Raw genomic sequence first — 288,358 nt, 5'->3', positions numbered from 1 at the left:
GGATTGAGAGTTCAAAGCCAGCCTTAGCAAAAGCTAGGCCCTAAGCAACTCAGTGAGACCCTATGTCTAAATAAAATATGTAAAAGGGCTGGGGATGTGGCTCAGTGGTCAAGTGCCCCCGAATTCAATTCCGGTACCAGAAAAATAAAAATAAAATAAAATAAAAATTAAAATGCTGTTTCCGAGGCTGGACCCCATTCATTGGAACATGATTGTGCAGAGCCTGGGGCTGGGGACTGGGTGCGCCTGATTGCATTAGGGTTGTAGAACGGGACAGAATTGTTTCGAGAAGGCAATCTCTGTCTCCTCCTCTCTCTCTCTGGAAGAGTTTAGGCTCTGGATAAGTCCAAGGAGCAAAGTCCAGCTGCTTTTGGGAGGCTCCCAATTTACCAACTCAGAGGTTATATTTTCCCAGAGCCAAAAGCTGCATGGGGTAGACCCAACTTCTGGCTCCATTCCTGGTTGCTCGGCCCTCACCCCCTCCACACACTGGGTCACTAAAACGATGCTGGAAACCTGTGGTAGCCATTCATCTTAGCCTAAATCCGTAGAGTATGCAAATTCATGGACCAGGGTCAATATTTGGAGTCTCTGTTAAAGGATAATGGCTGTGAGCTTAACTAAGCCCTTGTACCTTGATGAGAAATGACAGTCAGACAAAATATTGATCGAGGTTCTGTCTTTATCGGGAGGCTTCTGCCCTGTACAGTTTGCCCACCTTCCCCTGTGAGTTTCTCTCTCTCTCTCAGGGACCAGCAGGAGTGACCGGGACCTCAGCAGGTGGGCAAACAGGGCCTAATTGAGTGGATGTGCGTGTGCTCTCTTTGCTTAAGCACTTTCCCTTTTATTTAGCTTCCAGTCATCTGTCAATATTTGCGTTTGCAATTTCTCCTCTTATCTACATATTATAAACAAGTCTATCTAACACTGATATTCTTGGGACTGTCACTTGTTGGAAGCTATGACCTTATTCTGGGAACTATTACAGTCATAACGTTTATAGCCAGCCCTGGTATCTGATTAGCCCTTGATGGACAACAGAGTGATCTCATTTGCATTAATTACCTTGACCCCTGTGAGACATGAGACAGTGTGGTCTAATGGTGAATGGCATAAGTTTTTCTTTTTTTGTTTTTTTGAGGTCAGAGACCCAGGACTTAATCCCAGCTTGATTTTTGACTAGCTGTGAAATCCAGGGCAAGTTGTTTAATGTTCTTATCAGCTTTCAGGGCTGTGGGAATTAAATAAACTATGTTTAACTTACTGCCTGGTACATGGTTGGTGATCAGTATATAGCAACTTATTGTAGATTACATAAAGATTATTGTTCTGATTTTACAGTTAAGGTACAGAGTACTTAAAGGAGTCCCATTCTTTCTTTTCTGGGCTCTTCCCTCCCGAGATTTGAAATCTTTCTCCATTGCAGAGGTCAATACTTGGCGGCGCATTGGGGGAATTCTCTTTTCATATTCCTCAAAGGATGAGGTTCAGTGTCATGGGCTGTACCTCTGCTCAGTAGTTAGAGCTTGTTCCCTGTCACTTACCCTGCTGACCAAGGCGAACCAGCCCTTGGTGAAAGCCCATCCTATTTTTTTGGGGGGGCGAGGAGGGTACTGGGGATTGAAATCCGGGGCGCTTGACCATTGGAGCCCCATCCCCAGCCCTATTTTTCTATTTTATTTAGAGACAGGGTCTCACTGAGTTGCTTAGGGCCTCGCTAAGTTGCTGAGGTTGGCTTTGAACTCACGATCCTCCTGCCTCACCTCCTGAGCCACTGGGATTACAGGCGTGGGCCACTGCGCCTAGTGGAAAACTATCCTGGACACAAGGATGGAAGCCAGTTCTCTAGCCTTCTCCCCCGCTTCCTGTCTTTCCCCATACAACACACACACTGAGAACCTGTGTTTATGAGGAGGCCTGTGTTCCAAGAGCTGAATGGCTTCACTGTTATAGGGAGTGATCGTTGCCAAAATATATTTTTGTGCTAATTTCCTTATGCCAAACACATGTTTTATAGCTGGGTGTGCTTTCTACACACATCACCCACCTTTATCAGGACCAGGGGTTAGGCAGGTTTTCACCAGGGCTCAGCTTTCCACCCTGTGCCAACGTGTTCCTTTGTTCATGGAGCCGGAGCAGAACTAGGTGGGAGGGATCAGACCTATTTGGACAAGGGGAGGCTTTCAGTGCGGGCGCGTGTGCGTGTGCGTGTGCGTGTGCGTGTGTGTTATAAGGCTAGACTCTTCCCAAGAGATGGGGAGGCTTCAAGGCCAGATGTTCTGGCTGAAAGCCTGCGGAGGAGAGTACCAGTGCACTGGGCTGCTCCTGCTGTCACAGGAAAGCAGGGAGCTGAGACTCCAGACCTCAGTTCTTAGGTTCGGAGGAAAGAAAATTTAAAAGTCAGTCACCAAAATCCATGCAAGAGAACTTTATTACAGGTGAAAGTAAAGAAAAAGCCAAGTGAGGCTCAAGCAGAGAGCTCTCTCAAGGGAGAGGATGGGTCATCTCCAAGCAGAGAATGACAAAGGAGACAATGCTGTCCCCAAATTTATTACTGTTTGATGTCTACCAGAACTGGGGACAACCCTCTGTACTCTTTGCCAATCAGGTATCCCACTCCTCCTTCACGGTGGGTGGCGGAGTCTTTGACCTTAGTTGGTCCTCTGCAGAACTGTCGTGGTGGTCATCCTATTTGGGGGGCTTCATCTACAAGACAATCCCATGTTAATGCGGGCACTGGGGTCAGCAGCTGGTCAGAAGTTACCTTAGTGCTCCTGTGCTACTAAAGGAATCCTCCTTCCCAGACAATTGGAGACACTTATAGTCACAATTCCTAACTTCACATCAACCTCCATGGACCCTGTCAAGAGTTAGTCCCATCCATGTAATTCTCTTGATGGTTTTTCCCAATTAGCTCTTTTTACTTCTGTTTATTTTCTACAAATTAACTCCTACCCTTTGCTTTCTCTTCTACTTGGGAAGTGGTTTAAAGTAGACCCCGATGTCATTTCAAGAACACTTGTGACCTTGCCTATTTCACTACTTATTGTTAGCTACTACCTAACACTGCCACCACCCTTCCTCTGGGGCCCCTTGCTGTCTCAGGGACCCCACTCTGGGTCCATGCCTGATGCAAATTTATTTTGTTGTAAATTTTGGAATCTGACCACTGGGGGGGGGTGGCACAGTTTACCAAAAGTTTCAACCCTCCAACTTCAGATTCGATATTATTGGCCTTTTCTGCAGACAGCTCAGCCACTTTCTGTGAGGAGGAGTTTGGCAGGTGGTGAGGACTAAGGGGTGTGATGTGTCTAATGTGCTCACCAGTTCCCCTCCTGACAGTTTCAGCATTTGGCCATTTGGTAACTCAGGTTCGATGTATTAGCTACCTATTGCTGTGTAACAAAGTACCCTTAAAACCAAGCAGATTCAAAAGACAATAAATATTATCTCTCACAATTCCCGTGGGTCAGGCAGTTAGGAGCAGCTTAATTGATGTACTGCCAGTTGCCTTAGGACCTCTGCAGGGAAGATATCCTAGGAGCACAGTCAGGAGCCAGACAGATAAGATCAGAAGAGTTACTGCCTCTTGATTGACAACTGGCTCAGAATCCTTAGGTCTGAAATGAGGGTGTCGTTAAAATGTTGGTTGGGCCTCTAGTCATCTGAAGATTTGATTAGGGTTGGATGATTTTATGCAAGAGAGCCTACTCACACGCCTGGCCACTCTGAGTGCTTTTGCATTAGTGAGGTCTCTCTAGGGGACTGCTTGGGTCTCCCATGACATGCAATAGGCTTCTGCAGAGAGAGTGATCCAAGGAACAGCAACACGGAAGCCACAGTGGCTTTCAGGAGCCAGCCGTGGCTATTATACAGCACCATTTCTATAATGCCCTAAAGGTGACTGTTATGGTTTGGATATGAGATGTTCTCCCAAAGCTTCTATGTTTTTTTTTTAATTATTTTTTTAATGTGGTGTTGAGGATCGAACCCAGTGCCTCACACATCCCAGGCAAGTGCTCTGCCATTGAACCACAATCCCAGCCCGCAAAGCTTCTATGTTAATGCAAGAATGTTCGCAGTGAAGTGATTAGGTTATGAGAGCAGGAACCTCATCTGTCTGTCCTAGTTTGAACAGACTGACTGGGTGGTAACTGTAGGCGGGTGGGGTGTGGCTGGAGAAGGTGGGTCACCCTGGAAGGCTGCATTTTCCCTGTGGCCACACTTCTCCCCGTTCCCTCTCTCTCTGCTTCCTGACCCCACCATGAGCTGAGCAGCTTTCCTCCACTGGGCCCTTCCCTGGTGACGTGTTGCCTCACCTTGGGCCCAGAGCAATGGAGTTGACCATCTATGGACTGAGACCTCTGAAACCATGAGCCCCCAATAAACTTTTCTTCCTCTAAGTTTTTTTTCCTTTTTGAACCATTAAGCCACATCCCCAGCAATACCTCATTTCCCCCACTTTTAAAATTTTGAGACAGGATCTTAATAAATTGCTTAGGGTTTTGCTAAGTTGCTGAGACTGGCCTCAAACTTGCAATCCTCCTGCCTCAGCCTCCCAAGCCACTAGGATGATAGCTGTGTGCCACTGTGCCCGGTTCTGAGTTGTTCTTGTCATGTATTTTGGTCACAGTGACCCAAAGCTAACTGAAAGACTGACTTAGGTCAGCTCTAGTGTGTGAGGGGACCACAGCAGGGTGTGAATATTGGTAGGTGAAAAACAGTGGGGGCCACCTTGAACTTTTGTTACCGTATTTATTACCATATTTTATTACCTACTGAAGTGGAGACCCTCCCTAGGTGTGGGCAGCACTGTCCATTAGGATGGAGGCTTGGATGGAATAAAAGTTGGAAGAACAAGGTTAGAGATTTGAATAAGCTCTCTACCTTTTCACTATTTCATGAGGACTGTCAGGCTCAGACTTGAATAGAGCTGCACAGAGACCTTCCTACAGGAACTCCCATCTAGTTAGGAGCTGTGGGGGGACAAAAGAGTCTCTTGGCAACGTGGTAGAATATGTAGAAGAAATAAAAACATGTCCACTATCTTCTGTTTATCTTGGCTTAACCGGGTTTCCTGACTGAGAGACCTCTTGGTAGGATGTTTGTACATGGAATCTTTTGATTCATCAAGAGATGAGGGGTCTACATGCTTGAGAAACCCTGAGCTAAAACATTCATCAGACCAGAGAAATGTGAGGGGCCATTCAATTGTTTCCACTTTGGAACCAGGCATTTGGCTACAGATACGGGATTGGCTCAGCCTTTTGTATTATTATATTTTCATTTATGGAAGACAGGTCAGGAGGAAAGTAGGCCAAACTTCACTGTATGAAAGACCTGATTTTTATTTTTTTGTTTTTCATGGACTTTAGAGAAACTTCTTCCTTCTCTCCTCCTCCATTCGTAGGGTTGGAGTTTCTGCTGATCAGGAATGTGGGTGTTTTTTAGCAGAGGGGTTCTGGGTTGTGGTTTCTCTTGAGGCTGAAATCTTCTGAAGGTTTGTTAGGAGGGTGGAAGATACCAAGATGGCTGACCACATGGATGCCATGTTTATGGTGGGTGTTGGCCAAACCCCTCAGTTCCTCATCACATGAACCTCCTATAAAGCTCACTGCCTGGCAGCTAGCTTCTTCCAGAGCAGGCTATCCAAGAGAGGCGAAGGTGGAAGCTATAATGGTCAATCTGCCTTGTCAACTTGATTGGCTTAAGAGATGGCTAAGATTAAGAGGCTTCTGGGCGTGTCATGAGGGTGTGTCTAGGAATGATTGGCATGTGGAATGGCGAATGGAAACGGAGACCCTCCCTAAGTGTGGGCAGCACCATCCAATAGGCTGGAGGCTTGGACCAAATAAAAGTTGGAGGAATAAGGAAGTGGCAGCAGATGCAAGCTCATTCTTTTTGAATGGGTTCCTGATGGCTGCTGTGATCCCCTGAGGACATCAGACACTAGCTCCTTCCCTCTTCCAACGTGGACTCTGCCAGTGATTCTCCAGGGAGTTTCCAGAAGCCTTTGGTCTCAGACTGGGGCTGTTCTGAGGCTTCAGACTCTTGCACTGCGCAGCTACTGGTTCCTCCAGATCTCCAGCCTGTAGACGGCCATTGTGGACTATCCAGCTTCTGGACACATAAGTCAATCTAATAATCCCCTTTTTTCTAATCATACTTACTTCCTATTGATTCTGTTGCTCTAGAGAACCTTAACACAGAAGCTGAACTATCTTTTGTAGTCTTGGAAATCATATTTCATCATTTCTGCAGTGTCCTATTGATCACACTAGTCATCCCTATTATCCCCAATCAGGGTGGGAGGGGGCTACACAGTGGATTCCTGGATGTAAGAATCTGGGACCATCTTGGAGGTTAGCTGCTACAACTACAAAAGAATGCAATGATTGAATGGACATCCTTTAGTCAGTGATATGCATTCTCAAATGGTTAGAAGCTTGGCCATTTTCTAGAGATTTTTATTGCTCTTCCGTTCCACAAGAAGGAATATATATATATATATATATATATATATATATATATATATATATCTGGGGTTGTCATTTGTCCATTCTTTCTACAAATGTGTACTGAGCACCTGTGATGAGCCTCTGGTTGCCTTAGGACCTCGGCAGTGGGAGCCTTGCTGGGGGAAGAGATCCCAGGAGCATAGTCGGGGGCCGTGCAGACAAGACCAGGAAGAGCTCTTGTCTTGATTCATAACCAGCCCTGAATATTTATCATCCACCCTAATAATTCTTTTAAGTAGGGGCCTCAAGTAATTGCAGCAGCCTGAACAGCTCTTCTGCCCTTTGTTTGTTTGTTGGATAATGACTTCATTTCACGTGTTCTGGTAAATGGATCGACTGCCTCTCCCACCTCTCTCTCTGGTCATAATTCTCTCTGTTCCCATTTCAGCTGTAGACAGGTGCCCTCCAAACCACATTCCCCACATTTATCAAAGCTAAATAGCTTCCTGCTGCTTCCCTCCATATTTCTAAAAGCCAGACTCCTCTTACCTTCCACAGAGAGCCTGACCTGAATGGCTGAAAACTTGATTAATACACAGTTTATCTCTTCTCTCCTATTATTTATGTCTCTGTCAAAATTCTTTGAAATTCAAGAAATGGACACTGGCCATCCTAAGCATAAGGAATTTTTTTTTTGGGGGGGAGCAGGACACAAAAGTTCTCAAAATTGGTGGGTGGCTTAGAAATAAGTGAGGATCCATGGCTTTCTCTAGGACCAGGCAGCCACTGTGACCATGGTGATAAGGCACCTTCAACTGTGCCTTCTGGCCTTATTTCACACCCTGAATATTCAAAGTCCTGGGAAATAATATTCATTTGGCTTGACTGAGGCCAGTTCTGAGTTGAGACTCCATGGGTGGTAAGAAGTAAGATTGGATCTATTTATTTTTAAAGACAAATATTTCTCACATTTCCTAATTCCCTAAATACTTCTTATTGATTTCTTCATCATGCCATCCAAACTGAACCTTTCCATTCCTTGATCACATCACAGCATCAGGCTCCCCTCGAGCCTTGAATTTTCCATAAACAAGTCCCATAAATTGGATATTCTGTTAATTTAGCAATAATCATCTTCAAATGTGCTGTATTACAGAAAATCAGATGAATTTACTACAAGCAGAAAAATATTAATTGCCATCCTTTGGATTCTTAGTATGAGCATTTGATTTATAAGTGAAACCTTCATTTTGTTAATTTACAACTACCAGGCCGTCTCCCAACCCAAGCCACGGTGCTAAGGATTATGGTGTCTTTCTCATCAGCAAGTTTAGACCATCATTCGTTAAAATGAATTTCTTCTCGGGTCCAGTTTTATGTCTTGTTCTGGCAAGCAGCCGTCTGCATGCTGGGTTTGTGGCTACCCTTTCTAGGTCCTCATTTTCCCTCTTCCATGCCATGGGTGGCTTTGTCACTGAGCATTTTCCATAGGGAGTTAGGTCCTGGGCCTACCTTGTCCCAGGATCCTGTAACTTTTTTCAGAAGAGCAAAAAGTTCTAGTTGGCTCACGGAACCTCTGGTTGTCCAAATATCTGTCTCTGAGACCCAGCTCCTGCCTGGTGAGTAGCAGGAACATAATAAGCACTTGTCAAAAAAAAGAAGCAGAAACTGAATAAATGCTCTTCACAAAGTATCATAACTGGGTAGCTTATCGGCAACAGAAAATTATGTCTCACAGTTCTGGAGGCCTTAAATCAGTGGTTCTTAATAGGAGTGATTTTCTTTTCTTTTTGGTACCAGGGGTGCGTAACCACTGAGCCACATCCCCAGCCCTTTTCTATTTTTTTATTTTGAGACAGGGTCTCACTAGGATGCGTACAGCCTCACTACATTGCTGAGACTGGTTTCAAACCTGCCATCCTCCTGCCTCAGCCTCCTGAGCTGTTGGGTTTATAGGTGTGCACCGACACACCAGGTAGCAGGGGTGATTTTTTTGACCTGGGGACATATGGCAATATTTGCAGACATTTTTGATTGTCACAATTTCAAGGTGGGTGGTGGTATCAGTATCTGGAGGGTGGAGGTCAGGGATGGGGCTATACCTCCTATGGTGCCCAGGACAGCCCACCCACCATCGCCCTTGAATAAAGGTTTATCTGCTCTCAGGTCAATAGTGCCAAGATTGAAAGACCCTAATCCAGGTCATTAACTAAGAAAGAAAACAGACTTTCTTTCCATTCCTTACCTCCTAGGAAATGCAACACTCTCTCTGCCTCTCTTTTCCTCTCTCTCTCTCTCTCTCTTTTTTTTTCCAGTGTCACTTTGTAAACAGAGATATTTATGACAGAGGCTGAAGAGACAGCATTTTATTTCACTGTATCTCTGTTTTCTAACACCTCAGAGCTCACAGCCCAGGGCCTCTGGTGCCCCAACATAAAATCTGTGAGATTTAAACGTATACTATGAGGTGCCTTATAAAACACACAGACTATGATCTGACAAGGTCCTTTTCCAATGTCCTCTTCCACACGAAATCTTGTGGCCGTAATTCAATTTCAGGGCCTTTCTCCAATTAAAATAGGTACATGACGCCACCCAGGCCCTGGACTAAAGCTCAGCCTCATGATTAGTGCCTGGTATTTTCCTTCTCTGGGCGATGGATTTTTATTTCACTGAAAATGGGCATTAAAGAGCTTCTAAAGAGACACTTTGTACTTAATGATAGTTTTGTTTGTCTTGGAAAATGTGAGATGTTGCTGCGAAAAGATAATAACCATTAACTCTGGGTTTATTCTGGGGTTAATGGATTATTATAGTGATATGGAAAATTATTTCCCAATAAATGTTGAATTTTATTTTTTTTCTGAACACACATTCTCTCTCTCTCTCTCTGCCACATGTTTATTTTCTGTATTAAAGATGTGCGGCTTCTATACAAATGGCCCAACAAAGTTTGCTGAGTTTCTCTACTGTGTGTGACTCTAAAAAAAAAAAAAATCATTCCAGTTTCCAATTATGAAGCCACCCAGGGGATGTGCTGGGATTGACTAGTTATGTCTGCCATGGGTGGCTATGGTGGGGAGGTTGGAGGGTCGGGCAACAAGCCTTTCTGAGCAATGGTATGAGGTAGTTCTCCTATTCCTAGAGGAGGAGCATGGTGAGCTTTGTGGAAACTTATTTCTCTGGGGCTCATAGGCTTCTAGAACTGGCTGTTTCTACAAGATTCTCAAGTTCAAATTGATGAGTCATTGTAATGGCTTCTTAAGTCACCAATGTCAGTCCTTTTTGATTCATGGATTATTGAGGACAATGGCAGGGAATAAACTCTGAGCCCATGGGACTGCTTCAGAAGGGCATTTGGCACCGACCGGGTGGCCCCGCCATCCTGACAACAGCGCCTGGGGAGGGGTGAGTGTTTCCAACATGGATCTGAGGAAACATGGGGCCTGCAGTGGACTCTTCTGCCCTACTTCCGCCTGCTCTCCTATCTGATGAGCTGTCACTGAAGGCTTCTGTTGAATAGTCAGGGGTCGGTTCCTCCCAGGCTGGAACAGCCTGCCCTAACAGTGTTCTTAGAGCACCACTCTGGGTCAGGTCCAGTGGGAGGAACCGGGGAAATGGAAATCTGCTGGGTGCCCTGCCCCAAGGTGCTTGTGCCTGTAGCTCCAAGGGGGCTGATGTAACATGAAGGCTGGACACCACACAGGTGAGGGTCAGAGATCTCGCCTATGCCGCGTTCTACTGACAGTTTTAATCAGAGCAGCAATTGTGAGACACTAGAGGACAGAGAGAGGCTGGGGACAGCTAATGTAATCCCCCCTCCCCTAACAGGTCAAGTCCTTACGTGATACCTGTAGGAGCCACACTTCCACCAAAGAGAGCTCTGCTCACCACAAGGCACCTCCATTTTAAATTGTGATAATTGCAAAAGTTATCCAAGAATTCCAGATTTGTTTGCCATAAGCAACACAGACACCCAGGTATATCTGGCAGAAAGCATCCTGTGGGGAAGGACTCTCAACCTTAGTATCTGTCATTAGCATGTTTACCAAGAAATCAGATTGGGCACTTCCCTTTATTTCCCAAGGCATACCTTGTATACCTCTGTTCTCCCCATGTACTGGGATTGACTAGTTATGTCTGCTGTGGGTGGCTGTGGAGGGGGTCAGAGGGTAGGGCAACGAGCATCTCTCTGAGCAAGCATGACCTGCTCATTTGAGTTGCTGAAGGTCATATCTTGGTGCGGTTAGAGAAGAGACTCAAATCTAGGACCCTGAACTCCAGGGCCCTTAACTGATGTTCTTGTATATCACGATAGTTAAAAATACAGACTCTCTGGAGTTTTAAAATCCCGTGTTCTTTACTCCTTACTAGCTACAATCTTGTCCAAGCCCCTCAGTCTTTAGAAATTCTGAAGGGGAAAGGAGATTGCCAGTCCTTGTTTTCCCAGGACTTCACTCTGGGACAGATGCTGGACTAAGTGCTTTGTATCTAATGTTTGATTTAATGACCCCTGAAGCCTTATGTGATGAGTCCTATTATTATTCCAACTTTACAGATGAGGACCCCGAGGCCCCAGGAGGTCAATTTGCCCAAAGTCACATGCCTTAAGTGTGCAGAGGGGATGTTAAAAAACCAGATGTGTTTCTTCCCGGGACATTTCAGTCATGCACTGTTCCGTTAGAGAGGCTGCCTTTGCAAAAGTGGTTTTATCAAGGGGGCAGCAATCATCTCTAGCCCAGTTCTCTTTTTGGCAGTAAACACATGTTTTAGTCAGCTTTCTTTGCTGCTGTGACTTAAAGACCCAACCAGAACGATTGTAGAGGAGAAAAAGTTTATTTGGGGCCTCACAGTTTCAGAGGTCTCAGTCCATAGACAGCAGGCTCCATTCCTCGGGGCTCGAGGGGAGGCAGGACATCATGGAGGAAGAGTGTGGTGGAGGGAAGCAGCTCACAGGGTGACCAGGAAGCAGAGACAGACTCCACTCTCCAGAGACAAATAGAGACCCCCAAAGCCATGCCCCCAATGCCCCCTCCTCCAGCCACACCCACCTGCCTCCAGCCACCACCCAGTTAATCCCATCAGGGGTTCACTCACTGGTTGGGTTAAGGCTCTCACAACCCAATCATTTCCCCTCTGAACCCTCTCATATTGTCCCACATGCGAGCTTTTGGGGGACGCCTCACAATCACACCATAATGCAGTCTGAGTTCTTAAGTGGTTGCTCATTCATTTCTGTCCTGGGGGTGGCAACCAATACTTTAAGTATAAAGCAAATTTTTTTTTCAAACAAATTAAGGGAAAAATATATTAGCAGTAAAAGGAAGGAGTTGAGAGTGGACGCCCCTTGTCAGGACATTGTGTTGAAGCAATATTTGTACTAGTTTGTTGTCAAGGCTCCATGGTGGCAAGACACCCACTAAAACACCTGGGGCTGCTCCTTAGTGAGATCATGCATCCATGAAAGGAAGCACAGCAAAACCAGAACAAGCCCTGGCCTCTAAACCTGTCTGGAGACTGTAACCCTGGGCCAGTACTTTACCTTCCCACTCCTCTCCCCAGGCCTGTGCTTCTGTACCTGTTGGACGAGAAGGCCTCAGAGCAGGCCTCACGGTCCTGCTATCTCCCAGAGGCTATGCGGTTGGCCATTTCCTCCTCTTTGTCCTCTGATCCCATCCGAGACCATAATGGGAACACAGGCAGACGTCTCACAAGCATTTTGAGTAGTGGTTGTTTACTTTATTTTAGGGTCTTGAGACCATTTGAGAATTTAGTGAAAGTTAAAGATCCTCTTTCCAGTCATATCCCTGTATGGCCACCATTTGGCCCCAAACCTTAAGAGATCCCTGAATCCTCCTAGTGCCTGTGGAGCTCAGGTTATGATGGTCTGCTGTTGGGCAACAATATACAGTTATCCCTTGGTATCCCTGGGGAATCGGTTCCAGGATCATTTGTAGGCACCCAAATCCGTGGATGCCTAAGTCCTTTATATAAAAGATATAGTATTTGCATATGCCCTCCATACATCCTCCTTTGTACTGTATATCATCTCTAGACTGCTTATCACAACTAATGCAGTAGTTGCTATGGAAATAGTTGTACTGTATTATTTAAAGACACATAAGACAAAATTTCAATCTGGACTGGATTGAGTCCATGACTGTGGAACCCATGGACACAGAAGGCCAACTGTACTCGTAATTTGGAGATAGAAGCAAACAGGTTGGATATACAAGGCCTGTGTGTGAAGTCTGAATAGAGTCTCACAAAACTACCCATTGTGGTGGGAAGTTTCTTTTTTTTTTTTATTGGTTGTTCAAAACATTACAAAGCTCATGACATATCATCTTTCATACATTTGATTCAAGTGAGTTATGAACTCCCATTTTTATCCCAAATACAAATTGCAGAATCACATCGGTTACACATTCACATTTTTACATAAGGCCATATTAGTGACTGTTGTATTCTGCTGCCTTTCCTATCCTCTACTATCCCCCCTCCCCTCCCCTCCCATCTTCTCTCTCTACCTCATCTGCTGTTGTTCAGTTCTCTCCCTTGTTTTTCCCCCCTTCCCCTCACAACCTCTTATATGTGATTTCCTATAACATTGAGGGTTTCCTTCCGTTTCCATGCAATTTCCCTTCTCTCTCCCTTTCCCTCCCACCACTCGTCTCTGTTTAGTGTTAATCTTTTCCTAATGCTCTTTCTCCCTGCTCAGTTCTTAGTTGCTCTCCTTAAATCAAAGAAGACATTTGGCATTTGTTTTTTAAGGATTGGCTAGCTTCACTTAGCATAATCTGCTCTAATGCCATCCATTTCCCTGCAAATTCCATGATTTTGTCATTTTTTAGTGCTGCGTAATACTCCATGGTGTATAAATGCCACATTTTTTAAAAATCCATTCATCTATTGAAGGGCATCTAGATTCGTTCCACAGTCTAGCTATTGTGAATTGTGCTGCTATGAACATCGATGTGGCAGTATCCCTATAGTACACTCTTTTAAGGTCCTCAGGGAATAGTCCGAGAAGGGTGATAGCTTGGTCAAATGGTGGTTCCATTCCCAGCTTTCCCAGGAATCTCCATATGGTGGGCAGTTTCTTGAATGGCCCCCAGTGAGCCTCACCTCTGCGTACTCACAGTCTTTACAGTCCCTTGGCCTTGAAAGTGAGCTGGGCTCCATGACTCCTTTCTAACATGTACACTGAAAAAAGTGAAAGGGTGTCACTTTCATGATCAGGTTATGAGAAGACTCTATCTTCCATCTTGCTCATTATTGTCCTGTCACTTTCAATCTCCAGTGGAAGCCAGTCACCATATCTGACCTGCCCGGTGGGAGGACCACATGGCCACACACCAAGGAAGGCCCCTGCCCAGCAGGCAGTGCAGGACTGAGGTCCTAAGTCAACTGGCTCACTAGGAAGTACATCCTGTCAACAGTGACGTGAGTGAACCTAGAAGCTGGCATTCCCTCAGTTGACCCTTCAGCTGAGACTGGTTCCAGCTCACACCTTGATTCATCTCGTGAGAGATCTTGAGGCAGAGGCCCTTAGCTAAGCAGTGCTTGATTTCTTTTTATTTAATTTTTATTTTTAAAATTAACTAATTTATTTAAAAATTTGTTCTTTTTAGTTACACATATAGTAGGATGTATGACTTATTACACATAAATGAAGTATAACTTCCCATTCTTGTGGTTGGACATGATGTGGAGTTACACTGGTTGTGTATTCATGTATGAACGTAGGAAAGTTATGCACAAATCATTCCGCTGTCTTCCCTATTCCCATCTCCCTCCCTTCCCTTCATTCCCCTTTGTCTAATCTAGTGAACTTCTATTCTCCTCTCCCCCATTGTGTGTTAGCATCTGCATCAGAGAGAACATTTGGCCTTTGGTTTTGGGGGATTGGCTTATTTCACTTAGCATGACAGTCTCCAGTTCCATCCATTTACTGGCAAGTGTCATCATTTCATTCTTCTTTATGGTGGAGTGGGATAGCTGGGTCAAAGGGTGGTTCCATTCTCAGTTTTCTGAGGATTCTCCATACTGCTTTCCATAGTGGTTGCACCAATTTGCGTACCACCAGCAATCTATGAGTGTACCTTTCCCCCCACATCCTTGCCAACATTTATTGTTACTTGTATTCTTGGTGATTGCCACTCTGACTGGAGTGAGATGGAATCTCAGTGTAGTTTTAATTTGCATTTCTCTAATTAGTGCCTTGATTTCTAATCCTTTTACATTGTCAAGTTGTGGGGTAACTTGTTACGGAGCAGTACTAATACATTCATCGTTTCATAACTTCAGGTGTAAATATCACCCAAAAGCTCCCGGAAGGAATTCTCTGTGAATTCGATATCTTTTTTTTTTTTTAAGTTAGAAATATTTATTTATTTTATTTGTTCTAATTAGCTACACATGACAGTAGAATGCATCTTGACACATTGTAGAATTTGATATTCCTAAGAGACAGGAGAGCGGCGCCTGTCTGAGATCCCAGGCTGGGGATGGCAGATGACCTTGACGCTACAGGAGCCTCCTGCCACCCAGCTGTGCCAACATGAGGCCTCCCAAGGGCGTCCGAAATCCCTGGCCCTTCCTCCTCAGGCTCTGGCTGTGTTCTATGGCCAAACACAATAGGAAAAGAAAATGGACTGGCTTTCATCTCTACAAATGATGAAGTGGTCATCAATCCCTCTCCCCAGGGCAGATGTTCTGTTGCCGCAGAGAAAGGGTGACCTTTGCTTGCTCCACGGAGGTGACATATTATTTCTTTTGGCTCCCCAGAGGGCTTATGGGGGTCCTGTCACCAGGAGCCAAGAGGCTGCAGTCAGGACAAATGGCTCTGGGCAAACTGGCAGCTATGATGAAGGGCAGGCTGCGCAAAGGTTGGGCATGCCCAGCTGGATGACCATCAGAGCGCAAATCACCCCAGCAGGAAGATGTAGCGCCAGCCACCATGAAGCTTGTGACCCAGAAACCACCAGCATGGCTCCCTGACAGCACAGGTGGGGCACAGCCTCCATCAACGGTGAAACCTTCAGGTCCTAGTGGACCACATGCTCTCAGGGAGGAAGCCATTTTCCTTCTGGTCAGCTGGGTTCTGTCCTGGGAGAGGTAGGGAAGCCAAGGAAGAATCGTGAGGGAGGCCAAGATACTGTGGCCCACCCTCCTTGAGTATCTTCCCAGGGCATCTGTATTTCAACAAGAGGCTTCCAGAAAGAGTCAGGATTGAAAGGTCTTGATTCATCAGCGCCTTTGCTCCTGATTCCAGAAATTACAGCCCCTCCATGTCTCCTGTGCCTGAGCTTCGGAAGCAGGAGGATCAGGAAGACCAATGGTGTAACTCTCAGGCCAAGGCTGAAGTCCTGAGAACCTGGCGGGGGGCACTGGTGCAAAGTCCCCAAGTCCAAAGGCCCGGACGCTGGGAGTCTGATGTCGGAGGGTAGGAGAGAATTGAGATGTTCCAGATCCAGAAGAGAGAGCATATCTTTGCCCTTCCTCTGCCTCCTCCCACCCCCATCTAGGCCCTCAGTGGATTGGATGAGGCTCCCACCCAGACAAATGCAGAAACATTTTCCTGGCTATCTGTCTATCTCCTGACACAGTCATGTTAACGTCTAAAATCAACCATCATAGATCCACCCTTGGTCCGCTGGGTGCAGTGATGCACGCCTGTACTCATAGTGGCTCTGGAGGCTGAGGCAGGAGGATCACGAGTTCAAAGCCAGCCTCAGCAATTTAGCAAGGCCCTAAACAACTCAGCAAGACCCTGTCTCTAAATAAAATATAAAAGAGGGGCTGGGGATGTGGCTCAGTGGTTAAGTGTCTCTGAGTTCAATCCCCAGTACCAAAAAAAAAAAAAAAAAAAAGAAAGCTCATTTTTGGTCAATTTGACATATGCATCTCCTTAAACCATGTGAATCTTCAAATAAAGACAATAAATGTTACAGATCTGCCTACCATGATAGGACTGTGCCCCCTGGACCCAAGATGCATTGATTCTTTTCCCAGAAGTAAAGTCCTCGAGTGTCTCTTCTTATGACATCTTCTAACGTAAATACTAGGGTGTATAATTAATAAAACTTAAATACTGACACAAAGTCCACACATGTTATGTTACATGATAAAAGAGTCAGAGAGAAAAGAAAACAAAGATATTTGTTTAATACAAATATATGCACACAAATATCTTCATAACAAAATAGGAAATGCTCCAATAATCACAGTCCTCATTTTTGTGACCAGTCCCTTGGTCCACTATAGCTGGATTGATAACCACTTTTGTCCACGGCCCACTCTGTATTCCCTCTGCCCTCTGCAATCACCTCAGTTGGTCATTGTCCTTCGCCTGGCTGTGTGTGTGACCCAGATCTTCATGATAGGAAACACCCAGGCTGTTCACGGTTCTGCCTGGGCTGGGTTGTGGTAGTTTTCCATTGACCTTGATCGTAGAGTCTGGGAAGACTAGGAGAGAGATGTTCTAAGGGATCACCTGTGTTCCACACCTAGTCTTCCGTGTTCACTGTGGAGTAGTGGTCCAACTTCCCCTTGGTATCTGGATCAGGTGCCCCAGCCAACACCATAATCCATTCTTGGCCAGTTGACCCAGAGGCATGAGGAGCTCAGAGTGGCCAGAGAGAAGTATGACATCGCAGTATTAAATTTAGTCAGCTTTTCCCTTGCTGAGACCAAAACACTCCACAAGAACAATTTTTAAAAAAATTTTATTTGTTTGGTACCAGGGATTGAACCCCGGGGTGCTTAACCACTGAGCCATATCCCCAGCCCTTTTTGTATTTTATTTAGAGACAGGGTCTTGCTGAGTGGCTTAGGGTCTTGCTAAGTGGCTGAGGCTGGCTTTGAACTCACGATCCTCCTGCCTCAGCCTTCCAAACCAATGGGATTACAGGTGTGCATCAACACGTCTGATGACAAGAACAGTTCTCGAGGAGGAAAAGTTTATTTGGCACTCGTAGTTTCAGAGGTCTCCGTTCACAGATGGCCGGCTCCCTTGCTCTGTGCCAGAGGAGAGGTAGAATATCATGGTGGGAGGGTGTAGAGAGGATAGCAGCTCAGAAATGGCAATCAGGAAGCAGAGACTAAGCTCTGCTCACTGGGGACAAAATATGCACATCAAAGGCATGGCCCTCGGTGACCACCTCCTGCAGCTGCCCGCTCCCTGCCTCCAGTTACCACCCAGCAAATCCCTTATTAGTGGATCAACATACTGATTGGGTGAAGGCTCTCAGAACCCCATCATTTCATCTCGGAACTTTCATGTGTTGTCTCACACCTGAGCTTTGGGGGGACACCTCACGTCTAAACCATCACAAGTTCAGCGAGATCATTGTTGTCTCCTGGTGGCAGTATGACTTCCTCTGGGACCAAGACTTCTGGGCAAGCAGAGCATAAATTCATGGGGACAAGGAACAAAAATTGTGCTAGTGGACCTGTAGGGGAAACGGGGAGAGGGGACACTTCACCATTTATTTCTGCACCTTGATTCCTGGACCCCCTGAATCCTAGCTACTGAAGAAATGGGACCACGTGTCGAATGCTCATTCAGAGCACGCACAGCTTTCTGGAGACCCTTGTCCCAGCCCTGCAAAGTGTGATGACCAAGGTGTGTGCTGTAACTGAGCCTTCAAGGACCGGGCCACCCTTCTATCAAGCCAGCTTCTTCAGGACGGCAGGGAGGAGGTACGCCCACGAGGCTGGGTCCCCCCACTGCACTTCTTTGGCTGTGAAGTGAATCCCCTTGTCAGAAGCAAGGCTGTGTGGGATACGGTGAAGGGGTATCGGACAGGCCATTCTGTAGTGTGCTGATGGTCATTTGGGCAGAGGCATGACTGGCGGGGAGGACACATCCACATCCAGAGTACGTGTCTGTTCCAGTTAAGGACACAATATTGCCCCCCTCTGTGATGGAAGTGTCCCAAGCTAGTCAACCTGCTTCTAAGCAGCTGGCTGGTCATTTGGAGGGAAAGTGTCACATCGGAGGCTCAGTGTTGGTCTCCGCTTACGGAGGACTGGGCACTCAGTGGTGCGTGTAGCTGAATTGTCCTTGGTGAGTGCAAGTCCCCGTTGCTAAGGCCGTGTGTGACCTTCATCCTGCCACCCTGGCCACTTTGTTCATGAGCCCATTGGGTGATGTCAGGGGTGGCTGCTCGTCACAAAACCGGTCATTCTATCTCCTGGATGATTAGAGTCCTCCTCTGCTGAGATTACCTTTTAGGAATCATTCACGGGAGTCACAAATATTCTCCAATTGTTTCCTCATTCAGAGAGCTCTCTCTGCCGACCTCTTTCTCCAAATGTCTTTGCCACCAATTTTCCAGTCATATTCTTTCGATGTCCCTGACCATCCAGCCAAAGCATTGACTGCAGCCCATGAAATCAGTAGGTAATAGCATGTCTGGCCATTTCTCCTTCTAAGCAAAGTGCATTGCCAGGTGCACTGCCCAACGTTCTGCCTACAGGGACGATTTCCCATCACCACTGTCCTTCAGAGACACCCCAGAGAGGGTCTGCCACCATCCACTTGGGCACCCACAGCACGTTCGTTCCATCATCAAATGGAAGTGGCCCTGAAGCACTTATTAGCTGCCCGTGGTCCCCACTCCTGCTAGAGTGCCTTCTCTCTCCCAACCTGCACCTAGAGCCTACACAGTGTTCCCTGGGGTCAGGAAGAGACACACGCTTGTAGGTAGCTCTGCTGGGTGAGGTGGTACACGCCCTTAATCCTAGTGACTTGGGAGGATGAGGCAGGAGGATCGCCAGTTTGAGGCCAACCTCAGCAACGAAGTGAGGCCCTGAGCAACTTAGCAAGACCCTGACTCTAAACAAAATATAAAAAAGAAATGGTGGGGGGGTGGGCTGGATTGTGGCTCAGTGCTGGCCTAGCACGTGTGAGGCCCTGGGTTCAATCCTCAGCATCACATAAAAATAAATAAATAAAATAAAGCTATTGTGTCCATCTGCAACTAAAAAAAAAAAAAAAAAAAAAAAAGAACTGGGGATGTGGCTCAGTGCTTAAGCGCCCCTGGTTTTAATCCCAGTACTAAATGAACAAACAAAAAAAAAAAAAAAAGAAAGAAAGAAAGAACGCAAAACAAAAAACTTTGCCCCTTTTTAAGTTGATGGGTAAATGGCCCAGAGTAACATGCCCACCTAAAGAATATGCTGCCTTCAAAATCCCAACAGGTTCACCTGGCATTGAGCTTCTTTCTGGATGGTAGGAGGGGCCAGATCCAACAGCAACCATTACCTTGGAAGGAATATGTCAACAGGCCCACACTACTGGATCTCTAGGAATTTCCCTGAGGTAGAAGTCCTCTGAATTTTAGTCCAATGTATTTCCCATCCTCTGACGTGGGAATGTCTTACCTACCAGTCCAGAGAAGTTTCTATTTGCTCAGTATGTCCAATCAGGGAAATTCATTCACTGGAATTGACCTGGGTGACATCTTGTAGAAGAGAAAGTTGATCAAGAGGTCTGTGAACTAGGGCTGGGGATAGAGCTCAGTTGGTAGAGTGCTTGCCTCACATGCACAAGGCCCTGGGTTCAAACCCCAGCACCAAAGGGTGAAAAAAAAGAGTTCTGCAAACTAAATTATGACATAAGGATACATCCCTGAGCAGGAAGGTGTATTGCTGACTTTATCACCTTAAAAAAAACAAAAAAACAAAACCATGACACAAAGTCACAGACTCTGCTGATCCTCCATCGTCAAAATTTAAGACAACGCTTAATCTGAGTGAGGGATTGGTAAAGATGAAGATGTGAACTTTTCCAGCTTAAATTCATGGAGCCCTGAATTCTTTTTTTTTAATTGTTGGTCATTCAAAACATTACATAGTTCTTAATACATCATATTTCAGTTTGATTCAAGTGGGTTATGAACTCCCAATTTTACCCCGTATTCAGATTGCTGTATCACATCAGTTACCCTTCCATTGATTGACATATTGCCTTTATAGTGTCTGATGTATTCTGCTGTCTGTCCTATTCTCTACTATCCCCCCTCCCCTCCCCTCCCCTCCCCTCCCCTTTTCTCTCTCTACCCCTTCTACTGTAAATCATTTCTTCCATTTGTATTATCTTGTCTTACCCCTCCTTTCCTCTTATATGTCATTTTGTATAACCCTGAGGATCGCCTTCCATTACCATGCGATTTCCCTTCTCACTTCCTTTCCCTCCCACCTCTCAACCCTGTTAATGTAAATCTTCGTCTCAAGCTCTTCGTCCCTACCCTGTCCTTATTTCCTCCCCTTATATCAAAGGAGTCATTTGGTATTTGTTTTTTAAAGATTGACTAGCTTCACTTAGCATAATCTGCTCTAATGCCATCCATTTCCCTCCAAATTCTATGATTTTGTCATTTTTTAATGCAGAGTAATACTCCATTGTGTATAAATGCCACATTTTTTTTATCCATTCATCTATTGAAGGGCATCTAGGCTGATTCCACAATCTTGCTATCGTGAATTGTGCTGCTATGAACATCGATGTAGCAGTGTCCCTGTAGCATGCTCTTATTAGGTCTTTAGGGAATAGACCGAGAAGGGGAATAGCTGGGTCAAATGGTGGTTCCATTCCCAGCTTTCCAAGAAATCTCCATACTGCTTTCCAAATTGGCTGCACCAATTTGCAGTCCCACCAGCAAGGAACAAGAGTGCCCTTTTCCCCCGCATCCTCTCCAGCACTTATTGTTGTTTGACTTCCTAATGGCTGCCAATCTTACTGGAGTGAGATGGTATCTTAGGGTGGTTTTGATTTGCATTTCTCTGACTGCTAGCGATGGTGAGCATTTTTTCATGTACTTGTTGATTGATTGTATGTCCTCCTCTGAGAAGTGTCTGTTCAGGTCCTTGGCCCATTTATTGATTGGGTTATTTGTTATCTTATTGTCTAATTTTTTGAGTTCTTTATATATTCTGGTTATTAGGGCTCTATCTGAAGTGTGTGAGTAAAGATTTGTTCCCAGGATGTAGGCTCCCTGTTTATCTCTCTTATTGTTTCTTTTGCTGAGAAAAAACTTTTTAGTTTGAGTAAGTCCCATTTGTTGATTCTAGTTGTTAACTCTTGCACTATGGGTGTCCTATTGAGGAATTTGGAGCCTGATCCCACAGTATGTAGATCATAGCCAACTTTTTCTTCTAACAGATGCCGTGTCTCTGATTTAATATCAAGCTCCTTGATCCATTTTGAGTTAACTTTTGTGCATGGCGAGAGATAGGGATTCAGATTCATTTTGATGCAGATGGATTTCCAGTTTTCCCAGCACCATTTGTTGAAGATGCTATCCTTCCTCCATTGCATGCTTTTAGCCCCTTTATCAAATATAAGATAGTTGTAGTTTTGTGGATTGGTTACTGTGTCCTCTATTCTGTACCATTGGTCCACCCGCCTGTTTTGGTACCAGTACCATGCTGTTTTTGTTACTATTGCTCTGTAGTATAGTTTGAAGTCTGGTATCGCTATACCGCCTGATTCACACTTCCTGCTTAGTATTGTTTTTGCTATTCTGGGTCTTTTATTATTCCATATGAATTTCATGATTCTTTTATCTATTTCTACAAGAAATGCTGTTGGGATTTTGATTGGCATTGCATTGAACTTATAGAGAACTTTTGGTAATATCGCCATTTTGATGATGTTAGTTCTGCCTATCCATGAGCAGGGTATATTTTTCCATCTTCTAAGGTCTTCTTCTATATCTTTCTTTAAGGTTCTGTAATTTTCATTGTATAAATCTTTCACCTCTTTGTTAGGTTGATTCCCAAGTATTTTATTTTTTTGGGGGATATTGTGAATGGAGTAGTTGTCCTCATTTCCGTTTCAGAGGGTTTGTCGCTGATATACAGGAATGCCTTTGATTTATGCGTGTTGATCTTATATCCTGCCACTTTGCTGAATTCATTTATTAGCTCTAATAGCTTCTTTGTAGACCCTTTTGGGTCTGCTAGGTATAGAATCATATCATCTGCAAATAGTGATAATTTAAGTTCTTCTTTTCCTATTTTTATGCCTTTAATTTCTTTCGTCTGTCTAATTGCTCTGGCCAGTGTTTCGAGGACTATTTTGAACAGAAGTGGTGAGAGAGGGCATCCCTGTCTTGTACCAGATCTTAGAGGGAATGCCTTCAATTTTTCTCCATTCAGAATGATGCTGGCCTGTGGCTTATCATAGATTGCTTTTACAATGTTGAGGTATGATCCAGTTATCCCTAATTTTTCTAGAGTTTTGAACATAAAGGGATGCTGTACTTTGTCGAATGCTTTTTCTGCATCTATCGAGATGATCATATGGTTCTTATTTTTAAGTCTATTGATGTGGTGAATAACATTAATTGATTTCCGTATATTGAACCAGCCTTGCATCCCATGGATGAATCCTACTTGATCATGGTGTATAATTTTTTTGATATGTATTTGAATCCGATTCGCCAGAATTTTATTGAGGATTTTTGCGTCAAGGTTCATTAGAGATATTGGTCTGTAGTTTTCTTTCTTTGAAGTGTCTTTGTCTGGTTTCAGAATCAGGGTGATGTTGGCTTCGTAGAATGAATTTGGAAGTTCTCCCTCTTTTTCTATTTCCTGAAATAGCTTGAAAAGTATTGGTGTTTGTTCCTCTTTAAAGGTTTTGTAAAACTCTGCTGTATACCCATCCGGTCCTGGGCTTTTCTTAGTTGGTAATCTTTTGATGGTTTCTTCTATTTCCTCTATTGTTATTGGTCTGTTTAGGTTGTCTATATCCTCCTGACTCAATCTGGGCAGATCATAAGACTTAAGGAATTTATCTATGCCTTCACTATCTTCTATTTTATTGGAGTATAAGGATTCAAAATAATTTCTAATTATCTTCTGTATTTCTGAAGTGTCTGTTGTGATATTGCCTTTTTCATCCCGCATGCTAGTAATTTGGGTTCTCTCTCTTCTTCTCTTCGTTAGCATGGCTAAGGGTCTGTCAATTTTATTTATTTTTTCAAAGAACCAACTTTTAGTTTTGTCAATTTTTTCAATTGTTTCTTTTGTTTCAATTTCATTAATTTCAGCTCTAATTTTAATTATTTCTTGCCTTCTACTTCTTTTGCTATTGTTTTGCTCTTCTTTTTCTAGGATTTTGAGATGAAGTATGAGATCATTTATTTGTTGGTTTTTTCTTTTTTTGAGGAATGAACTCCAAGCAATGAATTTTCCTCTTAGAACTGCTTTCAATGTGTCCCATAGATTCCGATATGTTGTGTCTGTGTTTTCATTTGACTCTAGGAAGTTTTTAATTTCCTCCTTGATGTCTTCTAAAACCCATTGATCATTCAGCAACCTATTATTCATTCTCCAAGTGATGCTTGATTTTTCCTTCCTTCTTTTATCATTGATTTTCAGTTTCATTCCATTATGATCAGATAAGATGCATGGTATTATCTCTACCCCTTTATATTGTCTAAGAGTTGCCCTGTGACATAATATATGGTCTATTTTTGAGAAGGTTCCATGTGCTGCTGAGAAAAAAGTGTAACTACTTGATGTTGGGTGGTATAGTCTATATATGTCAATTAAGTCTAGGTTGTTGATTGTGTTGTTGAGTTCTATAGTTTCCTTATTTAACTTTTGTTTGGTAGATCTGTCGAGTGGTGAGAGAGGTGAGTTGAAGTCTCCCATGATTATTGTATGGTGGTCTATTAGACTCTTGAACTTGAGAAGAGTTTGCTTGATGAACACAGCTGCACCATTATTTGGGGCATATATATTTATGATTGTTATGTCTTGTTGGTGTATGGTTCCCTTGAGCAGTATGAAGTGTCCTTCTTTATCCCTTTTGATTAACTTTGGCTTGAAATCTATTTTATTGGATATGAGTATGGACACTCCTGCTTGTTTCCGCAGTCCATATGAGTGGTATGATTTTTCCCAACCTTTCACCTTCAGTCTATGAATATCTTTTCCTATCAGATGCGTCTCCTGTAGGAAGCATATTGTTGGGTCTTGTTTTGTGATCCATTCTACTAGCCTGTGTCTCTTAATTGGTGAGTTTAAGCCATTAACATTTAGGGTTATTATTGAGATATGGTTTGTTCTTCTATCCATATTTGTTTATTGATGTTACTAAACCTGATTTGTTATCCTCTTTGACTACTTTCCCCCCTTTACTGTCCTACCTCCCATTGTTGGTTTTCAATGTTATTTTCCATTTCCTCTTCCTGTAATGTTTTGCCAAGGATTTTTTGAAGAGATGGTTTTCTAGCTGCGAATTCTTTTAACTTTTGTTTATCATGGAAGTTTTAATTTCATCTTCTATCCTGAAGTTTAATTTCGCCGGATACATGATTCTTGGTTGGAACCCATTTTCTTTTTTTTTTTTTTAATATTTATTTTATTTTAGTTCTCGGCGGACACAACATCTTTGTTGGTATGTGGTGCTGAGGATCGAACCCGGGCCGCACGCATGCCAGGCGAGCGCGCTACCGCTTGAGCCACATCCCCAGCCCGGAACCCATTTTCTTTCAGTGTTTGAAATATGTTATTCCAGGATCTTCTAGCTTTCAGAGTCTGTGTTGAGAGATCAGCTGTTATCCTGATTGGTTTACCCCTAAATGTAATCTGCTTTCTTTCTCTTGCAGCTTTTAAAATTCTCTCCTTATTCTGTATGTTGGACATCTTCATTATAATGTGTCTAGGTGTGGATCTCTTATGATTTTGCACATTCGGCGTCCTGTAGGCTTCTAGGATTTGGGATTCTGTCTCATTCTTCAAGTCTGGGAAGTTTTCTCGTATTATTTCACTGAATAGACTGTTTATTCCTTTGGTATGGAGCTCTGTGCCTTCCTGTATCCCAATGACTCTTAAATTTGGTCTTTTGATATTGTCCCATAATTCTTGGATGTTCTGCTCATGGTTTCTTAGCAGACTTGCTGAGCTGTCTATGTTCTTTTCCAGTTGAAATACTTTGTCTTCATTGTCTGATGTTCTCTCTTCTAGGTGATCTACTCTGCTGGTAGTATTCTCAATTGAGTTTTTAAGTTGGTTTATTGTTTCCTGCATTTCTAGGATTTCTATTTGTTTGTTTTTTATTACCTCTATCTCCCTGTGAAATTGATCTTTTACTTCCTGGATTTGTTTGTCAATGTGGTCTTTCATTATCTGATTTTGCTGTCTCATGTCTTCCTTGAGACTCCAGATCATCTGAAGCATGTATATCCTGACCTCTCTATCTGACATTCCATCTGTTGCACCTATTACCTCTTCTAAAGTTGAGTTGACCTGCATTGCCTGTGGTCCTTTCTTTCCTTGTCTTTTCATACTGCTGGCGTTTCTTTCTGCTTGGTGAAACTGTTGTGTTTTTGAAATTTTCCTTCTATTTATTTATATTGCTCTTGTATGGTTGAAAGATCACCTTGCAGGGCAGGTAGTGGCTGTGATCCTCCTCCAATTTGTGTGATCCGTCTGTTACGCTGGCAGGCCCTAGGTCTGCTCTGCTGGTCGGTCAAAGGTCCGCCTACCCAGCAGGCACGAGGGGCACCTCTGTCACTCCGCAGGTTGCTGGGTCTGACCTCCCAATGGGTCGAAGGTTCGCTTAGCTTGCAGGCACTGGGGGAGGGGCCGGTTCCACCCCTCAGCAGGCCGCTGGGGCCATCCGCCGCTGGTCAGGGTCCCGCCTACCTTGCAGACACTGGGGGAGGGGACGGGCCTGCCCTTCAGCAAGCCGCCGACCCTGTCCTACTTGTGGGTCCTGTCCGAGTTCCCTGCAGGCGCGCGTAGCTGATCTCTCACTCGGCAGGTTGCTGGACCCGACCCGCCCGTGGGTTGCAGGTTCGCCTAGCTTGCAGGCACCTGGAGCCCTGAATTCTGCCTGAGGATGTTTGGGGGTTGTGGACAGAAGGGGTTTACTCTTTTCACGTGGAAGTTACAGTTTCCCAAGCAAAAATCAAAGGCCCCAACTGGCAGCTTCTTGTTCTGACATCCTTGGGGTGTGATTCTGCATCCAAAGTAGCAGATGACTGCATTACCTTTGGGCATTGCTTCTGCATTTCCAGTAGGAAAAATAAGAAGAGGAAGAGAAGAAAGGTGAGCTTTTTCCTGCATCTGCCCATTTTTATCAGGAGGCACACACACACACACACACACACACATTTTGGTACTGGGGATTGAACCCTAGTAACCCAGGGATCGAACCCAGTGCTTAACCACTGAGCCACACCTCTAACCCTTTTAAAATGTTTTGCTTAGAGGACAGGGTCCCTCTGAGTTGCTTAGGGCCTTGCTAAGTTGCTGAGGCTGGCCTTGAACTCGAGATCCTCCTTCCTCAGCCTCCCAAGCTGCTGGGATGACAGGCGTGTCCCACTGAACCCAGCCATTGCCCAGCTCTTAACTCAGGGGGTATTTGCTGGGCCCCTCTCTTTGCTGTTAGGGAGATGAACTGTTTTCTGAGTACTGTGTGAGTTCATCTGGGTGTTGCTTCATTTCAAACTGCCCGGAGGTCAGGGCAGAACGCATCTCATGCACCAGCTTCAGCCTCCCTGTCACCTGGTCAATCCTCTGTGACGTTATTTAAATGAATGAAATTTACAACAACTCATGATAGCAAATGGCTCATTGTGCAGGCATGGAAGACCTTGTCCTCTACCTGGCGACTTGAGTTACACCCCTTCGGGTGTCCTTTGGCTCTATCTGATAAAATGGAGTCTCCCCTGGTGGGGACTGGACTTGAAGAATCTGTTTCGACCCGATTCTTGGAATGATTCCTTGCATTCCTGGTTTGATGGCCGTATCTCCCCAGTGGGAGGGGGTGTCCTGCTTGGCTTCTCCTCAAAGAACCAACTCCCTGTGTTCTTTTTTTGGGGGTTCCACGTTTTAAAGCACAGTGGTTAAGACCATGGGCCCTGGAGCTGGACAGAACTGGCTGCAGTCCACATCTCAGTAGACATCTCAGTGACACTGATCCCATGAAGACCACTCTGGCCTTGAGCGTGCCAAGCACAGCCTGTCTAGGGTGTTGTCCTCTTTCTTTCTCTCCCTGGAAACCTCTTCCCAGAGCTCCCCCCGCCTCAGCTCTCACATTTTGTCAAGGTCACCTTGAGGGCTTCCCATGACCAGGCCACCTCAAGCCGGGACCCTCCCTGTGAGTTTCTCTCTAGCCCGTTCCCCCTCTGACTCTCTCCAAGCACATTTCATCTGATGTTTATCCCCACGTTTAGTGGATTCCCCCACTGGACAGTCGGTGTCATGGGCGCGGGGGACTTGACCTTCTTGTTGGCTGTAGAGTTCCCAAGCATTCAGAGAGGGCCTGACAGGAAGCAGGCATCCGAAGCCTATGGGTTGAAATGAAGAGAGGAGTGAATAGAGTTGTTGACGTTCTCCAGGCCTCGGGTTCCTCATCTATCAAATGACTGTAAAATAAATACCCTAGAGGGTTGTCATGCATGGACTTGATGGTGGCCTTGGTAGGAGCTCATGATACCAGATGGTGATATTTTTTTGTGTGGGGGGGTACTGAAGATTGAACTCAGGGGCACTCAACCACTGAGCCACATCCCCAGCCCTATTTTGTATTTTTTTTTTCTTAATGAGAGACAGGGTCTCACTGAATTGCTTAGCGCCTCACGTTTTTTGCAGAGGCTGGCTTTGAACTCTCCATCCTCCTGCCTCAGCCTCCTAAACTGCTGGGATTACAGGCGTGCACACTGTGCCCAGCCCGGATGGTGATTTTAAAGATTTCCTTGCCCACCTAGTACTCTCTGGGCTCTAAGGGTCTGTAAGATAACTCTAGAATCTTGTTAACTGCTACGACTTTTGGCTCTGCTGGGTGGACAGGCAGAGGAGATCTCCCTGCCAATAATTCAACTGCTGAAAGAACAGTACTGCCCCTTGCCCATTATTGTTATTTGAAAGCTGGTGCTTGGAGGTGTTTGGAAACGAATCTACTCGGAGGCATTCCTCTGGCTAGGTGTTGTCACAGCGCAGACTATGATTTTTGCTATAAAAACGTCTTTCCTCTTTAAGCAGAGGGTCATGAAGTCTAGCCATGTCAAAGTGCTCTCCCTGTTAATATGACTTAATTAGCGCATAAGGTAATACCAAATAGCCCCTTCACACCGAGAGATATATTTGTACTTCTCTCTCCTTGTTTTATACTGATTTATCCTGTAACAAACAGAAATGAAAATTACGAAGGAGTAATTATTTGCTCCTAAAAAGTAAAGGGAAAATTGAGACCTGGGTGCCCACAGGCTTAGCTGGAATGGAGCCCTCAGGGTGGTGGGGATGGTCGGGGAGAAGCACTTGGTGGAAATCTCATTTCCTTAAGAAAGTCTTCCCAGATTCCAAGGCTGGGTTAGGTTTTCCTTTTCTCTCCCAGAGCCCTTCTCTCAACACATGTGTCCTGTATTAGCCATGTCTGCTTATTATCTTCCTTGCCGCAGTCTGGCTGGGCACAATTCAGGAGCCACTTGTCAAAAGAAACGAACTTTATTTTTAGAACCACACACGCCAAACAAAACAGCTCCTCAGGAAAAACCCTCAGAGCCCAACTGCCACCACCGGCTTCCCACAAGCCTCTCTCACAACCACAAGCCTCTCCACCTCCCACAATCCTCCTGCTCTTGAGGCCGATTGGCTGGGTCGTGTGGGTGGAGCCAGAAAAGTCCCCCAATGAGCAGCTCCGTGGTCTGAAAGGGCAGGGAAACAGCCCAATGAGCATCACTGCAGAGGAGCCAATCAGCTAGAAGTTGCTAGGGCCGCTGTGAGCCAATCATCAGCTGGCAGTCTGAAAGTTTGCTGGGGCCCCTTTGGCTGTGGCTCTCAACACTTCCTCCTTAGGAAGATGTGATCTCCAAGATGGCGCTGGTGGGGTTATTCCAGTCACTATGGTATTCCCACACCCAATGCCATGACTGGTGAGGATGAGGTGCTTCATAAATTTGGTTCTAACAGACATTTATTAAACCCCTTCTTGGGACTGGGGATGTGCATGTATAGGTTGCGGGGTTGTTGACAATGGTCATCGAAATCATTAATGGAACTGACAGATTTCATAGTCAAGATGAGAAAATAGACATGAAATATTTTTAAAAAATTGTAACCATGGTAACTATGATAAAGCACCGAGTGCTGTGAATATCTTTTTTTGGGGGGGAATTTGACCTAATCAGGAAGGTCAGGAAAGTTTTCCACAAAGAAGTGATGTTTAAGCTGAGATCTGAAGGATGCGAGCGCATTAACAAGCTGAAGGTGGGAGGGAGCAAGCAGGGGCACAGGTCCTGGGGCAGAAGAATCCAGGGATAAGTAAGACAAATCTCAAGCTCGGTGTGGCTGGAGAGGGGTCATGCCGTTCAGAGGAGTCTGGAGGGAGGGGAAGGACCGTATCACATAAGGTTCGCATGGCCATGATACCTGGCATCTCACCTGTTGGCTGAATGAGGGCATTTTCCCAAAGATGTCTCCCTGATAACTCTGTTCCTTGCTTGGCACTTTCCTTTCAGAGAACCAGGGCAGGAATCCAAAATAGAGACCACAAAGCTCTGGTCATGTTGTGCCTGATTTTATTTCCCTAAAATTGAGGTGACCATGGCTCCCATCCCTTCTGCCCCTTCTGCAATGTGATCTGGCCACACACAGTCCCCTCATTGGAACTGTACCCAATAGAATGCAGGGGAAGAGGAGCGGTGGGACTTCTGAGCCTCGTTCAGGAAGGTCAGGCAGCATTCCCCTGGTCCTTTTGGAACATTTTCTTTCTGGGTGTTTCCTCTTGGGACCCAGCTGCCATGTTGGTAGAGGCCCAAGTCATGTGCGGAGGCCACAGGTGTATCCTCCAGTCTCTAGTCTCAGCTAAAGCCTCTCCTTCCAGTCTCCCCAGCCTGGGTGCCAGACAATGCTAGAGGAAGTCTCTGGATAATTCCAGTGACCAATGTTCTGTCACACCCACACATCTGAGTCTTTCCAGTTGAGGTCCTGTTTTCGTCAGCTATTTCACTGCTGTGACTAAAAGACCCAACCAGCACAACTGTAGAGGAGGAAAAGTTTATCTGGGGGCTCAGGGTTTCCGAGGTCTCTGTCCACAGACAGCAGGCTCCATTCCTCTGGGCTCCAGAGGAGGCAGGACATCATGGAGGAAGAGTGTGGTGGAGGGAAGCAGCTCACATGGTGATCAGGAAGCAGAGAGAGACTCCACTCTCCAGAGACAAATAGAGACCCCAAAGCCACGCCCCCAATGCCCCCTCCTCCAGCCACACCCACCTGCCTCCAGCCACCACCCAGTTAATCCCATCAGGGGTCCATTCACTGTTGGGTTAAGGCTCTCACAGCCCAGTCATGTCTCCTCTGAATGTTCTAGCACCATCTGATTTGTGAGCTTTTGGGGGACACCTCAGATCCAAACCGTCGCAGGCCCCATCTGTCATGAAGCTGAGTGCGGCCCCCCTCTGCCTCCTTGAGCACACTTGTGTTCTTCCACCACTTGACTTTGAGGTGTTGGATGTGCAGCCCAGGGAACCAGAACACGTGCTAAAGGCGTCATAAGAGACAGATCTGCCGAGGATGGCAGGTGGCAGCCCCATCAGGGACCGTCAGCCAGACTCTTAGGATCCCATGAGAACTATGAGGTTCTGCTTAAAGGACTCACATTCTCCTCTCGGTGGGGTGGAAGACCTGAGAGACACCATCTTCACCTTGAAAACCCACGTCTCCCCTTGGAGGCAGGGTAAGGCAGACAGGCCACCTTCTCCTCCGAGTCCTTGTCTACCTTTTCCAGGTGTGAATGTCGCACCCTGGCTGCCATGTTCTGCCCGAGTCCTTATTTAATTGTTATTTTGGGATCAGTTGTTTTTGAAAGATTCCCCCAGCTGATACACACTGTTGGCGTTTTGCCAAGACAGATAAACAGTCTCAGCTTGCAGCGCGATTGAATTTGGTGTTAGCAAAAAATAGAGCAGCTGTGCCCCAGCAGAGCAGCCTGCTCTGGAAATACCTGGGGGGTCTGATTCAAATTCCACCTTTCAAATCTTGCCCTTGTCAGTTTGGGTACTGTGCAGCTGACCCATGGGTGACCATATCATCCAGGTTTCTAGAATCTTATGCAATTGAAATTCCTGAAAAAAACATACTGGTGAGCAACCCATCTGGATCCCCTCCCAACAGCATGGATTATTCTTTTTAACCAGAATATGGAAACAAAACTGGGTGCTAAGCAAGAGTTCATTCTGAGTTCTTTAAAAAAAACACATTATGAATTAAGTTGAAAATCGAAATTACTCAGCACAATAATAAATGCTTACCAAGTGTTGTTATATTGCACATCAGGTGGTAAAACTGTAACTGTGAAGAAATTGCTTATACTAAGACTCCCCCCCCTCCACCCCCCATGCTGGAGCAGCAGATGGGCTAATAAATATGCAGCACTTGTTAATGACATTTGCAATTTCTGGGAGGTAAAGGTTCCCCTTCCTTCACACAAACAAAACGCACAATCATCCAGTATGATACTTTTTAATGGAAAAAAAAAAAAACCCTCAAGCTATATAACGTAAGTAGCATTCCACGTTCAGAAATTTACTAGCTTAGCAGCAGTTATTATGTGAAAAATCACATAAGTTGCTGCTTCTGTTTTCTCTTTGAGGAACATTTTCTTTCTTAGAAACTTCTCTGATTTTGAAAACCGGGAGCACCCTTGCACCTTTATTGGAAACGAAGTGGGCATTCATAATGAACACTTTATTCTATGGTCCTATTTGCTTCTAGCTGAGTGTGAGGCACTGTGGGCATAGCTTGGAGCAGGTAGGTCCTGGGGACAAGCGTGTCCCTGTGCCTCGATGGCTTGGTGACCTCTGCTGGATCTCATTCTCTCTCTGCTCCTCAGTTTCTGTTTTTTTTTTTTTTTTTTTTTTTTGGTACTGGGATTTGAACTCAGGGGCACTCAACCACTGAGCCCCATCCCCAGCCCTATTTTGTATTTTATTTAGAGACAGAGTCTCACTGAGTTGCTTAACACCTGGTTTTTCTGAGGCTGGCTTTGAACTCGAGATCCTCCTGCCTCAGCCTCCTGAGCCGCTGGGATTACAGACATGTGCCACCACACCTGGCTCGGTTTCTGCATTTGACAGGTAGAGTATAAGTGTTACTTTCTCCTTGGGCTAATGTGTGAGAATTAAGTCATCCAAATTATGCTTGGTGCTTCGAGGTACTCCATAACTACTTGCTTTCATTATGATTTAAGGTGTCTCAGTAGGAAGGTTTTAACAAAAGTGTATTCTTTCTTTCTTTTCTTTCTTTCTTTCTTTCTTTCTTTCTTTCTTTCTTTCTTTCTTTCTTTCTTTCTTTCTTTCGGGGTGCTTGGGAGGAAGGAGAACTGTAATTAAACATATGCTGGCAACTTCTAACAGAAGATACAGGCTCCACAGATACATATTTTGTTGTTCTTGTTAGATTAACAAGGATACAGGGCAAATTATTTGCTGGGCTCCGGAAGTTACATAGATAAAGACCCTTCAGTCTGGTGCACTGAGGTGTATGTAGTCCCTTTGGAAGGAGGGAGCTCTAGCTTGGGAGAGGCCTGGGGGGATTCTCTAATTGATTTGCTGGGGTCAAGCAGGTTCTTCCTCTCCCCTGCCAGGGCCTGCTCAGGACTTGGAGGTCCCTATTACTACATCGGTTGATCCCACTCTTAGAAGTTCAGGACATGTAGAACCTCAGGATGATGCACACAATGGCCCCGATTTCAGGGTCAGATGTAAGTTCTGTCTCTCCCCCGACCCCTGCTCTTTTTTTTTTTTTTTTTTTGTACTGGGAATTGAACCCAGGGGCAATCAAACACTAAGCTACATTTCCAGCCTTTTTATTTATTTATTTATTTTTGAGACCGGGTCTCACTGAGTTGCTGAGGGCCTCACTAAGTTGCTGAGGCTGGCTTTGAACTTGCCATCCTCCTGCCCCAGCCTCCTGAGCTGCTGGATTACAGGTGTGTGCCGCTGGGCCCGGCTATGTAGCTTCTCTTAATCCAGAGACTTATGAACTAAAAAGACAAGGTTCCATACAACATCTGGAATATAGTGGTCCATCAAAGATAGTAACTGCAGTGTCCACGTGTAGCAGCCACATCCTGGGGAAATTCGGAATCCTTGCGGCCCTTGAGGGGCCCTGACCCTGGGTATGGAAAATGTTCCTTGATTAGGTCTGGATTCCACTGTCCCCCAGTCCATCTGGCCCATTCTCTGGGGTGGGGTTTTCCTTCACCTTTAATTTTATGTATTTCACCACAGCTGAAGAGAGGGCAGGAGACGGGTCCTCCCTGGGGCCGTGAAGAGCTGGCTCAGGCTGCTTCTTGCCTGAAGAAGGTTGGAGACCCAAGGATGCTTTAAAATCTTGACGAGGCATAAACATTCTCTGTGCAGATTCTTGGATTCTCTGTCTAGAACAGCTCTCTCGAAAGCTTGACTGGCTTCTTCTTTATACCAGGGATTGAATCAAGTGGCACTTAACCACTGAGCCACATGCCCAGCCCCTTTTTTATGTTTTACTTACAGACCAGGTCTTGATGAGTTGCTTAGGGCCTTGCTAAGTGGCTGAGGCTGGCTTTGAACCTGTGATTCTCCTGTCTCAGCCTCCTGAGCTGCTGGGATGATAGGCGTGGGCCACGCTCCCTCCTTGATTGACTTCTCATACCTGATGGGCAGCATCAGCTTCAGGTGTCGATAGTTACACTCAGTTCTTCTCAGGACGTGCCTCACCCTCTCTCGACTGGAAACCTGCTGGGGTCAACAGAAGTCAGGTTCTTAACTCCTTTCCCTAGGACCATTTTGTTCTCCTCATTGCATGCCCTGGGCTGATGGATAGCCGGTGCCTTGACCACTGCAGTGGCCACAGGGAAGGAAAAGATCAAGTAGCAAAATCTTCTGGCTCTTAAGACACCCCCCTGGAAGTGGTGCCTGTGGCTTCCACTCACATTTTAGTGGTTAAAGCATGCGGTGTGGCCATACTTCATTTTAAGTGGGCAGCACCTTGGACAGCAGAAAGCAGTCCGAATCTAGAGAGCACTAGAATATTCTTTTTTTTTTTTTTACCCAAATGTATCAATTTATTACAAAAAAGACACCCTTAATGAGTTTTCAGATTGCCTATACACTATAGTAAGGAGAAGTAGACCACACCAAGTAAGATGAGAATCAGTTCCACCCCCTTTATTTACTGATGGCTGCAGCTCTTAAAAATGACAATTGAATCTCTCCTTTGACTCAACGATGCACGCCATCCCCCGAAATTAGTCACATGAAATGAGTAGGTCAGCTGTCACCAAATCATCTTCAAAATAAACAAATGCCTTCATAAATAGTCTGCTTTGGTCTAGTTCAAATAATACCATTATGAACTCACCATAGCGTCATTTTTAAAAACACTAAAAATTTCTAAGTTGCTTATATTTATTTTGACAAGTTATTTTTGTAATCATTTCTAAAAATCATTCCTACCAATATGATAAGAAGTAAAAATAGTTAAAGAGCTTTGTAGGAAAATAATAAATAATTTCTACCACAGTTACCCAGAAAACTTCTTGTTCTTTTTTTTTTAAAAATTTATTTCTTATCGATTTTTTTTAACAAAATAAATGACAGTGGAATGCATTACAATTCATCTTACACATATAGAGCACAATTGTTCATTTCTCTGGTTGTATATAAAGGATATTGACACCAATTCGAGTCTTCATACATGTACTTTGGATAATGATGTCCATCACATTCCACCATCCTTGCTAATCCACTGCCCCTTCCCTCCCACCCCTCTGCCCTATCTAGAATTCATCTAATCCTCCCACGCTCCCCCTCCCTACCCCACTATGAGTCTGCCTCCTTATATCAGAGAAAACATTCAGCATTTGTTTTTTGGGGATTGGCTAACTTCACTTAGCATTGTCTTCTCTAATACCATCCATTTATCTGAAAATGCCACGATTTTATTCTCTTTTATTGATGAGTAAAATTCCATTGTGTAGATATGCCACATTTTTTTTTTAATCCATCCACTGAAGGGCATCTAGGTTGGCTCCACAGTTTAGCTATTGTGAATTGAGCTGCTGTAAACATTGATGTGGCTGTGTCCCTGTAGTATGCTGTTTTTAAGTCCTTTGGGTATAGACCAAAGAGAGGGATAGCTGGGTCAAATGGTGGTTCCAGTCCCAGATTTCCAAGGAATCTCCATGCTGCTTTCCATATTGGCTGCACCAATTTGCAGTCCCACCAGCAGTGTATGAGTGAACCTTTTTCCTCGCTTCCTCTCCAACACTTATTGTTGTTTTCTTCATCTTCATAATAGCTGCCTTTCTGACTAGAGTGAGATGAAAACTTAGAGTAGAATATTCTTGAACAGCACTAGTGACTATAACAAGCAGCTGCATTTTTTTTTTTTTTGGTACTGGGGATTGAACCCAGGGGCGCTTAACCACTGAACCACATCTCCGTCTAGGATGCTTAGGGCCTTACTAAGTTGCTGAGGCTGGCTTTGAACTTGTGATCCTCCTGCCTCAGCGGCTGCATTTGGATGAGCATGTAGTTGCAAAACCATTTCTGCAAAATGTGAGATCGATCTGTAAAAGCTACTAGGATTGTGGTGATAAGTAAACTCCAAAGCTGCATGTTTATAAAACAGTGGAGACAGTGCCAGGAGCCAGCCTTGAAGGTTTGACATAGAACACTCTGGGCTGTTCTGCTGGGGAGGTGGTTGAAGAAAAATTTGAATCTTCATGATAAACTGCTGGCTAGAGGGAAGGGTTCTTGAAAATTGTTGTTCCCTGGGTTTCATGACAAAGACTAAGGAATTTTGGTTTCTTTATGTAATTCAGACCCTTTCTGGGTGGATCAAAAAGACTTGTTCATGGGATATGGGAGAAGATGCCCTCTCTGAAAAAATGATAATAATAATACTTGTTATTAGCTTGATGATAATGACTACTTGGTTCTGGAGATCGAACCCAGGGCCTCATGCAAGACAGGCAATCACTCTACTGCTGAGTCATATCTCCAGGCCCCTCTCAGATATTATTTAGTTACTGAGGAAATTGGACATGATGTTGGGAAGAAATGCAAGAAAAGTACATCTGATGCCAGTTTTGGTTTTTGCTGAGTAAACGCGAAACTAAACCAGTAATTAAAAAAAAAATGAATGAAAGAATGAATGGAGTGGGGAAAAAGGTGCACTCACACACTGCTGGTGGGACTGCAAATTGGTGCAGCCACTATGTAAAGCAGTGTGGAGATTCCTCAGAAAACTAGGAATGGAACCACCTATTTGACTAAATCATCCCACTCCTTGGCATATACCCAAAGGACTTAAAATGAGCATAATGTAGTGATGCAGCCACATCAATGTTTATAGAAGCTTAATGCACAGTCGCTAATCTAGGAAATCAACCTAGGTGCCTTCAGCAGAAGAAAATGTGGTACATATACACCATGGAGTATTACTCAGCCATAAATAAGAATGAAATCATGGCATTTGCCAGTAAATGGATAGAACTGGAGACCATCATGCCAAGTGAAACAAGCCAATCTCCCCAAATCAAAGGCCAAATGTCTTCTCTGATATGCGGATGTTAGGACAAAATAATCAGAGGGGAGGGAAGAATAGAAGTCCATTGGATTAGACAAAGTGGAATGAAGGGAACGGAGGGGGTTGGGAATAGGAAAGACAGTGGAATTGAATCGGATGTAACTTTCCTATACTCATATGTGAATATACGACCAGTGAAACTCCACATCATGGACAACCACAAGAACGGGAAGTTAGACTCCATGTATCTATTATTTCAAAACACACTCTACTGTCATGTATATGTCAAAAGAATAAATAAAAATTTAAAAAAAAGACGGAAAGGATGACAGTTCCATTAGTTCTCTCGGCTCTTGGTGGTAGAGGGAATCACATGCCAGAGCTTTGGTGTTTTATACATTGTGTTGGGAAGAACTGACATTTTTACAAATCTGACTATTCTCATCTAGAAATCCTTTCAGTTATTTAGGTCTATATTGAAGCCAGTCTCCAAGGAGGAGCTGGACCACAAGCCGTTGTGTCCTGAAATCGACACTCCTGTGTAGTGTGCCTGCTATGGTTTGGATACGAGGTGTCCCCCGAAAGCTCACGTGTGAGACAGTGCAGGAAGGTCCAGAGGAGACATGACTGGGTTGAGCCTTAACCCAACCAGTGAATGGACCCCTGATGGGATTAACTGGGTGGTGGCTGGAGGAGGTGGGTGTGGCTGGAGGAGGGGGCATTGGGGGCGTGGTTTTGGGGTCTCTATTTGTCTCTGGAGAGTGGAGTCTCTCTCTGCTTCCTGGTCTCCATGTGAGCTGCTTCCCTCCACCACACTCTTCCTCCATGATGTACTGCCTCCCCTCCAGCCCTGAGGAATGGAGCCTGCCGTCTGTGGACTGAGATCTCTGAAACTGTGAGCCCCCAAATAAAACTTTTCCTCCCCTAAAATTGTTCTGGTCAGGTCTTTTAGTCACAGCAATGAAAAAGCTGACTAAACAGTGCCCATCCTGACCGGTTGGTGTGACTTAACAGGGTATGGATAGTGGTGTGTGGCTTCTGAGGCTTGGTCATAAAAGGCGATGTGGCCTCCACCTTGGCTTCTTGGATGACTTCTCTGAGGTAAGCCAACCACCATGTTTGGAGGTTTTTCAAATAGTCATACAAAACAGTTCATCTCCCACCTCAAGCAAAACCTTCAGATGACTGCAGCCGGGGTCAACCCGCACTGCAACCTTATCAAGAATTCCAAGGCCAGAAACACTCAGTTGAATTGCTCCTGGATTTCTGACCTATTTCTTCTTGTTTGAGGCCACTAAGATTTAGGGTAATTTGTTACGCAGCCATAGGTAACTAATATAGTTTCTAATTAACATCAATTAATATTTAGCACTTTTCTATGTAGAGAACATTTTCATTAGACTAAAAAAGTAGATTTATTTCTAGATTATTTGATTATTTTTTAATGCTTGTATAAATGGTAGCAGACAGCTCCTGAATCACAGAGGTACAACTTATGATTTTTAGACTTGATGATGGTAGGAAAGCATACTGATACAACCAAACAGGTTATTCTAAATAAAGCTTGTGTGAAATTATTTTGCCTATCTCTAGGCTAAGTCAAGTGTTCTGAGCATAGTTAAGATGGGCCAGGCCAGCTGGGTGCTCAGGAGGCCGAGGCAGGAGGATCGTGAGTTCAAAGCCAGCCTTAGCAGAAGCAAGATGCTAAGTAGCTCAGGGAGACCCTGTCTCAAAATAAAATACAAAAAGGGCTGGGGAGGTGGCTCAGGGGTCAAGTGGCCCTGGGTTCAATCCCCAGCACCCACAAAAAAAAAAGCCTTCTCATAACCCATTCTGTAGACGGAGGAGTTAGAGACCCTTTCGGGGGAGAAGATGACCCTGAGTTTAGAAAAAGAAAAGTTTCAACACTTTCCTTCCTTGGCAGTGGCTGCATCCCTGGTCAGCTGCCATCTTCATGGGGAGACAGTAGGAGCTGGTAACAGACTCCAGAGGCCGTGGGTCGACTCCTAGGATCACAGAAACCAGCGTGGTTCTTCTCATTAGTGGGGAAAACGGGAAGCCGAGCCCTGCAACGTGGGATTCTTGGTATTTTTTACTCCTCTGAACGTGTGAGCTTAACTCAAGGTAAGAAATGCTTGGGGTCCTGTTAAAGTGACACGCTAGCTGGGGTGCCAGGAAGGGGAGGCGCCGTTCCAGAGCCAGTGGAGGCTGATTCTAAATGATCCTTTAGTGCCAACAGAAAGGTGGCCACGGAGGCTGCCAGGTTACTATGGAAACAGCAGGGAAGGGCAGAGCCCCGCGGCTGTCGTGGGGAGAAGCCATGGGGTTGTGAGATGGTACCTGCCTGCCGTGTCTACTGCTTTCCTCTTATTAGATCTGTAGATGACGGGGAGAATGCTCCTCAGTATCCACAACCTGAAAAGTATTTAGATACACGTGAACCTAAATTCCTTGTGCTCTCTCTCTTTTTTTGGTACTATAGATTGAATGCAGGGGCCTTAACCCCTGAGCCCCATCCCCAGCCCTGTTTAGTATTTTATTCAGACACAGGGTCTCACTCAGTTGCTTAGGGCCTCACTCAGTTGCTGAGGCTGGTTGAACTTGTGATACTCCTGCCTCAGCCTCCCGAGCTGCTGAGATGGCAGGTGTGCACCACCACACCCAGCGACTTTTTTTTTTTTAATGTACATACTTTATGTGTGAGTTGCAACTAATAAACTGAAAAAATATTTTTCAACCTGCAACTGTAGGGTAACAACAAGCAGGAGGGAAGGTGTCTGATGGCCATCTCCTATTATTAAGCATATGGATTTTGGTCATCACAAGAATAACTGCTGGTTAATAGCGTGGCTGATAGTTTAAGTCATGAAGTTTGGTGTCTCTCATGCCTGAATTTACTTGCACCACCGCTCAGAAAGTTCCTGAACCTGTTTGTGGCTTCTAATTCAAACAGAGCTGTTAGAGTTGTTATGAAGATTAAATGAGAAGATGTATATATACAGCTTAGTGTGATGCTTGGGAACACAAGGAGAGCTCAATAAATGGTGTGTTAATGATGAAAGTGATAAGGAGCTGGGTGTGGTGGCGCATGCCTGTAATCCCAGTGGCTCAGGAGGCTGAGGCAGGAGGCTCCTGTGTTCAAAGCCAATCTTAGCAAAATCGAGGCACTAAGCAACTCATTGAGACCCTGTCTCTAAATAGGGCTGGGGATGGGGCTCAGTGGTTGAGTGCCCTTGAGTTCAAACCCTGGTAACCAAAAAAAAAAAAAAAAAAGAAAAAGAAAAGAAAAACAAAAGTGATAAGGAAAATCACTGGGAGAGTCTTTCTCACTTGTGGCAATAGTAGAATTTTGGGCAGAGTCAAAGGTAGCCCTAATGACTCATTAGGTCAAATGAAAAAAGATGGAAAATTTCCCTTTGCTTTATGAACTGGTGATATTTGTCAAATTTGGCTCGGTGCAAATGCTATTGGAATGCACCTTGCAAACCTCTGAGCATGTAAACCCGAGCTCGTCATTGTTACGATGCTGCTGCGTATATTGTTTAGGGGCTCCAACCGTGTGGTCGAGTGGTACCAGAGCCCTGGGTGGTCCAGGAGTAATCAAGTGATGCTTTAAATGTCCTTTATCATCTCAGGGGGATGAACTTATCACTTCCTGAAAGCATGATGAGAAATGTATAGTCCACGCTATGTTAGAGACTGATTGTATGCCCATTTTTTATAGCTTGGTATTGGAAATAAAACTGGATGGTGCTCGCATTAGTGGGAGATTAAAAAAATAAGGAGAAACATTTCTTCTCACTCGAGTGGGTTTCTAACACCCAACACGGCACGAAAGCCGGAGTGAAAACAGCTCCCTGGGGTGCTCGTCAATTTCCCTCTCTTCCCACTTTTCTAAGGCAGCAAACACCTCTGAGGGAGACGGAGAGAAAGATGTGGTTTTGGAGATGTTAATATTTGTTTGGCGAAGTGTTCTGTGTCTTTAACTTGTGATGAACTTTCAGATAGAAATTTGGGGAGAAACATTGATAGGGGACGGCTGATCTTCCAAGGAGAATAGAAAAGCATATCTGAAAAGGGTTATTCCTACCAATTCCTAACATGATCTTATCCAGTCACTGGAAAAAGCTAGAGTAATGTTACTCAGAGAGACGAGAACCAGTCTGGAAGTGTACAGAATTGGGGTTACGATTATATCTATTTCAAATACTCTGCGTGTTCCCTAAAGTGAAAAGTGTATTAATAGATAAAAAGAGATGATTCAGGACAACTCTACCCAAAATCAGGAAGAATAATCAAAAAACGTTCACATACACGAGCTACTTGGCCTGGAGTTCATTGTCTTTGAAATCCTCATTTTGAATAAGGGCTGTTGATTTGATCTTAGGTTTTTTACTTTACTCAAGAATAAGACTGAAAATTCATATTGGGGTCAATTATTTCAACCACCTGGGTTAGATCTGAATTATTATGAATACTGAATAAATGCAGACTCCACAGTGACCATTTTCCAACTACATAGCCTGAGGTATTAAATCTGTGCTTTGAATCCAGGAACACTTAACCCCTAAGCCATATCCCACCCCTTTTTATATTTTATTTAGAGATAGGGTCTTGATGAGTTGCTGAGGCTGGCTTTGAATTCGTGCTCCTCCTGCCTCAGCCTCCCAAGCTGCTGGGATGATAGGCGTGCACCACTGTGCCTGGCACATATGTTCTAGATAGTCCCTGACCTGAGAAGATGAAAACCTCCTGAAATAAGTGAATTAAAAAGATATTATAAGTATACTGTCCATATCTAGATACCTAGACAAAACATTTATTTTTGGATGAATTTTAGGACTGTATCGGTGTCAGAAGCCAAAGAAAAGACAAGAATCAGTGTGTGTGTGTGTGTGTGTGTGTGTGTGTGTGTGTTCTATTTACTAAAATTAGCCAACAGTAGCATGCTATCAATTTCTTTGACCAGCTAGAAAGGCTTTAAAGACAAAAGAAAGTTCTCTTCAATTGAGTGGGTTACAAGGCTTGTAACTTTTCAGGGTTTTCAATGTCTGGATCACTTTTGCAATTAGTAGATTCCATGGTTTGGGTGTGGTTTGAGTGTTCCCCAAGAATTTATGTGGTTGGAGGCTTGGTGTCCAGGGTGGTGCTGTTGGGCAGTTCTGGGGAACCTATAAGAGGAAGCTCCTGGGAGCTTCTTGGGTCCTTTGGGAAGTGCCTTTGGAAGGTAGTTCTCATGAGTCTCCTTGGTAGTTCCCATGAGACGTTGTTATGGAAGCTGAGTCTGGCCCTGCCCAGTCTCTCTGCTCCTGGTGAGAGATGGAATCACTTGTTCCTGCCATTATTCTCTCTGCTATGAGGTGATACAGCCGGGGTGCTCACCACACAGCCTGCTCTGTGCCTTTTGGACTTCAAAACTGGTGAGCTACATAAACCTCTTCTTTTTCAAAAGTAACTTGTGTCAGGTATTTTGTTATATTGATATGAAGCTGACTAAAACAGTAGGAAAAACAAATGATAAAATTTTGATTGCTTTTCTTTTTTTTAAAAAAACTGATTTTCTTTTTTAAAATACATGACAGCGGAATGCATCACAATTCTTATTATACACATAAAGCACAATTTTTCATATTTTTGTATATAAAGTATGTTCACGCCAATTCATGCCTTTATACATGTACTTTGTTTTTTTTTGCATCACAATTCTTATTACACATGTATTCCACAATTTTTCTTTGGATATAGAGTATGTTGACACCCAATTCGAGTCTTCGTACATGTACTTTTGATAATGATGTCCATCACATTCCACCATCCTTGCTAATTCCCTGCCTCCTCCCTTTCCCTCCCACTCCTCTGCCCTATCTAGAATTCATCTAATCCTCCCATGCGCCCCCTCCCTACCCCACTATGAATCATCCTCCTTATATCAGAGAAAACATTCGATATTTGTTTTTTGGGGATTGGCTAACTTCACTTAGCATTATCTTCTCCAACTCCATCCATTTACCTGCAAATGCCATGATTTTATTCTCTTTTAATGCTGAGTAATATTCCATTGTGTATATATTTTATCCATGTTTATATATATATTTTTTTTATCCATTCATCCACTGAAGGGCATCTAGGTTGGCTCCATAAATTTAGCTATTGTGAATTGTGCTGCTATAAACATTGATGTGGCTGAGTCCCTGTAGTATGCTGTCTTTAAGTCCTTTAAATTACAATTATCTTATATTAGACAAAGGTGCCAAAAACATGCACTGGAGAAAAGATAGCATCTTCAACAAATGATGCTGGGAAAACTGGAAATCCATATGCAACAAAATGAAATTAAACCCCTATCTCTCACCATGCACAAAACTTAACTCAAAATGGATCAAGGATCTAGGAATTAAACCAGAGACTCTGCATCTAATAGAAGAAAAAGTAGGCCCTAATCTTCATCATGTGGGATTGGGCCTCAACTTCCTTAATAAGACTCCTATAGTGCAAGAATTAAAACCAAGAATTAATAAGTAGGATGGAATCAAACTAAAAGTTTCTTCTCAACAAAAGAAACAATCTGTGAGGTGAACAGAGAGTCCAAATCCTAGGAGCAAGTTTTTACCCCCCACACATCAGATAGAGCACTAATCTCTAGGGCATATAAAGAACTCAAAAATCTAACCACCAAAAAAAACAACCCAATCAACAAATGGGCCAAGGGCCCATTTGAGACACTTCTCAGAAGAGGATGTACAATCAGTCAACAAATATATGAAAAAATGCTCATCATCTCTAGCAATCAGAGACATGCAAATCAAAACTACTCTAAGATTTCATCTCACTCCAGTCAGAATGGCAGCTATCATGAAGACAAACAACAATAAGTGTTGGTGAGGATGTGGGGAAAAAGGCACACTCATACATTGCTGGTGGGACTGCAAATTGGTGCAGCCAATATGGAAAACAGTATGGAGATTCCTTGGAAATCTGGGAATGGAACCACCATGTGACCCAGCTATTCCTCTCCTCAGACTAGACCCAAAGGACTTGATTGCTTTTCTTAAGATGATCTTGGTTCAGGAAGACATAAGGCAAAACTGGGGGTGATTTTAATCCGATCTCATGATTTACTTATACATTATTGAAACTCCACCAGTAATAAAAATCATAGCTGAGAACAGCATAATATCAGAAATTAACAAAGAGTAATTTATCCTCATGAAATTCTTAGGACTAATACTCCCAGATGATTTTCAATGATTGAGGTCCCCAAAGCACCCCTCTCCCCCCTGCCTTTGGAGCACCCCTCCCCCTACACCTTAAGGTCCCAAGGGGACACCCTGCTACACCTTGGGGACTGTAGAGAACCCTATAGTCCCCAAGGTCCCAGCTCAAATTAGAGATAATTTTTCCTGATCCACAGGTTAAAATATTGACAACACTTATTACTATTAGAAGCAAGTTTTTGTGCTTAAATCTTGCCAGGTTCAGCATAAACATTGACAATGATGAGTTGGGCTGATGAAAACCAATCAATACCATTTCCCACACTTCACTTCTGTAATGCTTCATGGAATCACAGGTGATTAACTGCAGAGGAATATGTCAGCAGTAAAAATTAGTGTTATCTGTGGCCCATGTTTATTGGTAATTTAATTCTTATAAGTCAAATGATTTTGACTTAATGTGATTCTAAATTACATTAAAATCACGCAAACCAGAACCAAAATATTCATTACTATGGAAAGCTCCAGTATTCATGATGAATGAAACTTTGCTTAGATTTATCCTTTGTTAGAAGTTCACTGTGTTACCTACAGTTAGACGTTTTGTATGATTTAAAATAGGAGAAAGAAAATCTTCGTTCGTCTTGGGTGACCAGGGCCTCTGACTCAGGGGATGTTCAGGTTTTAGCATATCTTGTTTTGGTTGAAAAGTGAGTCTCAAGAAGAATCTTACCACAGCCTGGTTAGAGACCTGTGAGATATTGGGGCCAAGAAAGAAACAAAAGGCACCCCCAACCCACCCCCCAGCAACACCACCAAGTACCAAACCAATAAGCCAACTGGGGAGACATATTTCTGTGAGATCCTGGGGGAATCAGGGCTCCCAGGCTCTGGAGAAGTGATCCACAGCAGCATTTCTCAAAGGTGGGTCTGTGGGGTGGGTAAGATCCTGAGAAGCTCCCCAGAAAAATGGTTCTAGAGACGAATACATTGGAGACGTGCTGTATGTTCCACGGTTCCCTTGGAGACTCCTGGGGCATGTCGGTCTATTAAAGCAATGGAGAACATCACCAGTAAAGACAGACAGACATCCCCCATCTCTAGCACTGTCCAACATTGACCAGACCCTTTCCCTGCCCCACTGCCTTTCTTCGTATGTAGTGGAAGTTCTGTTTCTTGGAATACACACCAGGGGATGCTGATCCTTGAATGCATAAAGGCTGACCAGCTGAGAGATGAAAGACTCTTCACTGAGAAAGAAATGCTAAGAGAGCCAGAGATCCCAAACTCCTGGCAGGGTGCTAGGGTCCTCCGCACAGGGTGTGATCTCCATCTAAATCTGCCATCTGAGTCCTTACCTCCCTCAAGGTGGGAAAAAAAAAATGGCTCAGAAGTTAGGAATCGTGGACTCCATTCTCTCCTCTGCAACCGAGGGCCTTGGGAAAATTAACTTCTCAATCGGAATCTCATTTTTCTCCATTGTCAAGGCACGGAGTTTAAAGAAATGGTCTTGATTGTCCTTTCTAGGCCCAATTAGATGATTCTATCTTGACTGTTATACTGGGGAGAACATAGGATTTGCTTGACAAGAATTTTCTTTGAGACTATTTTTTTTGAATGCAAAATGAATGATGTATGAAATAGAAATCCTACTCTACAACCACAGGTGGATAGGTGGTTCTTAATTTTCATTATTCTGGCAATTGTGATTAAAGATGGGGAGTCACAGGATGCAACCTAGAAGAAACTAAGTTTTGATACTATATATTCTGTCGTTCCACAATTTAAATTTTTTTTAAAAGAACAGTCCAGAAACTTCCAGCAGCTAGAAATTTAATTAAAGCCAAAGGGCAAATTTAAAATTAGTTCTTTTAATTAATTGTCCCTTGGGTTATACATTCTGTGACTACAGTGTTCTTGGTTATTAAACACAGTTTGCACTGTGAAAAAAAAAAAGAAAAATCAAGATGTGGTTGGAACAACTGATTAAATGAAGCCAATGTAAAAATATGGAGAATTACAATAGAGCAGAGTATTTTGCAAAAGTCAGTCTTTTCCTTTAATAGAAAATAAAATTAAATTAATTGGACAGAGAGAAAACTTATAATTGCCAGGGAAACATTGATCAAATGCCATGTATTGCTGACAGTTGTTTTTTACATAATTCCTATTAATTGGGCTCTGTAATTAATTAATAATTTGGAGGTCAATGACTTAAAGTCATTTGTAAGTTTTTATAAATTGCATCCTGATTATATAAGAAACTTTGAATGAGTCCCCAAATTGATTCCAGATTATATTAAGATATATTTCTATATTGGATGAATCTATTTTTTTTTTTTTTTTTGGTACCAGAGATTGAACTCAGGGGCACTCAACCACTGAGACACATCCCAGCCCCATTTTGTATTTTGTTTGGAGACAGGGTCTCACTGAGTTGCTTAACGCCTGGCCATTGCTGAGGCTGGCTTTGAACTCATGGTCCTCCTGCCTCAGCCTCTTAAACCACTGGGATTATAGGCGTGCACCCCTGAGCCTGACAGAATCAAATCTATTTTTAAAGTATCCATTTGCAATAGTCAGTTCCAGACATGAGTAGCAAGCATTTGATTAGAAGTAGAAATCAAGGTCTTGAAAATGAAAGCTGATAATATGGCCTTTCCCCCATGGGCCTACGACCCTCTTATCATATCAGATCAAGAGTTCTCTACTTGACTACATATTACCGTTGCTGGGTATGCTAGTCAGCTTTTTATTCCTGTGACCAAAATACTAGACACAAACAACTCAGAGGAGGAAAAGTTTATTTTGGTTCATGGTTTCAGAGGTCTCAGTCTATGGTTGGCTGCCCCATTGCTCTGGGCCTGAGGTGAGGCAGAACATCATGGCGGAAGGGTGTGGTGGAGGAAAGCTGCTCAACTTGCTCAGGTTATGATGGAGAAGGAGGGGGGATATAATTGGGGGGCAGACGGAGAAGAGAGGGAGGGAGAAAGAGAGGGAGGGAGATTCTTCCTTGGACCACACCCACCTGCCTTTAGTTAATACCCAGTAGTCTTTTTGAATTGTTAGTCCATCAAATGGATTAATCCAGTGAGAAGGTTACACTCCTCATAATCCAATCATCTCCTAGAGCCTCACCTCTGAACTCTGTCACCTTGGCAACCATGTTTTCAACACATGAGCTTTTAGAGGGATATTGCAGACCCAAACCACAACACTGGGTAGGTGTTTAAGGCTGTACTTGAGACCAATCAAATCAGACTCTGGGGATATAGAACCAGGTGTCAGTTCCCAAAAGATTCTAGAGTGCAGCCAAACTTGATAACCAGTGAGCAAATGTCACCCAGTGGATGCATTTCCCAGTGGAGTGGCTTGGTATTCTGGCATGGTTTGGGCAACTAAGTAAGTTATGGGGGAAGAGCTAAAGAGAGAAGAGGGAGCAAGATGATTCAGAGGTGAGCAGCGGAGACATTTCTAGACTCCCAGAGTAGATGCCTGTTGTTTTTTTCTGCCTGGCAGACACATTTGCTAACAAAATCATCTTCTCCTTCAGGGACTACCTCACCCACATTCCTTGTCACCCTGGGGATGGACAATGGTCAATTCAGGCCTACCAGCTTCCTGCTCCCTGATCAGATACCCAAGCCAGAATATAGGTGGCATGGTCATTTTGGTGACCATGAATGGTCATGAGAAACTTACTACTACAGGGATCCCTGGAGGTATCTGGTTCCTATGATTCTGGGGCCTGCTTATTTAGCCATCCTGAGTTCTAGGTCAGAGCCTGCCAGTGGATTATCACTTAAGAATCCAACAGGGTTATAGTCTCTGAGGTTCCAGTTCAAATCCATTTGGAGGCCTTGTAGCATTCTGTTTTGGGGTTCACGAGGCAGTCCTGTATCCTCATTTTTTTTTTTCATAATACAGCTCACGGTGTTTTTTGATGTGACTACAAGCCTTAACAATCACAAACTTTTAACTGAATACCCTGTTTATGAGAATGGTCCTGAGAAGACTCCAGTCTTCAAGGTCATAATCAGGATAACTTCCTACTCTTCTTATCATTCTGCATTCTTTGTGAAGCCTCATTTATTCATTTTCATTTTGGAAGTATGAAGATTGTGGAGAGAAATTCATAGCAAAGGTATACTTTCTGAACAACCGGATTAAAAGCTTATCACATACATACATGGTTCTAAATAATGCATGATCCTTTGAACAGGAGCCCAAATCTACTCATGATAAAGAAGAGCTCTTATTTCCTCTATCAAGCAACGTTAAACAAAATTATAATACTGCCATTAAATCCAACTGTACACCAATAATTTTTCATTTCCAGTGGTACTCTTCTTTATTAAAAATCTTTATTAAATAACAAAATATGCCAGCTAATATAATAAGTACTTCCCTGAGTTCAATATTAATGTACCTGGCACACGATTCAAGGCCATCTACCAGAATGCAGGAAGCACATGATTTTTGCCTAGTGATTCAGTGAGCAGAGACCCACGGATACAACCTTAAAGACCAAAGAAAGACTCCCCGAGTTGTCCAGCCCAAATCACGGGAGTGGTGAAGTGTGCTGGGCGTGCAGATGTTGACTTCTTGCTAAACCTGCATCCATGCAGCTAGATTATTAGAATTCAAACATAATTGATAAAGGATTAAAAAAGAGAGACAGCAAAGCACAATGCTAAGCAGCTTAAGTGATTAACAATGTTGTGATCTTTGGCAAACGCCGGATAAACTACAATGAAACAGAAACAGCCAGCAATGTGTGAGCCTAAAGTCTGATCAGTTCATGTTGCCTTTTGAGACTCTTAGGAAAGATACCTCTCACCTAGGAATGTTCTGGTAAAGACAGTCGGGTGAACAAAAAGGATCAATTTATCAGGTGTTTTTTTTTTAATCATTATATTTTTATTTTTAATACAAATATGTCATAAAATAAAAGGTACCCAGGCATCTCGTAACAGATACATTTTCTGTAGTGTATATCAAGCCATCATTTACAGGTTAACACTGCAAAAAAATTTGAATGAATAATTCTTAATTGGTTTACATAAAATTATATGTCAGATGAGAATGAATAAGAACCCATCCAAAGTTGGACTACCTTGTCACCGCGTGAATTCCTTCACAGCTGCAAAATCCCACCCATCTACCCAGAGAATGTAGGTTTCCTGAACATTGAACGTTATTTCCAAAATGGATTCATTTCTCTCGGGGCCTTTGACTCTGCAGTCCTGGTGCTGCTTAAAGGACCCGGCGCGGCTGCCCTGCTCTGCGGGGAGTGGTCGTTCTCCGCCCTGGAAGCGAGGACTATACCAACTCGTAGTATTTCCCAGTCTGGGGGTCAAAGTAACAATTCAGGCACGGGTCGTACAGTAAAGTCAGCACTTCCTCATCCTCTTCCACACTCAGGTCTTCGTCACCTGCAGGGAAGGGAAACCACAGACATGTCAGCCACCGGAATGACCTGGAATGGCTCAAGTGCCACCTGGGGGAAGGACAGGAGGCAGGTGCCACTGTCTCTCCTGGGGCATTGTCTTCCGGTGGAAGAAGGGAGGAAGATGTGGAAGTGAGGGGCAGAGGAGGCCCCAGTGACTGCAGGGCCAGCTTCCCCTGGAGGGTCAGGAAAGCAGTGTCAGGAAAGCAGGCGGGGCCATCGCACCAGGGAGACCTGGGCAGGAGGCACAACTTACTAATCACAGCGCTAGACTCTTACACGGCCCAGAGCTTTACCAAATGCAGAGCAACACAAATGAAATGACAGACTAGGGAATCAATCCTCATTCCTACATCCTAAAGAGGCTACCAAATATGAATTAAAATAATAAAGGTCATTTACAGTAGAGGATACATAAAGCAGAGAATACATACAGAAGACCACATGTCAGGTGATCTGCAGTTTTATCAGCAGTAGGAAGGTCTAAATTTGCTGGGGAGATAAACATGGCTTAGTTTTTCTTTTTCTTTTTTTTTTTCTTTTTGGGTGGGGGTGGCAGGTACTAGAGATTAAACTCAGGGACATTTGACCACTGAGCCACATCCCCAGGTCTATTTTGTATTGTATTTAGAGACAGGGCTCACTGAGCTGCTTAGGGTCTCAGCTGAGTCGCTGAGGCTGGCTTTGAACTCATGATCCTCCTGCCTCAGCCTCCCAAGCCACTGGGATTACAAGTTTGTGCCATCGCACCTGGCTCTGTTTTTCTTGTGACAGCTGTTAGAATGGCTTGGGAGAAAACTCTCACAGCCTGAGTCATAAATAGTTTTCCATAAATAACATGATATTTAAAGAAATGTTTAACAAAGATGCTTCCTGATCCTCTTTTGTGTCCAATGTTGCTAAGGGCTTTGGTATTTGGACATGTCATTCAGAGACTCTGTGTGTGCAATAGTTCAGAGGCCAATGTCTTGACCTCCGAGCCAGAGAGGATCAGGTAAAGGGGACAGTTAGGACAACACTCTTCTCTTCATTAGCACAGGCTGTTAAGGACCAAGCAAAAACAAGCATTGGGTTTGGATCTCACCAGGGTCAGCTTTGGAAGGGCTGGCAGTGGGCTTGGAATGGGGGCTCAGCAAGAAACAGAAGCTCAGTTGCAAGACTTTCCTGACAGCGTGCATGCAAGTCGATGATCTGAAGAGTCACTGCCCAGAGTAAGTCAGGGAAGGAGTGGTGGTAGGATTCTATCTCACCCAGCCACAGTCAGACCAAGCGGATGTTTGGCCACTGTCAGGACGTTGATAGACTGGAGTGAGGTCCAAGGGCGTGGTGCCCGGATGTCGAGGGTTTGAAACCACACCACAGCCACTCCTCTGCCCATCCTCTGGCAACCATCCCAAAACATTTAACCTGAGCTACATGTTGGTGACATAATGAGTTGAACAAATGGAAGCTGTTCCCGAGGAGCATGCAAAGAAACATGTGAAGCTGGGCGCAGTGGCGCACGCCTGTGATCCCAGAGGTTTGGGAGGCTGAGGCAGGAGGATCACGAGTTCAAAGCCAGCCTCAGCAACTCAGCAAGGCCCTGTCTCTACATAAAATATAAAAAAAAAGTGCTAGGATGTGGCTCAGAGGTTAAGAGCCTCTGGGTTCAGTCTCTGGTATCAAAAAAAAAAAGTGGGTGAAATGTCGGTTCAGTTGACTCTCGTGAGTTGAGAGCAGTGCCTGCAGGCTCTTAAAAGCAGAGCTTAACTGAGGTACAAGGACATCTGTCTTGCTTGCTTGTCTCTCAATGGTCAAGTGCTCCAGGGGTGAGGAAGCACTTTCTCTTTGAGCACTTGCTCAAAGACCCTCATGAACTGGTGGAATGGGCAGGTCTTATTATCCCCATTATACAGATGAGGGGGTCAGGGTTTGCATAATTAAATAGCTCATCTGAGGTTGCCTGGTGAATTAGAGGCAGAGCTGGGGACAGACCCAGGTTCCCAGAGTCAATTTTAATGTTCTTTCTAGTATACCCTGGTTAAAAAAAAATTAATTGAGAAGCTATAAATCTAGAGCCTAGGGTTCCTACATAATAAGCCTGATTCGATGTAAACAGCAAAACAAAATTTAAGCTCAATCAATTGGAAACTGTCAAACTAAGTGAGGGCTTTCCAATCAAAAATACTTTCTTGGTCTCAATTTTGAGAACACCTTATAAAAGTTTCCCCCGTCCCCTTTGAGAGGAGTTTAATTGCTGGCAGCCTGGTGCTGATTCACGAATTGTTGTCAGCTCAAAATAAACTCTTTAAAATTTTAATGTACCTAAGTTTGTCTTCTAACACCATGCTTGATGCTTTTGTGAAGGGGGTGGTATAACACATTTAATTGGGAGCTATTACATAAAAGGAATTTCAACATGGGAAAGAGTAAAAAAAAAAAAAGTAAAAGTGTCCTACATTTTAAAATATCAGATTTGGAAATAAGAGGAATTTGATTTCTCATATTTCAGAAACTGCCAGTGAACATCAGAGAGTCCATGTGGCAGGGCAAAGCGCTGGGAAAGCACAAAGGCACTGGACTGATTAACTCCAGGAAGGAGAAAGCCTGCTGGAGGTGACAGTGGCCCTTAGGGCTTCAAGGATGAGGGGTGGCATGCCAGTGATTCTGTGGGGTTCCAGGAGGAGGCACTGGGGCCGCAGGGTGGAAGTCAGGGGAAGCCAGATTTTGGCTGAGCACAAGAAAGAATTTTCTAAGCATTCGTTGCTGATCAGCAAAGGGAACCTGTCCTCTAGGGAGGGCCAAGTGGGGGCTGGGCAACTACTCCCACGGGGATTTATAGATGACACTTCATGTGGTCGGGGGACAGAACCAACGGATTCCTCTAGGGCCTCTGATGACCTTCTATGACCCCTGCCTATGGTGGTTTATGACCTTCAAGTATGCCAGGACTTTGTGTCCGCATTGGCACAACAAAGGGGAGTGTGCCTGTCCTTTACTTTCAGGTATCCGATCTGTCATCTCTTTAACATCTGGGCTACTTCAGAAAACTGAACAAAATCAGTTTATCAATGAGAAGATTGTGTGCTGCTGTGGGATTGAGCTGGGCACGGTCTAGTTGTGTTGTGACACCGAAACACGAAACAAAAACCGCCACTGAAGATTCACGAGGAGTTAAACTGGGAGTCACTACTGCAGAGGGGCTAAGAGCACCTGGGGCTCAAGAACCCCACACACCTGGCCGAATGGGAGGCTGCTGTTTACTGCCTCAACAACTGCAGGCTGGCTGGAGGTCAGTTCACCTCACTGGACCTTGGCCTCCTTGTTTCTAAAATGGTATCAACAATTTCCTATTTCATAGGGTTTTGTGGAATACTAAGTAATGCATAGCATGGTGCACAGAGTAGTTGTTCAATAAATGATAGTTATCATAATAAAATAATAAACCATAAGCTAGAACTTTTTTTTTTTTTTTTTAGTAACTCAGAAGTATCAACACTGCTTAAAGCATGAAGGAAAGGCTTCATAGAAGCAGACAGTATGGCATTTAGATAATGGAGTTAGACTCCATTGGTCCAGATCCTATTTCTGACCACAATGTTGCTATGGGATATTGAAAAAATTCATAGTCCAAGTCTTCTTTTCCAGTATTTAAAGTGAGGATAATAATAGTACCTGTCATAGTTCCAACACGGACTAAATAAGCTTCCTTAATAATACTCAGTATACATAGTGGATACTCAATAAATATCATAATCATCATCATGAAAAACAGTGATTAGGCATGAAAGGATGAGAGGGGTATTTTCATTTATACCTTATTTCCTACTGAAAACCGAATCTATTTGTTTTTAACTACTGATGGAGGGGAAAAAATGGATTTGAATAAAATCAGAAGTCCCCAACTATTTTTTACATAGGACACGATGATGAATTCATCTTTGACTCAAAACAATCCTTAGACCAAAAACCATGTATTTTTCAAAAAGTTTTCCATCAGGTATAATATTAAAAGTCACATATCACAGAGAGCGATGATTATGAGTCGCACTTTCTCAGGGATGTGCTGTTTGATTTCTTGTCTTCACTCCATCAACACACTGGGGGAGCTGACCTCGGGCGCATAAGAATTATATACTATATAATTGCTTAGTGCATTCTGTGCCTGTGCTTTACAAAAAAGATAGAATTTTAAGTTGGGGCTATTAAATTAGAAAACTCAACACATTTTTACAACCAGTCAGGAATCTTTCAAGATGAAAATAACCATTGTAATGGTCCGTGGGTCTTTATCACCCCACTGCAAAGGAATCAAAGTGGATCCAATTCATTAGTAGAGGTTTTTGTACATAATGCATACAAACTGAAGCAATAACTGCGATAGAAATGCATTTGTTCCAATACATATCACTACAGAACCTCATGCATTGCCACCATGGGGGCTACGACAGGTTTTGTGGGCTTTACTACCAAAGCGCTAAGTGGATGAATGTTAAAACCAGTAACAATAACATTTGTGCAGAAATTGGGTGAGATTATGTATAATTTCACATTGAAATAAGCGCTTTCAACTTACATAAAAGGTTGTGTTTTCATTGCAACTTCATTTTCAAAGCCTGCAACTTACATCATTTTGCCATTGTAATCCCTACGTAATGAAATTATAATATCATTAAGCAATTACCACTATGATGTCAAGCACTGGGAAATGTTTTGAAAGGTAATTATCCTGCATGGGTATGGGGTAATTTTCAATTATATTCTTGGAGAGTGCAGAGTTTGTTTTTCCTCAAAATGCTAAATTGCTCTATTTTAAAGGCTGGCTACAGAACGTCTAAAAGGACAAATTAACAAATAAAGCCATTTTCTGCTACCAGGCCAAGAGCATCTGGACAGGGGTCCAAATTGCATTTTTATTCTTTAGCACATAATAAAGCCATTCCTGGTAAAGTAAAATTACCTTTCAGATAATAATCTATTTACAAACTTTGAGCCTCATCTACTTTGAAATTGGTTAACAGGAGAGAAAACTAACAAAGCCACACCAAATGTGGCCACAGTGGCTGTCCTCAGTGAGATCAGCTAGGGTAGTAACATAACCCGCCCGGTTCACCTTTGAGAGGCAATTAATACAAACGTTTAATCGTTTTTATTTAATGCATCTTAACCATAGACAATAGAAAACCTCTACGTGTGAGCTAAGTCTTCAAGCTTGAAAATAAACCGTGTGGCACTAGCTTATCAGATTTAAAAATCTCTGAATCAAGACACTGTACTTGATTTTTCGATTTTCTGATGCTGCCGTCTAGAATTAAAAAAAAATAGTTAATGCATTTTCTCTCCTATAGATCTTCAGAACTGATTGATGTGCATACTAATACACTATTGTTTAAACAATTCAGCAGTGAGGGAGGGATCACCATGAGGATGGGTCAGCCCTGAAGATCAATAACAATGACACTTGAGATAAGATTTTGCTGAGTGCTAGACACCTGCAAATGCTCCCCCTGACATCACTCATAGTAGGGTGAAATGAACTTGCACTGAAATCCTGGACGTCCACTGTGAGTTCTGATGAATTGTATTCTTCAGCAAACGTGTGCCTTTGAGTAGGAGAAAGACAAATGACCAACAGAGGAATAGAAATGTTGTAAAGACATTTTCTTCTATTAGAAAGCTATTTGGTTTTTTTGGAACTCCAATAACATCCTGTGATTACTGTTCAGGTGTCATTTGGGAAATAGTTACCTTTTGTAAAAGCTAGTGCCTCTCTCTTATATGGACGATATGAATTAAGGGCCAAGTTGAACAATTTGGATGATTAATTAGGGGTTATTGTAATTTCAATCTCTCTAGGGGTTACGGTTTGGATGTGAGGTGTTCCCCAAAAGCTCGCATGTTAGACAATGCAAGAAGGTTCAGAGGAGAAATGTTTGGGTCAGTAAAGCCTTAACCCAATCTGTGAATTAATCAGCCAATGGGATTAAGTGGTGACTGAAGGCAGGTAGGTGTGGCTGGAGGAAATGGTTTATTGGGGGCGTGGTGTTGGGGTCTATATTTGTATCTGGTGAGGGAGTCTCTCTCTGCTTCTGATCATCATGTGGGCCGCTTCCCTCTGCCAAACTCTTGAGCCATGATGTTCAACCTCACCTGGAGCCCCAGGCAATGGGGCTGACTGTCTGATGCCATGGGCCCTCCAACTTTTTCTCCTCTATAATTGTTCTGGTTGGGTCTTTTAGTCACATCAGTGAAAAAGATGACTAAACCATTAGTTAGTCTTGGCAAAGGAATTCAACGTGGGCTTGTAGGGGTGAGGCTTACAACTCTGAATGCTTTTTGTTTCACGTGAAGGAAGGTCTCTGACCAATCCTCCTAAAAGCCTGATTTGGGGCAAGGTGTTACCATGGCGCTAGGAGGAAATGCATCCCAGTTCCTGTGAGAGAAGCTGAGCCCGCATCCTGGACCAGGACCCCTTCTGGGTTGCATGTTGCCGGGCAGAGGGGGGGTGGATATGTAGGTGGGAGAGGTTCTAGAGGAGATAAGAGAGCATCTGAGACATGAGGCGAGTGTTGACTTATCACTTCCCCAAAGAGAAGACAGCCCCTGGACCTGATGGCCACTTAAGAGGCAAATATTTAATCCAGAAAGCTTCAAGAAAAGTGACCTTTCTAGATATAAAAAGTCACAGTGGACATTCTGGTTGTGTGGTTCTTATCCACTTAACTGGGAATTCTATGGTAGGACACAAGAGAGGGGGTTAAGGGTACAGAGGCTCTGGTCAGACAGGCTGTGGCAGTGTCCTGCTCCATATTCGGTGGGTCTGTGACCCAGGCTTGCTCTACCATCTCACTGCAAACTGGGGACATGACACCACTCCACGCCTGCCAGTGCTGGGGGAAGTCATCGTGGGGTAATGCGCAGCCAAGGCACCTGGTGCTGGCACCCAGGATGCTTTATTTTTGCTAACTTCTCTCGTTATTTTTTATATCACCCATATTGCTCTTTTTGAGGAAGATCTACTTTGCATCTTCAATAAATCTTCCAGGTATAAAAAAAAGATCCAAAGAGTAGCTCAAATCATCCTCAGGTTTCCTGTGGCCTGCGACTCACTTGTTCATGTATCATTTTTTTTTTCTTTTTCTTTTTGGTACCAGGCATTGAACCCAGGAGCGTTTAACCACTGAGCCACATCCTCAGCCCTTTTTTATATTTAATTTGGAGATAGGGTCTTGCTAAGTTGCTCAGGGCCTCACTGAGTCTCTGAGGCTGGCTTTGAACTCTCAATCTTCCTGCCTCAGCCTTCTGAGCTGCTGGGATTAAAGGTGAGTGCCACGACGCCTGGCTCACTCATCAAATATTGACGGAGTGTTTGCTATGTCCTGGATGCTACATTAGGCACTGGGGATGCCACATATGTTCAACGAAGCATAATGTTTAGACTCGGAGTATTATGTAAATGTCAAGTAATTACGAGGCAGTAAACAGGAGGACTGTGGAAGGATTCATCTGTTAGAGCAGAACAGGCAGCCCTGGCGAGCTGTGAGGAGTCATGAGACTTTTATAATTTTTTTCTTTTTTGGCAGTGCTGGGCCATCAAATCCATGTCCCTGTACATGGTAGACATGTGCTCTGCCACTAAGCAACATCTCCAGTCCAATTTTTGTTCTAGCAATTTCGATAGTACATCTAAAAAAATAGGCATCTGCTGTCTCTATTTCTTTCTTGTGGGAGAGTCATCAATGTTCATAAAAGAATCTCCTCTGTGGCATTGCCATAGAAAAGGCTCGAGATTGTTATTCAGAGGAGACTGGCAACTCCCCAAACCCTTCGGAATTCCTTTCTTAACTTGAAATCTGCGTGAGCCGTGAGGTCTGCAGGTGGGAGAGAGAGGTCATTATTATTCCATTTGGAGCTGGTGGGCATGAATAATTGAAGGGTCATATCTGTAAAGGAACAAATGTCAAAAACAAATTGACAACTATTCTTCGAGCCAAGTATGGTTCATTTTCAAAAGGTCAGTTTGGTAGTTTTCTTGAGTAAGTTCTGAAATCTTAACTTCCTATTTTTATATTTCACATGAGCTCCCAGAAAACACATTTTTAGTAAGTGTGGAGGGCACCGGTGCTCCTGGTAATTGGTATTCAGCAAGTATATTATAGCCCAGGAGGAACTGCGCCAACTGTTCCCCATCCAGTCGGGTGGCAGGGATCACAGAGCAGCGCTGTTCCTGCTGGTCGCTCGGCCCATTTGAAGGTGGCATTTATACACTCGAGACATTCTGGCTGGGCAGAAATTGGCGTGACACAAACTCTCACTGAATAAAGTAGGGACAGGAACCTCGGGGTCGAGATGTAACTCATGCACTTCTTTTTGCATGGACTGGGTGTGTTTTCTAGAATTCCAGAGTGTCAGACCATCTTTCCCTGCTGTTAGAAGGCAGGCAGTTGCACAATGCAGGTTGGCCTCCCATCTCTGATGGAGGTGCGGGGGTCCAGCGTGTCATCTCAAGGATCTTGGTCCCAGGGAACTATGTGGAAGATGGAAGATGGGGTGACAACACCCTCGGAAGGCTGTTCGAGTGCCCAGAACATGGGAAGATGAAATGCACGTGAGCTGTTATCTTTATCCCCCAAGTCTGAATGGCCCACCTGTCCTCCCTGGGAACCAGCACAAATCATACTCACAAGCCAGCAAAATGGTTCAGCAGAAAGACATGGATGTGGAGGAGTCTGGGACCCAATCCTAGCTGGGGCTCTGATGGGACATTTGACCTTGGGCAAGTTATTCACCTCTTCAGGCAAACTGAGGAGGCCCAACACCCCTGGTTCATCAGAGCTCCGGGGCAGAATCCTGAGACCCTGATTCTCCCCTTTAAGCCAAAGCAGCTCTGCTTTTAGCCTCTTCTGCCTTTTGGGAAACCACATGAGCTCTCATTTGAAATAAGTGTTCACTGCTTAAAACTAAAGTTTAAGAGCCATTGCCTAAGGCGATCTATAACTTTTTAATTGCTAAAATGTATGGGTTTAAGTTCAACACTTTCATGTTTGAAATTCAGAAATATTCCAATTATACCAAAAAACCAAAATTAGAGAGAAAACTGAAGGTCAGATTTCAATGAATTGTCCTCTTTTTAATGTATTTTTTTATGATTGTTGTAGGAAATGACCAGTGGAAGACCATTTCTCACCTTCCTGCCCTCCCTCCCTCCCTTCTTGTCTTTTTTCTAATGAGAATTTACAGAATCTAATATATGCCAGAAATGGCAAAGGGACTTGGGATCCAGGAAGGAGCAAAAGACAAAGTCTCTGCTCTTGAACATTTTTAGGCTACTTAGGAAGAAAGACAGTAAGTAAATCAAGATTTGCAAAAGACAAAGAGGCCCTGAAGGATGTGTTAGGAGGGGAAGTAGAGGCCACAGAAGGGGGGAGTCCCACCGACTTAAGACTGTGGCCAGGTACTCCCAGGGTCAGTGCATCTTGTGCTTCACTGGGCTGCCCTCACCCTCAGTCTGGTCAACTGGGGACTACCTGCCACTTCTAACAAGCACGGGTGGGAGAGCAGGCAGGTCCAGGGCCGAAACTGTGACCTGAGGGGTGTCTCTCTCTCTCTCTGGCTTTAAGAACCTAGCTTCTTTACTCAGCCATCAAGAAGCATGATATGAGGGCATTGAGCTGGTTAATGCATGGAACTGGACACACTCATGCTAAGTGAAATAAGCCAATCCCCCAAACCAAAGGCCAGATGCTTTCTTTGATATGGCGATGCTGACTCACAAGGGGGGGGTGGGAGAATAGAAATTCACTGGATGAGACAAAGGGAAATGAAGGGAAGAGAGGGGGATGGGAATGGGAAAGACAGTGGAGTGAATGGGACAGAACTTTCCTATGTTCATATATGAACACACGACCAGGGAAACTCCACATCATGTCCAACCACAAGAATGGAATCCTGATTAGAATAAGATATATACCATGTTTGCATAAATATGTCAAAATATACTCTACTGTCATGTATATCTAAAAAGAATGAATGAAAACATGGGAAAAAAAAAGAACCTAGCTCCAAAGCCCTTGAGATATTGATTTGGTTTTCTTAAAGATTAGAAATTCTCAATAGAAAAAAAAATTTCCATTTCTTGGCTTTATCTATTGTTCTTTTGAGCAGTAAATCTATTTACCTGGCTGAGAACCCTAAGTGTATAAAAAATGGTGGACAGGTTTTTGGGGCTAGGTTGTTTGGGTTCAAACCCTACCTCTTAGCAGTTGTGTGACCTTGAGAAAACTGTTTAAGAACTGTGTGTCTCAGTTTCCCTAACTACAACACACACATTTACAGGGTATATGCCCCATGGTGGTGTTGTGAGGGCTAAAAGTAACAACTGAGCACAGCCTCTGGTATACAGTAAGTGTCAAATAAATGGTGCTATGCAATAGAAACCCAAGAAGAGTCCCAGAATGCTCACAGCATGCCTCACTTCCTCTTCTAATGATATGAACTAGAAACTTAAGCCCATAATTTTTCTTTGACAAACACTCTACAGGAACAGAAGGAGACTCTCTCTCAGTGTATTGCTCAGTATTGACCGTGCTGGGCTGTCCAAAACCACACCATGACCCCGTAAAGATGAACCAAATGGGAGATGGTTTTTGATGGTATTAACTATAAACCATGCAAGCATATCAGAAAAGGGGAGGTTGAGCAAATAGGGAACACGGGTTTGTGATGGCATTAATTAACTACAAACCACTGGAGCACATGAGAGGGGACAGCTGATGAGAGCCAAGGGTGATGGGCAGAAAGGGTGCCAGATCGGGGTCACTCTGGCCAGTCCATTTCTACGATCCTCTGAATTTGTTAATTTGCTCTCAATGGAACTTCTGTTTACCTTCAGCATAACGGAGCTCCTGCTGTCAGAACCCCGCTCTGCGATGGTGACTTTAAGACACCCTTCCAGCCACTTACCACTAACATATATCTTGGGTGCCTTTGCTCAAGGACCACGCTCTCAGTTCCTGTGGCTTATTTAGGACACTTAACATAACATATTATTTGTTCCCTCTCAGCAAGGTCTCCTCCTGACAGCCAAGATTCTATTTTTCTGTCATAAGTAATTATAAATGTACACCTCTAAAAAGATTCCCAATTTGAGGGGCATAATCTATTTCAGACAGTAAATCACAGAGACATCTCCATCCCTTGGGCGGCCAGAACGTACAGCTCAGATGTATGAGCTCTCACTCTGAATTCCCCACACCTGAAGAAAAATGGAATGCTCCATCTTTGTCCCCGGGACAGTTAGGAAAAAAAAAGAAAAGAAAAAACCCCCAAAACCCCAGTGCTTTTGTCAGAGCAATTTATATTGGTTTCACTTCCATTTTTTGGCAACTTCAGATACAGTGCTTTCATCTTCAAAATTCAACCCAGAAAAGTGTCTCAGAGTCCCGCTCTGAGGTTATCTGTCACTTGAGATCACTCCCACCTCTCCTATTGCAACCCCTCTGATTTTTTGTTTTTTTAACCAAAGATCCTTTTGGGTTCCTCCCCGCCACAGTCCTGCCAATCAAGTTGGCTGGTTCTAGCCACAAAGTAGCCCGTCCTCTCCGTGGTTCTTGCCAACAGAGGGAACAGCACACAAACTTTCTTTCCTGCTTCCTTCCAGCTTTTATATGACTGATGTCTAGCCTAGCTAGGGAACAGGTTTTGCTTTAGTAAAAAGGCTATATCTTTGTATTAATGAAAACATGGACAGGTATGTGTTAATGATGGGGACTTGTTTTGAGAAATTGCAGGGTTGGGCGGTGTTGTCCTTGTGAGAATGTCACAGTGTGTGCCTTAATGCGGACCTAGCTGGTCTGGTTCAATCACTCCATGTGGCCTCTTGATGCAATCAAGAGACACAGTACACGGGGATGTCTGAGTCTGCGGATAGTACCTCTTTTTAAGTAGAAGGGGTCTATTCTAAATACCAGAGCAAGTATAAAATGTAAATATTTAAACCAATACCATGGTCATTTATAATCATCAAGTATTATTTATTGTGCATAATTATGTGTGCTATGCTTTTATATGATTGGCAGTGCAGTTGCATTACCACAAACACGTAAGCGACGTGTTGTGTTGTGATGGTGTGGTGGCCCGCAATGACAGGACACTAGGCAATAGGAATTTTTCAGCTCCATTATACTCACAGGGACCACTATGGTACGTGTTGTCCAGTGAAACTTCAGGATGCAGCCCGTGACTGTATCAGTGATATCAGAGTTCTGAGTGTGCTTTGTAATAATAACGCCAGGAAGTATTTGGTGGGAACCATTTTAAGTGCTTCACATATGGTTACTCGTTGAAGCGTCACAGGAGAGCACCAGGTGGTACCATTATTAGGATTATTTCACAGATGTGGTGACTGACATTCATAAAGATCACGCAGTGAGAATTGGCAGAAGTGAGATTCAGATGGTCAGTTTGATACCAAACCATGCTCTTAAGCTCTAAACTGGATTTTCCCCTAGGATTAACCTTTAGAAGGACAGGGACAATTTCTTTTTCTATTCTGTTTAGTTATAAAAAACCTATAATCCAGGCTGGGGCTGTAGCTCAGTGGCAGAGTGCTTGCCTAGCATGAGTGAGGCACCTGGGTTCAAGTTCTCAGCACCACATAAAATAAAGAAAGATATTGTGTCCATATACAACTAAAATATATATAAAGAACTCATAATCCTAAAAAATTAGGAACAGCATCACCTCATTTCCGGTGTGTGAGCATAACAAACAGCACTTAACGAAAACAGTGGCATCTCAAAGTGACAGACTTTCTCTATTCGTAATACATAATTTTTATTTTTTTATGCATAGTGTTTTTCATATTCCCACCTTGAGCACTGAAGCTTCCAGAGGAGTCTGGATGCTGCTCGGTTGGCTGTTGACTGGGAGGAACAATCGGTGGGCTCAGCATGTTTAACCAGTCCCTAAAATGAAAGGAAAGTGAATGAAAAACACGTCCAGAATTCCGTGTGATAAAATCACATGCCTTGCATTATGGGTGACCAGATTCTACATGGATTTTATTTTTCTCCTGGATTTCCAATTCCCTGGGGCTTCCACAAAGAGACATTTCCCCCCCCATCCTTGTTATATCCAAAAGACAAGGTGTCCAGATATTAATATTCAGCTTTGTATATTGGTTAAAATGGAGTCAATTTTACTTTACTGATCAACTGTTCAATAAATAATTGAATTAAATGATGACTTGTCCTCTCAAAAGTTTATTATTATTGCCATTAAACCGTAGCACTTTTTTTCCCCTCACATTAGAAAATTACTGGTGGTATATGCCTGTAATTCCAGTGGCTGGGAGGCTGAGGCAGGAGGATCCAAAGTTCAAGTGCAACCTCAGTGACTTAGGGAGACTCTAAGCAGCTTAGTGAGACCCTGTCTTAAAATAAAAAAAAATAAAAGGGCTGCGGATGCGGCTCAGTGGTTAAGTGCTCCTGGGTTTAATCTCCAGTATCCCCCCACAAAATTTATTTTAATAATTCAGAAGAAATGCAGTAGGGTACTGGGTACGGTGGTGCATGCCTGTAATCCCAGTGGCTCAGTAGGCTGAGGCAGGAGGATCACGAGTTCAAAGCCAGCATCAGCAACTTAGCAAGGCCCTAAGCAACTCAGTGAGACCCTGTATCTAAATAAAATATAAAAAGGGCTGAGGATGTGGCTCAGTGGTTAGATACCCCTAGGTTCAATTCCAGGTACCAAAAAAGGAAGAAGTGCAGCAGTGTAAGAAAGCCTGATAAAATCACATGCCATGCGTTATAGTGACAACTGTCTCCATGTCATTCAAAACAGAAGCTTGTCTTGGAGTGGTCATGGAGCCACCAGGACCCAGGGATTAGTATGCATCCACTCAGGGCTTTAGAGCAGCAGGTGGCAACAGAAGGGGAGAAGGCAGTTAGCCTGAGTGGCTGCTTTTCAGTCTCTCCTTATGAATAGGTCAAAACCACTCCTGCAGGCCCTCCTGCATCCCCTGTCCCTTCGCTCAAATTCCAACTTCATTTCCCAGGCTCTTCCTTCCTCCTTCCTTCCCTACCACCAGGTGTAGACACCTGGGTGGGTACAACTGAAGGTGGTGACCTCCAGAAGGCCTGAGTCCTGTGTGCTTAGACTTCAAGCCTCTTCACTTCCCCACTTGCTCCTGAGCTCTGTAGGTGGGTCAGCGGGTCAGAGGGTCAGCAGATGTGAAGGCCTTTCCACTGTGAATTCTAGCTCTGGCCTTGGGACCAGCTCTGTGCACTGCTTACCCTTTCCTTCTCAACAGAAGCACGTCTGCATGAGTCAGCGACTCCTCTCTGAATTTCTGTGTTTCTTATTGTCCTAACCAACAGCTAAGAGCTCTGGCTCCCAAGGCCAGTTCCAATCAAGTGAAAACTGGGTCGAGTCACTTGATATTGCTAAGCCTCATCTGTGTAAAGGAGACAATGATAGTACTTCAGAGTTTGTTTTAGAATTAAATGGAAAAAAATGGATGGAAAACAGTTGCCATCAATTTGCATCAGAATTTCAGCGAGGCCACCACCATCTCTGTTCTCAGTGAAGAGCAAGGTGTGGTTTTACTTGCAATGATAAGCCAAGGTGGGAATTGGTTTTGTTGAAATTAAACCAGTAAAGGATGAGTGGAATGATTGCCAGCTTATACAAGAGAGGTTTCCTTACAAGTTCTTATGGTTTGGGTGTGAAGTGTCCCTGGAAAGCTCATGTGTGAGACAGTGCAGGGATGTTCAGAGGTGAAATGATTGGGTTATGAGAGTCATGACCTAATCAGGAGATTGCTCCACCATGGTAACTGTAGGAAGTAGGGCATGGCTGGAGGCGGTAAGTCCCTGGGGGTGTCCCAACAGCACACACTGGGGGATTAGTGTAATCCTGGGGGATTATATTATCCCTGGCTTCTGGCACCCAAGCTCTCTCTCAGCTTCCTGGCTGAGAGCTTTCCTCTGCCAGGTCCTTCTGCCATGATGCTCTTGCTTACCTGAGGCCCAGGGCTTGAAACTCTGGGTCCAAATAACCCTCTTCTCCTGTAAGTTGTTCTTGTTGGGGGCATAATGGTCACGGGGACACAAAGTGGACACTCACACTTCTAGAATAAAAGGTATTTCTAATATAAAATTCACTCAGCTCCTACTCATAGTATTTTACGAGATTTCTAGTCACTGTTCATAACTGTCACTAGATTACGGCTGGTGGAATGAGAGAGGTGACCATGCTATGTGACTGATTTCTAATGATGCATTAAGGAAGTCAGAATGGATTTGTCACAGACTTCAAGCTAATGGGTCAGTTTCTGATAAGCACCTTTTATTTAGTTCATTTTAATTATAGCAGACCAAAAAATTCTTGATTATAGAAAATCACAAGGTCATATATAAATTACCAGCCCAGTGACCTCATCACTCACCAAGAGTGACAGAGAGCAGGGATGAACAGGGGAAAATGATGCTGTCATCTGGTGACAGCCCCAGCTACGGACAGGAACCCTCCACAGCGATAGTGGGAGCTCCTCCTCGTGCGTGGTCCACAGAGTGGGGGAGAGGTGCTCATAGTATATAAAGGAAGGTGTTGGTTCCTTAAGCAAATGATTTCCTTCTCAGCAGTTTCTGTGGATAGTAGGGTCCTTTTTGTGATTTAAAAAATAATGTCAGATTTATAGCAAAGTCGCAAGAGGAACTATAAAGAACTCTTGTATAGCCTCTGTATCCAGATTCCCCACCTTACACAATTGATCATGTTTGCTATCAATCAAAGGGTCAGAAACTGCAGTCCATCGGCCAAGACTGGTCTGCTGCCTGTTTCTGTATAGTCTGGAAACTAAGAATGGTTTTTCCATTTTTAAATGATAAAAAAATGCAATTTTTAGGACACATTGTATAAAATTTGTATTTTAGTGTGTCCAGACCATGTTTTATAGGAACACTGCTGGGACTGTTTGCTTCTCTAGTGTCTAGTGGCTGCTTTGGTGCTACTGCAAGAGGGTTAAGTACTTTTTATCTGGTCTTCTGCAGAACAAGCTCAGTGGACCCCTCTCTATGACCATGTGCTCATCTTGAGTCCTCCAGTACTGATCCAACACACACACTCACTCTCTCTCCTTTCCCCATATTCTTCATTCACACATTCATCCTTCTGTTCTCCATATTTTTAACTCCTTTCTGACAGTAAGGAGCTTGGCTCCCATCAATGCATTTATTTATTTTCTGCATTATAGAACACACTCAGGAGTCGTTTCAGAATTGCTAAGCAGCAAAAAAATAATAAAAATAATAAAGGAAACAAACAGAATCCTACTTCAAACCTTCCCTTTAGACTTCTCTATTTGTTTACAGTTTCTTTTCTTTAGTCAAAATACTATTTTCAAAATTTACTGGGGCAGCTTCTCTTCCCCCCTTTCCTCAGTATGCTTATATCCAGTTGAAACACAGCTGTCTGCTTCTGTTTATATTACACTTTAGGTTTTTTTCCCCATTCTTACTGATTTCTATTATTTTAAAATTGCTATTGAGCATGTAAAACATGAACCATTCAGGAGGGAAAATGACCCAGGAGGGTGTGTTCAGATGGGAGTTCGATCCTCCCGGAACTCCTTGTTGATTCCCACCCCTCATCACTTCTACCCATCCCACCTGTCCCTCGGTAGGTCTGCTCCTCATTTCTCCTGGTATTGCCTTTCTCTGTTTTATTTTGCAATAAAGTAGCAGATATGATGCCTGTTTTTAAGAGTTCCCAATTTTCTTTTAGAACAGATAGCATACCACAGTGATTCTCTTTAGACTTTTGTTGTTTCCGCTTATAATATGTCCTGGAAATAACTTCATACCATTGCACAGAAAGCGTCTTCATCCTTTTTTACAGCGGCCTAATATTCCACCAAATGGATGTACCATCATATATTTCACCACTCTCTTAGGTTTGGGCATGTTTTTAAGACTTTTCAATTACTGTCATTAAGACTGCATGGAATAACCTTGAGCATGCTTGGAAGTTTTATCTTTAAGGTCAATTCCAGCTTACACCATTTTCCCACCCTGGTGGCAATTTTTGATATTACTTTCCATATGCTTAGCAATTGCATTTTTTCAAAAGCATCCATTTGTGGTGGCTTGTTAATAAGCTGCTCATGGTCTAGCACCTGCACCTTATGACTTTATACTTCCTCATGTATTGTTTAATGCTAACCCATGGTCCTGACCCTCGATCAGCTCCACTGAACCTCCATTCCTTTCCAATGACTGGGGAGTTCCGGCTTAGGTTTAATCACAATGTATGTGCCTGTCCTAGTTTTAGTTCAGAGCCACTTCCTTAGCTTTTGTTCCCCAGCTACCTGTGTTCCTTCCAGAATGTGCTCTTGCTCTGCCTTCTGCCATTTTTGCAGGGGCCTCGCCCTTTGGAGCTGACACTCTGATTTCCTCAGCTGTGACCATAATCCCTTCATGCCTTGGACTGACTCCATCCTGTCACTGACCGGCCTTTGCTCCTTTGATGGATAAACATTCTTTTCAGTCAGGCCTGCCCTCTGAACATGCGCCAGAGCTTCCTCTTCCTCCTAGCTCTTGAGAACCCAGGCAGACCTGACTTGAAACTGGAGAGACAGCTCCTAGATACACCTGTGCAGCCTGAGGACTGTCACCAGAAGAGGGGTGTCCTTTGAGAATCAAGTCAATGGATTTGTTTTAAATACCACATACAGAAACCCAGTGCGATGAAGAATTAAAACCATCTTGTGAATTTTCACAACAGCCAGACTTGATCTAATATTAACATCTTAGCCCAAAAGGAATACCACATGATTTCCATTCAATTTGCATGCAGACAGTGAACATGACCTGAGTGATCTGGACAGGATATTTTTAAGAGGGAAGAGAGCATCCTCAGCTAAAAGAGACTCTGGCTCTAGTGCCTTCGTCTAAATAAGATTTTGTTTACAAGACCATTTTTACATGCATTTCTTTTATTAACGTGTTCCCTATAAACACACACATAGGCATGGATACAAAACACTCCACCTCAGCAAGTAACTCAGCCATCCCTTCTTATATATATGGTAACCATTTGCTGAACTCCTGTGTGCCAGGCCCTGGGAATTGTGAGAGTAATTATTTTTGGTTCCTGTCCTCAAAGAGTCATGGTCTGATGGAAGAAGCACTTGAGCCAACAGAAAATAACAACATAACAATACGCCATGGGCTGTATTCGCTGGCCACCGTCTGCCCTGATGGACTTCCCTTGTGACACAGCTACCTGTGATCTTGTGTACATTTAAATGTTTATTTGGGGAAGTGCTTATTCCAGACATGTAAAACATGACAATAACTGTTATAGCGCTCTCATTTACAGTCTTGAGCCACCTGCTCTCATAAAGCTGTGGGTCAGACGAACTGGCCCAGTGAAGTACTTTTCACAGAGGATCTTTTGTTAGAAATTGATTTGCAGTAATGTCTATCCAACACTCAATGATACTCATTTCCTTCAGGCAAGGTGGAGCGTGTTTGTAATCCCAGCTACTCTGAAGCCTAAGGCAGAACTGCAAGTTCAAGACCAGCCTTGGCAACTTAGTGAGACCCTATCTCAAAACAAACAAACAAATAGAGAAAAACAACAACAAAAAACTCACTTGTGGGGAAAAGTCACAGAATCTTTGTGTGTGTGTGTGTGTGCTCGTGCCAGGGGTTGAACCCAGGGACACTTAACCACTGAGCCACATCCTCAACCCTTTTTATATTTTATTTAGAAACAAGGTTTTGCTGAGTTGCTAAGGGCCTCACTAGGTTGCTGAGACTGGCTTTGAACTCCTGTTTCAGCCTCTCCAGCAGCTGGGATTACAGGTGTGTGCCACGGTGCCCCAAATAGAATCTTTTAAAAAACTGGTGAAAACTTTTCCCTAAGACAACGCTCATTTACTTCCAATTTCAGGAGGTCAGGGAGTGTCTGAAGCCAACCCATGAATCCCGGAGGAAGAACTTGTGCACCCTGGAACATCATATGTGTCAAGTAGTGTGATCCATGAGCTGTCAAGTTTTTCTACAAAGCATCAGACATCTGTAAGTGTGTGTATTAGGCCTCATGAGCAACAAGTTCTGTTGCAATTATTCAACTTCACTGTAGTAGTGAGAAAGTAGCCATAAACAAATTTATGAATGGACATGGCTGGGTTCCTATGAAACTTCATTCACCAAAATAGGCACTGGGCAGGATCTGCCCACGGGCTGGGTGCAATGACCCCTGACCTTAAGAAGGAACTGCGAAGTAGAAAATTCTCAAGATTCTTAGGAAAATTCCTGCCCATCAGTTCATTAGTCCAGAGGCGGACACCCCACCTAACCTTGGCCAATCATTACCCTTCCCAGGACTTTCTCAAACTAGATCTGAAAAGAAGACAGTCCTACAGTGAAGATGAAGGCCAAAAGAAATGAAACTCAGGAGTCACTCCTGATCATACTTCCTGTCACATGAAGGAAGCCAGTTTGAAGACAGAATGGGATACCTTGAAATCTGGACTCTGGGTCATAAAACAGTATAGACCCTACTGAATGAACAGGGAAACTGGGACAATGTGGATGATGCAGGGGTTCAGTGTAGCACAAGGACTCTGAGGTCTTGGGAGTTCCTCTATGGGAAGATGTGCTAGAAATATTTAGGTATCCATTACTAAGCCTTAGCCTGAGCTCTTGAATATGCCGGCATTATCTCCAAACCCACCATCTTCGTCTATTCTTCCAGCATCTCTTCCTTGGTTTCTCCCCATTCTGGATTCCCTGTAATCCAATCCAGAGTGAGCTTTTCAAAATTCGCTTACAATTTTAGGGTCAAATCCTAAACCACTACACTGACTTAAAGCCTTGCACAGCCGGTTCCTCCATCTCTGCCCACTGGGTTTCTGCCCCTTTTTCTGTCACTAACATACGGCCCTCAAGCTTCAGAGAGAGACACAACCTTGGCCCCTTTCTCACAGGGGTCTAGTTTCCTCTGTCCTTTGGTCTTCAGCTTTCTGCTCAAATGCCACTTCAAAGGCGTCTTCCTCGTGTCCTAAATCTACCACTAGTTCTCTGTCACTTGACATCGGGAAACGCCTGTCGAATTCAAATCAGGATGATTTGAGGCAAATTTAAGACAGGACTCCTTACAGACATGAGGGCAGGTATAGGGGAACCAAGAGACAGGGAATAACTCCAGGACTGATGTCACTCCTAAGCCTTACCTTAAGGAATAAGGAAGGAACCCCCAAACCCAGACAGCAAAAGGCACGGAGAGGGGGCCTCCTGGGAGGGCGCTGTGGCCACAGTCCTGCATTTTCAGTGAGGCTGAGCTGGTCCCACAGAGGGGGAGCCGGGGAAGGGTGCCCCGGCATCTCTGCCCTCTCATTTCCAATGACTGAGCCCCATCAAGAGCCCAAGGGCAAGGGAGTGGTTGACATATTCAGGTCCATCAGCCCCTCTGGGAGAAGGATGGAGAAGGAGGAGGGTGGATCCAAAGGGGCGGGGAGAAGATGTCTGGACAGATTCCCTGGTGACTTCCAAAAGGACATCTCACTGTGTAATCATCCTCCCGGCTGAGGGACTGAGTCACATCTACCCCCATCCACAGCGACTCTAGGCTCCATAGGGAAGGCCGTCCTGTCAATCTTCTTCACAAACACTAGATTCTGAATGAATGAATGAATGAATGAATGAATGAATGAACGAACGAATGGATGGCTATTCATAGGAAGGCTAAGGCTAAGACATTCAAATGGGAGCAAAAACACTGAAAACCCAGGAGTTCTCTGAGGAAGAACTTGTTAAGGTCAGAAAAGAGCGATGGGAGGAATCACAGAACTTTGAAAAGGCAAACTAGCTGAGGATGAGGTGAGCATTGTGTTTGCCAGACATTTCTCCTCCTCCCACTCCCAAAAGTGTTCCCCAGGGGATGATTACATTACGGAGACATCTGGAGTAGGATCCCATCTCTTTCAAAAGCAAAAGCAGAGCATAAACAAATACTGTATTTTCCTCTCACCTCAATCCAGGCTTATTTAGAGACAGGTAGCAAGCACGCATACAGATGGGAAATAATTTTTCTTTCTTCATTTGGCTTCTAAAAAGCACCTCTCCTGCTTGTATCTTTTGTCAGGAAATCCATAAAACCGAGATGATCCCTCTCCTGCCAAGTGTTCAGTGCTCCAAGAAATCTCAAAAGCATTAACTTCTTTATACTCATTTAAATATAGTTTGTACATTCTCTCTAGAACTGAATGTCTTCCTCGCTTGGCAGTATTTTCCCTCAGGTTAAGAAAATATTAATGTTGTGGCACTTTAGGACTATTTTTTAGACGTTGCCTCAGTAGCTATGACAGAGTGTTCAATCCGGGAGGTACAAATCCAGGCATCAGGTGTCAAGTTCAAATGCGACACATAACTAGTCACAGCCTAGCTAGTTGACAACACAGAAGTCTGACTGCTTCTTCTCTCTCTATTCTGTTATCAGCTTCACTATTTTATGATTTCACACTGAATAAATGTTTATTGAGCTCCTGTAGTGTTGCAAATTTTATGCTGGGTACAAAGGAGCAAGACATGGTCCCAGTTTACTGGGAAGGATAGAGAGTGAAGCATGGGTTAGAGGTGAGCCCAGGGAACCTTGTACAATGGGGAGAACAGTTTGGGAAGGAAAGTCACAAAAGGGTTATTACAGAAGGATGAGAATGAGGCAACAAGAGAACAGATGGAAGAGTATTCTAGAAAGAACAGCATGCACCATAGTAGAAGTTGTGAGGGAGCTTGGGGTACTCCTCGTAGCACAAAATGATAAGACTGTAGTCAGTTGCTGAAGAAAGAAGGATGCTTGGAAGGAAAACCAAGGAGTGCTGAAGGCTCTGGAGATCTATCGAAAGATTTTCAGCTAGACCAATAGTGGAGTTGCATTTTACAAAGATCACAGTGGCAAGTGGGTGCAGAATGGATTGGTGGGGAATAGAGGGGCCCTGAAGATTAGCTAGGAGCTTGTGTTATAGGCAAGGCATGGTGGTTTAATTTTGGAAATTTAGTACATAGGTGTATGGAAATACATGAAAAGAAACACAGAACCTTCCCCTTGACAATATCTGTTTTCCATTGTGTCAAAATAAGGTTGTAATTCAAGGGGAACAGAATATGCCACCTCCAAATACATCACTTTAGCATACTGATCACTTTAAGCTGAAGGCAAAATGAGGTACAGTAGATGCAGGAAGGGCTATCTAACCTCCCACTTCCTTCCTAGCAGACAAAGATGCTTTCTTTATATTGAGAAGAGAATATTCTTATCATCTAAGATGGGGATTTGACATTGAGATGACTCTGTGTAAACAAACCTTATTAACATTTCCTAATCACTATCCCACAATTTGCTGCCTCCAACCTAAGCCCCATTTACCTCTGTGTCTTGTTGTAACTCCACTGTTTATCTTTCTTTGTTAAGATGGTATATAAGCTTCCAGATCTAGCCCCTTTTTGGACCTTCAATTCTTTTCTATGAAGGCCTCCATGCACATGTAAAAATTAAAATATTAACATTAAATAGAAATGTGAGTGCTTTTCTCCTGTTAATCTGTTTTTAGTCAATTTGATTCAGAGGCTCCAGTCACAGAACCTAAGGGAGTAGAGGAGTCTTTCCTTCCCTACATAATGTACAAAAATCTCCTGAGAAGACATCTCATTTATATTATTCTTTGAATGGGAAGCATTCTAGTGATGCTTCATTCAAGGATTTTATACTCTAATAAACATTTTAGATTATTTTTGTGTCTCCCATGTATTACGTTGAATTTAAATGGTTACTCAGTGTCTATGTGCACCATACTGTGTTGATTATGTAAGGATCTTGAATAAATAAATATAAAGCCTGGTCCCCCAAAAGTAGGCTCAGATATGAATGGGCAGAGTGAGAAGAAATAGAAATTTCTCCCTCCCACTACAAAAAAGCTTGACCTTGTATGTAACTATAGAAACGTAAATTAAAGTAACTATCCATCACTGAGACTTAGCAGGTTAGCAGATGTTCTAAAGGCTGATAAAACTTGGTGAGGGTAAGGTAGGGAGAGGGTCCGCTACAGACACGGTGGGCAGAAGTATAAACCAGAGAGCAATTCAATGATATCCATCAAAATGACCTTTGAGCAGCAATTCTACTGCTAGAAGTTCATTGTGCACACTTCCTAGCCCAACCTTAGGCAAATATGTGAACAAGGATATTTATCACAACACTATTTACAGTAACCGAAAAAACTGGAGATCACCTAAATGTCGATCTCAGAGAACTGGATAAATAAACCATGGTATGTCCAAACAAAGGAATAACTTCCAGCAGCTTATGGAAAATGTAAGTCAGTTGATAGGTATAAATTCAGAAAGATCCAAGATCTATTTGGTAAAAATTTTAAAGTGAATTGAAGAACAATTTAATAATATCCTTTTTATATAGAAAAATATGTATATAAAAGATATTTGCTAAAGAAAGATTCTGATGAGTGTCTAAGAAACTGTAACTTACCCTGGGTGAATTTTGTTTTTGCACTAAATTTTTTTTTCTGCCCTGACAATTTTTTTTTTTTTTTTTTGGCTAGGCATGTGTCCTACCACTGAGCTACACTCCCAGCCTTAGGAATGCTCTTTTTCTTTAAAGAAGGGAGTCTTTTTCTTCAGGAGATTCCAAATATGATGAGATCTACAATAAGACTTCTGAAACACATCTTCAAAATATCTGAAACAAGTATTTGGGGTAGTAAATGCTTACTGGACATAGATGCTAGGTTGGTTCCTCTTACAGTGAGGAGGAAAGAAGAAAATGGGTTCTTTTCTCCGTGTCAATTTGCTCATCTAAGCTGCTCCTAGCAGCCCCCCACCCCCCGAACTGGAAATATAACTCCAACAATGACAACAGAACATTCTGGATCTTTGAGAATTTTGGTAATGTTCCTGGGAATTGTCAAGATTTTATTTACATAAATGAAAACTGCTTTATCTAATGCTATAGATAAGACTGAAAAATAGTTTTCTTCTTTCCAGCCCTATTTTGTATTTTACTTAGAGACAGGGTCTCACTGAATTGCTTAGGGCCTTGCTTTTGCTGAGGCTGACTTTGAACTTGCGATCCTCCTGCCTCAGCCTCCAGAACCACTGGGACGTGTTCATGAACCTGGTTCTCCAGCTGAACTCTGTGGTGCCAAGTCTGACAAGTGAATGACACAACTTAAACTGGGTGCAAGGGTGCACACCTGTAATCCCAATGACTTGGGAGGCTGAGGCAGGAGGACCACAGGTTCAAGGCCAGCCTCAGCCATTTAGCAAGATCTGCTCTCAAAATAAAAACTAAAAAAAGCTAGGAATGTTGCTCAGTGGTAGAGCACTCCCCGGAGGGGGTGGGGTGGGATGGGGGGAGAAACAATATAACTTGACAAAGAATGGTTACCTTTCCTATAACTCACTTGAAACTAATGTTTGAAATATGATATGTCAAGAGCTTTGTAAGGTTTTGAACAACCAATAAAAAAAAAAAGGGAGGGAGGGAGCACAGACTTTTTTCATCTCAGAGATGTATTCATGTGAGTATGTGAAAAGAAGCTTAATATTATGTTTTAATTTGCTTTTCAAAGGATCTTTCTTTTTTCCTTATTTTTTCTAGCTGCTGGAGGACAAAAGGTCTCAGCCTCACAGAAAACCAGGCAGTGACTCACTCACCCTCTACCTTTCACTGGAGGAGAATCATTTTGGGGTGAAAATTCTCAAGGAAGTCAGTTTATCTCCTCAAAACAGAAAGGACTAATCAAGCATTGTCTGATTAATTAGAGACACTTGGAAAAAAGTGCTATCAAGGCCTACAGCTGCAATCAATTTAATCAACATGCAAAGAGCCAATCATTGGTTTTCTTGATTAACAAAGCTGAATGCTAAACAGAGAAGTGTGACATTGTCGTGCCATTAGCTACAGCTACAAATTGAGAATTTCCCCTAAATATTCAAAGTCAGGCCAGGATAAAGTGAAAGCTTTTTCATATTCAATTTCTTCACATTGAACCCTATAAGCATGGCCATTTCAATTCTTCCCCTTGATAGTTCATGTAGGAAAAATAACTTTCATCCAAAGAGCAGAGATGAGCGGTGACTTCAGGAAGCTCCAAGACCCCCCCCACAAAAAAAAACCCAAACCCCCCCAAAAACCAAACCCACCCCTGGCCACACAGGTCCCAGTAAAATTTACCATGTGTAATAGTGCTAGTAGTTTTTGTCATTTGAAATTACAGAAAAAAAGACTTGTTCCCAAGCAGCTTTATGTAACACTTTTTGAAGAGTTAAAAGATGACTGCGAGTTAAGGACTTTGTAACTTTTAAATCATTAGCAAATCAAGAGCAGAAAACTTTGCCGCCTTTTCGAACTTTAACTAGAGGATAATTGCCTTAAAATTAGAATACAAAATAAAATCATCTAGACCTTTCTGTGAAATGATGGAACTTAATGTTGCAGAAAGAGTAGGTGGAGTTTAATTTAATGCTTTAATTTAGCTTTCTGGGCTTTTGTAAAGGATAACTACAGGGTATCATTTTCATCATTAAGTGTGTCAGAATAATAAGATACCATATTTATGTACTGATTTCCATTTTCTTTTCAAAGTTTGGTTATACTTTTATGTTCAGTAGTCAAATAAAACAAATGATATGCTAAAAAGTAGGCTCTGTGAGGTGAATGACAATTTAATTTCTTCCCAGTGTTGGCTGGCTACACAAGAAAATAAAGAACTGGGGGAAAGTTGACAGGATATTTAGTTGACTAGATTTATTTCCCAGCAGTTGCAGAGTATGTTAATTGTAACTTTTCAGTTAATGAAAAATATTGTGATAGAACACTGATGTGGGTGATAAACGGACTTTAAACACATAGACGATAAAATCCTATTTCTAAAACTCTGGGAGGAAATAATCAGAACTCTTTTGTTGGTTAAACCATTATTTTTTTTGGTACAGAGGATTGAAGTTGAGGCACTCGACCACTGAGCCACATCCCCAGTCCTTTTTTTATATTTTATTTAGAGACAGGGTCTCACTGAGTTGCTTAGCACCACGCTTTTGCTGAGGCTGGCTTTGAACTCGTGATCCTCCTGCCTCAGCCTCCTGAGCCACTGAGATTACAGGGGTTGGACCAGTCTGGTGAGCAAAATTGGGCTTGCCAGGGAGGGCAGTAACTCTCCCTAGTCACCAAGCTACCATCCTCATTGTTATTATTCACAGAATTACTCCAGCTGCTAGTCAACTTAAATATGGTCCTCATTCTACAGAAAGCTTACAGGAAGAATTGTAAGAATGGTAGAAAGACAAAGAAATCTTGCAATATCAGAAAGAGCAAACTGGCAGACTAAGAATATCACTGATGATTACCACTAATAAACTCTTTGACTGAAGTGTAACAAACACATAGAAAATTGCAAAAATATGTAGCTCAGTGAATGTCCCCAAGGTGAACAGTAACCACCACCTGGGTCAGAAGACAGATACTTTCCTTCCTCCTAATGGTCACGCTCTCCTCTCCTCACATCCATTTGCCTGTGATTGAACTTATTGGAATGGAATACTATAGTACATATTACTCAGATATCTAGCTTCTTTCTGGAATATTATATTTGTGAAAATCATCCATGTGTTGGAGTGCATGTAGTATTCCATTGAGTAAATAGAACACAAGCCGCTCATCCCTTCTACTACTGAAAAGAAAATGGATCGCTTCTAGAGTGGGGCTATGGAGGCTGTGTTATCTCCCCTCAAAGGGGAGATTAATAACAATGATATTTTAGGAGGTTCTTCTTTGGCCAGGTAAGGAAGTGTGGATAAGATTTCTTTTTGTGTTTCCTGAAGGTCAAATACTTTCACTTTAAAAATATCTTTTTTTTTTTTTTTTTTTTTTTTGGTACCAGGCATTGAACTCAGGGGCACTTGACCACTGAGCCACATCCCCAGCCCTATTTTGTATTTTATTTAGAGACAGGGTCTCACTGAGTTGCTTAGAGCCTCCCTTTTGCTGAGTTTGGCTTTGAACTCATGATCCTCCTGCCTCAGCCTCCTGAGCTGCTGGGATTATATTTTTGTGCCACTGCACCCGGCCCTACTTTAAAATATCTTAATACTACCAGGCATGATGATGCACACCTGTAATCCCAGTGACTTGGGAGGTTTAGGCAGGAGGATTGCAAGTTTGAGGCCAATCTCAGCAATTTAACAAGACCCTGTCTCAAAATATAAAATAAAAAGGGCTGGGGATGTGGCTCAGTGGTTAAGAGTCCCTGGGTTCAATCCCTGATACCAAACAAAGCAAAACAAAAACAAAACTCAAAAAACAACAACATCAACTAATCCTAATTCCCATTATGGGTCTTAGGTGGGTCCTTACAGTTTTTACATGACTTTGGAAGCCATCTATGGGTTATGCATCTAGGATGGTAGTGGTTGGAGAAAAGGATATGGCCTGCTTAGCTTGTATAGATGCCACCTAAACAGTTTTCCAAAGTAGTCACATCAATTGTAGTAGCAGTTGTTAGTTAGTCTATGTCCTCACCAAAATTGGTATTTTATATCCTAGCCATTGTGACGGCATGTAGTGGAATTCCAGTATATTTTTGATTTGCATTTCTGTGATGTCTAATGAGTCTGTGCACACTGTCATCTGCTTACTGACCATTTGAATATATTCTTTCGTGAAATGACTCTTAAGTTACCTGGCTGTTTATCCTTTTGGGTTTCTTCTGTATTCTGGATGTGAGTCCTTCTTGTGATGCAAATATCTCCTTCTATTATATGATGCGCCTTTTTACTTCTTTGGAGTTGAGTGGTGTCCTTTCATTTCTTCCTGATTTTAATATGGTCTAATTTTTCCATATTTTCCTTTGAAATTTAAGACCTGATTAAGAAATCTTTTCCTACCCCAAGGTCATGAGTCTATTCTTCAATGTTTTATTCTATTGCCTGGGATGAGTGTCATGGTCACCTTCAGCCACAAGGAGCTTCTGAGCACCTGAATTGGGGTTAGTGCGGGCTGAGATGGCTTGCAACTGTAAAACACACACGGGACTTCAAGGACTTAATATTTTAAAAATGTAAAATAACTCATTAGAAATATTAACCTTAATTATGAAGAGACCATCAAACCACCAGAATGGCATAGAGACTACTTTACATTGGAAAGCTGTGAACAAACAGCAGATACAGAAATCAATGTTATCTGAGCGTCCGTTATCTGACTAAAGCAGAGCCTTTTCTGAGCTGCTACCTGCCCTTGTCTCAGGTGTCCTGGGAAGTCTCCAGCTCAGGGACAACTGACCATCAGTGTGTGGACATTCCAAGGAACTGTGTAAATAAGCTTTATCAGGAGGTCCCATCCTGTCGCACTGAGGACCTCTGCTCCTTCCCTTATGAAGCTGACATATCGAGCTTTCCCATGGCTGTTTGGAGAGCCGCTCTTTCCAGAATGCACCTAAATGCACATGTCACCAGCTACTTCTGTTGATTTTTCTGTAGCCAATTAACTCGCAGACCCCTGATCACTTGAATCTAAGTTGATGGAGGAAAAGTTCTTCCAACAATTACCCATTGAAATGATGATATTTTGGATATGCTGGTGTTAACTGAAATAATGTTTCTAAAATTTATTTTACCCATTGTTTGCAATTAATGTGTTTACTAGAAAAATTAAAAATTCCACTAATGGCTTACATTTATTCGATTTCGACTGGACAGCTGCTCTAGGTGGTCTTTTCTTCCTCCCAGATGGGATTCCCACACTTTTGGCAATCATGGTAGGATCTGAGTCCCCTCGCCCTGTTGTCCATTAGGATGACCCAGAGTGGGTCTTCGATTCCCTAGAGAGATGGTCTATTTCCGGTTCACTCTTTTACCTGAGGTGGAGTATTTTGAAACTCACTATGGTGCCCTCTTTTCATGGGCTCTGACCTCCAATCTGTGTCCTCCAAGGTCAAGTGGTGTCATACACTGTGCTCAGCCCTTGAGCCCCTCAGCTGCTGCTTTCTGAAGTGGCATTTTTCTTGAGCACAGTGGCATGATGGGCACGGCTACCTCCCCTGGCTTTCTTCTCTTGGATCAAAGCCCCATGATTCCTCATGGCCTTGGAAACTCTCCAATGGCATCAATCCAATGCTGTTCATGTTTTCTCTGGCTTTTCTGGATGTTCTCAGAGGGAAGTTCATTGTTAAACAACCGAGTCTGCCATGGCTAAAGGCAGAAATCATTGCTATTTAATTAAAAATTCTACCATGGTTGTCATTTGATGTAAGATTTTCATCAGCTGAAGTGGGGGCGTGAGTCAGGGTTGTGTACAAGTAGCGGTCCCGATCTCACTGCAGTCAGGGATGATTCGCAGAAGAGGGAAGCTGCCTTTTAGAGTCGGAGACGGTTGCACAATAACTCCAGGGTTAGGGAGTATCAGGTAAGGATAGGAATAGATTGTTTGAAAACCTTTCTGGTTAAGTGGATAATGAAAATCTTAAGAAGACCAATGAGTTATACATCACATGCTGATTCTGACTGGGAGCACAGCCTGGAGTGCATGATTGAGAAGGAATTTAAGTTCACATGGACACTCAGTGGGCAAGAGATTGTGGTCCACCAGCCATGTCTGTCATGGACAACGGAGATGGGAGATAGCCGCACATGAGTGTGAATCAGATCTCAGGGATAACATGCTAGTGACTGAATTTTTTGCATCGAATACATGTTTATCACTGGATTAAAATTAAAATAATTTAGATTCATCAGATCACCTTAAAGTGATGGTTTTTAATGGAGGACCAAAGAGTTCCATCTTGAGCTGTGCTCCATCTAAGCTGTAATACAGGGAGGGCCTCTGGGTACAGCGGGTATACTTTCCAATTTTTGGAAGACATTGAGTGACAGAAAGAATAGGTTGGATGACAGAACTGAGACAGAATAAACTTGATAGTCAAGAAAAATGTTTTAGATACCAGTATGGATTTCACGAGTATTTACCAAGATCCTGTTTTGTGACAGGTTTTTACAGAAAATGCAATGGTAAGGAAAAAACAGAGTTCCTATCCTTTTAATACTTCTCGTGTGGAGAGTGGGACAAACATCCATCAGGTAATCACACAATGATGTTACAAGTGCTAGGGAGTCCAGTGGTGCAGAGAGAACACAGGAACTCAGGGGTTCCCTACAGGAAGTGATGCTTGGGAGGAAATCTAGTGGATGAACAGGAAGAGACAAAATGGTGGAGCGGGGGGGTGGGGGGGCGTTCTGGAATGGTGGAACAGTGGGAAAAGGTGGGCAGGTTTGAGTAAAGGAAAAAAGACTAAGTGTGCTAATATGTAAATCTCCAGACAGAAAATGGTGCAAAATAAGGCTGGATCAGTAACATGAGCCAAGCCACTCCAGCCTTGTGGGCCAATGAAAAGTTTTGTCTTCCTATAAGTAATAGAAACCCATTGAAGGGTTTTTGTTGTGGTTTGGATGTGAGGTATCCCTCAAAAGCTCATGCTTGAGACAATGTGAGAAGGTTGGAGAAATGATTGGGCTATGAGAGCCTTAACCCAACCAATGAGTTGATCCCCTGATGGGATTAACTGGGGGTGAATGGAGGCAGGTGGGTGTGGCTGGAGGAGGTGGCATTGTGGGGCGTGGCTTTGGGGTCTCTATTTGTCTCTGGAGAGTGGAGTCTCTCTGTTTTCTGATCATGTGAGTCACTTCCCTCCACCACACTCTTCTGCTGTGATGTTCAGTTTCACCTGGAGCCCCCGAGACAAGGAGCCTGATCTCTAGATAGGGGACTGAGACCTCTGAAATGATGAGTCCTCAAATAAACTCTTCCTCCTCTACAATTGTGCTGGTCAGGTCTTGAAGTCACAGCAGCAAAAAAGCTGATTAACACATTTTCACATGGGGGTGTCAGAGCTAGTTCTGTGCTTAGAAAGGCCACTTTGGCTGCCCCCTGGGGAATGTGTAGGGGTTGTGGCGAAAAGCACGTGTGGATGCAGGGAGGCTGCTTATAAGGCTACAGCAATAGCCAGGAGAAAGGTGGCCAAAGCCAAGGGTGAGGCATGAGCAAGGGATGGGAACTAAAACTACGAGTGTACACTAATATACACAGTGTCCTGGTCCACAGTCTGACTCGTCCTAACTGTTTGGATTGCACCTGGATTATTTAGTTCAACTTAGAAAATCCCAGTTTGATAAACCTCACAGTGCTCCAAGGAAGGTGATCAGGACTATGCCAGGACCAGGACTATGTGGACTTGAGGGTGGAGAGAAAACAGGAAACTGGAGGGGAAAATGGAGTGACTCAGAAGTGCTATTAAAAATTTAAAGAAGGGGGTTGTTCAGTGGTTAGCACCTTAGGCTCAATCTTTGGTATAAAAAAAAAAAGAAAAAAATTAAAGGGCATCATGCAAAAGAGTAATGTAATGGTTCAATTTATCACTCTGGAAAGAGAGCTAGTATCTGTGCAGAGAAGTCATAGGTCAGCTCAGCATAAGGGAGGTTCTGTGGTTGGACTGTTTGACACTGGAATGCTGGGTGAGCACTGAGCCTGCTCCCTGGCAAAGATACACAGAGTCTGAAGAGATGCCGACTTAGCTTATCTCCAAACCTCTTCAAACTCTCTCAAGATTCTCAGGTCCCATCAAAGTGTGTGTGTTTCCTGGGAAGCACTTGTTTTAAATATGACTATGGATATCTCTACCACCACTACCACTTAATGAAATACTTATGCAAAACTCTTTATAGATATTATCTCAATTAATTCTTGTAATAATCTGATGAGGTAGGTTGTAAAGTATGACCTATATTTTAACTTTGTTTTGTTGCATTACTAGGGTGCTTTGCCATGGAGCTACAAACCCAGACTTTTTAATATTATATTTTGAGATAGGGTCTTCCTAAGTTGCCTATGTTGCCCTCAACCCGTATTTTTAGATAATTAAATTGTGGCTTGGAGAGTTAAAAAAGGATACAAACCTTGCATTTTGATTCTAGAGCTGCTTTTAACTAGTGTTAACCAGCTTCTAATATGAATTATTCTACTATATGCCAATGCACTGAGTCCTGAAACCAACATTTTAAACAATTTCTAGCCTTCAAATATGAAAGTATATGAAACACTGACAAAATATATTTGATGTGACAGCTAGTATCTGTGTCAGTCAGAACAAGAATAGGTTATGCTTGGTAACAAACAATCCCAGTGGCTCAAAAACAACAAAGGTTTTTTTCTTGCTTGTTTTTAATGTTCATAATAGTGGAAGGACTTTTATTAGTGAGTAGGCTGACAGAACCACCACTAGCATGACTACTTTGGACACAGCAAAGGAAGAGAGAAGAGAGAATTAGCAATTAAATACTTCATCCAAGTAATAACCTAAGCCATGTGATTTCTAATTTATTATCTAGAACTAGTTGTGATAGCTGGCTCCACCCATAAAAAGGGGACCTAGAGGTGCAATTCAAATGTGTGCTTGGGACTTGGAGAACTGGGAACATTTGGTAAATAGTGTTAATGGCTACTGCAGGCAAGGCGTGTATGCAACCTTTGCATGCATTTCAGAATTTCTACTAAGAAGAACATTAACTGTCTCTTCACATTAGCTTGTTTATTTACCCCAATCTGAAGTATTTTAGAGGGGAAGTGTACAGAACATGCTGGATTCTGGTGAGTCTTCATCATATGCGTAAAACAATTTGAACCATAATCATGTTAAGCACTCAAACCCTGTACATGCCATATTAGTATAATTGTAGTTGGGTTAAGTACAAGAATTTGTATATTTTACTCCTTTACATGTTTCCTTGTACCTAGTTATACACTGCCATTACTGACAAACCAGAGAAGATAATATGAAACAATCTAAGCCTTATGTTAGGTTTTGAATCTTAAGATGTAAGAATAGATACTATTTGAATGCATCAGGTAAATTTTATTCTGAAAACTCTCAGCAATGCAAGTCCATCCATGTGAAATTAAATAAAAGTGTATTATTATTATTATTATTATTATTATTGGTATTGGAGATTAAACCTAGGGGTTCTTCACCACTCAGCCACCTCCTAGTCTCCTTTTATTTTGAAACAGGATCTTGCTAAGTTGCTTAGGGTCTTGCTAAGTTGCTGAGGCTGGCTTTGAACTTGTGATCCTCCTGCCTCAGCCTCCTGAGTCTCTGGGATTACAGGTGTGTGCCGCTATCCTGGATAAAGTGAGCTACTCATATTTTGAATTCATTTCTATAAAAACATAAACCTCTTAAAAAGTTTTGTTGTCTGATAAATATTTGAAATAATACAAGAGATTCATCTTGTTACTTGCTATGACTCAGAGTATTCAATTCAGACTTGACCTACTTTTATGTACTATCTTTGGGAAAATACAGTAGGTTTATTCATAAATACACCATAATCTCAACTCTAAAACCAAAAAGTGACAGTGAAAGTAAATGAAGACATATCCCCGGCATCTTTGAAGCATTTCATCGGAAACGGCTGTTAGAAGACAATTTGCTGTTGTGATTGAAGTGCCCAAAGAAAAAGTACACGTGGCATTGGTGTGCTTAAAACAGAACTAAACTTTGTATTACAAATGCTAGTTTAGGAGGGAGATGATTTCAAAAGCCATCGATACCTCCTGTGAAGGCAAGGCTGTGCTCTTTTTGATGGTACTTTTTTTCTAATTCGAAAACTACATATTTTAATAGAGAAGGGCCCCGAATGTTTTTTTTGAGGTCAAACTAGAAATATGTTGATGATTTAAAAATGCAAGCCAAGTGCTTTATTATATTATACTACCAGAGTGTTATTGTAGTTTAAAAATATCATTAAATCAGCACAAACCCGCACTTATCATTTCCTGCACATTTTTCACACAGAGCTGCCTCCTGACTATGAGTAATCTGCTAATCTGCTCTTCGCCTCACAATCCGTCAAAGTGACAGATTCATTCCTTCCCTAATACATAAGATCTTCATTTACTGTATGCCTTGCTGCAACTTTCTTTTTTGCTAGCTCTGAAATTTGGAAATTCACAGGCAGATTTCGAGAATGTCACATGGGGAGTTGTCCCTGTCTGTTCTCCAATTCCTCCATCATTCCAGCAGGAGGGACCCAAACTTTTCTGGACTGCTAATGGGAATGAATAATATTTCCAGAGTGGAGGTGATTTTTGATTTTAGTAAGAGTGTTGTTAAAGAGGTGGGACGAGTCAAAGCCAGCCTCAGCAACTTAGTGAGGCTCTAAGCAACTTGGTGAGACTCTGCCTCTAAATAAAAAATAGAAATGGCTGGGGATGTGGCTCAGTGATTAAGTGCCCCTGGGCTCAATCCTTAGGACAAAAAAAAAAAGGTACATTTTCACCAAGTCAAAGCACTGACCACGATGGAATTTTCTTCAATTCTAGTAGCCCACTGAGTAGGTTTTTTTTTTTTGGGGGGGGGAGGGTACCAGGGATTGAACTCAGGGGCACTTGACCCCTGAACTCATCCCCAGCCCTATTTTGTATCTTATTTAGAGACAGCGTTTCACTGAGTTGCTTAGCGCCTCACTGAGTTGCTGAGGCTGGCTTTGAACTTGCAATCCTCCTGCCTCATCCTCCTGAGCTGCTGGGATTATAGGTGTGCGCCACTGCACCTGGCCGAGTAGATTCTTAGGGTCCACTCTCAACTCTTACTTAGTGTAAGGACAAAGATCTTTGATTTAGTAGTTTAAGGATAAGTTGCTCCCACAAAAGATGAAGCTTCACTAGCATAAACACTGCTGCTTAACTGAAAGCAATAATACTATGATTTTAAGCTGAGATTTCCAGTTTATCATGACGCTTCGTGAGTTGAGGCCAAGCCGGACTTCAGGTTTCTTGTTTACTGCTATTTTGTCAGTACAATTGTTTCCATAGAAAATACTGTGCTTTTCCTTTCTTGCTTTGATTAGTTCTATAAATAAAATGAATTAAGGACTGAAAAATATAAGTGTGTAAAATTTGCTCTTTCTTACTTTCATAATAATTTAAATGTCACTATTATTAGCCTTAAAAGTCAAAAGTGAAGAAGTTGTTTATGACAAAATATGAGAAATATTTATCAACCAGTCTTACATATACATATTCATGTGAGGATATAGATGTAGATATATATTTTTTCCTACTAATAACCCAACATTCACCAACATTTTTTTCGTCCTGAGAATTAAATTGCCTATTTTGTATTAATGGATAGCAAGGGTTGGAAAAGGCTTTTAAAATCAATGGATAAGAAAGAGTCAATTGAACAATAATATTAGTGTTAATTCAGTCCAATCAGCTAAAAATTGTTTGCCTTTTCACCTTTGAGTCATTTTAAACAGGCTGAGCATTTGACTTGAATAGTGTATATTATACCGAGTGGGTTTTTTTGCAGTAATAAACAGCATGATTTGAAGCAGTAACCGATGGTAAACATAATACATGGCTAAAGTGGAGAATTACATAATGTTTTTCATTAATAAGAGAGAAAGGAGGGCAGAGGGAATGTGGTCCCAACTCTCCCCTGTGCCGGGCCTGGGACCTCCTGCCCCCTCTACATCTTCCTGGACACACGCTGATGACTGTGTGTGACACACAGTGGATTTGCCTCTGCTGGAAGCCACAGGCCACCAGGGCACGTTCAAGTCACACAGTAGGGACCTGGAAAGCACTGAGCACTGCTTTAAGCCACGAGGGCTCCTTCATGAAGCAGCGGGGACGTGGTTCTGGGCTGGATCACAGAATGAATGAGGAGACAGTCTGGGGAGGTGACTGGCTGTGGCCATTTAATGACAATTATGTTTCCCTGTTTCTTAGGTTCATTGTCTCTTCTCCTGCATCCCCTCCTGCCCTGTTCCCCTCCCTCAGCAGATTGGAGTGATTGTTATCAACTAGAATTAGTACTTATACCTTTTTTTTGGTACCAGGGATTGAACCCAGGGGTGCTTAACCTCTGAGCCACATCCCCAGCTCTTTCAATTTTTAAAATTTTGAGACAGGGTCTCACAAATTGCTTAGGTCCTTGCTAAGTTGCTGAGGCTGGCCTCAAACTTGTGAGCCTCCTGCCTCAGCCTCCTAAGATGCTGGGATTGCAGGTGTGGTGTGTGCCAATGCCACTGGCAGTAATTCAAATTTAAGGTTCCCATTACTCTCGAAGGGGAAGCTGAATCTTTTAATTTAAAGCGAAAACTAAAATATTAGAATGGTAGATATGGCTTTGGACTGTGGGCCAATGATCTGAGTGATCCAGCTTCACCATCTGGATGGGAGGTGGTGATGGGGTGGGGGTTAATAATCTCGAGAGCCCCACTCTCCTAGTTAAAAATGCCAAGGTTTTTTAGGGGCCTGTCATTTGAGACATAGAAGCTTTGGGGATGAGAGGGTTTTGAGAGTTTCAAAGAAATGGGTTTCATGAGTTTACAATTTTGGAAAATAAGCTAATAACTAAAATATCGATCAGTATTTCCCAGTCTTAATAGGTACACAGGAAACACTAAGAGACTCAGGGTGAAGAGCCAAGTCCCGTGGCCCAAGAGGACTCAGGTGAAGACAGACCTTTCAGCTGAGGAGGATGGAGAGGGAGGACCCTGGTGCTCGGTCAGGCAGATCTGAGAATGGACACCGAGGGACCCACGATGAAGACATATGGACAGGTGGGCAGGGGTGGGCACCAAGTCCTTTGCTCTGGTGAACAGTCAGGGCCTGGGACAGGATGACTGGCAGTCACACAGTCTGAGCAAGCTCACTCATCTAGAAGAATCCATCAGAGCCAGGACTGAAAGTGGGTCGGACACCCCAACAAATGTCAAGGGCAGAGGGGGAAGAAGGGAGGCGGCAGGGGACCCCCAGCTAGCCTTCTCTGTCCCTCACGTGGTCCTGTTGGACCCAGCAGTGGGTCCCAGGGAATCCTGTGGGAATGGTCCTCTGGAGTTGTGTAAGGCTTCGGCCTGGGTTAAGGGTGGTCAGGGATGAGAGGCAAGATGATTCTGGAAGAGTGTGGGGGCCTGAGGTTGGGGCTTTCTTAGGGCAGGGCTCGAGGGGTTAGAAAAGCTATTCCGAGGCCCGGTTTCTGCTGGGCACTGGGGAAAAGGGGCCTGGAGTTTCAGAAGTCTATTTTAAGGTGTCACAGTGGACTCAGGTCTTCTCTATGAGTAGGAGGAATAGGAAGTCGTGTGAACCTAAGAGGGTACCAGAACCACAGGGTGAGTTTTCTGCCCCTCTCCCTTCCTCCCAATCTGTATCTACATCTATGAATACATATGCACACATGTGATTTATTTTCTTTGTTCCCATTCCTGTCCAGATCTGTTAGCCTTGTGATGGGTAAGTGCCCCTTTGGTAGCAGTGGTAGCCCAAGCAGGTTTCTAGCAAGGGCACCCAGACTCCATAAAATGGGCACAAATAGACCAACACAGAAAAGCAATTTCCAATAAGAACCCAGGGAGAACACAGTGATTCAATTTTAGAAAGCTGTCTCTATTTACAGGCTTAAAAGGACACATTCAACAGAGACTTCAGATTGTGGACATTTTTTAAGAGATCATTTCAAACAAATCCATAAGAAAGATGCAGAAGCTGGGTGTGGTGGTGCATGGTTGTAACCCGAGCAGTTTAGGAGGCTGAGGCTGGAGGATTACAAGTTGGAGGCCAGCCTCAGGAAGTTAGCGAGGCCCTAAGCAATTCAGCAAGACAATGTCTCAAAATAAAAAGTAAAAAGAGCTGGGGATGTGGCTCAGTGTTAAACACCCTTCAGTTCAATCCCTAGTCCCCCCTATTCTCCTCCTTCTGCAAACAAAGAAAAATGGGGAAATTCATTTTTGTGAGGTGAGTTTTAACGATTTCAACATATGTTTACTGAGTGTTTCTTGTGTGCTTGACACTACTTGAGGAGCTAGGGATTCAGTAAAATAGAGATAAGATCTCAGCTAAAATATTTCACTTGCCAGCTTTCTGCACCATAGTGTGTGTATATCTAGAAAATATACAGAATGTCAGTTGGTGAAGATTGTTATGGAGCAAAAAAAAAAAAAAGGGTGACATGACAAAGGTGACTGACAGTGATTTTGGGGTTGATGCTAAGTAAAGGCCCCTCTGAAGAGAGTGTTCATTTGGACAGTGACTAAGAGGCAGGAGGAGGCAGCTCTATAACTAGAACTCCAAGCAGAGCTCCTGGGCAGGGCTCACCTGGGGTGCCTGAGGAAAAAGCTGACACGGTGTTTGGTAGAGAGAAAGCCTCCAGAAGCAGGCATGGAAATGAGAGCTACACTCTGGCCAGACAAGGGCCTCAAAAAACCATTTTCCCAGTTGCGAATAAAGCCATCTCTTTCTATTTTCAGGAAATGAAAGGATAATTCTCGAAATGATATTTAAAAAAATCTGAAATTAAAGTGGTTCATATTCAGGATGAAGATTCTAGTTTTCCATGGTGTTGGGGTATAGAGAACCCCAGAGAGTCACTCCCTCCCTCCCTCAACTCAAAGGCTAGTGTAGCTCCAACTCTGGCCAGGTAACAACACAGATGGGCCGGGGAGGGGAGGGAGCGGAGAGACATAGACAGTGAGCTTTGTCACTGTGACACATACTTCACATCAACTACTTAAAAGGAGGAAAGGTTTATTTTGGCTTCTGGTTCCAGTCCTGGTTGACCGGCTCATTCCTTTGCACCTGTGGTAGCGCAGTGCATCATGGCGGGAGTGCCTGGTGGAGGGGGTCTGTCGACTTCATGGTTGGTAGGGAAGTAGAGAGAGAAAGAGAAGATTGGGGTCAGGGTCCTCAAATCTCCTCCAAAGGCACTCCCTTAAATAACTTTCTCCCATAAGATTCTGCTCGCCTAAAGGTTCTGTTTTAGTCAGCTTTTTCACTACTGTATCTAAAAGACCTGACCAGAGCAACTGTGGAGGAGGAAGAGTTTATGTGGAGGCTTATGGATTCAGAGGTCTCAGACCATAGACAGCAGGCTCCACTCCTCAGGGCTCGAGGGGAGGCAGGACATCATGGAGGAAGAGTGTGGTGGAGGGAAGCAGCTCACATGGTGATCAGGAAGCAGAGAGAGACTCCACTCTCCAGAGACAAATAGAGACCCCAAAGCCACGCCCCCAATGCCCCCTCCTCCAGCCACACCCACCTGCCTCCAGCCACTACCCAGTTAATCCCATCAGGGGTTCATTCACTGGTTGGGTTAAGGTTCTGAGGGCCCAATCATTTCTCCTCTGAACCTTCTTGCATCTTCTCACACATCAGCTTTTGGGGGACACCTCACACATCCAAACCACAGGATGAGGACAACACGTGGGTCTTTGGAAAGCATTCTAGATTGATGGATGATGGTGGAGGCGGGGAGAGTGAGCACTAGAGAGTGAGCCCTGCCCTTAGAGAACCTGACAGCCTGTCTGGCCTTCCGTCAGTGAGCTTTGAAGTTGACCCTCAAACTCTGAATGTGGGGATCAGGGTCCTTGAACAAGAAGCAGTGTGAACGTGTAGGAATGAGCTGCTGAAACAAGAGGCACAGACAATTTTCCTAGTTAAAGGTAACTAGGAAATGAACTCCGATGCCTTTGATTTTATAGCAAATCACCAAGATATAATGCAAAAACTCCAAGTAACAGAAAACACCACCAAAATTCCTTTTAGAGGAAGGAAATGTTTTCTGGGTTAATATGGAAATCCTCTGTGGGTCTTTGTCTCAAGGAGGGATATTTGTTAAAAACCCAACTTGTTTTAAAATGATCCAAATGTAATCATTTGGAGAGGAACATGACATGCAAGGTCCGTATTGAATTTTATTTATTTATTTGTACATCTCTCTTTTTTAGGGGAGAAAAAAGAGAAGCTTAAGCCATAGAAAAGAAGCCCACTAGGTTGACTCCTGACAACTGAAGAGAAAAGAAAAATAAAGCCAGTGTGATCAGTCCGGAGTGGTGCGTGTAGGTGACACTAACAGGACAGCTTGCCTCCGTCAGGCCGTCTAAGCCAGCGGGAGCCAAGGTCACTGCCTGTTAATCGTTTGTCAAAGTCTGCAGGGTTTTATCAGATAATTATAGTTATAAGTATGTTTATATCACACAAACATGTGGCAAAGCTACAAAGGATTCAGGCCCTAACACAATCTGCAATGACATTTTAAAAAACTACAGATAAGCAATAAATCATAAAGCAAACACTTCAGAGAATGATGCCATTGCTACTGCTTGGGAATTCTAGAATGCTTTTCTATCTTTTTTTTTTTCCTTTCTCCATAACCATTTAGAATCTCACAAAGCCTTTGTCCACATCTCCTCCTCTCCCGAATTTTCCAAGGGGTTGTAAAATAGCAAGCAGAATCATCATTTGAAACGACAGCCTGGTTATCAACTCCGTCCATATGAACAGACAAGCAGAATGTAATCACAGATTATTTTATAAAATTCATTCCCGAGCAAAAAGATCTGTGCTGTTCTGAAGAATCTACATAAACATATAAATAGATGTGCCTAAGGGACAGCTCTAAACCCGAGAACCAATAGATGGCATTTTAAAATAAATGGCTTGTGGCTGCAAACGGCATCCATTTTGCTCTGTTTGGCAGCATGCAAGTTGACATGCTCGGGAACATTTCTCAACATGAATGAACTGTGAAATTGTTTCCTCCCACCCCACACTCCTCTGAATTGTATTGGATTATGTTAGCCATTTCTGCACCTTGTCGTAAAGGCTGTCAGTGCCCCAAGAGGCAATGTCCCTAGATGTTGGAGGCCAGGGCCCTGCATCTGAGATGCTACCTGTCCCTCAGTGTGTTAGGAAGAAATAATGGGAAATACCACCCCCTGCCTGTCAATGCATGGGAAATGGCTCTGTCACACACTTAAAAGTGCCAGGGAACGCGATGAGGTGAACCATATGTAGTTCAATTCCTAGATCATCATCTTCTCAGGAAAATGATTACCATTGCATCCCACCTCCGTCCAATGTCAAGTACCACCCTGTGGGCGTAAGTGGATGATTTTACTGTGAAGAAAACAATCTATGAATATATGCAGTGTTTTAGCTATTTTCTACCTGGAGCCAGCTCTTCAGAAACTAAGTTTGCCTCCTCTGTGGGCTGTGTACTGTCTTTAGTTTTAATCCTGCACACACAGAAGAAGGCAGTTAAGCCGCAGAAGGGACAATCTTTCCAGAGCACACTATAAATGAAAGACTTTGGGGATGTTGGCTGTTCTGCCATTAACGAAGCTAACTGAAAGTCAGCTCTCTAAATAGATCCATAGGTGGGCATGGGTATATGTAATTTTAGAATCTTGGGTTCTTGGGTCTTGAGTAGTTTCGGATATTTCACTGGAGGTAATGTGGCCATTTCACTTCCAAGAGGACTGTGGCTACACTGTCTTGCTGGACGTGCAGCACACACCTCCCCTCTCTGCTGGGTTAGCATTCCTCAAATCACAGCCTCTCTGAACACATGCTGTCCAGGTACTGTCCAGAGACTCCATGCATAGACTTGCCATCTAGAATCCAGGTTATCCAGGAGGGTGTATTTAGAGACTGACCTTCTTACTTATATCTTTTTCACCTTCATTATCAGTATCCTTTAACTTTAATTTTAAAGTTCTGTATTTGGAGGTCTAAAGCATTGGGTAGTATTTATTTATTATTTTATGGGGTAGTATTTATAAGAAATATAATAAACAAAAATCTTAAGAAGAATCATTGCTTTCAATTTTAAGTTAAATTACATGATTCAATTTATTCCATTTATAGGATCATACATGCTGATCTCAGGATTTTAGCATCTTCTGTATTTATGGTCCAATAATGCCTTTATGTCCAATTCTCCATGCTTCGGAATTTATGAGCCAAGAGCAAAGTCACGTAATCTGCAGGTTTTCTGAATAGTTATGTAATAATTTTCTAGGAAACTCTGGATAGCCCACTGGTAATGGGTTTGATGGAATTTTATTCTTTACTTTAGAATATGTCCTTTTTATTTCATTATGTAAAAATGTAAATTCCTTTTTGCTGAGTGAATGAATAGGTAATTGGTTGCACAAGTCTTGCTCTCTTGGTGAATTTTCTTATGTTCTATCCTTTTGATATTCTAACTTTGGGACTGAACCAGTAAAAGGGACATTTGAAATCACATACTGCTACATCTAAATATTCATTTATTCATTCACTAATTGATCTGATATTTAGGAAGTATGTTTTCTATAGAGTTTAGTGAGATAAAAATAAGCTGGGTGAAACTTTGATGGCAGGATTAGTTGTTCTAAGTCTACAATGAGTCTCATAAAAGTCTCAGAATCATAAAGTTAAAATTGACCTCAGCAAGCATATAATTCAATTCTTTCTTTCACATATGAGTGTGTTCACATTATTAAATGATATCGAGAGACTGAGAGACTTGTCTGAGATCATAGACTAGATTGGAGGCAGAATTAGGATGATAATTAGGGCCCTTTTCTCCTTTCAATGAAACAAAGTCTCCACTTTCTAACATATATTATTATCACCCTCAGTAGTTCAGACTATGAATTCTGAAATTTGTTATCATTTGGATGTCCAGTTACCTTGAAAGCTTATTTGTACATAGAAATGTTGAAACACATTTTTATATATGCTGAAATCCCATTCTCAATTTTAAACTCCTTATCACATCTATTTATGATAGTGAAAACTCCCCTTACTGTGATTTGATAAAGGAACAATGAGATCAGCAGCACAGATCAGGAACAATTAGAAGACTAACAAAGAACATTTACTCGACCCATATCATAAATATTCTCAGCCCCAATAAAATTCCCATAAGCCCCTGATGGTCTCTTGGGAGCCCTGTTCGTTTTCAGGGCTTGGTTCACTGCTCTTTGCTTATTGGACCAGAAGTGGATGCTTGGCTCAACCTAGACCAATCACATTCTCTCTCTTGGAACGTAGAAACTGGGAATCAGACATAGTCTGTCAGCCTCAGCATGTTCTTTGAACTGTAATATGTAAACTCAAGAGCTGTCAGACAGCCATATGTGGACCGAGAAGCAGAGAGAGCTGAGGGAGAGGAAAGGAGCAGACAGTGAATGCAGGCAGAGGGGCAAGGGTGTCATGTGGCTGCCTGGTGGCTTTTTGGTTCCTAGTTTTAGGACCCTCCTGAGGCCTGGCTGACCCTGGATTCTATGATGGAGCCTGATGTTCTTACTTAACATATCCCTCGTTCTCCCCATGCCTTTTCAAGCTCTCTCAGTACTAGCCAAACCTTCTTTAAAAATTATATATAAGAGTCTTATCTCAGACATTATGTAGCAGCACCACATCCTACAGCCAGAGCTCTGGGTTTCAGTCTATTCCCTGGGACAATCCACAGTACAGGTTAAATAACTTGATCATTAAATGCATTTGGATAATGAGATGCAGCCCAGTAATCCAGACTCTGTGTCTGGAGCTCAAGATAAATGGACTTTTCAGTAAATTCCTAGTGTATAATAAACAGTGATAAAGTCATGTTGACTTGTGTGGATAAGCTATCTTATCTCGCTATCAGAAAGCCATGTAATGCTATGTACATTTTAAAGCTCAAATTCAGATTTGCTTGTTTTTAATCAGCCTAAAATTCTGAGATTTTTTTTCTAGTATTGACAAATGATTCAGATGCCAATTGTTTTTTGAGGTTGTTATTGTTTTTCAGTAGTGGGGACTGAATTCAGGGCCTTGGCCAATGATATTTTTGAAATAATGAAATAATTTTGAGATTACCAACTTTGGAATTGGGAAAAAAGAATGACCACTTGAAGTTATATATAAGCTTTCTTGATAAATTTAAAAGGCATATATATATACACACATATATATATCTTAAAATGTACTAAACATCAACTATCTATTATAGTGAAATATTTATGAAAATAAACTAATAATGAATAAATAGACACTTATTTGCCAAGAACTGTACTAAGAATTTTTCATATATTAGTCCATCTGGAACTTTCTCAAAATACAATGAGGCAATTATGTCTGAATTATTTTGAGTTAAACGACTTGCTCAAAGCCCCCAGCGAGGTGTTTAAACCTAGGTAATTAAAGCGCAGTTGGAATAAGAAGAGGGGATGAACTAAGACTTCGAAAGAAAAGAACTTTGGAAGCTCATTGGAAATTTTGGAAAATCAGGAAATCAAGGAAAATGCACAATCTTATAAATAATCTGTGTTTTTCAAATTGAGATTATTAATGATTCTTACCGAGGGTTGGAAGGAGAAGGTGGATTCATTTCTTTCTGGTAGTGACGACCCTGGTTGACAGGCTATAAAAGATAAAACATTTGTGAGGCAGATAGACTTTCACACACATTCCCAATGCTGCATTCCGACCCCCTCCCTCGAGACACAATCTGCAAGAAGGGGCTGTGTTTATTTTGCAGAACAGGCAAGGGATCTCCCTGAGACCCAACAAATAGCAGAGTGATATAAATGAGAAAACACGGGGGTTCCTTTAATGGTCAATGACTGGACTAAATAGCATCTATGGTGTTGTTAAAATTCACGAGTCAGAATCCTTTATACTGCCAACAGTGGTGGATATGATCGAATAGAAGCAAGATATCTTGTGGAAGTAAAAGGTGCATTGCAAGCAGAGACCCAGAGGTACAGGAGTCGACTTAGGTCTCAATGTGAGCATGCTGGCAAGGAGAACTGTTCACTACTGAGCATTGCATGTGTAAATCTTAGGGCTTGGTGGTCATTTTCCCCAGTGTACAAGACAACTGTGAGCACTGATCCAGGGAGCTGAGAAAGGTAGTGGCTATACCTATAAAAGTGGGAAATCTCAACTTTTCCCTCCACAAGGCACCTTTCAGGGTCGATTTCAGCACATAGCTACAACCCTGTGTCCTAGGTAGCCTTCAACGCTGGCCTCTGACAGAACTTCATCTTTCCTCCTTGCCCCAGGATGGGAGAAGATTCCATCGTGTGGAGTACAGATTCTCCTTTGAACATTGGCTCTTGGTATGTCTCCTGTCCCATTAACAACAGTTGAGTTCTAATATGAAAATTACTGTTCACATTCTCATTTCACTACCAGTGGAATTTGGTACCCACTTCTGAATTCCATTCCAAAATGTGACTTCCTTAGTCAAAGGGGCCCTGTGTGGACTTGTAGTTCCAGGCCGCGATGATGGCCAGGGGTTGTGGCAATGGTGCCAGTACCTACAGAGCCCTTCTTCCTTACTTTCAGCATCTTCCTTATTTTAATAGATTCTAAAATGTTAATGGCGGGGGTGATGGGAATTCTTCAGAGTAAACTGTCTTCCTTTATAAATAATCTCTTGGAAGTACTCCTTTAATTTAAATCAAACGCCCGTCTGATAATCACAGCCACTGAGCCTGCCTACCTGTGACGCGCCATGAATTTCAATGTGCCCAGGTACTTTGGTAACTAACCAATATCAACGCATCAACATTTCAGTAATAAGAAACAACAGCTGGGAGAACAGTGGGAGGAAAACCATGTCATAAGACATATTTGATCTCACTAGAGAAATAAGACTCTCAGCAATTTGCAAGGGAAATTTCGTTTTGTGATTTAGGCTTTATTATTTCCCAGCCAAAAAAAAAAAAAAAAAGAGAAATTACCAAGCACAGGGCCAAACAGTTTCCCGGGACCAACTCACACCATGTAGTAATACTCCCCATGATAAATTTATTGGTATTCATTCGGTATTTCAGCTGCATTCAGGTGCCCAGTCAGTGGACTTCTGCCTATTGGACTTCTGCCTATTTGTTTTCAGAGGTGTTTCCATAACTCTCTAGACATCATCGACCTGATATTCAACCAAATGTCCACTTATTAATTTTATACTATTAATTCTGTTTATCTTCATCCCAAGACTTTATTCTAAATAGCTTACTCCTTCCCTGGGAAACCTCTCTCTTGTTTGAGACTTTAGCTGTCACTTTAGACTATACATATTTGGTCCCATTTATATAAAACAGATTCAGTGATACCAGGAGTAAAAAAAAAAAAATCACATGCACAGAGACTTCTAAGTGTGAGAAAATAAATAAAAACAACCTGGGAAGCTTCTCAAAGCAATAAGAACTGCTGACATGAGTAGATAGAAAGGTGGAGCACCTGTGTCCGTCTGAAGCAAGTTGTCCCCACCCACAAAGGCTCAGGACAGTCACCCAAATGCCACACCTGGGCATTTGAGAAAATAGCAGAAGCAGGAAGGTCACCCTCACCTTCCCTTGCTCTTCTCCTCTGAAGACCTAGGGAGGGTTGTCCATCCTGCCCCTGAAGCAGGTCACAAGACCCTCACGGCAGAGGCCACTTCTCCCCAGAAGGAAGGAGCCTCCTTATCTCTGGAGGGCAAGACCTCACCCAGAAGAAATGGAACAAAGGCCTTGTTCAGTTTCTTCCAGTTCATTTCCACTAGATCATCTCCCCTTTGTCCAAATGTCTTTCTCTATGACTTCCCATTCTTTGTCAAGCCCAGTAGAAAAACAAGCGGGTTTTACAATTTCTCTGGTCTTCATTTCTTTACAAAGGCTCCTGTGTCATGCAACACTTAAATACGTTTGCATGCTTTTCTTTTATCTTTTGTTAGAAGGGCCTCAGTCATGAACCTAGGATGAACCACTCTTCCTGTCCATACACAGCAGCAAATCTGTTTTTAGGTAGGTAACATCCTGTAAGAGTATCCATACAGAAAATAAAATTTGTTGCTTTCTGATTTTGGAAATGCAGTCACATTTAGAGGATACCTTAAGTAGATACAAAGAGAAAGAAACCAATATCTAAAATAATATCAGCAGTAACTGGTATTTCTTGAGCATTTATTCCATGCAATTTTTAAAAATCTAATGTCATCTTTATTTCAGATAAAGGACAAGAACACTAATTGTTAAGACTGACAAAGAATTAATTTCTAATTGCATTGAGAGGAAAAAAATAACTAACAAAATTATAACCTTTACATGATTGAACTCATTACTCTTGAAATGTGGTGCAGATACTTGGTGTTGGTTTTTTAGTGTGTTTATAGAATTGGATCCATGCAAATTCTTGATAGATATTCTCTCATTGGATCCTCAGATCATTTTTGTGAAATAAACAGAACTAACAACTCTGAACCAGGGAGGAGGACATCTATACACTGGGAACTAGCCCAAGGTCATGCCTGCCAGGAAGCAGGGGTAATAGGCTGTGGACCAGTTCATCTGATTCCACAGCTCATCCTTTGAAACACTACACCTTAGTGTTTATTCCAGCTTGGGAGTTTACACTGAGGGTTGAATACAAAAGTTTTTGAATAATAAATGTGGCAAAATCCATTCAGTGTATAAAGGCGGGGGGAGAAATAGTCTATAAATACACTTATTTGACATATATGTAACTACTTCCTTATTATAAATTAAATGGATTTGATGTAATCCTCATGAGATGTCACTATATATTTAAAAAGAAAAAAAAAAGTTTTGCCACTCTTGCTAAATTTGGGGGCAAACATAAGATATAACACATAGTACTCTGAGACTAAGAAGTTTTATTCCCTTGAGTGACTTTCATAGTCACTAAATAGAATCATTCATGCATTTCATTATTTTCTTCCTGGCAGCATAGATATTATACTGGCTCTAATATCAGCTTTCATATATCATTTCTATCATTATATAAGTACATCTGCTCTCTAATTTATCTATAGCTTAGCACAATCAACTACTTACTTTTAGATTTAGGAAGATTAAAAGAAAACTCATTACACCCAAAGAGAACTGAGAAGTTAATGAATCTGTAGTTCAGAAACGAATGAAGACCTATTAACTATAAAGTGCCTGAAATGCCAGTATATTGTGTTTTAGACACTCGGCAGCCAGCAATCCTGCAAAACGCAGATGTGCTCTTGCGGAAAGAAATGGAACAGATCCCAGGAAACCCGGACCTTGTCCTTTTGGTGGCGCTGTTGCTATGCACAAGCGCCGGGAAAACAGCACTCATAAAATTAACTACCATGGAGCAGGAGAAGCTTTGCTTTTTCTATGATCAAGCTGCTAGAAATTTGGGGTGAGGGAGAGAAGTGAAAGCTAAATAAAAGAACAAGAGATAAGATAATCCTGCTATGTTAAAAGGTAAAACAATATTTTTATAAAAACCTATGAAAATGGCAATAATGTGAGGTTCATCAAGACCATAAATAACTTGTCTGAGAACCTCACCATATGCTTGTAATTTTATGAAGTGCATTTTGCTTCATTTTTCTCCAAATATTATGCTCTGCAACATGCCATGCTGATGGATGCATGAGGTAAGTTTTCTTCCCTCCCTCATTCCTTCCCTTCCATACTCCCTAAGCTGAGAAGACTTACATGGTTTGGGGGCATCTGCTCACCGGGTGGCACAAATTAGGTATGCTTCTCTAGAATCTAGGTTCGTGGAAGGACATAAAAATAAAAAAAAATACTGAAATAATGAAAGAGCTCATCTGTAAAGCTCTGTGGGGGTCAGTGTGCATGTCCATGTTTAAGTTCACTTTAAAATGAACCTGGAGAATCTCTGCCTACCCAATAGCCCTCGGTAGCCATAAAAACGAAAAATGTCCTAGAAACCTCTTGCAATCACTCAAGTGGCCTTTACTCAGGAGAGTAGCAGTTTACAGTCAACGTGAGCTTATTCTCCAAAGCCCTGGGCATGTGCATTCTGTATACAACGGCAATACAAAGGATCTCTTTTATGATTCCCATTTTACAGGTGATGCCAGTAAATGACAAAGCAGGGATTTGGGCCCAGGTAGAGTTTATGTCCTTTTGGTTGTCACATAAGCTGTGGACATTAATGGCTATTCCTTTTCCTTAAGATGAGCGCACACACACACACACACACACACACACACACCACAGGCATGGCATAGTTTTATGTTCTTGTCAAACAAAATCTCCACCAAGATAAAACTCATTTAGAAATTCATCACAGGTAATTCATTATTCCCTTCCTGAGGCTTCGTAGAACCCAGGGTTTGGATAAATCTCATGAGATCTTCTCCTAACACAAACCCTCCAAAATTGATTACTTGCAGCCTGGTTTCCACAGAAGTTATAACATATTGTTTTAATTGAATTTTTTAAGTTAAAAACTTTGAAAAACTTGTTTGTCAAAGGCCAGTGGATTTCTCAGGAGGTTTGATTTATTTAGTAAGAGATGCCCACAAAAGCCAATTTGCTATGAGAAATATGGTTACACTTAATAACACTTTTAAATGACTAATTTATCATATCTAAACACCTTTTAAACAGCATATGTTGCTGTGAACTGTGTGAAGGCTGAGGAAGGCTGAGGGTCAGGGCTTGGTCAGTGCGGCGACTGGGTGAGGACCCTCCTTCCCGGCTGGGCCTCTGGCTCCATCTCTGCTCCTGCTCCTGGCAGCAACCCTGGCTCAGAGGGGATTTCCTCTGGGTGTGTGTTTAATATCCACTTATCAAGTCTTGAATATAAAATTTTACCTGAGCTACTCAAGATTTATTGAAGCAAAACAAAGCAGATGTTCAATTTTGAAGTTTTGATGAAAACTACCTTAGAGTAAAAGAAGAAATAAATTTTTGTATTATTGATTGATTCATTCAACCAATAACTGGTGACCAGCAGTGAGACCACGGCCAGGCCAGTGCTCAGAGTGGAAGGTAGGAGAGGACGAGGGCGTTCCACCTTCAGGCCCTCACACCCAGGCCGGGGATGTTGGACGTTCAATGTTGTAAGTGCTACAGTTGAGCCTGCTGATGGTGGAGGAAGCTGTGCATAGGAGCCATCTTGTCTGTGGACTCCCCTATGGGAAAGCTCTGTGGCATCCTCTTAGTTTGGCGGTGAACCCAAAACTGTTCTAAAAAATAAGTTTTTGAATAAAAAAAATAGCCATCAAACAAGCAAACAAACAAGAACAGAAACCAAGTAGCTGTTTTCTAGGTAGAAAAGAGGGATGAGCAATAGCTTGACTGAATAAAGGACATGGCTCCCCTAATCCACAGGCAAGATGGCTCCCCTAGTCCACAAGCAAGATGGCTCCCCTAGAGATGGACAAGATGGCTCCCCCCAGTGAAAGCAAGATGGCCCCTCTAGTGAGGGGCACGATGGCTCCCATAGTTAACAGGCAAGATGTCTCCCTTACTGATGGGCAAGATGGCTTCCCTAGTGATGGGCAAGATGGCTTCCCTAGTGATGAACAAGATGGCTTCTCTAGTAATGAGGCAAAATGGCTCCCCTAGCTAATGGGGCAAGATGGCTCTCCTAATGATGGGTAAGATGGCTTCCCTAATGACAGGCAAGATGGTTCCTCTAGTGACAGGCAAAATTGTTCCCCTAGCTAACAGGGCAAGATGGCTCCCCTAATTCATAGGCAAGATGGCTCTTCTAGTGTGGACAAGATGGCTCCTCTAGTGACAGGCAAGATGGCTCCCCTAGTAATGGGTAAGATGGCTCTCCCAGTGAAAGCAAGATGGCTCCCTTAGTGACAGGCAAGAAGTGCTCTGTAGCTAGAAGAGAGAGTAGTTCTCTTTAGTGTTGGATGCAGAGTGAGTAGGCATTGGGACACAAGCAAAACCCATTTCCAGTCTTACGCAGCTAATGAAATAAAGGTACTAAGAGGAAATTAATCTTGCTGAAATACCTATTCTGTGCTCACCTCCACAGACTTAATTCTGCTCCTTTTCAGAACTTGAACTTTCTTCCTGTCTCTTTTCTACATGGTGAACTTATACTCATTCTTGAACTTCAGTGTAAATGTTGCCTTATCTGTATAAGTATATGTCCCTCAAACCCACAGTAGAATTAACTGCTTCATCTCATGTGTTCCCATAACTCTTCATTCTGTTATCTCTTAACAGCCTGCATTACTTTATTTGATATTAGACCAGTGAGTATTTTTAAAGGGAAATTGGATAAATTCAGTAGCACATAAAATAGATATAATCAAACGATTATTATGATAGAAGAAAAGTACACACTCAATAGTAAAGGCTAATCACAATAAACTTTCAGTGTTTGAAATTCAGTGATTTGTAATTTAAGTTGCTAACAATTCACATCTGAGATCTTCGTGTGAGATATCGAGAGGCTACCGGTGCCTTGGGGGTGGGGGGATCCTACATATGAATTTTTGCATATGCTCGTCTTACTCTTTGCTTCATGTGTATTTTATTCTCCATACTTCCATATATACTAATATGCCAGGTATTCAATTAGTTTTGAAGTTGCACTCTTATTTGAAAAGCACACAGGCTGGGGTGGTGGCTCTGCAATGGTGAACATCTCAAGACTGAGTAAAGCTCTGTGTGTATCCACAACACTCAGCCTAGTCCATAGCATATTGTACTACTCCAATAATAATAGTAATAATAATAATAATAATAATAATAATAATAATAATAATAATGTGAAACAAGTTAACTTGTACTGAGAGTTCCCGTGCAGATATGCCTGGATCTAAGGGCCAAGGAGAAATTGTCTCTGTGCTGGTAAGAAGGGCTGCAGAAGGCTTTTGAGCTGTCTTGAGAGATAATCAAGAGCAAGGTACAGGGATATGCATGGAATGCACTTAGGAAATTGTAACTGGGACTAACTCATGGAGTGGAAGTGGGGTGTAGTAAGAGATGAGGCCGAGATGGGAGCAGGTCTCAGATCATGGGTTCCTCCTGTGCCAAATTAAAGAGTCATTGGGGAATCACCCAGGGGCTTCACAGAAGGGAGAGACTGGATCAGGTCTAGGCTTTGGTAAGAGGGCTATGTGAATAATGATGATAATAACAACAGTAACTAAGCTCTGATTATTAATACCTATTGCATTTCAGATACAGTGCCAAGTGCTTTATAAGGTCATAGCTTGGATCTGAACTGTGACACTTGGACTTCAGAGCAAATGCTCCTAACCACTGGGCTGTGGTGCTTGGACTGGAGGCACAGAGATGCTGAGGGATTGCTGAAGGAATTCAGGTGAGAAATAACTTGCCAAGGTATTAGGTAGCAAGTGTTAGGCGTGAAAAGAAGGGGGGTCCCAGGACTTGGAGACCAGTGGATCTGTGGGATGAAAGAGTGGGAGAAGTGGAAATGCCTTCTAAATTTCTGGCTCAGGTGCTGAGGTAGGTGGCCGGGCTGTTCACTGAGCTAGAAGAGGAGGAGGACATCACTGTGATTAAATAAAGTCATGCACTCTTTCAGTTTTTCTTTCCCAACGTTTCTGTACAGTTTCTAAAGACAAAGCTGCAAGCTCTCAGAAAGACCAGAACAATGCTTGCAGATTGCTCTATTTAAACTCCATACGAGCAGCAGGATGCAGAGTTCATTAAGGAATGCAATTTTCCATTTGCTGATAGTTCCAATACTGGGATAGACTGAATTGGATGCAATAATAAACATATCTTATGAATACCAGAGGTAGAATTTTCAATATTTTCTCTGTATGAAAAACAGACTGTTTTCAATTTCTTATTTGATCAAATAGAGGGTTATTAAGTTCATTACTAACGGTGTTATTTTTGGCCGCACACTTTCAGAGTGAAGTAGTTGTCATGCAGGAGACTTCAGTCCCTGCCAGAACAGGACAGTGATGGGAACACCGTATCCAGGGCAACCAAGAGTTCAGACTTCTCGGTCCATAAATAATCATTCCCCCGCTTGCCCTTTGTGATGCTGGTCTCCGAGCTGCCTCATGACAGAAGGAGCCCCATCACGAGGCCACTGTTCTCGTTCTTACTTGGGGTTTAAATGGCTGTTGAGGAATATTTTATAAGGAAGGCAACGTTTCAATTCCATCACAGATTTCACCAGCAGAAGTGTGCAGCTGACTCCCAGTATCTTAGCTCTGGCTACAAGGACATTCAGTAATCAGAGGAACCAGGACAGGGATGTTTTTCTGGGTGGGTGGATGCTCTTGGCACCAAGGTTGCTTGAGGCTTTATATGAGCTTGATATCTGTGTTTAATGAAAACACAGTCGAGGCAGGAGAAATCTGGAGGGCGGGAAAGGTGGCGATGAAAACCACCAATTAAAAACTGCAATCATGTTTTTTTTCCCCTTGACATCCCCTTGGAGCTGATTCGAATTTCTCCTTCATAAAGACTTGCAAGTTCTCTCAACAGCACAGGAGTCTTTCCTTCCAATAGATTTCCACAGCACTCATTTGACAATTAACTCATGTATTAAGAAGTCACTGGGTCATAGTGGTTAGGAGATCTGTATGTCAGTAGGCTGGATTCAGCTTGCCAGAGCCTCAGTGTTAGCCATGCACAGTGGTGAGCAGTGGTGATCCCAGCCTCTTTGCAGTCTCAGGCAGGAGGGCTGCAAGTTTGGGTCCAGCCTCAGTAACTTAGTGAGTCTCTCTCTCTCTCTCTCTCTCTCTCTCTCTCACACACACACACACACACACACACACACACACACACACACACAGGCTGAGTCTGTAGCTCAGTGGTACAGCATTTGCTGGGCATGCAATACCCTAAGGCCCTAGGTTCAATCACTAGCACAGCTCACAGAAAATTTCATTGATTTCAGGAGCATTAGGTGTCAGGGTCTCTGAAGTTTTCGCAAATCTACAAAGATGTTGGAGATCCAGAAAAAACTGGCTTTAAATAATACAAAAAATATTTGCAGAACTAATAATTATTTGGTAAATACTTAAAACATAACATCTACTGTCAACTATCCTTTCATGTTTAAATATGTATATGCATGAATCAAAGTTATAGGATTTTATGTTTCCTTTCAAAAACTATAGTAAAAAGGTTATATTTATAAGTGAAAGTATATTTTAATATGTTATGATATTGAAAGTGGATTTTTTATTTTTGGTACTGGGATAGAACTCAGGAATGCTTTACCACTAACCTACACCTCAAGTCTTTAAAACAATGTTTGTGGTTTTTAAATTTTAAGATAGGGTCTCATTAAATTGCTGAGGCTGGCCTTGAACTTGCAACCCTCCTGCCTCAGCCTCCCAGGTTGCTGGGATTATAGGCATGAGCCACTTCTCCTGCTAGGCTGAATGTGGCTTTGTGTGCAAGTGTCCTTTGAGTTTATGGAGATCTTAAAACAGCTCTAGATACTTTTGAGAATGGCACATTTTATTCTGCCTATGACATCTCTTGTGCCACACTGGACTATTATATTGATGTTTATACTTTGTTTTTCCAACTAAGCCATAAGATCCAAGGACAGTACTATAGAGAATGGACTAATTTAAAATCTGAGGCTCTGCTATGGGATTCACCACTGACCAGGTATAAAATCTGGGCACAGGGTTCAGTTTGTTTACCTGAAAACTGGGAAGATTCAGACCTGTTTCCACTCCTGTGCTGGGCCACAGTGAGGGGGAGGCGCACACTTCAGGAGACCCAGAGGGAGGTAAGCCTTTGAGATACCCAGGGGCTACCAGGACCCTCAGTCACAGGGAGGAGCCAGTAAACCTCCAGGACCAACACAGTAGCTTCTCTTCTGTGCTGGCATCTGAGCCACACTTAGTATACCTGCAGTCTTTCCCCTTTTGCTCATTCATTTTTAAAATATTTAACAAACATTGAGCCTTTCTATGCTATAGGACTTGTGCTAGGAGCAGGGATACAGTGGAATGCCCAGTCTACAGCAAAATTTTTCTTTTTTTTTTTTCCCTCAGTGTGTGGTTTAATCCATCACAGCTAGGATTTGAACATGTCCCCAAAGGCCATGTGTTAGAGACTTAGTGGCCAGTGCAACAGTGTTGAGAGGTGAGATACTGAGGTGATCAGGCCCAGCCTTGCTGAATGGATTTATCCCATTACGTGGAGGGGTCAGTTACCATGGGGGTGGGTACCTAATAAAAGGGCTAATTCTGTCTCCTTCCTCTTCCTCCTGCTCTCTTGCCCTTCTGCTTTCCCTCTCGGGAGGAAGCAGAAAGAAGGCACTGGCAGATGAAGTCCCTTGACCATGGACTCCATCCACAGACTCTGGTATTGTAAGAAATGGATCTCTATTGTTTATAAATTGCCTGGCCTCGTGTATTTTGTTATAGCAGCACAAAACTGACTAAGACAATCGGTTCCTATGTGCACAGTTTCTGAGGGAAAATGAGACAATTTGAGAAAAGACAGTGGCACCCGCTGCTTTCTGCACCCAGCCCTAAAACACTCTTCCAGGACGGGTTCTGAATATTTCTCTGGGGAGAGTTCTCATTTTGGTTCTAGTTCCTCCTCCCCAAGCCTGGGCTTTGTTAGAAGGAAGCTTCCCCCCTTTCAAGGCAGGGGTAAGAAGGCGGCGCAGGACTCACGGGTGGCAGGCAGGAGTTCCAGGTGGTCGTGTCATCGCTGCTGGTACTTATGCTGACGTTACAGTTGTCAACCTGGGAGGCGCTCAGGCCGTGCGGGTCCCCCGTGTCCTCCAGTTCCTCGTTCTGCTGCCGCCGTAGGCTGGCCAGCATCTGCAGCTCCGACTCACTCATCTGGCTGGGCTGGTAGTTTCTCCAGTTGTATTCCTGACGGGGAAAGAGGAAAACATTGGAGCAAAGGTCACCCGGCCCCTCCTATCTCCATGGGCTGCCAACAAGCCTACTCAGGGGGCTGCCAGAAGCCCCCCGGCAGAGGCCAGAGGTCTACCTCTGTTTAATGAGGCTCCTTCTCCACCTGCCGCCTACTGTCCTTCTGCTTCTAGTGTGCCTGTCACACTGTCCTTCACTGAAGTCCTCAAAGCCATCAGGACCCTGCCTGCCTCAGTTCCTGTGTACGTGCCAGCCCTCTGCCCCACGACTGGATGCCACAAGGCATCCTTCAGGTCCCAGACCTTGTGTCTCTTCCCCGGGGAACCCTTCCTGACAGTGGCAGATGGGGCTGGCTCTGCGGCGTGGGCTCCCCAGGAGTCTGATCCTGCCCAGCGTCCCCAGGGGGACTGACTGGGAGCTGGGCAGGCAGGAGTAGGCGCCAAGGCTGTATGGACGCTTCCCTGGGTATGTTGCAGGTCTGCTGCCCAGGAGGCGCTCCACCTGTATTGTGGATTCACTGAATAAACAATATTTCAAAGCTGGTTTTTTTTTTTCAAGAAAAACAAAAATCATGTTTGAAAGAAAGCCCAGTTCAGAAGGGAATGGATGAATTTCAACACTGTTGATCATGAAAACTAAATATATTCAAATTACAGTAAAAGGGAGAATGACCACTCTTGTTAGAGGCTACTGGATAATCTGAATGCAAGACAGGAAGATGTAGGCTCTGAAAGCTGGAGAGGCCTCAGAGCCGCAGTGGACACCAGCGCTGGTGCAGCTGTCCAGGTGAAGGGCACTGCTGCTCATCCTTAGAGGCCGGTATGTACAGGACAGAAACTGGTCTATGAAAACTTCAGGCCTTTTTATTTCCTTTCTCTGGTCCACACCAGGGCAGTGGGAAGTACCGCTGACGGGCACATGGGTTCTTTTAGGGGTGATGAAAATGTTCTGAAAATAGGTCATGGTGGTGATGGGCAGAGAACTCTTGGACTGGTAAATTCTATGGAATGTGAAGTATACCTCATTATACATTAATTTTAACATGATAAAACATCAGCATCATAGATGAGCAGTGTGCTTTATATCCAGGACTAGTATACAACTTAAAAGCAATTTTGAGCTGGGCACAGTGGCACATTCCTGTGATCCCAGCAGCTCGGGAGGCTGAGGCAGGAGGATTGCAAGTTCAAAGTCAGCCTCAGCAACTTAGCAAGACCCTGTCACAAAATTATAAATAAATAAATAAATAAGGGCTAGGGATGTGGCTCAATCCCCAGTACCAAAAAAAAAAAAAAAAAAAAAAAAGAAAATAGTGCTTATACTCCAACAGATCTTTTCCCAAGATATACTAGAAGTTTCAGACGTTCCAGTCTCTACATTTACTTTCTTGGAGGACCCTTTGGAGATAGCTACTATCTTCTCCTGCTTCTTTTTTGCCTCATAGGGATGTGAAAAAGTTAAGAAATTATAATTTCAAAAACAAATTTTGGAGTTCCTATGGCATAAATGCTTTTAAATAAAGCACTACCATCATCATAATTTGAGGTTTTTAAAAGCTTATTATCTAATAATGTGGAGATTTTTTTTTCTGGAAAATTGCCAATGGAAACTCAGCTGGTTTTGGCTCCAGCAGTGTGGCACGTGAGAGCTCAGGCGATGGTTTAGGAGGATTCATGAGTATTTAATATGCTTCGAGAGGGTTCAGTGGGGAGGAAGCAAATACCACACATTTTATTTCAGTGAAAATTCATATTTCAATGAAATAATGCTAAAAAAGAAGGAAATAGCTATTTTAAATTCAAAAGAAGCATTTGAGGGGACAATTACACACATAGGAAAACGCTCAACATCATTATCATTAGAGAAATACAACTCACAACCACAATGAAGCACCTTCCACATCCACAGGAATGGTTATGAGTATCTATAGACTGGGCTCGCCTGTAATCCCAGTGGCTCGGGAGGCTGAGACAGGACGATCACAAGTTCAAGTCCAGCCTCAGCAACTTGGCAAGACCCTAAGCAACTTAGAGAGACCCTGTCTCAAAATAAAAAAAAAAAATTGGCTTGGGATGGGGCTCAGGAGTTGAATACCCTCGAGTTCAATCCCTAGTATGGAAAACCAAAACAAAAACACCCAAATTTAAAAATAAATTAAAAAAAAGATAATAAGTGTGGGACAAGCAGGTAGAGAAGCTGGAACCCTCACACCTTGCTGGGTGGGCACTGCGGGTGGTGTAGCTGCTTTGGTAAAAAGTTTCTCAAAATGCTAAACACTGAGTCTCCCAGCAGCACACTCTGAGGCACCTGGCAGAAGAAGGGAGGATACGTGTTCACGTAGAAACCACGGCACTACTACCCCCAATGGAAGAGGAAAACCACCAAGTGTCCATCAACTGAGGAGTGGGGTTTTGTTTATCCATATAATGGAACGCAGCCATGAAGAGGAGTGAAGGATGGATACAGCCTACCACCCGGAAGAACCTTGAAAACACTGTGCTAAGTGCAAGAAGCCAAATGCAAGAGGCCGCACAGAGTATGGGATCCTATTTACATGAAAAGCACAGAGACCAGAAGTGGAGGAGTGGAGCCCAGGGGAACAGGGCAGTGGGAAGTGCCGCTGAGGGGCACCTGGCTTCTTAGGGGTGATGGAATGTTCTGAAAATAGGTCATGGTGGTGGCAGAGAAATAGGTCATGGTGGTACTAGAAATTCCTGGAATGCCTACTTTAAAATGGTGAATCCTACAGTACGTGAACAGTATCTCTATTTAAAACGTAGTGATAGCAGAGTCCCACCTGCTTGACTGAACTAGGGACCCTGGTCCTTCACTTCAGTTTTTCTGTCAAGAAACAGAAGTGAGCACCTAATGCATCCCAGAGGGGTGCTGTTTGGCCTGCCATCGCCAATGTGTGCTTTCACAATGGAAAATGGCACTTTATTTTAATTCTGACAATTTTCTTTTTGGTAAGAAGAAATCTTTAATATGAACTTGGCTTGATGGAATCATCCATTTAATTGGCTTATTTAACTGACAAGCTGGAACTGAGTAGGAAAAACAACACCATGTCCTAGGACACACTCACAAAAGAGGATGTGGCGGTGGCTGCATCAGACAGATGTGAATCTGGACCCTAGTTCTACCATTTCTCAGCTGTCTGTGATCAGGAAATGACGTAACCTCTCTGTGCCTCATCCTTCATCTGTAAAAGGAAGACCTTAGTATCCTTCACAGGATTTTCGGTGGAATAAATCAAATAATATATACCAGATGCTTAGCACAGTGGCGGGCAAACAGCTATACTAGGGGCATTCAAATTAGTGATTTGAAGCTTTATCAGAAAATGCTATAGTTTGAATCTTAAGTGCTTCCCAAGGCCCGGTCCCCAACCCATGACATTATTGGGAGATGATAGAATCTTTAAAATGTAGGGCCCAGTGTGAGGGTCTAAGTCCCTGGGGTGTGTCCTTGAAGGTGGTGATGGGGCACCTTGGCTCTTCCTCTTCTTCTCTCTTCCACTTCCCAGCCATGAGATGAATGGTTTTTGCCACATGCTGCCACCAAGTTCTGTCTCACCACAGGCCCAAAAGCAATAGGACCAATCCCTGGTGGGCTAAAATCTCCAAAGCTGCCAGCTGAAACAAACCTTTTGCTGTATGAGCTGATTATCTCAGGTATGTGTTACAGTAATGGAAAGCTGACTAACACATGCACTTTTAAACTGGGTCTACTTATAAATTATACTCATGTTCAACTACACTAAAATAGTACATATGATATAAAACCCACAAAATGAATGAAATTTAAAATGCTTGAGATTCAAAAAAATGGAGATAGTTTCACAATTTTCTTCTTAAGTTTGGTGATCTTCTGTTTGCTACAAATTCTGGGGTGAAAACATCCCTCTTTAGAGACCATTGAGTAAGCAATCAATACAAGTCCTTTCTGTTATCTTATTCTTTCCTCTCATTTTCTCTGTCTCCCTTCTGCCAATCTTCTATCCATTCTGTACCCTGCTGGGAGCTAAAAACACAAGAAGACAAGACACACTCCTGTCCTCATGGAGCTCACGGTCTAGAAGGGGAGACGTAACAGATTATAGAACAGGAATTCTGGTAGACTCTAATCCATACCACAACAGAAGTATGACTAATGGAACGTAGAACAGGAGTGAGTAACTGTTCGGCAGAATTATAGGAAGCCTCACAGAAGTCAAAGTGGCATTGGTAGTAACTAAGTTTGCTGACAATGAAATAAGTGGCCTTCAAAAGGACATTCTCCACCTCTGTGGGGACTGAAGCACGGGTGGGTGGACAGCTGGCTGGAGTGGTGGAAATGAGTGTCACTAACTTATTCTTCAAATACTTTGACCCTAATCCATTGCCAGGCACTGTTCAAGCTAAGTATGCTTGGAGCTCTAGATTTCCCTGGTTTTATTTCACACAACAGTAAAATATATTTTGACAACACTGTGGAAGAGGCAGCTCAAATTGAGCAGAGAGAAGAAAGCAACTTCCTCCAGGGTCACGAAAAGAACCACTGGTGGCAGAGATGGGCAATTAGTTTTCCAAGACGTTTTTAATTTGCAATCTCTTAAGCCATTTCAAAATCGCCAGAAAGCCAAAATCATTTATTATTATTATTATTTTAAAAGGAGGCTTGCAGTAAAGCCTTCATATTATAGTGGACGCCAGCACAAGATGTCATCTAACTAAATCACGCCACTCCTGAGAGGCAGAGTGCCTCATGCAATTCCAACTCTGAAAGGCTCAACACATTATGCATAACTCAATTTTGTCTCCAAATATCCTTGTAGGAAAGAAGGGAGATGTTATCAATCAGATTTGCTTGGGGAACGAGGCAGCGGGCTGAAGGCCATATGATTCAGCCATGCTCTGACTCCAGGCAAGCCCTTGGTAAGTATCAAGTTGTTCACTTTCATTGACCTTCAGACGTTTTTAGGAGCCTACGCCAGTGAAATTTCAAACACAATTAAGATACGGCCCTCGCTTTCATGGTCCTCATAACTAGTAGGGCAAATGGGAGCCATGAAGAAATGACCAGCATATGTTGAAGAGCAGCTTCAATAGTCACACACAACCATGGTCATGTTTAGAAGGAAAACTCGTAACTCCAGCAAACAAAAACAAGTGTTCAACTTGATGTAACCTCTGTTCTTGATTTTAAGACAGGAGAGTTGAATTGATTCAATATCTGCCTTGAGAATTTTGTGAGCCTTGGATAAGACCCATTTCTGCTGATCTATGGGTGATAGACAAAAGGCTAAAGTGGTCACAAGATCAGATCAGATCAAGAACCTCATCCTATTCTTTAAAGATGGGAGGGAAACAGAATTGGGAGAAAATTGTGATGCTATTCCCATTTGGAGTTTATAAAATCTCTGAGACTCTCAGAATCAACTTTTCTTATAAAGATGTCTGACTCCCATGGCACAGGGTATCATGTTTCTGGTATCATGTTGGAAAAACTCTGAGTGCAAGGGCTATCCAGCAACCCTGTCTTTGCATTAAGTCGTGATGATTGTAACTTTAAAAAAAGTATTATTTACTACAAAGGAGGTGGTGACTCTGAGAATATAATGCACATGACAACATAAGAGAAGGGAGATGTGCAAACTGGTCTGGCATTTCAGAAAAGAGTGATGTCACTTTGTGTAGGACCAGCTAAGGTTTTGTGGAGAGGGCCGCTAAGCTGGGCCTTGAAAGATCAGAGGGTGATTTGGCAGCATATTTTAACCATTAGGTGGGAAAATGTGGGGCAAGCCAGGAGTATGGAGCTTTCATCCTAGAAAAATCATCACATAGACTAGAAAGTAAAACCCTGTGGCGGTTTGGATGTGAGGTGGGACGTCCCCCAACAGCTCACATGTGAGACGATGCAAGAAGGTTCAGAGAAGAAATGCCTGAGTGAGAGCCTTAACCCACTCAGTGAATGGACCCCTGATGGGATTAACTGGGTGGTGGCTGGAGGAGGTGGGTGTGGCTGGAGGAGGGGGCATTGGGGGCGTGGCTTTGGGGTCTCTATTTGTCTCTGGAGAGTGGAGTCTCTCTCTGCTTCCTGATCACCCTGTGAGCTGCTTCCCTCCACCACACTCTTCCTCCATGATGTCCTGCCTCCCCTCGAGCCCCGAGGGATAGAGCCTGCTGTCTGTGGACTGAGACCTCTGAAACTGTGAGGCCCCAAATGAACTTTTTCTCCCCTACAATTGTTCAGGTCTTTTGGTCACAGTAGTGAAAAAGCTGACTAAAACATACCCATTACTCCTTTAGAAATGAAATAAAATCTAAAAAAAAAAAGGATTAAGATATTTACAGAGTAATCCAAGTCTTGTACGACCAAATAGCTTCCTCTTTTCCGTCCAAGTCTGATTAAGTTTAACATTCTATGGAATCTAGAGCAAAATAAGAGAAAGAAGGTGGTCGGGGGATAGGATATCATAAATATATATGAAGACCAGTGGAGTAGAAGGAAACTGAGAGGGAGGGAGGAAGGACAGGAGAGAGGAGCAGATATGGAATGTAACAAAATCATGTTACATGCATTTATAAGTGAACAGCAGGGAATTTCACCTTATGGTTACATAGAAAGTAACAATCAAAAATAAAGGAAGATGAGGAGAGTAGAGGACAGAGAAGAGGCGAAGGGAGGGTAAGTGTGTGTGTGTGGTGGGGGAACAGGGATTAAATCAAATTCCAGGAATGTATGATTTTGTCCAAACGAACCCACCTTCTATGTATAACTGAAATGCTCTAATAAAAAGTGTTGAATGTTCTCCCTAAAGACATATTCTTAATGGCTCCCAAATGAAAACCACCCATATGCCCAGTAAGAGGGATAAAGAGATGAAGTTATATTCACACAGTGGAATAATTTGCAGTGATGAAAGGAGCTACTCATGAGTCTCACCCACAAAATGCCAAGTGAGCGACGCCAGACACGTCATGGTGGTAAAAGTCATTGTAGGGATAGTTGTGAGGGGAGAGGGACAGGAAAGGGTAGTGACACCGGGTTTTTTTTTTTTTTCCATTTGTTCTTTTTAGTTATAGGTGACACCAGAGTGTATTTTGACACATTACACATACGTGGGGTATGATTTCCCAGTCTTGTGGTTGGACATGATGTGGAGTTTCCCTGGTCGTGTGTTCATATAGGAACACAGGAAAGTTCTGTCCCACTCACTCCACTGTCTTTCCTGTTCCCATCCCCCCCTTCATTCTCCTTTGTCTAGTCCAATGAATTTCTATTCTCCCGACCCCCTTATTGTGTGTTAGCATCTGCATGTCAGAGAGGACACTGGGCCTTTGTTTTTTGGGGATTGGCTTATTTTCACGGTGGGTTACTTCTTGACCAGGCGATGGTTCTGTGGGTCGGTTGGTTCAGTTTGTGAAATTCATCAATGTAGGTGCTTAAGATATGTGTGCATCTCTGTGAGCATCAATGACAAAGCAGCAAGAAGTGATTACTCATTAATCATTGGAAACTTACTCTGGGCAGTCCTAGTGGGGAAAAAAAGCATTTTGTAAATGCAGCTGGGAGACAGCATCAGTGCTAATTTCAAATTTTTATTTATGATTAAGTGAAGTAAGCCAGACTCAGAAAGACAAGTGCCCCATGTTTTCTCTCATGTGAGGAAGCTAGAGACTAAAAGGAAAAACAGGGTCCAATGAAAATAAAGGGAGGCAGGGCACAGAGGCACACGTCTGTAATCCCAGTGGCTTGGGAGGCTGGGGCAGGAGGATGGCAAGTTCAAAGCCAGCCTCAGCAACTTAGTGAGGCCCTAAGCAACTCAGCAAGATTCTGTCTCAAAATAAAATGTAAAAAAGGGGCTGGGGATGTGGCTCAGTGGATAAGTGCCCCTGGGTTCAATCCCTGGTACCAAAAAAAAAAAAAAAAGAAAAAAGAAAAAAGAGAGAGAGACAAGAAAAGAAACAGAGACCAGTGTAGAAGAAGAGGGTGGGAGGAGGAATAAGGGGAGACACTGTGGAATGAAACTGATGAAATTATGTCATGTGTGTGTATGAATATGCCACCATGAAACCCATTCTCACCAATTAAAAAAAAAATAAGAGTCTCATAGTTGTATTTAGAAAAGTTTTGGAAGTTTTTTTTAAACCCATTATAGCAAGAAAAGTATGGTAGTTCATTTTTCAAAGCTAACTTTAATCTTTAATTGCCGTTTTAATTTAAGGATTAATCTCCTTCCTATTGCTATTTGCAAACCATGTTTAATCTCTACATTGACATTTTAAATAATTGCTGATGGTAAATTAGTGTTCCAGGGCATCTCTTCACCAACTGAAAACTTATTTCTAATTCCTGAGCTCTGTATTCCCGACAGGAGACTGTCTTGATTCATGTGGGACCAGGCCCACTAACAATAGAATGAGGAGACACAGCAGCTACAAAGGAGAGCTCTAAGTGACCCACACTTGTGGGCACAGCTTATTCACCTTCGCCATCTCTGGTAACCTTCAGCATGTGTATTTACCTTGCAAAAACTACAATTAAAGACCTAGGCATTGTACAACCTGAAAACCTTTGCCAAATTTAAGGCAAGGTGTCAAGTTAGATAGCATCCATGAGGAGTGAGGCCATTTGAAGAACCAAGTGACAAGAAACTGGATGGTGCTTTAGGTCCATGAGGATCACTTGGACCGGAGCACGCCAGACTCAACCTTGCCAAAGTCAGTTACAAGCCTTTCAGCATGTGACCTGGAGATGCTTGACAACCTTTGAGTCAGTCCATATTTATCTACACAACCAATCCCTTAGGAATCTCAGTTGGACAATTTTTCAGTGGCAAAGTTCCTTATAAGGACACCAGTAACTTTCAATCTCATGAATGTGCCTCTTTTTGGGGGGTGGGTGGGTGTTATGTTTGGATGTGAGGTGTCCCCCACAAGCTCACGTGTGAGATGGTGCAGTAAGGTCCAGAGGAGACATGACTGGGTGGTGAGAGCCTTAACCCAACCAGTGAATGAACCCCTGATGGATTAACTGGGTGGTGGCTGGAGGAGGTGGGTGTGGCTGGAGGAGGGGGCATTGGGGCGTGGCTTTGGGGTCTCTATTTGTCTCTGGAGAGTGGAGTCTCTCTCTGCTTCCTGATCACCATGTGAGCTGCTTCCCTCCACCTCACTCTTCCTCCATGATGTCCTGCCTCCCCTCGAGCCCCGAGGAGTGGAGCCTGCTGTCTGTGGACTGAGACCTCTGAAACTGTGAGCCCTCTAGTAAACTTTTCCTCCCCTAAGATTGTTCTGGTCAGATATTTTAGTCTCAGTGGCAAAAAACTTGACTAAGACAGTGGGCATAAAGAGAGTTTTTTAAAACATCATTATGCTGATGCACTACATTTGTATAGAATACCATTCTAATCCATGACCTAAATAGAAATATGCTTCCATACATTTTGCCTTGAGAGCTCACTAATTTTCAGAAAGAAGTCTCTGACAAATAGAGCCACGCTCTTCCTATTAACTGTAAAGTGAGCTGAAAAACAAGTTTTAATTTTCTGGCATCTGTCTTCTGAGTTCAAGGTATTTCCTGAGTTTATTAATTATACACCAGAAGGGATCTGGTAGGATCAAGTTGAACAGGTCTCCTATCGAATTCAATGGTAAGCCATCCTTCAGGCACTTGGACACAGGCCAGAATAGTGGCCATTCAATAAATGTAGATTAAAATATTGAAAGAACTGGGAGGAAAACCAGTGGCTTGCAAGGCTGAGGCAGGGGAATTGTAAGTTCAAAGCCAGCCCCAGTAATCTAGAGAGGACCTGAGCATCTTAGTGAGACCTTGTCTCAAAATTAAAAAATCAAAAGAGCTGGTGATGTGGCTTAGTGGTTAAGTGCCCCTAGGTTCAATCCCTGGTACAAACAAAAACAAAAACAAAAACCAGAACTCTAGGAGGAAAACAATCCCTGAGACTATTGACAGAAATGAAAGTAAAGGTAAGAAACAGGAGTTTCTGAAGGGGGGAGATGATAACTTCAGAAAGTTTTAGAATGTGGAACAGTTTGATTGTAATATAATAATGGCAGATTGATCAAAACCTCTTGTGGGCTTTTGCACATGGAAATACTTTAAAAGCTTAAAGTAGCCATAGAACTTAAGTGGCCACGTGATCATGGAATCTTTTCAGTGGTCTCTAATGGGAGGGAGCAGTTCATTGTGTTGGATATGTACTGGCTTTCATGTCCCCAACTCCTGGGTTTGATATCGCTTTGCTACTTAGATGTGAGCAAGGCAAAGATGGTTTCCTTGTCCATCAGACAGGGATAATAAAGCCTATGTTGAGAGGATGGACATGGAGACTGGAGAAAGAATATGAAGCACCCTATAGAAGGCTAGGCACATGGAAGGAACCCCAAATCATTAACATCAGATGAAGGGCTCTAAGCCACAGACTTCAGACCTCAGAGTGTTTAGGAAATACTGCCAGCCTAGCAATTCTGTATCATCACCCAAATTTTATACTTTAATTATTGTAACATAATTTCTATTTTAGACCATTTTGCTTTTGTCCACAACTAAATTAAACATTGAATGCAAAGAAAGTAAAGGAAACAAGCCACTTTGTAACCACAGCATGAATTTTGACTGAAAACTGCTAAAAAAGAAAACTGAGGGCTGAAAAATTCCTATGCCTAATTCAAATATTTTTAATGGCAGCACAAATGTTATTTTGTCACCAAATTTTGTAGTTTCAGCAATAATCATCCATAGCACATTGACAGAAAAAACTGAAATAATGACCTTGTCTTTTCAGGGATAAGGAAAGAGTGTGGTTTTGACCAAACATCAAGTATCAGACTGTTTTCCAAAAGCTATTCATTGGTGGAAGTGTCCAATTAAATAACGAAACATTCTTGCCCTGATTAGCACTAAGGGTTATGAGTGCTACTAGTTCTGCCCCAATTCAATTCAATCTGTCAACCATGAAGCTATTCATCTACAATTTGGCTCTGTGGACAAGAGAGGAACACAAAGTGTGGTCTCTGGTGAGTGACTCGAGATATCATTCCTGTTTCTAAATATCTAAATATCTCCCTGTCTTTGGGGTGTCCCTGAGAAAACACCAGCACCCAGAAGTTGGGACACATTAATGCACTCTTTGTTAGCAATTTGTTCAACTATACAGAGCAGGAAGCAGATAACCATATAGCCCATATAGCTACCATTCATTGAACAGCACTTATAATTAATTTCTGGAATTTTATGAAATTGTGGAGGTTTCATTTGCTTTTAGATGAATAGTGGTTTACATTTCTAACCACTTAGTAGAAATGTAGAAGAAAATACCTTGTCCGATTTCGGGCTAGGTTGTGACCAGTTCTACATGCACTATCTCACTTAGTAGTTTAGGGGTTTAGCATAGGGCTGGGGCTGGGGCTCCGTGGTGGAGCGCTCACCTAGCACCTGTGGGGCACTGGGTTCCATCCTCAGCACCACATTAAAAAAATAAAATAGGGGTATCTTGTCCATCTACAACTCAAAAATATTTTTAAAAAACCCAACAATATAGAATAAGTATGTTTTTATTTCCAAGTGTGAAGATGAAGTGTAACTGAGGTTAATAAACCTGTCCGAGGTCATACAGGTAAGAAGAGCAAAGCCAGGACTTAATCCAGGTCGGTCTGACTCCAGCTTGTGTTCTGAACCATGGCTGCCCTTGACATCTCAGTTTGGAAGGATGGGGATGTAGGGGGTCTTGGCAGAGGGCCGTGTTTGAGGGAGACTGCTTATCAGATGGCCCGGGGCAGCACGAGGCCAGCAGGGCATCTGTGTGGAAAGTGCCAAAGGAGGGGGAGTCACCTTCTAAGGGAATCCCTACAGTTAGGCCAGGGGAGGGACATCTGCTGATAAACAGGGTAACTTGACCTTGAAACAGGTGTTTTCAATCAGTGCAATATTGTAGCTGAAGCAAGTCATTCTTTAAACAATGGTGCATTGTTGGAAAAACAGCTGCAAAGGCCATACCTGAGGGACAAATTTAAAGCGAGACAGTTGGCTTCCCTTTGAACAAAGAGTATTACATATCCTAGAAAATGTAGAACTTTATATAGTGATACAGTGCCTTATAATGTTAAAATAATTTACAAATTCATTTTCCTTTAAGTTTGTATGACATAAATTACATAGATTTTATTACTTTTTAAAAAATATGATGATAGATATTCCCTATTCTGATATTAGGTTCAAGTACATCGGGGAGGCAGTGAAAATAATCCTTTTGCATTATCCAAAATGGCTTGACAATTAAATAAAAAAGTTTGCTCAGATTGTACCATGGCCTAAACTATCTTTTAACTATCCTCCTATAATTCAGTTTTGATATTCAAAAAGTAAGATGTAAAGATTAAAGTAAACAATTATACAAAGCTGGGTACAGTGGCACAGGGCTGTAATCCTAGTAATTTTAGAGGCTGAGGCAGGAGAATCACAATTTGAGGCCAGCGTTAGCAACTTAGACCCTAAGCAACTTGGTGAAATCCTGTCTCAAAATATAAAATAAGGGGGCTGGGGATGTGGCTCAAGCGATAACGTGCTCGCCTGGCATGTGCAGGGCTCTGGGTTCGATCCTTGGCATCACATAAAAATAAAATAAAGATGTTGTGTCTACTGAAAACTGAAAAATAAATATTAAAAAATTCTCTCTCTCTTTCTCTCTCTCTCTGTCTCTCCTCTCCTCTCTCTGTCAAATAAAAAGGGCTGGGGAGGTAGTTCAGTGTTCCCCTGGGTTCAATCCCCAGTATACCTACCTACACACACATACACACACACACACACACAAGTTATACAACTCCTCTCCTATAAAAAGTCATGTACCCCCCCAACCCAAAGAGAATACCCAAATTTGTAACTGGAGCTTATTTTGTCTTTCTCATGAAAATAACCATTCTTTAATAAGTTCCAACATTTTCTGGAGTTATAAAACCTGTTATGTAATTCTTTTTTATTTGTTTAAAGATGCACATAATGCAATTTGCAGCTTTAAAATGATTCATTCATAATTGTTTGAATGAAGTTATATGTGTGGAAGAGTTTAATTACTAGCTATCTACATGGTTGCAACATAACCCAGAGGGCTGTACTTTTTTCTTAATTAAAAATTATTTGAACTTAATAATAGAGAAATCTATTAAAATATGAGTAAGATGTTGCAAGAAAGAAGTTTACTGAATAGTTAGCAAGTCAATTTCAGTAAGCATTCCTTAAGAATTACTAGTACTCTTCCATATCATGATAGAGCCAGTTCTCCTGTACTTCCCTCTGTAAGAACCTTTACTTTTTCTTTGTCACAAAGTTCCTTCATACTGGCACTTTGTAATAGCACAGATTTCCAGTGGGATGTCACTCACAAATTCCTGAATGCAATTCACAGCAAATTCCTACCAAGATCCCAGCTGCCTTTTCTGCAGAAATTGAGCCAATATAGCAAAACACAATGAGAAAAATGGGGAGTGAAGTTGAATCCATACTTCCTGACTTGAAAGCTGATTGTAGAGCTACAGTAATCAAGACAGTATGGTGCTGCTGGTGGTGGTGGGATGATATTAGATCAGGGGAACAGAAATAGGAGGCAAGAAAGCAAAACAAAAAATCCACAGGACGCTTATATGAATGATCAGTTCAAGGGAGGAAGAATAGTTTTATCAAAAAATAGAGCTGGGACAACTGTATGTCCATGCCCCCGCCCCCTCCCCCAAAAAATGTAGGTCAACTTCTACCTTACATCGTACACAGAAAATTAACTCAATATGGATCATAGAACCAAATTTAAGAGTTAGAATGATAAAATTCTTAGAAGAAAACTTCTAGGAGTAAATCTTTGTGGCCTTGGATCAGGCGATGGCTGTGTAGACGTAACACCAAACACAGAGGGAGAGAAATACAAAGTCTGGTGGTCCAGTTTCAGAACTTTCAGCCTTAATTGGATCCAACTGTAGTAGCCCCTCCCTTTCGCCTGCCCTAATTCTAAAATCAGCCAATCGCATAGACTGTAACCCACAACTCCTCCAATCAGAGTGAAGGGCGGAGCTGCCTTAGGTTAGAGATAGGAGCCAGCGAGTGCTGCGGCCAGGGCGCATGCTAGCCAGGTTCAGGTGGCGCTCGCTTCTGCCAGGAAAAATCCAGGGGACCATAAAGGGTTGCCTTGCCTATCCCCTCTCCGCACGTGTTTGATTTCTTGTCGCACCTCTTTATTCCTAACAGCAACGGAGGAAAATAATAGCCTTGACTTCATCAAAATTAAACGGTTTTGTGCTTTAAAAGGTAGACACCATAAAGAAGGAAAAGGACAACCACAGAACGGGAGAAAATATTTGCAAATCTGTTAAGGATTTTTTTTTAATCCAAACTAATTTAAGAATTATCACAACTGAACAATAAAAAAGACAATCCAATTAAAAAGTAGGCAAACAGTTTGAACAGGCATTTCTCCAAAAGAGATAAACAAATGGCCAATAAATACATGAAATGATGCTCAACATCATTGCATTAGTCGTTAGAGAAGTGCAAACTGAAATAGCAGGAGAGACCACTTCATTCTCACTAGGATGGCTTAAATACACAAGACAGATAAGAAGATGTGTAGGCTAGGATATTGAGAAATTGGAACCCTTAGACAGTGCTGGCAGGAATGTGAAATGGTGCAGCCACTTTGGAAAACGTTTGGCAGTTCCTCAAAAATTAAATGTAGCGTTCCATTTGACTTGGCAATTCCACTCAGAGGTATATATCCAAGAGCACTGAAAACATATGTCCACGTGAAAGCTTGCCCATGCATGTTCATGGCAGCATCATTTAGAACAGCTAAAAAGTAGAAGCAATCCAAATATCCATCAACTGATAAACGAATCAAAAAATATGGCATATCCACCCAATGGATTCAGGCATAAAAAAGAATGGAGTGCTACAGTATGCATGGATCTTGAGAACACGCTTAGAATGTAGCCAGACACATAAAGCCACGTGTTGTATGATTGTGATGATATGGAATGTCAAGAATAGGCAGATCCATGAGTGCAAAGATTAGTGGTTGCCAGGAGTTTTGGGGGAGGAGCAATGGGAATGACTGCTACTGGATACTGGGTTTCTTTTGGGGTAATGAAAAAACGATCTGAAATTAGATAGTGGTAGCCATTGCAGGATTCTGTCAATATACCAAAAACTGAATTGCACACTTTAAAAGGATAAAGTCAGTCCTGTGTAAAAACAATCTCATAAAGTAGTTAAAAAAAAGTCACCTGGATGAATGTAAGACTCCTCTGTGGAGTTAGCAAGCATACAGTGTTCTTCAGGAAATGTGTTTCCACAGATCCTTAGTTGCTAATCCCAAGTGAAGAGGATGCTCCGGGAGAACGCTCCATTTCTGTTGCAATTTCACTTTGAAATGAGGCAAGTCTGCCTTATGCCTTCAATAATTTTATAAGCTATTAAACTAAAATGGTCATATTTGCAAATGTGGGCAATAGATTGAAGTGATCATGTGGAGTGTTAGAGATAAAATTCTCTGAGTTGGAGTTTTGGCACCAAGACTACACCTCTTTAAGAGGCTGGGAAGCAATCCTTTGTGTCTTTATCCTCCCGCCCAAGATGAAGTTCCTTCGCCTACCCCAAGAAGCTTTCACTCTGAGTCAGTCTCCTCAGCTGTAAGATGCAACAACAGTTTCTTATCGGGGTGCTTTGAGACACAAAGGACATGCTGGACTTGTGCTTTGTCATCTGCAGTAAGCAGTTATAAAAAGTGTCTCCTGAAACAATCCACGTGATTTCTGGGAACAGCGCAAACCCAGGGCCCCTTAATGCAGACAGTGGGTAAGAGCAAGGTCCTTGTTCTCCCTCCAAACTTTGGTCTCCTACTGATTTTCTCATTCCCTTGTAGTTTACAGAGTGCTGTTTTAGGCAGTATATTTTGCTGAGTGGCCGGGGACTTCCCGTTCATTAGTGTTTCAAGTTTCCAAGCTTCTTTTTGTGCTCTGGTTTTATTGCTTCAGAAAAATTAAAAGATTGAAAATAAGCAACTTTTTGGATGTGTAGGATGACAGGCTCTACCTAAGAGAAACTGGTGGCAAAGAAACTAGGGAGAACACAGACTGGGATGCTTCCTGAAGATTTGTCTGGTTCTGTTTTTGCCAGCCCACTATTGGCTGAAGTCAAGTGAAGTGGTGTTCTAGAAAAATCGATCAGGCTGGTTTATTACCTACATTCCAATTTATTACCTCCATCAAAGGAATACAGTCACAATTGGGGAGGACAAGAACATCTTTTTCTGTTTCAAAAGTACTTTCTGAAATGAAAAACGCTCAAAAAAACAATCAGCAACTTTCATCTTAACTAATCACAAAACAATCCATTTTTCACTAGGGTTAAGTGATTCACTATTTTCATGTGAACACACATGAGAAACGATCAGTTTTGTCTTTGGATGCTTCTTTAGGACAGGCTTTAACTTTTGTAAGATCTAACCCATGTTTATACAGCACAGCAGGTTACTGACAGGAAGTGGTTCTTTGTGGAGTCAGACGATCTGGGTTCAAGTTCTGCCTCCTTAACAAAGCAGCTGTTGTCCCTGGACAAGCCACATAACCCTTTAAAACTTCAGCTTCCTCATCTGGAAACTACCTCTCAGGGTCTTTATGAGGACCAGATATGAAATACTTCATGGAAAAGGGCTTGGCACAGTCACTGTTCCTGTAAATGTCCAGGAAATATTAGCTACTTCTATTTTGTTGATGATAATGATGTCTCTGCTATTACCTGTGCCGGGTAGCAATTAATCTACTCTAAATTGCATAGAACATAATTGAAGGCAAGCCTTACATTGTAACACATATAGAATACTTTGGACAGGACACGTACAGAAAATCTTTAATGTTTAAAAAATAGAATATAAGCGTCATTGGTTCTGCATAGCCTCATTTGTCCTCTAGTTTCTAAGTGCAGCTTAGGGGGAACTGAAGGAAGAAAAGTACTAAAGCAGAAAGGGAGAAAAAAAATCAATTTGATGGACACGAATATAGCCACCAAACTAGCCTAGGGATTTATTCGATGACACTGCTTTACTGTTAACCTTCACTCACATCATTTATTATTTGGGGGAACTGCTACAGAGAGACCAGAAAGTGAATAGAATAATGATGTTTTTATGGCTCCTAATGTAGATTGTTATTGAAAATCTGTCAATTTTACTGGCAAGCTTTTGGCTCAAAAATAAGATCTTCATTTATAATTTGCAGGCGGTGATAACGAAAATTATGGGAAGTAACTGGGAAATAAAAAATAACTATTATGATGAAAATTACATAATTATCTTTCTCATTAAAAGCATGAGGCATTCCATTATCCTTGGGATGTGCAGTATACTCTTTAACAGCTGCTGTTACTGAACGAAAACATATCTGAATAGTGAAGAAAATACATTACTGATCACCCAAATGATGAAAAATAGATATTTCTCAAAATGTGAGCGAAGTGGAACAGATTAGAATACAGACGGGCAGCCCACACGGGTAAACCGCAGTAAAACCACCCAGAGAAACTTCAGTCTCAAACACCCCCACCCCCGAAATTTCTTTCATGGAGGTTTTGTATATTACAGTTGGCACTTGGTGGGCCGGTGGGTCCTTTGCTTTGATAAGGGGATCTGGAATTTTCCGAGAGGATCTTCACCTTCCAGGGAGAGGAAGGCATGGTGTAGACAACAAACTTGTTTGTGATGGCCAATCCTCATTTATTTCTTTATTGGTACCAATACTAGGGATTGAATCTAGGACACTTAACCACTGAGCCACATCCCCATCTCTTTTTAATATTTTATTTAGAGAAAGGGTCTAGCTGAGTTGCTTAGGGCTCTGCTGAGTTGCTGAGGCTGGCTTTGAACTCGGGATCCTCCTGCTTCAGCCTCCCAAGACGCTGGGATTAAGGGACGCGCCACCGCGCGATGCAGTGATGGCCAGTCTTGGTTCTGCTCCACTGGACTGAGAGATGCTGGAAAACTGATAAAGCACCCTTCTGGGTCGGTGAGCAATAGTTCCAGAAACAATTGTCAGGGGTAGGTGGGTGAGCAAACGGAAAGGGAGAGAGACCCGCCCTAAATGGGGTCACCGCGCCCAATAGGCTGTGGGTCCAGAGACACCAAGCTGGGGAGCTCCGCGCATGCGCAGGCTTGACGCTTCTGGAGGGTATGTGCTTTTTTGCTGCTTCCCTCATTTGAGGACCTCAGAGTCCCATTCTTAAGACTTTGAACGTGGACTTGCACCAGCGACCTTCCAGGGTGCCTCCAGGCGGTCAGCCTCAAACTGGGGCTGCATCATGGTTCCCTCTAGTTTTGTGGCTTCCATCTTCTTGGACTGAGTAGCTCCTGGTTCCTCTGGCTCTCCAGCCTCATGGCCATGTGGGACTGTCCAGCCTCTGACAGTGAGTCAGCCTAACAAATCCCTTGGTAATTATCATTATATGCCCATTTTATTGGTTAGAATAATTATATATAATTATATGAGTATATAATTATTCTAACCAACAAAATGTTCCTTTAGAGAACCCCGACAAATATGTCACTTGGAAATTGTTTCTATTTGCTTCACCAAGTAACTCTGCCTTTCTGGTGCTCCCGCTTCTGTGGAGGCACTCCCCGCCCTCCCCCCAAAAGTTAAGTATTTATTTATTTGTTGTTTTTCTTTTTTAGTTTTCACACATGAAAATGAGGGTGTGATATTTGTCTTTCTTGTGTCTGGCATATTTAACTTATATGGAACTCCAGTTCCATCCATTTTCCTGCAAATGAGTCATTCTTCTTTATGGTTGAAAAATATTCTATGGTGTACCCCTCACCTCACCCTACTTTATTTATTTATTTCTCTCTCTCTCTTTTTGTTCTAGGGGTTGACCCAGGGGCACTCAACCTCTGAGCCACAACCCTATCTCTTTTTTTATTTTATTCAGAGACAGGGTCTCACTTAGTTGCTTGGGGCCTTGCTAAGTTACTGAGGATGGCCTTGAACTCACAATCATCCTGCCTCAGCCTCCCTGAGCTGGTGGTATTACAGGTGTGCACCACAGTGCCCTGCTCTTTATTCATTTCCATGTTGATGGGAACCTAGGCTGATTCTGTCTTAGCTATTGTGAACAGCACTGCAGTAAACATGGATATGCTGATGTTTCTTTTGTATGCTGACTTAATTTCCTTTGGATATATAACCAGGAGTGGAACAGCTGAATCATATATGATAGTTTGAGTTTTAGTTTTTTGAGGAATCTCCATACTGTTTTCTATAGTGGCCAAACTCATTATGTTCTCACCATGAAACGAATAATGGTTCCTTTTTCTCCACATCCTCACTAGCATCTGGTGTGTGTGTGTGTGTGTGTGTGTGTGTGTGTGTGTGTGTATGTAGCCATTCTAGCTAGGGTGAAATGATATTGCATTGTATTTATTTTAACTATATTTATTTATTTATATGAGGTGCTGGGGATTGAACCCAGGGCCTCACACATGCTAGGCGAGCGCTCTACCACTGAGCCACAACCCCAGCTCCTCGCATTATAGTTTTGATTAGCATTTTCCTGATGGCTAGTGTTACTGAGCATTTTTTCATATATTTATTGGCCATTTATACTTCTTTAGACAAGTGTCTGTTCAAATCCTTTGTCTATTTTTAATTGGATTGTCTTTTTGGTAAGTTATTTTTGAGTTCTTTACATGTTCTGTATATTAACTCTCAAACAAATACCTGGCCAATATTTTCTCCCATTCTGTTGATTCTCTTTTTGCTCTGTGGTTTCCTTTGCTGTGCAGAAGTTTTTTCTTTTTAGTCTGATGTAATCCCATTTGCCATTTTTTGCCTTTTGTTTTATTTTTTAAAACTTATTGGTTCTTTTTAGTTATCCATAACAGCAGAATCCATTTTGGTATAATTATACAAGCATGGAATATATCTTACTCTAGTTAGAGTCCCATTCTTATGAATGCACATGGTGGTGGGATTCATTGTGTTTCTTACATGGGAAAATTACGTCAGATTCATTCCACTGTTTTTCTTTTCCTATCCCCCTCCATTCCTTATCGTCTAATCTACTACACTTCTATTCTTCCCTTCAACTACTTGTCCCCTTTTGTGGGTTAACTTTTACATATCAGGGAGAACATTTGACCTTTAGTTCTTTGGGACTGGCTTACTTCACTTAGCATGATAGTCTCCAATCCATCCATTTGCTGGCAAATGTCATAAAATCATTCTTCTTTATGGCTGAGTGATACTCCATTGTGTATATGTACCACATTGTCTTTTGCCATTCATCTGTTGAAGAGCACTTGAGTTGGTTCCATAGTTTAGCTACTGTGAATTGAACTGCTATAAACATTGATGTGCCTGTGTCACATCAGGGGATTAATGCACTGATAGGCTAAGGCTCTCATAACCAATCATTTTAAGTCCTTTGGGTGTATACCCTGGAGTTGGATGACTGGGTCAAATGGTGGTTCTGCTTTATGTTTTCTTGTTTATTTCCTTATTTGCTTTTGAATTATGGTCCTATTTTGTGCATTTGAAGTCTTACCCAGAAAATTATTGCCTGACTATTATCTTGAAGTTTTTTCCTTTGTGTTTTCCTCTGGTAGTTTCCAAGTATTGGGTCTTAATGTTAAGATCCATTTTGAATTGAGTTTTGAACTGGGTGAGAGATCGGGGTCAAATTTCAGCCTGCACATTGATATGCAGTTTTCCCAGCCCCCTTTGTTGAAGAGGTTGTCCTTTCCCCATGTATGTTTTTGACACCTTGGATAGCCAGTCTTTTCATTGCTGTGACCGAAACGACCCAGCAAGAATAATTTAGAGGAGGAAAAGTTTATTTAGGTCTCATGGTTTCAGACGTCTCAGTCCACAGATGGCTGACTCCATTCCTCAGGGCCTGAGGTAAGGCAGGACATCAAGACAGAAGAGTGTGGTGGAGGAACGTGGCTCAGAACATGACCCCCAGGAAGGAGAGAGGGAGGGGGGAAGGAAAGGGAGTGGGAAGGAGAGAGATCTCTTCTTCCAGCAAGGAGAAGACAGACCCCAAAGGCACATCCCAAGGACCCACCTCCTCCAGCCGCAACCCACATGCCTACAGTTACCACCCAGTTAACTCCTATCAGGGGATTAATGCACTGATCAGGCCCAATCATTTCACCTCTGATCGATCTTGCTTTGTCTCACACATGAGCTTTAGGGACACCTCATATCTAAACCATAACAGCCCCTTTGTCAAAAATGGGGGAGCTGTAGAAGCGAGGGTTATTTTTGGGTTCTCTGTTCTTTGCCACTGTTCTTCAGTCTGTTTTTATGCTAATATCATGCTCTTTTGGTTAGTATGGCTCTGCAGGGTTTTAAAATAAGTTACAGAGTCTTTGGTGTATAACATGAATTTTAGGATGGTTTCTAGTTTTGTTTAGAGCATCTTTGGTATTTTGATGGGGATTGTATTAAATCTATGGATCCCTTTGGGTAGTTGGGCTATTTCAACAATATTAATTCTTCCAATCTGTGACCCTGGGAGTTCTTTTGTGGAGGCACATTTTAGATATCCTTCACTTTTCCACCTTTCGGCCCCTCACTAGCAAGCTCTCTAACATCAACTGAATTTGGCCCTCAAGGACTAGTCATTGACCCTGGAGAATGCTGGATATTACAGTTACCCTACAAGGGGGAATAAAGTAAAAATCAATTTAAGCAGAAACTTGTGGTGGATAAAATATTGAACACAAGTCCATAATAATTTCACAACTATTCTTTTAAATTTTTTTGCAGTACTGGGGATTGAGCCCAGAGGTGCTCTCTGACTGAGCTACATTCTCAGCTCTTTCTTATTTTGTATTTTGACACAGGGTCTTACTAAATTGCTGAAGCTGGCCTTGAACTTGTGATCTTCTTGTCTTAACTTTCCAAGGAACTGGGATTATAGGTGTGTATCACCAGGCCTGGCATAAGTTCATATATTCTATGAATGAGGCATTAACTTTAATCTGAAAAGAGTAAATAAATTATTAAAAGTAATGATGTAAATACATATAAATCATTTTATAAATATAAAATGCACTTCTATATGGTATATATATATATATATATATATAGAGAGAGAGAGAGAGAGAGAGAGAGATATCTATATATATATAAATAAAACCTCTGAGTGAGAAGAGAGTAATTAAGAATTAGTTATTCATAGTTATTCCAGAGAATGTTTAAACAAAGAGCGTTCAGAGAAAGTTACCTAAAATAGCTGAGAATTATATGCTTTTTCTTCCTGATAAGCTGACTCCCCAGAAACAAAAAGAACTACATATTTTGATATTTAACTTATTGAAATGAGGAAATAGGACTATAAATACAGGTGGTCTAGCAAATCACTTTTGCCTTACTGTTGGACTGTTTGACTATTTAAGAGCAATAGATGATAAAATATGTTTAGAAAGTATTTTTCTTACATGGAAATTTGTATTATAGAAAGTATATTTTTCTACAAAACCACGGAATCTCCTCTTAAATAGAATTGCTTGGAAAGCTGAAAGTGAAAGCTTGAAGAATTTTAACAAGTGTGTAGTTCTGTGATTCTCCATAGGAAAGCAAAGTTCAAATTTTTAAGATCTGAGAAGGCAAACATAAAATCAATAGCCATGAAAGTAAATAATGGAAAAGTGAAATATAGTACTATTTTTATGTTATAAAATAATACATTTTATGCTATAATTTTTTTCTCACCATCATGTATTTAAAGGAGTAACTATTTGATTCTTGCATGTACTTCTTTGGTAGATTTTTCCAATTTGACCCATTTAAAAAGATTATATAACAATTAAATTAGTGTCAAATGATAAACAGAACAGAGAAAAAATAAAACTAGATTATGTTTAAAAACACGATTTGGTGTCTGACAGTGCATATTTTAACACTCAGTTTTAGTAAGCTGTTACTCTACCCTTCCATCTATAGCCACACTGGAAAAAATATTAGCAAATATTGGCCTTAAAGAAAATATTTGGGGGATGGATTGGACTGTTTCTTCCTGAACGTTTGGCCACCATGTTCTATGACCTTTCCCCTCAGCAGTGAAGTATATATGCAAAGGAGAGAGCCTCTGCTCTAGGGCAAGCTGGGACAAGGGAGAGATTTATCAGAGGTTGTAATGAGAAGGGGGCTGTCATTGTCCTGCTCCTCTTGCTTTCTGTCTCCTCAGAGGCCAGCCTTGCTCTCGGCACTGCAGATGCTGGGAATATAATAGTAGACCAATACATGATCCCTGCCATCCGGGGACTTCATCTTGAGGGCAACAAGGAGTTATCACATGAGGCAGGAGAATGAAGATATGGATGTGAGTTGGTGGCTGTTGTTTGTGGTAGTGCTGGGATGGTTTGTGGAGACAGGAGGAAGGGAGGCCAATCGGGAGACTAAAGCACTGTTACTAGAGACACGGAGGTGTCTGTGTTCAGAAAATGAAGATGGAAAAGCCAGACTGATTGGAGCATTCAAGGCGGTATGTGGAAGGCAGAGGATGTCATACTTAATCACTCTGGAAATCTCTGAAATGAGATCTGAGATTCTCGAACCCTGTCATGTTAAGATTTTTTTCCTTCTTGTGGGCAGGAGTTGGGATTTTCAGACAACTGTGCTCTCCAACGTGGGTTTTCAGACCTCTGCTAAGAACCAGTTTGTCTGTAATGAAGAATGAGAACAGACTATGGAAGGATCTTTTAGGAACATTTCTTCTTAGCACTCACCTGGGCCTAAATTTTGTCCATGCAATAGACATTAGAGAAATTTATTTTTTAGAGTCCCAACTAGGATAAAGAAAAGATGGTGAGTGGGTGAGAATAATTCTGTCCCTAGAACAGTCCCTACTGGCCTTAGCTGCTGGAGCTCCCTGAGGATGTTCATATGGTTGAAGAGCCCTGCCTTCAGGTGGGAAACTGAACAGGGTGCCAGCGAGACCAGAAACAGGCCCAGTGCTCTGCATCACTAGCAAATGGACTGGTGGCTCTTACATTTTTTTTTTTTTCATGGATATACAAAAAGAAACAAAGTTTAATCTTGTCTAGAGAAGAAAGTAAACAGAAAATGTAGCAAACATCCCCTAAGCTTTAATTCTAGGACTGTACATTGGTAGAACTAGAGGAGAGGGTTTTTTGTTTTTTAAATTTGGTTTGGCTGCTAGACAGTGCTGTCTCTTCTTCAATTCAAACAGTATTGTTTGATTGTCTGTAACTGTCATATGCAACTGGCAGTAGGACTTCTGTGATCAAAGACCCTCTCCTCATTCATTTATAATATATTTTCACATGAAAAAAACATGTATATGTATTTTGTATATGACATAAGCAGAGCCTAGTAGGAACTTCTGCAATGAACATTAATTCAATAAATATTTATTAGGCTCCTGCTATGTGTATGGCACTTTGTAGGTACTACAGGAGAGTCACAGGGCAGAGGACATGCACAGAACAGGAGTACAACGGTACAGTTAGAAGCAAGAAGTGCCGGCATGCTATCGCACCATAGGGTGACTCTAGATGACAGTAATAATGCTGTGCTTCTCAAAGAGCTAGAAGAAAGGTTTTCACCATAAAAAAATGATGGCAGTTTAAGGAGATAATATTTAATCTGATTTTAACCAGGAAATATGCATATATGTACCAGAACATCACATGGTACCTGATTCATATGTACAATTTCTATATTTTCATGATCAGTTAAAAAATTTAAAAGTCTAATGGCAGAGAGGACACCAACATAAGTAATACTAGCATAACACAGAAGGTAGTGAAGTTCATTTAAAGAGTTCCTTATATACTCTTACAGAAATTTAGAGGACCATGTAAGAAGCCAGATGTTTGGTGTATCGTTTGAAAACCCCATAAAAATCAGTTCATTTGGGCTGGGGCTGTAGCTCAGTTGTAAAGCACTTGCCTTGCAGGTATGAAGCACTGGGTTTGATCCTCAGTATGACATAAAAAAATAAAGATACTGTGTGTTCATCTACAACTAAAAAAATATTTTAAAAAATCAGTTCATTTGGTAAGAAGTCTTTTTCTCCTACTGTGGTACAGCAGAGTACACAGTCTTTTCTCCCTTCCAGGAGTTTACTTGGTGTAAGACACTTCTCTTTGCTTGGCTTGAGTAGGGCTGTCCATGGAAATATTCATGAGATGCAGATGGGCACTGGTCTCACATTGTTCTTAAGGTTCATCCTGGCTTGGAGATCCACTGAGAAAGAGTGGACTTAGCTGTACACCCTGGTGAGCTTATTTCCATGGAAATACATTTCCAGGCTATTTAAAATATATGGAAAGGAATATATGTCCGGGGAATCTGGGCAGGTACAAAGACTTGTTTATCTTGGCTGCCCTGGGACCACTAATTCTGGTTTATCCCAGATTTGAACAGAGCATGATTGAGCAAGGCAAGATTTAATTAATATTTTGATTGGAGTTGGATCAGCGTTTCATTTAGAGAGGAAATGAAAATAAAATATGGTGTTTTTTACAAGTGGGGCACTGGTAACACCCTATTCTTTAGCAATGCTTTTTGTCCCTTTTATAAAGATGAAGATGTTGTTTATTGATTTCACATATGTAATTCATTTGGGCTCATCATGTTTTTGAATTAAATCTTTTTATGTAATTGATATGCATTTGTTACATGCCTGAGAAGTTAGCTTCCTATGATCTGATTGAAAAACAACCATTTCTTTCTCTTTGGTTTATCATTTAGCTACTGAAAACCTGCACAGCAATTGAATATAATTTGTCAGAGTAGCATAGAAGTTGTCATGCCATTTTTGCATTCCAATCATCTGCTCATCTGCTTCTCAGAAGAACAAATACCAAATGCTTTTGATTTAAGTTAATATATATATATTTAAAAGTCCCAGATCTCTTGAACAGATCATCTTCTGGGTGCAGAAACATTTGTTTGTCAAATATTCAATCACGCTCTGGTGCCAGGAACATCAATAGAATTTGCCTGATTAACTGTAGCAGAGCATATGTACACTGAAGAGGAGGATGATTTCCCCAAGGAGCCTGCGCTTCCTCTGTTGAACTAGGCTTCTTAAAAGGACATGCAGATGGGCATTTGGACAATAATTTCTGGATGCACAAAATGGATTGCTCTTGCTGAGTTGTAATTTTGAAAAGATAATTTTAATGACTCTGGAGGGCCACCTACTTGGAGCAGATGGGACTGAGGCTCTTTGTAGCACGACTTTAATGTTGAATGAGTCAGGATAGAGCTCTATTTTAGCCTTTGTAAAAGTGGATATTTATTTATATTTTTCAATTGAGTTTTAAATTCAGTCTGCCATGAAAAAAAATCTTGGGTAGCATTCTTAAAAGTTCTGTAACAAAACACATCTGCAATTTCCCAACATGCTTTTGAATTTGTAATTGAGATTGAGCTACAAGTTTTTTACTTTTCATGTGTGAACTAACAGCACCTACTGGTTGGATGATAGCACTAATGAGCAGACATAATGTGGATATACTTATGTTGTCAGTGATTTGTTGACAAATCATATTTTTCAATAAGCTAGATTTTAAGCTCTTTTAACTGAGAACACTTTAAAAGATTTCTTACAAAAATTCTTATCCACAATCAAATATTTACCTGCAAGATGTTGATCTTTTAGCAAAAATAGTAGAATGTTAGGTTCTATGCAAGTGTTTTGTAACCTTTGTCATCTGCCTATAACAGTGCACAGCCAAATCATGGGACCAAGAGGCTGCTGACCTTTGCAGAGAAGAGCTTCAGTAGGCAAAAATGAAGACTTGTTGATGTGAACACCTAAAAGGATTGCTCTTACAGAATAAATATTAAATTTGCCTGGTAGGTCTAGAAAGCATGTTACGTTGTAATTCATAAAATACAGGATTAAAATCTGAGGGCAACATATTAAAAAGAGCCCTTACATTTTTATCCAGTATATAAATGGGCATTTAAAGTTTTTCCAGCTGATGCATACACCTGTAATCCCAGTGGCTGGGAGGTTGAGTGAGCAGGAGGATCCTGAGTTCAAAGCTAGCCTCAGCAGACTTAGGGATGCCCTAAGCAACTTAGATCTTGTCTCTAACAAATAAATAAATAAATAGATAGATAAACAAATAAATAAAAATAATAATTTAAAAAAGGGTGGGGATGTGGCTCAGGGATTAAGTGCTCCTGGGTTCAATCCCTGGTACCTCCCCTGCCCAGATTTTTTTTTTTTTTAAAGACACAAAGAAATATAGGCAGCCGCATGTGGACTTACATATTCTTTCCCATTGTATACGAATAGGTCAGTGTAAGAGAGCAACTCAAAATCATTAGTCAAGTATATAGAGGGGACTGGCTTATAGTCTAACCCAGAAATATATTCTATCATGAAAAATCATAAAACAAAATAGGTACACTATTTTATGACAAAAAATATCTTGAAAGCAACACACACTACCAGGAAAGTTGGGAGAAGGGACTGCTCATTGGCAGTTTAATCTATTGTTTGCACGGTTGGCCTCTGTAGGCGTTCACGAAGCTCGATGCAAAGATGTGGAATCTTCCTAGCTAATCTGAACAGGATCACAGTCAGGTCACATAATTCATGTCCAAATATGGGTAATTTAGAGGGCCCAGATATTCCCATCTGAGCTGTTATCACAAGACCAATTACAAGGCCTCGAAGCTATCTCCTTTAGCTTGAGACACACAGCCAGAGTACTGGGGAAAAAGTGACAGTACTATATTTCTAAAGAAAAATTAAATTGGGGGAGTAATGAAATATTAATGTAAAGCTAATTATTTGAAGTTGTAAACCAGGTGTATACGAGAGAAGCTATGCTGGGAATAATGACATAAACTACAACATGGAAAGAATAATAATAACACGTTTTCATTTCTTCCAGATTCTGCCGGAGCGTGGAAGGTACTCTGTTTTAATAAATTTTCTAAGATAACTCATTTTACACATTAGTTTTGATTATAGAGCTCACCACGAAATATATTTCAATGATGTGCTTTTCTTTTTTATTAATATTTTTTTAGTTGTCAATGGACCTTTATTTATTTATTTATATTTATTTATTCATATGCGGTGCTGAGAATGTAACCCAGTGCCACATGGTACACAAGTGCTCCCACTGAGCCACCACCCCGGCCTATGTGCTTTTCAAATAAGAATGCAACTTCAAAATTAATTGAATACCTGGCATATTAGTAAATATGGAAGTATAGGGAATAAAATATACACAAAGCAAAAAGTAAGATGAGCATATGCAAAAAATTCATATGTAGGACCCATCCACCCCCAAGGCACCGGTAGCCTTGAGATATCTCACACTAAGATCTCAGATGTGAATTATTAGCAACTTAAATGACAAATCACTGAATTTCAAACACTGAAAGTTTATTGTGATTAGCCTTTACTATTGAATGTGTACTTTTCTTCTATCATAATAATCATTTGATTATATCTATTTTATGTGCTACTGAATATATCCAATTTCCCTTTAAAAATACTCACTGGTCTAATATCAAATAAAGTTTTTTTAATTATAAGTTGTAAGCTTCAACCATAGTAAGTAATGTAATTATTACTTGTGTGCCCACTGTTATTTGTAACATAACATTGGTTTTTTCCTTAACTATAATTATGTTACTCTAAGGATATAACATTCTAAAATAATAGAACTAATGGTAAGGATTCTTTAATTAACTAAATTGATTTTTTCTTCAAAGATTTTATGTAAATAAACATTCCAAATAGATAATCCAATTTTCCTTGATTTATACAATTAATTAATGGGAGAAGTTATCCTACAGGAAAAATAATGGCTAAAAATAGAAGGAAAAAATCAACAACAAAGGAAGAAGAAAACCCATTTGTTAAAGAAGGGACCATTACAAATTCTAGAACTTGTTCAAATATAGTCCCACATATTTTGTTTGTTGTATTTCTGTATCTTTTTTTTTTAACTGAGGTTTTATTCTTTATTCTTTTTTTTTTTTTTTGGTACTGAGGAATGAACCAGAAGTGCTTAAACACTGAGCCACATCTGCAGCCCTTTTTAATATTTTATTTAGAGACGGGGTCTCCCTCAGTAGCTTAAGGCCCTTCTAAATTGCTGAGGTTGGCTTTGAACTCACGATCCTCCTGCCTCAGCCTCCCCAGCTGTTGAGATTACAGGTGTGTGCAGCCACACCTGGCAGTATTTCTGTATCTTGGTTTGCACCTTGTTATTCTCTCTTAACAGCAAATCCCAAAGCTTGACAGCATAGTGAGGCTTTTGACCTTCCTGGCTGCCACTCAGGAGGCTCCAAGTGAAGGTGGGCGATGCCAGCACGAGATGGGCCTGCCACCGACTCCAGCCACAGATGAGACTCCAGATCTCAGATGTGAATTATTAGCAACTTAAATTACACTAAGCCATCACACTGGTCACAGCAGCAGGCCCAGCACGGGATGAGCAGGCCACTATGCCAGTGAGAGCTTGGGTGATGCACAACAAATTTTTTTTCAGTTTCACGTAGTTGGTAATAAACACATAATAAACATTAAAGGATGTTACAAGTAGCAAGACAGTATGGAAAGTGATATTGAATTGGGTGTGGCTCAGTGGTAGAGCACTTGCTTAGTATGTGTGAAGCACTGGGTTGGATTCTCAGTGCCTCATGTAAATAAAAAAATAAATAAAGGTCCATTGACAACTAAAAAAAAAAAATAAAAAAAATTGAAATGTTCATTTTCTCCTGAAGGTCTGTTGCTTCTTCTCAAAGCTTATCCTTTACATAGATGGAAGAGGTAAGTTCCTTGTGTGATATTATTTAAAGGGAAGGTCCCCAATCATGCTTCCCTCATGGTCTCCCAAGGAACCACCTTTCCCACCTGCTATGAATTTCCACCATTAGAGTAAGTCTTTTGTGTCAGATAAGAAAGATGACAGCTGTGTGTCCCTGGAAAGGGACAAACTGGGTCCCCTTAAGAAAATGAGCTGTATGAACTGATGAGATGAGCCAACTCATCCTGCAGAAGCATTGGTGGCTGGGGTGGGGACACTATTAGATGCTAAAGACAAACGTCCATTTTACCGTTTTTACAGCTTAATATTTTTAAGGGTGAAAGGAAAAAATATATTCAACAGAAACATTTAAAATGCCAGCATCAAATGGAGAATTTATGTATAATGGGTTTGCGGTAGATTTACAGTTTGGCGTGACTAATTGTTTCATTACAGTCAGAAGCAAGCATAGTGTGAACAAAGTATCCTCCGTGTATTTTGCTGAAGGAACTCATTAAAAGTTACAAGACCCCATAATTATTGCCTAAACAATCCCACCATTATTCTCAACTGGCTCTGAGGCTAGGATCTGTGGACTGTATCTATATCCCATTGACAAATAGGTTTCTTAATCAATTATAGTTACTAAAAAAGAGTTTTGTAAGCATACATAAAATTTTTCTAATTATTTCTATAATTTATATATTAAGTGATGTGTATATTTTCATTAATCCTTAACTTGACTGTTTTCTGCCTTTAAAATAATTTTTCCCCCAGCAAATACGAATGGCTATTGTTGAGAAGAAAGCTAAAAAAAAAAAAATCTCACATATAAATTCATTTCATATGGAGGAAACGTTATCATAATGTATTAGGTTTTAAACAAATGTTTCCCAACAATATTCAGTTTGATTTTTCAACAAGTTTTAAGAAAACTTTTTCTTTATGAATTGACTAACTTATATTTAGAGTCTACATAATTCCAAACAGAAAACCTCCTGTTAAGGCAAGTCCCAGCACTAATTCATGATTCATTGTCTCAACTTTAATTGGCACAGTTCTTGAAATTCTGGGGCCATATGGAAAATAATGAGTCCTAATGGGTCTAAGGTGAAAAGACGGCAGGGGAGTAAGAAAGTCAGAAAACCATCCGTTCAGAATGCCTAGTGACTGCGATGCAAAAAAATGTCCCCAGAGATCCAGAAGGACGTGTTCTCAGTGTTTCACTGGTCTCTCCATCTTATAACTAAATTGTATATTGTTTCTCATACTGTGAGACAAAGATTAAAATGAAAAAGAAAAAAAGCCTAACAAGCCAATAACTATATCCCATAATTACAGATGATATTGGCAGTTAATAATAAAAAGGCAGCAATTTAGAGTTACCATAACAACCTAATGCCACCGTTGACTGACATAGCAATCTGCTGCATGTTTATAAATAGCAGTTGATTTCCCCCATTTCAACTAGTGTTAGTGCTTATCAGAGCTAATGGAGCTACTGTGTTTTATGACTATTTTACTCATCAAGCAGTGTACCTCTTCGCTGCTGTCACCATCATAGAAATCATCCTCCGATTGGGTGTCTTTCCTTCTCCCACTGTTATCTTCTTTTAGATCCAAAGTGAAAGGGCATTCCTCTGGGGACAGATTCTGTGTCTTCCCGTGAGGTGCTGATCGTGGTCTAGATGAGAAAGTGAAAATGTCCTTTGGAAGGATCTGGGTCTCCTCTGCCTGCGGGTCACGTTCACTGTCCTTGCTGGCTTCTAGGCACAGGTGTGAAGTGCTAGAGTCATCCAGGAGGGACTGGCTGCCAGATGCCAAATGGGAAATGTGATCATCATTTTCAGGAAATATCCATTCATCTGACATTTGGGAAAGATGACAAAAAATTAGAGTAGTGTTCCATAAAAGTGATATTTTAGGTAGCTTAGTTGGGTTATGATTTCTTGTTGTTGAAACAAGTGATTTATCAAAGAATGCAGAAGCCAAGGAAGGCAATTTATCCACCATCTTGGAACTTGCTAAACATTTAATCCATAGATCAGTGTCTATAGCTACAGGCAACTCATTTGCATTTTCTCTGCATCCGAGTGGAAACACTGGCCAGGAAATTTGTAAGTCTGGAATAATTATCACCTGCCTGGCAGCAAGTTCTCTATAGCACAACCTCATTAATTTGACATTCCAAAGGAGGAAAATCTCCCAACTCTAAAAGGGTTTGAGTTACTAATATCTCCCTTTAACTACAGGAAGACAGTGTACCGCCCTTAACAAGCTTCTTTAAACAAAATATCTGGTTATTGTTACGATTACAGATCATGGAAGAGAGAAAATTAGACAGAGGTTGACATCTGTCTCCATTCTATGGACTGAAGACAGAGCCATTTGCAGACTAAAACGAGTAGACTTTTCAGTAATAGTAAACCCAAAGAAATACTGTTAATCTGAGTGGTGAATTCTGTTCCATGAAATATACCTGTATGTTTAGTTTTAGGACACAATGTTTTGACATGAAAATCTTTTTGCACATTATTTGTTTTCTTTAAAAATACTGTATGCTACCACTGAGACATATTTTTATCAAACCCTTTGAAAACTGTCTCTTAACCTGAGGCTACCTTTTTGCAACATGATTTGCCTATATAAAGGGTGATAAATAGACAAAGTCTTAGAGACAGTCTGTTGGGAACAAGGCTTTCATGGTTTCAGGGACAGAGTGTAGGTATATGGCCAGTGGCAGGCTGAACACACACCTGACCACCTTCCCAGGGGTGTAGATGCTCTTGAGTCAGTGTAGCTGTGGACAGGTGTCAGAACAAGTACACTGGGAACTCCATTTTGGACAGCAAACCTTTTGTGTAGTGCTAGGCACATAGTAGGTGAATTGTGAACATAGTAGGGGCTCTAGAAATGCTAGAAAAGGTTACAAAAATGAATGTGTTGTGTTATATAATGCATATGTTAAGGAAATTGGAGGAAAAGATCCTGTTGGGAATCTTCATGATGCAATTTACCAATTTATATGACCTGTTGCCAAACATTTTTAATTGTCAAAAAGTCAAAGTAGAAGGAGTGTTTTATACCACACCAACTCTAATCTCACTACCGCATGCTTTTTTGGAATTTGTACTTTTACCTCAAGTATTTCCATATCAATTGTAATGAATAATTTGGTGTGTTTTCTTAGGAAAATATGTAAATTACTGTGTAATCACAATATTGCAGCAAACAAGATAAATGCAAGAATGATCACCTAAACATCTAATTAGTTTTTCTACACAGTCAGATTTATGCTAGAGACACTAATTGCGCCTAACATTTTAATGAAGGTTTCAACATTGCATAAATAAGACTGACAAACTACAAACAATTTTCATTTATTTTCCTTTTTCCCTTGCTCAAAAACAGTTTGCTTTTGTAAAAGGAGCACACACCTGCTAGGCAAGATAGGTGGAGGGCTCAGTGCTCTCTGCTCCAGCCATCTCCCTTTATAAGAAGGGTGGAGAAAAGAAACAATAGAGGGTCTATGGGGAGGGCCACGTTGTCTTGGGAATACTTCATAGTTTTAAGTTTCATTATGAATGGAACAGCCCATTCATAAATAAAAGACTCTTGTCATCCATTAAAATTAGACAGAAAAGAGACGTTAAAAAAGGAGATTTACAAAAAATCACAAATTTTTAGCAAATGGCTACATCACAGCTTTTCAAAATGACTAGATTCTAACTGTTTGGCAGAATTATAATTTTTAATAGTAAAGACACACCTGCTTGGTCAGGAGACGGAGGTCCTGGGGTGCTGGGGTTCAACGTCTCTGCTCTTTGCTGAATCCCAGTGGTGAGGACAGTTGTTCCTTCATCTTCATTTATGATATTTCCTGAATTGCCTTTATTGGAATAAATATTTTCCACTCTGTTATTGCTTTTGATATTTATAAAGAGTAACTTTTGAAGAATGATATTAATTGGGTATCATTTTCCATTTGATTATTTTCAAATAGAATGAGAGGTCACAATGTAGATATATGCAGGTCTTTTTTTTTAACAGAATGTTTTAAGATGAACTCAGCTGATTTTTGTAGCTGTTCACTTTAAAATTCTTTGATATTTGCACAGGGACATTTTAGATTTAAGTTTTATGATATGTGATAAAAAGAATTCCAAAACCCATATCATTTTTAAAGGGGCTTATATTTTTTTTCTTGGGTTTCACATAAGATGGAGTGCTTTTTTAAAAATGATAATTCCTACTAAATGTGACTCTTTTAAACCTAGCTTTTTTCTTTAGCTCTTTAAGAAAACAGATGCAGGTATTATTGCAGAATAAGTTTTTATATTTACTCTTTTATAAAAATAACACGAAACCTCGCAGGCTGAATGGCAACCCACCCAGCAACCTCCTGGTTTTGACACGTTTGCTAACACAGCATACATGATCGCCTTAGGGCTGGATTCAGGATACAATAATATGTGTATATACCAATATACACCTGCATGCCCCAAATCTGGCATTAAAGGAATAGCTGTAAAACCATCTCATACTTAACTGGTTGCAAAGGGTTTAAATTTTAACCTACATTATATCATATGGCCAAGAATCCAGAGGGAGACCACAAGCATAGCAAGCAATCTGAAAAAAGCCCAATTTAAAAAGAAAAGACATACACGAAATCTGAAGAATTATAATAAAGTTCAATTTTAGGAAAGTCTGCAGGCAGGAACTTCAACTATCACATGTAGGCCATTTTTAAAAAACAACAATTTGAGCTTATTCAGCCTTTGAGAGCACATGCAGGCAGTTCTTTATTTCTGTGGTTGTCTATTTAATCCAGCAAATCTCTGTTAGGGCTCTAGAGCAATTCTTTTGCAGAAAATTTGATTTCCATAATCCCCGCAGAACAGACATTTATATTTTAAATGAATTGGTTCATAATCCTTTGAAATTTACAACCTGCGGAGAGATTCCATTGCCCTGAATAATATACAGATCTAAGATAGTATTGAAATAGTGCCATACCACTGGGTGTCTCTGTCCTTTCTCTGCTGGTGTTTTTTAACCGAAATCTTCTTCTGTTGTTATTCTTATCTGCTGATGCTTCTTGAGGGGGATGTGGATGCATAATAGGTAGATTGGCTGGTACATTTTCATATCAAAGAACAAAAGCCAGGACATAAAGTGCTATATCACTTGAAATAATTCAGTAAATATAATTACCACTGTAATGAGAATATTCATGTATCATTTTGACATAGTGTGAAGCTCCGTCAAAAACACAGCTTATTCCTGCAGCAGAAAATAGGTATTTGGTTCCATTCCAATATTAGGATTGTTTCAGGCTTTCAAAATGACTGATACATTTTATTTGTGAAAGATAACATTTATAGAAGAGCTAAAAGCAATTTGATTGATGTTAATCGTGCAACATGCTATATAAGAAATATGAAAAAAAATGAAATTGACAGCCAATACAGGAAAAATTATTCTTCCTTTAAAAGAGCGAATATATATATATATATATTATGTATATAATATATAAATGAGTATATATTTCAACATAAGCTTAGAGAGTATTTTCCAAAAGAACCCTGGAGAACTGAAGTCAAACCTGGAGAAGGCATCTTAAGTATAATTTAATTCTTTAATAATTATATTCATAGCAGCACTTATTATTTACCAAATGTTTCCTTTATTGGTGCAATATGATACACCTAACTGGGCTTTCTCATTGAATCCTCAAAATATTCCTTTGAAGCTGCTGTTATTTATTACTAGAGCTATTGTAGTGGCACCCCCTCCTCCACAGAAAATCTTAACTAAGCTTTCCCAGAAATCTGGACCGTAATTGATTTTAGGACTATCAGTAAAAGAGTCTCTACGGAAGAGTTCAGTGTAGGTAAACTTCCTATTTTTCTGTTGCTCTGTTTTACTTGGCCACTGGCCTGGAAGAGATCAGCATTCCAGGTGCTCAACACCCCTTTTCCTAGTTTTTCAGAAACATTTGTTCAGTACAGTAGTTTGTAGAAGTGTGTTTGCAAATGCAAAATGTGATTTAAAAAAGGCAGATCCTTTAACAAGGCCTCTGGCCTGGAGCTGGGCTTCACAGAGATGTCTACATTTCTAAGATAAGAGAAGTTACCAACTGGGCTCCATGGTAACAGCTGGCAGGGGGAGGAAAGAAAGGGGCGAAGAAGCTCTCCCCTTCTCAGGTGCTGTCCTTGAAGGGTTAACTGGCCCAGAACGGTGAAAGAAAAAACTGCTTTATGTGAACTTCTGCAGTCTGTGAACTTCTGGGCCCCCACCCTTACATGCTGGGTATAAAGTTCTGAAACTACCTGAACTCCGGGTTCAGGGGATTAATTGATTACAATGAAAGCTGTGCCCTTTCAACCTGAATGCAGTGAAATAAAACTGTTTCCTGCTATCTTAGGTGCCCCGCCTCATCTGTTCTCTACAACACTAAGAGTAATGGTATTCCCATTTTAAAGACAAGGAAACTGAGGCTCAGGGGGTAGAAGAAACAATCACAGCCTCAGACAGTGGTAGAGCCAGGACTATACATGCATGTCATTCATTTCTTTATATCAGCTTGATATTCCATGGGGGATACTGTCGGTAATAGTGATCATTTGTTTCCAAATCAGGTAAAATGAAATCAAATGCCTGCTTTTCAACTCTTGCTAAGGGGGACAGGGAGTTGTAAATCTTGGATTCTGGTCTCAATTCTTTCTGGTGATTACAAACTGCAAACCACTTTACCTTGAACTCAGTCTGTAAAATGGGACAAAGCACTTTCTTCACTCACCGGTTGTTTCAGTATCAGTGAGAGAAAATCAAGAGCCCTTTACCAGTGGAAAAGATTCATTAAAAGATGAAATTAAGGCTGGGGGTGTAGCTCAGAGGTAGAGCACTTGCCTAGCACATGTGAGGCACTGAGTTTGATCCTCAACACCGCATAAAAATAAATAAATAAAGGTATTGTGTCCATCTACAATTAAAAAAAATTTCAAAAAAGAAGAAATTAAGCTAAGAAAACTTAAAATGTACATGAAGTTTCCAAACTGTAGAGATGATGGGATGCTATTTTATTTCTGTAATCACTACCATAAAGCAAAAACACAGGGTGCTTCAGCAATTTGAAAAAATGGAGTCTACAGAATGATAACATATACATAAGAATTCTAAATACATTTCAGTAGCCACCACCTTTTTTCATTCCTAAATGGTAATTCTCTAGTCATGTCTAGTTATGAATATAACTTCTGATTTATCTTACCATTTCTCACTATTTCCACTAGCTTTCAATCCTTCTTACCATGAATAGGTGTGGTCTGCTTTATTTGGTGAATATTTTCTTTATCTCCTTGTTCCTCAGCCTCAGATATCAGCAAGGCTGACATTTCTGCACTCTTAACACACTTCTCTGTGGTGGGCTGCTGGCAGGATCGGCTATTTTTGGACCCAACAGATCTTACTGTCTGTAAGGAAGAATAATTGATTTGCACATTTGAAAAAATATAGGAATTATACTTGTTTCCCATAGAATCTACAAAGGAAAGAAATGGGATAAATAGTGAGGGAAAACTGGAGGAGATGAGGTTAAAAAGTGGTGGAAGGGGAAGTCATTGTAGAGAATTAGAAATGGAAGGAGAAAAATAACCTGACATCAAAGAGAAGACCCGCAGGTCTCTGGGACACGTGAACTGAAATGTGCTCATTTGCTATCTCCATCTTCAGCAGGTAGGAGTTGAATTAGGAGTCACTGAGTATGGCTGAATTTTGGAGGAAACTAAAAAGATTTGAGACTCTATTCACTGTATAGTGTCTGGTCAAGATCCATCTCCTTTTTAGAAAGAACGTGCTCCTATGTATTCGTCTGTAATCCTCTGTCCCCCTTCCTCCTGATCCCTTCCTGGGCCACTTATGCTGGGAATGTGCTCCTACCTCTGTGGAGAGCCTCAAGTTATTCCTTCTGCCAGAGAGTGGAGGTGGTCCAAGAACTCGGGATCCAAAGGCGATGTGACACACATCTTGACTCTTACAGCTCCTCACGCTGCCTGTCGCTCTGTTGATGAACTGATCTGTTTGTTAGAGGAAATTAGTAATGGTCCATTAATGGGCGTAATGACAAATGCCACCTTCCAATACTTGGGCAAGCACAGTCTGGCACTCTGTGATCTGAGTCATCTCTTCCCTCTATAGCATTTATATTTCTTCCTTTCCTTCCCTGTGGTCTGCAATTGAGCCCAGAGCATTCTGCCCTTTTGATTTTCTTATTTTGAGATGGGGTCTTGCTAAGCTGCCCCGGCTGGCCTCAAACTTACAATCCTCCTACCTCAGCCTCCCTAGTCACTGGGATTACAGGTGTGTGCCACTGCACCCGACTCCCTTCAGCACTTATTAAAAATGCAGTTACTGCATCTGCTCTATCAAGTTTATACAATACTTTTTTAACAAGGTCCCTCAAGTAATTTTTATACTCACCATCAACTGAGAACCACTGCTACAAGCATTTTCTGCAGAAAAGAAAAGGTACTAAAAATACACCTTATTTTCTCCTTAAGGAAGTAGTTTAAATAAAATTATTCAATTCAACTAAATAGATAGTTAATTGGGTGCTCTCTTAGGCATTTCCCAGAGATTGTCAGTGACACAAAATAGAGAAGACATCACTTGCCCTCTGGGAATCTGGAGGGAAGTCTGTAGGAGGGTGACAACACAAGTCAATGTTCACAGAGCAGTGGGGACAAAGGAGTCACCTCTACAGTGGACCTTGAGTAACTGATTCAGTTTCAAAAACAAGACATGTAAGGAGCCCTAAGTAGAGGAAAGTGCCTGAGTAAAGAATGGGGGAGGGGAAGGGCGGGTGTGCTTGGGAGTAGAGCCACCAGTTTAGCTGGAAGGACAGGCTAGAGTCATGCTGAAAACCAGCCTTGAAATGCCAAGAGCCCATCTTAGATTTGGTAGGCAACAGGGGATCCTTGGAGCTTTTAGGAAGACAGCACACTGGGGTCACTCCAGGTTAGGGCAGGTGTTCACCGAATCATGCTGCCTTTGCTTTTGGGCACACAGCAAATGGACATCTCTGAGCCTTCTCTGCCATCAGATGAGCTGGGACTGCAGTTGGCTGATGGAATGTGATCAGTGTAAACCATCGGCTGGTCCCATAAACCTCCTGCATGATCTCTGGATGCTCTCCTCCTTCATGTCTTGCCAGAATGCAAAAGATACTGTGAAGGACTTTAAGGCCCTGGGAGGAGTCTCTAGATGAAAGGAGCCCAGGTCTCTGAATGATCATGTGCAAGGCCACCCAAGGAACACGGGACTGAACTAGATCAAGAGGTTGTTTGCGAACGTAGTTAGTGTCCTCTGACTACCAGCAGGTGAGGGTAATGGCCCTTGAAACGCTGTCCCTACCTGGAAACTTTGCAAGGTTCCACCTACAAGACAGGACCAGCTAGAATATTCCAATGGTGGCCCTGGGGAAGTCCACATTGGCCTCTGATCTGGATATGTAGAGGAGCTCCTGTCCAAGTGTACAGTGCCGTGTGTCCCTGATACTGTCTGGTGAATGTGTGCTGCCTTAGTACTTCTTGTTCAACCTGTACCCCAGAACCTGCCCCGTGGTCTCAGTGGCCTGCTGTAGAACTGTCATTTTACATGTGACAGTGGAATTAAAACCCACTCCCTTGCAGTGGCCCAAGAAAAGGCACACAGGTTTGTGAACCATCCTGTACTTAGAAAGCTCCAGATATCTAGGTCTGCATGGACATTATGTGTGTGGATGTGTGGGTGTTTTCTTGCATCTGTTTCTGTGCTTATAATGAAGCTGACCACATGGGCAGGGGCGAGATCACCAAGTTGAACTGAAAGAGTTTTTGCTGGACAGAAGGTCTGGGATGGACATTGAAGTGGTACCAGTTTTCTTCAAGTTCCTGATGCCCTGTTGGGTAGAAGAGAGATTTTCCTTGTCTAAAGGATGGAATCAAGACTAATGTGTAGAATTTACTTTTAGCCCAACATAAGGAATATCTTTCTCTAATTAAAGCACATCTGGTTGTTGAGGTGGTAGGCTTTTTTTTTGTTGTTGTTGTTGATTTTGAAGGTGTCCAAGCAGAAGTCTGGACTCTGGGAGGCAGATTCCGATGTCCAATGACTCCTTAATTTGTATCTCGAGCCTGATTCTCTTTTCTGTACTCCACTGCTTGTTTTCGGTAGTTCTCTTGATCAGCTCTTCTCTGATGTCTCAGAGATATTCAAACAGGACACCTGACCTAATGAATCGACCATCCATCCCTCCACATTGAGCGACAGGGCCTAGGCTTGACACCTTCCTGCACCCCCTCCATGTCATGTCCCTGTTTCCTTGTCTCCACCAGCACTGCTATTCAAGTGTCATCCTTCCTCTCCTGGATGGCCACACAGCCGAGCAAGTGACTTGCTATGTCTGCTTTGCTGTCTTGTTCCATTCTTTCTCCAAAATGCAGCTACAGAGGTGGTTTTTTTGTTTGTTTGTTTTTGATACTCAGGATTGAATCCAGGGGTGCTGAACCCCTGAGCCCCATCCCCAGCCCTTTTTATATTTAGAGACAGGGTCTCACTGAGTTGCTGAGCATCTCTCTAAGTTGCTGAGGCTGGCCTGGAACTTGCAATCCTCCTGCTTCAGCCTCCTGAGCCACTGGGATTACTGGCGTGGGCCAAGGTGGTCTTATACAAACGTAAGTCTGGCCAAATCATTTCCTTTCCTTCACCCAGGCTTTCAGTGATTCCCCTGTTGCTCCTAGGACTAAGAGGAAAGCCCTTCATATCACCTGTAGACACCTGTTCTCGCATATCTTCAGACCTTACACCCCTCATTTTCTGCTCTCAACAGGCTGCCAGAGCTTCGGTACATGCTGGTCCCAGTGGCTAGAAGGCTCTTCTTTCTCTTCGATCTTCCTGGACTTCATTCATGTAAGTTCCCCCAGTAGAGGTGCTTCCATAATAAGGGTGCTTGCCCTTACACAACTTGGGAGCACTGCACTTTCCCACGTCTGTGGCATTCCCTAATTAATGTGAGCTTTGTTAGACATAAATGTGGTGGCTTATGTCACCTTGAACTTCAAATGCCTCTCCCAGTGCTTGACCCAGAGTGGGCACCTATGGTAATCGATCCCTGCTGTGCAAAATGAATCATTAAATGAGTCAGAAGGGAAGTTGGATTAAATGACTCAAATATTTCTTACTACGATTAGAATTTCATTTTAGGCAAAATTCACCTGGGAGTTTTATGTATTCGTCAAGGAGGAGTTCTGGACAGGACAGGGCCACTCCAGGATGTGAGGATCATGGAGGAGGGTCACAGTTCATCTGAATGACAAGGCTGTCAGCAGTAGTGCCACGGCACCATGATAAGATGGCCATTCGTGTCACATGGGAAAGGTTTTAATGTTGCCAAACCAACCTGGACATACATGCATTTGTATTTTTTTCCTGGTCATTTATAAATATCCACTTGAATCAACATAACACTGTTCATTTCTCAGGATTGATAATAGAAATGGTAGTTGAATTTGGCAACATCTATTGTAGACACCATTTGTATTTTTTATGGTCAAGTACAACAAGTTCTGGACTATGTACTGTGTCCTTTAATATGGATTTTCCCAGAAAAGAATGGCCACTAAGGGTACAGAAGGGCTGTATGGGATGTGGTGTGGGTCTACAGGGGAATCCCACACCTGCACAGGGGCCTTCTCCCACTCCCAATCCTGGGGACTATTCAGCTTTGGGTCTTTCTGATCAAACGTTTTATAAGGAAACTTCTCTTGAGTTTCTTCATGTTTGTCTAAACACAGGTTCCTCCCAATCAGTTTAGGTTCTTTGAGTGAAAGCCTATTTCTTTGGTACCACATGTACCCCATGTGCTGAGCCCAGCTTAGCACATGGTAGATAATGGACAGATACCACCAGCATTATGAAGACTATGCAAGATTAAACAGAGGATTTGGGGAGGAGGGAGAAGTTTAGCAATCATACAACATAGTTCTAGCTATAATTAAAAAATGAACATGTTAACTAATCATAATTATTAATAAAATAACTCCCAAATATCTTTGATTTCATAGAGAAACCTTTTGCTTAGCAGTAGACACCCGTGACTTTTAAAGATTCAGCCGAACCCAGTATGCTATAAACCTCTAAATCACAGAAAATTAGATGTTTTAAAATTATTTTATAGTATATTATTTTGGAAGATATTACTTTTATTGTTTTACAAAAGAATCTATTCTAGGATTGCTTTAAAGAATAGTCTACCATAGTGTATTTAAATTTAAAACTATTGGTCTGGGGCTGTAGCTCAGTGGCAAAGCACTTGTCTAGTACATGTGAGGCACTGGGTTCGATCCTCAGCACCACATAAAAATTAACAAAATAAGGGCATTCTGTCCATCTACAACTCCAAAAAAATTTTTAAAAAACTATTTCTAAAACTTTTAAACACTTAGGCATACAAATGTACACACATACACACATATATGATTATATTTATGAAAAACATGTTTATTTATTTTACATTGTGGTATATTTTTCCCCCCAGAAAACAGGGTATATCAAAACTCCACTATTCAGGATCTCTTAACAAACCTCTTTAAGTTTGTTATTACAATTAATCTACCAATTCTTGTTTCACTAAATAATTCTGTTTATGATCAAGTTAATTGTCATAATTATCTGTATAAACATGCGTTATGCTATGTATTTACTGTAATGGGGCCTTAATTAAAACCTACAAGTAAAGGTAATTTAGATCTCTGGTTTCTCAAGGAAAAAGTAGAAGAGACAAAGTTCCTATAATGAGTAAAATCTTAATAAAAGAAAACTACAAGCAGAAATGCATGCCTTTTGAATTTTAAAAGGAGCTCTTTTAAGAGCTGATATCAATATGCATAAAATAAGGTTAAAAATCAAGATTAGATTAAAGTCATGCTGTAGGCATTTCATTTTCTTGAGTTTGTAGGAAATGAAGTTGGTGTAGGTCAGAAATGTTACTGTTAATTATTTTGCTCTTTTACTGAGGAATAGTGTCTTTGTAGTTAGATTGTAAAACCTGAGGGGCTAGTCTCTAATTGCCTTTTAAAAAAATAAACATTCATTTTTGTCTCAAGATACAATGTTCTAATTATTATAGTCATTTAAGTTTGCAAGGTTTTCGGAGCTTAACCAGAAAAACCTGTGGAATTTTCCACCCTAATCACTGAGGGGTCATGCTTAACACTTCCGTCTGTTATCTAACAAGCAAATCACAACTGAAGCTGGCCCCAAAGGCCAGAATGTGAATTGGATTCATTTTTATGTTAGTGTATATGTGTTGTTATAAAGAATGCAAAAAGCAAAAACAAAAATTAAAAAAAACCCCAAAATCTTGCATTAGTATGGCAATATTATTTTAGATGAGGTAGTTAACCTAAGCCATACTTTCTTCATTCAAATAAGATTGGGATAATAATGCTACTTAAACGATGAATTTTTCATTAGATTATGCAAAAAAATAGATATAATGTACAAAATTATGTGTCTAGTAGGGGCAAATGCATAGTAAATATGTTATTAATCCTTCCCATCTTGAGTAGTGTTTATTGGCTTATAAAGCCCACCCATAGCCATTTGTTCCTGCCTTCTCCCATTCTTTCAGTAGTGACTGGGCACTCAGTCTGGGAACTCACTGCATAAGACAGATAATGAGTGAGGTTGCTAGCCACCTCCTCCAAGATGCTCATAGTCTCTTGGAGGAGACGGATGTTAAAGCCAGTAATTGATAGATAACCATGTGATTATGACTGGGATAGGAGCTAAGAAGGAAAAGTCTAAAGGGATTAAGTGTTTTTGATAGCAGTTTAGCATCTGGTCTTTGGGGCCAGGGAAATAACATTCAGCGTGAGACCTAAAGGATGATGCTATCACGATGCGTACTAGATCTCCCCACCCCCATTGGGTATTATTATTTTATCTCAGCAGCAGAAGAAACTAAGGCTCACCCCATCTGTCCACTCTCAGAGCAGGGGCTCAGAATCCAAGTGCCAGAATGCTTTTTCGTGCTTGCTTTCTCTCACATGTGGTGCTGCGTTTACTGGGCCACAAAGGCCTCATGGGAGATTCTCCCCTTATCCAATATGAATTTTCTGTGCGATTTTTATAAAGCCATCTAACTAAAAACTTCCATTTCGCTATCTGAGTAGCTGGGATTACAGGTGTGAGCTACCAAGCCTGGTTGGTTTTTTGCTATCTGAAAAATGGATCTATTAAAGATGATACAGATAAGTACCAGAACTTAATGAATATGATAATGCAGGGCAGGGGATGAGGACTCATGGGTTTCTGAGGAATCAGCACAGAACACAGCAAAAATAATAGCTGGAGTGTCCTTTTTCAGAGGAAGAAAGCCAGGAGTAGAGGAAGCAGGGTAACTGAAGTGCTTCCCTGCCCAGCAGGTACCACATCCATAAGAAGGCATCTATGGAATTGGGGAAACTGTGGCTAAACTGAGTGAAATGCCCAGTGAAAACTGTTAATTAAGGACTTCTTTAGATCTGCCGGAGGACTGGCAGTTTGTAAACCCTGGAGGTACAATGAAGTGGAAGGCAGCTAGGTAAATGCTGAAGCAGGAAAGGCCCTGCCTGATTACAATCAGCCTTCACGCTTTGCAAATAATTAAAATCAGTACATAGCCTTATCTCATTAATAAAAAGTTTAAGACATTTTTGAAAGGCAATAAAATAATACTAAAAACTAAAATTAGAATAATTTTTTCCACTGAACTGGAGTAGGACCTTAGCGTAGAAACATCAGTTGTGTGTAAAGTTAGGATATGCTGACAAGATAAAAAAGTAATAATTCACAGGATATTACTTTTCTCTACCAACTCTTAATGTATTAAAAAGTCAGAATTAATCTAGTGTTTGTTCCTTATTCTTGAGGAGCATAGAAATCTTGTTATTTTTTTAAGGCAAATGATTTTATTATCTCAAGAAAGCTTTCCATTTTGAATAACAAGCACAGATATTTACGGGCCTGGGTAGGTAATTTCCACCATTTGGGCTTGGAAACAGGGCTGTTTCCTGTACAGTGAGCAACCTTCCAGGAAGATGCTGCTTGGAACTACCAGGAGTAGAGGAAGCAGGGTAAACTGAAGTGGCTTCACTGCCCAGCAGTGCTTAAAGGGACTCAGCTGTTAAAATGCAGCTCTGAAACCAGGCTGCGTGGGCCATCCCAGCTCTGGCACCCATTGATTTTTTTTTTAATTAGTTGCTCAAGACAAACAATGATCTCGACATATCATACATTTGATTCAAATAGGGTATGAATTCTCATTTTCCACGTGTACAGATTGCAGGATCACATTGGTTATACATCCATGTGTATACATACAGCAATCCTAGTGTCAGTTGTATTCTGCTGCTCTACCTATCCCCACCTCCCCTCCCCTCCCATCACCTCTCTCTACCCATTCTACTGTGACACTTATCTCTCTTGATCTTTTTTCTTCCCTTCCCCCTCACACCATCGTATATGTATTTTGTGTAACCATGAGGGTCTCCTACCATCTTCCCTGCAATTGCCCTTCTCCCTCCCATTCCCTCCCACCTCTCTTCCTTGTTTCGTGGTAATCTTCTTCTCATGCTCTTCCTCCCTGTTCTGTTTTTTGAGTCGCCCCCCCTTATATCAGAGAAGACATTCAGCATTTGTTTTTTAGGGATTGGCTAACTTTGCTTAGCATAATCTGCTCTAATGCCATCCGTTTCCCTGCAAATGCCATGATCTTGTTATTTTTTAGTGCTGAGTACTATTCCACTGTGTATAAATGCCACATTTTTTTTTATCCATTCATCCATTGAAGGGCATCTAGGTTGGTTCCACAATCTAGCTATTGTGAATTGTGCTGCTATGAACATTGATGTAGCTGTGTCCCTGTAGTATGCTCTTTTTAGGTCTTTTGGGTGTAGTCCGAGAAGGGGAATAGCTGGGTCAAATGATGGTTCCATTCCCAGCTTTCCAAGGAATCTCCATACTGCTTTCCATATTGGCTGCACCAATTTGCAGTCCCACCAGCCATGCAAAGTGTACCTTTTTCCCCGCATCCTTGCCAGCACTTGTTATTGTTTGACTTCATAATGGTTGCCATTCTGACTGGAGTGAGATGGTATCTTAAAGACACACTGATTTTTGATCTTTGAGAGCCTCGGTTTCCTCATCTACCAAACAGTGCTTATGCTGTGAGAGGGGGGTCAGTGGGATAACTAAAGGGTTCAGTTCCCGCAACACAGTAAAAACTGTTAGCTCTGTGATGCTAGACAGTGATGATTTTTTTTTTTTGCTCAATATCCTTATCTGCTCAAATCAGTATCGATCTTCAGTGCAGTTTATAAAGTTGTATAACTACAGCTATAAATTGGACTCCTACAGCTTGAGGATCACATTTCAGTGGGAGAGAGAGCAATATGTAGACAATTAAGTCAACAGGAAAATAAAGGTAGTGATAAATGCTGTGTTGAAAATAAAAGCAGAATGGTGTGACAGACTGTTTTGGGGGTTACTGAAGGATGATTACAGCCACAGGTTTGCCACTAGTGGAAATGTATATGAAATTCACAGTCCAATGAAAATATTTAAAAATCCATACTGATATTCATATATGCATACATATATACTGTGTATATTTGCATATATAAAATATATATGTGTGCAAATAAACTGTATTTTTTTCTTATACAGAAAATAAAAATAGTTGTTTAATATTTAACTATACATTTGTAGATTTTACTTTGCCAATTATTAAATTGGGTTTCCTTCCCATTATTTGATTTCAATGAACTATTGACATTAAGTAGAGAAATATATGTGAATTTTATGGCAATTCTTACAGTTTTTCAAAATACAGAAAGTATAAAAATGAAATCAGAAATGTCCCATAATCACTCAAACATATTATTGACATCAATCATGAATATAGTTATAAAAATAAATTTTCTACTGAATAATAGAGAAAGATACAACATGAGAAGTAAAAGTATTCTCTCTCTGCCTCTGCCTTCACTAGGTTCCTCTTCCAAAAGTAATTAAGTTTTCTTAAAAATCATGGATATACCATACCTAGGTGACTCTCTCTGTTATTTACACCAGAGGGATCATACTGAAGCATCTTTCTGTTTCCACTTTTCACTGACTGAGATAGCTCTGAGCCCTTCTCAGGCCACCTCAGGTACAGCAGGTCCTTGTTTGGACTGCTGTGTGACATAGAATTGTGTGGTTATTGAATCAGTTCCCTACTGTGCACAAGTAATTTGTCTCCCAGTTTTTGTTATTATAAGCAGTGTTGCACAAACTAAAGGAGCAGTGTCAAGGTTGGTACAAGTCAGTCCTGTGAGAGTAATGCAGTTATCAAACTAATTAAATGCATTTTTCATGTTTAATACTATGTTTTATATTATTAAAGTTTTTCAATATTTGCTAGATTTTTTTACAGAAAAATTAAAATTCACTCCATTTGTGATATCTTTGCTATAACAGAGTTCATAGATATTGACCAATATCCATTCTAAATTTTTTCACACTTAAAAAAATTAAAAAATGTTTTTATTAGTGTAAGATAGGTACACCTAATATGAAGGAATAGGACCAGTTATATTTCATTTTTATTGAAGATGAGGAAGAGAATATATAATTCAAAGGTAAGAGAAGACTTGGTTTTATTTTGAATTATTATCAGATTTTGGAATTAAAAATTGTAGGATCTCTTTAACCAACATTCAAACTTAAGACAAGGTTAATCAGAGTTGAAATTTAGAAATGAAAGAGTGCCTTGGTTTTCCTGAAGTCAGAATGCTTTTCCTTTTAGGTTTCTCTGCATCACAGTATTTTTATTTTACTTGATTTGAATCTTGCTTTCATAACATGGAACCCAAAGGAGAATTCTAGAATGGATTTTGCCAATGCCAAAGATAGCTGATTATTTTGTTTCTTTGCTAGATGCTGCATTAATTTACCCTTTGCAACTGTGCTAGAAACTAGGGATGTCAGTCTCCTCTTATTTAAAAAAGGAGTAAGAATACAATAAGATTGCTGCTGTGGAAAGGGGGACACTTGGGAAAACTGCCTTATAATTTTAAGTAAATTACTAGTTTTGATTTGTGCTTAGTGGACCACTGCATCCTGTCATTAGTGACTGAATACTCAACTTCAATAACCAGATCTGATTCTCTGGTTCAATTAAACTGGGGTCTCATTAATGAAAATAGGCTCATCAGATTCCACAGCGCTCTGCAGAATAATAGTCATTAGTTAAAGTGCACTGGGAATTCACGAAGCGGACAGTGGGAATGTGGAGCTTTTTAGAAACCCTGGCTTTTTGGAAACAATTATTTTATTAATTTCATTAAAAGCTCTTGATCAAGCTATATGACATTCAACAAAATACACTCCAAAACAGTTCCAAGTTTCAAGGTTTCCTTTTTGGCTTGTGTGAAAATGCTAGAAAGCATTCATAGGAAACAGCTACCTCTTTCTCCAGAGGCCTCCCTGAGCTCTCTCAATATGTGCATTTATAATAAAAGATCACAATTTACAGGAGTAAATTATAAGAGCACACAGTCATTTTCTCATGCAATTCAAATTTCATCATGGGGAGTCCACTTTTTAGAAAGACACAAAAATAAATAGTTCAAATTAAGAAATACCTCCTGGCTTTCCCTGAATTAAAAAGTCTGTCCTTGGGCATATTCATTAACTACACCAAATGAAATATTTTACACAGAGAACAATAATTATCACATTTACTTATAGTAAACTTCAAAGTATACAAAATCAACATCAGCAACTTAAAAGTATCTGTAGAAAGAGAACCATAAAGTATAATGTATGCTCATGTAATCTTAGCTGTAATGAGATTAATATAACAGGAACGATCATAAACCTTATGGTTAAATATGAATATAAGTGTAGTTGAGAGTCACAGGGTAGAGGAAACATGCTCTCAGATGGTAATTATTAATTTTCTGTATATACAACTGAAGTTGACTATTAATATGCATTGAGAACCCATTTATGGAATTTACAAAATACATACTAATATCCTCCTCTGTAAATTGGGTTCAAATATGGTCTATGGAAAAGTTTCTGTTTAACTATAATATTGAACTAATGATGAAATTAGTAGTTATTCAAATTCCCCTTTAATCTCATACATTTTAAGTATTCTTGAACTTCAAATAAAAAAAAATTCTTAAAGTATTTGTATATAGCCTTGCATTTTCATTTCAAGATATAATTAGTTCTTAAAGTATTAAACTAGAGGGATATCAGGAAAAAAGAGCATTTACAATTGCAAAGCTATCTGATAGTCTTTACATCTCCGTCCTTTCTATTATGGAAAGTTATCACAGTATATTGGAAGTAGAGACAGCAATTATTATCAAAAATTCTCTTGCTTATTGAATTCTGGGGCAAGACCCATTAATTGGACTGAATTGTGTCCTGAAATGCCTATAAGGGATGTCTGGGTAGTGAGACCATTTTTTTGTCCTTTTATGTATTATCTAAAGTCTCTTTAATGAACATGGATTATATACAACCTTCTTCTTCTTTAAATGTACTGTATATAATAAATACACGAATTCTTATTTTTTGCCTTCTGTACTATTAAAAAGTCCTACCTAAAATTGGTAGTTTTGAAGCAGGTGATGGGCACATGGGGGCTGTTCATTTATACATTCTCTCTACATTTCTCTAAGTTTGTAAATGTCATAATAAGTATTATAAAAGTACTACGTATTTATATGTAGTCTTCTTTCAGGATGTATAGTGAAAAAGTTATAATATAGGTCCAATTCTCTAGGAGCATACAATTGAAGACATGTAGTGCAATGAAGACTGACATAGAAAATACCCTCAAGATAAATGAACGCGGGATGAATACAGAGTAAATGAGATCCCTCTTGCAACTTTCACCTTGGTTATCTCTTTTTTCCTGTCTCCATGTTGGATTCCCTCAAGCTCTGCTATCTGAGAATCCACAAGTCCTGCCAGTCTTCCCCCACTAGTTTCTCTCAGGGCCACTACTTTCCACTTTCACCAGCTACTCTCCGTCGGAGCCCTTGCTATTTGATGCCTGGATTGCTGCAAAGACAGATCTCAGTTGCACTCCATCTCTGGTCTCCTGTGATTTCAAAGTTCACTTTGAATCCTGCTGTCAAATTCAACTTCCTAAAAACGCAGTTCTCAGCCCTTTACTTTGGGAACATGGGGCCCACTCCAAGTGTATTCTAACACAGCTTTCCTGCCCACTCAGGCCTTTACTCTTAGCGATCCCATGAAAACTGATCCATGCATTTCACTGTGCCCTCATTTTTGCTCAGTCTTCTGCCCCGTTTTACCTGTCCATAAATTGTTCTTTCTTTCTTTCATTTTTTTTATTATATTTAATTTAGAGACAGGATCTCACTGAGTTGCTTAGGGCCTTGCTAAGTTGCCAAAGCTGGCTTTGAACTCACCATACTCCTGCCTCAGCCTCCCGAGCCACTGGGATTACAGGTGTGTGCCATTGTGCCTGGCTCTGGCCCATAAATCTCTATTTATTCTAAATACTCATTTACATCTTGCATTGAATATTTTCAGGATCTATTTCTTCCTCCACAAATGCCCTATTTACTAAATCATTATTTTCTTTTCCTCTGAATTACTTTAGTATTTGTGTCACCTGTAGCAAAGGTTTGTGGGTTTTTTTTTTTTTGTGTGTGTGTGTGGGGTTGAGTGACATTTGTGGGGTTGAGTAACATGGTGGTTCTCAATCCTGGCTGCACGTAAGAGTCATTAGGGGAGGTAAAGAAAGAAATGAACAAACTCACTCATCTCAGGTCAAATTCAATCTGAATTTCTTGGGTAGGGCTCAGACATGAGAAAAAAGCTCTAGTTGCTTCTTGCAACAGTGGCTAGAACTGAGAATAAGCTTCAGGAGGCTGCAGCCACCGCCACTCCCTAAAACTCCCTCATGGGAGAGATCGTTGTTTGCCATTTATTGTATCATTTGCAGAGTTTCAAGATGCTATTTCAGTAGTGGAAGAACCATTTCTCTGAAGCACTGTCTCATTTCCTTAACTCCTGCTCTCTTTCCCCTCTAAAGCTCCATGTTGAAGTAGAAAATGTTTCCACATGTCAAACAGCCGGGCACCCGGCCCAATTCTTCATTTGTTATTTTCTTGACCTCAGTAGTGATCTGAGCTTGTAGCACCCAGAATACAGCAAGTACTAAGGATACAAAGGAATCAGGTACACCATGTGCATGTACTAACATACCACACTGAATTCCACCCTTATGTACATCTGTAAAGCACCAATTAAAAATAAATAAATGAGTGAACAGAAGATTGGTAGAGTCAGGGGACAGGAGAAGGGAGGAAGGGAGAGAGAGAGGTGGGGGCACCTGGGACTGAAATGGAGTAAATTAAACTTCATGCATTTATGATTGTGTCAGAATGAACCCAGCTTTTATGCATAACCATAATGCATTAATAAAAACAGACACAAAGAATGAGGTACAGTGCCCTCTGGGAGGAAGTCACATTGTGGGGGGGATGTAGACATATTATGGTTATGATTTAGGGGCTTCATGTGTTTACCTGATTCTGCGGATCTTAGAGGATGTCCTCCAAATTTGATTTCAGTTTGGCGGAGTTTAGTCATGTTTAGCAGCTGTGTGATGTGCGGAACGTCTGTTGTTAGTTGGCAGCTTCGCGGAATGATGTCTGTGGGTTCATCTGTTTGAAAGGGAACGCCATACATAGCTGGAAAGAAAGACAGACACTCATTCCCAAGCTGCCAGTCATCTCTGCTGAATGGGCACACCCTATAAACCAAACCAGCTGAGGTTAAGAGTGTGACTTTGGATGTGTTCCTCAGCCTTCAGCCTAGATTTTCACATCTGTAAAATGAGCATGGTTAATTTCACTGCTCCCTTCCAAGGGTTAGAAAGGATTAAATGAGATAAAGCCATAAAACATATGGAAGAAATTCAGAGAACTGTGCAATAAATAAGGGAATTCACTGGAAATATTTCACATTCACTTTTCAGTACTAGAGGTCTGACTTCAGAGAAGGTTAAATATGCTCCAGTTAAGACATCTGGAATATATCAGATCAATAAGCAAAATGGCATTATTGAATAACTTAAGCACCGTTTTATGAATATTTTTAATTTTTTATTTTGAAATAACTTTAAAGTTAAGGAAAAGTTTTGAAAAAAGTACAGAAAGTATCCTATATACTTCAGATGCAGTTTCCCCTGTTGTTAACATCTTACCTTTGATTACTTTCATGAAAAAAATCTATTAAAATAGTATTTTAATTTCATTCATATATATATATATATATACACACACACACACATATATATATATATATATTTAAAATACTTTTTAGTTGTTGGTGGACCTTTATTTTATTTATTTGAATGTTGTGCTGAGAATCGAACCCAGTGCCTCATGCATGCTAGGCAAGCACGCTACCACTGAGTCACAACCCCAGTCCCCTATATGGATATTTTGATTTTCTTTTTAGTAAATTTTTTGTTCATGTTCTTTACCCATTTTACTTTAGTGCATTTTATCCTACTTATTTGTGTGACTTTTTTTTGGTACTAAGGATTTAACGTAGGGGTGCTTCACCACTGAACTACATCCCTAGCCCTTTTTTAAAAAAGTTTTTAATTTCAAGACAGGGCCTTGCTAAGTTGCTGAGGCTGACTTTGAACTTGCAGTCCTCCTGCCTCAGCCTCCCAAACCTCTGGGGTTATTGCATGGCTTATTTTGTGGTAAATATATTAAACCTTGCCATCTGTAGCAAGTAGAAAAAGATATTGATATTAATATCCTAGAAAGCAATTTTACTGTATGTATCAAAAGGCTTAAAATGTTCATTCCATTTTATATAGTAATTTCATTTTATGAATCTAAAATAACATAAAATATCAGAAACTCAAAGATCTATGTAAACAGGTATTTATAAGTTCTGAAAATAAGCAACTTAAATTTCCAGTACCTGAGGAATATTATACACATTACAGTATCTCATGGGCAGTAAAGAACCAGAAGAAAATGTATTTATGAAGACATCAATGCTGTGGGAAAGGCTCAAAATAGAAATTAAATGAAAATAATAGATACAAACCTCTCAATTGTATGTAATAAATGTATGAAATGTAGACAATGGTAAAAAGATAAGAAGGGAATGTACTGAAATGTAAAATAACTTCCAGGTGATTAGCTTAAGCACAGTTTTTATTTTATTCTTTATGATAATTTCTATGTATGTTTTATTTTTTAATTAAATTTTCTAGTTTTAGAATGTAGTGGAAAAATTTGCACGAGTACATGTGAATGTTAGCAAGAAACATTCAGCCAATCATCCCTCACAAAACACCCTTCTGTATAAACTCTCACCACATTTATAGTGGCAAATGGTGTTAGAAGAGGTTTCTCTTGAGTCTGAGCCACCGCATGCTCCTAATTGGATCCTAATATCTTAATCTTGAAGAGGAAAATGAATCATTTAACTAAAATGTTAAATACTCATCAGCAGCCTAATGGATTCTAAGTGTCCTATGCTCCAGTGATTTAAAATCCACTAAATTTACAAATTCTAGTTTTCAGGTGTTCTTTGTCCATCCATTCTTTATTTGTCATTGACATTTAGAAAATCGATATGAAGTAATTGAATAAATGAACTCACAGAATAGACAACATTTGGAAAAATAATTAAACTAACCCACACAAGGATATTTGACGTATTCCAAATACCTTTGAGGTTAGAAAGATAATTTCTATATCAATACCAATACCTATAAATTAAGATATGATCTTAAAAGAAGAGAATTCTGGAGGCCATTGGGAACCTAAAATAAAATGTTGTATTCTTGTAAAGAATGATCATGGAGATCTAGGGAAGGGGTTTGTGTAGACAGTCCAAGAATACAGTGCTGCACAGAGCTGGAAATGAATCCAGCACAAAGCCTGACTTTGTAACTAACAAGGGACAGACAACACATTTTGTTTGGCTATCAGAACTTCCTCCCCAGAGGGAAATAGCAAATCGAGCTGGCAATCAGAATCAAAGCGACAGGGGCCTGTGTGCATTGCTCTTTCAGCTACATTCTAACTCTGGGAGGGCAGAGCCATGGGGACATTCAGGCTGCTGGATGGTGGCAGAGAGGAATCTAAACTGCATTTGCTGATGGAGATGACAGCGCCTAATGTTGGCAGCAGTGGTCAGTTCAGGATGGCAAAGTGGTTCGTGGCAGGGAAGGCAGTGAGAGAGCCGACAGACTTGCTCTTGTCGCATCCAGACACAGCCAGATGCTGGGGTTTTTGACGCCTTTGCTCCAGGTGCGAGTTAGTGTATGATTAGAACATTTGAGTGACTTTGTAACCCTGCTCACCTTTCTTTGGCCATAAACTCCTCATAAAATGGACCATTCTGTAGGTGTTTAATATCTTTGATGAGGATCTTAACTAGCTTTAAAAATTAAGCCATCAATTTTAATACATGTATAAAACACTTTATGCATTAAAAATCACCATCCTCATTTTATTGGGGGGAAATGCCTTATAAAGCAGTGAGATTTATAGAACTGCTTCAGTTTATGGCTCCTTCGAGCTCACGTAGTTTAAATAAGGACCAATTTTATAATAGTTCACTGGTCACTGGTCCCAGATTCATCTAGATTCATCTCATGCCTGCAGTGCCTAGCACAGTGCCTTACCTATATCAAATTCGATCTCTTCAAGACACCAGGGAGAGAGACACAAAGATCTTTGCCAAAATAAAGTCTGATCTCTTTCTGAGATCAAACCCAGAGGTGCTTTACCACTGAGCTACAACCTTCCACCCCTTTTTGTGGTTTAGTTTAAGACAAAGTTTTGCTAGTTTTTGAGGGTCTCATTAAATTGCTGCGGTTGGCCTTGAACTTGTGATCCTCCTGCTTCGGCCCCTGGAGTTGCTGGGATTACAGGGATGCGTCACCGTGCCTGGCGGGTCTGTTCATTCATTTATTCATTCATTCATTCCTTGGCCATGTAACTGTCAGATGTTCTCTGGACATGGCATGGGTTCAAATCCCTGTCCCTATGGAGTGCACTAGATAATGCAGAAGGATATGAAGCCTTATGTGATAGTGGTTAAAAGCACAGGCTCAAAACACTGAAGCCATCCTGGGCTTCTATTCGGCTGCACTGATGATTAGCTGTGGACTTTGTCACAGTAACATTTATCTCACAGCATCCTTCTCTCCTTACCTCTTTCAATAATAGACAAATAGTTATATAAATGATCTCATTACAATGATGAGAAACCACCACACCTTAACATGTGGTTTTTAAATAATAAAAGGCATTGATGAAATGAGAAATTATATCCCATCTGATTCAAATGTATGATAGGTCAAGATCATTGTACTGTCATGTGTAACTAATTAAAACAAATAAAAAAATTATAAAAAAGTAAAAGGCATTGATGTCTAAAGTGGTACACAAGCCTGGGTTATCCCTAAAGCTGGCTGATCTTGAATGGTTTGAGAGCTTTTGAAAAATATGCTGAGGAAAAATTCACATTTTAAAGCAGAATATTCAGTTGCATTTAGTGCATTCATAATGCTGTGCAACTGCCACCTCTGTGTCTTGTTCCGGAACATTTCCATAACACCCAAATAAAACCCCATATTCATTGAGTCATTTCTCCCCATCTCCTCAGGTCCCCAGCCACCTGGCAACCACAAATCTGTGTTCAATGTCTAAAGATTTTTCTATCCTAGATATTTCTTATAAATGAAATCAGACATTATGTGATCTTTTGTGTTTGGCTTCTTTCCCTTAGCATATGTTTTGGAGGTTCATCCACACTGGAACATCAATCTGTACTTTATTCCTTTTTATGACTGTATATTATTCCATTGCAGTGTATGTTGACACTATTTTGTTTATCCATTCTTCTCTTAATGGACGTTTGGTCTGGTTCTATATTTGGCTGCAGTGAATAATGTTTCCATAAATGTGGGTGTCCACGTAATTGTTCAAGTACCTGATTTTCATTCTTTTGGGTGTATACCTAGGAGTGGAACTTCAGGGTCATATGGTTCTTCTGTTTGCTTTTTTGAGAAATGACTGCAATGCTTTCATAGTGGATAAGTCATTTTGTGTTTCCACTGGTAATGTATAAGTGTTCTCATTTCTCCACATCCTTTTCAACCCTTAATTCCATTAAGAAAAATTACAGCCATCATAATGGGTATGAAGTTTTATGTTGTTATGTTGGGCATCTTTTCATGTGTTTGTTACCTATATATTCCTTTGGAGAAATGTCTATAAAGTCCTTTGATCCTTTTTAATTAAGTGGTTGTCTTTCTGTTGTTGAGTTGTAAGAGTTCCTTGATGTGTTCTGGATACTAGAATATATTAGGATATTTTGTGTATACACATACAGATAAATACACACATATACTATACATGTATATATATATATATATATATATATATATATATATATATATATATATATAATCAGATAATGAATATCTGGTATGCATGCATTCTAGTTCATATATATGCCATGCATATAAACATTTTCTCCCATTATATAGGTTGTCACTTTCTTGACAGTGTTCTATGATGAAAAAAGTTTTTATTTTGATGAAGTCCAATTTATTTTTTAAAAATTTTGGTTGCAGTAGTTTTAGTGTCACATTTAAGAATATAGCCAATTTCAAAGCCTTGAAGACCTACCCTTTTTTTTTCCCTAAGAGCTTTATGGTCTGAGCTCTGATACTTAGGTTGCTGAGACATCCCAAGTCCGTTTTGTATATGGTAAGAGGTAGGAGTCCAACTTCACTCTTTTGCATGTGGATACAGAGTTGTGCCAGAATCATTTGTTGCAGTGACTGTCTTCTCTCCATTAAGTTTGGCAGCCTTGTTGAAATCAAATGTATGGTTTGTCTTCTGGACTCAATTTTATTTTATTCAGTAGGTTTATACCTCAATAACTATTTCAATACCAAACTATTTTAAATGCTGTAGTTTTTCAGGAAGCTTTGAAATTGAGAATTGTGATCCTCTAACTTTGATCTTCATTTTAAAGACTGTTTTTGGCTTTTTGAATTTCCTTGCAATTCCACATGAATATGAGGATCAACTTTTCCATCTCTGCAAAGAAACCCACTGGGATCTGGAGAGAAGTTACAAGGAATCTGTAGATAACTGTCATCTTTACAAAATCGAGTCTTCCAATCCATGGGCATGGGATTTCTTTCTACTTATTTAGGTCGGCTTTGATTTCTTTCAGGAACATTTTGTAATTTTTAGCATGTAAGTTTTTCACCTCTTTGGTTAAATTCATTCTTAGGTATTTAATTGTTCTGGATGCTACTGTAAATGGAATTGTCCTTAAAAGTTTGTTGAGAGATGAGATTCTCTCAAAAATATAGTGTTTAATCAGAAACTAAATATTTTCAACAGAATAATTATGAGCCTCCCTATATAGATATTCATGACCTACTTGTATGGGATCCACTGTTGACTGCTGAGTAATTCTGCTATGCTGACCTTACCCTCTTTCTTATTGTGGACTGGTTTGCTAGTCAAGGGCATTTTGAGTTCAAGAACACTTTGGGAAGGAATGAAAATGCAACCTTAAACTGATAAGATTTGGGTACTGTGTGCGCTTTTCTGACCTGGAGATGAAGAGAGAGATGGGGAAACTCTTGGCATAATAATATTAAACATTAATATTGCTAATAGCAAGTATTTAAAAACACTGAACTTGTGTACGGCTGAGCAAAGAACAGGTAAAGACTTGGCCTCGAAGTTCCACTCTGTGAGACCCAAGCAAAAGATGCCTCATTCCATGGGTCCTGTTTTCTTATCTGTATAATTAAGATGTTGGATTAGAGAACCCCTAAGCCTCTTCCCTGTTCAAAATGAGTCTCTTTCGGTAAAATATTGATATTTCCAGATTCTTCCATAGGCATTGAAGGAATAATTTTTTTTCATATTGCTTGACACTCAGTAAAAGTTTATAGAGGAGACAATCAATGAATTAATGAACGAACAAATAAATAGCCAACCCTTAATTCATTAATTCACCAAACATAACAAATTACCAGGTCATGTGCTAGAGATAAAAAAAAAATGTAGAGACCTGGTCTATTGCCTTCAAGGGGGCTCTCAGGCTGAAGTTATAACTTTAATTATTCCCTTGCATTTCTGAACATAGTACATATACTTTCTCCCCCCTCCAATGACTGATATTTCAGATAGACTCTGAACTGCCAGCTCTGGAGACTTGTAAATCATCATTGGCATAAATATGCTAATAGACGATGGCTTATTCTTTTTTCTCGCCTTTTTTCTCTCCTTTCTCTCTCGCTCTTATCTAAATATCTACACATGCATGCTGGTTTTTATTTTAGAATTAGATGCAGAATGATATAAGTTCACCAGTAATTCAGCCATGCACTTCCCTAAAAATGCCATTTCACACCCCCTTGGGAGCTATAAAAGTAATAAACTAAATCAAATCTGCAGTCTTCACCACTTGACCAGCATGTCATTCCTCTGGGCAAGTCACAACTATTTAATTGCTTGTTGCAAGGTTCTAATAATTCACTTCCCTTTATATTCCACTGTGTAAATGGAGAACAGCAAAGGATTAGGACCAATCTCCTAATTTGGGCAAATTAAGAAGTTGCAGAGTGAAATGGTAACAGTGCAATTAAGCCAAGGACAATAAAGTTCTGAAATAAAGTAAGCTTTTAACACATTATTTTTAAATTAAATCCTATGGAATTAAAAAATATAGTAAAAATTTCCTCTGCTAAAGCTCTCAAAATTTGACTACTCTGTCTTTACAGAAGAAACCAACCCCTCCTTCAGTAAGAAGGACAAATACACCTCCATTACTGGTTGTAACATAGGGACTGAACATGGCCAGTCACCAAATCTTGGCATACGTAGTCTGCGACATCTTTTGTATCTTTCCCTTTTAAAATCTCCCCCTCTCTTCTCCCACTCCATGAGAGGTAGCACACTGCAGTCGTTAGGAGTATAAACTCTGGAGCCCCATGGGCAGGTTCACATCCTGGCTTTGGTTGAGTGACATTGGGCACTTTACTTGACTTCCTTGTATTTGGGTTTCCCTCCTGTAAATGAGGATGATAATAACATCCATCTCAGAAGGCTGAATTCAGTCAGTTCACATCTGTAAAGCTCTTAGAGCAGTGCTGAGCTCTTATCAAGAATCAAGACTGCCATCATCACCGTTATTATCACCATCACCATCATCTCTTCCACTGCCAGCCTCCTTCAGCAGGGACAGGGATGCTCAGTTTACCCTAGGCTATGCTGTCCTTTGTTCTCTTTTGTATAATCGTCTTCTTTATGAACACTTGTATTGTTAATTTTTCTAGTGCCTACCATTATACCTAGAACTCCAGGGAAAGGACTTGTGTGCCACATTTTTATGTCATCTCAACCTTGCAGCCTGGTTGTGCAATATCACAACCCCCATCCCGCCATGTACCATGCTAATGCTTTCCTTGAACTTCACAGTGCCATGCATGTGCATCTCTCCCTCTCCCCATCCCTCTCTGTCTCTTTCCTCTGTCTGAAATGCTTTCTTTTCTCATTGCCCCCTCCTTATTTTGTTGGGAAATTATTATTTTTTCTTCATGAAGCATTTGGAAAGTTAATATTCTGCCTAGGTCAGTATATCTCAAAGAGTGCTCTATGAACAGGTACTAATCCATTGATATATGGAAAAAAAAAGTCACCCTATATTCTGAAATTAAGACCCTCCTAGTCTGTGCGGACATTTGTGTGCATGTTTAAATTGTCTTTCATTTAATGAAAGAGTTGAAATAATTGTAGTTTTTCTTACTTGTCTGTTTGAATCTTCTGCTTTAGCAAATCCAGTTGTGGACAGTTTTACAGTAGGCTTTATATTTTTTCTTAACTAAGTGCTTTACCAAATGGCTCTCCCAAGTAAGGGGCTCCAGACTCTCTTCCCATACTATTTAAGGTCATAGGGAAGTTACCGTGGGTATTAACACTGACATGTAAACTTGCTGTGAGACCCTGGATTCCTTGAAATGGGCTGTGTCATCCCACTGCCTGATGTGTAGAAGATAAATAAATGTTTAACACTGCATGGTGCATTATAGCCTTTTCACATATGTTTTTGTATATGATTGGGTAGTCACAATGATCTTACAATAACCTCATATCAGTTGTTGAGGAAACAGTGCTCAGAGATGTTGAAGGCTCACACAAAACCACAAAGTTGGTGTGTGATCACAGCAGTGGACTGTGGGAACACTGACCCATGTCTTTGGGATCTACAATACCAACTTCACTTCTCCAGGATGTACTCGGTTTACACATGCTGTGCTTTCACTGTAAACATAATAACAGTATTTTACCTAACCAAGGAACAATCATCATGCTTATGTTAATAGTAAGAGAATTGCAATGTGAAGATATTTATACAAGGTTCAAGTTAAACGCCAAGAGGAATATGGGGTTATTCTCCACACCACCCTGGACCATTCTGGTATGGATGCTCACAGTGTGGGATCCATATGTGTGTGGGAGGGGCCATATGGAAATTCTCATACCATCTACCTAATTTTGTTATGAATCTAAAATTGCCAAAAAGTAATATATATATATATATATATATATATATATATATATATATTAAAAGTTGTGCACATCTGAATCATATGACATACTATGAGTATTTTTTTGTATAGCTTCTTGTTTTCCTTGGAGTTGGATCATTGGTTTGTTTTGTCATGGATTTTCCTTATCCAAAATATCATTTCTTCCTAAACTTCCCATTAACCTTGTGAAATCACCATCATTTTTATTTTCTACATTCAAACACATCAAACTCTATCAGGTACATTCTTTTCCCGAAGACTTTCCTCCTCAAAGTCTCTATTTTTCTGTTCAACTTTGAATGTGCTGCGTAGTTTCATCCTTCAAACTCCTTTGACCATAAATATTTTGTAAACTTTCTTTGCCTTTTTTTTTTAACTTTACTTTTCTAGTGTTCATTTTCCCTTTGCTTTTTCCCTGGATGGAACTCTTTGTTTCATAAAGTATATTTCCTCCTTTTTCTGGATCTACTCTCATTTTTGTGGAGAGTATCTTCCAAATCTTTTTTGAGAAATGATGTAAATAAGTTTTCAAAATCTTGTATCTTCATTTTGCATTCATTTGATTGATAGTTGTGTGAATGTAGAATTCTAGGTTGAAAATAACTTTTCCTTAGAGTTTCCAAGGTAGACTCTCAAGGTCTTCTGTCACCTAACACTGCTGTTACAAAATCATTCTTATTCCTTTATTTCTGATCCTTTGTACATAAACTGTATTTCTAAAAATTCTGGAAGCTTACAGGATTCTGGGATGTGATGGGCTATGTCAATTTGAAAATATCCAGACTTCAATTTTGGGAAATCCTACTATTTCATTGTTTACTGTAGCCTTTCTTCTTGGAATCCTGTTACTCTGATGGTGGAATCCTTGGGCTAATTTCTAACATTGTTAATATTTCCATCATATTTTCAGTCTTTTGGGCTTCTTTATTTTATTTTTGGTTCTTATGTCTCTTAGTGTAGGAAAACCCCATCCAGGTCTCCAGAGTTTTTGATATCCACTGTCTAGCATTAACTCAATACTTAGGCATACCAAGAGAAAACTAATTTGAGAAAAGAAACAGATACCTGGGGGATTCAGATACTGGAGTTATGAGCCATAAGCTTTAAAATAGCTTTGATTAATATAGTTGAGAAATTTGATAACACCATGGAGAATTTCATATGAGGAATGGAAACTATAAAAAGAAATCAAATGAAATCGTATAGTCAAAAAACACAATAATTGAAATTAAGAATGCTGAAGCATGCAATTATTCAGCTCCTAAATACTGGAAAAAAACAACTTCTACCACAGATGGTCCAAAGAGACACACAGAAGAATGTTCTGGCAGCATTATTCAAATCATCCTAAAAGAATAAATAAAATGAGGCTTATTCATATAGTGGCTTAGTGTACAGTACTAAACCCCAGCAAATTACCATATCATTCAATAACATGGATGACTTGCATAATGCTCTGAGAAATAGTGCATATAAAAAAGAGTATGTACTAGGTTATTCCAACTCTATAAAGGTCAAAAACAGATAAAGGTAATCTGGTAGAAGCAAAGACAAAGGAAAGGTAGCCACTCCAGGAGAGGGAGAGGGTCAGGCTTAGAGGATGTTGGTAATGTTCTGTTTCTTGAAATTCCACAGTGTGTTTGTGTGTGTGTGTGTTTGTGTATAAATTAAGAAACATAATATACTTCAAGAAAATCTTTATGGAAAGCAAGAACACATTATTCAAATTATTCTTATTTTATATGTGTAGTATCTTTTATTAATTCTGAGAAAAAAAATTTCCTTCTTCCCATTAGTTTTGTCATCTATTACACACTTAATGTATCTGAGCTCAGAAGCTCTCTGGTTAGGTTTGTGCAGAGAATAAATCTCTTGCTGCTTGGTTATATGGAGTCAGAGAGGGCCTGGGGTCCTACAGCAACCTAAGCAGAATTTAACCACTCTCCCAGTTTTTAACCATACCTGGTACCCTACTGGGACTGCCCGTTCATGAACATCTTTGAAACCCATCAGCGAACCTCAAGACCAGTAAGCCTCAAGATTTCAGCCATTTAAAAAAAAATTTTTTTTTCAGCCATCTTTGCTCTTCTAAGTCACTTCTTGGGCTTATGAAACTTGCAACATCTTTCATTAGTGTTTGTCTCTTCTCCCATCCTCTTTATCTTAGGTACTTATGCCTTTTTTTTTAAAAAAATATTCCTGTGATTTTAATGGTGCTTGAGGAAGGATCAGAAATTAAAACATGCATTTAACTTGCCATGTTTGCTCTGCTTTTTTCTTTATGTTTTTATCAGTCAGGTTATGAACCATCTCCCATGATCTGATGTAAATAGTACACATTTCTTTCTGTACATTTTGAGGCTTCTTATTAGCTGGGCTCCATTTTTAAAAGTAATATCTTTCACTTCCCCATATAGTCTTTAAGTGGCATGTAAGACAAGCAGCTGCACTTGATGGCTCCTGATCTCTTTGGGGAGCTGTTAATACACTGCTGTGTTTTACTATCAAAAGAATTTATAGGCCCAGTGTCCTGGTGCACAGAGTGAGCCACATAAGGATTTCCTGTACTGTACACCTACACTCATGCAGATGGAGCACAAGTCTAAACTCTAGAGATAAATGTCTAAAAAAATCTCCTATGACATCTTATGAGCAGCCCTGCTTTTTGTGCTTCTAGAGATTTGATATTAGATAAATAATCCCAGATGAAAATCAAAGTATCAGTTTTCTTTCAATACTTTTGGTTGTTTAAAACCATTTCACAGGGTGATATTCAACTTATGAATTCTAGGTGGCTGAGTCACTTGCAGAATATATTTATTGATCAATGATGGATAATTTCTATATATTTCTAGTCTCTCTAGGACTAATTTTAAGAGGAGCTCAACTGTCTATTTTAACATGATCACTAGAAGTTAATATGGTTGCTGCCAAATGACTTCATGAAATGTACACAGAGTAAAAAGATAGTACAGACAACTGCAGAATTTTCTGGAGGCCTGCTATCTTTTGCATACCCCTTCTTTTGTGGTGATTTTCCCATACAGTGAATCCTGCCTCCAAAGTCAGGAATCAGACATGAGATTTACTGGTCTCCTTGGCTGCTTACTGAGGATCCACAAATCAGACATAGCCAGGTCAGACTTTGTTCACTGAGAAGAAATCAACTTCTGGAGAGGGTGGCGGAGAAGTAGGCACTTACTATCAGGAGTTGCTGTAAGAGAAATTCTCTAACCCAGAGCCCTGTGTTATATTGAGAGTCTCATGGAGTCTGCCTTGTTGCAGTAGCTATGGGGAAGGGGTGTCCCTGAAGCAGTATTGTGATAGGACTTGAATTTGTTCTTGGCTCTAGATACTAAGCCCGACTCTAGATATCCCTGAAAGTCTATAAATTCGCTATTTCCTTAAATAAATCCCTTTTCTGTTTCAATCACCTTAAAAGGATTCTGTTGTTTGCAACCAAGAATCCTAACTCAGATGACAAAGTCACCATAAACAAAGGAGAAATGAGCTGCAAAAATAAAACAATTTTTTGTGATATTCAGCTATAGTAAAAATAAACATTTGATCCAGAATAAAGAAATCAACATGATTTTGAGCAAATTTACTTTAGCAGACATAAAATCAAATGGCTACCACACATCCATATTATTCCAAAGGCATGGGTAATTTAAAAAATACAACAGAGAATTTTAAAGTCGTGATAGCAAGACATACCATCTTTATCAGCAGTGTCTTGAGGCTTTGATTTTAAGGTGAAGATTTTTCGTAGCTTACAGTTTGCTGAGACAATAATTCCATCCAACGACTGGAAAACTGCTCCCTTGAATATTTCACTGGTGAAGGCTACCAAGTCAATGCATAGATTGCACCACTAAGATGGAGAGAAGCAAAGGAGAGTTAAGTACCTTCCATAATCACCTAAATGAACGAGCCACTGTGTGCAGAGAGACCAGAGGGTTGAGGCAGTTATGTGGGTCAGCCAGCCCCAAACCAATGTCACCCTATCCCTGTCTTGGCTTAAAATTTTCTTAAAAATTGCTTTGAGGGCTGGGGTTAGGGCTCAGTGGTAGAACACTTGCCTGGCACGTGTGAGGCACTGGGTTCAATCATCAGCACACAGAATCCAAGCTATACATTGGCCATGTGACTCCAGAGTTCCCATCATGAGACAAGACTCTTGTCTGTAGGCACTATGCTGGAGGGAAGCTAATTGCAGGTGTGTCGGATCACTTAAATCTTGAAAATCAGGCATAAGTAGCCAATTGTTCCTTCAAGGGGCCTAATTTGATCACAATTAGCCACTTATATTTGAGGGGAAAAAAAAAGGTATGAATGAAATTGGAATCTGGGTTTAAGCAGTAGCCAGTGTTGTCTACTTATAACCAATTAACCTATTGTACAGAAATAGATTCTTCTAAAGAATTTGTAATTATGCCTGGCATTTGCCAGTTTTAAAGTACTCTTGCAGGCACTAATTTCTGCCCATTAAACAATTAGATTCCTCAATACTTCATCAAATGAATCCTCTAAGTGGTCTGATTGAGTTAAAGAAAGAGGGGGAAAATAATCATTTAGTGAGTAATTAAGGCCTATTTAAGACTACAGGACAAAGGCAGGAAAAATTATTTTTGAAATTAAAATCATACCTACTTCTTGGGTTCTATATATTGGGCCCTTTTATTATTTGTTTAGGAGCACAATTTACAAAAGTTTCATCACATAGTTTTTTAAAAGGCAAAGCTTTCTATCAAGGAATGTCGACTTTAATATGGAGGCGAGCCTGAGAGTGTTTCCACAGCAGAAAAGGAAGAGAATGTGGTAAGATATTGAGAAGGCGTACGGAGATTTTTTTTTTTTTACATGTTTCAACAGTAAACTTATATTCCAGGCCATGAGGAGGCTCTGGTTTCTTGGGGGTCAGGCATAAACAAAGGTAGGAGGTGGGACTGTGTTGTTATGATTATCAGGATGACAAACGCAGTGGGTATTGGGAAGGGTTGTGGGGGGATGGACAGGGAAGGCCAGGTTCTAGAGCAACTGGAGGATCAAGAGGAGGACCTTGAATCTTTAGAGCAAGTGCATCTGAATAAGACAATCCTCCTGGTCCAGAGGGGAGGCATGCATGTGGCACATTACAGAGGAGGCCCATGATGGGCAGGTGGGGAGGTCTGGAAAGCCTACTTTTAAACAATCTTTTAAAAAAATTCAACACAGTTTTATATGCAAATGCAAGCCACACAGTACCAAAAGTTTTGAACAAAATACATTACATTGCCTTGTCATGCTGTCATCTCAGATAATTGTTTTTTCTCTTTCTGTATTTAAAAATAATAGCTCTTCATTCAGTAACTTCCAGACACCAGCTACTGACTTCCTGGATGGTAGATAAGACTTTGAGCTCATTCACACGCACCCGACTTCCCCCACTTTATTCTCCCTGGATAATCAGCTCTCATTTGCTCTTTTTTCTTAAAATCTATGTTCCATGTTTTCCTTATTGTGAATGTCAATGTCATCTACTATTGAGGCAAGTGCTGCTCCATAAATACTTCCCCTTTTGTCATACAATTAAATATTTTTTTAGAGTTAATAATTGCCATTTTTATTATCTGCTTTATTTTCTTTGATTCTAAGTCTCCCTACATCCTAGTTTGGATTTGAACAATGAGTAAGGTTTGTAGGCCTGGGAGGTGTGCAGACAGGCTGGCAGTTTCATCTCAAGGCCCTGCCCCTGCCCTCCCTGCTTATCTGAACCCTCCAGCTGGCTGTGCCATCAGCTCTGCTAGGAAATCAGTGCCTACCTCCTCCACCAGCGGAGTCCCCAGGAACCAGGCCCTTACCCATGACATACTTTCTTATTCATCATGTTCATGCTGCCAGGACTCAGGCTTCGGGAAAAGTACCCAAAGAATAACTGTGCATATGTGTGTGTGTGTGGATGACTATAGGAAGGCATGGAAATCCATTCATGCCTATGCTCCAATATTTAATTTTCACTCTTTATAGTCACTCCACAAATGAAAGTCTGGGAACTGACATCTTTACTTAATGAATCCATTTCCTGGGTGTACAGATAGGTGGTTCCTGAAAAAGATGGGGAAAACTTTCACAAATCCCTCTTAGCTAGAGAAAATGGAAATTATTTTTTTGGCTTAGTTGATATTTATAAAGGTTCCAATTTTCATAAGCTTCAATAAATACCTCCTTACTCATATAAATGCTGTGATATATTTTCCGAAGTTTTGGAAAGGAGTCTAGACTCTCTACTACCAACACTTGGATTATCTGAATTATGTAGTTGATCTTTATAAAATATTATTTTAATTATTTTTGGTGATATCGTCCACTCTTACAATCCTTTTCTTTGACATCGTCCTTGATCTCTAATCACTTTACACCTATGTGAGACTCTAGTCCGGCAGGGAAGAACTCTCAACCTAAAATGTTCATAATTACGGGTTCTTAAGAAGTATACACCAGAGAAATAGAAATCTGATAAAGAAAAGACAGTTCTGTTTAGCTTGTTGATGATTAATAATTGAGTTTATGCTATTTATTTCTAGCAAGAAATTTTGCAGGAAGGAGTTGACTGGCTAAGGGTGACAGAATGATTCAAAGTGTGAATTTCTAGTTTTTACTGATTAATGTCTTGGCAATGTGGATTTATTACCCTGTTGAAAGGACTGCAGATTCTATGAAATCTCTCTCTCTCTCTCTCTCACACACACACACACACACACACAAATTCAAATGCACACAGTAAAAAATTTATTGATTGTCTCAGCACGTTTTTTTCTTTTTTGGGATGGGGGCAGGTACCAGGGATTGAACCCAGGGGTGCTTAACCACTGAGCCACATCCCCAGCCCTGTTTTGTATTTTATTTAGATACAGCGTCTTGCTGAGTTGTTTAGGGCCTCACTAAGTTGCTGAGGCTGGCTTGGAACTCTTGATCCTGCCTCTGCCTCCCAACCTGCTGGGATTACAGGTGTGAGCCACCCTGTCACCTGTCCCAGCACTTTTTGACTCCCCATAGTTTTTGATATTCAATTTGATTCCTCCTATTTTTTCTCCCTTTACTATAGAAAGGTCTCAAGATAACTGGATTCATTTTGCTAGTGTATAAAACACCTGAGTTACTACTAGCTCCAGCCAGCAGTGTCTTTAAAAAGAAAACAACAAACAAGAAACCACAGTTTTACAACCTGGAAACCCTAAAGTCATCTCTTACAGAATTCTAGAACTACTTCCTGTTGTTGGGCCCCTACAATGGTATATAAAGAATGGGGTTTTAAGGACCTTATTCCTGTCTTTAAATTTTCATGATAGACTTAATTTTTCAATAGAAAACCAGCTTATAAGAAGTATGTTGCTTTATTTCCAAGTACTTGGGAATTTTCCAGTTCTTTTTGCTATTATTGGTAATTTTTTCATAGTTACAGAACATACTTTGTATGTTTTCAATCTTCAAAAATTTGTTGAGATTGACATAGCTTCACATATTGTAATTCTTGGTGAACATGCACTTGAAAATAATGCAAATTCTGTAGTTGTTAGATGAAATGTTCAACAAATGTCAAATAGATCAAGCTGATTGACAGTGCTTTTCAAGTGTATATCCTTAGTTATTATCGGAGTTATTCATGTTATTTCTGAGGGAGGAGTCTTGAAATTTCCATCTCCACTGTGCATTTATTTTTCTCCCATTCTTTTAGTTTTTGCCTCATGCATTTTAAAGCTGTTATTAGGAATGTCCACATTTAAGGTTGTCAGATCCTCTTGATTTAGTCCTTATCATTGTGAAATAGCTCTCTTTACACACTATCCCATTGTCTTATAGTCTTTTTTTGTCTGTTATGAATATAGGCACCCTAGATTTTATGACTAATATTTGCATGGCATATCTTTTTTCATTTTTAATTTATGACTTATTTGTTTTTAGATTTAATATGCACTTCTTAGAAACATGCTATTGTATCTTGCTTGTTAGATTGGTATTCAATCTAACAATCTCTGCCTTTTAATTGGAGAATTTAGTCCCTTTGTGCTTAATTTAATAATTTTGACATATTTAAGGTTGACATCTTGCTCTTTTTTTTTCAATTTGTCCCATCTGCTCTTTGTTCAGTTTTCTATTCCTCCAATATTTTTGGATTAAAAGTATTCTTAGTGTTCCATTAATCTTAATGGGCTCCTTAGTTATACTTCTCTATCATTTTGCCAATAGTGGCAGTAGAGTTTGCAATATTCATCTTTGTAATCTAACTTTGTCTAATATTCCAATATCTCATGGATAAGCTCATGAGATATGCTACCTTTTCATCATTTTTAGTGTTATTGTCACGTATTTTGACACTTATAAACTTTACAATTCAAACATTGTTTTTGTTGTACACAATACTTTCAAAATACATGAAAAAGAGTTTAGATTTACCTACATATTTATCTTTATTAGCATTTTTCATTCTCTGATTTAGATCTACATTTCCACCTGGTATATATTTTTCCATTTTTAAGAACTTCCTTTAATTATTTTTTGTAGTGTCAATTTTCTAGCAATGAATTCTTTCATCTATTTGGTCCCGAAGCTCTTTATTTTGCCACAGTATCTGATGAATATGGATAAAAAATTCTAGATTGATAAGTCCCTCCCTGCTTCCCCACCCCCAACCTTGTACCATCTCACTGTCTCTTGCATCCTTTCTAATGGGAAGTTGGGAACATGGTAGTATTCTTATCATTGTTCTGACATCATATGAACCTTTTTCATCTGGCTGCTTTTAACATTTTCTCTTTATCACTGATTTTCAGAAATTTGGTTATGACATACCATGTTCTTTTTTTAAAATGTCCCTGTTCCTCAGTTTTCAGTTTGCTGAACTCATTTGATTTCTATATTTTTCAAATTTCAAAAGGTTCAAGAATTACTTTTATGAATTTTCTTCTCCCAGCATTTCTTTGCTTGCCTTCTGGTACTACACTTACAATCTCAGTAGAGTGCCTGACCTTGTTCACAGCTCCCTTAGACGTTGCTCATTTCTTTTGAGCCCCCCACACTTCACCATATGTTTAATATGGGTAGTTTCTATGTTGCTGACTTCAATTTCATTGATATTCTCCACTGTTTAAACTAGTGTTAAAAACATCAAGCCAATCTTTCATTTCAGATATTGTATGTATTTTTTAGTTCAAGAATGCAGATTTCTTCTCCTAGTTTCCATTTCTCTATTGTAAGTTTATATTTGTTCTGACATTATGTTCATATTTTCCTTTAAATCTTTGAAGATATTTGCAATAATTGTTTAAAACCTCTGCTTCTGCATCTGTCATCTTTGTCATGCCTAAGTTGGTTTCTATTCATTGATTTTTTTTTTTCCTCTCTCCTGGTCAGGGGCTCATGTTTTCCACTTTGCATGCTAATAACTTTTTTTTATTGTATGCTGGACATTGCAATTGCTATTGTATGCTGCTAAGCTGCTCAATTTTATTGTCTTTTTTAGAAGAGTTTTAAATGTTGTTCCAAGAGGCAATTAATTTATTTGTCACCATCTCGTAACTTGGCTAGACAGGTCTGATATTTTCCTTCAGTAGCACTGGTATTTGGCACAGCCCATTGTCAGTAATTGTTTACATATTTGCTTTTTCTGCAGTTTTATAATCTGCTTAAGGAAAAAGGTCATGTGTCATTCACTTTGGGATTCATGTCATCTGATATAGGCCTTGGTCCACAGTAAGGACTTGATAAATACTCATGAATTGAAGTAACCTCTAAGTTGAGAGGCTTTTTATGACACCATATTCACAAGTTAATAAACATGGGTTCACAATGAGAGAAAATAGTGAAGCAGTAACAGCATTGCCTAGTATCATTTGAGCACTTACTGTGAGCTCCATATTATTCTAAGTTATAGCTCATTTAATCCAAACAACTGCTCTGTTAGGTGAGTTGAACCACTGTCAGTGTCTGATGAGGAAACTGGAGCACAGAGAGACTAACTGACACGCCCAAGGGTCTGCAGCCAGGAAACTTCTGAACTAGCTTCAGAATGTCTGCAGTCTAGGTCCAGTGGCCTCACTTCAAAACCACAACAGTATGCTCCCTGTTTATTTGATTTGAAAATGGGGTAACCCCTAATCTGGTAATCATCTGTTTTCCAAACAAACTTTCTTAGAATTAGTTGTATTTCCTTCTGAATTAATTGTGTCTCCTCCAGCAGAGGAAGGCATGGAACAGCAATTCCTTCCCCAAATATCTTCCCCACATACTGACAGATGAATAGGGAGAGAAAAATGGATACTTGTTAACAGATGAGGTGAAATATTTACAAACTCTTAAATAAGTACCATAAACATTATAGTGGATTCTCGGTTAGAGATTTTATTGAGACATTCTCTAATTGTATCTTTTGTGTTATCTCTAAACCACCTTGTGCCTGCATGAATCTGCCACCTCCATTTCCTTCTCATGCTACTCAAGAAAAAAAATATTGTTGAAAACCCCAAGTTTCCAAATCACTGGCTCTATGAGAAACATTCTTTGAGGAGAATGGGAACTTTTGAGTAGACGTTTTAACAATGTAATACCAGACCTCTATAAAATATACCATCAGGGTGTGGGTCAAGAAGGTACAACTCTTCAGGAGTTGTACCCATTTAAATGACAAAGATTTAGGCATTATTTATCATATTTATGTCTCCAATGAGTGATTTATTCTGAATGACATAATTGAACTTCCTATTCAAATGGAATTTAATTTATTATACATTTATACCTACTTTAACAGCAAGATGTTGATGTTCATCTGACACCATCACCAACTAACTGAAATTATATTAAAGAAGTAAAATTGATTCCAGTGAGTTCCGAATAAGTGGGTACTTCCGTTGTTTAATCTGATGGTTATTAATTTTTTAATTGTTATTGCCATTGAAAACTCAAACATATTGATTGCTATAATTTAAATATTAAAGTGACTCCTCAAAATTTAGAATAGCATGAAAAATAAATTGGAAAGATTAACATTTAAACGTCATTGAACAGAAAGTGGCCTATATGTAAATATTCATGTTGGTTTAGCTATAAAAATATTAACTTTAATTTTTGCCTCTGGCTACCTAAAGGCTTTAGTCCAAAGAACCAAGGAAGAATGGACCACTTGGCAATTAAGTTCTAAATCGGGTGTAGCAAGCCGAACACCTAGAGGGCCCAGGCAGAGGACTTGAATGAGTGAAGCAAAAGGGTCTGCGCGAACCTGCGCACTTTGAGAGTAGAGAGGACTGAAGTTCATTGGACCACGTCCAGCTCTCCAGAGAGGGTGCTGTTGCCACTTGGCTCAAGCTGACTGTTATGCAAGAAGGAAGGCTCAGTGGGGACTGAGTTTTGTGGTTTTTTTTCAAAAGAGGTTAGAAAGCAGGAACTTTATTGCGAAATCTCCTGTTTTCTAAAGCTGATGTGCTTTTAGAATGCTGTTTTGAGGTTTACCAACAAAAATATCCACTAATTGCCAAAGGACAGAAAGACACCTGTCTGATTGGGAGGAAACAGAAATGAGGGCAAGGATTTCTTAATATGTGTTTGAATACTCCTGAACATTTGTGGAATCAAATATGAGGAGCATATTTAGAACTTTGGCCAGGAAAACCTCATTATTTTTAACTTCTATAAAGCACATCAAGACTTACTTGTTTGTTCAACAAACATTTATTGAGCACTTTCCATGTGTTACGTACTGATAGGGCCTAGGGATAGAAGCCCACTAAGACATGGTTATAGTATAATGGGGGAGACAAGGAGATACTCAATTAAAGTGCACAGTGGAGAAGTATTAGGAAGGTTATGAAATTGTGAATGGCGAGATGTCCCCAAAACATCTGATCCAAGAGGGTGAAATCACAGAGGGCTTCCTGGAAGAAATAGCATTTAAAGAGTAAATGGGATCTATAATCCTTGCCAAGGGCTTACTATACCAGCATTATTCTAAGAACCTTATATTTATTAACTCATGTAAATCCCCACAACAGCCTTAATGGTGGGTGTATACACTTCATATTAGCTGCATCTTATAGATGAGGAAAATGAACATAGAAATTTGTACAGGAGTGTCAGAACTCAGATTCTAAGTTCTTAACCTTTATATATTATTTATATTACATATTTAATAAAAATGTAGAGGAATTGTCAGAGCCTAGATTCTGTGCTGTAGTAGGGTTCAGAACCCAGATTCTCTGTTCTTGCTCTCACAGCATACACCACATATATGCATATGTGGGAATTCTGTTGACGTGGGTCGTAGCTCATTCGGCTACATACAGTGAGCTACATATGTTTCTGATGTTGGTTCATACCATTCCTTGCTGCTACCACCTAGTCTTCACTAACTTTAATCTGTAATGGAGCAAATGGTCTCCTCAACTTTGCTTTCCTACCCTTCCAAATCATTGCAAATATTAATCTTCCCAAAGCCAGAACTGTGTTCCTTTCCTACTCTAAAAGCTTTAATGGGCTTCTTTTCTCTATCATAGTGGTTCCCAAAGAGTAGAACATGTACCATCTGGGAGATGATTTTAGATATTATATGGGAGTGGCATTAAATGACATTAAATAATCACAGAATAAAAATTTCCCTCTTATCAATATTCTTTCAGTCCCTAACTATGCCAGAAATAAATATTTTACATGTATCTAATCCTTAATAAACTTTATTTTAAACAAAGAACAATCCTCAGAATAGGGCCTTTAATAAGAAACCCTATTTAGATATTAAAATACTATGTTAGTTTTTGCGTGTTTATTTTAGATTTTATTTTATTTTTTTGCAAACTATACTGATTTTCCATTCCTAAGAGTGATCCAAAGTTTTCTTTTAAAATAAATTTCAGCCAAAGGAAAGTGAATCAACTTAAAAGAAAGCATCAGGCATATCCTCGAACCGGTAATACATAAACATGGTACAGAGAGTAGTAGCAAAATGACTTAAGTTTGAGAAATACTGCTCAGTCAGATCAAGCCCTTCAGAAGTTACACAACAGACCTGCAATCTCCTGAATCTATTAGGCTGTAGCAGGACTGATATTTCTTAGGCTGTTTTTAAGGCTGGTAACAATTACTAGTTCTGTGTTCTCCAAAGATGGACCACTGTCCTCCAAAGATGGACAACTCTCCCATAGAAGATGGACCACTATTACTCATAGATGGACCATTCTCCTCCAAAGATGGACCACTGTCCCCCAAAGACAAACCATAGTCCCCTAGAGATGGACCACTATGCAGCCTACGTTTTTGCCTATGCTATTCCTTCTCTTGGAATGCCTGGCTCTCCATCTGTCGCTGTTGAGATCTTCCAGTCCTTCCAAGGGCATACTAAGTGCTCTCTCCTTCATACTAAGTGCTCTCTCCTTTCCTCTTCTGGTAGTCAGACAGATTTCTTTCTCTTTTACAATTCTTTCCGCAGTTCCAATAGCACCTTTTTTCTCCCCTGTACTTTCTATCACAGGTTTCCTGACATAGTGTTTAAACAACATTCTTTCACCTAGTAGATTTCAAGGGAGAGGAAGGAAGGGCATGAATTTTCATTTTTTTGTACACCATGGTACTGAACAAATGTCCTCATATACACAGTAGGCCCATGATTGGTATTTACTCTATAAATTTAATATTTTAGGCAACATTTGTGTGATACTTACAATTTTGCGCTTGATCATGAAGAGTGGGATTTTTGCATGAAGAGGGGTTGAGGATAGTTCCTTATGGACCGTTGATAAATACAATCTTCTTTTGATGTTCCCTAAATCAGTAATTCTAAAAGAAGAGACAAGACAGAAGAGACAAAGACTCCATCAATTTAATAACCACTTCTTTGGATCATCATTAAAATGATATAATTTATCCTATAGACCCTTTCCAACAGGGAGTTGGATCACAGGATTTTAGAATTGCCGTTTTCTTTTAAGAAGTAATAAAATTTCTTCCTTAGATTCAAAGTGCTCAGAAGCCTGAATATATAAATTCACTTAATATGCTAATTTATTTCAGTACTCTGCAACTAGATTTCCACTGTCCTCCAGCCTATGAAAAAAAATTCAATTTGTATGAACTGAGAAACTGCTAGCCTTTAATAACCATGCTTGTTCCAGCCCCTTAAGCTTGTGTTGTCTTGGGACATACTGTCACCTACTAAATAGGAAAACATTATGGGTTTCTTTCCCTAAAAATGCACCTGTCATTTTATATAGGCTCTTGGTCTGCTTAGAGACACACACAAAACACCGACTGTCGGTTTCACTTCCTAAGCACATATCTTCCAACTAGAATTATAATACACAAGCTTATTGCTCACTCTTCAGGTCAACCTGCAGTGATACCAAAGGACACTGAATTTGAACATCTTTAATAGATTTAGACCACAGCCATGATCACAAAGATTAGGTTTGCTTCAAATTGATAGAGGCTCATTTTTATGTTCTGCTTCCTTTAGGTCTCAGAGGTAACACAGCGGGCTGAAAATCTCCAAGCCTGTCTCAGGCTGCTATATTGTAGAATTGATGCTTTCTTGAAAACTGTCCTTTCATCTGAGAATAAATGATTTTTTCCCTGTGTTTGGCAATTTGGTCTACGTGTATTACACTGCTAATTTTCTAAAATCAGCCATCCTCCAAAGAGATGTTTCACTGAAATACACTATTGCCAATATTTATAGAATTAAACTATTTTTAAAAATCAACATAGCCTTTTCTATAGCTCTTTCACGTCTCTTCCTTCTACTTTTCTGATTTCATTTTTTGCCTCCCTCTAAATCAGTCTACATACCCTGTTGTGGGAAAAATGTCATTAAACAATGTCAGGAATAAATGCAGCAAAAATTAAGTGAGATGATTCCAGGGTATACTCCAGACCTAAAAATTCTATTCTTCCTACACTGAGACCTCATAAAGCTTTAAGTCCATAATCAGAATATTTTAATCAGCCTTTTCACCACTGTGACCAAAAGACCTGACAAGAACAATTTTAGAGGAGGAAGGGTTTATTTGGTGCTCGTAGTTTTAGAGGTCTCAGTCCATGTTTGGCTGATTCCATTGCTCAGGCCCCAAGGTGAGGCGGGAGGGTGTGGAGGAGAAAAGTAGTTCAGGACATAGCAGAAGGAAGCAGGGAGATCTCTGCTCACCAGGGGAAAAAATAAAAACTCCAAAGGCATGCCCCAGTGACTTACCTCCTGCAGCCACCCCCTACCTGCTTACATTACTGCCCAGTTAATCCATATCAATGGATTAACCACTGATGAGGTTAAGGCTCTCATAACCCAATCATTTCACCTCTGAAAATTCTTATACTGTCTCACACATGAACTGTTGGGAGGACACCTCATATCTAAACCATAATACAGAGCTAGAATGTCACAGTGTTAACACTACTGTAGGGTTATACTTAGATGCACAAGTAAATGCAGGATCTCATTCATCCTTGGCAGAATCTTGAATGTGGCATGAGCACATGGTGGGTACAGGGGGTACACCACCAACCACTGAAGTGCAGGAAGAAAACATTAGAACTTTCATCCCATCCTTTAAAAAATGTTATTTTTAGGCACATTTCATTACATAGTAGTTCAGCAACATAGATTTGCATTTTCAAGATAAATAAATGTACCCTGTGGTAGGTATGTGTGAATATTTTACTAGTGGGGTATAGGATTAAATACGTTTGGAAAGCATTGTCATCAAGATGTGCCTAGGTCTCTTCTGTAAGAAGTTCTGATTAGGGAAGAGAGGGAAAGGCTGCTGAGACTTAGGAAAGAAAAGGAAGTGAAAAGAGGGACCGCATAAACCAAAGACTCGCCTGTGACATGATTTTATTAAAGGGACAAGAATATATGATTTTTATCAAAATTACTAAAGATCAAACTTCCAACAGAAGAATGTGTCAGTATACTGTCACTTCATTGGCACATGGAACTTTAGGAACATTCATTCATTCCTTCACGTATTCAACAGATACTGAGCCAGGGAACGTGCTAGAAACACATCAGCAACACAATGGTGACAAAGACAAGGTCCCACCCTCCTGGAGCTTGTATGCTACTGGAAAAGTCAGGTGATAAAAAAAAAAAAAAGTATAAAGAGACAAAATAGTTAAAAGTTATCCTAAATTCAATGAAAGAAAGAAATAAGAGACTAACTAGAGGATAGCAAGAAATAATCTACTTTAAGCCGCACCAGCAAGATCTGAGCTGGTAGGTAAGGAAGGGAAGAACATGAGGTAGAGAGGTAGGAAGGAGCCAAATCTTGCAGGGCCCTTATGCCAAGGAAAGGAGTGTGTAAGAGGGCCACATTCTAAACTACACAATTAATGGATATAATAAACATAGTCACAGTCTCTTGTGTTGCCACTGGATGACAGTTATGTAACTGAAATGCACAGATTTCAGTGTACGATCAGTGTATTTCAGTGTTTGCATGACTGTATATATTCATGTAATTACCACTTTGGTGAAAATATAACACATGCCCATTAGCCTAGAAAGTTCCCTCTGGCCCCCTCTAGTTGATCCTCACCCATGGGCAACCACTCTGTTATCTGATTATTAATTTCTTACAAATGGAATGGTGTAGAATATACTCTTCTTTGTCTGCTTCTTTCATTTAGCATGACATTTTAAAAATTCATGCTGTAGCACTGTATCAATGGTGATATTCTAAAAAACTGCTGAGTCTTATATATATATCCAATACCTTATCCATTTTCCTACTGATGGACATTTGAGGTGATTTCAGTTCTGCTTTCTAATGAATAAAACCTGTATAAACATGCTGGAAGATCTTGTCATGGACATGTATTTTCATTCTCTTGATGAATAACTAGGAATGGAAATGTTGAGTTCTTGAGGAAAATATTTATATAATTTTATAGAAACAGCTTTTCAGGGTGGTTACAATGTTTCCACACCCTCACTTTTTGATGCTATTAGAATTTTAAATTTTAGCCATTGTTAGTTGGTATGAAATTTATATAATTGTGGTTTTATTTGCATTTCTCTTTTGACTAATGATATTAAGCATTATTGTAATGTTGACTGATATAGCTCCAATTGTGGAATATCTGTTAAATCTTCTACTCAACTTTTATTGGGTTGTTTTCTCATAATTGTTAAAGTTTTTATATATTTTGGAGACATGTTCTTGTCAGATATATGTATAGTGAATGCTTTCTTGATTTACATACACACATATATATATACATGTTTTGTGTGCATATATGTATGTGTGTATATATATGTGTATATTAATTTAGCCATGTGTTCTAGTAGCTTTCATATATTTCTGAGGATTTTCTACATTAGTAATCATGTCCTCATAGAATACAGACTTCTTTTTCAGTCTTTATGCTTTTTGTTTAATTTTTTTCTCTACTGCACTGACATTTTAGGACATTGAGCATATATATATATTGATTTTTGTGTGTGGTGCTGAGAATCCAACCCAGGGTGTTGTGCATGCTAAGCAGGCTCTTTACCACTTAGAAATACCCCCAGACTTTTATTCCCTATTTTCTTTTTTTTTTTTTTGAGAGAGAGAGAGAGAGAGAGAGAGAGATATTTAATATTTATTTTTTAGTTCATGGCGGACACAACATCTTTGTTTGTATGTGGTGCTGAGGATCGAACCCAGGCCGCACGCACGCCAGGCGAGCGCGCTACCGCTTGAGCCACATCCCCAGCCCTATTCCCTATTTTCTTAATAGCATAGTAAAAACTTTTTATTTGAAAATAATTTCCACCATAGAGAAAAGTATCAAGCATAGTACAAAGACTCATATAGGTTCACCGATGTGGGTGCTTTTTGATTAGCTGAAGTTTAATTTGATGAATTTCAGTTTGTCATTATTTAGACTAGTGCTTTCTGTATCTTTAAAGAAATCTTGCCTAACACAAAGTTGCAAAAATATTTTCCTGTTTCCTTCTACATCTTATAGCCTCGGTTTTTATATTTAGCTTTGATCCATCCCACATTGGTTTCTGTGTGTGGTATGAGTTAGGGGGTTGAGTTATTTTCTTTCTGTGTGTTTATCCAGTTTTCCAAGAATCTTTTATTAAAGATTCTCATTTTCTCAGTGAAATGCCATGAAAATCAATTATCATATCTCATTAGTCCATTTTCTATTACTATGCTGAAATATTTGAGACCAGGTGTTATTGTTTAGGTATTAGCTGTCCCCCAAAAGCTCATGTGTGAGATAATGCAAGGAGGTGAAATGACTGGGTTACCAGTGTGTTCACCTAATCAATGCATGAATCCACTGAGATGAATTAACTGGGAGATAACTGAAGGTACGTAGGGTGTGGCTGGAGGAGGTGGGTTACTGGATGTGCCTTTGAGGTTTATTTATTATTTATTTATTTTTAAATTGATTTTATTTTTTAAAATACACGACAGCAGAATGCATTACAATTCTTATTACACATATAGAGCACAATTTTTCATATCTTTGTATAAAGTATGTTCATGCCAATTCATGACTTTATACATGTACTTTTTTTTGCATTACACAATTATATTTATAATTTTCTTACACCACTACACTGATGTTTTAGGACCTTGAGCATATATTGTTAGAAGTGAGGAGAGCTGACAGCCCTTGCCTTGTGCCTGATCACAGGGGGAAAGGGTTCATTGTGTCCCTATCAAATGGTAAACATAGGTTTCCTTTATCAAATTGAGAGTGCTTTTCTATTCCTACTTTTTGATATTTTTTAAAAAATCATGAACAGGTATGGAATTTCATTAAATGATTTTTTGCATCGATTGATCCTATATCTTTTTAATTTATTTTATCGAAATATTGAATGATCTGGTTGATTTTCAAATGTGATATGTCAGGTTTTGATAGCAAAGCTAAATTAAGCCTGCTGAAGGACTCTCTCCAAGCTAGTAAGACTGAGTATAGTCTGTGGAATGTGATAATTTACCTAAAGGAAAAAAAAATCTAGGGAAATGTAGGGAAGTGTTTCCTTCTCTTGTGTTTTTGGAAAGTATTCATTTAAAAAGATGCTAATTCTTTAAATTTTAATAGAATTTGCTATATCTAAAGTTTCTCCCTGGGATGATTTTGCTTATGTAATGTCTTCACCAGACAACAGTAATATTCAGATCTCTAATTTTTCTTGGTTCAGTTGTGTTCTTCATATAGAACTGTTGAGTTTATTGCCATAAGGTGGCTTATCTTATCCCATTTATTATCTTGATAACATCAGTTGGATCTGTAGTAGTATCCCTCTCTTATCTTTCACATTGATAATGTCTGACTTCTCTCTCATTTATTAATCAGTCCTGTTATGGTTTATCAAGTTTATCTTTACAAAGAAACAACATTTGGCTGTATCAAATTTCTCTTTTTTATTTTCCACTTTATTGTTTCTGGACTTATTATTCCTTTCCTTCTACTTATTGTGGGTTAAATTTACTTTTTGTTCCCCATTAGCTTCTTAGGATGAAAATTTATATTGTTAATTTTATGTCTTTCTTTTTCTCATATAGACATCTAAAACTATATATTAAGATAAAAAAGATATTATGGTAGGTACATTCCTCACATTCTATATTGAACTTTAATTTTCATTCAATTTGAGATATTTTCTAGTATCTCTTAAGATTTCTTCTTTGAGTCCTGGGTTGCTTAAAAGTATTCTATTTAAATTCAAAATATTAAGGCCTTTTTAAATGAAGTATACTGTTATTTTTTTGGTGGTGTTGGGGATCAAACCCAGGGCCTTGTGCATGCTAGGCAAGTGTCCAACCACTGAATTACAACCCCAGCCCTTGATTTTTACTTTTAGTTCCATCAAGGTCAAAGAATATGTTTTTGTAAAGTTTCTTTTTCTAAAAGTTATTAAGACTTCTTTAGAACTTCTTCCTGCTCCATTCTGGATCCAGTCTTCCAAAAGATCTTAAATTTGTGACTTCTAACTATGATCCCACAGAAAGCCTGCTGAAAGGACTCTCTCCAAGCTAGTAAGACTGAATATAGTCTGCTGCAATGTGGTAATTTACCTAAAGGAAAAAAAAAATCTATTGTTTACTCAGCATAGAACAAGAAGACGACTTAGACTTTGGTGCCTGAAATATACTTCCCAAGGGAAAGATATTATTATCAAATAAATATTATCTATTGAACATTTTCTGTGTGCCAACACTGCATTGAGCATTTATATGCATTCTCATTGAATCCTCCTAAAAACCTTACAAGATATGCACCATTATTATCATCTCTATTTTTCAGATAAGGAAACTAAAACTTAGTTGGTAATGTTAGGTGATTTTCCCAAATTTACATACCCAGCAGAGTCCAGATTAAACTGGGGTTTAGTTAATTCTACTTATGACCACTTTCTGAACCCCATGCTTTCTTTTCAGGGTGGGTGATGCACATCCATAGAAGGATGATCTTTGTTCCTGTATCTGATGCCTGAGACTCCTGCCCTGCTGTGTGTTTGGCTGGTCATAGCCCCCCAACTGCAGTTTGTGTGGGAATTGATTATCTTCTTTCCATTGACAAAGCCTTCCCTTAGGTACGTCAAAAAGCTCTGATGGAAAAACAGAAACCCAGAAGACCTGGGTAGGGGAGATAGCAAGGTAATTACACAGTTAGAAAGGGAAGGGAAGTATATTCCCCAAAGTCTAAACCCCTACCATATGCCAGAACCTGCAAAAATTATCTCATTTATTCTTCCCAACAACTCTTTGAAGTAGAACTCAGTATTCACCTCTGATCAATGTAGTGTGAGGCTTAGAGACATTAAGAAACTTGGTCAAGATCTCATAGCTAGGAAGTTGCAAGGCCAGGAAGTCTACTAAAGCCTATAAAGATAAAACACAGGGATAATGCTAAGTTAATTCCAAGTTAATTCCAGAGGATGGGAGTTACCTGACTCAGTGCTTTTGAAAGGCTGTGTACTTATAATGAAGGAAAGGAGGAGTGTCGGGCCTATAATCCTTTACTACAGGGCATTCTAGGAAGAAAAGTGACCAGCCAAAATTCCTTGCAAACACAACTGACCTCCTGACAAATATACTAAAGGTATTTGTCAGGGGAAAAGGTCTTAATGGAATGCTTTTTGCATGGTGTACTCTGATCTGTTTAGAATTCCTTATGGTTAACAAACTGGAATCCTTGGGCTTATAGGGGCATGGTTCCTGGGAAAATATCACTGAAGCTAAAAAGGTATAAAATGGCCAGAATGGCTCTCTCTAGGTAAGTGGTACTTCCCCTCAGGTGTCGCTTGGAGAACTTATCTGTTAAATCTGAGCCAAAAAGGACTGGAGAGCTTGGGTGGCAGGCCTGGATCTCTCTCTGCCTCTTGAATCCCTGAAATCATGAATAAAACTCAGTACTGGCTAATGTCTCCAATTTGTAAGTCTTTTTGGCAATCCAATCCTGAGAGCTATAGCACACACCTGGTTGTTTGGTAGCCTCTTTAGGAAGTACATTCCCCAAAGTAGGGTCTGAGACAAGGAAATACCTGCAGTGACATCACTGCAAATGACAGGGTTCCATCTCATCAGGATTCTAAAGACACGTACAGAATACCTCAAAGAACTGACCACCTGAAGAGTTGAGTGGGGGAAGCACATAGCCAGTGACTCCCAATCTTTAAAGGTTAAGGGCTGCCTCTGGGGCCTTAACTCCCAGTATCTCCAGGCTGTGCCTGTCCCTGGGAAAGAGCTCCCACTGCACCAAAAAGAGGTCCCTGGGGTGGACGTTTGTACCAAACTGTCCACTACTACTGCAGCTCATAGCAGGGGTGGTCCAGGGGACAAGACACGGTACATTGATAATGACAGCATGCTTGCAATTGCTTAAACACACTCCCTTCTTTATTATTTTCCTACCTTTGTGTATGCTCTTTTCTGAGAAAGCTTCTCTGTGATGCCAACTAAAATTGTAATCATTCATCACAGTTTGATCGACAAGCTGTCTGCCTCTTCCTTGAAAACAATTTGGATCTCCACAAGAAAAATAATCATATATTTCTTTAACTTACTACAGTATGTTTCTCAACCTCTGCTACTGAAAGTTTTCTTTCTCCCATTTGTTCTAGGTCAGTGCCTATCTATAATCCATTTTATGGGCCATAGGTTGATACAGATCTTTTCCTTTGTTTTCATGGGTGAATAATATGAAGTCCCATATATTTCAGTTTTAGCACTCGGTAGTAATATTTTACTTGAGTTTAAAAGAGTTATTAGAATTTGGTATTTCAAAGCTCATTCTAGATTTTAAAGAAATCTCTCATTTTTAAATTCCACAAAGAAGTCTGACTGCCCTGAAACCCTGGGGATTGCAAATTTCCTAATGTGCATATGTAGAAGGGTAAGGGGTGTGGACTTTCTCTCGTTTGGAGGAAGGACAATTTATTACAAATTCATATCAATACTATTTTGATTGGGTTGTAGTTTTCAAGTAGTGCTATTCAAAGTTTTCAGTAATAAATTGTTATTGTTTTGGACTAACCATAATCAACTAAAGCAGAAATATATCATAATGGTTCAGATTCAGGGCAATCTTTTGAAGCCAGGCCTTCTAGGTTTGAATTCTGGCTGCATCACACACTAGCTGTATATCAGACAAATGACTTGCCCTCCTGTGTCTGTTTCTTCGTCTATAAAATGTGGGAAATAACAGTACCTACCGGACTATCGCGAGAACCACGTTAGTGAATGCATGAAAAATGCCCAGAGTTGTACCTGACACTCAGGAAGTGCTCCCGAACTTCTAACCACCATTGACTGGGGTGGCTATGGATTATTTAGTGAATTATCAGAGTGTCTCATACATGCTTACATAACCTCTTATCAATAACCCCAACTCCACAATGGAAAGTTGGAATGCTGGCTCATAACATCCTTCATCCTGCTGCAGTATCTTGGTGTAAAAAAAAAAAAAAAAAAAAAAAAAGGATGTCATTGTAGGCTGCCATCCACTCTGCTGTTTCTGCTAACCTGTAAACTCCCTGAGGCTGAGACCTGGTTGTCACAGCATTTTCACAGATTTTGGTTCAGACATTTGTAATTGATTAGGAAATGCTTGCTGAACTGCTTTTTTTTTTTTTTTTGAAGCCCTATGAAACATTTGCTCCTCTATTTATTGAGCATCTACACAGTGCCAAGCATGAAAATAGATACTGGGGATATCACAGTGAATAAAATGAAGTTCCCAGGTTTTGAAGCATGTGTTCCACTGGAGAAGATAATAATAAGTAAGAAGTACGCATACAGTATGTCAGCTCCTAATAAGAGCTTATGAAGAAAAATAAAGCACAATAAGGTGATCGAGGGTGATGGGGTGGAAAGTATTATTTTAGAAAGAGTAGTCAGGGATGGCCTCTCACAGAAGGAAAGAATTGAATAAAGTGAAGGTAAGAACTATGCACATACCTCAGGGAAAGAGTATTCTAGAAAGAACACTCTGCAAAATTGTGCGAAACTCTAAAGAAAAGATTCATTCTTTTGCTCTAGTATATATTTCAATATAATCCAGCAGATTTATTGAGGTGGGCCCCTTGGGCTATTAAGTCTCAACAGGAACCACACAGTAGGTGCATAGCGTGAGGTTTACCCTCAGAGGTTGGGGTTTTGTTTGCACAAAATGCTTCTCAGTTAATCTATTATGATTCTGGTGTCAGGTAGAATTCTAAATGATCATGTCCCCAACTTAGGACAGAAGTATTAGGTCTGGGCCAACCATATGGTGCTAGGGGCTTATTCTTCTGTCTTTGCAAAAGGAAATGTGCACACCCTCCCCATGTCATAATCAAGAGTAGTTGGTTTTGGAGGAAAACAAAATCATATGCTAAGATTAAACGGTTCTGAAAGCAAGCTGAGTTGCTACTTTTAAAAAATTAAAATTAGTCATTCATGAGAGAAAGAATATAAATGCATATGTGTGACTACTTAAAAGCTTCATTACACTTATGTGCTTTTTTGGGGACAATTTAGTTGCTGTAAGGAAGGCTGATTGTAAAACAGCTCTTTACTTGTAATACAGTCTTGATTTTTCACCATCTAAAAAATCTCCTGTGACCTAACAAAAAAGAAAAAGACAAGCAATATTGGCATTACTCTTCTTGTACTTAAAGATGCATTTTTTAAAAACCCACATGTAAGTTAATACATTGTTATATCCTTAAGTGAGCATTCATAGCTAAGGGTCAGCAATGTGATAGAAAAAGTAATGAGACTATGGTGAGAAAAAATGGGGTAGTCAACAGCAAAATCAACCTCATTTATAATAATATTCTAGTGATCAGCAGGTGTAGAACTCCCAGCTATGGTCATTAACAACATTCATTTCAAACTTAACATCTACATTTGCAAACCACTTGAAAGTAAAATTACTTTTCAATTCAATTTTCCATTTGCTTTTATATCTTCATCTTTGATTGACAGTTGTTTTTTTTCTACCGTGGCAATCTCAGTGAGAATTTGAGTAAATGGTTGCAACTATCCAAGAGTGTAGATAAACTCATTTATTTAGATTATCTATTCACTTTTCTTCTGTTGTACCATCATTTACAACCATTTGTGAGTGTTCACTTCAGGTTAGAATGAACTTGCAAAAATTGATGTCAGACTTCTGATGATTGGATTCATTTATTAGAATCATTTGTTCTTAAAGCCAAAATGGTTTTCATTTTTCTTTATCATGACCTAAAAATTACAAAATTTGAATGCACATTTTCAGTGATGCTACCAAATAACGCTAGGTATAATTACAGGAAATAGCAAAACTGCAAAATTGTATCTTTAGTATTCACAGTGATGTGGGTATATAGTTAGTATGACTCTAGACTGAAACTCAAAGGCCAATAGAAGGCAGTTCCATAGTTTCCTTGACACATTCCAATGCTTTACAATTACCATGAAGAATTTTATTCTATTAGTTTTGTTTGTTTGTTTGTTTTTTCCTGGATTCCTTCTACTGAAGTTTAAATTCATGAGGTTTCTTCTGTCCTCAATAGAAAGAGCAACAATTCTGCTTCTTTTGCTTAATGTTTTTGGGAGTCATTTATATTGTAGGATGCCTAATAACTTTTTATTGCAGAACAGTATTCCCATACATTGATGACATAGCACATTGTGTTTATCCATTCACCAGAGGAATTGATGGGAGTTGTAGACTGTTCTCAGGTTTGGGCAGTCTGAATAATGCCACTGTCAACATATACATTCAACTCTTTGTGTGGAAATATGTCTTTTTCTTCTTCTTCTTCTTCTTCTTCTTTTTTTTTTTTTTTTTTTTAGGTTCCTTCCCAGAAAATGTGGTTGTGCTGTTTTATATTCTACCAGGAAAATGTAAAAATTTCAGCTTGTCCAATTCTTTTTTTTTTTTGTACTGGGGATTGAAACTGGGGGCACTTTACCACTAAGACATATGGCAGGCCTCTTTTATTTTTTATTTTGAGACAGCATTTCACTAAGTTGCTTTGGGCCTAGCTAATTTGCTGAGGTTGGCCTCAAACTTGTGAACCTCCTGCCTCAGCCTCTCAAGTCGTTGGGATTACAGGCATGCATCACCATGTCCAGCTTAGTTTCTTCACTTCTTGATTAATACCTGATATAGTCCACTTTTTACTATAGACTTTATAGTGGTAATATTATTTCATTGTTCCTTTGACTTTTTTTATTGATACACTATGTTGGAAATATTATCATGTGCTTTTGTGAAATGCCCATTTTCCCAAGTTTTAAACTGAGTGATGTTTTCTTATTAAATCATTAAGAGTTCTTTTTATAATCTGAATATAAGAATTGACCATATATATGGTTTTTAAATATTTTCATCAGTCTGCAATCATTTATCTAATAATGGCTTTCAAGGCACAAAATTTTAAAATTTTGATGAAGAATGGTGTATTATATTTTTCTTTTACAGATTTGTTTTTGTATTATATCTTCAAACTATAAACTGTCTACTTCCAGGGCCATGAAGATTTCCTTCTGTTTTCTTCTAGATTTTATATATATATACTTTAAATATTTATTTTTTTGTTTTAGGTCGACACATATCTTTATTTATTTTTATGTGGTACTGAGGATTGAACCCAGTGCCTCGTGCATGCCAGGCCAGCGAGCTACCCCTTGAGCCATATCCCCAGCCCCGATGTTTTATATTTTTAACTGATACATTTGTCTTCTAAAATCCAATTTAGTTCCTTTTTGTATATGGTGTGAGGTAAGGATCTAAATTAACTTTTATACATGTGGATATCCAAATGTCCTAGTACCATTTGTTGAAAAGACTATTCTTTTGTCCATTGAATTGTCTTAACACTTTTGTCAAAAATCAACTGGCCTTAAACCTAAGGGCTTATTTCTTGATTTTCCATGTTGCCACATTGACTCATATATCTTCTTCATGTCAGTGCCATACTGCTTTGATTACTGATGCTGTATAGTGAATTTGGAAATCAGTAAGTGGAAGTCATCCACTTTTGTTCTTCTTTTTCAAGATTGCTTTATTTACTTTTGAATTTCCATATTAATTTAGAATCAGGTCATCAATTTCTACAACAACAAGTGTTCACTGGGATTTTTCCTACAAAAAAGCCTGCTGAATTTAGGAAGAACTACCATTTTAACAATACTGAATGTTCTAATGACATGTCTCTCTATTTATTTACATCTTTAATTTCTTTAAGAAGTGTCTTAAATTTTTAGCAGTAACTCTATTAAACTTATCCTTAAACATGTTGTTCTTTTTGACACTATTATTATTATGATTGAAGTTTTCTTGGAATTTCATTTTTGAATTGCTCTTATTAGAAATGCAACTGATTTTTGCATATGCTAATTTTTGTATTATTCTATCTTGCTGAACTCATTTATTCTTTCCAGTAGCTTTGTTTTTGCAAATTCCTTTGGATTTCTGAGAAATGCTCATGTTTGTGAATAAACTCAACTTTGCCTTCTCTTTTTCAGTATGGATGCCTTGTAGCTATTTCTTTTTCTTGTCTTATTGTATTTACTAGAATCTCTAATAAAATGATGAACAACATCTGAGAGAGAAAACATACTGATAGTTGATCTTAAGGGGAAAGCATTCAGTCTTTCACCGTTTGAGAATGATGAACTATATGTTTTCTTAGATTTTTTTTCCTTTTCTAAATTTGTGGAGTGTCTTTATCATTAATAGATGCTGGATTTTAGGTGTCCCTACTGACTGAGGTGAACATGGTTTTTGTTTCTTGTTTTACTAATAGGACATATTAAATTATAGTCACATCATGAAGAAAAATGAACATAGCCTCAAAAACCAATAGGATACTGAAATAATACAGAGTATTTACCTGATCATAATCAGATGAAGTTAGAAGTCAGTAAAGAAGGATATAGGGACATCCACTCCTGAGTAAAAAAATGGATCAAGGAAATCACAAGGAAACTTAGAAAATGAGATGAATAAATACTAAAACATAGAAATACCAAAATTTGGGGGGTGAAGTGAATGAAGTGCTTAGAGGGAAATTCATGGATATATATGAAAATTAAAAATGAAGAAAGATCTGAAACCAGTAGGATAATCTACTTTAAGAGAGTAGGTGAAACAAAGAGCAAACAACACTCAAAGGAATTTAGAAAATCAGTAGACCCAAATGCCTATTCTTTGAAAAGATTAACAAATTGAACAAATTGTAGCTAGTTAAAGTTGGGGGGCGGGGAGCGACGGAGGGAGAGGGAGACAGAAAAGAAAGCACTCTCTCAAAAATTTGGAGTGAAGGATGCGTACATTACTACTGATCTTACAGAAGCAAACACACACTTCCAATAATGAAAATCCTAGGACGAGGTGGTTTCATTGATGAATTACATAAAGTACTTAAAGAGGAATTAAAGCCAATTTTCCTCCAGTTGTCCCAAAAATGAAAAGGAAGGTGCATGTCTCAACTTATCCTATAAGACCAGTATTACCCTAATATCCAAACTGGACAAAAATATCAAAGGAAAATCATGTAGATCAATATCCCTTATGAATATAAATATACAAAATCATAAGAAATACTAATAAACCAAGCCTAGAAACATTTAAAATTAATTATACACTATGATCAAAGAGAATTATCCCAGGAATGCAAGCTTAGTTCAAAATACAAGAATTTGTCAATGAAATACTAATCATTATTATATGAACAGAATAAAGAACAAATAGATGCAAAAAAAATAGCATTTTAAAAAAATCCAATGTGTTGTCACTCAACAAATCAGGAGTCAAAGGGAACTTCCTCAAACTAATAAAGGGTACTTACAAAAATCCCATAGTTAATATCATACTTAATGGTGAAAGACTGAAAACTTTTCTCTAAGATCAGGAACAGGAAAAGAGTGCTGCTTCTTCTTATCACTTGTTCAATATTGTACTGGAGGTGCTAACTGGGACAATTAGACAAGGAAATGAAATCAAAGGTATCCATACTAGAGAGACAGGAGTAAAACTATCTTAACTCACAGGTAGCATGATCTTGTTTATAAAATATGGGAGAATTCACAGAAAAATATTACAACTAATAAACAAGTCCAGGACTTCTGAAGGATAAAAGATTAACATACATAAATCAATTGTATTTTGATATATATACCAGCAATTGGCAATCCAGAACATGAAATCAAGAAAGTAACTCCATTCAGAATAGCCTCAAAAAATAAAATAATAAAGAATGAATTTAAGAACACAACTGCAAAATGTGTACACTGAAAATTATAAAACACCATTGAAAGAAAATTTTAAAAGGGAGACTTAATATTGTTAAGATGGTGGTACTCCCCCAAATCATCTACAATTCAACACATCCCATCAGCATCTCTTCTGACTTCTTGGTAGGAACTGACAAGCTGAACCTAAATTTCACATAGAAATACAAGTAACCCACCATGGCCAAGACAGTCTTGCAAAAGAAGAGGAAAAATGGAGGATTCACATTCCCTGTATTAACAACTACATTAATCATGATACTGTGGCATAAACACAGGCATGTAGAAAACTGGACAGGAGCAAAAGTCCAGAGACATATACGATCAATTGAGTTCTAATAGAGATGCTAAGACGTTTTCCATGGAAAGACAACTGGATGAAAAAGAAAAAAATTGTATTCTCCTCTCACAATATACACAAAAATTATTCAAAGAAGACTTACAGATAAGAGCTACCTCTTACACAAAGACATAGGTGAAAATCTTCACACCCTTGCATTAGGTATTGGCTTCTTATATACAACAGCTAAATAACAAGAAACAAAAGATGAAGTAGATAAACTAGACTTCATAAAAATGAAAAACTTTTGTATTTCAAAGGCAAAGAAAGTAAGACAGCCCACAAAATAAGGAAAAATGATTATAGATTATATATCTAATAAGGATATGATGTATAGAATACATAAAGAGCTCATACAACTCAACAATAAAAAGATCAAAAGACAAATAATGTAATTAAAAATGGGCAAAGAATCTGAATAGACATTTCTCCATGAAGACATATAAAGACCCAATAGAGACTTTTACTAGCCAAGAGGTGAATGCAAGTCAGTACTAGAAGATAACACATGCTCACTAGGATGCGAATAATAAAAATGACTAACAATAACAGGTGGTGGTGAGGATGTAAGGAAATTGGAACCCTAATACATTGCTGGTGGTATATGAAATGATATAGCTGCTTTGAAAATAGTTTTTAAATATAAAGAATTCCATAGACTCTAGCGCTTCCACTTCTACTTATATATCCAAGATAATTGAAAACATGTATCCATACAAAAACTTGCACATGGATGTTCATAGCAAGAATATTAATAACTGCCCAACTGGCAACAATCCAGATGTTCATCAGCTGATGAATTAACAAAATATGGTCTGTTTATTCATACAGTGGATTATAATTCATGCCTAAATGGGAATGAATCACTGATGCATGCTACAACATGGAGAAACTCTGAAAGCATTAAGCTAAGTGAAAGAAGCCAGACACAAAAGATCATATCCTGAAGAGTTCTACTAATATGAAATGTTCAAAATAGGAAAAGCCACAGATACACAGAGAGAAAGGAATGGAGATATATCGCAGGATGGGAGTACCTATTCACGTGTACAGGTGCATTCTGGGGTGATGAGACATGCTAAAATTACATAGTGGTGATGGCTGTACAACTGTGAATTTAACTAAAACTCACTGAATCATAAACCTTAAAGGGTGGCTTTATTTTTTAGGGTATGTGAATTTTATCTGAATGAGAAAAGGGAGGTATTATTAATAAGTTTAATGACTTATTGGTGATGGGACTTTGGATAAGAGAAAGGAGAAAGGTCTAGAAAAAAACAAGAGCTAATATTTCTATTCTATTACTATGAAGCACATTAGTTTATTGGTGATACTTTTGCTCCTAGAATTTTCATCATTGTTGTGGGTTGAATTGTGTCCACCAAAATAATATGCTTAAGCCCTGACCCCTGGTACCTGTGAATGTGACTTTATTTGGAAATAGGCCCTTTGCAAATATAATAAGATTAAGATGAAGTAATATGGATTGGAGTAGGCTGTAAACCAATGACTGGTGGCTTTATAAGAGGGGAAATTTGGACAGACACACAGAGAGGGAACACCACATGAAAACAGATGCAAACATTGGAGGAATATATCTACAAGCCAAGAGATGCCAAAGATTGTTGTGTAATTTGCCTACATAAAGAAAATAATCATCACAAGTTGGAAAGAAAACAACCATCTCTAGCATAAAAATGAGAATTTGAAGTATACCACCCACTCTCTTAACCCTCCAAAATATATACTTTGCCATGAATGGTCAAAGAACTCACCCTTCACTTTGGGAAATATATCACACACTATAATCATTAGTACTTGTATATACAAATAATATATACAATTATTTGTATATAGAATTAGGACATTGTTTGTTCCAGATAATTGACTATTCTGTTGAACTGAATAGTACTATCTTAAATGGTCACATTTAATTCAAAATTTACAATGAAGACATTTGGCACTAGAAGTACATTTTTTTCCCAAGTCACACATCAGTTAAAAGGATTCTCAGTTATCAATGTAACACAAACTGTGATTGTTGGATATTTCCAATTATTTAGTTTTGAAAACTTAAAAAAACCTTTAAAACATTTGCTACAAATTGCACATCAGTGAAAATCTGACAGTACCCAACAAGGCAAAGTCTGTTAAGTGTCTTACAAATCTCCAACATTTATTCTGTCACTCTTCATCTCCTGAATGTATCAATATAACTGTAGAAGACTTTGTCTGCTTAGGAAATATATGCCTTCTCTTATTCTATTTTTATATGATAATCTCACACATCTTTAAAAGAATATTTAACAGAATTTATTATAATATTTGAAATATTTAATTAAGTATACAAAGATACACAACTATGGATATTCATAACATTAATAACATAATAGGTCCATCATCAGGGTAGGTAGATGCAAAGATTGGAGGGATGTATCTACACGCCAAAAAGGAGGTCAAGTAGAAAGCCCCACTTTCACTACCAAACCAACTGCCAAAGGGTACGGATGTTATGATTATGATTGTGATGTTTGTAGTGGTACTGGGGCTGAATCCAGAGGTGCTCTACCATTGAGCTACATTCCCACTCCTTTTTATTTTATTTGAGACAGAGTCTTGCTTAAGTTGCCCAATGTGGCCCTGAATTCCTGATCCTCTTACTTCAGTTTCATGTGTCGTGGGACTATAGGTGTGTCATCATGCCCTCCTCATATTATGATTCTATTCCTTGAAAAAAGGATGTCTCTCTCTCTCTCTCTCTCTCTCTCACTCACACACACACACACACACACACACATATGACATATATACACAATCTCTGGAGTACACACAAAATACCTGCTAAGGCAGTTCCTTTGGAAAATGATTCCAAATTTTCTTATTATAGGCATAGGTTATTTTTATTATAAAGTATCATTTGAAAGTGGAAGATTTTTAAGTCCATAAAAACAAAGCAATGATGAGTAGTTAACTTTACTTTTAGTAAAATACTCTACATGAAAAACAGTACAGGGTTTTAACAAAGAATGTTAAAATAAATTTTTTTATTTGCTGTCTGGGACTTCAAAAAAGGCATTATGCAACATTTTACTGGCACAACAGGGAATTGTAGATAGGGCCGTTCTGCTAGGTCCATAGTCATGTGGGGAATCAATAGACTATCCTTTGAGGTAAGAGCACAACAATTTACTTATAGTGGTTTATCGAGTACTTAGTTCAATACGAGTGGACATTTTGTCAATACCAGTCTAATGGATGCTAGAGATGACAGTTCAATGCCATAATATACAAACTGGAAGGCCATATGATAAAATCTGTATGTCCCTGAAGTCAGAGGATGATCATTTGTAGAGCACCTAAAGAAAAACATCAAGAAATGTCTTATTGCAGGGCCTAATGATTGTTTTGGTTAGTATGGATTGCATTAATGGAAACACATGGGTGCCATTTTTATACATTCTTTTATCTTATAATATTCTAGTAAATGAAAGGTGAAATTAGAAAGCTTTCCTTCTAATTTGAATTAGGTTAGAAGCTTATCAATGTAAACACATTTCCCAATTAAGTCAGACAATATACAGAACTCAACACCTGAGCAAAATCCTCTTGGTTTGTAATAAGCTCAAGATGGGGGAGGTAAATTAACTCGTTCAATTCTATAGTCAATTCGTAAGATTCCAGTACCTAGCTGAAGTGCTTACATGACTATCTTACAAATTGGGAAGGATTATAATGTGCATTCAAATAGCTTCTAACAACTTTTAAATGCTTCTCTTTTAAAAAACATTCTTTTCCTTGGGGACTATGTCTGATCTCACCTATTTTAATGTTTTAAATATATATTGATGATTCATTCTAGAAATCCAGCCCTGACTCAGTCCTTGAACTCCAAACTGCTTATTGAATCTTTTTCCGGATATTTCACAGGCATTTCAAATGAAACTCAAATGAAAAAGTTCTTCAATTTCCCACCCTCACCGCTTCCCGGTGACTCAGATGAGAAACCTGAGTCATTTTGGATTCATATTGCTTCTGAAAGTCTTATCGGTTTCACATTGAATCCATTGATTTCTGTTTTTTTTTTAATTGGTTGTTCAAAACATTACATAACTCATGACATATCATCTTTCATACATTTGATTCAAGTGGATTATGAACTCCCAATTTTATCCCAAATACAAATTATTCTCAATCTCCTGTGCTATCACCTTGGCCCAGCTACCATGGCTCTTTGTCAGCACAGCTTTCTATCTGGTCTCCCTGTTTCCAATCTTCTCCAATCAGTAGCCTCAAGAACAGCCAAAGTGACCATCTTAAGTGGGCATCAGATTAACCTGTCATATCCGGTGGCTTCCTACTGCCCTGAGAATAGAACCTAAAGTCCTCGCTCACTGGGCCCGTAAATTGCCTTGACTCCCTCAACAGGCCTAATTCTCTATATGCAGGGACCTGAAAGGAAACAATTCACCCCACATGATTCAAATACAGAGATTATCATGAAAGAGTTTGTTGCAGAGGTATAGCTAGGATAGAGGAAACAGAAAAGGGACAGTTAGGCCCCGGAAAAGTACCAAGAGAGGACAGCCATTACCATTCCTAAGACTCTAAGGGCAAGGGGAGCACCTGGAGCCAGACCAAATGGATCTTCATAGGAACAATCATCAGGGGGAAGTCCAAAGCAGAGAAAAAGAGGAAAGAATATCTGAGCCCTCCTTCTCCCTATCTTCTGACCTCTTGCTGGGACTTCTCATTGGCTGGGAGGATGAAGGAGCCTGGTTGACTAATATAATATGAAGTAGGAGGACAGGAGGGGAGTACCACCTCCAGGTCATGGAGCAAGTCAGAGAGGAGCAGTGAACAGATCTGAGGGTGGAAGGGAGACTGACCAGCAGGTGTGCTCATCTCATCACACCACGGACCCTCTTCCATACTGCTCTCTGGCTTCACTTTTGGTATGTTCTTACAACAAGAATTTATGCATGCTTTTACTTTCTGTAGGTACCTCTTCCTTCTAGTCACATGTCTGTGTCTTTGTTATGGCTTGGATCTAGAAATGTCCCCTGAAAAGCTGATACTTTGAAAGTATGATCTTCAATGGAGTAAGGTTCAAAGGTGGAGTTTTTTAGGCAGTGACTTCATTCATTCATAGTCTGACTTCATTAGTGGATTAATCCATTTGCTGGATTAATAATTTGAATGGACTACTGTGTGGTAACAGTAGGTAGGTGGGAGTGACTAGAGGAAGTAGGTCATGGGGGCATGATTTGGGGAGCCATGCTGGAGAGTCAGTCTCTCTTTCTCTCTCTTTCTCTCTCTCTCTCTCTCTCTCTCTCTCTCTCTCTCTCTCTCTCTCCCTCTCCCCCAGCTTCCAGACTACCCTGAGCTTTCCTCCACCACGCCCATCTGCCATGATGCTCTGCCTCACCTCAGGTACAGAGCAATGGAGTCAGCTAACTGTAAACTGAGTGAGGCTCTGAAACCATGAGCCAAAATAAAAATTTCACCCTCTAAACTGTTCTTGTCACATATTTGGTTGCAACGATGAAAAGCTAACACATTCTTCATGCTCCTTCAAGCTTAACTATTTTTATAATTGAGAATTATCTAAGTAGTACCTCCCTGGTTAGTCTTCTGCATAGTTCCTTTATGGTACCTACCACAAATTGTAATTACTTTATTTACTTGTATTTCTCTTTCTTCTTCTCCAGAATATGAAGGCAATGACAATCTGTCTAGCAGATGCCTGCCACCTACTAGGTATTGAGTAAACATTAACTGAATGAATATGAAACAAATTATATAACAAATTCATAAGATTGTGTCAAAGACCATGTATTCACAGAAACATCTGCATGAATTCTAAACTAAGGCAACATTTAAAGAAACCCATTTAATCTTTATTTTTTCTATATAGCATACAGCATGACTTTAACTAAGAAAAAAAAGTGTCTTCATGTAAAGGAAAAAAATTTGCATTGATAGATGTGCCATTCTTTGTTTATTTAAAAGGAAAATGTCTATTATGGCACTGGTGGTCTAAAGGAGAATAACTGAATCATTTAAAAGCAAGGTTTACACTCATTTCTTTTACTGCTGTTTCTATAGCAATAGTATAAAATCACCTGTTTTGGTCTGTGATGTTCTTGGTACTAGAATATTAGTCATTTTGACATCTCTGGTTTTTTTTTTCTTTTAATTGAAGAAAGGGAACAAAGGAACGGGGAGTAGCTTTGTATGCAAGGAACACTGGCTACAGACAGCATTTTTTAGATGTGAGGAGATGGCAGTTGCAAAGCACAATCTTCAGTGGTGACAGCACTTCTACCGATTGTATATTTAAGCACCAAAGTACTTCTCTTACCTCCTTTGAATGAGGAGCACCAGGTGATCCTCAATCTCAGAGCATTTTTAACTTCATTATTAATGACAAGGGCCGATTTGCTTTTGTAAAAGCAATGTGTAAAAAGTGACCCTTGCTTTCACATGTATAGCACCTTTTTAAAGGCAACAGCATTTAGGATGCATAATCTATGAAGATTCATTCCACAAAATGTGCCTCAACATCTAAGCATTAGGGGGGATTAAAATTAATTCTGTGTGTTGGAGAGAGGGACTGCAGACAATATCCTAATTCTAGAAGAGGGCAAAAGTGAGGGTAACAGCAGATGAGGAAATAACAGAGGAGGATTGAGGGAAAACAGAGGGTGAGAAAGTGGGTGAGAAAGAAAGTTCTGGTGTCCTGCTTTTTCCAGGGAGGAACATGTTTTATCAAGACTGCCATTTTTATCCTGTGGTTCCAGGAAAGAGTAACTGGAGTGAGCACAGGGCCCAGAGGCAGCCTGGCTTGGCTTTCAATCTTGGCTGTGCCCTGACTATCTGTGAAGCTTGAGCTGGTAATTAATGATCAGAACATTAGTTTATTCATCTGTCAAATGGGGCTGATATATAACTTACCAAGTTATTGTGAGAACAAGAGACAGGCTTCTTGAACATTTGTTCCCATGCTCAACTAAAACTTTACTGCTGCTCTAACTTCAATACAGGGACCAAAGTTCCTGAATGGTTAGTCCTCCTCTCATGTGGATATGTGAAGGCTTAAAATCAAAATTAAAGGAGGTAAACAGTAAAGGCAAATGTTTTCCATGATCATAAAACACAGAGCAGCTTTTGAAGGAGGATTCCAAGCCTTGTAGCCAACACCAAGGGAAGCCCTGGCGACTCACTGAGGGCTTGCCACAGGAAAGATTTTGGGGACATAAACATTCTGGATGGATTCTATTCCCTGGTTAACATTTTATAGCTTCTTTGTCAGATATTTGGGGTGCTAAAGGCAAAAAGGAGCATGGGATGGAAGGGGTAGCAGACTGTAAAACTGGAGGAGATGGTTACAGAATCAGTACCCCTGGGCAAGGGGGAGCTGCTTCATGTGTCCCCTCTTTGTCCCTCACCACTTTGGTACCAAAGCCAGGCTCTGTTTAAGGACTTGACAGGGGCTGGGAATGTAGTTCAGAGGCAGAACTTGCCCATCATATGTGAGGCCCTGGGTTCTATCCCTAACACAGCAAATAAAACAGAAAACCAAACCTGACCAAAGTGTGGGGAGGCGGGAGCAGGAGGAGAGGGACCTGGTGCAGGAAGCTCAGCCCACTCACTTCAAGAACTGAGTGGGGAAGAGTGAGGAGTGCATCTCCTACAGTCCAGGTCACCCAAGAGGAAAGGGGTCGGAGGCAGGCTAGAGTGCCAACGCCTATACTGATCTTTGTTCTGGAGAGGCACCTGGCACCCAAAGAAAGGAGCACAGAGTAGCTTCATTAGGACCCTAACACTCACCTTCCTTCATCCAGGTTCTCCATGTTCTTGGGAACCCTCTGATATCCCCATTCCCTGGTGTACTAATAGCATTCCATCCCTCTTCCTACTTTCCTATTTTCTCACGATTATAAATCTCAACTAAAAGCAACCTAATTGCTCATAGTTGGTAGGTCCCCCTATATAAAAGTGTTAATTTAGAAAAGTCTTCCAGCCAGGCATGGTGGTGCATGCCTGTAATCCCATTAACTCAGGAGGCTAAGACAGGAGGATCTCGAATTCAAGGCTAGCCTCAGCAATTTAGCAAGGCCCAAAGCAACTTAGTGAGACCCTGTTTTAAAATAAAAAAATAAAAATGACTGAGATGTACTTTAGTGGCAAAGCACCCCTGATTTCAATCCCTAGAACCAAAAAGAAATTTTTTTAAAAAAAGCAAGAAAGAAAACAAGAAAAGTCTTCCTTTATTAATTAAAACATAACAATATGGGTACTAATAAAAGACAAAATAAGAAGCATGTTCTAAAATTTAAAACAATATGGGGAAGATATTCTGGACCTGAGACTTCTTAGCACTTCTAACGCAGATGATTCAGGAGTACAATTTGAGAAACATGGCTGATGTCACCGCAAAAACACTCTTGGCTTTTATTTCTTATCAACTTCTGCTCCTTCTTGGCTAAATTCAGAAATATCCACTCTAATCCCAGGTCCTGAAACATTCTTCCTAGCTTCTTAACCTTCTTAACCTTCTTAACCTGGGTTCATTATCCGCCAGTGGAAGTGAAGTTATGATTTGCCAAATGCTTTCATCCAAGGTCAAAAGCTCAGTAACTACCAAGCAGGTGCCAGGACCCACATGTTCAAAGGCTTAATCTTTAGAGCCAGGGTCAGGACTAGATAATATGTTCTGTCAAATGAGGAGAGTTGCAAAACCTGCCCCCCCCCAAAAAAAAATGAAGAAGAAAGGACAGAGCAAAATTAAGAGCAGGCTTTGCTGACAGACTGCCTGGGTACAAATCATGATTCTCCTATTTATTACTCATTGTCTTTGAGCATGTTCAGGCTTCCTGTTCTCAATTTCCTCACCTTTAATCTAGGAATAAAAGTGGGCTCTTCCTTATAGAGATGCTATGAGAATGAAACGCAATGATGCTCAGCACAGTCTAAATAATTATATGTTAACTATTATTATTTTGATGTTCATTGTCCCCTAAAAGCCCATTTAATAAAGGCTGATTTGTAGGGTGGCACTAGGACATGGTGGGATCTTTGAAAGGTAGGCCCTAGTGGCAGATCCTTGGGTCATTTGGCACACGCCCTCATATGGGACAGTGAGACCTGTCTCTCCCTCTGGCTCTGCAGCCTGGCTCACAATGTGAGTGATTTGCTCCTGCACATGCTCTGTGCATATGCCTCCCTTGCAAGAGGCCCCAAATCATGGGCTGCCCAATCTTGAACTTGAGCTTCTAAAACTTCTAACCCTAAATCAACCTTTTCTCTTTAATTTTAATTTAAAATTTAATTGCCTGCATAGCAATGTGAAGCTGATGAGAACATTTTCCTAAGTTTTGTTCATATTCCAGAACTTGGAGAACTAAGAATCCCAATGGTTGAGCATAGTCAATGCTTCTAAGAAAGAAACCAACTTTGCTAACCCACATGTTCACAAAAAGAGGTTGCTTCAGAACCTGACAAGAGCGGACTTCAGGTTCTGAACTTCTATAAGAATGTCAGCTCTGCTTCCAGTCTGATATATCGATCCCACCTCAAGCAGTAGCACCAAGTTTCAGTACTTCAGGCACTTGTCAAAAGAATTCACCTCTCAACTGACTGAATCTAGCACTTGCCAAAGGCTTGCTTGAGATGTCTGATATCCTGCCCTGTTGTATTTGCTCAGTAAAGACATGCCTTCACCAAGTTGAGATTTAATGTTTTGTCCTCAGGCTTTTTCCCCCCTTTCTTCTTCTTCTTTTTTAATGGAGAATCAATATAAGAAAAATCCATTTGAAGAAAACTTTATGTCTTTTGTAAAAATCATATCCTTGACAGCAAATAGGTTTCATCTTAAGTTCCAACGTCAGATGATTGGTAGTGATTGTCTGGGGTGCTCTGTTTAGAGGGACTGCAAGGTTGCCATGATTGATTAGCAGTGTCTGCCAGGAACACCAGCGTGGTGCTTCTGTGATGCAGTCACCCTCTGTACCATTGCCACAGTTTAAAGGATCATACGTTGTACAATGTACTGTGCTTATGTGTGTTTCCTTTCTTAATTCAATGTCATGGGCCTCTCACCACTGAGGCTGGCACATGTTAATTCTTCAGAGTTCTCCTTCCATCATCAACTAACCCTCAGAACTCGAAGGTAAGGTTACTCTAAAAGTTATTAAGATCAACTCACAAAAGGGGAGATTAAAAGACAGGTGACTTCCTAAGGCTAGATAATCTGAGTGAAACTTAAGCTTGATTAGTGGTATTAACTGTATGCAAATGAAAGTAGAGGGTTTGAACAAAAAGAGAACTAATGTGGAGGAAAAAAAACATGTGAAGAAAAATGTTCTCACCATGGGCCATTAGGATAATCATGGCACTCAAGATGATAAATCATTATAGTGGGTTTTAAAGAACTCTGCCAGAACCATCTTAGTGGTGTTAAATTGTTTAAGTGGCCATCTGTGGAGCCGTGCAGCAACTGGGTGGGTTTTATGGACCAGTCTGGTACAGCCATTCAAATAGCTACACCTGTTACATGGAGGCTATTTGCAATGCTTCTTTGCGGATCATAAATCTTGCCAATCCCACCTTTTGCCATTTTCATTCTATAGATTACTTAAAACAGACGGAACGTGGGTACATTGAATTGTTTCCCATTTAACAAAGAGTATATTTTAAGCACAAAAACAATACTCGATTTAGATAGAAGTTTTGGAACTTATGGTTCAGTTTGAAATGTTTTCTCCTTGAAAGATTTACACAGCAAAATCAGAGCAAAACACCATATTGGGTAAGCATAAAAGAGACTGTCTATTCTTATTCTATTTGCTTATTGGAAATAAGATACCAAACATTTTATCTCATTTAATAACATTTTATCTCATTTAATAAACATTTAATAACAGTCACTATGCCTCAGTGAGGTAGAAGTGATTACTTATAATATCAGGAATAATAACAACCACAAACACTTAAGAGCTTTACTTTGCCAGACACCATTCTAAGTGCTTTATTGATATCCTTTAATCTTAAAAAAAAAAACTCCAAGAGATGTGTTTTATTATTATTCCCATTTTATGGATGAGGAAATTGAGGCACCTGGATAATGAGTAGCTGGTGTTGGATCACACAGAATTCAAACTCAGGCAATCCGGCTTTAGCATTTGTCTTTAAACTACTTTGATATGCCCTCTCATTCCTTGAATGGAAATCCTGAGTTATCATATGTGTGAGGCATGATTGCAGGCATGAGCTTGAGCTATTCTGAGCATTGCAAATCGCACCTCGGTGTTCCTTTGGCCCATTAGTAGTGTTGAAGGGTAAAGGGAAAGAATGTGAGTTTGGCTGAGTTGAGAAAAGAAAGAATCCTGTTGTCAGACCAAATTGGTGATGATAATCCATCTTCCCCATTATAATCAGATCTTCTCTGGTTACATAAAACCATCCTTTTCAAAAGTTCAAAAGAACATCTGCAACAAACTATCAATAATTGTTACTGGCTTTGTATTTCTTTAATTCGTAGTGACACTGTATTTGTCAGAACCATCCCTGAGTGGTCGCTGTGTTTTGCACTGTGACTGGGTTAGTGATGAGGGCACAGCTTCTGAACTAGTTTCCAGTAACTGCCACAAGAGAGATTCGGAATAATTATTGTTCCATTCCCACTGCCCCTCCCAACCCAAAGACTATGACAGTGCAGTGAGCAGAACTGTCACACTGCAAAGATAGATGTCTCCTAATGACAGGGAAAGAGATGCCAAATCATTTTCAACTCCAGAGGGGCTGGCCTTGCAAAATTTAATTAGCTTACAGTTGAGAAGAAGCTTGAAGCTTCAAATTATAGTTATTTAGAGATTCCTGAATGGCTTATCCTTTTACTTTATAAAACTACAATAATAAGCAATGTCCCATGGAAAGAAAAGATTAAAATAAAAAAAAATACCTGACTGAGAAGGAAAAAAACCAAACAAAACCCCAAACCCAACCCAACCCACTCCCCAAAACAAAAATCCAAACAAAACAAGCAAACAAAAAACAGTGTGACAGGGACACCATCTAGGTGTGATGCCGGCTGCTCTGGAACTTTTTTGAGCCTGTTTTCCCATCTATAGACAACCACATCATGATTGGAACTTGGCAAGGTGCCTGACATAGTGTCCTTGCTCAATAAATTTTGGCTTCTTTATCACTTTTCCTCCTCTCTGTTTATACAAACTCTGAAAAAAGTCTCTGGGAATCTCCATTTCGAAGTCTCCATCCTCTGCACCTCTCCTCTTGCTGTTCAAGATTCAATCATCCTGGGCTGGGGTTGTGGTTCAGCAGTAGAGCGCTCACCTAGTACGTGCGAGGCCCTGGGTTCAATCCTCAGCACCACATAAAAATAAATAAATAAAATAGAGGTATTGTGTCCAATTACAACTAAAAGGTAAATATTAAAAAAAATTCCATCATCCTGGCCTGATTAAACAACCTCCTGGAGATCATTTCTATTTTTTTTCTCCCTCTCAGCAACTTACACATTTTTAGAAAAATAACCACCAAGGCTCTTTTTTTTAATTCATAAAAATGATGAGTCCCTTACCTATAGAATAATCAACCCAAAACCTGCGACTATTTCTCCAGATTCATCTACCACCAATTCTCCACTCATTCCTTATTCTACAACAAAATCAATATCCCACACTAGTGGTCTGTGGTGTTACACATTTACTTTTTCATCTTATAATGTCTTCCTTACCATTTGTGAGCTTTTACTTGTTGCATAAGACCCTTTAGAAGCATCACCTACTGTATCCACACATCTCTAACCAAAAGGCAAGAATAAGAACTGCATTTGCTCCATACCAATTACAGTCTTTCTCCTTTGCAATATACTGTTCTCTGTCACTCTTTGTGACAATGAAGTCCTTGAGGAAAGGAAGCATGTTCATACTTTTTAATAGGCAACTTAGGGCTACAGTTAGATGCATCTCAAGTTATTATATTAATATTCAATTCCTTTGTTTTTAACCTCAAAACTTAAGGTGATAAAGCAATCTGAAAGTCATAAAAAAGTATGTTTAAATTTACTATTAAATTATTATTATTAAATAAATGAATAGGATGCTATTAACAACAGATGGAACAATCTCTGGCACCTTACATGGTACATATTGACCAGATATTGAATGAGAGAATTTAATATCTGGTTTTCTGTAATTACTCTTGTCCCTTGTTCAGCCTATTAGTTATAAGCCATTATTACATTTCTATATTTTGTCTAACCATTAGTTTTCCTTTATTAGAAACTAATGGATTTGGACATAACTTTTCTATATTCATATATGAATACACAACCAGTGAAACTCCACATCATTTACAACCACAAGAATGGGAAGTTATATTCCATGTATGTATAATATGTCAAAACACACTCTACTGTCATCTCTACTGTCATGTATAACTAAAAAGAACAAATGAAAAAGTTCAAAAAAAGAAACTAATGAATTCTACCAATGTGGACTAAGCTAATGTATATTCTGTGCCTGCTACAAATGCAGTTTGGACAAATATAAGAGAAATGAAATTTAACTATATAGATCAGCTTGAAAGAAAAAAGACATTGATTAGGTAATCAGAATGAAGAGGAAATAAAAGCCAGAACTGATCAGCTAACAACTGATGCCAAAGTAAGGGGTGTGTGTTAGGAAAGAGTAACATCTGGTCCAAATACACATAGAAATCAAATCTGTGTGTATGTGTGGAAAATTATTATAGATAGGAGCCTCAGGACTATAATGTCTACCTTGAAAGAAAAGATGTGGCTTTGGGTTAATATTGAGGTGGAACTGAGCCTCCTGAACAATTTCAGACCTTGGAGTGACTACCACCCCCATGAAGGGGTTCTAGAAATTTCTGAATCCAGGGAAGTAACAAAAACAAAAAGGCTTGTCTTCATCCAGGCTTTGGGTTGAGTAAAATGTCTATGATATAGACAACCCACATGTGTGAACTGAATTTAACTTTAAACTAACCTAAAGGTAAGGGAAATTCCAAACTGAGAAATACATTTAAAAACATATCAATAAAAACATCCAGTGCCCATGGTAGCAGTCCATGTTAGTTGCTACCAAAGGAAAAAAAAACCCAATGAAGATGAACTCACATTACAAGTCACTAAATAAGGAAATGACATACCATGAGGGAGAGTCAGCAGATATAACAGGAAGATAGGCTTCTTCAAAACTTAAGGTAAGAGGTTGGGGTTGTGGCTCAGGGATAGAGCACTTGCCTACCATGTATGTGAGGCACTGAATTTGATTCTCAGCACCACATATAAAATAAAATAAAGGTCCATCAACAACTAAAAAAAATAATTTAAAAAAAGATAATAAAGCCATTTGAAAGTTATTATTAAATAAGTATATCTAAAACCATAATAAGTGAATAGGATGCTATTAACAACAAAAGAAACCAAATAGGATTACAGAGATTATTTTTTTCATAAAAGATGAACAGGCAATTCAGCATATTGGATTCAACTGAGGAATTAGTGATCTGAGAAAATCACCCAGAATGGAATACAGGAAGATAAAGAATCCACGACGGGATAGGTGGAGAAAGTTGAAGTTAAAGCTTTCAAATGTGGTTGTTTTGTAAGGAAATGAGCTATTTTTAAGTGTGATAGTCAAATATGAATGTTAAAAATTTAAGAGTACACTATAAAGGCATAGAAATGAAACATATAATTCCAAATTAGCCAAGATTTAAAAAAAGGAATCAAATATTAATATAAAAACTTGGGATGCATCTAACTGTAGCCCTAAGTTGCCTGTTTAAAAAGTATGACTGAGTTAAGTGCTCAACCACCAAATTTGGAGAAACATTACATTCACTAAAGTGAAAAGATAAAAACTAAGAGAATGTCTGAAATAGAAACTTAGAGAGTTTCACTTAAAGGGGAATTCTAATGGTTTTGAGCAAAACTAATGAAAGAGGAAAAGTTGCGTAAAGATTACTTAAGAAAAATATACAATATTAGCAATCAAAGTAGAATATTACATTGTTTATGTACAGGAGGCAACAAAAACTATACACATATATGTATAATATCTATAAAACTCACATCAATTCTCTGTGCTATTGAATTTGAAACAAATATTTTCTAGAATAATATTATTATTGAAATTGATCCAAGAAATAGAAAATCTTAAAACACTATAATGATGAAAGAAATGGTATAAGTGGTTAAAAATCTATCCTATAAAAAGTACTAGGTACAGCTGTTTCAGAGACAAGTTCTATCAAACTTTTAAGTAACTCAATACAGATTATTTGAGATAAGAAAAAGAGCCAAGAGGCCGAGTCAGGACGAATGCAAGTTTAAGGTCATCCTCAGCAACTTTTAGCCACGTCCTAAGTGACTTGGTGAAATCCTCTCTTAAAAAACAAAATGGACTGGGGACATGACTCAGTGATAAAGTGCACCCCTGGGTTCAATTCACAGTATCAAAAAAAAAAAAAAAAGAAGAAGAAGAAAAGAAAAAAAAAAGAATTTCCCATTTTAATTCATCAAATTGTTGCTAAACCATATGAGAATGGAAAGAAAGAGTATAAATTCATCCATTTAATGAGCATAGTATCTAAAAATCCTAATCAAGATAGAAAAGGGAACCTAGCAACATGCAAAAATGTCATATCTGAGGATCCATAGGGATTTTCTCTAAAAGGGAATGATATTTAAGTATAAGAATTTTTGTAATGTAACCCATGGCATTAACAGATTTAAATGAAAATAAAATATGACCAATTCAATAAATGCAGAAAAGAAACATTCAACAAAATCCAACCCATGAATAATAACAAGGCTTATCAAACTAGAAAAATAAGCACTTTAATCTATGATCAAATTATATTTTTAAACCCTATATCAGTCAAGATGGGTTAGACTACAGTAATAAATAACCCCAAATCTCAGAAGCCTAACAAAACATCAGAAGGTTATTTCTTGTTCACACTACATGAGGGAAACAGGAGGTTCTGCTATTCTAGTAATCCAGGGCCCCAGGCTGGTACTTTTTTCTATAATGAGCAGAGAGTACTGAGATGGGAACAGGATGATTGGAACACTGATTTTTAAAGTTTCCTCTTGAAGTGACATATGTCATTTATGCTCATCTTCTCTGGCTAAGACAACATGTAATGGGATGTTCCCATCTCAACTGGGAGAAATAAATTTCTTTTGTTTATAAACTAGTCAGTTTAAGGTACTTCATTATAAGCAGCCCAAATGGACTAAGACATTATTTCTGTATCTTCATTTGGACCTAAAAGAGAAATGTAAATGCAAAAATCTAGGCATCCTTATCTCTAAGTTTTCTTCAACCTTTATCTTTTTTTTTCTAAATCATTGTTTTAAAAATACTTCCCATTTTAGTAAGATTTTTAATTATTATTTTACAAATGGAAGCCTGAAGGAAAAGCAGTAATTTGCCAAGAGAACATCAGTATCATGGTTCCAAATGTTATTATGATGTTTTCTTCCAGGAATTGTTGTAAAGTTTTCAGAGAGTAATCCTTCCTAAAATATTTATATTCTGTTTTCTAAAACATTTTTCCAATTTATATTTAAAAAAAGATGAAAATAGTATATTACATTTTAATAAGATAATGTAAAATTAATGATAATCTGCATAAATGAAGGAAATTTTGAGTAAATAGTGACCATTTTAGAGCTTTCCATGGGTCAAATCAATCAAAAGGTGATATTTACATTGTAGATTTATTTTTCTTTCATAGATCTGCTCACACTGTTACTAAAATCAAAACCAGTTAGAAAATCTAGACGATGTATAAGACACAGAATCTAGGTCATTCTATCATAATTGGCTCCAGTTCTGCAATACTAAGAGAACACCTTTTATGTATAGGAAGAAAATACACAGCATTAAGATGGCAATGAAGCCAATGTACTATGTGAGAACTTGCTGTTTTTAGAATTTTTGCTAATGATGATTACATTTGAAATTCTTCCTGGAGTTTCACTAGATACAGCATTACTCATTTCCTGTCTTTAGGAAGTATTCAGAATCACTGAAGTATTGTAAAGAGGACACTCTAAGTAGTTCATGACCAAAGTTTTCAAGATTCATTAGTAAACTTTCCTAGATACTTCCACTCTACCCATGAGATAAAAACTGTATAATATAAATCTCTGTTCCATAACAGATCTATAAAAATGAACTTGCAAGTAAACAAAGTTTCACTTGCACCCAACTTTCAATAAAATAAACCCAGACACGAGTTGTAATTCACAAAAAGGTGATTATTTTGCAAACACTGGAAGCAAATGAGTTTTCCATAGCTTATATGAATATAAATGGAAGTAGGATTTTCTGACCAAGAAGAGATTTTTTTAAATTAATACTTAACCATCCATAATATCATTTGGATATGAATAAGAAATGAGCCATTTATTTATTTATTATTAGCAAAGCACAGACAAAGCAAGAGAGTTAAAATGGAAAGAATGACGACCTCTGAGAAAGGTGGAAGTCAAGAGTTTCCAAACGAGTTAATCCCATGGATAAAGTAGAAAAATTACAGTTAATGAAAGTAATTTGTATTAAAGAGAAACTGCCAGTGGACTTCAATGCCTGAGAGGTGCCTGCAGTGTTCTGATGAATGGCATGTAATAAAAGACAGGAGCACAAGGATGCGCTGTGTGCTCTGAGCTCTGATAATACCCTGGAAGCTCTGAACTGCAGCCCCTCAGAGAGGTCCTGGGCCCATGAGGTAGCTGATGAGGAAATTAACACCTCCAGAGACACAAGGACTACTGGCAAAGAAAATTAAAGCTGAAATGCCTGCAAACTGTCTCTCTGTTCCAGGAAGGATACCAGCCTCTACTATGAAGATGTGAAATACAGTGAGAACTCTTTGGCCATTTCCTTCTTCCCAAGAGTAATTAATGGGATGTAGCTGGTTTTGTATGTGTGTATAAAATTGCTACGTTCACCCCGTCCACTAGAGATTATAAAAACAGCTGGAGAAAAGACACTGTGTCTGCCATAACTGATGAGCTCTTTGAAAGCCTTGGTGTGAGGCAATGCATATGGCAAACAACAGCTCCCCACCTGCTGGAATGCTCTATTCAGCTCTGCCATGGCTTGCTCTTTCATGTCCTTAGAGTCTTAATTCAGTGTTAGAGGTTCTTATCATCACCCTTCTAAAGTGGATCTTTCCATGACTTTCTTTATTTACTCTGTGCATTTACTTGTTGACCCTTTAGTTTTTGATTTGTTTTGTTTTGTTAACCTGCTTTTCTTCCCTGCCTCTCCCCTGAAACATAAACGTAGGATTTTATTTGTCTTGATCACTGAAAATATTCTTAGCAACTGCGCTTGGCACATAGTGGCACCTATACAATATTTATTGAATAAATTTATCAAATATAAAGAACATTAAAAATGTTTTTCTGAGTACATGATCACAAAGCAGTTAATGAATAAAAGAATAAGTCTCTTTTCAAAGGAAGGCATTTATAATACTTTCTTAATAATGTATGAGGTCTAATTGTAGCTTCCATCCTCAACAATCTATGGTCACCTTCCTCAGAACCAAATATCCATCGGTCATCCAGAAGAAGTAGTAATAGTTAAGTACTAGAACTCACCATCAGTCACAAATGCAGAACTATTCATAACATTTCACTAAGGATAACTTGGAGAACCACTGTTTGTATAGTCTGTACAGCACCAAGCATGTCAACTTGAATGTTTTAGCACTTGAAGATAACAGTTCAAGCTAAGAAACTGACAACAGCACCTTTTCAACTAAGAAAAACGATACATTCATCTACAGCCAGGTTTCTTCAGCTGTGACCTCAAAGAGAAGCTCAGCAATAAGCTGCTCACCTCCTCTAAGCGACTGAACGGCTGCATGTCTAAAGGCTGAATGTGAAAAGGTGTGTTCAATAAATATTCATTGAATATCAAATATTTTTGAATGTTCGAACTTTTCATTCATATTGAATGAATGGATCACACTCCCCACAAATAATATCCTTACCTCAGATGACTTTCATGGTCTCTGTTTGCTGAAAATATATGCCTTAAAGTAAATTAGGTTTAGTGGCACACGCCTGTAATCCCAGAGGCTCGAGAGGCTGAGGCAAGATTGAGAGTTCAAAGCCAGCCTCAGCAAAAGCAAAGGGCTAAGCAACTTAGTGAGACCCTGTCTCTAAATGAAAGACAAAATAGGGCTGAGGATGTGGTTCAGTGGTCAGAGTACCCCTGAGTTCAATTCTGGGTACCCAAAACAAAACAAAACAAAATGTAAATTAGGTCTCAAAACAATTATTCTAGATAGTTGGCAAAATATGGAAATTTTAAATAGGTTCAAAATGTCACTGATTTAGTAACACTATTATTGCTGCTAAACACACAGTAGGGACTGGCTTAGTAGTAGAGCCCTTGCTTAGAGTGCTCAAGGCCCTGAGTTTGATTTCCAGCACTGCAAAAAAGCAAGCAAGGGGCTGGGGATGTGGCTCAAGTGGTAGCGTGCTCGCCTGGCATGCGTGCGGCCAGGGTTCGATCCTCAGCACCACATACCAACAAAGATGTTGTATCCGCCAAAAACTAAAGAATACATATTTAAAAAAAATTCTCTCTCTCTCTCTCTCTCTCTCTCACTTTACTCTCTCTTTAAAAAAGAAAGCAAGCAAATAAACAAACAAAACCCACATAGTAATATTAACGTATTAAGTTCTAAGGTACTAGTACTTTTTATATAATACTTGTATCAACCCTATTAGAGAGGCTAACATTAGTATTCTCATTTTATCAATGAGGGACCTGGAACAAAGAGATTAAATGATGCATATAGGGTTTCCAGCCAGCAAACTGAGATTCAAACCTTGGCATTCTGGTGTCAGGGTACCTGCTGTTCATTGCAGATTTACCAAGTGCTACTGCAAGATGTCTGCCTGCAAGTGTATTATCATCAGTATGTGACCAGTTAAGTACCAAAACTGAGAATAAGTGAAACTTACATGCCAATCTGACATTGCCACAACATCCAAGTGAGTGATAAATGGACTCATCTTGTTGGGCAGGGTACAGGGAATTAGGGGTCGTTACAGGCACATGGCAGGCATCATGTGACCCTCACTATGGAATGGTTCTATGTTGAATGACATACTGGCCTAAGAAAAATAAGAATCGAAAGGAAAAAAGAAAACCCACTTGGTTCTTCCAATAGTATGATAAATCTGGTTTTTTTTTTGATAAATCTTGATCTATGTCAATTTCATTTGAATTCTCAGAAGATTTTTCCCTTCTTAGGTGGGAAAGAACACTAGGAGAGTCAATTTTTGCCTGTACCCATCAGATAAAAAAATACAAAAATATTTTGAGGTTTAATCAAATTTACATTTATAAATTTAGTGCATATTTTAATGAAGATATATAAAAGTATTTCAATGTGAAACTCAGATTTGCCTCTACTGCATGAAACTATAATGTTTAGCCATCTTTAAGGTATATTAAAATATTCCTCCATAAACAAACATTCAGAACTTGAAGTTTTCAGTTCTGTACAAAAAGAGAAAGGCTTTTTGCAAAAACACTAAATACAATGAAAAATATTTAACTTACATTTTTAATTTGTAAGACACTTCCCACCACTACCATTCAAAATCAATTACCTAATTGATTCTACTCCACATTTTGGCTTTCTAGTGATTTAGAAATGGACTTAAATCAGATAAGAAACTATAAAGGAAGAAATATGTCTGAAAAAGAATACAATGATAATGAATGTCTCTACTATCACAAAGAAAAAAATGAGATGTCTCATATATATTGATTTTCCACTAAATGATGCATCTCCTTTAAAAGAGTTGTGTGTGTGTGTGTGTGTGTGTGTGTGTATTTGTTTTAATGGAATGAATGAAGTTTGAAATGCAAAGCATACTTCTTGGTGAATGCAAAACAAACTTCTTTGTAAAAGAAACATTCTGGTCATAATTCAGAATCCTTTTGCAAAAGCCTATAAACTCTTGAAGCAGGGACCCAGTACTGTGTGATTTCCTGAATTATTAAATTACTATTTACCCCCAACCCTGGGCTCAGAATACTGCAAAATTCCTGGTGTCTCCTCTTGGTGAATTTCTTTTTTTTTTTTTAATTTTTTTTTTTTTTGTACCAGGGATTGAACCCAGGGGCACTCCACCACTAAGCCACATCTCCAGCCCTATTTTGTATTTTATTTAGAGATAGGGTCTCACTGAGTTGCTTAGTGCCTCGCTTTTTGCTGAGATTGACTTCAAATTTGTGATCCCCCTGCCTCAGCCTCCAGACACGCTAGGATTACAGTCATGGGCCACCCTACACCTGGCTCCTTTTGGTGAATTTCTAAGGAGATACTTCCACCCATCTCCATCATCCTTTCCTTTTCCTACCCTTCCACTTTTAAAACTCTGCCTTCCTAGGTAACTCCAGAGACAGAACCACAAAGGAAAGAAACACACAAGCTTAAGCACACATACACGCAGGTGAGTGCTGAGCAGCATTCTGTGGGCTGCTGAGATTCATTACAGATGGCTGAGGCTTGAAGGATGATGGTTGGATAAGAGGGGCATACTTGATCTTCTATCATTCTGATAAGAATTCTATGAGGCAGAGAAAACGCATATGCCATTATCTTCATTTTTTTTTTAATGGAGAAACTGCAGCACACAAAGAAAGTTAAGTAACTTGCCCAAGGCACCAAGCAAATTAGTGTCAGAGAATTCAGGTCTTTAAAACCTGAACTCTTCCATTCAGATTATAATAGTGCATTCCTCCTTCTGCAGTCTTCCCTATACATATTTTATCCAAGTACAATATGTGTCTAAATTGTACTTTATGTGTATGCATTTCTTGACACCTCAACCAAAGCATCAAATTATAATTTCCTATTGTTTTCTTTCAAATGTCAGCTTTTGAAATGATACCATAAATCTTTCAAACATGAAATGAGCAAGATGAGGAGAGAAAGGATGATGTGGAAGCAAAATATAGGAGCAGTTTTAATGACTTTGTTTGGATAAAGAACCAAGAGATTAAAAAAAAAAAAAAAGCAAATAAAACCAAAACAATCCCACCCCAGGGCTGGGTGGGGGGATTTCTTTAGGATCGAGTTTTGCCTCTTTGCCTCTTTGTGCAGTAGGTGGCGCTATGGTACTGCTTGTTAGGCTACAGGAAGGCTGTAAGGCTGAAGAACACAGTCTGATTCACTCTTAAGATATCCATTTTCTTTTGCATTTTCAAATGTTCCCTTTCTGTTTTTGAAACGTTTTTCCTCCGTGCCCTGAGCACCTTCAAGCTGCACCATCTGCATCCCTTTTTCTCTGCAATGACAGAGGCTTATCACCCTCACTGCACATCCTTATGATGATGCACTTTGAGGAAGATAGCAGGAGCTGGGGTGCGCAAAGCACCCACCTTCCCCTGTGCCATCACTCAAGAGGGTTTCCCCATAATTTCTCAAATATATTTTTTAGTTCCGAAATAGGACCCTGGTGCAACTGGTAAATTTCTGGAACCATCATGTCTTCATATTTTTAATTACAATGCAGCAGGAATGATTGTCAGGATTCTCTCATAAAAATATACTATTTTATTTTATTCGAAATTTTATTCAAAATAAAAGACATTAAGGTATTTCTAAGTTGGCTAAGTAATGTTGAAGGGGGAAAATATTCATTTTTAGGAGTATGTAAGAATCAAAAAAGTTCATCTCTAAATAGGGGGACTATGACTGGGTGGTTAACTATGACTGGATGGTTAACTTTTTGTGTCAACTTGACTGGGCCCTGGGGGTACCCAGAGATTTGGTTAAACATGATTCTGGGTGTGTCTGTGAAGGTGTTTTTGGATGAGATAAACATTTGAATGAGCAGACAGAGTAGATTGCCTCCCAAATGTAGGTAGACCTCATCCAACTCATTGGACACCTGAATAGAATAGGGGGAAAGGAGAATCTGCCATCTCTGCCTGTCTTCAAGCTGGGACATCAGTCTTCTCCTGCCTCGAAACTTGGACTTGGACTTGGACTCAGACCAGAACTGACACTAGCTCTTCTGGTTCTTTACATTCAGACTGAAGCTATGCCATCAGCTCTGCAGTTGGCTGAGCATAGACTCTGGGAATTCTCAGCCTCCATCTCTGCATATGTTCATGAACTAATTCCCTATAGTAAATACACAATGCGCATGCGCACACACACACACAGAGCTCTGTTTCTCTGGATAACATATATTATTATGATACTTACATGTTTAATTGCTTGACATAAATGAAATGAAAAAAAATGTATTTAATTATAACATCAATTCCTTTCTTGGTAACACCAAACTTGGGTTTTTGACAAACAACCTGTAAGAAAACTATACTTAGATTTTTTAAAAAATATTTTATACTGTTAACAAAAAAGCTAACATGGCGACTAGCCAAAGGAAACAAAGCTCTTACCTCTCTGTCTTTCTGCTATCTGAAAGAGTCCATTTAGATTCCATGTGGCAATGCACATGGGTGCCTTCACTTACTCTTCCTACCAGGAAAATATTCAGAGCTGTTATCCTAAATGGCTGTGGTTTACCCTACTTCTAATTTTTAAGATACAGAAACATACAGATTTAAAATGTGTGACATACACAGAACTCCAAGTCCACAAAATTTGTTAAATAAGAAATTTATTTATCTTTATAAAATAACTTAAATAGAGAGTTTGGTTTTATTCTTTTTTTATTTAATTAAAATTTTTTTTGATACTGGGCATTGAATCCAGGGGCACTGTAACACTGGGCTGAACCACCTTATTTTTATTTTGAGACAAGGTCTTGCTAAGGTGCTCAGGCTGGCCTCAGATTTGCAATCCTCCTGCCTTAGCCTCCTGAGTAGCTGGAATTACAGGTGTACAGCACCACCCTTGGCTAAATAAAGAGATTTTTCAGACTAGAGACACATTTACTGGCTTCCTACTGTGTCCTAAGCCAGGGGAACACAAAGCATGGCCTGTTACCTGTTTGTTACTGAGCTACAAAGACAGCAGCTAGAATCAGAAGGTAAATCAACTTTATCATCAAGCAGGCATTTCATGTTAGCAAGAATTTTTCAAACAGAGTGCTACATTATCTTGTGGCCCAAGTTCTTTATTTCACTGGAATAGCCTCTTTGAATGCATTGTTCTAGGCCCTTCTAGGTGTTCTCATATGTTATTTTGTTATTTATAGTAGCTAGCATTTATTGAATTCTTATTATGAGCTCAGTGCTTACACCAAATCATTTAATCCTCACAAAAGCCTTGTGAAATAAGTACAGTGGTTATCTTCACTCAACAAATGAGAAAAATGGAAGCAGAGAGTTCACGGAGTAAGTGATGAGCTGGGATATAAACTAGGGGCTCTGGCGCTAGAGCATGTGCTGGCCACTTTACGGCCTCTCTTGAAATTTGAATCCTGGTGACAAATCAGTGAGGGGGACATTGTTGTCTTCCTTTCAAAGCTGATAAGAGACCATGTTCCAAGTCTGTGAATTTCCCCCAAAGTTTTTTCTCTGCCCTTTCTCTCTGGCATCCTCTAAAGATGTCCCCAAGATCACAGGCATTGTGGGAAAATGCAGAAATATCCTGGTACATGGCCTCGATCCTCATGAAACTCACATACTCATGGAAGAAATATCACCAACTGAAAGGTTACTCTGCCCCAGGCTTGGAATAGTACCTATGGGAACGGGAGGTTGTCAATGAGTTATTTTAAAGACACACCCCATGCCCTAAGCCTTGAATATGGACAGATCTAGTCACACAAGATTACAATAACTCATATACCTCCTTCTATCTTTTACCCAGTAATGAAATACAGGAAGAGGGACAAATAGGTCCTGCTCTCAATTGTAATGTCAGGACAGCCTCTCTGTGGAGTCTGGCTTCTGCCTTGGGGAGACGGAAAGCAAAGAGTTACATAAGCAAGAATCTCCAGAGGCAAGGTCAGGGCCGCATATACATTCTGTTCTCCAAAATGGGATGGCGAGTTCCAGAGTCCAGGTACTACCCACTCAATTGGTCTTGCATAGAGTTGGCATCTGTGCTATTGAATAAAATGACCTAAAGTACTAACCCAGATTTGAAGGTCACCGTAACTAAAGTCTTGAGACTTACAGCAGCAGTGTTTCTTTGGGTGTGTAGCTGCCTAACAACAAGTCGTTCATGGTCACGGCAGAATCTGCAGGTTGGCAGAGACTGCAGTGGAAGAGTAAATAGGGTTACATTTTAGGGGGAGAAGGCTCCCAAATACCTGCTTTCTAGAACACTAGGTTAGGAGCAAGATTCTGAAGTCTGACAGGCCTGGTTTAAATACCCTTCCTGTCTCTTACACACCGTGTGACCAGGAAGAATGTGGCTGTCTTATATAAGTTCACTAAGTCTGTAAAATGAGGCTAATAATAATTTCACAAGAGACTCTTGAGGATTAAACTATATGCCACATGTAAAGGGCTTCGCATAGTACCTGGCCTAAGACTTAAAACAATAAAATAACTGGCAGAGTCCTCACTGTGTGCTAAACACCATTTTAAAAAACTCTACACCTATAAACCCATTTGTACTTCACAATAACTCTGTCAGGTGGACTATATCATTATTGTTATTATTCACAAATTGCCTTACTCCTATTGTGCAGGGGGGAAAACATCCCCATCCAATGGGGTTGGCCATGTGATAGACTTAAGTCAATGAAACTGGTCCGATATAACACAGAAGATGTTCTAAAAAGATCCTATCACAGTACTGACCCTGGGCCAAGCGCTGTGGCACAAGTCTGTAATCCCAGCATCTTGGGAGGCTGAAGCAGGAGGATCAGGAGTTCAAAGCCAGCCTCAGCAAAAGTGAGGCCCTCAGCAACTCAGTGAGACCCTGTCTCTAAATAAAATACAAAGTAAGGCTGGGGATGTGTCTCAGTGGTTGAGTGCCCCTGTGTTCAATCCCTGGTACACCTTCAAAAAAAAACCCAAAACCCAATACTGACTCTGATGGCAGCTCTTCCAAACTAGGGGCTGCTCCTTTAGCCTGCATCCCAGTATAAAAAGGACAGGCAGGACAGAGCCACACCGTACCAGGAGCCAGAAATAAAGCTTGTCATCATAAGCCATGAAGATTTGAGGCTTATTTTGGTACTATTATTGATCTCATTTTTAATTGAGAAAATTAAGGCATAGAGTGGTTAAGTCTTTTGTCCAAAGTGACACAGCTGGCAGTGCCTCTGAGCATCACTGTGGTGGGAGAGGACTCAGACACGTAGGAAGGTTTCTTAGCAGCCAGCCCTACAGGGAAACTTGGTGATGCAAGAGAAGAGGAAAGAGGTCAGGGTCCCCGCATTGGGGTAGCTGGAGATTCCGCAGATCTGAGTGCAGTAGGAGCGGATGCCCAGGTGAACACAGATTAAGGGAGATTTGAACAAGGTCAGTGGGACTTATGCTATATATGGTGGAAAACTAGAAGCCACTGGAGTTTGGGAAGCTAGGGAAGAGACCATCAGACTAATAGGCAGCCCGTGGCCTTGAAAATCATGGACCAGAGGGATTGAGGAGGCTGCTCCAGGCTTGACACAGGGATCTAGAATAGGGTGAGCACAGTGGCAGTGTCAACAGAGGTGACAAGAGAGATGTTTAGTGACTGTCTGAATGTGCAAGGGTCACCTATTCCCCCCCCCATTCTTGTTAAGTCGAAGGAGGGAGGGATGGACAAAGGAATTCTGAAGTATCAAGTGTGTGGTGGGGGGGGACGACAACAACCGACCCAGGTGTTGGAGATACACATCTTGCACATTTAAATGAACCCTTGGCCCTCTCATTGGGCTATTGTAGTTGATCCTTAGAGCTAACTTAGATCCCTGATCTGATCTGATCTGTTAACAGATCTTAACAGGGCTCCAGGGTTTGTATTGAAAACACAAGAAACATCCAATTTCCAATTTCCGCAGGGACAATTTAGCATAGAAATGCAAGCTCTGAATGTTCTGGTTTTGTCCCTCGGTGCCATGAGCAACTTGTGGCTGCAGTTCTCTGTTTGCATGAGTTCCCTGAGGTGGCTGGGAATGAGGTATGGATCAAACATGCCCAGAGGTGTGTGGCGATGGGGAGGTGTTTCAGCTTCAAGATACCAGTGGACGTGTTGAGCGGTCTACTGTGGCCTGCGTCAGGGGAAGCAAGCGGTGATAATAGTAAGGACATGCGCTTGGCGCTCATTTTTTTCAACAGAGGAAATGATAAACTGATGATAAGATCTGGAAACAAAATCCTTATCAAGGTGGCCAGGTTGCTGTGACACCTGATAAGAAGGAGGTGTGGGGACACTGATGAAGGTCCTCTGATTTACAGATCGGGAAACTGGAACCGTTCCCCAGCCTGTCGGTGCAGGAGACAGCGGGGACTCCAGGGGGATCACAGGATGCTTTGAGGTTGGAGGAGGCAGAAGACAGGGCCCGCTGGAGGACATACAGGATGTGACGAAGGACACTGGAGGGTTTGTTCTGGGGAGCAGAACAGTGTGTGTCCCTCTTTCTCCCCAAAGAAAGTCCCATTTGGAGAGTTTCTGAGCCAGAGTTGAAGAGCTACCAACTAAATTGGGGCTTAGGTGAATGATAATGGAAAAGACTCCATTTTTTGACTAAAGTTGAGGGCCCTGATAGGAACAGACTCCACTATAAAAGGACATCACCCACTGAAAGTGGGGTGAAGAACCCTAAGTGGGGTGGAAACAAAGAAAATTGGATTTAATTTAAAGTGTAGAAAGTACAAGTTCATCTATTAATTCCAAAAGGCTTAAAAACATTCACATATTTATTAAAACTAAGATGCAATTGGAATTAAAGAAATAGAAGAGTTAGAAAAAAGTAAATTCTAAGAGCTAAAGCTTGCTTGCAAGATGGGAAGGGAAAAAATGAAAGAGCCCCAGGAGATTTAAATCAACATTAAAATAATTAACACACACCATAAATTATAATAAACATGCTTAGTCTCTACACTTTAACCTGTAGAGATTTTTATTTATTTATTTTTTATTTTTCCCAGTAGGGGGTTGAACTAGGGCCTCACACAGGCAAGGGAGTTCAACCCCTGCTCCACCACTAAACTACATTGCCAGCCCAGTCCTCAGAGACTCTCTGATATGCTGTAGAAACACAGGACTCAACAGACTGCGTCTGTAGGACTGAATGGATCCTGAGAAGGCACACACGGGAATGATGCTTAAGGTTGTAGTTTTAGGAGAAGAGAAGACCTTTGTAAACTTCTAGAGCAGAGAATTACCAGGCAATCTTCCTGAGTGGGGTGGCCTCAGGACAGAAAAGAATGTGACTACAGGAGTCACTGGCTTCCCAAGCACACTGCCAATTAGTGTGGCTTGAGGAAAGGACACAAAGGTGATATGTGCCAGGCACAGTGGTGCATGCCTGTCACCCCAGAAGCTCCGGAGGCGGAGGCAGGAGGATGGGGAGTTCAAAGCCAGCCTTAGCAATGGCGAGGCCCTAAACAACTCAGTGAGACCCTGTCTCTAAGTAAAATACAAAATAGGGCTGGGGATGTGGCTCAGGGGGAGAGTGCACCTGAGTTCCATCCCTGGTACCAATAATAATAATAATAATAGCCATGAAGAAGCGATTCCCAAACTAAGAATACTCTAAATTGAAAAGGAGAACTATACTGTAACTACTGGCATTTTAAAATACCCAGTGCGTGCTGAGATGCCTTGTGATTGGCCAACATCTTAACATTTACCAAGAAGTCAGGAAGTTAGGACTGCGAGGACATGGACTGCGAGGCTGGGTGGGACTGAGTTGTGTCCAGTTCTGTCAACCTTCGCAGAGGCCTTGGGAAAGGCACCTTCTAGAAACTCAGTTTCCCCATCTTCAAAAAGGAACTAATACTTACCTCTTACTCTGGAATGGTTGAGAATATGCTGACATGAGTGTCCAGCACGCGCACACGCACACACACTGAATGAATATTAAGCTTCTGTCCTAAGGGATAAGTGGTCCCAGCCTAAGAGTCACATCTCGATTTCTAAACCAAGGTCACTGGGAAAAATGAATACTTCTAAATGGCATGACCAATAATGGCTTTAATGCAAGAAAAGCTAGTAGAAATATTTTTTAAATGTGAAATTATTCATTTATTCATTAAATTTTATTGAGCAACAATCAAGCTAGACTCTTGTTTATTATTAATTAAAAACATGATTCAGAACTCAAAAATCCAAAAACATCTTTTTAGTGATATATACTAAGAACTATCATTGGTGATACTTCACTTTTGATTTTGCATCCTGGTCACCATAACAACAACAACAAATATATATATATGTTATAAATAAACACTATAGAGAATATTGAATTTTATGTTCTATTATTCCTGCTCTCACCCACAAATCTGTTCTGCTTGGTGTGATGTTCAAGTGGAGTGAGGGCTACCAAATCAATGACAATGGACTTATTAATTGGGATTGGTACTCTTCTTCCTCATTTTTCTTCCTCACCCAGTAACAGCTACTGTTTATATGAAAAGGAGAGCATTCATGCCCTTCTTTGAGGAAGAACTAGCATTTGTCCAGCTTAAAAAGCACTTTGTTTTTATCTCAATCCCCACATTAAGCAACATTTTTCTCCTTCACATATTTAGAAATGGAAGTCCCAAAAAATTAAGTCACTTGCCTGGTTAATGATAGTGGTATGACCTTATCCAATTTCTGACTGAAAATCCTGTGTTCTTTCCTGTGGTTATATGATAGCAAATTAAAAGACTTATTTGATAAGCATTTCAAGAGTTACCAGAGGGGGAGAAATATTCAATCACACTAAAAATGCCACACAGATGGGAAAAAAAGATTGCAAACGTTTTAAAAATTATGAAACACTTATAGATATGATTCTCAGTCATCTGAAGGTAGATATTCATTTACACCTTTTAACAACCTAGTTTCCCCTCTCTCTCTTTCTCTCTCTCAGACACAGCTATGATGGGTGGACGCGACATAAATAAGTGTCACAGTTGTGTAGAAGCTCAATGAACATTGGCTGTGCACGCCTATTAGCCAGAAGCAACTTATTGGTGTTTGCAGGTGTTATGCAACCAAGTCTACTTAAGGGATTCAGACACTGAGTTAATACTTGGCGATTTAGATGTGTTTCAGAATAGCAAGTCATAGTCTGCTATAAAAGTATAAAGTCTGCTTTTATAGTTGGAGGATATTTCTACAACGATTCTTTACTTTTCTAAACCAATAGTCAGATGCCAAAGCAACCCTAAGGTATTCCCATCAAAGATCCAAGTTAAGGATATAAGATACTGTGTGGATAGGGTTTGTAAGTCAAGATACGAAACGGATAAAGTCTCAATTTACTGGGGCATAAGTCTGAAGACAACTGTTATCTATTTTCCAAGTGTGATATGAAAATGGAACAACTGAGCTACCTGACTAAATGATAAACTATGTCTGATGATGGTAAAAATTGAGTCAATCTTGATTTCGCTACTGCATGGCATAGTAGGAAGGTGGGAAAACTAACCTGCAGGAAGAAGGCAGAGGAGACTGTAATGAACTAGAACACACTAGCTACAGCATGATAAAGGTTCTCTAATCTCACCTTCATTTCCCCCAATGACTGGGGGTCTTTTCCAAATTGCTTTTGCTTAAGACAAAACACAGAAGCAGTTCACTTAACAGACACACTGGATTAACTGGCACTCTCTTCTTTTAAAAAATGTACCTACTTCTGCTGCCCTTGGCTGTTCCCATCTAATAAAGGTCTGGAGATAGCTGTGTGGCAGGGCTCTACTGCCAACACTTTCAAGGTGAGCAAATCTGAGAATGAAATAGTGACCCAGTTTTAGGACACAGGACTCAAGCTACAAAGATAACTCTGTGTGAGAACAAGGATCTTTGTTTTCTTTACTGATGTATCTTAATGACCTGGTTAGTTTCTGATAGTAGGTGCTCAATAAAAATGTGATAAGCCAGTAAAAGTTTGTAGCACCCACCCAGCACCTGAGGAAGAGGAAGAGATCTTTTCCTTCTTCAACCCTGGATGCTTCCTGGAGCCATCAAAAGACATTTGAGACACAAACGAGAGAATGAAAGTGTTTTATAAAATATAAAATGTCATACTAATTGAAGGAGTTATTATTACTAGTAATTATCATGGTAGGTTGGTAAAGCCCCTCTAGCCTCTGGAGACATGGCTGCTACAATGAAAAATCTTTTATTCGGAGTGCAAACTAGAGTTCTACATTCCAAATTTGCCTCTTGGTACTTTCCAACGTTTACATTTTAAAATTTTACTTACCAACCTTTTAAAATTGAGAGATGTCATAAAAAATCTGAATTTCCCAATTCCCTTGAAACACTGGAAGATCGGGCAAACCCTGAGCCTACTTTCCTACGTGGTTCCAGTCAATGGATTGGAGCCTGCCACGGTTTTAACCAGAGCTCCAGCTCTCAGGCCTGCATAATCCCACCGCCCCTATATGCTCATTTTCACTGCCTGTCCAGCCTTGGGTAAGTCCATGATCTGTTCAGCCCAGCACTAGCAAATACCAGCACACTACTTCTTAATAGAACTTTATCTCCAACTTGGGGCTATAGTAGGCTTTCATAGTAGGCTTTCTTAGAGAAACTGCCTTATAATGGATTTTTAAAAAATATATTTGTTTTGGTTGTAGATGGACACAGTAGCTTTATTTATTTGTTTATATTTTTATTTATTTTTATGTGGTTCTGAGGATTGAACCCAATGTCTCACACAGGCTAGGCAAGCGCTCTACCACTGAGATACCCAGCCCTATAAAGGGGTTCTTAAATCCCTGTATAACCTGTTTCCTTTGAATAGAATAATACGTTGGCCCTAATTCTTCACTCTACACGCTCTCCATATCCTTTGCCATTTAACATTTTTTTTCTGATTTAAAAAAATTCATTCATTCTCTTTAGATATACAAGACAGTGGAGTATATTTTGACATATTATAAATAACATGGAGTATAACTTATTCTAATTAGGATCCCATTCTTGTGGTTGTTCATGATGTGGAATTTCACTGGTCGTGTATTCATCTATGAACATAGAAAAGTTAATCTGATTCCTACTTGGGCAGGCTGTATTCTCTCTGTTTTGGGGTGGGGGGGTATTGGAACTCAGGGGTACTCAACTACTGAGCCATATCCTCAGCCCTATTTTGTATTTTATTTATTCATTTATTATTTTTTTATTAATTTTTTATATATATGACAGCGGGATGCATTATAATTTATATTATACATATAAAGCACAATTTTACGTTCTCTGGTTGTATATAAAGTATATTCACATCAATTCATGTCTTCATACATGCACTTTAGATAATGATGTCCATCACATTCCACCATCGTTTCTAATCCCCTGCCTACTCCCTTTCTCTCCCACCCCTCTGCCCTATCTAGAGTTCCTCTATTCCTCCCATGATCCCCCTCCCTACTCCACTATGAGTCACACTGCTTATATCAGAGAAAACATTTGGGATTTGTTTTTTTGGGATTGGCTAAATTCACTTAGCATTATCTTCTCCAACTCCATCCATTTACCTGCAAATGCCATGATTTTATTCTCTTTTATTGCTGAGTAATATTCCATTGTGTATATACGTCTCATTTTCTTTATCCATTCATCTACTGAAGGGCGTCTAGGTTGGCTCCACAGTTTAGCTATTGTGAATTGTGCTGCTATAAACATTGATGTGGCTGTGTCCCTGTAGTTTGCTGTTTTTCAGTCCTTTGGGTATAGAACAGAGAGGGATAGCTGGGTCAAATGGTGGTTCCATTCCTGCTTTTCCAAGGAATCTCCATATTGCTTTCCATATTGGCTGCACCAATTTGCAGTCCCACCAGCAGTGTATGAGTGTGCCTTTTTCCCACATCCTCGCCAACACTTATTGTTGTTTGTCTTCTTAATAGCTGCCATTCTGACTGGAGTGAGATGAAATCTTAGAGTAGTTTTGATTTGCATTTCTCTAATTGCTAGAGATGATGAACATTTTTTCATATATTTGTTGATTGATTGTATATCCTCTTCTGAGAAGTGTCTGTTCAGGTCCTTGGCCCATTTATTGATTGGGTTATCTGCTTTTCTGGTGTTTAGCTTTTTGAGTTCTTTATATATCCTAGAGATTAGTGCTCTATCTGATGGGTTAGGGGTAAAAATTAGCTCCCAGGATGTGGGCTCTCTGTTCACTCACAGATTGTTTCCTTTGCTGAGAAGAAACTTTTTAGTTTGATTCCATCCCATTTATTGATTCTTGGTTTTAATTCTTATGCTATAGGAGTCTTATTAAGGAAGTTGGGGCCTAATCCCACATGGTGAAGATTAGGGCCTACTTCTTCTTCTCTGGTTTAATTCCTAGGTCCTTGATGGAGTTAAGTTTTGTGCATGGTGAGAGATAGGGGTTTAATTTCATTTTGTTGTATATGGACTTCCAGTTTTCCCAGCACCATTTGTTGAAGAGGCTATCTTTTCTCCCGATGTATGTTTTTGTCACCTTTGTCTAATATAAGATAATTGTAATTTTGAGGGTTAGTCTCTGTGTCCTGTATTCTATTCCATTGGTATACCAGTCTATTTTGGTGCCAATACTATGCTGTTTTTGTTACTATTGCTCTGTAGTATAGGTTAAGGCCTGGTATAGTGATGCCACCTGCTTCATTCTTCTTATTTTTCCAGATGAATTTCATGATATTTTTTTCTATTTCTATGAGGAATGCCATTGGGATTTTGATTGGAATTGCATTAAATCTGTATAGTGCTTTTGGTAGTATGGTCATTTTGCTAATATTAATTCTGACTATCCAAGAGCAAGGTAGATCTTTCCATCTTATAAGATCTTCTTTGATTTCTTTCTTTAGGGTTCTGTAGTTTTCACTGTAGAGATCTTTCACTTCTTTCATTAAGTTGATTCTCAAGTATTTTATTTTTTTGAGGTTATTGTAAATGGGGTAGTTTTCCTCTTTTTCCTTCTCAGAGGATTTGTCACTGATATACAGAAATGCCTTTGATTTATGGGTGTTGATTTTATATCCTGCTACTTTGCTGAATTCATTTACTAGTTTTATTTAGAGACAAGGCCTCACTGAGTTGCTTAGCGCCTCGCCATTACAGAGGCTGGCTTTGAACTCTCAATCCTCCTGTCTCAGCCTCCCAAGTTGCTTGGATTATAGGCATGCACCACTGTGCCCAGCTTGTATTCTCCTTTTCTTAACTTTAATTGTGGATTTGAACATGAACTTGCTTTAACCAGCAGAACAAGGCATAAGAAATAGTGTGAGAGTTCCAAGCCTAGACTGTGACTGGGCTTGTATGTTTCTGTTCATTCAGTTCTGTCTCTGTCATTGCCATAGGACTTTGGTAGCTTCTGGTTTCCTTAGTATGGTCCCTAGAATAAACCCTAGAGCCCCAACCCCAGTGAGGAACCAAGCTCAGCCAAGTCCATGTTCATGGTATTCACCCAACCAAGATCAGCCAGCTCCAACCTGCCCCACAGATGCATGAGAAATATGACATAGTGTTTTGAAACCACTGAATCTTGGAGTAGCTTGCTATGCACAAAAAGCTAGCCAATACAGTTTTAAACAAAGTTACCTTATACAGCAGTGTTCTGTGATATATACCACTCTGTTGAAATCTTGAATATAACATATTTATGAATTTGTTTTGCTGGAAATGGAAAACCAAGGCTTGAAGCATGCTAAGAAAGTGCTCTACCACTGAGCCACACCCCCAGCCCTAATTTTACATGAATTAAATTTCCTATTTATATTCAGTCATTTTATATCTCTTAGATAAACTAAACTGATATGAAATAATACTGATAACATCTTGCTTAATCTCCTCCCACACTATATTTCTGGATAGACAATAACTGTCATAGAATTATCATTAGCTCTTATTGTCATAAAAGTTTCAATACATTAATGTAATTAAATGTTTTCATTGGCTGATCCTTAATCTTCTTTGGTGGTCAATAGAGACTACATTATTTGTGAACTAATCAAATTTAGGTATTGATTACTTTTGTTTCTAGATTTGATGAGGCCTGAAAGACAATATGAAGAAGCAAATCATCATTTACAGAATATCCTAGCTAAAAAGAATGAGAAGAGGACAAATGTAGTTTTCAAAGACAAGCATCTCTTATTTCTTTAGGAAAACTGAAAGTATGTCCTATAGATACAAGTAAATATGTTTTAGTAATTTGGGGCTATAGAACAAGGGAGATATTCTATAAGACAGTTATTCCTCAATGAAAATGTCTTAAGTTCCTACATTTCTGTGTGTCTTGATATATACATATGTATTGTACATACACACACATATATGGATGGAAGGAAGGATACACGAATAGATGGATGGGTGGAGAAAGAGGGAGGGGAAGCCAGAAGGTGGAGGTTCCAAAAGACTGCAGCTCTCATTCCAGATCCAAAACAAACCTAATAAACTATAAAATCCCCAATTTAAAAAAATGCTTCAGGGCACAAAATACAAAAATACCTACATACACTAAATTCTGGAAACGAATGAACCTGCTACAAAAAAGGAGAGAGCAACAGCTGTTCTTATTTCTAGTAGGGCAGAAGAAAGATAAGAAATCAGCCACGGATGTTGGAAGAGAAGAAACAAGCCTAACTTTTCTTTTTTCCTTGCAGTATTGGGGATGGAACCCAGGGCCTCAGTCATGCTTGACAAGTATTCTACCACTGAGCCACTTTGACAGCTGTATGTATGCTAGAGCCTGACTTTTGACAGCTGTATGTATGCTACAGCAATGGATTCGGATTCTGAGAAGCCCCATTATGAGGCAAGCCAGCACCTGCCTGTCAACCTGTTCCCATGGGTCTTCAGGTACTGGGGATAGTAACACTGATAAGGTGGAGAGAAATTCACCCGCAACACTCTGGGATTTTACCTGCCTGAGGCTGGGAGTGGTCAGGAGAGCAGAAAAAGACCTTTCTAAAAATTTCTAAATTTCTAAATCTGAGTATAGGGCAGCTCACTGAGTACAGGGCAACTTTCCTCAGCCTTAGGTCAAGAGCAGGGAAAGAAATGATCTGCCAAGGCACAGAACTCCAGGAGCAGGACTGAGAACTGAGAACTCCCTAGTGGCCCAAGGACCTGGCATCTGGGCCAGAAAGAAGAGAAAAATGCCCACAGTTTGAACAGCTGGCTCTGCACCTGCAAATCTGCTAAATCTCACCTGTAGTCAGAGTTCAAGTCCTGCTAAAGGGAACAATCTGACCTTGGCCTTCAAAGATGTGAAGCCTGTAATGAAGTGAACCAAAGTAAAGTTACAACAATGCCCAGCCCCAGCCTGAACTAAGAGGATGGCCTGTTCATTTCTGGAGGTAAATGTGTTTTACTTCAGGCTTTTACTTTTCTGTATACAGTTGATTCTTTGAATCTTAAGGTTCTGCATCTGAAGACTCAGCCAACTGTGGATTGAAAATATTTTTGGGGGAAAATTGTTTCTATATTGAACACATACAAACTTTTTTTCTATATCATCATTCCCTAAATAATACATCATTACAACTGTTTACATAGCTTTTAAATTATATCAGGTATTATAAATAACTTAGATATTATTAACAGTATACAGGAGGGTTATATGCAAATACTGTATCATTTTATACAAAGGACTTAAGTATTCACAGATTTGGGTATCTTTAGGGAGTCCTGGAATCAATCCCCTGAAAATACTGAGGTAGCCATGTACAGTGTGTGTTATATAATACAAAAATAAAAGAATAGCTGGGTGCAGTGGCGCACACCTACAATCCCAGCTGTTGGGGAGGCTGAGGCAGAAGGATCGCAAGTTCAAAGCCAGCCTCTGCAAAAGCAAGGTGCTAAACAACTCAGTGAGACCCTGTCTCTAAATAAAATACAAAATAGGGCTGGGATGTGGCTCAGTGGTTGAGTGCCCCTGAGTTCAATCCCCAGTATGCCCCCAAAATAAAATAAAACATACAAAGAACTAGCAGAGGTTAATCACAGCAGATGCAGAGATGGATAATTATGAATATTATTTAATCTTCAGCAGAATTTTCTTTACAGGAGTACATTTAAAAAACAGATAAAAATATACCAAAAGCTTTGAGCATTTACTCATTTCCAAATGCTGACTTAGAGACTCTAGCTGCAAAATAAAGCATAGGTCATCTCTTCATGGAACTCACAGTCCATTGGGAAAGACAGACCTGAAAATAACTATAAATCAACTGAATAAATGCTATCACAGAAGCATAAAAAGAATGTTATGGAAACCACAGAAGATGAAGTAGTTATGAATTCCACCTGGAAGATTCAGCTGCAGAGAGAAAGACACTTGAACTCAGCTTTGAAGAACGAGTGGGATTTCACCAATGGAATCGAGGGAACAGGCACAGAAGCATAAGGAGAAACAAGCACGTGCAAGAATGAGAGCCCTTGACAGCTTCAGAACCTACTAAGAGCCCAGGGTCATGGACAGCACAGGATTGACGACTGTATTGAGAGAAGAAAAAGAAAGGGGCTAAAGGTGTAAGTGGACAAGATATCTGGAGAGTGAAAGGGCCATCACCACCACATCAAAGATCATGCAAGTTTTTAAGCAGGGAAATGATAAAATCAGGTTAACATTTTTCACGAATATTCCTAGAACCTACAACACTGTCCGATACTTGTTTATCAGTTTGCCTCTCCCATCACTGTGAACAATGAAGGGTAAGAAAGGAGGAACTGATTAAAGAAAAGAACAGAAATGAAAAAGAGAAACAAGATTAAATTAATTAAGATTAATTAAGAAAATAAGATCCAGAAAAATCCCCTGGCCTTTTCCCTGCAGTTGTGATTGTCATCACTAAAATTATTCATTAATACTATTCTTACCTTTGTAAAGAATGGGCTTTATTAATAAAGCAGTGCTGGTTCAGTTTATTTCCACATAAGAACACACGTAAGTTGATTTTTACAATTCCAAAGTAGACAGTGTTTTAAAAATTCAATGAATAATTTCATGAAGACTTGGACATTAATTCAGAAAGAGAAATGTACCAGTTAAGGAGGGTGTTAGCTTACAGGTACCACCGATGAACAAAAGCTTAAACAAGATTGAGGTTTATTTACTTTTTCAAGTCTAGGCAGTTTAGGGCAGGTTACTGGCTCAATAATACCCTCAAAGGCTCAGGTTTTTTCCCCATTTTCCCCAATACACCATCCTTGGATGTCTGCATCATTTATGATGATCTCCATGCCTTGTATTCACATTCAAGGGGGTCTGGGAAGGAGAGCAAAGAACATGGACCAAAAGCTTTTGGAAGAGTCCTAACTGAGAGAATTCCACTTGCATTTCATTGTCCAGATCTAGGATACATCCATCTCCAGTTACAAGGGAATCTAGGATAGTGAGTCTATTTAGCTGGGCTCCTTGCTGTCCTGATCAAATTTTTCTTCAAGGAAGACAAGGAAAATGGTACAATAAGCAATGAATGGTGTATACCACAGAAAGTAACACGAATTCTTGCCCAACTTTTCTAGGAGGTTACAATCTGACTACTAAGATACACATGCTGCTGAACACCCTGTATCCTACACAAAGGGAGACAAATAATTTTGTTTGTAGTAAGCAGTTCATTTATGCTATTAATGTAGCCTAGGATCCATGTCTCTACTTGAAAGGATGCTCCCTGCATAAAATAATTTGAAGAATAAATTTACAACACAAGTAGCAATTTTGAAATATTATCTAAATTCACTATATACAAAAAGGCTTTAGGAGTAACTACAAATGGTGGACATTTTATCGACTACATATATCTATACCAGTGAAAGTGTGCACACTTGTTACAACTCCAAGTAGCAGAAGTACTAACACCTGCATGTTTTCAATATTCTAGATGCTTACCAAGAATGGTAGGATAAGCCAGCTGCTGTTTTCCTTCCTGTCCAAATATTTTCCAAATATTAAGCTATTTTTGTTATTGCACAGAGGTAACAAAATTCACGGAAGTAAGCATTTAACAATTGGCCACTATATTTATGACAGATGGCTACATTTACTACTACCAACAACCTTCCTACTGTTTGACGATAAAAACCCAGAAAATGCGACGTAAATTACAGGCTTAGTTGTCTTACTCCTAATTGGACTGAAGGTAACAAGAATTAATTTGATCTAACTATTTTAAATATTTGCTAACAGATGACTTCAATGACGGAAGGAAGGATAATACTGAATTCACTGTTTTCTCCTTCTTGCCACTAAACAATATATCAGCTTGCTTTTCTACTGAAATTGCATAAAACAGATAGGACAGCTAATTTAAACAGTTGTTTGCACATTCAATATTTATAACCCGAATCTTGCATGAGTGACTGGAAGCAGTGAGTTAGAAGGTTTAGCTCAGCTGCTGCCTGGAGTGATGGATGGCCTGGAAGAATTTCTTGTTCACTGACCAGATCAATCACATAACAGAATGAAAGAAAAAAAAAAAAACAGCCTTAAACTGGATTCCCAACATTTCCATCTGTATGCAAAACTGTTGCAGGGAGAAATGTATCATAAAACATAATGTGGAGCTACTTAAAAATAATAAAAATCCACCAAGAAGATGTAGAATGCAAATAAAAAAAAAAGATAAGGAGACTGGCTGGTCTTCTAGTTTTTAACTGAATATTAACTGAAACTTTATGATATCTATAATCCAAAAAGTGATGTCAATTCAAGTGATATTTCGATGGAACTCAAAGAGGGAGTAACGGTTTACAAATCATTGAAAAGCTTGCCTTTTTTTTTTTTTTTTTTGGCAGTACTTGCAGTTGGATTTTATTTAATCAAACTAAAAGGTAGTGTTGTAGCAAATATTATAGAGGGCTGTTAATTATCTTGATTGCTACGCTCAAAAAGAAATCGGTAAGGAACAGACGTCTGATGTTGCATATTACAGTAATTCATTTATTAATGGCTGACCCAAACATTTGCCCTAATGGTGGAAGGCAGTAGCACTACATAAGAAGCCCGTCCTTTGTGGTTTGCTGGGACAGGGTTGATAGATTCAGGAGACTCCACTGAGAGCAAAACCACCTAGCTCCTTATTGAGTGATATCAGCTTAGCAGCTCAAAATCAGTCATGGTTGGGGTCTTTTACACCTCGGGCTCTCCAGCATTCCCACCACTGATGCTCATTACACATTTACCAGCATGCAATGGGCATGGTGGCAAATGCCTACAATCCCAGCCCATGGGAGGCTGAGACAGGAGGATCATGAGCCAGCCTCAGCAACTTAGTGAGGCCCTAAGCAACTTAGTGAGACTCTACCTCTAAATAAAAGACACAAAAGGGCTGGGGATGTGGCTCAGTGGTTAGGCACCCCTGATTTCAATCCCTGATACCAAAAAAAAAAAAAATACCAGCATGCAAAGGTGTGTGCTTATTTCTAGGGCGGGGGGTAGTATAAAGGGCCAGTGAGACTGAGGGGAGCACAGGCTGAGGTCGTGTTGAACAGGTGCAGGAGAGGGTAGGTTCAGACCCTGGGTACACCTGAGGATGCTCAGGTGCCTAAGGATGTCTGTCATTAGCCACCAGGGTGATTAGAAAGGCTTTGACCACTTCCTGTGGCCCTCAGCATTCATGTTTTCTTCTTAAGTTTACCCCTACAACAAACAGAGGTGAGAGAAGGTGGATAATTCGAGAAATGAGAAGGAAAAAAGAAAAAGGAGAAGGAAGAAGAAAAAACGGCCAGGCACAATGGCACACGCCTATTATCTCAGTGGCTTGGGAGGCTGAAGCAGGAGGATCGTGAGTTCAAAGCCAGCCTCAGCCACTTAGTGAGGCCCTAAGCAACTCAGAGAGGCCCTGTCTCAAAATAAAATATAAAAAATGGTTGGGGAGTGTTGCTCAGTGGTTAAGCATGCCTGCATTCAATCCCTGGGACCAAAAAAAGTAGAAGGCTGGCTGTGGCACCCCTAGATATTCCCCCAGCAGCCAACTTTGGAGTCTCTTCCTGATTCACTGACTCACTGACTGAAATCCTCTCCTATCCACAGGGCTGGGACTTCTGGAACCATATTTATACTAATGAGCACAGCTGAACTGAACAGAGAGGTAAATGCTTGACCCAAACTAACACAAGCTAAGTTGAAAGAGAGAGCATGAAGGCTTTTTAGTGCTGGTCTCCACTTCCAGCCACATTACTGTCCTTGAGCTTCATGTGACACCTCAACATACCTGCATTGATTTCCTGCATCATGTTTTCATTCACTCAAGTTGATTGAGTTAACTGAACTGAGTCCCTCTCTACAACTTTAGCAACTCAACTACTAAAAAGGAACCCTGGGTCCCTTGGTGCATGAGATATGTGTGACTGATTCTAATACTTTAACCTCCTTTGTAGTCTATGCCATGATTCTGTCACCCAGCTGGTGAGAAAACCAACAAACAAAATCTATACCCATTTCTTTTGTTGGATGTGGAAAAAGTTTTATATAGCCTTCTTTTTGAATTCCAGGTAAAACAGCTATTATTACTTATTTGGTACTAGGAATAATAGTTAGGACTCTTGTATGTCAAAAGTTAACAGAAAACCAAACTCAAGCCAGCTCACTTAATGGAATATATTGACTCATATAACTGGAAACCACAGAGCTTGAAGATTGATTGATTTAGGGCTCAAAACAGTCATCAATGACCCAATTTCTATTTCTCCCCTTCTCACATCTGCTATTGCTTTTATCCTCATGATCACATGATGAGTGACAGCTATAAACAGGGTGCTTCTAGCCCAGCATCCCAAATAAGAGTTCTGGATTTCACTCAGATCAGCCCAGCATAGTTCAAATGCCCAGTCCTAAAAGAATAAATAAGACTAAATAAATAAAATGCACTAATGGATCCATCCATCAAAGCCCCCTCCAAGAGCTACATTGTGATCAGTTTTACTAGACACACATAAGCTCACTGGCAGGGGAGAGATCCAAACAAAATTCAAATAATTTCAGAACGAGGAGAGTGTGGCAAAATGTGTTAGGCAGACAGCCAACTAATGTATACCATATTTGGTTCCTATAATGTGTCACTAGAAAATAACAACTTAAAAATTCACTTTATTTTGAAGTCATTACAGCAATTAGTTCAAGCAAACATCATTGTTCAACTATTAAATGAAAACTTAATGAACAACCAGATATTTACATAGTCTCAAACTATATCTCCACAAATGACTTGTTAAAGTAAATAGTAATTTTGCTATGTGGAAACATGGTAGATACCATATCATCTAAGTAATTAAGGTTAACATCACTTATAAATACCATATGTCTCCTGATAACCTTTAGTGAGGATACATCACTTGCATAGAATTTCTGGTCAAAACACATAACATGAATCTAATCATAAGCAATCACCAAACTCAATTAAAGGACATTCTACAAAATAACCAACCTGTACTTTTTAAAAATCCCATTGATATAAAAGACTCAGAAAGGCTGAGGAACCATTCCAAATTAATAGAGATAAAGGCACATGGAAACTAAATGTATTTTGTGATTCTGAACCCAAAGCATAATTGCTGTGAAAGGCAGTATGTCTAGACCCTTGGACATAGTACTGCATCAACACTGAGCAGTTCTGAAAATTTTACCATTGTATATAAGTGAATGTTGTGGTCCTTAGTTGACATACACCATAGTATACACGTCCACACACAGAGCAAAATCAAATGCGGTGAAATGTTAATAATTGGTGAATATGGGTGAAAGTATATGGAAGTTCTCTGTACTTTTTGCAACTCTAAAATTATTTCAAAATTTTAAAAAAATTAATTTTATTTTAGAATGTATGACCCTATAACTTGTATCAAAGCACTGTTTTGCTCTGTATACATTACATAGGTTTCAAGTCAAAGTTGTTGTTTTTTTTTAACTTGTTTAGGTAGAAACTTAGTTTATCATTCTTATGGAAGCTGGTATGTGTTGGCCAAACACTGTTGTTTCATTTTCTCCTGGGCACACAGACAGATTACATTTCCTAGCCTCCAGTGTTACAGTAAGGTGGTTCGAAAATTCAGGTCAAGGGAATTCAACACCCTCTTGTGTGATCTCCAGATCTCTCTTCCCATCTGCTGACTGGATAAGAAGGATCCAGTAGAGAACTATGAGGCCATTTATGGAGGCATCCTAGTCCTTAAATGACTGTGGGGAACAGTCTCTGCCACTGACTTGCAGGGGATTGTGATATGAACAAGAAATGACATTTATAGTAGTGAGCCACCGGGATTGGGGGATCCCCTGTCATAGAAGTTAGCCTACCTCACTAATAAAGCTCCCTAATTTATAAAATATATGAACAGAAAGTGATACTTCAGGGAAGAATGAACCAAGTAAAGATGTCATGGATTGGCTTTCAGGAAATAGCAGTTTTCAAGTGTGGATAAGGGAGTCAGGGTTCTCAAAGGACAGTGTGGGAACCCCTGGGATCTCCAAGACCCTTCAAGGACTAAGTGAAGTTAAAACTATTTTCATAATACTATTATGTGTCCTTTGCATTCTAATCTCACAGGATATAGGTGAGTTTTTCAGAAGCTATGTGAGATATTAGATCACAAGACTGAATGAAAAAGCAGATAAAAGAATCCACCTGTCTTCTATTTAGGCACACATTAAAAATATTTGAAAAAAAACGTAAACCAATGACACTCTTTACTAATTGCTTTTAACTTTATTTGCTCTGGAAAATATAGGTGTTTTATGCTACAGCTATTTGTAGGTATTTATGCTAACATGTAATAGATTTATTATTATTTCTAAGTAACAAATATCTTTTGAATTACTCAGTGTCAATTTCTAATATGATAAATATTGAGCAAAACAATATTTTAAAAAAATAATAATATAGAAATATTTTATTTATTTGCTTAAATAACATTTTGTTTAAATCATAGTAAAATAAATATAATATTTAAACAAAAGTACTTTGGGATCCTCAGTAGGTTTTAAGAATGTAAAAGTATCCTTATACCAGAGTTTGAGAACAGGTATTTTACAATAAAGTATATCTGAAAGTCACAGCATTTTAGACAAAATAAACTTACATTATCAATATATAAGAGATAGAGATACTGAAGTGTTTGTTTCACCCTTAATAACTAAAGAGCACAGCATTCAGGATATACTTGGTGCTTAGTATGTTTTTCTTAATAAATTGTGCAATGATGATCATGGCCACATTTAAGAGTGTTGTGAGAATTGGATAAAATAATGTAGTGTGTATTTATGGTAGATTACCATTGTTCACAATTACTTTCACATAGGAAACTGTACACCCCTGGCCTCCCTGACTGTAGGTGTGGCAGTGTTAACTGAGGTGGTCAATAGATGTGAGTAGAGTGAGGTTCATCGCACATATAGGAAAAGCTTTACATTTAATTATGTAGTTTTGCTCAGACTTTTGTTCTTCTGCTTTTGTGTCAAGAACAGCATATCCCAGACAGAAGCTGTTCATTCAATCCAGGTCCTGGAATGACAAGACACAGAATAGACACATGGTCGACTTACAGCTAAATGCAGAGCTGTAGCCTATGCACCTGTAGTTCTTAGGTAGGATGACATGTGTACATATACGCACATGAATGATAAATATGTAATTATATACATACATGAATGATATTGATATATATAGGAATGATATACATACATACACACACACACACACACACACACACACACACGAATGAAATTGTTGAGACACCTTAGCAACCTGGCAAATACAAAAATACAGTATGAAACAAGCCTGATATACTGTAGATGTTCAATAAACCTAAGCATTCTAATCAGTGTTATTATTTAGCTAGAGAATCACTAAAGAACTGTAGCTTACTCCTTCAGTGACTGCACAGAGCACAGCCTACCCTAATTAACTAAAGACGGTTCATATAATACCACTGAGATACCCTTAGGACTCCAGGTAAAGAAACTGCATGACCTAGGGCAAGAGTGACGTCAAAAGTAGACCTGACTGCAATGAAAAATTCGGGCCACTGTTTACCTGGGAATACCACTAGATGGGTCAGGAGTAACTGGAAACCACTGGCAGGTGATTGTCAAGTGTCTACAGTCAAGAAGGGCCTTGACTTGCCCACACCTCTCTCCCAGTTAACAGCTCTGTTCCAGTTTACAGCCTCTAAAGCCAGAACCAAAGATGAAGCAGAGTTTAGCTTAAAGCAGGTGACAGGCCAATAACCAATCCTGGTTATTTTTTCAAATCTTTGAAACAGGAGATATAGACTGAACCTGATCAGAAATGAGGGGAACTGGAGTTACAGGGTAATAGAAGGATGTACTGGCAGCCATGATTGTCCACATGTACGATGACAAGCAATTAGAGAAAGCCAGTCTGCAGGATGAAAAGGAAGAACTGGGCAGACTTATCAGCAGAATGAGAGGTGACAGTGTAACTGCCAAAGACAGAAGCTGCCGACAACTGTCACTTCCCATGAGTCTGTACCAACTTTAGCAACTGGGTTACTTAAGATTTCTCTGTGTTCTTCCACTGTCTGTCTTTTTACTTGAAATCATTTATTTTTTTTATTTGAATTTTACATCTTTTTAAATAAATGTTAATTGTGCACGTCAATGGAATTCACTGTGATAGTTCCACACATGTGTGAGGCATGTAGTGATCTCTTCCACCTTTTTCTTCCTCCCACACTACCCCCTTCCCAATCCCCAGTAATAACTATTCTATTTTTTAGACTGACTTCTTTTTTTTAGGTTTTCCACATGTGATAGAACCTGCAATTCTTGTCTTATGTATCTGGCTTATTTAGCTTAATATGATGTCCTCTTCCCATTTTGTTGCACATGACATGATTTCATTCTTCTTTGTGGTGAATACGTTCACAGAAAGTCTTCTTAGTTAACTCTACTTTTCTAAATTATTTTACAGTACTCCGGATAATCTTGATGCATTTGCATTTCCTTAATGACTAATGATGTTGAGCATTTTTTATACATTTACTGGCCACTTATTGGTATTTTTTTTTTTTACCATTTATTGGTACTTTTTTCTTTGAGAAGTATCTATTCAGATTCTTTGTGGATTTTTTAATTGAATTAATTTTTTGTTAAGCTTTTTGAGTGCTTTATATATTCTGCTGGATGGATAGCTGGCAAATATTTTCGTGCATTCTGTAGGTCGTCTCTTCACTCTGCTGATGGCTTACTTTGCTGTGCAAAAGCTTCAGAGTTTGATATGGTCCCATTTGTCAACTTTGGCTTTTGTTTCTTGTCCTCTCCAGAAAATCACATCCATACCAATATCTTGAAGTGTTTCCTCTATGTCTTCCTGTAGTAGTTTCAGAGTTTTAGGTCTTACATTTAGGACTTTGATCCATTTTGAGTTGATTTTTGTATAGAGTGAGAGGCAGACGACCATCAGAGTGTGCAGTTTCCCAGCACTATTTATTGAGGAGTCTTTCCTTTCTTAATGTGTTTTTTTGACATTTTTCAAGAATGGGTTGTAGATTCATGGGTTTATTTCAAGATTCTCTATTTTGTTCCAGTGGCCTATGTGTTGTTTTTATGCCAATACCAGGCTGGGTTTTTTAATTTTTATTATTATTTTTTTAATTATAGCTCTGTAGTGTGTCTTGGAATCAGGTATTGTGATGCCTCTAGCTTTCTGCTCAAGATTTTGCTTTGGCTACTTGGGGTCTTTTGTGTTTCCATATGAATTTTAGGATTGTTTTTCTAGTTCTATGGAGGACATCCTTGGTATGTTGAAGGGGTTTTCATTTACTATAGATCACATTTGGAAGTATGGACATTTTAACAATATGGATTCTTATCCATGAACATGGGAGGTTTTCTCATGTTTTGGTATCTTCTTCAACTATTTTCTTCATTTTTCTGTAATTTTCGTAGAGGTTTTTCACTTCCTAAGTTTATTCTGTTTTACTTTGTGTTTAGTTGCTCTTGTAAATGGGAATGCTTCATAATTTCTCAGCAAATTTACTGGGTAAACAGAAAGCCTACTGATTTTTGTATATTGATTTTATATGTTCCTGAGTTGGTTTATCAGTTCATCTGTTCTAATAGTGGTTTGATGGAGCCTTTAGGTTTTTCTATGTATGGAATCATATCATCTGCAAGCAGGAATAATTTGAACTACTCCCTTTCTATTTTGTGCCTTTCATTTTTTTCTTGCCTAACTGCTTTAAAATATATAGTATTATATTAAATTAAGAGTGTTGAGGGTGTGGACCCCTTTGTCTTGTTGTTGATCTTAGAGGAAGTGCTTTGTTTTTACACATTCATTATAATGTTGACTATTGGTTTGTTTATTATTTTGTGGAATGATTCTTGAATACTTAATTTATTCAGGGGTTTTTGTCATGGGCTGTGTGTGGGTCATGGCACATGGAAGCCTAGTGGATAGAAACATCTGGTGTCTGGGAATGACCAGTGGACATTTTCTCTGGTCAATTGCCCAGGGACAGTGTGAATTTCAATCCCACTCTGCCATGTCCCACACAGTACCTGAGATGGGTGTGACCTGCCAAGGTGCCAATCAACCTGCTGACTGCAAGATATCATGAAGCAAGACTCTGCCCCTAAAACCTTAACCTTGACTTTGATGTACCACCCCCTTAAATAAACCATGGGAGCCATCTTTCCTTTGTCTAGTTCCAGTTCTTGTGTGGACTGGATGTATCACAGGCTCTGCTTTTGTGTGTATATATCTATATATTTCTGACTCTTTGTGTTTTGTTCTTCACTAATTATTTTATACTTTAAGTTTTCAGGTGGCTTTTACCCTCCGTGGCAGGAAAAAGAGTTCCCAGTGAAATGCTGGCCATCACCCCCATTAGATTTTATCATGAAAGAATTTTTAATTTTATCAGATTCTTTTTCTCCATTTATTGAGTTGATCATATAATTTTTACCCTTTTTTTAGTTATGTGATATATTCTGTTTAGTAATTTACATATGTTAAAGCATCTTTGCATATCTGAATGAGATCATGGTTTATGATCTTTTCAATGTGCTGTTGAATTCAGGTTTTTTAAATGAAACTTTAGTTTTTTTTATATTCATCAGAGATATTCACCTATAGTTTTTGTTGCTGTTGTGTCCTTGTCAGGTCTTGGTACCAGGGTAATGGTGGATTCATAGAATAATTTTGGAAGGATTCCCTCTTTTTCAGTCCTACAGAACAGTTTAACAAACACTGATGCCACTTCTTGCTTACAAGTTTGGTAATATTCAGCACTGAAAACATACAGGTGTATGCTAGTCTTTGTCAGGAGATTTTTATTACTGATTCAATCTCATTACTTTTTATTGGCCTATTGAAGTTTTTGTATGCTCTTTGTTCGAATTTAGTAAGTCATATGTGTCCAGAAATCTGTTTCTTTTAGATTTTCTAATTTGATAGGAAATAGTTTTTCAGAAATAATTCCCTTATGATACTTTGTATCTCAGTGGTATCAGATGTATGACTCCTTTTTCATCTCTAATCATATTTGTTTGGGTCTTCTCCCCATAGGTTTGTCAAGTTTATTTATTGTTTTGAAGAACCAACTATTTGTTTCATTGTTCTTTTGCATTCTTCTTTTAAGCACTTTTATTTATCTTTATTATTTCATACCTTTGACTAATTTGGGGTTTGTTTTTCTCTTGTTCTGTAAGCCCTTGAGATGCATCTAAAGTTGTTGATTTGAAACCTTCTATTTTTTTTTTTTCTTCATGTGGATATTTACTGCTATAAACCTTCTCTAAGTAGCACTTCTGTTGCATCCCACAGGATTTGGTATTTTATGTTTCCATTTTAATTGTTTTCAAGGAATTTAAAAATTTCCCTTCTGACCTCCTCAGTGCCCTATCATTCATTCAAGTCTTCACGTACATGTATTCTTTCTAAATTTTCTCTTCTTATTGACTTCTAGTATCCTTCCACTGAGATTGGAAAAGATACATGATATGATTTCCAAGTTTTTTTGAATTTGTAAAGACATATTTTGTGGCCTAATATATGTAGTTTAGAGAAAGTACCATGAACTGATGAGGAGTGAGTACTGTGCAGCCGTGGAGTGGAATGTTCTAAAAGTGTCTTAAGTTAATTTTATTGATAGTTCACGATAGCTCTGGTGTTCTTTGTTGGTTTTTGTTTGGATGATCTATTCATTGATAGAAAGGAGATACTGAAATCTCCCATTATTATTGTATTGGAGCATATCTTTCCCTTTAATAATGTTTGTTTTAAGAACTGTGTGCTGAACATGGCGGCGGGCGTGGAGAGATCAAGTCTCTGACCTCTTCAGCTGTGCAGGCATAGGGAGTTGTAAACAGTCTAAATGCTGTTTGCTCAGGATCACTAGGCAATGCTGAGCTGACGTGGATCTGGGGCGAACAGTCTGGGCCTCTCAGAACACACACTGAGCCCGGATTGGCTGAATTCAAGCTCCTGTTCGCCTGCTTCCCGCAGACAAACAGCTGTGACTCAGCACTGATCCATCCGGCTGAAACAACTGGTCAGCCCTTCTGATCCTCCTGAGGTAAATGCCTACCGAGCCTTCATAGGTAGTGGCCACAGGTTTGAAACGGGGCTTGGGAGAGACAGTAAGGACCCACCCGTTGCATTGGTCACCCGGCAAAGGGAAACAAACTGTCGCCATTTGCAAGAGATACCACCATGGCAGAGAACTGACGTCACCAGACTGCGGCAGAGGCGATAACTTCATTGAAACCTGCGGCTACAGGTGTGTAATCCCCTAGCCTTCCCTCTCCACACATCGGGGAAACCTTAAGGGCCCCTCCCAGCTCTCCCGTGAGCGTGATAGCCAGACCGAGAGAATCAGACGTGGCGCGGGACCCGCGGCACGGAACTCCCAGCTACCGCTCCCACCAGTGCTGACACCTGAGGTCTCTTGCACCAGCTACCGGGGGTGTGGCTACCGGAGGGCAAGTAAAATTCGCTGAGGATTCTCAGCCCCAAGCTCTACAAACTTAGGGTCTGAGGGAATGGCAGACAGGGAGAGTGTGCCCAGGCATTCATAAAAACAGGGCTCCCGGGAGCAGCAGACCTGGCGTGTAGCCAGTATTGTGGTGAGCGGCACCAGTGAGAGGGGCCTGGCTAGAGGAAAAGTGGGGAAGTGACTAGACACAAGAGGAGGCCCTAGGCACTCAGGATTGGAGACTCGCCCAGTCTGGGAGGAGGAGCTGCTGCACAGTGATTGGTTCCCGCGTATTGACAAGAGAAACTTGGCCTGGTGGGCACAGCGCCACCTACTGGAAGAGAAGTTAATCAAACTCTAAGACTGCATTTATTAGGTTTTTTTTTCTCTTTTTTTTTGATTTGAGTTTTTTCTTTCATTCATTTTTCTTTCCTGTTGTTTTTTCAATTTTTTTTCTTTTAATTTTAATTTTAATTTTTTTTATTATTTTTTAATTTTTTTTTTCTTTTTTTATTTCCTATTTTTTTCTTCTTTTGTCTTTTCATTTCTTTTCAATTTTCTTATTCCCCCTTCCTTGAATTCTACCTGCTTACTCTCTTCTCTTTAGTGACTTCTTCCCTTCCCTTCTAATACCTTTCCTCCCAAGCATCAAATAAATTTACAGGAGTAAACAGTAACTCAGCAGTCAAACAGAACAAGAAGTAACATGAGCAGCATGAAAAAGCAAGGAAGAAAAGGAGTACAAACAATGCAGGACAGCCTAAATATTCAGGAGGACCTAGAGTCATCAGAAAAATGGTCATATAAAGAACTCAAGGAACACCTTAGACAGATGGAATGGAACCTTAAAGAGGATACGAGACAGCAAATTCAAACAGTGAAAGAACACATTGAAAACGAATTACATAAACAGATAAAAGAAGAAGTTAAGCATCTTTATCAGGAGATAGAGATTATAAAAAAAATCAAACAATAATTCTAGAAATGAAGGAAACTATAAACCAAATTAAAAACTCAAATGAGAGTATCACTAACAGAATGGAGCAAGTAGAAGCCAGAACGTCAGATAATGAAGACAAATTATATCATCTTGAAAAGAGTCTAACCAACTCAGAAAGGCAGGTAAAAAATCACAAGAAAAACATCCAAGAGATATGTGATAGCATAAAAAAAACAAACTTAAGAGTCATCGGGAATAGAGGAAGGTATAGAGATTCAAACCAAGGGAATGAGTAACCTGCTGAATGAAATAATTACAGAAAACTTTCCAGAAATAAACAAGGAAACGGATATGCAAATTGTAGATGCATACAGGACACCGAGCATACAAAATCACAGTAGACCAATGCCAAGACACATTGTTATGAAGATATCCAATATACAGAACAAAGAGAATATATTAAAAGCTACAAGAGAAAGAAGGCAGATTACATTCAGGGGTAAACCAATCAGGATAACAGCTGATCTTTCAATACAGACTCTGAAAGCTAGAAGATCCTGGAATAACATATTTCAAACACTGAAAGAAAATGGATGCCAACCAAGAATTCTGTATCCAGCAAAATTAAGCTTCAGGTATGACAATGAAATAAAAATCTTTCATGATAAACAAAAGTTAAAAGAATTTGCAGCCAGAAAACCAGCATTGCAAAGCATCTTGAGCAAAACACTACACGAGGAAGAAATGAAAAACAATAACCAAAACCATCAGTGGGAAGTGCCTCGGTAAAGACAGAGGGCGGGGGGAAAGATAATCATGGAGAAACAAACTAAATTAAAAAAAAAAAAAGGATAAATAATCAAACATGGCTGGAAGTACAAACCATATATCAATAGTAACTCTAAATGTTAATGGCTTAAACTCTCCAATAAAGCGACATAGGCTGGTATCATGGATTAAAAAAACAAATCCAACATATGCTGCCTCCAGGAGACACATCTGATTGGAAAAGACATACACAGGCTGAAGGTGAAAGGATGGGAAAAAATATACCACGCACACAGTCCTTGTAAGCAAGCAGGGGTGGCCATCCTCATATCGAATTAAATCGACTTGAAAACTAAGTTAATCAAAACGGATAAGGAAGGACATTATATACTGTTAAAAGGAACCATTCACCAATAAGACATAACAATTATCAATATTTATGCACCAAATAATGGTGCTGCGACATTCATAAAACAAATTCTCCTCAAGTTCAAGAATCAAATAGACCACAACACAATAATTATGGGTGACTTCAACACACCTCTCTCACCATTGGACAGATCCTCCAAACAAAAGTTGAATAAAGAAACTATAGAACTCAATACCACAATCAATAACCTAGACTTAACTGACATATATAGAATATATCAACCATCATCAAATGGATATACTTTTTTCTCAGCAGCACATGGAACCTTCTCAAAAATAGACCATATATTTGTTAAAGAGAAGAAGAGAGAAAACTCAAATTACTAACATACAGGATGAAAAAGGCAATATCACAACAGATGCTACAGAAATACAGAAGACAATTAGAAATTATTTTGAAAACCTATATTCCAATAAAATAGAAGATAGTGAAGGCATCGATAAATTTCTTAAGTCATATGATTTGCCCAGACTGAGTCAGGAGGATACACACAATTTGAACAGACCAATATCAATGGATGAAATTGAAGAAGCAATCAAAAGACTACCAAGCAAGAAAAGCCCAGGACCAGATGGGTATACAGCGGAGTTTTACAAAACCTTTAAAGAAGAATTAATACCAATACTTTTCAAGTTATTTCAGGAAATAGAAAAAGAGGGAGCCCTTCCAAATTCATTCTATGAGGCCAACATCACCCTGATTCTGAAACCAGACAAAGACACCTCAAAGAAAGAAAACTACAGACCAATATCTCTAATGAACATAGATGCAAAAATCCTCAATAAAATTCTGGCGAATTGAATACAAAAACACATCAAAAAAATTGTGCACCATGATCAAGTAGGATTCATCCCTGGGATGCAAGGATGGTTGAATATACGGAAATCAATAAATGTTATTCACCACATCAATAGACTTAAAGATAAGAACCATATGATCATCTCGATAGACATAGAAAAAGCATTCGACAAAGTACAGCATCCCTTTATGTTCAAAACAGTAGAAAAATTAGGGATAACAGGAACTTACCTCGACATTGTAAAAGCAATCTATGCTAAGCCTCAGGCTAGCATCATTCTGAATGGAGAAAAATTGACGGCATTCCCTCTAAAATCTGAAACAAGACAGGGATGCCCTCTATCACCACTTCTATTCAATATGGTTCTCGAAACACTGGCCAGAGCAATTAGACAGATGAAAGAAATTAAAGGCATAAAAATAGGAAAAGAAGAACTTAAATTATCACTATTTGCAGATGACATGATTCTATACCTAGCAGACCCAAAAGGGTCTACAAAGAAACTACTAGAACTAATAAATGAATTCAGCAAAGTGGCAGGATATAAAATCAACATGCATAAATCAAAGGCATTTCTGTTTATCAGCGACAAAACTTCTGAAACGGAAATGAGGAAAAACACCCCATTCACAATATCCTCAAAAAAAAATAAAATACTTGGGAATCAACCTGACAAAAGAGGTGAAAGATTTATACAATGAAAACTACAGAATCCTAAAGAGAGAAGTAGAAGAAGATCTTAGAAGATGGAAAAATATACCCTGTTCATGGATAGGCAGAACTAACATCATCAAAATGGAGATATTACCAAAAGTTCTCTATAAGTTTAATGCAATGCCAATCAAAATCCCAACGGCATTTCTTGTAGAAATAGATAAAGCAATCATGAAATTCATATGGAAAAATAAAAGACCCAGGATACCAAAAGCAATTCTAAGCAGGAAGTGTGAATCAGGCAGTACAGCGATACCAGATTTCAAACTATATTATAGAGCAATAGTGACAAAAACAGCATGGTACTGGTACCAAAACAGGCAGGTAGACCAATGGTATAGAATAGAGGACACAGAGACTAATCCACAAAGTTACAACTATCTTATATTTGATAAAGGGGCTAAAAGCATGCAATGGAGGAAGGATAGCATCTTCAACAAATGGTGTTGGGAAAACTGGAAATCCATATGCAACAAAATGAAACTCAATCCCTTTCTCTCGCCATGCACAAAAGTTAACTCAAAATGGATCAAGGAGCTTGATATCAAATCAGAGACTCTGCGTCTGATAGAAGAAAAAGTTGTCTACGATCTACATATTGTGTGGTCGGGCTCCAAATTCCTTAATAGGACACCCATAGCACAAGAGTTAATAACTAGAATCAACAAATGGGACTTACTTAAACTAAAAAGTTTTTTTTCTCAGCAAGAGAAACAATAAGAGAGATAAATAGGGAGCCTACATCATGGGAACAAATTTTTACTCCTCACACTTCAGATAGAGCCCTAATATCCAGAGTATACAAAGAACTCAAAAAATTAGACAATAAGATAACAAATAACCCAATCAACAAATGGGCCAAGGACCTGAACAGACACTTCTCAGAGGAGGATATACAATCAATCAGCAAGTACATGAAAAAATGCTCACCATCTCTAGCAGTCAGAGAAATGCAAATCAAAACCACCCTAAGATACCATCTCACTCCAGTAAGATTGGCAGCCACTATGAAGTCAAACAACAACAAGTGCTGGCGAGGATGTGGAGAAAAGGGTACTCTTGTACATTGCTGGTGGGACTGCAAATTGGTGCGGCCAATTTGGAAAGCAGTATGGAGATTCCTGGGAAAGCTGGGAATGGAACCATCATTTGACCCAGCTATTGCCCTTCTCAGACTATTCCCTGAAGACCTTAAAAGAGCATACTACAGGGAAACTGCCACATGGATGTTCATAGCAGCACAATTCACAATAGCTAGACTGTGGAACCAACCCAGATGCCCTTCAATAGATGAATGTATAAAAAATATGTGGCGTTTATACACCATGGAATATTACGCAGCACTTAAAAATGACAAAATCATGGAATTTGCAGGGAAATGGATGGCACTAGAGCAGATTATGCTTAGTGAAGCTAGCCAATCCCTAAAAAACAAATACCAAATGTCTTCTTTGATATAATGAGAGCAACTATGAACAGAGCAGGGAGGAAGAGCAGGAAGAAAAGATTAACATTAAACAGAGACATGAGGTGGGAGGGAAAGGGAGAGAAAAGGGAAATTGCATGGAAATGAAGGGAGACCCTCATTGCTATACAAAATTACATATAAGAGGTTGTGAGGGGAATGGGAAAATAAACAAGGAGATAAATGAATTACAGTAGATGGGGTAGAGAGAGAAGATGTGGGGGAAGGGGAGGGGGGATAGTAGGGGATAGGAAAGGCAGCAGAATACAACAGTTACTAATTGGGCATTATGTAAAAATGTGGATGTGTAACCGACGTGATTCTGCAACTTGTATTTGGGGTAAAAATTGGGAGTTCATAACCCACTTCAATCTAATGTATGAAATATGATATGTCAAGAACTATGTAATGTTGTGAACAATCAATAAAAAAAAGAACTGTGTGCTCTGACATTAAGTATATTGTCACAATAATCATATCTGGAGGAATTGATCCCTTGAGTCTTATATAGAGAGATCTCCTTTGTCTGTTTTTGTCTATAGTCTATTTTGTCAGATGTAGGTATCACCAATCGTACCTGTTTTGGGATTCCATTGGATTGGAATATCATTTCCTGTCCTTTCACTTGCCATCTGTTTTGTGTCTTTGAAGGTCAGCTGAGTTTCTGTAGGAAGTATATTGTTGTTTTTGAATTCACTCAGCCAGTCTGTATCTCTTAATAGTAAAGTTCATCTACATTCAGTCATTCTTGAAAGGTATGGATTTATGTTGTTATTCTCTGGTTGTCCTTAATATTGTTTCAACCTCTCTTATTCACGTTTGTAGTTTGATGAAGTATTGTATTGATAATATGGGATTAATTCATGTTTGCTTTTGTGTATCTGCTCTTCTGGTGGTTTTTATACTTTCCCATGCTTCTGTGATGGTTGTTATGTCCACTTCTGGAAGGAGGACTCCCTGAAACATCTTTGGTAAGGTTCAGAAATCTATAGTTAAATTTGATGAGAAATCTGCTGTTAGTCTAATGGGGTTTCCCGTAAATGTGACTTAGTGCTTATAGATTTTTAATTCGTTCTTTGTCCTGTCTTTTTGACAGTTTGTATAATATGTCATGGTCAGGATCTTTTCTGATCATATCTCTTTGTAAGTTTCCTGTACACAGATATTCATATCTTTTTCTAGATTTGGCTTTTTTTTCTTTTTTCTTTTTGCTATTATTTCTTTGGATAGTTTTTCCTATGTTCTAAGATTTATTTTCTCCCACTTGGGGATGTTTGATCTTTTAATGGTGTGCCAAAAAATCTCGAATGATGTCTTCTTTCCTTTTCTTTTCTTTCTGCCTCCCTCCCTCCCTCCCTTCTTTCCTTCCTTCCTTATTTTGAAAGATGTATCTTTAAGTTCCAATATTCTTTCCTCTGCTTGATCTGGTCTATTGTTAAGGCTTTCAACTGATTTTTTGTTTTTGTTTTTGTTTTGGACAGGGAGGGGGAAGTGGTCCAGGGATTGAACTCAGGGGCACTCAACCACTGAGCCACCTCCCCAGCCCTATTTTGTATTTTATTTAGAGACAGGGTCTCACTGAGTTGCTTAGTGCCTCCCTTTTGCTGAGGCTGGCTTTGAACTCATGAACCTCCTGCCTCAGCCTCCCTAGCTGCTGGGATTACAAGCAAGGGCACTCGGCTCAACTGAATTTTTTATTTGGCTCATTGACTTCTTATTTCCAAGATTTCTACTTGAATTTTTTTCCCAAAAAACATCTATGGTCTGTGATGAATTTCTCATTCACATCCTGCATTGTCACCCTAATTTTATCTAAGTGTTCATCAGTATTCTCTTGGATCTCTTTGAGCTTTAAAAAAAATCATCCTTTTGAATCCTTTATCAGGCATCTCTTCTATTTCCATATCTTTGGAAACTGCTACTAGAGTTATGATCTTTAGCATCTGTCATGTTACTTTGTTTTATCCTATTTCTTGTGTTTCATTATTGAGATTTGTACATCTGGTGGAACAGACATCTCTACCATTTTAATGGGATGGCCTTCATGATGGCCTTGTCTTGAAGATGTTTCATGGGGTATCACTCTGTTCTGCAATATTTAGTTTATTTTCAGCGTGAGCACCAAAGTATAATCTCCCTTAGCATCTTTGGTTGTGATTAGCACGTTTGGGCACAGTATGTACCAAATCGGAGTCTGAGAGACACACTGTCTCTGCAGGTCACACAGACTGTGGTCACTGTGGCAGTTCAGGCAGGTATGGCATAGACAGCAGAGTGTGTGGGGTGCACCCTATGTGGCTACTCCTTAAAGACTGATGGGGTTTCCTCAGGCACTGTTGATATCTGCCTTGCTACTTAGAATAGTCTCTGGCACTAGCTGCACCAGTAATGGCAAGGGCCTGATGACTTTCCTGACTAGACAGTGAGGAGTCAGGAGCAGAATTCACAGCACTCTCTCTGCGGTTCTCACACTGAATCTTAATGGTAGAGTGTGATCAGTCAAGATCCAGGGGCAACTAACTGATGGTGGGGACCCACATAGGCATCGCGGTAGCCAGAGTTATGGTTTTCTTTTCTGCTGGTACTGTGGGCATGCCCACTTCAGACCAGGATTGCAGACCCTCCTTCACCGTCCATGCAAGAGATGGAGGATGGCCAATGGCTTTCTTTTCTCCTCTTTTTTTTTTTTTTAACTTTAGAGCCTGCTAGGGATCTAGCAGGTGTGGGTTGCAGCTGGAGCTGGGCAAATTACTCTCCGTTGAAGTGTTCACAGGGGGAGAGTGAATCATGGCCAGCACTCAGCAAGGCTTCTCCCTAGACCATCTTAGACTGTGTGCATGTGAGGTGGGGTGGCAGCTAGAGCCACAGCTTTGCTCATGACTGCCCCACCACATCCCTGTGGGCAGCGGAACAATGGAACTGTGGGGTTCTTCCCCACCTTGTGATTGTCAGGCACCCATGTGAGGCACTGTGGAAGTGGAGTGGTGGGGACAGTGTGTAGCTGTCTTCAGTCCTGGCACTCGAGTGGCAGGCTCCCTAACCATCCTCAACCCACTTCTGGAGGGCAGTGCCTGCCATTCCTTCTGTGTCACAGTACCTGTTCCCTACAGTGTAGTGCTCTCTGCAGGTTTATGTCATTCACTTTATTGAGCCAAGTTTGGTTCATGAAGCAGTTTCCCACTGTGGAATATCTGTGGAGCCCAGCAATGTGAACATGCAGGGCTCTGTGCCCGAGAGGAGTCCATATTCAGGTGCTAGATCCCTTCTCAAGATGGCTCCTGGGTCCGCTAGGAGATGACATGGATTCCTTTTCCATGGCCAGTCTATTGTGCCAATTCTGGTTTATTGATCTAGTTAGGCTGCAGGCTGGTAGAGGCTGTGAAACTTTCCAGTATCTAGGATTGCCAGTATCGGTGACAGTTTGCTGGGACTCTTATCACTTTCCTGCTGTTGGGGCGACAGGTGCTGGCAAATTCTGTTTCTCCTATTCAGCTGGCATCCCCGGTCTCTGGATCTCACAAGGGGTCTTGTTGATGCTTACAAATGCAGTTTTCACCTAAGAACCTAGGAGCCAAGCGTGGTGTTCCATAGCTTTAGTTCAGCCTTGAAAATTATTTACTTGCATATATTCTTAACTATATCACCATTTTGAGAAAATTCTAGAAAATTCATTTCTCTTTACCTCAATTTTCCCACCTTTCCTTGTTCTTTGATATAGTTACCATCCTGTCAGGAGAGGTATGGTTAAGAGAAATGTATTTTATATATGGAAAGGCAAAAATAAAATAAAATAAAATAAATTAGGGCCCAGGTACTAGTTTTCAAGGAACTAAGGGTTGAGAAAAGAAAGCTGGATACTTTGCTAGTCCCATGTATCTGCTCTATTACTCTCTTTTTACCCCTGTATTTTTGTAATTAAAGCAACACGCTGACAGTATTATTAACACATTTTAGAACAATACAGTATAACAACATTATTAAGGGCTCACCATGTACGTACAATTCTTCTAAGTGCTGAGGGGATCACATGGTGAATAAGATGCAGTAATCCTGTATACCACTAAGAGAACACTGAGGAAGTAGAGTGCTACAAATGGAAGATGTGGGTTATTCCTGGAGGAGATGCATGAGTTTGGTCATACAAGGTGGAGAGATGGAATTATCTTGGACAGAAACTTGAGTCAAGGGCATGAGAGCTTGGGAGGTTTTCAGCTACCCAGGTGGCTATGTCAAGGAGGAGTGGAATGAGTTATGGAGGGAGAGGTTCTTCAGTTCAGATCCAAAGTCTAGGTGCCCAGTGACCACCAACTCCATTGGGCTTTTGGACAAAGAAAGTGGGGCTACAGCAAATCCCGATGGACCTAGGCTGCCTAAGACTCAAATTTAAAACTTAAAATTCAAATGAATGCCAAGCATTTAAAAAGTAAAATCCGATGCTAGAGTACCTTGAAACACAGAATTTGAATGTGGTAAAAAATTTACAATATTAGCTTTATTTAACTATGTATTACCCAATTTTAAAGAGAAGGTTGAACCATGTTAGTGGATTTCAAACTTCTGAGGGAGAAATGGTATCCTCTGTTCCTATAAAACATGTTCATCCCAAAACGTATGTAAGACTGAAAAAGGGAGGATGTTCGGTTTGAAGTAACAGGAGGTAATGCAGACCCAGTTAAAATGGATTAGATCATTTTAAACGTTCTTTCCAGCTAGCTCCAAAACTTCATGTCTATGAATGGAAAGTCTAAATGTCAGTATTACCACCTTACCAATTTTGAACCACTCACATCGTCACTTTCTTCCCCAAAGAATTATACCACAGAAACTGAAAATGACTTAAAGGGTTATAACAATGCAATTATAAATGGCTGAGAGAAAGGAACGAGTATTTACTGATGTACTATGTGCCAGGTACTGTTAGGTCTCTGTAAATAATCTAAAGTCCAATTAACTCTGCTGCCATCTATTGTAACATCTAGGCAATGTCTTATACAAACGGGGCTTGGAAATGCCAAGTTCAATGATAGCCTCATTGGGATCAAAATACCTAGGCCCTTAAGATCTCATGGTCTAGGTGGAGATGGACAGTTGGTTGTGGAGCCACATAAACAATTAGACCACTATGCAGTAAATGCCATAACAGATACATATAAATGCCGCTATATGATGTATTTAGGATACCTGATCTCATTCTATCAATTTCTATGAATCCAAATAAAGATTCTAAAATAATTTCATACCCCAATTTTTAAACTCCACAATTTATGGGGGAAAATTACAAAAATCAGGAACCCTAGAGATACTAGCCCTCCCCGTGGTAGAGGGAAGATCCTTGTATTTATTATTGGCCCCAATTGATCAATGCCTCATGAGTCCCATGATATACTTTATGCAAACGAGTATAAACATATTACTATATACTTAATTAACCAATAAATGATATTAATATCTATTTATTGGTTAGGAAGGAATCCCCACATTAATCAAATCCCCCCATTAATCAAAATGTCCAAATTATTATATATTTTATAAGTGAAACTATATGGATCCTATAATATAAAGATTACATTCTATTTTGTAGATGTTTCAAATTATTTTTATTTTGAATAATTAAAATAATTAACTCCAAGAAAACAAAATATTGTGAGAAGGACAGAGAATTAAACAAGAGAAGATATTTTTCCTGACCAAAAAAATAGTGAGCTCTGTATCATAAATCAAAGAAATGTGCTCCTGTCTTTGCCATACGAAAGGAGAGGGCATTTGGAAGATCCGTGATTTGCTGAGTCATATTAAATCATCTCTGATAGAGAAGGTGAAAGGGACAATAGAAAATAGCAAATGACTATTTATTATGCCTTAAGAAATTGCACATCCACCTGTTTTATGCTTCTACATTTTGTCTGGTCACCTGGTCGATGCTTGAAACCAAGTGTGTTAGCTCTGCATTGCTGAGACCAAGATATCTGATAAGAACAACTTAAAAGGAGATTAAGTTTATTTTGGCTCATGGTTTCAGAGGTTCAATCCATGGTGGGCCCATTCCATTGCTCTGGTGAGGCAGAGAACATCATGGTGGAAAGGAGTGGCAGAGGAGTGCTGCTCCTTCATGGTAGCCAAGAAAGAAGCAGAGAGAGAAAGGAAGATTCCAGAAAGAAAATGCACCCTTCCAGGGGATGCCCCATAGACCCATCTCCAGCAGCTGCACCCCACCTGCATACAGTTACGACCCAGTCAGTCAATTCAAACTAGGATTCGCTGATTAGGTTACGGAGCTCACAGTACAATCATTTTACCTCTAAATATTCCTGCATTAACACAGGGGCTTCTGGAGGACACCTCATCCCCATAACACCATAGTCTCTGATGCCAGCAGTTCCTATAGTCGTGGTTTAAAAAGATCACTAGCATCCATGTCCAAGCCATAGAGTCACCTCTTCTTTCTTGTTTATGCTTTTTTTTTTCCTGATAGAGAACCTGCATAAACCAATAGTTAAGCAAGCTCCCAAGGAAAAGCTGCTTTTCCATCCCTCTGCAGAGACAAGTACCATAAAAATTTCATAAGGAAAATAGACATGCCCTAACTTGTCTTAAAATGGTTCAGATGAACAATCTAAAAATCAAATATCACCGTACATCTACCTATAGACATATAAAAATTATAAATTAAGATTACTGTGTACTTAACTAACCAATAAATAGATATTAATATCACCCTCATTGTGCAGATGGGCTATGTCATTCAGAAGGCTCCACAAACTGCCCAGAATCACTATACTAATAATTAGAAGAACCAGTTGCTCCCAAGCCTATAACGTCACCCATCACAGGACCCTGATTTCTGCCTTGACAACTGATCTTGCAATCACTAACTACACAGTGCTTAAGCCAAATGTGTGGCCTTTTATTATGACTTTACAGAATAAGGACACTTCCAAATATTTGTATATGTATAATTTTTCTTTTGCTGGTATTTTATTTGACCTTGGAGCATGCATTGAGATTAACTAGAGTACTGTAAAACTAATTTAGAAAAGTAAAGTGAACTAAAAACTAAGATATAGGGAGATTTTTCACAAACGTGTTTAACTGATAAAGTATATGGCATCTAATTTATATACCTGCCACATATGTTATCTAAAACTTCTACATAAAACCTATTTTAAGGCATGCAAATTTAATATATTAAGAAAGTCAGCATGCAAAGCATCTTAAAGTGCTCCCTTTACCTAATGCATGTAGCAAAATATACTGATTATGCAAGTACATTTAATTGGATATAATTAAAATAATGAGATTTAAATACTGATGATTTTAAAAAGAAAAAATAGAAGATAGAATTAGCCATGGGATGCATTCAAAATGTTAATGAAACTTGCAATGTCATTTCTACTTTGGTGTACAATGCTTCTGGCTTAACAAGATCTACCACTGGCCATTTTTACCAGGTTTTAAACACATAGTTTGGAGAGGTAAAAGATTCTACTGGAGAAAAAAGGACTTTATTGAATAATATAATAACACTTTGGTTTGGATAACATATCTTTCACAAATAACTTAAGAGCTAGATAGCAATCATTTTCTTCAAAGGAAGGAATCAAAATGACCAAAAAGATAGGAAAGCAAAATTTTCTCAGAAAGAGCTGTGCTTGGTTAAATGGACATAATCTTAAAAGCCCACGCCAGTGTCATTGTGACCTAAAGATATCGAATTTAGGTTTTCTTTCAACTCTGGTGGCTTTAAAGAGGCTGAAGAAGACAGATGGCATATGAAAGAACCGGTCTGCCCGGTGAGGCCACATTCAACTCACTTGGTTTAAAATTTCCAGGAGCCTGCTGTCTCGGACACCACCGAAGAAGGAAAGGTAGGAGCACATTCAACAGGGCAGAAGACCTTGAAACTGCCATGAAAGTTTTTTTCTGACTTCTTTGTCCAACTTACTAGTAACACAGAAAAAGTGATGTAAGAGTGGCTTTCATTAAATTAGCTTAAGGCTAAAGCTTCGGTGGAGTGTTTCGGTTTTCTCTAATACAGTGATGGAAAAGGAAGTTTTGAGATCTCCAAGTGTTAGAAAACCACCACTGTCTTCAATTAATTCTAACAATTAATTGAGCAGGAACTGAGATAAAGTGTCCAGTTCAAAGCCATCTAACCAGTCTGGGTAGAACAAAGGAAAAAGAAAAATTCTGGAAGGAGCATCATAAATTCTGGATTGAATTTCAGGTTGAAATCATTAAATTCCATTCAGATAAAATTTCAAATTCAGACTCTGGTCATGCAGAGATCACAAAGGATTCTGTTAAATTTTATAAGGACTAGTTATACTTTTAGGGATCTAAAAGGGTTTGAAAGAATTGAATATTTGCTTCCTTCTTTTATCAGATTCCAAATACCAGCAGTGCTCCGAACAGCAGGTGAAGCTGTCTAGCAATAATATTCTCCAGACCCACGGGCTAAGCATCCCAAACTCTAAGCAGCACATCCCATCCGCCACATGGGCTTTTGTAGTGTTTTCTGCCCATATATTGAAAAAGCCCTGGCTGAGCTGAGTGAAAATGGAAAATATAATGTCGATTCACTAGAGGCATAACAGTACAAAACGTCTCTCAGAATTCATCGAGATAATGACAAAATCAGGAGAGAGAAAAGAACTAATGCAGCTCAACAGTCTTCAGTAAAAATGAATACAATTCCTGTCAAAGAGTGTAATATTCCAAAATCACTTAGTGTGATTGGCAGCATCAAATATAGCAAAATGGATTTCTATTTCAAGATGCAGTTGGTTCTTTCCCAAAAGGCCAGGTTCAGGGTGTTCCTCCTGGGTATGAGCTGTCTGACCCCAGGCTCTGAAACACCTCATGAGCCCACCCAGGGCCCCGCTGGACTCCCACTGTCTTGATGATCCGATTTGGAAGACACCACAAAAGTGAAAGAATTTTTAAGAACATGTTTTATAGTCAATCATTTGCCTTCAAGTCAGACACAGTTATACTTAAACACTCTGGAAGAGAAAACTGCAACTAATACTACAAAATAAGCAATTTAAAATGACTTCTGTAAAAAGTAGGGGAGTCTTGACGTTTGATACCTCAACACTAAAGGAAATTCAAAATGACTGCTAAATATATCTGCATTAGTACAGTGAACACTTCTTGCTCCACATGAAAAAATGTAATGTATTTGCATAACTGCTGGTCAGGCTCATGAAGTTCTAAAGTCATTTCAGCCACAGGTACAAGATTTTGAATAATATAATTTTCAGATGTTAAAGAAAAAAGAGGCCTACCTATGGACTAGAATAAAGATTCCATAAAGAAAAGGTGAAGCTGTTATTTAGTTTTGATTTTAAAAGTCTAATATGAATATTATCCCATTAAAGACTCAAAGTACTAAAGCCAAACAAACAAACAAAAAATCCAATTTGGTAAATTCTTCATTTAACACTCAGGCATTTCTCTCTCTAAAGGGCAAATGCAGAAACACTTTGGCATGAAAGACCTTTCTCTCCTGGAATTCTAAGAATACAAATGTATTATAAAGCCCCTGAAGAAGATGTAAAAGGCTTAGCACTCTCAACTTGTACCAAGTTCAAATGAAATATTTACTGTATAGCTACTACCCATGTATGTGTGTGATATAATTATATATATATATATATTTAGAAAAGTAACAATATTGTCCAGAAGTGGTAGTGTATGCCTGTAATCTCAGTGTCGTGGGAGACTGAGATAGGAGGAACAGTAGTTCAAAGCCAGGCTCAGCAACTCAGTGAGACCCTGTCTCAAAATAAAATAAAAAAGGGCTGGGGATATGGCTCAGCATTTAAGCGCCCCTGGATTTAGTCCTCAGTACCAAAAAAAAAAAAAAAAAGTAATGGTATCTATAAGTAAGGAAACATGGTATGGCAACATAGGCTTCAACTACATATTTGATTGTAGTATTTCTACTATTAATAATACTATTGTAGTATTTCTACTATTTCTAAGAGTTAGTAGCTCTATAGCTCTAGCAGATTTCTTAACCTTTCTGGACTTCAGCTTCCTGGATGTAAAATAGAAGTAATAGTTATGAACATCATGCAGGCTTATTCTGCATGTTAATTGAGTTTAAGGTGTTCATAATAATAATAATCTAATCATTAAACACATTATAAGTATACAATGCATTGGTTATTACTTTATGTTAATTTTTCATTTAATGCATATGCACACCTGTAAGGTATTATTATCACTCTCCTCCCACTGGTGAGGCAAGTTAAGTCCTCTGCTCACAAGGCTACAGAGGCTGAGTACAATTTGACTACAAGTCCATCCACACTCTTTCTTCTACTTAATACTTTGCATTTTCCCCACAGATCTTGATCTTATGTCATCATAACATTTATCAAAATGTAGAATGATCTTTCATCCTTAGAGTAGACTGTATTAGAACAGAGATTAGGGCTTGCCATTCATCCATCCATCCACTGTCCTCTCACCGGCTCATCCATATTTCAGAGGCAATTAAGTGCTAGGCATTGTGTTAGCTGCTGGAATATCAGACTGAGTGGAAATAACAGTGACTCTGTCCTCAGGGAACTCAAAGTCTACCCTAAAAGACACTTCAAAGTAGAAGTTAGCTAGGCAAAGAGATAGGGACAGAAATCACTTATGAATAGGACTCTAAGAAGAGACCTCACCAGGTATGTAAGGAAGGGAAAGAGCTCTGTGTTGGGAGAGAGCACTAGGAAGACCCAGTGTCACTGACAAGTTGAGCTCAGAGTCGAGCAATGGGGTGAGGAGGAGAGGGGAGAGACCAGAGAGAGGAGAGATCAGAGCATATAGGACTAGTAAGGATTTGGGAGTTTATTCACAGTCAGTGGGAATGCCAGTCGTTTTTTAGAAAGATCGTCCTAGCTATAGTGTGGACACCAAACTACAAGAAGACAGGAGAGGACGCTGGGATGTTCAGTGGAGAGAAATCTCGAACAGTCCATCAGGGGAACTGTAATGGTAGTTTGATCACAAGGGTAGCAGTGCAGGTGGGGAGATACGTACAGATTCCGTGTACACCAAATCCCCCACGCCCACCACAGTCCTGACAACATAGGAATTGCATAATTTGTTCATTGAATGAATGATTAATTCTAAGCAGAGTTGTTGCTGGTTCTAAGGCAGCCACTAACCCACATGCATAACCTTCTCATGAGCAGTATAACCATCCCAGGGGCATGGGAGACCCTGGAAGAGGTGGAGGAAATGATTATGAAATTTATAAACCAGCTGGCAAAATGCCACTTCTGAAAACCTCTTGATGTATATAAAAAGTACCTTTGTAAAACAAAATGCCTCTTCCATTCTGACAATGGAAAATTTTAGAAGCCAGGTATCTTTCTGCTATGTGACTTTCCAAGCTTGTTAGAAAAAATGTATTATTTAAAATAGCCTAGAGCTATGCTGCTAGAAACACAGTAGAACACTAAGGATGCTGAAAGAAAGCCTTTTTATTTAAGGGGGGGAAAAAGATGTGGTTAGAAAGAGAATCTCTAGATGTCATTCTAGTTTCCTTCTGGTGAGAACTTGGCATCTGTCATTACTTCCTAAAACATCAGAATATTTTGATTATTTATCAGCAACAAATTAATACAGAGTTAATATATTTTCTTCTCATCTGATAAATTCATGAGCTCTGGACAATGTCTTCTCCATGTTATTTAATCATTTCAACCTTTTGTCCACATGACATTGATTTTGCTAAAACTATAAAACTAAAACCATTTGGGAAATCCAGTGGTTTGTCCATGTGGACATAAGAACTTGGGTGAGAATCAGTGATTACAGTGAACTGAATTCAAAACCTAATCATTAACCCCAACACCTCTGAAAATGTTTTCTCATCCTTCAACAGAGCCAGAGCACTAGACAGGGTAGCAAAGAGGGAGTCAGTCTCACTTAGAGATCAGCTGCTTTCTTGCTAGCATTGTTAAACTAATATACTTGTTGACTTCTCAATAATTAGAGCTTTCATTGTTATTAAAGTGGTTACAACAGTATATTGCCTAGGCGAAGGTGATAAGCTCTCGTTTGTGGTGGCAGAAATTTGGCTTAATTTTATGTAGAAGAAGAGGTCTCACTGTCAAAACATTCAGTTCCAAGGCTGAGCCAAGTAACTTCTGCAGCTTTGATCAAAGTGCCCACCATCAGCACCTCCACCATTGCTTCTAAAGAAGCTCAAAGTGCAGTAGGGGAAGAGATCAGGAGAATAAAGGGAGCTAAACTGAATTTCTATATAAGGCACTTTAAAAGCTTAAAATATAATTTGCCTTCTTCCATTTCAGAAACCACTTTCCCCTGCACTGAAAATAAAGCTTTATGTGGTACTCTCTCTACCTTTAGAATGTCTTTGGAGTCTCGAAAGTGCGTTTTCTGCAGAATCAGAAAGTGGAACATAAGAGCATCAAATAATGCTTTGGTCTTCTCAGTGTAAGAACTATTTTAAAGAACCTTGGTGATCATGGTAGATGATAAAGGAAGATCTCAGAAGTTTTAAAGAGGTTCAAGGTTGAATAAAACAAAGGTATAAATTGTTCCATCTTTTATCATCCAAGAAAACAAGACTGCATCTTATTAACTAAAATTCATACTTTAATAACATACCAACAAATCATTAGTGTCCTAAGTTTGTAGTCTAACAGAGAAATGAATAACCTCAAATTTATGATATTCTCATTAAGAAAGCTTCCTTCCCTTTTACGTATGCACCAATAAAAGTAATAAGAAAAGTTATTTATTCCAGTAGAGGAAATAAATGTCTAAGCTTAAGCCTTGGATAGCTATTAATTATAAAGGATAATTAGAAAATAGTATACTTTAAATAAACCATTGCATTTTAAACTTTACAGACTTGGGGCTGGGGTTGTGGCTCAGCAGTAGAGTACTTGCCTCACACATGTGAGGCCCTGGGTTCAATCCTTAGCACCACATAAAAATAAATAAACAAAATAAAGGTATCAAAAAAACAAAACACATCTGTCTTTAAAAATAAATATAGTACATAAGTTTAGTAATGAAATTTTAAACAATACTTAGTTCAATTCTATGTGCATTTACACATAGTATGCTATTTTCATTCAAAGTATCATTTCCTACATTTGATAGTTTAACCAATAAAAGTTGTATATTTGCACTTTTACCAGATAACCTAGCAAAGAGATTCAAAACAAATTCCAAACTGTCTATGCATACACTGGAATGACCCATATATATCAAACTATAGTAAATACTATTAAAAATGAGCACTTTTAATCAGTTTTTTAAAAAACCATAATTATGAATAGCTAACAGTACAAAAATATAATATCAACGTTCACTTGAACCTGTATCTTAAATTTTGGGATGTATTTTTTCAGGTTATTGGTCATTTGTTGTCAACATCATAATCCTTTGATAACCTCTTAAACAGATGAAATTGACTTTCCCTCCAGAAGTGCCAGAGTATAGTGATATCTAAGAAATACGATTAAATTAATTTAATTCCTTCATGTCGACTTGATAAGTCACAGCTATTTAATGCAAAAACTGCCACTTGCAATTAATGACTATTGGTACTGCTTCAATTGATCAAATGTCTAATACACATAAAACATTCAAAGAAGTTCTGTATATCTTACAGCAATTCAGTGGAGAAGTCTTGTCCGAGGGGTATGTAAATCTGAAGTACAAGAAACCTCTGGATCAGTCCAACTAGAACGAGAGGGAGAAAATATACATTCAAATGTTCCAGCCACTTATATGTGCACATAAACAAACACAATCACATGCCATCAACAAGTTGAAGCTTTTAAAGCATTTCAGGAATATACAGACCTACAGTAGCACTATAAATGAATTATAACCCCATTAGGAAGTGGGAAAGTTGATGAAAATCAAATCCAATTCTAACAACAAATGTTGCCTTTTAAAAGCTCCATCTGTGGCCTGGGTGAAATTTTTATGAAAATTTAAAAAATAATAATGTTTTATTTACTATTTTTATTAGGCTGCAAGAGAATACACATAGAACTGTGCTCACCAGGCACACATAAAATCGAACTGTAGAGTCCCATCAAGGTGGCCATAAAAGCATGTGGCAATCATTTTTATTCACTGACAGTTTTAACAGTACTAAACAACTCAATAAAAAACAATAGATCAAGAAAAGCAATTCTAATTTTGACAACTACAATTGAAAGCTTGATGAGCCATATCTAGATCATATGGTTTTAAATGTGTCCATACTGAGATGGATGGAGGAACATATTTTCATTTATAATACCTTTTAATTTAATATACTTTTAATTAATGGGCACAAAGTAAGAACTGTTAATTTTTATTTTCTATCACTAGTTTCATTGGATTAAAAATATATGGAGAAAAACCAATATCTGTAGCACTTTTGATAGCTGAAATCTACAAGTGCTTAAAAAAGATCAGTTGATTTTTATATTATCTCTACAGAGGCATTTAATGCCTTTTAGGCTTTGAAATTTTGCTTGATCTCTCAATTAGTTTGGGGTTTTTTTGGGCGGGGAGGTATTACTGGAGATTGAACTCACGGGCAGTCATCCACTGAGCCACATCCCCAGCCCTATTTTGTATTTTTATTTAGAGAAAGGATCTCATTGAGTTGCTTAGCCCCTTGCTTTTGCTGAGGCTGGCTTTGAACTGGAGATCCTCCTGCCTCAGCCTCCTGAGCTACTGGGCTAACATACCCGTCTGATCTCTCAATTAGGATACTCTTCACAGATATTTAGGATCATACCTCCTAAAACATGCAATTTAGGAACTTTCTCCCTGGATGTATAGGAAATGGAGACATCTTGAATCTGTGAACATTTCCTATAAATAGTAGGTGGAGAAAAGATTTCCAGAAGGTAACTGGTCTAAAACAAATGCTACTTTCTATTTATACTGACTCAGTAGGCTTTAAAGTATTTTAAAGTAACAGTACATTTTGGTAGTCTATATAGGACTTCCTGGTTTGTAATTCCTATGGTAAACTGTCCTATAACATTTCTAAACACCTTAATCATTTCCTATATTTAATCCCAGACTTAGTTTCTAAACAATATACATATTAAATCAAATATGCTTAATAAGATTTTCATCAGACAGGGATAACTTTTATTTAAAAGTACTAAGTTTATAAATTAGTCCAAAGATCCAAGAGTAGGGTAAGCAATATAATAAGAGATAGGAGATAAGAGGGTTTACCCTAGAAAATTCTCTAGGAATCTGACTCTACCATATTCATGGGGAGAGCCAGTGAGGCAGAGAGAATTCTGATCTACAAAATCAAAGTGAGATATCAACTGAGGTCAAATTTTAAATAAGCCATGGTCAAGTCTCTCGAGTCTAACACTGATTGGCCCTATGAGAGAGCACCAGGGTACATGAAATCAGTCTTTTATAAAGGTCCCTAATTTATGCCACAGATCTCCCTGAATCAGCCCTGTTCCCTTTAAACACAGACAGCTATACATTTTTGTATGAGCATTTTTAGAAAAGAAAAGTTCTGAATCCTCCAAAAAGACAGCTTTGTAAAAGGTTAACTTCTAAGATTAAAAGAAGTAGGATGATACCATATAGTGATGATCTGACAAAGGAAAAAAATACTTTAATAACATTTGGCAGGCAGATCCTGTGTGTCAATGCTGAATAAACTCCATAGTAATATTTTTTCCAGGGGCCTAGTAAATTTAAACTGACTCTTCATACCTACATTGTATTAGGATCATTCTAAGTAAGACTGAATGTGGAACTACTGTTAATCAAAAAAATGTCCATCAAGTACTAAGATACATAAAAATTTAGTCTTTCCTTGGTTTCTGCAGTTTTACAATCTGTTGTCTGCATGAGACAAACTGCTTCATCTCTGGCCCTTTTTATTTATTTATTTATTTATTTATTTATTTATTTATTTATTTATTTATTTATTTGAGACAGGTCTCACTAAGTTGCTTAGGGCCTCCCTAAAGTGCCGAGGTTGGCTTTGAACTTGTGATCCTCTTGCCTCAGCCTTCCAAGTTGCTGGAATTATAGGCATGCACCATTGTGCCCAACCTGCCTGTTTTGAAGAAATTAGCCCTGTTTCATCTTTTGAATATTTAAAATACAATTAGTAAAACACCATTAGAGTTTTAAACATTAGCTTACCAGTCATTTCAATAAAGCAAATGATAGAATATACATCTCACATACATTTTACAAGAGTTACATTGTATCCAAAGAGTTGAGATGAGACCACAGTACATTCTTTACAAGTGCCTTGAAAAATTAGGACTCAAGTTATTCCATGGTTCCTCACACAAAAAAACACACTGAGATACACCTCTCCCATCTCAATAAATAAAAAGAATCAGTTATACCATCATTATGACTATTCCACATCCCTTGGGCAAATTGGTAAACATGTCTAGACCCTCTTATTTTCTATCCATAAAACTACTAATTTAGATTCACTACTAAATTAGTAATTTTATGGCTACTAATTTAGATTCACACCTCACAGGATCATTTTTATGAATTAAATTAGCCCTATCATTCATCAAAGATCTGTGGAACACCTACTATGTATAAAAGACTTATTGTTGAAGTTTTTGCTGCAAATAAGAGACATGGTCTCTGCCCTCTTGAACTAATATTCTGATTCCATGAAATAGAAAGTCAAGGTTCTATGACAGTATATAAACCTGGGTCCTTGCAGGGGAAGAGGATAATAAGTGACAGTTTTCTTAAAGAAATAACACTGGAACTGAGCCGGGAGGAATAATCACAAGGGGTGGAGGGACAAATAGCAGGCAGAGAGAATACCATGTCCTGTGGGGGGAAAGGACAGTAGATGAAATTAACTTAAAAAGGTTTAATGGGCTGGCAGGAGACACAAAGGAGGAAAAGCAGCAGTAGTTATACCAGAATCCAATCATGGGGAGCCCTGAAGGCCACGTGAAAGATTTGGGTCATCCTAAAATCAAAGGGAAGCTGCTCAGACATTCATTCATTCCATAAAGATTTACTTGAGTGTCTCCCATGTTGCAGGCACTGTTCTTAGGGAACAAAATGAGCCAAATCCACTCTGCCAGTTCCTTTCCAGTGATGTTGAGGAAAAGCAACAAATCAATGTGTGACAATTATTCAGCATGTTAGATGGTGATTTAAGTGGGGCAGGGGGTGGGTAAAGCTGGGTAAAAGATCCAGAGTGGAGAAGGGATAGAAAGTACACTAAGAACAGAGCAGGGAGGAAGAGCAGGAGGAAAAGATTAACATTAAACAGAGACATGAGGTGGGAGGGAAAGGGAGAGAGAAGGGAAATTGCATGGAAATGGAAGGAGACCCTCATTGTTATACTAAATTACATATAAGAGGTTGTGAGGGGAATGGGGAAAAACAAGGAGAGAAATGAATTACAGTAGATGGGGTAGAGAGAGAAGATGGGAGGGGAGGGGAGGGGGGATAGTAGGGGATAGGAAAGGTAGCAGAATACAACAGTTACTAATAGGGCATTATGTAAAAATGTGGATGTGTAACCGATGTGATTCTGCAATCTATATTTGGGGTAAAAATGGGAGTTCATAACCCACTTGAATATAATGTATGAAATATGATATGTCAAGAGCTTTGTAATGTTTTGAACAACCAATTTAAAAAAAAAAAAGAAAGTACAGGTTGCCACTTAAGTACAGGCCAGGTGGGCCACGAGGAAAAGGGTACTTTTCCTTGAAGAAGGGGAGAAGGTGAGCCATGTGGCTCTCCAGGGAGAGGTGCTGCGGGTCAAGGATATAGCTGTGCACAGGTGCTAAGGCAGCAGGCTGTCTCGATACAGCAATGAGTTCTCTACCATTGGATTAGAATGAACAAAGGAAGGAGAAAGATCAGAGGGTTAAGAGGATACCAGAATATATACACATGGAATACTACTCAGCCTTAAAGAAGAATAATATTATGATAATATTATTATATATTATTATATTATTACAGATAATAATATATTATCTATTTGGCAGTAGACGGATGGAGCTAGAGACTATCAGGCTAAGTGAAATATTCAAGCTGATCCCAAAGAACCAAAGGTCAAATGTTTTCTCTGATATGCAGATGCTAATTCACAATAAGGGAGGGGGCTAGGGAAGAATGGAGTTACTCTGGATTAGACAGAGGGAAATGAAGGGAGGGGAGGGGGAATGGGGGTAGGCAGGATAAAAGAATGAATTGGGCATTATTACCTTATGTGCATATATGACTACATGACCTGTGTAACTCTACATCATGTACAACCAGAAGAAAGACAAGTTACCCTCCATTTATGTATGATGTGTTAAAATTCATTCTATTGTCATCTATAACTAATTGGAACAAATAAAAGAGGGTACCAGACACCTCATAGTCCTATAAATATGTGGGGCTTTTGGGGGGGAGGGGTGTACCAGGGATGGAACTCAGGGGCACTCAACCACTGAGCCACATCTCCAGCCCTATTTTGTATTTTATTTAGAGACAGAGTCTCGCTGAGTTGCACTTTGACATTAAGTTTGGTTGGGAAGAAGAAGTCTCAAAAAGAGACTAAGAAAGGTCAGTGAAGCAGGAGGCCAACTCGGAGGCGGGAATCCTGGAGGATCAGTGAGGAGAGTGTATCAAGGAGCTGCCAGTGTTCTCCAATGATAGGTGAGGGAAGATGACAGCTCAGAGCTGGTCATGGGGTTCAGGAATACAGAAGTCACCAGTGACTTCCACAAGCGCACTATCCATAGAATGGTGAGATCAGAACCATTTAAAGGTTTTTAAGCAGAGGAAGTTTACCAGATACCAAAGGAGGGGTATAAAGAGGTCTCAGAGGACCTCTTGAAGGTGACCTCATCATCCAGAGTACAAACCACAGATGAATACAAGACTTCAGTGACACGGATCCCCAGGGACCCACCATTTGATTCAGATGCCAGAGGCAGAGAATACAGTACTCAAAACATGAGCCTTGAAAGGGAGGTACTGAAGACCTCCCAAATGAGAGATGAGCACGTGTGACAGAGATGCTTCTCACAGGACAACTCTGTATGATGTGTTCCATACTGAAAAGCAGCAATTTATTTAACTGGTGAATGAGTTACCCAAGTCTCGTTATCAAGGTAAGAGAGTTACCATTAGGAATTATAATCCAAATTACATAATTTCTTTTTTTTTTAGATGTTGATGGATCTTTATTTTATTCATTTATTTACATGTGTTACTGAGAATCAAACCCAGGGCCTCACACATGCTAGGCAAGTGCTCTACCACTGAGCCACAACCTCAGCCCCCCAAATTTCATGATTTCTTAGTGTGGCAAACTTAACTAACTTCTTGAACATAACCTGTGTGCCAGACACTAAGTTAGGGGTACAAGGAGGATGATTAAAGGTCCTTGTCCTAGAGAAATATACCCATGTGATAATGGGTAGCATGTGTTCCTTTATCTGGTAGGTGCTGAGTGAAAAAACTTGGATGTATTCAGAAATCCTCAAATATAAGTTGATTCAGAAATTGTTATTTATGAAGCTAAACATGCATAATTTCATTATTAAACTTTCTTCCTAAGTACCTAATATAATCAGAAACACACATGAAAGACCTAATGTCAAGTTTGCATAAATAAAGCGTGTGTTTACTCTTCAAATAGTAATATGTGATGGTAATTGAACTTAATTTAGAAATGTTAATTGAAAGCCACTTCTCTACTCCAGACACGTCATTTAATTTAAAGTTAACCATACCAACCCTATACAGAAGGTCATATTATGCAAGTAAAAATAACTCTATAAATTTCTGTTATGAATAATTCCCAACAACTAATCTTAGAGGCACGAGTGCAGGGCACTATATAAACTGTTTGATCTGTTACAGTGCTGCATGTGCTACATAAAAAACAGGTTAGTCTTTAATTACAGGGCATTGTACAAGAAATGCACTAAAAGATCTTTCCTGTTTCTTCCAATTAAAAGTCATCATCTTTCCTTTTAAAGAGGTAATTATAACACATTAAATTTTTTTCTGACCAAAAAAAAAAAAAGAAAGAAAGAAAAAAGAAAGCTTAGATAAGACTGGGAAAGAGGAACTTATGTTTAATCACTTAGCTTTGGATAGAGAAGGAATCTTTCTCAGAGCCAAATGAGAAAGTTAACAGAAGTGATTGATTCTATCAATAACATGACCACGAGCGTAGATGCTAAGGGCATTAAATGGAAGTCCAGGTGGGCTTTATAAGTCCAGCCAGAAAAAACCAAAAGAACTCACACTTAAAATAAAATCATGTTCCTGCAAATCAAATGTAATCTGTCTCACAAAGTCAGTATCCTGGAACAGATGGACTGTGTCTCTAGTAAGAATAAAATATAGTTTTAGACATGTTTCCCTGGCTCATCTTAGTTCACCTCATTTATGTGGAAATAAAAAAAAAAAAGAAATCTGTCACTAAAAACACACACACACACACACACACACACACACGCATGCGTGTGCAGAGAGGCACTAGGAAGATCCCCTGGTTTATAAATGGAGATAAATTAACAAGTCTTTTAAAACAATGAGTAACTCTTCTCTTTAAATTCTATTTCTTATGTCAGTTAAAACATTGGCAAACCACTTTAATATACATCAACTTCTATCTATGCTGCTTATGGCTTGGTTCATGTCTGAGAAATCTAAAACATGTATGTAGATGCTGGAAATAGTACATAAAGCACAGAGCTCCTGTAAGTTCAGAAAGTTGAATTAAAATTAAGAAACCAGAAGAAAACAGTTCTTTTCATAGTGCCTGATGTATAGAAGGTATTCAATAAAGGTTCTTAATGAAGGAAGGACTAAGTAAATGATGAATGAAAGAAACAGAATTGTCTGCTTATATTTGCTAAACACTTAAACATAGGACAGAGCTGGTAGAAGATCTGATTAATTGTTTTGATAAATTATATTTCTTAAATCACGTCAGTTTACTCAAATTCTTGTGGTAAAGCCTTGAATTTGAACCTCATCTCTGCTATAACTGGGTTTATGTGTTTTCTCTGGGTTCTTTCTGCTTTAAAATGCTGATTCTAATTTCCAAAGTTAATAATAATTGAAATCAACTCTTTGGCTTTTGTTAAATTATAAATTCATAGCCATACTTATTATCTATTAATATTCCTAAAGGCATATGAATCATGATGTCACTAAATAATATCTCATATAGTATTTTTGATAGATTTTTTCCTTCAAATTAATTTCCTGTATGTTAGGGTTTATTTCAAAACTTAACTACCTGAGTTCTTGATGGAGGAGCCAACCTCAGTTTGTTCATCAGTAAAAGAGCTATTATGAGGATTAAAAGTTAATAAATATAAAATTCTCAGTTCCTAATGCAGTGTTAGTGCTTGATAAATGCAATTATTATAATAATTAATGGCTCCTAAATCATCTTTTAAGTCTCACTTGTAGATTTCCAGTAGTTAATGAGGCAGAATACATTTTTAGAAAACCCCAGTACAGCACCTGGTGTAGATACTTTCTACATTAAAAAAAAAAAAATCACAAAATCACATCACTTCCCATCAAGAGATGCCAGTAGAAGTCATAGTAATATGCCTGTTTATGAGATATAAAAGCATAACCTTATCAAATGTGAAGTTTCAATATTAAAAATTATACTTACGGATTTGCTTATTCTCCTTTGGTAACTGAATTTTATTTGTTTGGCTGCTGCCTTCCAGGACAAACACAAAACTTTTAACTTCTTTATCAAACTCCTATAGAACAAAATGAAAACGGTGGTAATTGAAGTGGATTTTATTCAGCTTTTTCTATAAAACTGAAGAGTGCAAATTCACAGGGGGGAAAGAATCCCATATTCAAATGACTTAAAAGCAGGCTCAGGCCTTGATGATACTCTCATCTGAAACTTGCTGGGAACCGGAATATAAAAGCCACATAAGCCACTTGGCAAATCCCCTATTATATCAAGACATCTTTCCTCCAAATGATAAGAAGTTCTCTAACTTCAGGGAGTCCCAGGTCACTGATTTAGAGTTTCCAGAATTTAATTGCCCTTCTTCCCCTTCAGTCTATGTATTTCTGTCTAATTGCACAGGGCTGAAGATCACTCTTTGTCGTGGTACAAGAAACCATTTAACTTATGCTATATCCAGCCTAGAAGTTCTTTGGTTTCAGGCCATGGCTCAAATAGAATTAATCATTGCATTATTTTACACCTGTGTAACAATGAAATTCTGTATATCTTTTAATTAAAATCAATATGATTTAAAATGTTATAATTAAGGCTAACTGAAAAGCTAAGGTAGGAGAATCAGGGAACAAAAAAACTGAAAATGAAAAACCTATAATATGTAAGAGAACAATTTCCATCAGTCAAAGTGCTGATGGGAAATAGCATTATTATCTGGGAGCAAATTCTCTATTAAGTATAAACGCTTCATTGAGTTCAGTGGCACATGCCTATAATCTCAGTTATTGGGGAAGCTGAGGCAGGAACATTGCAAGTTCAAGAGCAGCCTGGGCAATTTAGCAAGAATCTTGTTTCAAAATAAAAATAAAAAGGGCTGGGAATGCAGCTCAGTGATAGAGTGTCCTTGGGTTCAGTTCCCGGTACAGTTCCTCCCCCCCCCCCCGCACCTGCAAAAAAAAAATTATAAACACTTCCTTTTTACATGAGAATATTTAACAGATTCTTTGGCATTATGTTGGACTTTTTGTATATGTTAAAAAATGCATTATAACTAATGGCTATGAATTAAGTAACAAGTCTATTACATCCATCCCAATTTCTACTCCATGTATATAAATAAACATTCATGCATCAACTATATTACTTATTCCATCTATGCACAAGTTGGGCATGTACTTAAAACCTTTCAATAGCTTATTAATATCTTCAACAGGGTCATAAACTAATGCATACTCTGGTCCTGGCCGAGCTTTTCAAACCTCATCTCCTATCTTGCCCACTCCTCAACAGACTTCTTTCAGTTTCTTGAAAATTCCAAGCTCTCTCCTGCTAGAAGGAGTTTGTACATATTTCTCTTTGCCTGAAATTCTCTTTTATCCTTTGGCCCCTTCCTATGCCCAGCTCAGTTTTAGGACCCAAATATCATTTCCTCTGGGAACCCCTTCTTGATCGTCCCACTATTGACTCTCAAAGACCATTAATATCTCATTCATAGTAACAGCTGTGTAATTTTGAGCTTATCTTCTCCATGCTGTAGTTTTTCCACCTATCAGATGGGTATACAGTTACCTATTTCACAAGGTTATTTTTTAGATTACATAACATTACAAATGTAAAGTGCTTAGTGCTATGTTTGACAAACAGCAAGTAGTGAATCAATAGTAGTTTTAAGTCATATCCATAGAACTTATTTAAGGTCGCTAAGAATGGGATTCTTGTCTTGATTATATAGAATAAGAGACAAAAAGATAGGGATGGACACAGATTTCTATGCTTGATGACAGCTTCTATCAGATGGTTTCTGTTTTCCCTGTGAAGCAGGGCATGAGGTCGTCTGATGAATGAGCAGGACTTGTGCTGGGTGTGAACTGAAGAATGAGAAGAGGGAGTCTGGTGGTTGGAAACCAGGAGATAATGGAGAAATAATCATTTTAGAGACTAAGAAAATAATAGGATAACTTTCTGGGCTGTTCAGGTTGGATTTACCCTATTATCAACCTGAAAGGCTGTAGATGTTTTGTCCAAAGGAACTGAAGAGCCCAAATGCAGGCAAAGAAAAAGACTGATGATCAAGAAAGCATTGGCCAAGTAGGCGTGATGAAAGGACAAGGTCCTGACCAGAAAGTGATTGAAGTGACAGACTTTGGTTTCTGAGTTGAAAAGAAAAAGAAGTGAAGACAGAAAATAAGTATATAAAACTAAACACAAGAGAAAAGTGGGGGGGTCAGGGCCTAAAGGTCCCAATTAGACTGAAGAACATAGAGGAGATTAAACGAACAAGCAACCTTAAGAATCAAGGATTGGCCACTTGGGATGCTGGGGCAGGAGGATGGCAAGTTCAAGACCAGCCTGGGTGAATTAGTGAGAGCCTGCCTCAAATGAAAATAGAACACAGGGCTGGGGATGCAGCTCAGTGGGAAAGCGCTGTCAACATGTGTGAGGTCCTGGGTTCAAAGAAAAAGAAAAAAAGCAAAGATTGGGGTTCTCAGTAATTTCATCAGAGATCCTGCAGTTTACAGTGTTCAGCTCTAGGGTATGACAGTGGGTGTGAATGCTGCAGCTAGGTTGAAGAGGTCAAAAGAAGTGAAAAAAATCAAGAATCTGAGCGTCCCAGGACTTAGAGAGATTTTCCTCACTGACATTAAAGTCTCCTAAAATGATACAGCAGGAGCTGGAGTACAGAGAAGAGGTAGGAGCCACTTGCTGAAGCCTTACACAGCTCAGGAGTGGTGTCCAGGATGCAGCAATGATGTCATGAAAGGGCTTGGAGTGAAAGAATGAGAACAGGGGAAACCATTCTGAAATCTTAATCAAGCCCCTTCTTCTACAACATTCATTCACATTTCTTCCGAGGATTCCTGTGGCTCTAACACTTACTTTCCAAATCACAGATGGACTACCAAGGATCTTCCATTTTGCACCAGGATTTTTGCCCTGAGCGCTAAAGATTTCCACAAATGCACCTCCCTAGAAAATAAAAAAAAAAGACATTTAAATTAAAGTGAAATATAATGCTAAGCAGGAAATAGGATCCACCACCTAGTCTAAAACCAGTATTCAAAGCATCTGTCAGTTAAGTAGGTCCGGGAGGAAACATTATCCCTGTTGTTATTCCTACTTTATGTCTTGCTTGCACTGAAGCCATAGCCATTGTGACTTTGGGTCACCTTGGATTTATTGTTTATGGAATTTATTCTTAAAGCATGATAAATTATGCATCACTAATGTTACATGTGGGGCTCATTTTATTGACATGTATAGATCATGCTTGCAAAACATTCTATTCTACCCAGATTAAAGGGTTTAAAACTCAATTCTCAAATGAAGTCATTAAATTCTGATAATTATCTGGGAATACAAGCTTTTTAGTTATATTGATCAGGGCTCCAAAACTGGCTTCTAAGCTATCTGACCTTGTAGTTACTTAACTTCTATAAAATGGGTTGTTGGATCACCAGGAGAGTAAATATAAATCATCATGCACATAGAGAGGGATCATTCAATACTACCATCAAGATTATTCAAAAGAGGGGGAAATTAAATAGTTCAGTACTAGCCAAAAAAAAAAAAAAAAAAAAAAAAGGCCTAGGAAGGATTACAGGGTAATTCTTATTTTGAGCATTCCTAAAATATCTTTTTTTGATTTATTTAATACCAATCAATTTGGAGATATCTAAGAAAAGGAGAGTAATCTATATGAGAAAACCAGAATCATTTCTATAGATAGTCAATTTGCTCCCAATTGTGAGCCTGAGAACATAGAGACACTTATTCAAAAATGCTAAAGACATTACTAAAAGTCCACATAATTAAATTGTAAAAAGAGGGGAATTACATAAGATGATTTTCTCTGAGGGAGAATTTATTACAAAATTTGAGAATCTAAAATGAGAGTAAATATGAAGTATAAGCAACATAGCAGAAAATGTCCAATTTTTGTAAAGAATTTCTAACTTTTAGTGTTTTCTCAATAATATAAAGATATTTTTGCTTCTGGCTTTTAGTACATAATCACTTAAAATGAGGACATTTAATTTCATCTTCCCCAGGGAATGTTTTGTGAAAAACTGTATATGGGATAGAATTACTATAGCTTCTGGGGGTGGTTCATATTTTACTAAAAATCTAAAATTTGAGACAGCTGAGTTTTTTTAAAAAACCATTGCACTGGGTGAGAAAACAAACTTACTTTCTCCCCACTTTTTTCTGCTTCCCCATGTTTTCCAAGTTTCCCATGGTAGGCACATGCTTCTTTGGGGGTGGGAGAGTTATCAGGGATTGAACTCAGGGGTGCTTAATCCCTGAGCCACAACTCTAGCTCTTTTTAAAATTTTATTTTGAGACAGGGTCTCTCTGAGTTGCTTAGGGCCTTACTAAGTTGCTGAAGCTGGCTTTGAACTTGTGATTCTCCTATCTCAGCCTTTTGTGTCGCTAGTATTACAAAGTATGTGCCACAGCACCTGGCTGGGCATATGCTTCTTTAGGATAATATACTTTACGTGAAATGAGACAAATTTTAAGTTTGTTCTAAACCTTTTAATGAAAGAGGACTGCAACTTACTCTGAGGATAGGTGGTGGTATCTGGTGAAAAGTTAAAATTAACAAAGTGGTGGAGACCAGGGACTACTGTTCAGGCACAGTGACAAAGTTCATAACAGCTGGATTAGGATGGTAAACAGACTACCCAGTGTAACCTCCAACAGAAGTGAAGAGGATACAACAGGAGAGACCAGCAAAAAGGGAGATGCATAGTGAGGTGAGGAAAGCAGGCCATGCATGGAGACATCCTAGGATAGTCAAGGTGACGGAGAAACACCAAGAAACAAGGTCACTGAGTGTGATCCTTGCTCTACGTGCATCCCAATCACTTGGAGGGAAGTTGTTAAAAAGATAAATGAACTCACCCCAATCTATAAAGATTTTAATCACTAATTCTGGGAAGAGGATCATGAAATCTGCATTTTCACAAGTACACCAAGTGATCCTCATTGACCCCAAATATTTGATATTCACTGAACCCCAGTTTCAGAAAAAAGAAAACAGCACTTAGCCAAAGTGCTTGTTTTCATTCTGGGTTTCACCCATTCATGCATTTACTCATAATTAGCTTCTGAGATAGCATGATATACATCCATAGCGAGTACCCCAAGCGCTTGTTAAAACTCAAGATTTCTGGGCCCTGCCCTCAAGACTGTGATTCAGGAGATCTTTGTGGGGTTGTAAAATCTGCATTTTAATCAGCATCATAATTTATACACTTTGAGAAACACTGGAGAGTGAACAAAACCCAAATCATAGGCGTGTAGATTGATTTCTACAATCTACACGTGTTGGTTGATTTCTTTTTATCTTTTTTTGGGTAAAGTCCATTCATCCATAAATCTTTTTTTTTTTTTTTTTTTTAACCTTGAAAAAGATCCCTTGTGACAGGGATGGCAGGGGAGGGGGGTTGTTCTTTGTCTTCCCCGGATCAGGAGCCACCTCACCCAAGAGGAGAAAGCTATGGACAGTTTGGAGAGCCGTTTCAGTTTACCTGGTACTCATTTTTGAACATTCCCGCAGAGGGGACCGGGGCTTGGGGGCAGAGTTCAGGGCTTCCAGCGAGTGGCGTGACCCTGAAGGCTGGAAAATCCGCGGGCGGGAACCCGGAGACCGACGCGCGGGGCAGAGCTTGGTGCCTGGCTGGGACTAGGTCAGGCTCTTCTCAGCCCCTCGGGCCCCGGGTCAGCTGCACCTGGAGCCGACGACCCGCACCATCGCGGCCCCGGCTTCCTCCCGGGTGCCCCGATCTGGTGAGGACGCAGCTGCTAGGGCGGGCTCCGGGTTGTCCCTGGGGAGTGATTGTGTGCGTAACCTACGAGACGGCCGCTGCCGAACCGGCGAGCCTCTGCCACCTACAACCGCCCAGCCAACCCGCCTAGGAAAGGCTGCCCGCGGCCGCCCCGCCCCCGAGTCCCCTCGGAAATGGGCGGGGCCCGGCGGCTCCACCTCTCGGCGGCGCCCATTGGCTCTCGCTAGGCGCCTGCGCACTGCGTTGTCTAGGCTGCTCTCTCCGACCCCCTGCTGCGAGGTGTTTGTCAGGTTGCTCGGGCAACCCAGGGACTGGAAGAAATGGTGGACTGTGTAGCTGGTGACCCGCGCGCTCCCGTTAGATAGTGACTTGTGTCAGCCGAGAAGCCGCGACCTAGTGTGAAGAGCTACCCCAGCAACTGGGCTGCTCCAGAGCATCAGTCACGTCGGGTTGTAAACACTGAGACACAGTCATGGAATCTTGAAACCCTCAGGTGGCCTTTGATTCACGTGTTCCCAAGCTTGGGTTCCTTGAGACACTGATAAGATCTGCTGGACCCTTTCACTGAGAAGGCTCTGGCGGCAGATTGCAAATATTTACTCAAGATCACTGCTGACTTTCAGAAGCCAAGGTTTGGGGCTCCAAATGGTAGCTTTCATTGAGACAAGCTCTGTCTTAAGCTAACTATTCAGTTACTGCATTCAGTTTCTAGATCAAAACCACTCTTCCGTGGAAGATATTATTGCCAGTTTGGGGCTCAGCTCTATGTCCAAGGTCATGTGATCATTAAGTGCTGGCACTGGCTGAGAACTCACCTCTGATGCTACACTTATGGCTGAGTTAGTGCCCTAGGGTTAATAATAACCAAGTACAACAAGTTCATGGACTCCTTGTTCTAAGCCAGGTAGTTCATAGGTATGGATTACTTCCTTGCAGTTGGGAATATTGACATTCAGAGTAAATTAGGAATTTACTCAGGGATGCAATGTTTCAGTTGTGGCTGGGTCTGAAGCCATATATCATTCTACTTTACCTGAAAGCTTCAGATATTTATTGGCTCTACCATATGCCAAGCTCCGGAGATCATGTGTGGGTTTCAAAAATGATTAAAATCAGGGCCTGCTCCTTCTCAAGGTTAAGAACAGATAAAGAACAGGCCCACTCTGAACACTCTATAATATAGCGGTGAGGCCATCTCACAGCTATAAATTCCAATAACGTTCCTGGAATGCAGACTTTCTGATTTTTTTTTGGAGCTCCAGCCTCGTTCACCAACAGTTTTTTGTTTTGTTTTTGTTTGTTTGTTTTGCAAAGTTTGTGTTGGAGGCTTTGAGAATTGTGATCAAAAGACATGATTGCCAGGTATGGTGAAGCATACCTATAATCCCAGCAACTCAGGAGGCTGAGGCAGGCAGATTAGAACTTTGAGGCCAATCTCAGTAATTTAGCAAGGCTCTAAGCAACTTACTTGAGGCCCTACCTCAAAATTTGAAAAGTAAAAAAGGGCTGGAGATGTGATTCAGTGGAAATGCACCTCTGGAATAAATTCCCAGTATAAATAAATAAATAAATAAATAAATAACATGGTCTCTGTCTTACAAGACTTAATCTATGGTTAACATCTATCCATTCATTCATTTAACACACAGTTCTTAGGAACATAATATGTACCAGGTACTATATACTAAGAGGCTGGCTGTACAGTGAAGAGGGTCTCACCTTTTACACAACTCATATATTAGGCAAGGAAGCCAATGAATGAATTAACAAGCAAATAATTCCAACTTGTAGTAAATGCTGTGAATACAGTGATAGGGAATAACCTTAGAAGTGAATCTTAGGTTCCTTTGGTGGTTGTAACAAATTATCACAAACTGAGGAATTCATTCTTTCATATTTTGGAAGTCCAGGAATCCAAAATCAAAGCATCAGCAGGGCCATACCACTTGGAAGCTTTAAAAGAAAATTGGTTCTTTGCCTCTTCCAGCTTCTGGTGGCGGTTGTCACCTCATGACTTGTGGCTCCATCTCTCCAGTCCTCTGCCTCCATGGCCGCATGCCTCCTCCCCTCTGTGTGTGTCTTTTGGCACACTTGGGATGGCATGTAGAGCCCACTTGTATCATCCAAGCTCATCTCTTAAAGTTTGATTTAAGTTCTCTTTAACGACCCCTCTTCTAATTAAGGGAATAAATTTACACATCTCAGGGAGTTGATATGGATGGATACCATTTGAGGAGACACTTTTGTGGATCACTGTTCCTATACTCTACTTGCATTATAATACAAAACAGCTTTTCATAAATGCTATATGGAAGACAACAAAATACATTGAGAGTACCAGAGGAATCTAGAAGTCTTAAGTCTTCAAATTATCCTCTCAAAACCCTAAAAATATGTTGATACTGAGAAACTGATGTGACTCCATTTTAAAAAATAAATAAATAACAGCAGCTTCTACCTCAAGGCCTGTCCTAAGGAAGGGGGCGTGACCCTTGTCCTTGGAAAAACCCACAGAGCACTTCTAAGCACAAACCCACCCTGCTGAGTTGTTTGTCTGTAAATAACAGGAGAGGTCTGCAGCGCCAGGTGTCCCTGACTCAGTCAGGCTAGGTGAGGACCCAGAGCAACCCCCTAGCAACCTCCAATCAGCATGAGACAGGGAAAATACCTGGGATGCCAGATGACCCCCCAGTAGTGTATGGTGGTTGATAACATGTTGGGAAACCATGTAGTTTAGCACGTACACCCCTCGTGGCCTAAACCAATCAGTTCAAACGGATCTGGCATAACATAACCAATCACCCCTACCCTACTTGTTCCCGATATTGAATGTGCTAATCAATGTTAAGAGTTGTTGTTTGATTTTCCCATGGTATGGAATGATTTGCTGTGTGATGTTGTGATGCATAGAGTATCCCCCCAAAACCTATAAAATCTCACTGAACAAAGGACCAGGACTCACTCCCTGGGACCGCTGTGTCGGGAATGGTTGTGAATCCAGGCTCCAGCTTGCAATAAAGACTCTTGTGTGATTGCATTGGATTAGGCTCCTGGAGGTCTACTGGGGTCCTACGAATCTGGCATAACAATACCATAGCTGATATGAAACCCACATTTTGCCCTATGTTATTCTCTGTATGCCTTTTGTGATTATCTGAACTAACGAATGAATTAATATGTAAGTCATCTGTCTTCAACAATTAAAAGGCAAATGTGATGAGGGGAAGAACTGTTCAAGGGTCATTGCTATAGTCCATCCCTGGTATATAGTAGGTATTTTATAAATGCATATTTGTTGATTTAATGAAAGCCATCTTGTCCTTTCATATTCACCATGTCCAAAATAAAACTTGTCTCCAAATCTTGTCCTTTTCCATCCTTTCCAATCTCACTGGTGAACACCACAATGCCTCCTGCTCGCTGGCTCCCCATGGTAGGCAGTCTCCAGAATGGCCTCCAGTGGTCCCATTTTCTGGTATGTGTGGCCTTGTGTGTAATCTTCTTCGCTTATTGGACTAAATGACTCTAATGAATATGACAAAAATACTGAGATGTCCTTTCCAAGATCAACTACAAAAAGATTGACTTCTGGTTTGGCTTCCTTCACTACCTTGTTCTGATTCTCTCTTCTCCTCTCCTCCTCCTCCTCCTTCTCCTCCTCCTCCTCCTTCCCCTTCTACCCTCCTCCTCTCTCTTCTCCTTCTCCTTCTCCCTCTCTCCCTCTCCCCCCTGCACTTCCCCTCACTTGCTTTCTCTGCCTTCACTCCGAGGGAAATAAGCTGCTATGTTATGGAGAGGCCCACATGACAAAGAACTGATTCTTTGATCAGTTGATGCCTGCAGCCAATAGTCGATAAGATACAAGGCCTGCCAACAGCCACCAATCAAGCCTCCATCTGCCAATCAGCTTCAATGCGATTATATCCCTAGTCAACACTTTGATCGCAGTCCTGTGACTACCTCCGAGTCAGAGGCATACATCTAAGTTGCACCTTGATTCCTGACCCACAGGTAAAATTAGATAAACATTTATTGTAAACTGCAAAGATTGGGGATAATTTTAACATAGTAATAAATAGCTAATATATCCCCGTATCCATCACCCAGATTTATCTATTTTATCTAAATACTTCTCAAATTTTTTTCATCTTCCCTCTACTGTGTTCTGTATGCTGATTTATCTCTGATCTTCTCTTCCTCAAATTATAATGGCCTCCTGAGTCACACTGTGCTGGTCTCCTTTCAAATCATTCTCCACGCTGCTGTCAAAGTCATTTTTATAAAATGCAAATCCAGTCACATCAGTCCCCCATTTCTAGCCCTTTTGTGACTACCTGTTGGACTCTGTAAGATCTAGCCTTTCCTTCCTCTCCGGTGTTGAAGCACCCTGCCCTGCATTTTGGCATATTGGGAGAATTTTGTTTTTTCAGTTCTTCATGGTCAACATGTTCTCTTCTACCACAAGGACTTTGTGCTATTCTTTTCCATTGATTACTTCTGCTCACTTCTTTCCTTGGTTAATGGCAACTTATCTGATAATCCAGTTCTAGTTAGATGAGTATAATTGTCAATTTGACAAGAAATATCCAACTATCCTTGATTTAATGAGATACCCCATATAGGTTTTCATAACATCTTAGCAAAAAGCATCATTGAAATCATTATTTAAATTTTATTTGTGTGCGTAATGTTAGTCACCTCTCTTTGGCTATAGATTTCAAAATTTATTGTCTATTTATGGTCACTGTTGAATCCTGGGTGCCCAGTATACTAGTTCAAACTGGTACCTGATATAACAAATAGTAACTGAATGTGGGAGAAAGGAAAGAAGGAGATGAAGGATGAAGAGATTCTTAAAAGGCAGCCATAGGCTATAGGTGTTAAAAAAATGAAAAGAAAGCAATTGAAAACACATTAAGATAAAAGGGTAAATTTACAACCTCAATTTGTTCATGGAAAAATTTGTTGCCCAGTTGAAAATGACTAATCACAATGTATCAGTAATTACTTAGATTTTTTTTTTTTTTGCATCACTTGTTTATTCAATTTAAGGCTGGAAGGGAATAGGATTATTTGCTTCACTGTCTTCACTTCCAAGGCCAAGCAATATCTCTTAACCCTCCTATCTTCTAACAAGTTCAGGAGATTTAGAGTTGTATTTTCATTAGCAAGTGTCAAGTAATGGTCAAATCTGAAAGTTTTGCAACTCACATCAACATTTTTCTGCCTGTGATGAGAGCTATCCTTGACACTGACAGTGCTATAAAGCAGTATGAGAATAAATAACAATATGAACTCCAAGTCAGACATGGGTAGAGGTCCAGTTTTACAATAGTGAATGTTCTTGTTTAATTTGGCTGAATGCCAGCTCTGAATGAAAACTTGGATTTGACTAGAACTTCAACAATGTCTACCAGAATTCTGGAAAAAAAAAATATACCAGCCTGCCCAAACAACTTGGCTTACACCAAGTTATTTATATACATTAACAAAGACAGTGAAAGTTTCTTTAATTGCTACGATTTTTAAAAAGTCAGTACATTTAGTAATTGTATTAAATTGCTTAACTTAATTTGACAACATTAAGAATTAGTCACTTTACAAGCTTTAAAGTGCTTGTCTTTGTTCTACAAAGAAAGTAATTTTGTGGTATATTAATATTATTAAAGTATATTGGATGGTATTTAAAGAGGAAAAGATTAGAAACGGGTTTCAAAGGTGGCAGAGTCAGTAATCCAGTTCTAGTTAGATGACTGTGATTGTCAATTTGACAAGATAAATTATTTTTTCAACAAAGAATAAAAATATATATTTTATTGACCACATATAGTTGTAGTTTATGTTTTGCCTTTAGTTCCTAATTGAATTATTTGACATCAGAAGAATTTGATAAAACCTTGATTCGATTATTAGAATTTCTTCTGCTGGAAATGTTTGGTACATGAAGGGTTATTTTACTTTTTCCATAGATGGAATAACTTCACAAATTATATTAGTGCTGAGTTTTTGAATAATTTTGAAACTGCATCTACTTTTTAGTTTTAAGTTATTATTGAAAAAAAATAGTGATATCCTGGTCATTCATTTGCTTTTGATTTCAGAGTAGGGATGTCTTCTTTTTCCAAAAAGGTGTGATATGGGGGGATTTTTGAGGCTTCCCCCTTTAAAAAAATATCTTTAGTTGTATATGAACACAATATCTTTATTTTATTTATTTTTATGTGGTGCTGAGGATGGAATCCAGTGCCTCCCATGTGCTAGGCAAGTGCTCTCCCACTGAGCCACAGCCCCAGGCCCATGAGACTTCCCTTTTTTAGGTTTTCTCCTTCACTTGCTTTTTATCCTCCCTGGACTGTGAGAGTCTGTGGTGACTATTTCCTACCTGTACCTTTAGGTGATCAAGTACTTAAAAATTCATGCATAAGCTTAAAAATCCCCCAATTTAGCTACTTCCTGATGTTTTTTCAAGGAAAAAAAAGTTCTGGAATTTGGATATTTAGATATACTTTCTTTAAAAAAATTTTTGTATAACAAATATTTAGGTTCATAAAAATGAAGATATTTGCAAAATGCATCTTTGAAAAGATCACATTGATTATATATTAATACTATTTGCTTTTCAAATGGCATAAATGTTTAAATTTTGTCAGAAAAAGTTAAGGTGGTTATCTAAGTAACATTTTTCTTATGTAACTATTCCTAACCTAAAACCAGTTAGGGTGTCTATAGAAAACTGGATATCCCCATGTAAAAGAATGATGTTGGCCCCTTATTTTATTTTTTAAATTTATATATATGACTTGATTAAAAATGGACTAAAGACTTTAAGGTTAATATAAGCTTTATAAGTTTTATAAACCTATAAAACTCTTAGAAGAGAACATAGGAGGGAAATTTTCTGATGTTGGAGTTAGTAATGATTTCTTAATATCAGAGACAAGATCCAGTTGTAACCAGAGGAGGAAAAGCATTGTCAGAATTTTCTTCTCCATACAGCTTCCTGTACGTTGACTCAGTCCCTAGGCTGAATCTCTAGGTTAATAAATGGCTATATCACCAAATAGACCATTTTAAGCCAAAATCCTGAAGTTCACCTTCATTTGAATCAATTTAATTCATATGCCCACCTCTGAATGAATCTCTATGGTCAGATGATTATGCATCCTCGTTGGCTTAAGGCTGGATTAAGTGTCCATTCTTAAACCAATCATTGCAATGAAAGAGATGAGATATATTGACTGGCTGGGAATGGGAAGGAAATGTTTCCCAAAGGAACTTCTAAAAATCTTGTAAGGAGGAAAGAGTGGATATTGGACCACTAAAAGTAGATGTCTACTATGTTGTCATCATACATCCTACAATTCTTTAAAAGAAATAGCAAATATTTTTAAAAGTTTTAGCTATATATGAAAAAATTAATATGAAAGAAAGGTTCTCTAATATTCTCTAAAGGATCTAATGTCCATGTATGCAATCTAAATGTCACGGGCCTTAACACCCTTTTCTTCATCTTAACTCTTAATATTCAAGTCTAAATTTTCAGAGACCCCACCTGCTTACAAAGAGAAATCCTGTATTTCCAGGATTTGCAGGGAATGAAGTCTCTCCAAACCACTTTTAACGTGATTCCTTATTTGCATTTTTCCTCAGACCCAACATTTTTATTAAGGATTCTACTTGGTTGCTACCATTACGACTATTGCCAATGAATACATACCATGTTTAAAATTGTTGAATTTTAAAGTGTAACTGCTTTCCTTCATGTTGTCACCTGGGAAAAGACATCTGGGAGTTGGCTTGGCACTCATAACTAGGTTGTGGTGTTTTGTTATCGTTGTTGCTGTTATTGTTGAACATGAACAAATTCACAGAATACCAACATTAGACAATGCCATTCTGTGACCCTTATAGGTCAAGACAAAATAAGACTGTCACCAGCTGGCCCGGCTAGTGAGATGAGCTAGGTATAAAGGAGCTGGCTGCAGCAATAAACTGAGAAACGGAGAAGAAACCAAGGACATGAGTTTTGAGTTTGGGACTGCCTTGTGACCCCAAGGGTCAGCTCCATGCTGGAGAGCACTGGAAGGAGCAAGAGAGAGAGCACACCCGGAACCCCCCTATTTATTGGGGGAAAAGACATTTGATAGAGTAGTCCACTCAAAATAAGGCAAGGGATAAGGTTTCGAAAGGTGGAGTCTCACTTGGTGATGTCTTGAGGTCAGCAGATTGATAGACGACTTGGCAAGCCACACCCATCTCAGGTGCTGTGTGGGATCACAGGCAGAGCGAGAGGAAAGGCACACTTGTGTGGCACAGCCCAGTCAGCGTGGAACGCCAGACCAGTCCCCTCATATGATCAAATGTGCATTGTTCACGCACACAGCCCATGAATGGCTCACAACATCAGACTACTCCGTGTTCATGTCTGAACACAGAGAAAATATGAAAGCTCTCCAGATCACAAGAATGAACAAACACTTCCCTGTCCTGGCTAATATGAATGAATACTGCTTTTCACTGATATAGCTAAGCCTTATTTCATTCCTCTTGATTTACACAAAAGATTTATTAATATTTCCAGTTGCTGAATTATCCCTGCTTACAGTCTGGACCTAATCCAGAAAACAGCCCTGCTTCCCTAAAACCTCCCCTAAGTCAGCTGACATAAGCCCAAATCCTAATTTCTAACAACTTCTTACTGAGATGTCTGTGGTTTCCCAATGGTATGTTTTCTACCTGTTGCAATGAGTAATGAATTCATCATCTCCAACTATTAGTTTATTCCTGATGTTGCCTGGTTATGCATTAAAACCAGTAAATCTAGAACTTTGTATCTTCATTTTTAGGAGGTAAACTGAATGCTTACTGTACATTTCACTCAGTTTCCTGTAGTCACTTGAACCCAGTGGTCCAGTGGGTATCTGTACAGCTTTGTTCTCTCAAATAATGCAGCTAGTCCAGACCTAACTTTGAAGGCTCAACCTCAGGGGAAACTATTTCCATAGTCATCTACACTCTTGCCCCGAGTACCACATACACTGCCTGCTACCATCACTGCTGCTACTGACTCCTTGATGCAGGTCTCCATTCATTCACTAAAGCAAATCTGCCTTTTCAAGGGAAGAAAAAGTGTCTACAGTGGAGAGCGCGCATCACAGTGAAATTGACTGGATCCCAAATTGCTGCAGTTTAAAAAAATGTTTGCAAGACAACTGAATAAAGGAGGCTTGTGGATGACCTATGACAGGGAAGAGGCGGCAGGGTGACAAAGGAAAAACTGTGTTTTAAGAAGAGTGATTGAGGGATAACTCTATAAATCAGCAACAGTGTGATGAGAAGCCTAAACAGCACGTGGAATTGGAAAGGCAACTTAGAGAAAAGAACACAGCAGATTGCAACTTCAGCCTTGGCTCCATGCTTCCAGGGTTAGAGGGACCTCTACAGTACTGGAAAAAGTTAAGTGGGAAAGTACTAGAAACTCCAATCAAATCAAGAGACCAGCAGTCCTATTTGCAGTAGGATTCCGTAGTCCTCTTAGTAATCCATTTTGAGAAGCTAGTTTATCTAAGAGAAACTGTTCTGCTCCAAAGAGGGAGTTCATATCGTTTTTCCACCAACCCAAGAAACCAAGTTGCTATAACAGCCACTGCTAGATGTCATCTTGCCTTAGGGGACACCATCCGAAGCCTTAGACTGATGGATAACTCAAAGGGTGAAGACACCGTCACAGCTCCAAGACGAGTAGATGCCTTAAGCTCAAGTCCCACCCACACTTGCACAGTGGGATCTAGGGAGTGTCTGCTCCCTAATCCATAGCCTTGGGAATGCAGCAACTGTTGCAGTTTCCCAGCTTCACCTGAGTCTGTCCTCAGGAGCTGAGAAAAGCCCCAGCCACATTCTACTGCTCCAGAAACACAGCTACCAGTGCCCCAATCCCTGGCGCCATCTGCACTCTGTAGTGGGAACTAGGAAATGTTTCCTCCCCAGCTGGGTAGTATTGAGAGGGCAACTATGGTGCAAAGTCCCATCTTTATCTGTGTCTGGCCAACAGGATTTCAGAAAAGTTCCAGTCATGTCCTCATGCTTTTGGGAACACATCTACCAGAAGACTCCATCCCCAGAACTACCTGTACTCCCCCTGTGGGAACTAGGGAAAGTCTTCTGCTCAACCAGTTGCTTTGGGACTATGGCTTCTGGTGCCTAAAGCCCATCATCACCTGTACGAATACTTAGAGACTTGAGGAAGGTCTCAACAGCATCCCCCAGCTCTAAAAGCACAGCTATCAACAGCCCAAATCCTGGAACCTTGTGGGACTTAGGGAAGGCCTCCTTCCCAAACCACAACATGGAGATTGTAGCTGTTGGGACAAAAAAGAAAAACTAGCTTCACTGAAGCTTGTCTCTGGGGACCCAGGGAAGTCAAATCCAAGTACAGCAGCTGCAGGACCATGGCTACCTACACCAGAGCTTTATGACCACCAGATTTGTTGACAGCTTTTAGCCCTGTGTGACCTAGGGACATTCCCACCCACATCCTGAAGTTCCAGGATGGGTCAAAGCCACAAACCCCTGCACCACCTCCACTTGAGCCCTAGGATCTAGGAAACATCTCCTCCAAGTCCTTTAACTCCAGAGCAAGTAAGTATAGCAGTGCCATAAACCCAGACACCACTTGCACATGCCCCAGGGGACCTAAGGAAGGCCTCCTCCACAGCCCATGGACTTGGGGTGGACCATTGCTTCTGGTGTGAAAAGTCCGTGGTTATCTCTAGTACTTGTCCCTTGTTACCTGCAGAAGATTCCATCTGGGTTCCATAGCTCCAGAAAGCAGTTACCGATGCTAAAAACACCAAGACCACCTGCAGTTACCCCCAAAGGACCTAGGGAAGGGCTTGCATTCCACAACCTTGAGTCCATGGTTATCCATGCCACAGAGCCTAGTGTCACCTGTGTTCATCTTGTGGGACCT

At 39.9% G+C, this 288,358-nt stretch overlaps 1 protein-coding gene and 1 non-coding gene across 2 annotated transcripts; both read right to left on the bottom strand.

Annotated features, from left to right (window-relative positions):
- Positions 1-49,534: 49,534 nt before the first annotated feature.
- Cfap20dc (CFAP20 domain containing) lies at positions 49,535-277,367 on the bottom strand. Its single transcript, XM_026402052.2, has 17 exons — positions 277,132-277,367; positions 274,475-274,564; positions 271,568-271,661; positions 263,544-263,616; positions 179,348-179,462; positions 169,380-169,536; positions 156,580-156,717; positions 142,874-143,010; positions 142,245-142,407; positions 139,949-140,065; positions 139,880-139,882; positions 138,699-138,818; positions 136,469-136,794; positions 104,926-105,129; positions 93,887-93,948; positions 62,511-62,605; positions 49,535-49,647 (listed from the first exon to the last, which is right to left on the bottom strand). Exons 1-17 carry the CDS (start codon positions 277,150-277,152, stop codon positions 49,535-49,537), a joined length of 2,028 nt encoding a protein of 675 aa, XP_026257837.2. The 5' UTR covers positions 277,153-277,367.
- Positions 124,611-124,683, bottom strand: Trnaa-agc (transfer RNA alanine (anticodon AGC)). Its single transcript has one exon. It is a non-coding gene; the product is annotated as a tRNA-Ala (tRNA).
- Positions 277,368-288,358: the final 10,991 nt, after the last annotated feature.

This window comes from Urocitellus parryii, chromosome 3, assembly GCF_045843805.1.
Source record: "Urocitellus parryii isolate mUroPar1 chromosome 3, mUroPar1.hap1, whole genome shotgun sequence".
Classification (NCBI taxonomy): Eukaryota; Metazoa; Chordata; class Mammalia; order Rodentia; family Sciuridae; genus Urocitellus; species Urocitellus parryii.
Note: the sequence above shows the minus strand (reverse complement) of the source record. Positions and strands in the feature narration are given on the sequence as shown.

Excerpts from the sequence above, each read along its gene's own strand:
- Cfap20dc (XM_026402052.2), bottom strand. The coding sequence starts at position 277,152 with ATGTTCAAAAATGAGTACCAG. Across the intron at positions 179,463-263,543 it reads GACTTCTCCACTGAATTGCT|AATTACTGATTTAGGGAACA; the intron begins GTAAGATATACA and ends CTCTTCTTTTAG. Across the intron at positions 136,795-138,698 it reads TCCGTCTCCTGACCAAGCAG|ATGAATGGATATTTCCTGAA; the intron begins GTGTGTCTTTAC and ends CCCAAATGTCAG.